The sequence below is a fragment of the Coenobita brevimanus genome, chromosome 21 (genome assembly GCF_032717465.1).
Source record: "Coenobita brevimanus isolate Jiangsu-jjx chromosome 21, ASM3271746v2, whole genome shotgun sequence".
Lineage (NCBI taxonomy): Eukaryota > Metazoa > Arthropoda > Malacostraca > Decapoda > Coenobitidae > Coenobita > Coenobita brevimanus.
The window spans coordinates 19,846,510-20,134,867 of NC_136974.1; the positions used below are offsets into that span (position 1 = coordinate 19,846,510).

At 41.6% G+C, this 288,358-nt stretch overlaps 1 protein-coding gene across 1 annotated transcript; it reads left to right on the plus strand.

The window, feature by feature from the left end:
* Positions 1 to 23,417: 23,417 nt before the first annotated feature.
* Positions 23,418 to 157,980, plus strand: LOC145392115 (neural-cadherin-like). Its single transcript, XM_080266568.1, has 7 exons — positions 23,418 to 23,421; positions 23,666 to 23,855; positions 24,076 to 24,230; positions 71,402 to 71,542; positions 79,906 to 80,118; positions 91,409 to 91,624; positions 157,697 to 157,980. Exons 1-7 carry the CDS (start codon positions 23,418 to 23,420, stop codon positions 157,978 to 157,980), a joined length of 1,203 nt encoding a protein of 400 aa, XP_080122694.1.
* Positions 157,981 to 288,358: the final 130,378 nt, after the last annotated feature.

Genomic DNA, 288,358 nt, shown 5'->3' on the forward strand with positions numbered 1-288,358 from the left:
TTGCAATATTTACTAAAGGCTAAGCACGTACTGTACCAATAATTTCACCAAGAATATCCCCAACTCCGTCTGCCAACACACATGTTTACGGTTCGCTGCAGTTGTATTACTACCTCGCATTTCCAAAGTGCCAGTATTTTCTGTCACTACTATCATCACTGTCTGTCTCGTTACCAGTACCACTACAATAATTTGACCACTTTAACTTGTGTCTAATATTGCCATATCTCCATACTGAATGCTGGATTGTAACAAAATAATTAACGTAGCTCTACTGTGGAAAACAGTGCTAGTCACGAAGAAGTGTGCTAGGAAAGTACGTAGAGCCGTAGTATAGACATTCTGCAACAGAGGTAGGGAAAATAAGGTGCAAAATGTCCAAAAACTCTGTTTTATTTAGGAGATCGATATATACCACCCTGTCTAATCCAAGTGTAAAAATCAATAGCAAAACTCTTACAGGCACTACTCCAAGCACTTATTCTATCGTCTTTTAACCTTTCACTTTGATGGCGTCTCTCATAATTTTCATGAGATTACCACCAGATGATTTTCTTCATTATAGGAAGAACCTTCAGTAGCGTAGGTTAATTATAAGATCACATTTGAAGTAAAAAAAAAAAAATCCTGTTTAAAAAGAATATAAACGTCTGGTGGTAGGCTGATATTTTTCAGTGCAAAGGGGAAAAAGTCAGCTACCGGAAGTCTTAGAAAATGTTCCCGTCTTCAGGAACGATTGAACAAGGCAAGCGCATGAAGATTAGATTTATTTCGAGATAACTGGGCATATCGCTTTTAACAGACTAGAGGTCATATGCAGAACATGACACAGACTGAAGAGGTCAGTACCAGAGTTGGCCTGCTGCATGCATGAATTTTTATTTTTTTCATGAAAAAGAAATAGGTATCCAAAGGCCAGGAGCTCGCAAACCGGTCCCTCCAAGAAAGAACAAAAACAATACAAAAGAGAGCCAAATTCAAGATCTGTTCATTTCGAGATGCCTGGACACACTGCGTTTGAAAGACTGGAGATCATAGGAAGTAGGAAATACAGACAGAGGGAGACGGTTCCAGAGTTTACCTGTTGCATAAATGAACGACTGGGAGTAATGGTTAACTCTAGCATTAGATAGTTGGACAGAAAAAGGATGAGAGTTTGTTGCTAGACGGGTGTGTAGCACTCGTCGAAGAGGTGGAGGGATGCAGGCAGACAGTTCAGAGGAGCAATGACCATTGAAGTAGTGATAGAAAAGAGATAAAGGTGCAGCAGTGCAGCGAAGAGACAGGGGTTGAAGGGAGCCAGTATGAGGAGGAGAGTTGATGAGACGAAAAGCCTTTGACTCCACCCTATTGAGAAGTCGTGTATGTGGGGAGCCTCCCCACACGTGAGATTTGTACTCTAAACAGGGGCGAATAAAACCCGTGTATAAAGTCAACAAATGTGCAGGGGTAAAGAAGGTACGGAGTTGGTTTAGCACACCTAATCTCTTGGAAGCAGATTTTACAAGAGATTCGATATGATCTTTCCAAGATAAGGACCAAGTGAATCAAACCCCATGCATGGTCAAGGATGATGGAGGATTGAGCTGGCTATTGTTAAACATTAATGCCTACTCCTGTTGATGATTGTGTCGGGTTGCTTGGTGTAAAACTGATTTTTTGATGTATTAAAAACAAGATTATTTTTACCCTAGTCAGAGATACGTGCCAAGTCAGACATTAAGTGTGCCATAGCCTCATCCCTTGTTTGTTAAAGGAACTGCTGAGATGGACGTTGCGGGAACCAAATGAAAAGATGAAGTGTGGAATCATCAGCGTACGAGTGGATAGGGTTAGATGTACAGCTTAGAAGGTCTTTGATGAATAAAAGGAAGAGAGTTGGTGATAGGACAGAGCCCTGAGGAACACCACCATTGATAGGTCTAGGAGAAGAACGATGGCCGTCTACAACAGCGGCTATAGAACGACCAGAAAGGAAGCTATAGATAAAGGTACAGATAGAAGGATAGAAACCGTAAGAGGGCAGTTTGGAAATTAAAGATTTATGCCAGACTCGATCGAAAGCCTTTGAGATGTCAAGTGCAATGGCAAAGCTTTCGCCAAAGTCCCGAAAGGAGGATGACCAGGAGTCTGAAAGGTAGGCGAGAAGATCGCCAGTGGAGTGTCCCTAATGGAACCCATACTGACGATCAGAAAGAAGGTTGTGATAGGAAAGATGATTTAAAATGTTTCTGTTAAGAATTGACTCAAAAACTTTTGAGACACGAGATGTTAAAGCAATTGGACGATAGGTAGAGGGTTGAGAATGGTCACGTTTCTTTGGGACTGGCTGAATGAGAGCAGACTTCCAGCAAAAAGGAAAGGTATAAGTTGAAAGACAAAGGCGAAAGATTTTACCTAGGCAGGGTGTAAAGACAGAAGCACAGTTCTTGAGGACAACAGGAGGGACTCCATCAGGCCTATATGCCTTGTTAGTATTGAGGCCAGTAATGGCAGAAAATACAGCAGCTGAAAAAATTTTATATGTCAGCCATGAGGATGTCTGAGGGGGGAAGTGATGGAGGAATAGCACCGGAATCGTCTAAGGTGGAATGGGAGGAGAAAGTCTGAGTGAAGAGATCTGTTAATCAGTAGAAGAAATAGCTACAGTGCCATTAGATTAGAAAAGAGGAGGGAAGAATGATGAAGTAAAGTTGTTAGAAAGGTTTTTGGGAAGGTGCCAGAAGGAGCAGGAAGAATCTGAGTTGGTGAGTTGAGAGCATTTAGTACGGATGAAATTATTTTTAGCAGAGCTAAGAACAGACTTAGCACGATTCTGAGGAGAAACATAAACAAGATGTGATTCAGGGGTGGGTTGGCGCTGGTACCTTTTATAGGCTCTCTCCTTGTTGCGGACAGCAATAGAACAAGCGTGATGAGACAAAGGCTTTCTTGCATTAGTCAAAGGATATGAGAAAGGAATGAATGCTTCCATGCCCGAGAGAATGACCTCCATAATGCTCAAGACACACTCAGATGGCTCCCGGCCATGGAAGCAATAATCATTCCAGGGAAAATCAAAGAAGTACTGCCTGAGGGCCTCCCAATCTGCAGCTCCAAAGTGCCACAGACGACGTTTCTTTGGAGAGTCCACAGGCCATACCGGAGTGATAGGACAGGTTAAGGTAATAAGGTCATGATTGGAGGAGCCCAATGGAGAGGAAAGATTAACAGTATAAGCAGACGGATTAGTAGTAAGGAAGAGGTCAGATAAGTTGGAGGTCTCTCCACGGCATTCAGGGATACGGGTAGAGTGCTGTACGAGCTGCTCTAGGTCATTAAGGATAGAAAAGATGTAGGCTTGTTCACTAGGTGGATCAGTGAAAGGAGAGGAGAGGCAAAGGTGGTGGTGAACATTGAAATCTCCTAGAATGGAGATTTCAGAGAGAGGAGAAATGGATAGAATGTGTTCAATCGTAGAAGTAAGACAGTCGAAGAATTTTTCATAGTCAGTAGAATTAGGAGATAAGTAAACAGTGCAGATATATTTAGCCAGAGAATGACAAGAAAGCCAAAGCCAGAGAGTAGAGAATTCAGATGAATCAAGTTCTGGAACACGAGAGCAAGATAAATCGTTGCATACATATACACAACAGCCACCTTTGGCTTTGAAATGAGTATAAAGTAGGAGGAAACAGAAGAAGGTTTGCTGTCAGTTGCTTCAGAGAGCGGAATCTCTGTCAAGAAGAGAAGGTGAGGTTTAGAGGAGGAGAGGTGGTGTTTGACAGAAAGTCAGAGGAAAGGCCGCGAATGTTGCAGAAATGAAGAAGAAGCGAGTAAGACAGTGATTTCAGGCATCTCTCTGAGTCGTCGCCGGGAGAGGGGCGGATGGTGGGGGAATTTTTGGTCCCCCCCCTGGGGTCTCAGAGGCTGAGAACACCGTTTAGAACTTCTGGAGGGCAATTAAACATGAAAGTCGTTCTAGTAATGAAGAGTTTAGTAGCTTAACCCTGGAACACATTCGATTTTTTTTTGTACGCTACCACATTCGTGGTCACTATTGTGTACCATTAAAAAAAAAATACCTGGAGTTGTTTTTATTAAACTTACAAGGTATGGACTTAAAATGTACTCTTAACACTACGGTCTGACAGAAAAAAAGAACAAAACAAAAAAAACAATAGTGTAATCCTCCAGGGGTAACTAAAGACAATTTTTAAAAAATTAAGTGAAGACTATAAGCACAAGTATAATGAATGGATTCTGATGTCCGGTGACCAGTGGGCAGTAGGGGGGTGTGAGGGGCAGCTGGCTGACTCCCAGTCTCCTGGCAGAAAAACATCAAACAATAGTCCATGCACTAAATGTCTAGTACTGTAACACATTCGTGGACACTTTTATAGCCCACACCTGTGTTATATGAAAAACCTAGCCTAGGAGCACACACCAACTACCTTCACCTGACACAGCGCATCATTTTAGGAAGCTACTGAGAACACCACCCACTTGGGCCACATAGGAAGCAAGGGCCATGTGGCTAAAGTTTGCGTGGGTCATAATAGTGTCCTCGAATGCATTCCAGGGTTAAGCCGCCGCATGCCAGGTATTTTTAGCCCTATGGGTCGCCTCTGTGCCGGCCATTTTTTGACCTTTTTTTTGGCTAAAATGATAGATTTTTATGTGAAAACAACGAATTTCACCATTAAAATGCTCACTGAAGCTTGGAATTAGGTTTTTATTGAGTCCTGCATACACGTATACAGGTATGGCCACACTCTCATGCTCACCACTTAGGTGAGAGAAAGCCGCTTTCTGTGTAAGGTATACTCAGGTATTTATGTTGGGAATGTATATCAATGTTCAGTACGCTTTTCTGATTACTTATTACTTCAACATCTACCAAATTTTCATGTCTTTCTCACCGTGAATGCATTATCTTACACTTATTTGAAGATAGGTACAACCTGATTTCATTATGTACAGTCCTGGCACTTACAAGAAGGTATTTACAACTTGACATCACTATATAGTCCTTACACTTACAAGAAGATATTTACAACTTACATGAAAATATTTATAAAATGCCTTCATTATGTACACCACTGGATAGGGCACACAGGCAGAGTGAGGCAGAGCGAGCGTGAGACGGGGAGTGAGTGAGTGTATGGCCTTGACAGCCTGGGGGATGGTAGAGGAACAGTTACCATACATGCCTGCCAGTTTTTACCTGCGAGTCTTGAAGAATGTAGTCACAGTGAAATTTTTTATTTTAAACTGTTTTAAGACGGCACTGGCACTGGCTGCAGAATTATGTCAGGCCATTTTAAAACAGCACTGGCATGCGGCGGGTTAAGGCATCACAACTCTGACCACTACTATCTTAATATTTCAAATGACAACATTGTTACCGTTGCTACAGTCGCGGAGTGCGAATCTGAGGTTGTTGTTATCATGCTCTGGCAACCTACCATTCAAAAGTGCATCTGATTTCTTGCATAATATGAGACGCATATGATTCGTGTATAATATGTTCGTGTATAATAATATTCGGGTATAATGTAATCGTGCATAATGATAATATATATATATATGTGTATATATATATATATATATATATATATATATATATATATATATATTTAAAGATAGGTAGATAGACAGATAAACAGATAGATATATTCAGTGTACATATATATATATATAGCGCTCACCACCCACTCACTCGATGTAGGGCTGCTCTTGGGTGTCTTCCCTTTCCTCTCCATCCTTCTTTCCTTCCATCCTCCTTTATCTTTCTTTCCTTCATTCTTTCATCTTCTTTCTGCCTCTGGTTGACTCTGCACTAAGTGACAAACCTAATGGTTTCCTGTACACCAGGAAACCATTTACTACGCTGCTTGGTAACCATACAACCAAATTTTGGCGCCTGGTGGTTTAGTGGGTAATTACGGCGCTCCAGTCGGATTGCACCGGTGAACCTTTATATCCATGGGGTGGTTGGGGTTATTGCTCACGTAATGCCACTCAAGGATGAGTGAGGCTGGTCACTTTCATCTAAAATGTCAGGACCAACTTGCCAAGGCCCGGGCTCTTACATTTCTCATGGGGCAAAGTAGGATTGGATGATGCATATATATATATATATATATATATATATATATATATATATATATATATATATATAACAGGATAACTATATATATATATAACAGGATAACTATATATATATCTATATCTATCTATCTATCTATCTATCTATTTATATATATATATAGATAGATAGATAGATAGATATAGATATATATATAGTTATCCTGTTATATATGTGCCTTTATCTCTTGATCCACAGTTATACGTTGCGAGTGATCAAAAGGGTGGGTGGTGAATTGAATGAACAGAAGGAAGTGATTGATTATGTGTGTGATAATGACAGAATGAGAAGGTATGTAACGAATGCAAGAGCATACAGAGGCTGGTGGAGTGGACTTTCGGACCACCACTTGTTGGTGATCAAAGTCAAGGTTCAGGTGCGATGGAGGAATAGAACGAGAGAAGGACGGGAGGAAGTAGTCCATACAACGAAGGTAGAAAGGTTGCAGGAGGATAAAAGCAGAGGCAGATTATAAGAGGGAAATTTAGAAGGAATTGGGTAAATAAAATTTGGAGCATGTGGCGGGAAGTGGAAGGTGTGTGTAGCTTATTCACAGAAGAAATCTGTGCAGCATGTGAAGTGGAGTGTGGAGTGAAGAGAAGACGAAAGGGAGTGCGAGGAAGAGCATGGTGGAATGAAGAGATGAGACAGGCTGTGGCACAAAGGAAGAAAGCATATAGTTAGAGGATGGGAAGCAGAGGCAGGGAGGAGGTTGAGAGACAGAAGAGAGAGTTATAAGGAGAGAGGAAACGAGAGGTGAAAAGATTAGTAAGAGCGAGTAAGAAGAGAGAGGTGGAGGAATTTGGAAGGATTTAGAGTATAAAGATTTGGGAATGTAAGAAAATGTCTGGAAGAAGATAAAGAGAGACAGGCTGATAGAGAAGAGAGTAGAGGAGTGAAAGATAAAAATAGTGGATTGATAGCAGATCAAGAAAATGTTAAACATAGAGAATGAAAGTAATGCGAGTATACGTGGCTGGGGAATGGCTGGTAGAAGGAGGGAGGTGAGTTTGGAGGAAGAGATTGGTATGGTGGAAGTAGTGGAAGCAATGAAGAAAGTCAAAATGGGGAAAGCCTCAGTAATTGATGGATTGTGTGTTGAAATGCTGAAACATTGGGGAGAGATAGTATTAGAATGAATATTGAAGATGTGTAGATTGGCCTTGGAGGAAGGTAGAGTCCCGGAGGATTGGAAGTCAATTATAATTATTCCCTTGCACAGTACAAAGGGAACGGGGAAGAAGTGTGTCGCAGTCATAAGGGCATGTGTCTTCTTAGGGCAATAGGAAAAGTACAAGGCAGGGATACTTACTGGCAGAGTTTGGGAAATAACCGAGGAATTACTTGGAGAGGAACAAGGAGGTTTTAAGAAGGGAAAAGGTTGTGTATATCAGATATTCATCATTAGGTCTTTAGCGGAAAAGTCTCTAGAGAAGGGCAAGAAGTTGTATGTGGCCTTCTTGGATTTGGAGAAAGCATATGACAGAGTAAATAGACAAGGAATATGGAAAATATTAAGAATATATAGAGAAAAACTGGAAGTTTCTGAATGCATTGAGGACTGAGGAATATGTATGAGGGTGCAAAGGCTGCAGTATGTGTGGATAGTGAACTGAGTAAATTTTTCTTTTTGAATGATGGATTGAAACCTGCATGTGTCAAGTCTCTATGGTTGTTCAATCTAGATATGGATGGGGTTATAACCGAGGTACAAGATATGGCAGTGGATGTTGGAGCGGCCCTGATAAGAGAGGGCAGCGTTTGGAATTTTCTTTTATTGTTCTGTGTAGATGATATTGTAATTGTAAGAGAAGACAAAGGAGAACTGCAAGGCTTTGTGAATAAATATGGGAGAGTGTGTAGAAAACGGAATCTAAAGATGACTGTAGAGAAGAGAAAAGTTATGGTCTTCAAGAGAAATGAAGTCACTGAAAATACAGTGAAGGTTGATGATGATGAAATGGAAAATGTGAGTACATTTAAGCACTTTGTTAGTGTGATGAGGAAGGATGGAAGCTTGGATGATGAAATGCTTGAAAAGGTGCAACAAGGATGTAAGGTTGCTGGTTCTTTGAAAGCATTGCGACGAGGATGTAAGGTTGCTGGCTCTTTGAAAGCAGTGATAAGAACCAGGGAAGCGAGCATGGAAGTAAAAATAAAAAGTCGTTACATAAAAGTATTGTGATACTAATTAACGTATGGAAGTGAAGACTGAACCTTGTTAGAAGGACACAAGTCAAGAGTGAGAACAGTGGAAATGAGTTATTTGAGTGGAGCATGTGGTTACATGGAGAAACACACTGACAAATGACGAAGTGAAGGAGTGTTATGGTGTGGATGTGGATGTGAAAGAAAGTGTTAGGAGAAATCATCTGAAGTGGTTTGGCCATGTGGAGAGGATGGGAAGTTAGAGACTAACGAGGAGAGTGTATGTGAGTGAGGTGGAGGAGGTTTAGGGAGGAGGAGGCCGAGGATGAGATGGAGGGATGGAGTGGAGAGGTATATTAGAGAGGGGGTGGTAGCTGGGGGAAGGACAGTGAAATGGCGTGGGACAAGATGGCATGGAAGTGATTTGTTTGTTGCAGCCTCGTGTGAGATTGAGGAGTCATAATAGATAGACTGATAGGTCTCTTTATTTTTAAGTCTGACTACTTACATATACCTGAATGCACTGTATTTATTACTGTATATGTATTTTTCAAATATCTGTTTATTTCTCTGTCCTTTACCACAACCACCACCAGCATCACCACCGCCAATATCCGCTCCTCACACCACTACTAACACCACCACCACCACCCTTATCAGTGCTATTACTGAACCCCCTTACCAACATCACCTTCGAATGTCAGTTTTAAGAACTACTGCCATCGCCACTACCACGACAATCATCATTATTAATTATCCCCCCATCAACACCATCCTCATATGCCACCTCTAACAGCTACTGTCAACACTGCTATTGCCAACATTTCACAATAACCCGTGGGACAGCCACCACTGATAATGGTCTACTATAATGAGCCCAGATGATTAACGAGGGGGTTTGTGAAATCGATGGCATGGCTGAACCGAGTTACGATGACATCAGAGTTGATGATGGATGGATAGAAGCATGAAAGGATGAATGAATGAACTTATTTGTTTTTGATGAGTGAATGGCTGATTGCTTAATGGATGGATGGATGGATGAAGTGGGTTGTTTTGGTCTTTGAAATGTTAAAGAATGGATGGATAGATGGACTGAGCACTTGTGGTATCGTAACGCAGACGGATGGGTGGATGGAATTAGCTAGTGTGGTGTCTGAGTTGCAAATGGATTAATGGATGATTGGGTGGTACTAGTTCAAACAGGTGGCTTGACGTAACTGGCTACCCATATAAAGTGTATTTTGCCGTTTCGTCAACAGTCATACTCCTCAGACTCACTTGCCACTAAATAATATCGTATTGCTGTAACTGCTATAAACTACTAGACCAGTCTCGACCATGTAGAAGTTAAGCTGATATCTAATTGACTGCTTTGTGTACCTTGCCTATCTATCCATTTATCTATTATTACAAAGGTCTCCCTGTATAACCTTTTAATCCCTCAGTCCTTGTTATTTAATCAGTTTGACTCTGGACATAGGATTAACAGCATGCTCTCTGAGGGCCTCCAGTCCTCCTACGCACTATACCCCTCCACATGTCACCACTTTGACGTTAACACCTACGACTGACTCATACAGGACGGGTGTATTGGTATAAGTGGGGATGCCTATCGATATCTGGCTACCTGTTCTGTTATCTACCTTCTCTGCATTTGTTAATCAGCAGCATGCTTGAATTCTGTCCACTAGTTCATCTGTAATTTAATTGACTTAGCTGTGTATCTGATTCTCTGTCGTGTTGTCTACTGTATCTGTCTGCGTTTCTGCCAGTGCCTGGATGTTTGTTTATCTGTTCATTATGCCTCCACGCACCTACGGTGGAAGAGACAGTAAGTGAGTGGTCTTTCCATTTGTCTGTGCGTGCGTGGGTCCTTGTGTCCGTAGTACTCTTTTGAGCGCGATATCCTGAGCCTATCGAAGGATTTCCACCAAAAATTTGGCAGTGATGGAAAACTAGGAGATGTTGAGCTGATTAGGTCAGCTAGGTCAAAGGTCAAGGTCATATTGGGTCGACCTTGTGTATCCTTGTGGGGGTGATATCTCCTGAACCCCTCGATGTATTTCGACCAAACTTCTGTCAGTGATACAGTATAATGGGACGATCAACTGAACTGGCCAGCAATGTCAAGGGGTCAAAGGTCGAGGTAGTTTGTCTTAGTTTTTCCTAGTGGGCACGATATCTTCTGAAACCCTTGACGGAATTCGACCATACTTTTTTCAGTGATACAGTATGAAGGGACGATGAAATGAAATGGTCAGCAGGGTCAAGGGGTCAAATGTCAAGGCTATATGGGTATGAGCGCGATATCTCCTGAAACACTCGACGGAGTTCGACCAAATTTTTCTCGGTGATACTGTATGAAGGGACGATAAACTGATTAGATGAGCAAGGTCATTGGGTTAAATGTCAAGTTATATGGGGTCTACTTACTTTATCTCCTGTCTCATTTCAACCCACAAAGAATCCTGTCATGGAAGTAGTATGGCGAGTCCGTGTGCAAGGCTTGGCGGAGGCATACCGAGTGATGCTTTCTGTTGACAGTTCTAGGCCTGCGTTCTCGGCGTTTCATTGTATTGTGCGTCTATCCTCCATTCTGCCCGTGTCTGCTTGTCTTTAGTGGTTGTCATCTGTGTATTATCTGTTCATCAGTGTACACATTTTCCAGGTGCCTATTTAAGGGGCTTTTTGATCAGCAGTCTCATCTTTCTCTTTTCTGTTACACTTAACGTAAGTTGAATGAAATCGTCTGACATTAGTTCCGAATAAAATAATAGAGTTGCCCCGAACACGAGATTATTAACGCTGTCCATCTTCTCTATTCGTTTTCAATTAAATATAATCATTTGATGTAAGAATGCAGTACTGGAGTTATCCAGATCATAAATGTGTAATACAATGAACATAGTTATTATGGATACAGTTACGATAGTTAAATTCCAGTCAGTACTTCCCTAACAGAATACTTTGTGGCTCCAGGTGCAGAAGTGATGTTTCAGCCAATGTCATTACTGTTGATTACTCGAGATTGGCAGTATCTCAGTAGGATATGATCCGGTTTCTAGACTAAATAAAGGTAATAATATCCGCAGCCGTACGCACGGTAGGTGGAGTGTTAGTTTAATCAGGGCAGTTACTTGATCTGGAGACAGATACGTAGGCTATTATGTCATTAGATGCCTGGCAGGTGATGTCTAAGTAGATCGGCAACGATACCGGATTTCAGGCAGGGGCAGAAGTTAAGCAGATATATAACCTACATGAAAGAGAATCAAAACTATCCTCCTTCCTTGTGACAACCTGGAGAGGACAACTGGGTCCTTTCTTGACGGAGGCTTCCCCTAAATATCAAGGGCAACGTATGTATGAAAATGTGGTATAAACATTTTGAGGCTTCGTTTTTAGCCAGTCATGTAAACAGTAATTGTCACGTTATAAATAATGTGAGTTCTTGTCTCCATAGAGAAAAATATTCCTCGAATAACTTACCATTGCATCCAAACTCATTTAATAGCTACAGAAACTTGGATACGAAAGTTTAAGTTGAACTGAATGCTAGAGTAATAACGCTTGGCTCAGATTCGCGCAGGTGTTAGAACAGAGGTGTATATATGTATGGACAGTGGCGTGGGCAGAAGGATGGCCCGGGAGGCACTAACTACCTATGAAATATGCTTGGTCACCTCAGTGGTCACCCCAAATTTCCATAGAAATACTACAAGACCCCCCCCTCCCCCTACCCTTGAATTCCTTTGAGCATGTCATGATTAGGTTTATGCACCGCCTCCCTCCCTTTTTTATATTAGCTACATCCATGGGATGGAGAAGCATCATATCAGAACAGGGACCGTTTTTGCTAAGGTTTGAAAGAGAGAGAGAGAGAGAGAGAGAGAGAGAGAGATGGCTTAGTCATAAGTAGATATAATTACACTTGGACTCCTGCAGCGAGAGGGAGGTAACGTTTTAATAGACGCGCGCGCGCGCGTGCTTTTGTGTGTGTGTGTGTGTAATTCACCGGGTCGGTCAGGATCACTTGATGGTCGTGATCGTCAGCTTTTACCCTCCCCTGTGTGTGTGTGTGTGTGTGTGTAATTCACCGGGTCGGTCAGGATCACTTGATGGTCGTGATCGTCAGCATTTTACCCTGCCGGAAGGGAGCTGAGAGCTCATATAGTCCGATATAAGGGCAAGGCTGTGACCTTCACACACCCACACACCCGTCCCCTTGCTCAAGGGGGACAGTAACCACCCACTTCGTCAGTGAAACTTTTCGCAACCTGAGCGAGGCGCGAACTCCCGTCCACCAGTTGGCAAGCGAGAACGTTACCACTGCGCCAGCGAGTGTGTGTGTGTGTGTGTGTGTGTGTGTGTGTGTGTGTGTGTGCCAAATTACTCAATTTTCGTTGAATATGGACTAAAGTTAGAGGAAAGGTTGAGCTTTTTCCCAGGAGCTGACCTTTTATATTTGGGATTAATAGCCAAAGCATTCGCCCACGAAGGTGTGTCACCCGCCATCACTAAACTAGATCAATAAACCTCTTCCAGTCGGAGGCATATCTCAGCTTCGCAAAAATCGAAAAAAAAGTCTTGAGGATTTCGCCATTTACTCCTGCCAAGTTAAATATCACGCTAGCTTGCAGAAGTTTGAAGTCAGGGGTCGTTGTGTATAACAAGCCTGTGAAGAGTTTCTAATAGCTACCCTCTACATAGTCGTTCTCTTCGTTGATGGTGTGATAGAAAATGGTGATTAATAGCAAGGTAACTGAAAAGGTTAGACGGTATTTTGTTTTTTCTTGCAAAATCTTTTGGCAATATTAGGCATATCATTGCAGCTCAGCCAAAATTAATAGCAAACAAGGCATATATCCCTGGATACTGAGTACAAAGTTTGGATGCAATTTGCCTACTACATTTCTTGATATTATTGGAAAAGACCGACACACAGACAGACGGAGGTGAATACATTATCGCCACCCCCGGTGGCCGATAAATATGGATCAATTGTGAAGATCACAAGGGTAGATTGAACAGTTTTCTTGAAGCCAAACGTAACGGTATAGAATGGGCTAACAGCAAGACATGAACGAAGGGATTCGAAATTGTTAACACTCAGTTAAAAGCAGAGTCAAGGTTATAAGACAAGGTCAAATGTCAGGGTCACATTTCGATCTGATTTGCACAAACCTTGGTAGGCAAAGTTGAAGGTTACGCAAAAACAAAGGGATGTGATTTTGAGAACAGTCAGTCAAAAACTTAGGCTGCCAGATAGGGACAATGGTCAAGCTCGCATGGCAGATCGAGTTAAACAACTTTGATCTCGACTGTAGAAGAGCAAAATAATTCAACTGTAAGAACAATCACGCAAAGGTTAGGGTTGCAAGCCAGGGTCATATATCAATTATTCATGTGTATGTTGAAGGGTTGGGGGCAACCAGTGGTTTGACCTGTTGCCTTCGAGAACAAAAAGTGAAAGATCCCGGCTGAAGACCAGGTTTAGCTCAAACAGTTTTGATCCGACTTGGACCAGATTTGGTTGAAGGGTTGAGGGTCGTGCAAGAGCGAAGCAATATGATTGAGACTAATCGGTTGAAGGCCAACGTTGCATGACAAAGCCAGATGTTTGGCCATTAGATAAATCGTACGGTGCGGGTGTTGTACTCTCTTTGTGTGCTTTCTTTCTTTTTAGTTTTATGAAATTAAGATGTGGAATATACTTAAGTAGCAAAATGAAGGTTGGATTGGCGAATGAAAAATCTTGCTCTAGTAACCCACTCTCTCTCTCTCTCTCTCTCTCTCTCTCTCTCACACACACACACACACACACACACACACACACACACACACACACACACACACACACACACACACACACACCAGAAATGGGTGCGTCTTTCTGACCGATCTAACCGGTCTTACTTCCCTAATTGTAATATTATATCTATATAACAACTAAAGCAAATGCAATAAAGTTACTAAAGTATTACTGTCCTACATGCAGCTTGCTTATAGGCATCAAGATAACTGGACGTAAAGCCTTAGAGGGCACATAATGTGATGTGCTTTGGTGATGCGTTAATCAGTAAATCAGTCAAAGGTTCGTAACTTGAATGGGTTCCCACGACAGTTATGGCGAGTTTCCTTCCAGAAATTGGATTTTTTTTTTTTTTTCCGAGTCGACGGGGTTGGAATAGTTTTAGTGTCCCTGAGTGTACATTAATATAATGGATGGGTAAGCAGGTAACGACACTTGAGCTTCTGGTGGTTAATTGGATACAAAACAGTTAAATGGGTAAGTATCGTAAGTACTTTGTTAGAACTGATAGCCATCTTGACTCAATCAGCCTCGAGAAATCTTATATTCTCTTTGTTAAAATAACGTACTGGATATTTTCACAATCTCACGGTTTCCAACATGGAATTGTACAAGATAAATAATTTGGTCAAGAGCCATACTTGTTCAGCAATGCATGTGGAGGCAGTATACCAGGGAGACTGAGAAATATGTAGGTAGATTAAATAACTTTGGGCAATAAAATTAATAGACAATAGATTACCTTGATCCCATTACAACGAGTGACTTCCTGTATTAATTATTTGGTGGAAAATTGAACAAGTAATGAAGAAGACTTCCTGTTGAGGGCGTTCATGAAAACTCTTAGTCTCCACCAATGAGACATCTTAAAAGTAGAGAGAATCTCTCCCTCCCCTTCCTGCAAAAAGGGAGTGGAGGATGGGGTGGGAGGTGGGGGACATTTTGCATAACCAGGCACCGAAGCTATCTAGCCATATCCACATCGGCGTTGACACGTAAAGGCATCCACCTCCTGCGCCTGTCACCGTACTGAAGAGATCAATATACAATATCTATGAGCTTTTAGTTACGCATTCTGTCGTAAAATTTAAGACAGCAACTTAGATGGCTAATGTATGAAACACACACACACACACACACACACACACACACACACACACACACACACACACACACACACACACACACACACACACACACACACACGACTATATAAGTTGGATGTGTTAGCTTTGAGTGAAACTAAGATAAAAAGGAAGGGTGAGTCTATGTTTGGAAGTGTGAATGGAAGATTGTCAGATGGTGATGGAAGAAGGGCAAGAGAAGATGTGGCCTTGTTAGTGAGTCCGGAAGTACAGCAGTGTGTGACTGAATGGAAGGAGGTGTCATCGAGACTGATGAGGGTGAAAGCGAAATTTGAATGTGAGTTGTGGGTGTTTGTAAGTGCACATGGGCCTGGTAGTGAAAGGGATGAAGAAGAGAGGGAGTCTTTCTGGAATGATGTTGATGAGTGTCTGCAGAGTTTTGGAGCACATGTGAATGTGGTAATGATGGGAGTTCTGAATGCTAGAGTGGGAAATGTAGCAGTTGAAGGTGTAGTTGGTATGCATGGTGTACCTGTAAGAAATGAGAATGGGGAACGAATGATAGGGATGTGAGTTGAGCGAGAAATGGTGATTGGAAATATCTTGTTTGAGAGGAAAGATATTTATAAGTATACGTGGGTAAGATAGGAGGTTGGAAAGGTTGTTGACAGAGCATTGATGGACTATGTGGTTGGGTCTAGGAATGTAATAGGATGATTGTTGGATGAGAGAGTTCTGAGAGGGGAGGGTGGAGGTATGTCTGACCACTACCTGGTGGAGGGAAAGTTAAGAGTAGGTAAGAGATGGGTGAGAGCTAGGAGAGTTAAATGTGGCAGGGAGGTTTTGAAAGTGAGTGAGCTGGATAAAAGTGAGAAAATGATAGAGTATCAGGAGAAATTGAGAGATGACTGGAATACAGTGAAAGATCTGGAAAATGGCAGTGCGGAGGAGGAATGGCAGTTGTTTAAGAGTGCTGTGGTGGGGCATGCGGAAGAGGTGTGTGATGTGAGACGTATGGGTGGTGGTGTAAGAAAAGGAAGTGAATGGTGGTGTGAGGAAGTAAGTATGGCAGTGGCTGAGAAGAGACATGCATATGAAGTGTGGGATCAGAGGAAGGATGTGTCATATGAGAGGTATAAGGAAAAGAGGAATAGGGTGAGAGTGGCTGTGTGTGATGCTAAAGTGGCAGCAGATGAGAGGTGGGGTAGGCTGTTGACTGAGAATTTTCAACAATAAGAAAATGTTTTGGAAGAAGGGGAAAAGGGTGCAAACGGGAGAGTCTGGGAAGGAAGAGCAAGTAAAAGCAGAGGATGGAAGGATGTTAACTGAGATGAATGCAGTAAGGAAGAGATGGGCAGAGCATTTTGAAAGACTGTTAAATGTAGAGAAGGAAAGGGAGGCTGAGATTGTGGCGGATGGAATGGTGCAGGGAATAAATGTGTTGGGAGAGTTGAATGATTCTTTGATCATGAAGTGCAGGAGGCAGTAAAGCTGATGAAAACAGGGAAAGCTGCAGGTATGGATGGGTGTGCTGTGGAATGCATGAAGGGTGGTGGAGCGACTATTGTTGACTGGTTAGTAAGATTGTTGAATGTGTGCTTTGTGAAAGGTATGGTGCCAGTTGACTAGGCCAGTGCTTGTGTGGTCCCGTTGTATAAAGGCAAGGGTGATAAGTATGAATGTACTAGCTTTAGGGGTATAAGTCTGGTGAGTGTTGTAGGTAAGGTGTATAGTAGAGTGTTAATGAACCCCTTCGTACACGACGACGTATTTGTTGTCATATGGGTGTGGCTGCAACTATACTCATTGATGCTTTTGGCGTCACTAAAGCATAAAAACTTTCGTCAGAGGAAAAGTTTTCGGCTGATCGGCGTCATTTTTGGAGGCGTCATAGCTTCCCTGCTCCTTGTCAAAAGTAATGAGTTGACATCTGTGGGTCCCGTTACCAGCAAGAGACAGAAGAGGGTATTCAGTACCAAATGAGCTGTGAGTGGGGAAGATACTGTACTGCGCGGCTCTGTCCCTTTAAATTTCCACTCTTACTCCTGTCCCAGCCGTGCAACGCATTTCACTATACCAGTAGTGCTTGTGTATAGTGTTGGGGCAATGTTGTGATTAGATTTGGTGTTTGCAATAGGATATTTGGAGTTTGTGAAGTAATCCTGGTCGTTATCAACCGTTGGCCCAACGAAGATTATGCTACTGTTTCTAATCAACTACACTGCCTCTACCCTGCACCAAATGTGAGTATTCATCTATAATAATAGCGACAGTGAATCATGTGAATATAATGTGCATATCTAGTGTACAAAAAATTGGTGAAATACGTGCAGTAGCTTAAAGGAAGGCAGGAAACTGCCCTACAGTCACGACATAGCATGGGTGCACCGTAGTTTTTTGCATTTTTCTCAAAAACTATGAGGCCTAGGATCACCATCGTGGGCTCAACTGAAAGCCATTTAAATTCTGCATAGGATGATAAAATAAAAACACGACAGTGACACAAAAAGTTTTTCACTAGAGCTCCCCAAATAAAAAAAAAAATTGTCTGTCGGAAATGGGTTTTACTTTTTCACTTATTATTCGAACACTATACCTCATATCAAACTGGGACCTCCGGCATTCGAAAGCAAATACAATTCTCCTTCCAATAATGGTATAACATGTAGAGATTGCATAGCAAACGTTCGACTTATGATGTTGAGAAGTGAAATGTATGCTCTTGAATGTTTTTTCACATGGCCCTAACATATGTATAGCATTTTTTTTTTTTTTTTTTTGCTTATCATGTAGAACAAACATCGACAAATAGGAATATGTGGGTTTTGTGGCAAAATAAATATGTTTGGGTGGTGAAAATAACCCGAGAATACACATGTTTGGAGTGCGCAGCAGGCGGGGGGGGAGGGGAGAACAGCAGGCCCATCATGTCCCACAAAACTTATTAACCTCTCCATGCGTGGAAGGGCTAACAGAGTCAGAGAGGGTACAGATGGAGTGATTGGTGATTAGCAGTGTGGCTTTAGGAGAGGGAGGGGATGCGTGGATCAGGTGTTTGCTGTGAGACAAGTGTGTGAAAAGTATATAGCGAAAGGCAAGGATGTGTTTTGGGCATTCATGGATTTAGAGAAGGTGTATGATAAAATTGATAGGGAGGCCTTATGGACTGTTTTAAGATTGTATGGACTTGATGGTAGGTTACTAAAAGGGGTGAAAGGTTTTATGTAAATAGTAGAGCATGTGTAAAAGTGGGAATTACTGTGAGTGATTGGTTTCCCGTGAGAATGGGGCTGCGGCAGGGATATGTGATGTCACCTTAGTTGTTTAATATTTAAACGGATGGTGTTGCAAGGGAGGTGAATGCTTGAGTTTTAGGTGGAGGTCTGAGTTGGTGAATGTTGGTGGTAGAGTGTGGAATCTGAAGCAGCTGCTGTTTGGAGATGATACTGTACTGGTGGCTGATTCAGAGGAGAGATTGAGACAGTTGGTGGAGGAGATTGGATGGGTGTGTGAAAGGAGGAACTTGAAAGTAAATGAGAATAAGAGTAAAGTGATGAAGTGTACAAGGTCGGAAGATGGTAGGGGGATGAATATAGTTTTGAATGGTGAGTTGCTTGAGGAGGTAGAGTGTTTTAAGTATTTTGGGTCACATGTTGCTGTGGATGGAAGAATAGATGCAGAAGTGAAGTTTAGAATGATTGAAGTAGGAAAGGCGCTGGGAGGAATGAAAAAAGTATTTAGATGTTGTTCGCTTAGAATGTATGTAAAAAGAAGGCTATATGAGAGTGTTGTGGTACAGACTGCATTATATGGGGCAGAAACATGGAATAAAGGTATAGCAGACAGGAAAAGTTTGAATGTAATGGAGGTAACGTGTCTGAGGAGTATGTGTGGAGTGATGAGTATGGATCGAGTGAGAAATGAAGAAGTGCGAAGGAGAACTGGAGTTGTTCGGGAGATGGCTGATCGAGTTCAGCAGAGGGTGTTGCGATGGTTTGGGCATATGGAGAGAATGGATAATGGGCGACTGGTGAAAAGATAACTAGATCTGATGCGAGAGGTGTACGGCTGAGAGGAAGACCATGAATAGGATAGATGGACAGTGTGAAGTGAGCACTGCATGCAAGAGGGATGTCTGTTGAGCAGGGAAGAGTGGCTGTGCATGACAGAAGTAAATGAACAGAAATTGTGAATGAATAAATGATGACGCAGCCCTGCGGGGATATTCTCCTGCATTTGGTCTGATCAGCTGATCAGGTCAGGTGTGGGTAAGGGGATGGGTCTATTATGATGTGGCAAGGGTAAACCAACTTTGCTGCCAGGACCTGCTGCGGATGTCACTGATTGCACTGCACAGTGGACCCTCATGCTGCATGGTGCAGTGAGGGTCTGTCCCTTCTCCCCTTTGGGGCTAAGATGCGAATGAACGTTTGAGTGGATGAGTAAATTAGGGGGGTGTCGTCCTGTCTCGGCTACCTCCCTGTCCTTAGGGGAAGCAGCATAGGTATATATATATATATATATATATATATATATATATATATATATATATATATATATATATATATATATATACTGTATATATATATATATATATATATATATATATATATATATATATATACTGTATATATATATATATATATATATATATATATATATATATATATATATATATATATATACATTTTTTTTTATATAAATAAGAGAACGGAGGAAGGAAATGCAAATGAGCAAAAAAAAAGTAATCCATACACCAGATTACTGGTGTTTTCCATTCATAAAATATCTGTAACAGTTAGACTTGAACAGTTGTGAGCTGAAATTTGGAGGGAAACATCTCTGGGGAAGCGAGTTCCAGAGAGATGCAGTTCGGGGAATGAAAGAATTCTGATAGGCAGAAGTTCTGCAATATGGCTGAGTGACATTCAAGTCATGAGCGCTACCAGATGCCCATGTAGCACGAGGGAAGGCATGGAGAGGTGGCACCATGGATGCAACTTCATCTGAGCATTTGCCAAAAAAATATCTGTAAAATAATGCATGGGAGGCAACATTTCCTTCTTACTTGCAGGGCAGGTAGTTTATATGTAATGCCAGGATTGTTAATGATTCTAACAGCTTTGTTCTGAATTTTGTCTAGTTGTTTTAATGCAACCTCTCCACAACCATTCCACAAGGGAGAGCAATATTCAAGCTGAGAGCGCACATGACTCTTATAAATTATAGCTAACTGCTCATCGGCGAAGAAGTTACGGACTCTGTACAATAATCCAAGTTTCTTTGAGGCGGTTTTAGCAAGTGATCTGACATGAGAGGTCCAGCTGAGGGCACTGTTAAGTGAGACGCCAAGAATTTCAATACTTTTGGAGATGGGAATATTAGTAGCACTGAAGGTAATGTACGAATCTGGCAATATCTGTTTATTAGTAAACTGTATATATTTAGTTTTACTAGCATTAAAAGAGACAAGGTTGTTTTGTCCCCATTCACTGATTGTAGATAGATCTTGATTTATGGAGATGGCTGTACTGAGTTGAGAGGTAGAGATATTAGACTTTGTAAATGGATGTCTGAGTGTGATTGAACTATTTAGTGTTGAGTCATCTTCATATGAGTGAATGGGATTGTGGGTGACAGATAAGAGATCATTAATATGAACCAGAAATAGGGTTGGCGCCAGAACTGATCCCTGCGGGACGCCAGCGTTAATTGAGTGGAAATTGGAATATACATCATCTACTTTTACTGTTATTTTCCTGTCACTAAGATATGAAGAAATCAAAGGAACAAAAGACGTTAGTCCATAGCAAGGGAGTTTGGACAGTAGGGAACGGTGCCATACTCTGTCGAAAGCTTTAGAGAGATCAAGAGACACTGCGTGAGTTTTTCCAAAAAGATCAACTGATTGATGGATGGTATGAGTTAAGAGATTGTGTATATCAATGGTGGATCTTTCGTGGCGAAAACCATATTGATTATCACTAATGAAGTTGTTGGATTCAAGATGTTTAACAGTGTGCTTATTAATTAAAGTTTCAAATACCTTACCAAGAGAAGATGTGACAGCTATTGGTCTGTAATTGGAGGGGTCAGACGAACTTCCTTTCTTCGGAACTGGGTGGATATTGGCTTCTTTCCATGAATTTGGGAATAAAGAAGTACGTATGCATAGTCTGAATAATTTAGCTAGGACAGAGGCAAGTTCAGGGGAACACTTTTTCAAAACAATTGGCGGAATTCCATCTGGGCCTGGAGCTTTGTTGGTAGGTATATTGTCTAGGATGGATTTTACGTATCTTGTTTGTATTTTAAGTGGGGCAATTTCGGGAGAATCAAGTTCAAGTACTGGGATATTCTGGCTGGTATCATCTATGGTTGAGTTTCTGGCAAAGGTACTGGCAAAGATATCTGCTTTCCCACGTGGGTCATTTGTAATGTTGCCATCTGAAGATTTTAGTGGGGGAATGGAAGATGACTTGTTAAAGTTATTATTGAAAGAATTAAGAGTTGACCAGAATATTCTATTGTCATTAGGGTTGTTAAGTAGTTTTGATGCTTGCTTTTGAAGAAAGTTTGATTTAGATAGATTTAATACAGCTTTTGCATGATTTCTAGCAATTTAAATTGGGAGTGATTCAGATGTTTTTGATTTTAAGTAAGAGTTATGCTAATGATTTTTGGGCTGTTGCTCTGGCACAGTTGCCATCAAACCATTATATATATATATATATATATATATATATATATATATATATATATATATATATATATATATATATATATATATATATATATATAGTGTTAGTTAGTTTATAGCTTTACCGGTGAATCTGTGGTATTCATGTTTTCGGTTGTATCCCTCAAATCATCCGCCACGAAGGGGAATACAGGTCCATAATTTCCTTGTAACATCAGTGGAATATATATGTTTACTGTACTGGGGGAGGCGGTGGCAGAATCGGTAGAGAGGCGGCCTGCAGTCCTAACTGACCCAGGTTCGAATCCTGGCTGGGGCAGGGAACAGTTTAAGGATTTGATTTTCTTACAAAGCAGACTTTTCTGATCTACAAGATAACCCGCCGGCATGTCATAAAAGTACCCCCACTAATACCAGTACACCAGTCCTGTATGAGCCAGCCCTAGCATGTATTCAATATGGATGGTGGGTGTTAGCGCCGAAGTGGTGACATGTGGAGATGTAGTAAGACTACTGGGCCCCAAGGAGGACTACTGGGACTTGGGCATAGGCCCTGAAGCCTGTGCCCAGAGTCGGACACGTAAAAAAAAAAAATCATCAGCCAGCTCAGCACATGACAAAGTTAGAAATGATAAAGCGAGCCCAGACACGTTCTGTCATCGTTACAGATCTCAGAACAAGCCTTTCCAGTTGTTATTTATGTTTTAAGGGTACACTGATTTGTCCTAATCAATGAAGGGAGCTTTTTGTATGTATTTCTACATCTAATTCACATCCACTTCCCTGTCCAAGTCTTCCCTTGATATCCCTTCAAATCCCCTATGTGTCCCCATCCTAGTTTCCCTTAATCCCTCTGAATATCTCCTCAAGGTCCCCTGTTGCTCCCCCGCCCTGAGCCTTTTGCAACATCCCTTATCCTTCTCCACGTCCACCCCGGATCCCCCTCCAAGTTCCCTCTTGATTCTCATTCATGCCCCCACCCAGGCCCTTGTCAAAGTCCCCTGTAGGTCCACTTTCATGTCCTCTCTTGTTCTCCCAACAATTCCTTGCTTGGTTCCCCTTCATGTCACCTTTGGGTCCTCCTCCAAGTCCCCTCTAGGCCTTCCTACAAACTCCTAGGACCCCATCCAGATCATCTGTATGATCCCATCCCCGCTTTGGTCCCCTTGTTATCCCTTCATCTTATTTCTAACCCAGTACAATATTACACAGGAAATAGTTTTGTACCGACCCGACTTGCACTGTACACAGACAGGAGAGATTCAGAATATGGGTCTTTGATTACACTTGGGATATATATCAGAAGTAGAAAGAAAACTGGTACAAGTAAAGGAATTATACTCATAATACTCATTGAAGCAGTTTACGTCACAATGATATATAACACAAAATCATTTATATCCATTCTCCCTGTCACTTCTTCCAGTGTCGTAGGAGAAACTAGATACTCCACTTAAGTGGTAGGCAGTGGGATATTATGCATCCCTAAGCCAAAACGAAGATGGGAAAGACCAGCTTTCAAGTCTTCGTAATGTAATCATGGGTAATATTGATTACCTGTACCTGTGTTTATTTATTATCATTATCATTCCAGCTCACAGGCAAATGAAGTAGGTTGCGTTTCACTTATAAACTGTGAGTTGATTCCCTCCATTATGTGGTTTTGGTTGACAAAGATATATTTACATATTCTTATTTTATCGTATGTACGATACCGGTACTGCACATTGAATTAATCATCCATCTCTCTCTCTCCCTCTTTCTCCTTTCCTTCCCCTCTGTGTTAGGTTGTTTAAGCGACCTTCAGATCTCTGGCCACCCTCTGCCCCTGCCGCCGAGCCTGAACCAGACCGACTGGGGTGTGGTAGAGCGTGGCGTGGGGGTAGGCGCGGGGTGCGACACCCCCCCTGCCTGCACCAACGTCACATGCCCTCCTCACCTAACCTGTGTCGACACTTGGCGATCTTTCTACTGCGGGTAAGTAATCTATTATTATTATTATTATTATTATTATTATTATTATTATTATCAGTCCCAGGAAGCAGGATGGTATAATTATCGGCAACGCACCCTGTAACATAGCGGAGGCTATTTGTTTGTGGCCGCCCTTTACGGGATTAAGGAGTCTGTCAATAGATAAAGAGATGGAGTTTTATTATTATTATTATTATTATTATTACTATTATTATTCCAACAGATGTGGGGACGGGCGGGAGCTACAGGGAGGCGGTGGTGGTGGAGTCGGGATGGAGGACGAAGGTGGAGGTGGAGCAGGGGTTTGTGTGGATGTGGACGAGTGTGATGCGTGGAAACCATGCCTACACGCCTCCACATGCTACAACACCAGGCCAAGTAAGTGAAGTTTCGCAGGTGGAATATGTTTGTTGGAGTTTGTGAGCTGGACTGTGAAACTGGGGTTACAAATGAAAAGGTAAGACTGAGGTGGGTAACGAAGAACGTTTAGATTTATGCCTTTCGACTTTACTAGGGTCATTTATGTAGACAACCAGTGTTGTTTCTCTGCTAAGCCTCATGCATACTTATATTACAAGCTGGAAAACAAAGGAAACGCCGGAGTTTTTGTGAAAATAACTGTAGATAGGACGTGACCTGAGTGGATTTGTGGAAAAAGCCTAAAGAGAAGATTTGTAAAATGAAGCAAGTTTGTTAGCTAAGTTGCTGAACGAGCGGTTTTGAATGATTCTTTAATTTAACTTCGTAGTACAATGGAGGAGAATTTATTTGAACTCCGGTTATATGAGAGAGAAGTATAAATGAGGTCATAACTTATGGCTGTGAAGGCTGTGTCGTGTGACTGAAGTTTTAATTATAATTTACAGTAAGAGAGATGTTGAATGGAGCTGAGGAATGAGGGCTAGTGAATGGAGTTTGTGGAAGATGGAATATGTGAGAAAGGTAATGAGAGTGAAGTAAGTGATGTTTTAAGTTACACTCCTAGCAGAGTTATTGAAAGAGATCTTTTCAGGTTGTGACTGAAGCGTCAGCAAAGTTGTGCTGAGGAAGTGTGAATGAAGTTGTGTGTGATGGATGAATGAAAATGGTGGCAGGAGGGAGATTGGGAGTAAAATGGAAGAGAATTGAGTGTAGTTGTGGAAGGAGGTTTAATAAGCTGATTTATAAGACAGAACTGTAGGTATGTGAAAAGAACTTGGTGAGAGTGAGAAGGTTTGGATATAGGCTAAGTGAAGTTTAAGTGGAATTAGTAGGAAAATATCAGTGAGGGAAGTATACTTAGCAAGTCTTTTTGTGAGGTGGATGTGTAATGTTGTCAAGTGGAGATGCAAATAAGAAAGTGAGGAGAAGATTTACATGGGGTTCTGAGTTGAAGGTCTGAGAGGAGTTGTGAACTGATGATATGCGCGGGACTGTGAGGTAGATGTGTGTGGGAGTGTAAAATGGTGGTGTGACTGGAGCTGGTACGTGAAGTGAGGTGTGAAAGTTACAGAGTAATCAAGTTGGCAGTACATGTTGTAAAGATACTGGAGAAACTTTTAGGTGAAAGACTGAGGAGTGGAATCAGAATTAATGGTGTGCAGTATGGGTTTATGAAAAGGAAAAGCAGGTGGATGCCATTCTTATTATCAGGCAGTCGTAGAAGGCTTTGGAAGGTAATGAAATGTTTTTTCTTTTACCTGGAAAACTCTTATGATAGGGCGCTAAGGAAAGTGGTCTGAGGAAAAAAGGAGTGTTTAAGAAAAGCAGTGGAAAAGATATATCGGGGTGCAAGTACAGCAGTGAGAACAAAGGCTGGAAATGCAGAGTAATTTGGAGTGGAAGTCGGACTACAAGATGATAGGCACATGGTCCTCTATTGTCTGTCACTGTGATGGGTGCCTGAAGTGCTGGTATCAAAGTTGGAGAGAGATGGTACGTAGTTTGTTCGCTGATGGTCTTGTAATAATTGCAGAATCGGTGGAAGAGTTCAAGGAAAGGGCGCTGCAGTGTCAGGAAAGATTGCAGAGTGGGGTTTCAAGGTAAATGCATGAAAGTAAGAACTGCTTAGTAGTAAGCAAAGGAGAAATTAAATAAAAGTCAGAGATGTAAGCGGTGAGGATATGAAGTAGTTGTTAAAATTCAAATACCGGGGATCGAGAGTAACAGAAAAGGTGGCTGTGAGGAGGCGTCTGGTGAGTTAAGGCAAGTTGGAAGAAATGGAGGGAGGCATGTGGAATGGTGTGACAAAAGATTGCCACATAGGTTTGGAAATGATTTATCTATCTATCTATATGCCTATGTATCCATATCAATTTGTCTGTCTATCTATTTATCTATCTATACATCTTTATCTGTCTATCTATGTCTGTCTGTCTGGCTGGCTGGCTGGCTCTCTCTGTCTCTGTCTGTCTGTCTGTCTGTCTGTCTGTCTGTCTGTCTGTCTCTCTCTCTCTCTCTCTCTCTCTCTCTCTCTCTCTCTCTCTCTCTCTCTCTCTCTCTCTCTCCATATATACAGTATACTAATGATGAGGCCGAAATTGATTTATGGATTTGAGACCTAGTCCATGAGGAAGAAAGAAGAGGGCACGCTTGAAATGAGCGTAATGAAAATGTTTAAACTGGTAATGAGCGTTTTACTCCGAGAGAGGCATGGAGTGAGTAAATGACGCAGAGAACAGTTGAGGTGTGTGTTGGGGAGAGGATCCGTATAGTGAGCTTAAGATGGCACGGTCGTGTGGTGAAAAGAGAAGAGAAAGAGCCAACAAAAAAATACCGAAAGGAAAGAAGAGCCAGTAAAAATAAGAAAGACGTGAGAAGGACTCTGGATTAGGTAGAAAGATATGGTTCAGAGAGTTTTCAAGGACACTTGGCTCGTGGAATGCTATGTTATGGATTAATAGCTATGTAAAAGAGTCTGTAAGGAGGCAATGACAAGCATTAAGGAATGCCTATTCCAGATATGGGACTGGAAATTTGGTTGTGCTGTAGTTGTGTGAGTAGAGCTGCCAGTTGATGGTGTGAGTAGTGTTGTGAATGGTGCTGTTGGGAGGAATTGTGAATGGTGAGGTTGTGTGTGAATAATGGTGTTTTGAGTCGGTTGGGTTGTTGTTGTTGTTATTCAACTCCAGTCTGTCTGACCGGGCGATCTCATCAACCACAGGCAAGCAGTCGCCCCCGCAGGGCCCTCCAGTGCAGTGAGCAGACTTTCCTTCGTTGCTGACAATGTCTCGAGACAGTGAGACGTGGGGAAAAATGTGGAGGTTTGGTTCTTGGATGGACGCTGCGTTTACGTTACTCCACCCAGTTAGCAAGGTCACCATAGCAGACTCCGCATCATCCCATTATCTGGTTATATGGCTATCACCCGACGTTGTAAATGGATTCCTGAGTTACAGGAAACCAATATGCTTTTTACTCAGTGAAGGGCCGACTGATGTGAGAAGATGAGTAAAAAGGCTCAAGAAGGAATGGGAGAAACAGAAAGACAGGAGGACAGACAGAGATAGAATGATAAAGGCCAAGACAGACGTACAGTAGGCAGCATTACATCTAGTGAGTCGAGGATGGTTCCCACCACATACTGCCTGGATCTGGTTGTGAATGGTAGAGTTGAGTGGAGCAGGACTGTGAGTATTGGAGTTGTTAGTTGGAGTTGAAATGCTGGAATTGAGAGTGGAGGTAGTAAATGACGAAATCTAGGCAGGGTTAAGTTGTGAATGTTGGAGCTGTGAGTGAGGTTATGAATGGAGTAGTTGAGTCGGACTATGTTGTGAATGGTGGCGTCGTGAGTGTGAATGTAAATGCTGGCATTGTGAATGTCGATGTAAATGGTGGGGTTGTGAGTGTGAATGCAAATGGTGGAGTTGTGAGTGGATTGTAAAATTGAATTGTGAGTTAGGTTGTGAATGGAGAAGCTGTGAATGTGAGTGGGGATGTGAATGGTCGTGCTGTGAGTAGTTTTGCGATTATTGGATCAGAGAATACTGCAGTCCAGAGAAGGCTTGTAAATGATGCCGTTGTAAGAGAGGTTGTGGGAGATAGAGTGCGTATGGAAGTATGAGAATAAGTAATGGAGAATATATGAGGTGAAAATTAAGACTTTTGCAAATGCTGTTCATTTCAGTTAGTACCATCTTTTTTTTTTATATGTAATTTTTAATTCATTTACTTTATTTCTGTGTACTGCCAAACTAAACGTAGTATTCTCATTCATTGTTCCTGGAACTGAGCTCATCATACTGGTGAAATTGATGGTCCATTAAGTATATTCTAACTGTTTTTAACTACTGTTCTGACCTAGCACTACTTGTGAACTGATTGCTTTGATGGTATTTGGAAATTTAAAGTGCTAGTGAATGAACTGATTCATGTTTCGAGGTTTATAGTGTCCTCATTCATTGTTGCTGGAACTGACACCATCATACTGGTGAAATTGATGGTCCATTAAGTATATTCTAGCTGTTTTTAACTACTGTTCTGACCTAGCACTACTTATGAACTGATTGCTTTGATGGTATTTGGAAATTTAAAGTGCTAGTGAATGAACTGATTCATGTTGTTTCGAGGTTTAGATTGCTTGAGAAGTTTTGAATAGCTGCTGCTTTTGAGGAACAAAACTCATCTACTGTTTTATTATTATTATTATTATTATTATTATTAATCCCTCCAATATCCGACATAACACAGCCAAAGGCATGTCGGGAAAGTGGGTTTGACCGGATACTGGGACCCTGCCAGCTGGACTAGTACTTATGGACCCTAACTCAACCTCTCAGAAAACCACCTACATAACTTCCTACTGGACATGCATAGCACCTATTTAAGGCCCTATTCACACAAATAAACAACAGAAAGCATGAAATAAATGAAAAGGAACCAGAGAATGAGGATTTATAAGTGAGTATGGAAAATATTTAGCAGTATTCAGGGTACTTACAACAAGTCCGTGGTCATCACGATGAATAACCCGCCTTCTCTCAGACTTTGACAGTAATAAGGTGCACCTGAAGCACCTACAGTAATGCAGTGTTGCACTGCACATAATCATTTGCACTCTGATTTCTAATTTCTTAACATTGCGCATTCTTTTCTCACTTGTGCTCTACTGTAGTTGACTCTCATCACTGCTGCACTCTGCACTGGAGCCATTGCACTCTGAATTCTAATTTCTTAACACTGTGCATTCTTTTCTCACTTGCGCTCTACTGTACTTGACTCACCACTGTTGCACTCTGCACTGAAGCCTTTGCACTCTGAATTCTAATTTCTTAACACTGTACATCATATTCTTTACACTGCACAACACTGTAAATTCCCATGTGGTCTAGTGGCGAGTTTTTGCTGTTGTATTCACTGTCAGAGTCAGAGAGTACAGTCGGTGTTGCAGGTCGCTGGGACGTGGTGATGGACTACCCACTGCAGACGACTCTGAAGACAGGTGCAAACTCACATCCAGTGGCAACTCCACCGTGGCTGATGTGCTGGGCTGTGGCTCGGAGGTGGAAGGCCTGTCTTGGGGAGGCAGCAGTGTGGAGCCAGGGCTGGGCATGGCAGGGGTCACTGGCCTGAAGAAACTGTCAATGGTTGATTGACATAAGGAACAGCGATTCTGGCGATTGATGATGTGTTGCCTGAAAGCATGCACTTCCTCCAGAAGTCCTAAGAGCCCCATCTCCCTGTCACAGTCCGGGTGTTCTAGGTAGTCGAGAACAAACTCAACATGCTCCCAGAGTGTGCTTAGCTTGGGGATGGCTGGAGTAGTGACACGCTGAGAGGAGGCCTCATCATCGTTGCTGTCCTCACCGGAATCTTCCAGCTGGGCACTTGTACTGGCAGCCGATGATGCAATCTCGATATCAGACATGATCTGGTACCCAGGATTGCCCTCATCATCATCATCCAACCACTCACGCACTTCGTCCACATCAACGTCGTTGTCAGCCGCACAAAGACATGCACAGAAGTCATCCGCATTAAAACCCGGAAAGTCATGCACCACATCGGCTCCAAAAAGCAGACAAGACCAACCACTTTCCAGAGTCTTGACAGAGACTTCCTTCCATGCACTGGCCCAGTTGTAGATGGCTGACTTGATGTTGTAGTTGCAAAGGTTTTCCAAAGTCCGCTGGCCTCACGTGTCCCATCCCTCCCTGCGCTTGCCATCGTCCTCGAGAACAACCATCACCTCGTCCAGGAACTACCAGTGGTACAGCTTCTTTGTTGCCATGATCACTCCTTGGCCCATTGGTTGGATGACAGTAGTCGTATTAGGTGGCAGAAACATGCACCTAATGCGGCCTTTCTCAACCACCAACTCCTTGTCAGACAGATGTGCAGGTCCCAGAAGGAGGACCTTTATCTGGTTGCATGGGATTCCCAGTGTCTTCGTCTGGTAATGGATGACCTCCTTAACAAAGAGCTGGTGAAACCAGTCTTTGAAGATCCTGGCTGTAAACCAAGCCTTCACAGAATAGTACCAAATGACAGGAAAGACATCCATCACCCCACGAAGACACCAAGGCTGCTTTGCACGACCAAGAATAACAGGCTTGAGCCGGTGCATGCCGTTAGCATTGGTACAACACAAAGCAAATATCTGCTGCTTTGCAAGCTTGCTGCCAGGTACACGCTTCTCCGTCTCCTTGCCTAGAGTGGTTATTGGCATCGAGTGATAGAATAGACAAGGTTCATCAGCGTTGTAGACTTGACCAAGAGTGAGTCCCTCAATGTCGACCAGGCCCTTCATTTTCTTTTTAAACTCCTCTACTCCCTCCTCGTTGGTGTCCAGAGCTTCGCCATGGGCCTTACAGTTGGTAAGGCCATGCCGTAACTTGAGAGCGAAGAGCCAACCCTTGGATGCCTTGAAGTCTAGGGTGTCGTGTAACCTTGTGAACTTCTCGGCAGTAGCCTTCAACTTTGTACCACACACCAGAATATAAGCAGCACGTTGTTGTTGGTACCAAATCAGCATGGAGCAGTCGATTTCTGCAAACTAGGGAGTGAACATAACTTACCCCTTCACGTTGCATTTGGTCTTCGATGTGAAGTCAGCCATGTCCTGTGTGAGCTTGTCCCGGGATTTCTTAACCCGCCGCATCCCGTTGACGTATACATACCGCCACACGTTTTGTCACTGTCAGTCCCATTGACGTATATAAATGTGTATCAATTGCAAGGTCCCAAATTTGCACAATTTTCGCGCGTGATTGTCGGTACGTAAACATGGGACACCTTCCTCTACAAGGTGCCAGGCTGGGACAATGCCTTACCCTGCATAACCTCGCCCCCCCCCCCTGCACGCAATTGTCTCGGCAGTTCACCTGTTACCAGTGACCAGGTCAGTAAAGATAACTCATGCCACGATACAAAATTCAGGGCCAGAGTGATTCCCCAATTGATGACAATGCGGAGGACAAAGTTTATGTAGCATTAGAGGAAGAAACAGTCAGAAAAGATGATCAGGTAATGTTGCCAAAAAAGGTCAGGTATGTTGATGTGTTTGGTGAGTGAAACAATGCTTATATTGCCTGTATTACTGTGTTAAAACCATTATACTCTCATACTACATATAAATTCATACCAAATAAATAAATAAATAAATACCGTTTATGAGTAGTGTGGAATAGTTACCCTCCCACAGAACCTGTTTTCTTTTGCACCAGCCTGATAGAAAACCCAGTACGATAAGGGGAACTGCTACCTGTATCGAGTATTTTAAACCTCAGGTGAGCGATTTCTCTATGAATTTTCGATGTTTCTCACCAAAAGCGGAGGTTTGAGCCAAAAATTTTTTTTTTCCAAAATTGGTCGGGATTGGGGGGAGTCAGTGGTGGAAAATCGGTCGGGATGGGGAAGGTTAATATCAAACAAGGTAGAGCGGGCCAGATTGAATTCACAGAGGATGCGTAATATCGACCCTCCCGCATCCACCTTCTTCAATATCTCCCTCTTCTTCTCCAGAGTCAAAACCACTCATTTCCTCTTCTTGAGCAGCGGTGCCATCATCACACACATGAGGTAGGTGCAGCAGAGGAACAACAGGGCCTGCAAGAGGTAGGGCACCACCACAAAAGCAAGCATGTAGGCAGCCATGATGAGCGTGCACTCACGATGATGGATGAGCGGGAAATGAGGAGGAGGTAGCGTCGCCCTGCCAGACATCGGTGGAACTACGCGGCAAAACACAGCTGGTTCGTGCCATGCACCAAGTTCAAATTATGGGTGGAAAAAAATTAGATTTTGTTTATTTATTTCATTTTTTGGCCACTTTTGGGTTCCTAAGGCCTGGGCCCAAAATGTCTGGGTAGTGGGGTGTCCGGTTATTGGGCATCCGGATAATAAAGGGATTACTTTGCCACGTTTTCCCTGAAAATTTCTCTATCTGATCTCTCCACCTCCTGTCTGGCCTTTTTCCAGGGCAGGATCTTACTGCTACCTGGTGTGTCCCTGGGTGGCAGATAGAGGAAGGCCTTGTAGATATACGAGGTACCGTCTTAGATAGTGCAGACCATGGGGCCCCCTATAGATATATAGGGCTCCACCGAATGTAATGAATAAGGTGGCACAAAAATTACATCTCACCAGAAACTATGTGGCAGGGAGGTGAGATTATTTGCCACAATCCTCCCAACCAAACATGACTTCCATTGCAAATGATTTGATGGGCATTCCTGTTGGATCATCATCTATTAAAGGTCCAACCGCACTGCCTCCTGTGCTTATGGGCAGTGTGCCACCAAAAGTGAGTAGGCACTGTGTTGGCAAGTTAGAGACTGGAATATTAAACAATCTGAAATCCATGAAGATCTATGCATAGAATGTAAGAAGCCTCGCAGAAGATTACAAACTTGATAACCCTGTTGTGCACCATAAGTTTCTAATAAGCTTCTGAATCCCCCCACAGAACCAGAACCCCGCTTAGACTGCCTCCGTTCACACAGAAAGGAAAAAAATTCTATGGCCAAGTTTACCCTCGGAAAATGCTTTTATTGTTATAAATCGTAGCCCATCATCTTTGCTGATGTTTATACTATCAGATAAGCAAAAAAAGAAAAAACACACACAAAACAGATGAATAAATGTACAGAAATGAAGCATGAATAAACCTTATTCAGGTGAAAACTAGCATCCAATAATTTTCCATCATTGTGGAAAATGTTTCCTGTGACACACAGTTGGAAAGGACATGTCTATATGCAGAATTTTACAGGCTTTCAAATGAGCTTGGTTGCGACTTGATACGTCCAATAGTTTTAGAGTAAATCGAAAAAAAAAAACTACAAAAATCGCCCCAAAACGTCTGATTTGTTTATTATTTCGTATGTTATTAGTGACACTGTAACAATCATATATGTAAATTATATCCAGTTTTGTAGCCCAAAGATTAAGGAAGACCGTGATGTAATTCATAGTGTTTTAACCCTTATTGTTATTCAGAAAATGAAATTTGAAAAGTTACGATGGGTTGCACGTAGTAACAGCATGTACGCTCCGGCCCGCAGGCTATGTTGGTCTTTTGGAACTTTTCCCAAAATAATTATTTGCACACATAGGTTTCTTTGCTGTACAAAAGTATGTATAAGAAATCATAACCTTGACCATGCTTTCTTCGGATTTTTGATGTGACCTACACTTTACGAGTAAAATGACTGAGAGAGTAGCAATAAAATGCACCACATTTTTCCTCTGAGATACATATAGTAAACACACATTTTATACCTTAGAATAAAATAATATAAAAACTAGACAAATAAGGTGGTTACTCACGTCCTTCAGCAGTGTTGTAGTGTTTCTTGAGAGGAGATGGAGTTGAAGAGAGGAGAAAAAGTATGATCACTGCCTGTGTGTGTGAGTATTTGTGATGTGTGTGTGTGTGTGTGTGTGTGTGTGTGTGTGTGTAATTCACCAGGTGGGACAGGATCACATGATGGTTGTGATCATCAGCATTTTACCCTCCTGGAAGAGAGTTGAGAGCTCATATAGTCCGATCTAAGGGCAAAGCCTTGACCTTCACACATGCACACACCCATCCTCTTGCTCAAGGAGGACAGTGACCACCCGCTTTGTCAGTGAAACTTTTTCACGTCCCGAGAAAGGCGCGAACCCATGTCTTAGCAGATGCTAGGTGAGAGCGTTACCACTGCACCAGCGAGCAGTGTGTGTGTGTGTGTGTGTGTGATGTGATTTACTGCTGTATGCTTTCACCAGTATGGTACTGATGAAAGCATAGTCCTGTGCAGAGCGGCAAATAAAAAAGAGGACATATATAGCTGGTGTTCTTCCTCCTCTTGTGCAAATAGCAGAACAAACACCGCAGCCTTTTCCTGCTGGGGATTCTCTCCACGGTGTGGTACAGTGTTGAGTCCAAGTGTGTCCTATCATCAACTTCTCGACAGCACTTGGACAGCGGTGCTCCTCCATCTCCTCGCCTCTATACTCCTGCTGGAGGTACAGTGGCAGGAGCTGGCCGAGTAACTCTTGACAGGCTAGCTGCTGCTGGAGGTGGAGCGGTCTTGGGAGTAAGTGGCCGAGTTACTCATGATGGACCAGCTACAGTACTGCGGGAGGTGGAGCAGTCGTGGCAGTAACTGGTCGAGTTACTCCTGGTGGATCAGCTACTGCTGGAAGTGGAGCAATGGTTGCAGGTAGAGTGGAGTCTGCAGTTGATGGAATGGTTGCTGCAGGTACTTGCGATCATCGTCACGAGGGAAGGTCAGGGGCATGGTGAAGTGCAAGACCCCGTGCAGGGTACTCCTCCTCCCACAATTCCAGGAGTTTGTGGCATATGTGCTTCTGGAATTCTAGGAGAGACATAGGCCTGGTGGTGTTCTTTTTGTACAGGGTATAGGAATTAAATAGGGCCATGTGAATGAAGTAGAAGGTCAGTTTCTTGATCCACTTGACCGTCCTCCTTTGGGCAGGGTAGTATTGGATCATCTGATCGAAATGATCCACTACGCCCATGTACCAATTGTAGTCCTCCACCATGACGGGCATGTTCACAGTTTTGATAATGTGGTGGAATCTCCCGTCTGAACCCTTTACCTTCCCATGCACCTGCTTAGGGACGGTGGTATTGCTGTGGAAGGTGGACCCTATACTTACGATACATTTGTCCTTCCACAGCAACACCATTACATTGCCCTTGTTCCTAGCTTCCACTTCATCATCATGAAGGAGTCTAGCATTGCTGATGTCCTGCAGCTCCCTCGGTGCTCCCCTTGCAAGTCATACTGTGCCACACACATACATTCCCTCTCTGAAGAGGCGTTCATTCAGTGATACAGAGTTGTAATAATTGTCCATATACAACTTGTATCCTTTGCCCTTCAAAGGTTCAGCGAGGCCCCACACTGTTGTTTCTAGAGATTTCTTCTCCTCTGTGTATACCTAAAAATTCCAAATGTAGCCACTCGTTGCCTCAGCCAAGATGTAAAGCTTGATGGCATACTTTTGGAGCTTCACGGGGTTATATACACGGAAGAGCTGCTCCTTCCAACCCAGAGATCCGTCATCCAGGCTAAGATGTTTGGACGGGATGCAGACCTCCTTGAACCTCTGAAGGAGATACTGCATCACTGTGCGAATCCTTATTAAGCGGTCTTGATTTACTCGGGTATGGCGAGACTACTGAAAACATGAAAGTACTTCAGGATGGCCCTGAAGTGCTTTCCACTCATTGTCCACTGAAATATGGGGTAATCATGAACCTCTGTTGACCGCCAATAGGGTCTTATGGTTGGCAGTTCACAAATTGCCCAAAGAAAGTATAACCTGAGCAACCGGGCCATCTCCTCTTCGTTGCAGAGGTACCAAACATCTAGTGCAGTCCCCAGGAATCTTGCATAGTTATTGGTTTCGACTATCAGGTAGATCAACAACTCCCTGGTAAAAAAATTTTTTTGGAAGTATTGGAGTGGTGTTCTTGGTGCTGCCACTCTCAAACCTGGGGTTTCAGTGAAGGGACCTGCATTGGAAGTGAATGACAAAGAACTCCAGGTTTCATCCTGACAGTCTTCACTTGCCGAAATGCTTGGCTGTGTACTTGTGTGGTGCACACGACCCCGAGCCAGGTGACTACCTCTTGGCCGCCCACTGCTACCTCGCCTAGGCCCACGCTGCCCTCGTCTTTGTGGTGGGGAGGGAGATGGTGATGATGATTGTGCTGATGATGGCTGGGTGGATGAAGGTTCAGAGGATCGTGGTGATGGTTGTGATGAAGATGGTTGTTGTGGTGATGGTTGTGGTGAAGATGGTTATGGTAAAGATGGTTGTGGTGGAAATGGTTGTGGAGGAAATGATTATGGTGTTACTGCTGGTGATGATGGTGATGATGGCTGAAATTCAGGGGGAATGAAGGCTAAAGGGCAAGTGACTTTGATGTAGGGGATGATGATATAGAAATATCTTGGAAGGATGGTGAGATGCAGGCAGGTTGGATTGTTGTGAGAGTGTAGGGTGACTGTGGGGGTAATGAGGTCAGTGTTTGCATTGGAGGTTGGAAGAGAGGTAGCAATAATACGGCACAGTCTCCTTGGTCATGGTGGTTCCAGTGGTGGCAGGGGTGATACCGGTGGTGGCCGTGGTTATACCAGTGATGGCAGTGGTGATAGGAGTGATGGCAGTGGTGATAGGAGTGATGGCAGTGGTGACATGAGTGGTGACAGTGGTGATAGCAGTGGTAACACCAGCAGTGGCAATGGTGAAAGGACTGGTGGTAGTGATGGTGATCCTGCCTGTAATGCCAATCACCGCGGCCTTGATCGCAGCTTTGGGTTTATTTAGTCCCCTGGGGGAGGATTTTGCTCTCCCTTTCCTTTCCTTCACACTCTTCTCCTCACCAAATTCACTATCACATTCACTATCAATAGATTCTTCACTTTCAGTCCCATTAAACAAGTATTTCAAATACTCCTCCTCCGATAAGCCCTTGCCTGCCATTGTAGTTTCAGTGTGTAGGAGGGGAATGGTCAAAATAGAGTATGAAATTTCAAATTTGGATTTCTCTGAGAATATATAAGAAACACTTATAAACCTTCTTCACAAGCTCACTGCACTATATATAACACACTATCTCTATAATACACGTATGATATGGACAGTGCAGTAATAGGAAACGAGGAATAAGATGGCCGGCCACGCGCTCACACACCCTCCTAGTCTGACTGCCGAGAGGACACTGTGCTAAAAATAGGTTGCTTGTCCCTGTGATAAGCTGGTGGGTGTTGCCATATATTTTCCTCAGACCTGGCCACCCCTCAGCTTTGACTCACCAAAATTTGATGCAATTTCAGCCACAGTAAAAGTTTCTATGATCATTTAAAGGGAAGTTGCATCATATTGCGTCATTGGTTACTCTTCAAATTGCAAGGACAATGACTCGCATTGCATCATAGTGCATGAGGGGGTTAATTACTGAACTGGAAATCATTAGTTGGGATATTGCAGGTTTGACTGAGACCCACAGAAAAGAAGAAAAGGTAATTCAGCCCAAAGAGAGCAACCACCTATTTTACAACAGAGGAATGCAAAATGAAAGAGTTAGTGGTGTAGGATTTCTAGTTAACAGAAATCTTGTTGACAACACTGTTAAATTCAGCAGTGTGTCTGACAGAGCAGCATTGGTAATAATTAGACTATGCAAAAAATATACCCTGAAAGTAATATAAGTTTATGCACCACCTTTTCAAAGCCCAGATGAAGAAATTGAAACATCCTATGACATCTCCCATAGTATAGAAGAAGAAAACACCACATATACTATACTCATGGGAGACTTCAATGCAAAAGTTGGGAATTCAAAAAATGGAGAAGCATATATGGGAAAATTTGAAGTGGGAGAAAGAAACAAAAGGGGAAAAATGCTGGCAAACTTTGCTGAAATATATAACATGAGACTAATGAACACAGTTAACTTTTCAATTGACACAAGTGAAATACCTGGGGTAACACCAAAGTAAATGTTTCTCTTAAAAATATGAAAAGAGGGAAGGCTCCAGGAGAAAATGGAATAGTACCTGATTCTTGGATGCAGGAGCAGAAGTACAAAATAGGCTTGCTCACTTATTTATTCAGTGTTAAAAAAATAAAAAAAATAAAACATGGTGTAATGCAATAGTTATTTTACTTTACAAAACAGATGACTCAGAAGATCTTAGTCAGTATCGACCAATTAGCTTATTATTAGCCATATACAAACTCTTAAATAAAGTCCTTATGAACAGCATAACTACAAATTTGGAGGAAAACCAACCTCGTGAACAGGCAGGATTCTGAAGCAGGTACTCGACTACTGATCATCTACACATAATGAATCTGCTAAGTGTGAAGACTACAGAATATAATAAATCATTGTGCTTAGTTTTTTTTTATTACGAAAAGGCTTTCACCTCAGTGGAACACATAGCAATTATAAATTCATTGCGATAACAAGGAGTGAATGAGAACATTGTAAAACTGCTCGAAAACATAGATAAAGAGAGGACTGCAACAGTTAAATTATATAAGGACTCAAAAAAAATTAAAATTGAGAAGTGCGTGCATCAAGGAGATACAACTTAACCAAAATTATTTACAGCATGCCTAGAAAGTATTTTTCAGAAAGCTAGACTGGGAAAACAAAGGATTGAACATAGATGGAGAAAAGCTAAATCATTTAAGAATTGCAGATGACATTGTCCTAATCTCAGAAACAACAGAGACATTGCAAAAAATGTTGAATGACTTGAGCAGAGAAAGTCTGAAAGTAGGACTAAAGATGAACTGGAGTAAAACTAATGATCAATCCACAAACACCAAAGAGTGTCATCAGAATAGGCAGAGAAATTCTTGAAGAAGTCAAGGAGTACAATTACTTTGGACAAATACTAAAAATAACGAATGATAATGATACTATAGTGAAATAAAAAGACGCATTACAATTGGATGGAAAGCTTTCAGTAAACACAGAGACACTATGAAAAGTAGCTTGCCAGATTGTATGAAATGAAAAGTATATAGTGAATGTATAATTGCAGCTATGACGTATGGTTGTGAGACCCGGAACTGACAAAATCAATGGAAAATAATTAATCCATTCTCAGAGACCAATGAAAAGGTCGGTGCAGGGAATATCTTTAAGAGACAGGAAAAGATCAATTTGGTTGAGAGAGCAGACTAAAGTCAAAGATATTAGAGAAGTTATAAAAGTACAGAAATGGAGGTGGGCAGGTGATGTAGCAAGAATAAGGGATAACCAATGGAGCAAGACGTTGACTGAGTGGACACCAAGAGATTGTAAGCACAGCGGAAAATATATATATATATATATATATATATATATATATATATATATATATATATATATATATATATATATATATATATCGAGTGTGAGCTGTTTGCAGAATCATTTAATCTCACCGAGCTGGTAAAGCAACCAACCAGAATTTCTGATAATCCTGACCATAATTCCCATCTCTTGGATTTATTCTGGACAAATAATCCATATCGGTACAGGATAGAGGTACTGTCACCACTTGGATCCTCCGACCACAATCTAATCAAAGCCTCCTTAGTTAATTTACATCTCCCCATTCTGAACCTATCAGGGTGACCCGATGGCACTTTGATAGGGTAAACTGGGATGGATTTAGAAATTATCTTGCTGACATTCCATGGCAGTCTTTCTTCTCTACTGATCCCAATTCTACCCAGTCTCACATCTGCGACTTAATACTAGCTGGTATGGATTTATTCATACCATGTCAACAGTTCACTAAAAGATTGAACTCTCCAAATTGGTTTGATGGCAACTGTGCCAGAGCAACAGCCCAAAAGTCATTAGCATATAACTCTTACTTAAAATAAAAAACATCTGAATAACTCTCTCATTTTAAAATTGCTAGAAATAATGCAAAAGCTGTAATAAATCTAGCTAAATCAAACTTTCTTCAAAAGCAAGCATCAAAACTACTTAACAGCCCTAAAGACAATAGAATATTCTGGTCAACTCTTGATTCTTTCAATAAAAACTTTAACAAGTCATCTTCCATTCTCCCACTAAAATCTTCATATGACAACATTACAAATGACCCGCGTGGGAAAGCAGATATTTTTGCCAGTACATTTGCCAGAAATTCCACCATAGAGGATGCCAGCCAGAATGACCCAGTACTTGAACTTGACTCTCCCGAAACTGCCCCACTTAACCCGCCCCGTCCCGACCAATTTTCCACCACTGACTCCCCTCAATCCCGACCAATTTTGGAAAAAATTTTTTTGGCTCAAACCTATGCTTTTGGTGAGAAACATCGAAAATTCATAGAGAAATCGCTCACCTGAGGTTTAAAATACTCAATACAGGTAGCAGTACCCCGCACCTTACTGGGTTTTCTATCTGGCTGGCTCCAAAGAAAATGAGTTCTGTGGGAGGGTAACTTTTCCACATCACTCATAAGCGGGATTTATTTATTTATTTGGTACAAATTTATATGTAGTATGAGCATATACTGGTTATCACACAATAAAATTGGCAATACAGTAAAAGTCCCATTATTTGGGATCTATGGGACTGGGCTGCTGCCGAGAAATTGGATTTGTCGAATAATAAAAAAAACCTACTCACTCAGTACATTAAATATATTGGTGAACACTATCATCACCACTTATGGTATTACAACTGTGTTTGGAGAGAGTACTGTATACTGTGCAATACTGTAATCAATACAGTACTATACCTGAATCTGAAATATATATATATATATATATATATATATATATATATATATATATAAATTAGTGAACATATACAAGTGTAATGACACAGTAGGCCTACAAGTCAGATAACACTTCCTGGATAGCCGAAATGATACGGAATATTACCTATCAGCTCAGTACATCATTTGTATTGGTGAACATTGTCATCACTACTTATATTATTACAAATATGTTTGGAGTAAGTACTGTATATAGTACTTTCTCCAAACAAAATAAAATAGTCAGAAAATTACATAAAATAAAGTGGAGGAATGTGAATTGGTAAGGTCTCAGACGCAAGTAAAACAAACATTTAGCGGTCATTTTTTTTTTTTTTAACATGTGAAAGGGAGAATATTGATGCAAACAGTAATGTATTCCATTAACCCCTTAATAACCTCCGGGGGGGTGGGGGTCATGCTGGGTAAGGCTTTATCTCTGCCTGGCATCTTGTAGAGGAAGGTGTCCCGTGTATACATACCAAAAATCATGCGTGAAAATTGAAAATTGTGCAAATCAGGGATCTTGCAATTGATGCACATGTATATTTGTCAATGGGACTTACAGTGACAAAACATGTGGATGTATATATACATCAATGGGACGCGGCAGGTTACAATACAGACAAGATACGAAAAATCCATCCTAGACAATTTACCTACCAACAAAGCTCCAGGCCCAGAAGGAATTCCGTCAAATGTTTTGAAAAGTGTTCCCCTGACCTTGCCTCTGTTCTAGCTAAACTGTTCAGACTATGCATACGTACTTCTTCATTCCCAGATTCATGGAAAGAAGCCAATATCCACCCAAATCCGAAGAAAGGAAGTTCCTCTGACCTTTCTGATTAGAGACCAAAAGCTGTCACATCTTCTCTTGGTAAGGTATTTGAAACTTTAATTAATAAGCACATTGTTAAACATCTTGAATCCAACAACTTATTTAGTGATAGATAATATGGTTTTCGCCACAAAAGATCCACCACTGACATACTCTATCTCCTAAATCATACCATCCATAAATCAAATTGACCTTCATGGTGAAACTCATGCAGTAGCCCTTGATATTTCTAAAGCTTTCAACAGAGTATGGCACCGTTCCCTGCTGTCCTAGCTCCCATGGTATGGTTTAATGTCTTTTGTTTCTTTGATTTCCTCATATCTTAGTGACAGGAAAATATGAGTAAAAGTATATGATGTATATTCCAATTTCCACTCAATTAATGCCGGCGTGCCACAGGGATCAGTTCTGGCGCCAACCCTATTCCTCATTCATATTAATGATCTCTTATCTGTCACCCACAATCCCATCCACTCATTTGCAGATAACTCAACACTACATAGTTCATTCTCACTCAGACACCCATTTATCTATCTATCTTTCTATTGCCAAATGCCTTAATCCCGTTTGGGGTGGCCACAAACAAATCGCCTCCACGTCGCACTGTCCCCCGCCATTTCACTGCCCTGCTCCCAACTCACACCCCCCTCGACTTATACCTCTCCACCCCATCCCTCCACCTCATCCTCAGCCTCCCCCTCCCTCTTCCCCCCTCCACCTCACTCACATACACTCTCTTCGTCAGTCTCTCACCCTCTATCCTCTCCACATGGCCAAGCCACCTCAGTGTGTTCCTCATAACGCTTCCTATCACATCCACATCCACACCACAACGCTTCTTTATATCCTCATTCATCAGCCTGTCTCTCCATGTGACTCCACAGGCTCCTCTCAAATAACTCATTTCCACTGCTCTCACTCTTGACTTGTGTCCTTCCAACAACGTCCAAGCTTCACTTCCATACGTTAGAGTTGGTATCACAATACTGTCATGTAGTAACTTTTTCACTTCCATGCTCACTTCCCTGTTTCTTATCACTGCTTTCAAAGTTTAATATCTCTACCTCTCAACTCAGTACAGCCATCTCCATAAATCAAGACCTATCTGTGATCAGTGAATGGGGACAAAACAACCCTGTCTCATTTAATGCTAGTAAAACTAAATATATACAGTTTACTAATAGACAGATATTGCCAGATTCGTACATTACCTTCAGCGCTATTTATATTCCCATCTCCAAAAGTATTGAAATTCTTGGCGCCTCACTTAACAATGCCCTCAGCTGGACGTCTCATGTAAGATCACTGGCTAAAACTGCCTCAAAGAAAATTGGATTATTGTACAGAGTCCGTAACTTCTTCACTGACGAGCAGTTAAATATAATTTATAAGAGTCATGTGCGCTCTCAGCTTGAATATTGCTCACCCTTGTGGAATGGTTGTGGAGAGGTTGCATTAAAACAACTAGACAAAATTCAGAACAAAGGTGTTAGAATTATTAACAACTCTGCCATTACAAATAAATTACCTCCCCTACAAGTAGGAAGGAATGTTGCCTCCCTTGCATTATTTAAATATTTTTATGCAAATGCTCAGACGAAGTTGCGTCCATGGTGCCACATCTCCATGCCTTCCCTTCGTGTTACACTGGCATCTGATAGCGCTCATTCCCCGAACTGCATCTTTCTGGAACTCGCTTCCTCAGAGTTGTTTCCCTCCAAAGTGTTATATATATATATATATATATATATATACACACACACACACACACACGATGGAGAACTAAAGTTCATACCTACAGTAGCTTGCTTTTTAATAATGGTTTCCCCTTTAGATACATAGATACTTGTATTCATAAGGCCCTAAGTAACATTTTATATAGTCGTAAAGTAATGCTTATGAATGTACACAAAATTGTAGTATATATTCCTGTTGTTTACACTGGTAAATTAAGCTTGGTTTTGCGAACCAAGCTAAGGACACTGTTTCGTGAGTTTCACCCACACACCAAATTTACAGTTATTTTTGGACCGCAAGGGACAACTGAAAGTTAATTTAATTTTAAAGACAGAATTTCTTGGGAACTTGCTTCTTCAGTAATTTATCAATATATTGTATGTGTGATAGGTGTAAGCCTACAGATGTAGGTAAAAAAAAAGAGGCTTCTTAGAACTAGGATATTCGAACATCGAGTTAGATTAGTTAGGATAGGTTATTTTGTATCGAAGCCACTTCACTCAGCAAATTGTCCACACGCGAGTGACTCAGATCATCCTATAATAAGGAAAGCTTCACAATTCTAATGGAGAGAACCGGATGAGCCACGATGAAGGACGCATCTCCTGCCTTGAGGGGGACAAGACCAGACATCAGTCTCCGGCACCCCAGAATATCAGGGGGGCCGTGGTTTGTTTTGGCGTCAGGGTGCGGTACGGTTTCATCAAGCACCAGGATACTGGTGCTGGTGTTTTCGTGCACCACCAGGCTGTCATTGCACCAAACCCTCGGTATCTCCAGTACTCCCTTGGGGATGGTGAGTAAGTGGAGTTTTGTCTCTTTGGAACTCCCAAGGGTCCTGAGGATTGGGATGTTACTGGACCGGGTGGCATGGCCGTGCAGGATTCTACCTATCCACGGTGGCATCTCACGGCCTGAGGACGCCAGGCCAGGGACCCTGGGGAGATAAGCACCATTGTGGAGATGAGCATCGCGATGGCGAAGGCTTTTTGTAGGGGTGACAAGGGGGTTTTGTGTATTCCCCCCAAGATCTTTGAGGAGAACGGGCTGCCTTGCCTTGTCATCCCTGAGTGCTTTGCCTGCGATGTCCATTCTGCTCCTCACTGAGGGGCATGGTGGGCCCAGCCGCTGCAGCCTGTCATCCACTGCACAACACCATGGAAGAGGCTGCGGCTGGAGGCTCCCCCAACCAGGCAGCTGCCAAACTGATTACCGACCTGGCTCTAGAATTGGGCTAACCTAAGACTGCAGCTGACATTCACCACTTGTCATCAGAGACTGAGAAGGGGAGGGACTCTTCTGCATCTGTCTCCATGGCCGAGGATGCATCAACCAGCTCCTCAGCTGAGAAGGAGATCAATGAGTCCTCCCCTTCTCCAGCAGAGGGGGGCAGCATATCTCGCCTTCCTATCATCAACCGTGAAGATTGGCTAGACATGTCCACCTAGTGTCACCTCCTGACACTCAAAGCCCGCACCCGGTCATACCAGCTCGGAATTTTGGCCTACTCCACCCTATATGATCTTTTCCGAGCAGCCGACCAGGGTGAGGAGATTCGACCTCTTTTGATTGTCAGGGGGGAAGAGGTGGATCTAGCCAATCTTCGTGCATTTTATCATATGCTGCCTCCACGCATGGCACCCTAGACTGGTCATCTTCTGCGATGTCAGTGTTTTGGAGTTTTGTTTTTGTCTGTCTTTGTTGCCCTAATGTCCACAAGTGGGTGATGGCCATAAAGACATAACAGAAGAAGAAGAAGTTTTAGCTAGTAGCTGGAGTGATATGGACCTGCCGATTATGAAGAGTATTTTTCAAGCAATACAATAGCCTGAAATTGGCGACTGTGAGTCGTTAGTGCCACTACTATGTTTGTAGTAATTGTTATTATCATTATTAAGTAATTTAGTTTTTTATTGTTTATATTTAGATTTATTTAATGATATTGCATTTTGTGGGGTGTGGCTGTTTGTGCTTTGTGTTGCCGGCTGGAATGATGTTATTATCTTTGTTTGCATTATTTGTAACTGATTTTTATGGTAATTCTAAATTTACTTATTTTTATTCATAATTAGGACCGATGATGGAAGGAGTTTTTTCCGAAACAACGCAATAAAGATGTGGATTCCAACCCTGGCTCTTTTATTCATACTGAGTCTGCAATTTCCATGCAAGAAGTCAGTAACAGATGTCTTATGTACCCACTATGGACGACCAGTGGTTTCCCTGTATCGAAGTTTGGAGCAACTGGAATAAAAAGTTTGAAAGCTCCACTGTGACCTTCATTTTCTTCAGTCTTGTCAAAATCAAAGCCTTATACCAAGTTTTCTGAAATTCAAGTTCAGTAACAGAAATTTATGGATGTCCACAGTCTATCGATCATGCCAACGACATCTACTAAGTTGTGAAATGAAACAAAAGGACAATGCTTTGAAAACAATTACGATTAAATCCGAAAATTTATGGTCCCAGCTGAAACATGAAGTGTCTTGGCTTGACTTTATTCATCTGAGAAACCTAGTAAATGATAACAAAGGAAAAATGTATATCTCGTGTAGAATTTGTACAAAAGTGAAAACTATAAAAACTTGGCTATTTGAAGGAAGAGGATCACCAGAAAAAATGGATTTGAATTTTTCGAACGAAGTGCTGCCTACTACTGAAAGCAATGCTCTTTCCAAAGGTTTGAAATATGTCTTTTTATCCACGGAATCTAAATTTTGTTAAACATTTTCTTAGTTTCGGAAAGTTATACAAAATCATTAAAGATTACCCCATTTATGACCCATGTACTAAAGATTTTAGCTTTGTTAAAGCTTCTCTGAAATATTTAGCTTTTTGGTCTTTTTACTCACATGATAAATTTCATATGGATAATTTCACCAAGGAAGAATTATTTGCTCTTAAGAGTCATTCCCAGGAAAAAGATTTGCTTGTTACTCTTCCAGATAAGGTTAATGGGGTAGTTTTACTTAACAAGTGTGAGTATGTCAATAAAGTGCTAGATTTTCTTGGTGATGCCTCAAAATTTAAGCTATTATGTGGTGATTTTTTCTTGTTATTTTGAAGTGTGATGATAAAATTAATTGGTGTTTAAGAAAGTTAAGAGATGCAGGTACTATCAGCCAAGAGGTGCTAATATTTTCTCCACCGGTTCTTCATCGGGTATTTTGTATGATCTACCTAAAATTCACAAACTACATGTTCCCATAAGGCCCACTCTCTCTGGTATTGGTATTTTCAACTATAACTTGGCAAAATTTCTTGTACCCCTAATTTTGCCAGTCACTATGAATCAGTATACTATCTATCTATCTATCTATTGCCAGACGCCTCAATTCCGTTTGGGGTGGCCACAAACAAATCGCCTCCACGTCGCCCTGTCCCCCGCCATTTCACTGCCCTGCTCCCAACTCACACCCCCCTCTCTCATATACCTCTCCACCCCATACCTCCATCTCATCCTCGGCCTCCCCCTTCCTCTTCCCCCCTCCACCTCACTCACATACACTCTCTTCGTCAGTCTTTCACCCTCCATCCTTTCCACATGGCCAAACCACTTCAGTGTGCACCTCATAACGCTTCCTATCACATCCACATACACACCACAACGCTCCTTTATATCCTCATTCATCAGGCTGTCTCTCCATGTGACTCCACAGGCTCCTCTTAAATAACTCATTTCCACTGCTCTCACTCTTGACTTGTGTCCTTCCAACAACGTCCAAGCTTCACTTCCATACGTTAAAGTTGGTATCACAATACTGTCATGTAGTAACTTTTTCACTTCCATGCTCACTTCCCTGTTTCTTATCACTGTTTTCAAGGAACCAGCAATCTTTCTTCCCTGCTGTACCCTTTCAAGCACTTCACCCTCCAAAGAGGAGTAGACTGTAGCACCAGTCGAGCAGGGCAGTACTCCCGAGGTGGATGGAAAGCTGATGACAGGGAGTGCTGGAGCTCCCGTTTCATCAGCCCTCAGGACTAGTTCCTGACCATCCCCCTTTGCTGAACTTTTTCAGTGTCTCAGTTACACAGAGAGTAGGCCAGCATGCTCTCCAGTACAAATTTCTCTATCTATCTTCACCAAACTACATGCACAGTACACACTACACTTCCTATTCAAAATTAACCAAAAATGGCGTTGATTCACCCAGCCTCGGAGTCCCCAGGGGAGGGGACCATAAATGCCCCCGCCATCTGCCCCTCTCCCGGTGACGACTCGAGGTGCCTGGAACCACTGTCTGACTCTCTTCTTCTTCATTTCTGCAACATTCGCGGCCTTTCATCTAACTTTCGCTCTGTTGAGCACCACCTCTCCTCCTCTAAACCTCACCTTCTTTTCTAACGGAGACTCAGCTGTCTGAGGCAACTGACAGCAAACCCTTTTCTGTATCCTCCTACTTTCTCTATACTCATTTCAAAGCCAAAGGTGGCTGTTGTGTATACATACGCAACGACTTATCTTGCTCTCGTGTTCCTGAACTTGATTCTTCTGAATTCTCCACTCTCTGGCTTCGGCTTTCCTGTCATTCTCTGACTAAATATATCTGTGCTGTTTACTTATCCCTAATTCTACTGACTATCAAAAATTCTTCGACTATCTTACTTCTACGATGGAACACATTCTGTCCATTTCTCCTTTCTCTGAAATCTCCATTCTCGGAGATTTCAATGTTCACCACCACCTTTGGCTCTCCTCTCCTTTCACGGATCCACCTGGTGAACAAGCCTACATCTTTTCTATCCTTAATGACCTAGAGCAGCTTGTACAGCACCCTACCCGTATCCCTGACCGCCTTGGAGAGAGCTCCAACATACTTGACCTCTTCCTCACAACCAATCCTTCTGCTTACTCTGTTAATCTTTTCTCTCCGTTGGGCTCCTCCGATCACAACCTTATTACCTTAACCTGTCCTATCGCTCCAGTACGGCCTGCGGACCCTCCAGGAAACGTCGTCTCTGGCATTTTGGAGCTGCGAACTGGGAGGCCCTCAGGCAGTACTTCTTTGATTTTCCCTGGAATGATTATTGCTTCCATGGCCGTGAGACATCTGAGTGTGCCTTGCGCATTACGGAGGTTATTCTCTCGGGCATGGAAGCATACATTCCTTTCTCATATCCTTTGACTAACGCAAGAAAGCCTTGGTTTAATCACGCTTGTTCTAATGCTGTCCGCAACAAGGAGAGGGCCTACAAAAGGTACCGGAGCCAACCCACCCCTGAATCACATAATCTTTACGTTTCTGCCCGGAATCGTGCTAAGTCTGTTCTTCGCTCTACTAAAAATAATTTCATCCATACTAAATGCTCTCAACTCTCCAACTCGAATTCTTCTCGCTCCTTCTGGCACCTTGCCAAAAATCTTTCTAACAACTTTACCTCATCATCCTTCCCTCCTCTTTTCTACTCTGATGGTTCTGTAGCTATTTCTTCTACTGATAAAGCAGATCTCTTCGCACAGACTTTCTCCTCCAATTCCACCTTAGACGATTCCGGTGCTGTTCCTCCATCACTTCCCCCTCTGACTTCCTCATGGCTGACATTAAAATTTCTTCAGTTGATGTATTTTCTGCCATTACTGGCCTCAGTACTAACAAGGCATATGGGCCTGATGGAGTCCCTCCTGTTGTTCTCAAAAACTGTGCTTCTGTGCTTACACCCTGCCTAGGCAAACTATTTCGCCTTTGTCTGTCAACTTGTACCTTTCCTTCTTGCTGGAAGTTTGCTTTCATTCAGCCAGTCCCAAGAAGGGTGACCACTCCCAACCCTCCAACTATCGTCCAATTGCTTTAACGTCCTGTATTTCAAAAGTTTTCGAGTCAATTCTTAATAAAAAAAATTTTAAGGCATCTTTCCTATCACAACCTTCTTTCCGATCGTCAGTATGGGTTCCGTCGGGACGGCCTCCACTGACGATCTTCTCACCTACCTTTCAGACTCCTGGTCATCCTCCTTTGGGGACTTTGGCGAAAGCTTTGCCATTGCACTTGACATCTCAAAGGCTTTCGATCGAGTCTGGCATAAATCTTTAATTTCCAAACTGCCCTCCTACGGTTTCTATCCTTCTATCTGTGCCTTCATCGCTAGCTTCCTTTCTGGTCGTTCTATAGCCGCTGTCGTAGACGGCCATCGTTCTTCTCCTAGATCTATCAACAGTGGTGTTCCTCAGGGCTCTGTCCTATCACCAACTCTCTTCCTTTTATTCATCAATGATCTTCTAAGCTGTACATCTAACCCTATCCACTCATACGCTGATGACTCCACCCTTCATCTTTCCATTCGGTTCCCGCATAACGCCCATCTCAACAGTTACTTCAAGAAACAAGGGATGAGGCTATGGCACACCTAATGTCTGACTTGGCTCATATCTCTGACTGGGGTAAAAATAATATGGTTGTCTTTAATGCATCTAAGACTCAGTTCTTACACCTATCAACCCGACAAAATCTTCCACAGGTATACCCACTAATGTTTAATAATATTCAGATTAATCCTGCATCATCCTTGAACATGCTTGGGGTTTCATTTACTCAGGACTTATCTTGGAAAGATCATATTACATCTCTTGTAAAATCTGCTTCCAAGAGATTGGGTGTGCTAAGCCGACTCCGCTCTTTCTTTACCCCTGCACAATTGTTGACTCTATACAGAGGTTTTATCCGCCCCTGTGTGGAGTACAACTCTCATGTGTGGGGAGGCTCCCCACATACAGCTCTTCTCAATAGGGTGGAGTCAAAGGCTTTTCGTCTCATTAACTCTCCTCCTCTTACTGACTCCCTTCAACCTCTGTCTCTTCGCCGCACTGTTGCATCTTTATCTCTTTTCTATCGCTACTTTAATGGTCACTGCTCCTCTGAACTGTCTGCTTGCATTCCTCCACCTCTACGACGGGCGCGTAGCACCCGTCTGGCAGCAAACTCTCATCCCTTTTCTGTCCAACTCTCTAATGCAAGAGTTAACCGTTACTCCCAGTCTTTCATTTATGCAACAGGTCAGCTCTGGAACTGTCTCCCTCTGTCTGTATTTCCTCCTGCCTATGATCTCCAGTCTTTCAAACGTAGTGTGTCCAGGCATCTCAAAATGATCGGATCTTGAATTTGGCTCTCTATTGTATTTTGTTTTTCTCTTGGAGGGAACTGTTACTGCGGGCTCATGGCCTTTGGTTCCTTCTTCCTCGCAAAAAAAAAAAAAAAAAAAAAAAAAAAAAAAAAAAAAAAAAAACCTCCATCCTTACTCATCACACTACCCAAGAACTTAAACGTACTCACATTTTCCAATTCCTCACCATCCAACCTCGCTGTACATTCACTGACTTCACCTCTCTCAGAGACCATCACTTTACTCTTCCCTACATTCACCTTTAGATTCCGTTTCTTACACACTCTCCCAAACTCATCTACCAAGCCTTGCAGCTCCCCTTCGTCTTCACTCAACAACACAGTATCATCTGCAAACAACAGAACAGGGAGTTTCCATACTACTACTAGTTAATATTCAAGGAAATCCACGATTGCAACAAACGGGTGTTGGACGTGTGGTGAGGTGGGACACTTCAGGTATGAGTGTCCAAATGAGAAGGACGGCAAGAAGAAGGCTGCAGAAGACGAGGAGGATGAAAGTAAATTAGTAAAGGCCAGTGACAATAGGCAACAACCAGCCAGTTTTTCCCAAGAAGCCCCACCACTGAGGAAATGCAAGAGAACCTTGATTAATAGTGTGCATGAAGACAGAAAAACAGACAGCAAGCAGTGTAGTGGGAATGGGAATCTTAGCAAGAAATGCAGTTGTTCTGTAGTGACAGGGTCAGTGTTAGCTGAAGAAGACCTGCAGAGGATGCAGATGGAGGATGCAGATTTACAACCAGTGCTAGAGTGGCTGCAGAAGAGTACAGTGCGACCATCTAGGGAAGAGGTTTCCAGGCTCAGCCCTGTAACCAAAAGCTACTGGAGTCAGTGGGACTTTCTTTCTTTGGACAACATACTACTGGAGCATCAGTGGGAGACACTCAGTGGCCTCAGCAACTATTGGCAGCTGGTGGTTCGGAAGAAAATAAGGTTCGAGATCTTGGAGGAGTCCCATAACCAGATCACTAGTGGGCACCTGGGACTGAAGAAAACTCTTAAGTCAGCTGCAACAGTGGTTCTACTAGACTGTCATGTGGTAGGATGCTGAAGAGTGGTGTTGGGCCAAGAAGGGACCCAGGAAACGTGCTTGCGCCCCTCTTTAGCTGCACCAAGTTGGTGCAGTAATGAAAAGAGTCACAGAGGACGTTGCTGGACCTCTGCCACTCCCTGAATGAGGAAACTGGTATATATGTGTCGCCATGGACTACTTCACATAGTGGCCAGAAGCCTATGCCATCCCTGATCAAGAGCCTGCAACTGTTGCTCAAGTGTTGGTTGATCAGTTTTTCTGTCGTTTTGGGATGCCACGAGAGCTACATTCAGACCAGGGTAGAAACTTCGAGTCTGCTGTGTTCCATGAGTGCTGCAAGTTACTGGGGCTCAAGAAGACCAGGATGACCCCACTAAGGCCACAGTCAGATGGTATGGTGGAGAAGTTCAGCTGGACCCTGGGTCAAGAACTGGCCAAGTGCTGTGTAGAGGGACAAAGGGAATGGGACCAGAAATTACCTGCGTTGCTGATGACATATCTGTCTGCATCCCACGAGCCTACTGGCTACACCCCTGCAAAACTGATTTTCAGCCACAAATTACATTTGCCAGTTGACCTTTTAATGGGAAGACCACCTGATGAAGAGCTGACAACAGACACCTCCAGCAATGTGAAGCATCTTCAGGAAAGACTGGCTGAGGTACTTGACCAAGTTCGAGGAGCCCTTAAGTTTTCAGGCGAAGTTGCCAAGGCAACTGAGGTGAGCTTCAGGGATGGTGACAAAGTTTGGCTGTGCCATTCTCAGTGGAAGAAGGGACAGTCACCGAGGCTGCAGAGCCCATAGGATGGGCCCTGCACTGTGATGGACCACCTACCAGGTGTAATGTACCAGATTCGAGGAGGAAGTCTCACCCAAAGGTGGTACACGTAAATCGTCTGTGGCAGCACCATGGGCCAGGACAGTACAGCTGGGACGTTTCCGAGGAATCGTGCACCCCCGTATCCGATGATGTTGAGGAGGACCAAGGAGCTGAAGCATGAGAGGATGGTGTTAGTTTCATTAGGAAAGAATTGAATCACGAAGAGGACCAAGACATTCCAGGAGAAGTGGACTGTGTGGAGGAACAGGGACGACGTAGGAAGCGGCACAGGAGAAGACCTGATAAGTTGAAGGAATATTTTGTGTATGTTTCCTTATAATTAATGACTATGTAAGTACTGTGTAGTTTTGTCACGATGACAAAAGGTCGAGGAAGGGGTAGTGTTGAGAAGCGGGATTTGCTAAATAGGAAGTACTGGAAGGTTGTCAGTACTTCTCGTATTTTTCAGTAACGAGTGAGAGTTAATCTCACACACACCACAAAGCCCGCCAGGAGACAGGACGTGTGTGCTAGGCAATCCCTAGGTCCTGTCCTCCCCACTTACTAATTTTAATCAGCCCATACCCCACTGACCGGGCTAATGTATGGCCCGGCCTGCAATAAAGTTGCAGGAAATCTTTGAACGAACGAACGAACGAGTTAATCTCTTGTAGGGATGGAGAGGAGAGGCATATGAGAGATGGGAATGTGAGCTGGGAGCAGGGCACTGAAATGGTCGTGGACAGGGCAACATGGAGGTGGATTTGTTTGTGGCCACCTCTTACGGGATTAAGGCGTCTGGCAATAGATAAGACAGATAGACAGATAGAGTGAGAGTTGCCAGATAGCCTACTATTTGTGAGTAGAGGTATTTTTGTAAAGTTATGCATTAAATTTTATGCTTCTTTTCTCCATAATATTTTATTTCTGTGATTGTTCGTTATATTATGTAATTTTATTTCAGTTTGTATGCTAAAACATTTAGAATGTTATGTAATGTCAGAAAACTCTGGCTTGTTTATAATGTCTCCAATTTGGTAAGTGTAGGTGCTAGTCTAAACTAGAAGATTCAAGTGAAATGCAAGGGTATTTAAGGAGGTGGAAGAGCCTAGTGGAGTCAGTTTCATTTCAGTTTTAGTTTCAGTGCAGTTCAGTGCCAGTTCAGTGTCACTGCAGCCTAGAGAAGGTTGTATGGCTCTGGTACTTTTGAAAACAGTGAAGTGTAGTTGACAAGCATTAAGTGCAATTATTTGGTGAATAAAGGCCGAGAACTTGAGAAAACAGTGTGTATTTACCATGCCTGAGCCGATCTTGTTGTTGCACACCGAAAGTCTGACCATAGGAAGAATAACTCACGGGGCAGCGACGTTCCTCTACTGGACTGCTGCTGTTGGAGCCTGAGGCAGTGTGGGACGGGAACGTAATAGTATAACTGAGCGGAGGGAAGGGGAAGTGGGAAGACAGGTAATGGTGACAGGGAAGAGAAAACGGACAATGATGAAACATGCAAACCAGGAATGAAAAGAAAAAAAAAAGAACTGAAGAAGGCAAACAATGAATACGATTAAGGAAATAACGAGAACTGAGAGAGAGAGTGTACACAGTAGTCCATGAAAAATGTAGATAACAGGAGGTTTATTAGTCCACTGCAGCGTGCCTTGAACAAATATACAGTATACATATATATATATATATATATATATATATATATATATATATATATATATATATATATATAAGTGTAAGATAAAAAGACAGAAGAGAGGATGGCTCTCCCCCACCCCACCCATCATACAATCCGGTAAAACAGACAAGACAATATATTTTAAATGATCTTGTTAGAAAAACAAGCATGGGTATTTGTATATTTTTATACTAACAGCGGTAGACGTATAACTATGAACTATGTTATCTCTGATGTACAGATCTGAAGATGTAGGAGCATACACAGTGGCCGGGTGTTCTCGTTATTAAGCAAACGTCTCACTGTCGTCACCACACACTAACCTGGAAATAAACAACATCCAGGTAGACATAAGCCTACAGCCTCGAAATGTTTGTCTACCCTAATTTTAAACACACCAATAATTTTTGCGGTAACTACCGTTGCTGGTAAATTATTCCCTTCTAACGCTATGCGAATATTTAAGTAATTTTCCATATATTAGTGTTGCATCTCATTTGTCTTTCATTCCACAGTTTCTAGTCACTGTATCATTTTGCATTCGAACATATTAGCATATCTAACAGCGTATACCATACCAATAATTTTCAGTACTTGTATTAAAGCTTTTTTTTTTTTTTTTTTTGATAATATGTAATTTATAGTTTCTCTAGTGGCACTTCATAGGTAAATATCGCTCTGCAATGCACTCTCGAGTTTATCTTCGTCCATGTAAGTGTTCTATGTTTGGTCTTATTAATGGCATGATTTATTAGCCTTAGAAATGTCACTGGACTTTTGATGATCGAAGTTCCTTACGATTAGGTCGAGCACTTTGTCTTGTTACTGGCTGCTATACACTGTCTTAAGGTTTTGAGTTCGTTACTGATAATAACTCCTTAATCTTCCTCGTTCTTTTGCTTTCGTCAGTGGGGTGTCGAATTTGCGGTATTCCATTCCGGACTGGATCCAGCCCGCTGAAGAAGGAGGGACGTGATTCCATGTAGAATTACCCCATGATACACTTACGTAATAATGAATATATAAATGTGCATTTATTTTACTTTTTTTAGTTATAAAACTTTAATGTAGGGAAGTGCAACTGCAATATGATATTCACTGCATCTATGTTGGCGATAAACATTGTCCTTTTACTGTAAGGAATCATAGGTCTCTCAAAAACAGGAGGAACGCATTCCCCCAACACATCACTGAAGTGCGTGCCTGCAAATTTAATGTTTGCTAAAGTGCGGTACCATACATTTATCTACATTACATATCATTTGACTTTCCCTCACTCCTTTATTAAATTATTCAGGTCATTTTGCATATATTCAAAATTCGCTTTCATAATTACTCTGCCTGCAATCTGCGTGTCATCTATAAACTTTACCACTTTAGAAACGAGTCCATCTTCTAGATTACTAATATAAATAGTGAGAAGAACTGGTCATGGAACTGACCCTTAAGGATCAAGACTTGTTACTTGTAGCCAGTCTGATGATTCGCCGTTTATCACTACCAACTAGCAGCGATTCATTAGCCAGTCACCAATCCACGAACATAATTTATTAGGGAGAGCGTGGGATGTTAGTTTCTCTTGTAGTGTTGGATGGAAGTTCTTATCAAACTCTTCTTGGAAACTTAGGTAGATGATATCCGACGATAGTTTTGAGTCCAAGATATCGTAAGTTTGGAAAAAATCAAGCAAATTCGTTAGACATGAACACTTATTACGAAATTGTGCTAATTGTCTGTTGTATGATTATGCTTGTTAAGGAATTAGGCTGTTTTATCTCTAATACATATCCAAAGTTTTGCGTATTGTTGATGGTAGGCTAAGTAAACAACAATTATGACGTGGTTTTTGTTGTCTTTGTAAAACACCGGTGATAATATTTGCAAACTTGCATTGATTAGCCACTCTACATTCAGTTAGTAATTTATCGAATATTTACGTTATGGGAAAGGTTAACTATCAGTAACATTAGCGCAATCAGCGGGGAGGAATATGTTCTGGATCATCTGATTTGCTTGGGTAGATTTTCATTAAGAAAACTGTAATACATCATGTCCTGTCACTTAATTCACTCATATCATATCGAATATAAAGGCTCCAACATGCATGCATGTGGCGGCTTTGATCCCCTAATGGCGGCTGTCCACGCTGCTGGAGCTCTGTCAGCCTCCTTATTCAATCTCTTCTCCCGGAGGTCACACTCTATGACCTCGTCCCAGGTCTTTATCGGTCTGCCTCTCACAGCCCTTCCCCGATGTTCACACTTCTCACTTTCCTGACCCAATTATCATCCTCCGTCCTCTCCACATGTTCAAACTATCTCAATCTACCCCTCCTCCTCACAACACCAATACAGTCCGGTCCCATCCTTCTCCTTAACCCTTCAGTCATAAACCTAGCTTCCTCAGGCCTCATATTCAAGGATGCACTACACATCTTTATAATCACTGTCGTTTCTGTACGTTTGAACCCAGGAATATCCTCTTCATTTACTGTCCAGGTCTAACTGCCATTCAGCATTGTACCCATAACACATGCCGCATACAAAGGTCCCTTAGCACGAAGGGAAAGCCCTCCCAGTTACAGGAAAGGAAACAGCTCCAAGAACTTCCTCTAATCACTCCTTACTCTAGCCCCACTTCCAGCACATAACATGTCCCCCAAATAACAAAACTCTTCCACACACTCAAGAAACTCATCAGCAAGATCAAACCCTTCACTCTTGACAAACTCTTCATGGTCTCCCTGACACACGGCACACATGATATCAGCATTATTTCGTAGTCTGCCTCTAATACTACTACATCTCTTATGCACCCAGTCATTACAGATACGGCACACGATGGAGTTACCTCCCACAGCCTTGTGGAAAACAGCACATGGCCACTGTCTCTATGCTTTGACAGTATCGCCACCAGCACTTTGATTTTATCCGCATGAACTCTCAAATTCTAGTGCCTTATTCCGTATCTCCATTTCTGAAACCTTTCCTTCGCCTCCTTTACATTTTCTGAATTCATCACCAAGTCATTGGTGTACTATATCTCCCATGGTGATCCGTTTCTGAAGTTACGTGACAGAACTTCAAGCACCATGACAAATAATAAGGGGTTCAAGACCGACCCTTGATGCTCGCCAACAATCACAGAAAGCTCATTACTCAAATCACCATATACTCTCACCTGCGCGTGAGCATTTACATACGAGCACATAGCCATAACGACGCTGATCAGCCACTCCTCGATCTTATGTTTTCTCATTGCCAACTTCACCTCCCTAGGGATTCTGTCAAAGGCCTTCCCCAAATCAGCAAAACAAAATTCTGCTCCCTTTTCTGTCCTATATATTTTTTCTTAAATTGTCGGACAATGAATACGACAGCAGTTGTCCCTTTGCTTTGCATAAACCTAAACTGAATCTCATCATTATTCACTCTTTCCCAAATCATACCTTCTGGAACCCTCTCTCTTTATTACCTTCATTATGTGGCCGAAAAATTCTGTGCCTCTATAATATCCTGTTTCCAGGGCAACACCCATCCCTTGCATGCATTTACAATCTTCAGCCAGTCATCTGGAACAACACACTTATAATTGCATTTATCTAATCAGTAACTAAAGCCACTCCTCTATCTCCTGAGGCCTTCAGGATTTCAGCAATCAATCCAGACACACCTATCGCACTCCCCAACTGAATCCTGCCTATTACCTACCTCACAATACCAGCATCAATCAAGGGCCAAGAGCCAAGCACTGAAGCTACTGACTCCAAACCTTTCCTGGTCCAGTTAAACTCTAAACCCAGCAACCAGTTATAGTGCTGTCTAGTAACTAAAGCCACGCGTATATCTCCTGAGGCCTTCATCATATCAGCAGTCAATCCAGTCACAACTGCCGCCTTCCCCAACTGCATCCTGACTATTGCCTTTCTCAGAGAAGCAGCATCAATCAAAGGCCAGGACCAGACACTGGATCCACTGACTCCAAACCTTCCCCAGTCCAGTCAGACTCCTCGCTCAGCAGCCGATTATAATGCATTCTCCAGGCATCTTTAATATCCCCGCTGTCCACCAATACCTTTCCTTCACCATTCTGCACACAGTGTTCACCTATGATATCCCTGTTTTCCCTCCTCATCTGATTTGCCACCTTAAATATCATATTCTTTGTTTCAGCACTAATGAAGTTATCCACTAAAAGTCTCATGCTCCGATTTTATCCTGTATACCTCCTTTACAGTCATATGCTTGGTACCTAAGTTTTTCTTTCAGTTACCATCCCGTTTCCACTCCCAGAAAAATCTTCTTTACGCCTTAACTGCGGCTTCTACACGCTCGTCCCACCACCATGTTGCCTTATGTCTTGCTGGGCCCATTGTCCATCCAAATAGTGAATCAGTAACCCTCAGGATATTGTTCTTGAGAGCTCTGTAATGTTCGTTAAAACTTTTTTCAGCAGCTCCCTGTTCAACTATTGTCACGACTCTACTCATCTCGCTGTAGAAGCTATCCTTTACTGCTTGGATTTTCAACTTCCATACATTCCTCCTAGGTGTGTAGGTCCGCTTCTTTACCACCTGCCTCTTAAATTAAGCACCATGTCACTTAGCAGTAATTTGTATTGCTACACACTCATTGCTCCCTGTCACTTAGCATCCCTCACCAACCTCCCATCAGCCCTTCTGACCAGGAAGTAGTCTATTTGCCTGCTATATTCCCTAGACCTACTTTGTCTTTTCCTAAAATGCGTGTTACACGCAGTCATGTTAATTGCCTCCCCACATTTGAGTATCCTTTCTCCTTCAACACTACTCATACCCTACAGTATGTGCATCCTCCATGTACCCCATCATACTTGTATCCTTGGGCTGCCTCACCCACATATTCAAGTCCCCTCCCAAAACTACAATCTCATACATCACTCAATAACTGCACATATCAAGTCATTCCAGGATCTATCGTTTCCTACACCATCCAAGACTACAATCTCATACATCACTAACTGCACATATCAAGTCATTCCAGGATCTATCGTTTCCTACACCATCCAAGCCAGCCTGTGGAGCATATGCCGATGTAAATTAAATCATGAGTTTACCGAACTTTAAGATCACAGCTCAAAACCTGTCATCCACTCTCATTTCATTCATGGCATATTTCACACATGATTCCTCAGCCAACATACCCACACCACCTTGTCCATCTACACTTCCCTGCCAAAATAACGTATATCTTCAGTCCTTCCTGGCAGTATTCTGGTTGATCTTCCCCTATATTTAACTTCTTGCATGCACGCAGTCAAAATCCACCCACCTCCTACTAAGTGTCGCTGTTACTTCACTCGCTCTACCCTTCAGTCTACCCACATTCCTTAATGCCACTCTGATCACCTTGGGTGATCTAATTTCCTCAGACTTACTTTATTTTTTTTTTTTCGCACAAATCTGTAAAGGAGAGGGTGCATTAAAACAACTAGACAAAACTCAGAATAAAGCTGTTGGAATTATTAATAACCCTGCTATTGCAAATAAACTATCCCCCCTAAAAGTAAGAAGGAATGTTGCCTCTCTTTCATTATTTTACAATTTTTTACATTATTATCAGAAGTTGCGTCCATTGTGCCACCCCTCCATGCCTTCCCTCGTGCTGCACGGGCATCTGTTAGCGCTAATGACTGGAATGTCACACTGTCATAACATAGAATTTCTGCCTATCAGACTTCCTTTATTCCCCGAACTGCATCTCTCTGGAACTCGCTTCCCCGGAGTTGTTTCCCCCTAAATCTCAACCTACAGCTGTTTAAGTCCAAAGTTACAGATTTTTCAATGAATGGAGGACGCCGGTAATCTGGTGTATGGATTATTTTTTTCATTTCTTTGTTTTTACTTACTCTATTCTGTTCTTTGAAAAGAAAAAAAAAAAAAAAACTAAATAAAGTAGAGTCAGATCTCAGGGCCTGCCTACCTTCACAATTCCACGTCCAGGCAGGGGACCTAGGCTCCACTGCCCACCAGCCGTGGCCACTGGCTATGGCAATGGCCTCGGAGCCTCTTGTCAGGTACAGACACCCTCTGAGTGCGCCATGGCATTGTAACTGTCCCACCATTTTGCACCCACTGATAGGACAGCCTCCAGATGCGCTACTCGCAGGTTCAGTCCCTTCTCTACTGGACGGAAGCTGCACCCTTGGAACCGCAAAGCCCTGCACCCTCCGGCACACATCCGAGCCCTATCCCATCGTGGTCCGAAAAACTATGCCGGCAGAACCTATGCCACGCCAAGCCTCAGGCGTCAACTCCTGTGACGTAGTGGGGTTTGGGGTATGTTGTGTGATATGTAAACCGCATGTAGAATAATGCATGAGATAGGTAGAAAAAAGTGTTTGGGAGATTATGCTGGCCTAATCTGTGTCTTGATATCACACTGAAAGGTCAGCAAAGGGGGATTGACAGGATATTTCTGATGCTAATGAAGCGTGAGCTCCAGGTCTCCCTATCACCAACATTCCCAACCTCCTCGCGAGTGCTGCCCTGATCGGCCAGTGCTAAAGCCTGCTCCCATTTCATTTATTATCATCTGGTCCCAAGAAAACCGCTTGTGGGATGGGAATGATTATGCTATTTTCTTTTGTGAAAACACCATGAAAGGAATCGTTCAGTATTGTTACTAATGTTTAGTTATCATGAACAATATCGCCGTTCAAGTTAACAGAGGGCTTATGCTACCTTTTACATTTTTCTAACTTCTTACATAATTAAAAAAGATATGGGTTTGACTTTGTTCCACGAGAAATTTTTACCTCATACTCTCGTTTAGCTTTCCGGTTCGTTTTCATACATTGCTTCAGTAATTGAAAATATTCGGTACTGTCATGGTGATTTTCAATTTATTTATTTGGGTTTCTTTTGTGAATGATGATTTTGTCAATATTCTTCGACATCTAGGGTGGTTTATTAATGTGATCACTTCTTCTGGTAATTCTTGGTATAATTTTCGTTCGACAGACATCAGTTGATCAGTGAATATTACATACACAACTTCGACGTCATCCATCCGTAGCAACTTAATCCAATTAGTATTGACAAATTCGTTTCCCATATTTCTGAAGTTACAGTAAAACTTTTGTAAAGTTGGGAATGTAGAGGCTCTTTATAATGGCCTTTCAATTTATGTCAATTTGAAGTCTGTTAATATTATGATCGCTGTTGCTAAAATTTTCACCAACATCACACATTAATTAGATCAGAGTATGTCGCAAGGGCAAGGTCGAGTATATTATTACCATGCGTTGGTGTATTTTTTGCCTGACATAAAAATGCTTCGTGTACCACGTCTAAGAAACTGTTCCCTTCTTTGTCTGGCCACTAAATTTTCCATCCAATATTTGAATGATTGGAGTCCTCTAAAATAATGCCATACTTGATTTCTATGACTACATCTTTTTCGTCGTATACTAATCTATCGTTTTCTTCATCTAACTTGTGTGGTTTGTATAGTATACTAAAAAGAAATAGTTTATTACACTCTGTGAAATCTTTGATGTACAAGGAATTGTATGTCTCAGTATGGAATTTACTAACATGTACTGCATTAATGTGGTTTTTAATGTATCGAGGAACTCCCCTGCCGGTTTTATGTTGTCGCAATTTTTCAAATTGTCTACAGTTTTGTAGCGATTTTTCAAATATTTTATAGATCTGTATCGATACTTCGTTATTAAGGTATTTGTCACGAGAGCTTCATCGAGACCCAGTAATCATTATTATGTCTGGATTTTTTTGCAGTTGCACAAGTAATTAAGTCATCAATTTTTGTAAAAATACTTCACGCCATCATATCCACAGCATTCATAAGTATAACTGGAGCTAATAAGAATGTGAGACAATAACATTACTCCTGTTTAATTGTTAAAATCCTCAGTAAAGCTTCCAACATCCCTAGGAATTCCTAATTTGAGGTCTCCTCCCTCCCCAGGAATCCATTGATTGTCTTCTTGTACTTGAGGTGAGGTCATGTCTACCTGGAATGCCTGGTGATGTGGCCTCAACCTCACTTAGTCTACCATCATTATTCTCCAGGATTGGACTGTTAGCAACTATGTCATTAAATGTTCTTTCCACCTCTCTGTCACTATCAAAAACGTGCCTAACCGTATTCCTAACCTAGTTTTTCCACCCCTGTTGAGCTGAAACCTGCCTCTACCATGCAAGCACCTGTCATTACTGAAACTTTCCTAAACGTCAACATACATCATATGCTCCTACCTACACAGACCATCTAGCCCACTGGTTCTTAAACTGGGAGCCTTGGCTCCCAGGGGGTCCGCAGCAGGGTCATAACTGGGCCACGGAAGGTTAGTGTTAGTAGCATATCATAGCGTGTCTGCCTTACACTTGGGTGAGGAGGCCACGTGTTTGAGCTCGTCGCCTTGACCCCTCTCACTCCAGTGTATACTTGATACGTTTCGACTCTGCTGGACCAATGGGTGGACAAGAAAAAATATGGCTACATGGCAACAAGCTGTATGTAGGCCCTAATATGCATGAGTGAACTTCTTGTCGAGCAGATCATACATAAAGTTCTATTCGTCTCTACAGAAGGGATTTTTTCAGCAGTCCCTGGACTGTTTACAGGATGCAAGTGTGTCTCCCTCGCTCCCTGTCGAAACCTCTCTCTCGGCCGCCACCCCATTTGGTGCCTATATATGTAAGTTTGTGAAAAATATCTACTTTTTTCTGTACGACATTCTAATGTTACTTGCGAGATATTTAATTTATAGAAGTATTGTGAAATTTACTTATATTTTTTCTATCTACCTATACATATACTTAGATACAGATGTACTTTAATATTTTATGTTATCCTTCACTCTTCCTTCCCAGCTCACAGGTGGTCTTACTATCTTACCTATACCTTTGATATTGTTCTCACATTTTCTCTTTGTAAGCTCATTTCTGTTCATTTTTTCATTCATTCATTTGTTTTTGTTTATTATCAGTGGCTAGTTGCTTCCAAAAATACAGCATTGATATGAAATAAATGGCGAAATTCAACTAATTTTCATTCATCAAACAGTCTGAATTAAAGTCAGTGCTGAAAAAAAATAATCACTGTGTTACGTTGAAGTTAAATCAACTGGCATTCACCAAACCTGATTTCAGTACAGATTTAGCACCTCTGACTTAAAATTTATGACAATGTAAATTTTTAATAAAGGGGAGATTCGGCTACAGATTGAAACAGTAATTGTTTTTTGCTACTTCCTGGTAATTATCAATGTGTTTGGATGATTATACATTCAAATGTGGTATCTTATTTTTTCTTTGTTGCGTTTGACAACTTTTTGCCTATTTTTTTTTTTTTCATCAACATTTGCTAGTAACTACCCAATTTGTGACAGTGTGAAAATGATACGGTAATCATTAAATATGATTATTCAAAGTGTAATGCTGCATTTATCAATTTCGCACGACTATTCACATGGTTTTCTTATAGTGTAACCGTATATAATCTATGCATAAATAAAGGCGACAACAGAACCTAGCTATCACAAGCAGAGAATTCTAAGAATTTAATAGTTACTATTATGCAGACGAATTTTGCTCCGGTTGTGCTAGTGGTAACATTTACATTTTTTACTTGGAAGTGGTAGGTGGGGGACGCCCATCATCCACTCACTCATTGTAGAGATGCCGTAAGATCTCAGCACTGAGTGACAAACCAAATGGTTTCCTGTACCCAGGAAACCATTTACTATGCTGGGAGTCAACCATATAATCGGGGTTTCTGGCAGGGTTAAGTTGCCCCCAGATTCCCCTATCCAAAATCACTTGATCATGGCACTTGTTTCAGATAGCCTCGGAGTGCCCAATACCTGCCCAGGGCCCCAACCAAATGGACAGACTCACATGGCCATGTGGAATGTGAGAGGTGTGAATGAGGAAAGCAAGAGGGTGGGAGAGGTGAATATGTTCAGGAGTGCAAGATATTCCGTGATGGCATTGTGTGAAACGAAGATGAAAGGGTGTGAAGTTGAGGAGTGGGAGGGTGTGAAATGTGTAAGATAGGGCATGAATGGGCGAGGAAGATCCAAGGATGGAGTTGCTTTGTTGATGAATGAGGTGCGGCAGAGTGGAATGAGAGACCACAAATGTGTCAGCTAGAGGTGTATGTATGTCAAGTTCAAGTTTGAGGAGGTGAAAGTGGCGGTGATTGTAGCATATGCACCGTGTGAGGACAGGAGTGAGAGAGAGAAAGACAGGTTTTGGGATGAGCTGGATGAAGTAGTGGGAGAAATGTCCAGGAGATATAAAGTGATCGTAATGGGGGATATGACTAGAAGACTAGGCACTGGTCCTGAGGATGACATAATGGGTTGTTATGGAGAACCAGGAGAAAATGATAATGGGAAGCAACTAAAGGATATGTGTCAGCAGAGAAGGTTGTACATTTGTAACTCGTATTTCAGACACAAAAATGCACATAAATATACATGGTAAAGAGGGAACGGGGATCGTGTTGAAAGAAGCTTGATTGATTACGTGCTCGTAGAGAGGTCGATGATGGGAATGGTTGCTGTCGCGAGAGCCGTGAGAGGACGATGTGGAGGTCTGTCAGATCATATAATTTTGGTATGCAAGATTAAACTAAGAGGAGTGAAGTAGATCATGAGAGAGAGGAGCAGTCAGGGAGAAAGACTGAAAGTTGAGAAGCTGAGGATCAAAGAAATGGCAGATGATTGCAGGGTCAAAGTAGAGGAGGAGTTAGAATCAGTGACTTAGAATGAAATGGATTTGGACAGCTTGTGGAATGCATATAGGGATTGCTTAGTTAGGAATGCTAAAGCAGTGTATGGTGTGGCAAGAGTCACAACAAAGAAGAAAGGTACAGCCTGGTGGGATGAGGAAGTTAAGAGAGCAGTGGAGGAAAAGAGGAAGATGTGGCTAAAGTGGTTACAGGACACGGGTTCAGTTGAAATAAGAACTGAATATATTTAGAGCAAAAAGCACGTAAAGAGACTAGTGAAGAGGAAATAGAAGGAGGTAAATGATGATCTAGGAAGAAACATGAATACAAACTACTCTGATAATAGGAAGATATTCTGGAAAGAGGTGCGGAAATGGAAGTGAAAGCAGAAAGAAATGTGATGGTGTGAAGGATGTAGGTGGTAGATTATTAACCCATGGGGATAAATTAAGGACAAGATGGAGGGAATATTTTGAAAGCCTGATGAATGGGAATTGAGAGAGCAGAGCAGCTGTAAGCATAATTGGTTCTGTGGGTGTGCAGAGAAGGAATGCTGTGCCAGGAGACGTGACACTCGCACAGGGGAACAGGGCTGTGAACCGACTGAAAATGGGAAAGCAACTGGGGTTGATGAGGTGTATGCAGAGGCGCTTAAGTGTAGTGGAGAGAGTGGAATGAAGTGCTTGTTGGAGATATGTAAGAAGGCATGGATGAGTGAAACTGTGCCTGCAGAATGGAGATAGGGTGTGATTGTACCCTTGTACAAAAATGAAGGTGAGCAAAGTGAGTGCAAGAATTAACGTGGCATAAGTTTACTGAGTGTGGTTGGGAAGGTATGTGGAAGAATTATTATAATGTAAGAGAGATCTCAGAAATCCTAGTGAATGATGAACAGGGTGGCTGTATGAGTGGCAGAGGATGTGTGGATCAAACATTTGCAGTGATACATATAGCAGAGAAGGTTTGTGAGAAGGACCATAAGATGTTTATGGCATTCATGGATCAAGAAAAAGCATACGACAAAGTGGACAGAGAGGGATTGTGGAAAGTTTTGTGCATGTACCGTGTAGATGGTAAGCTGCTAGGTGCTGTCAGGAGTTATTATGATGGTAATGAGGCATGTGTAAGAGTTAATGGGCATCTTAGTGAATGGTTCACGATCGGTGTGGGCTTGCGACAAGGTTGTGCAATGTCCCCATGGTTGTTCAATATATATATATGGATGAGGTGATGAGAGAAGTAAAAACACAATAGAGAGAGGGATGGCATTGGTAATGAATGGTGATGGATGGAATATCTCAGATTTGTTATATGCTGATGATGCAGCACTGCATGCAAGTACCAGACAAGAATTTGGTAGGCTAGTGCAGAGTTTTGCTGTCTGTAAGTGTCGTGCCTTGAGAGTAAAAAGGAGTATAGGATAGCAGAAAGGAGTAAAGTGATAGTTACTGAGAGAGAATAGAGAGACTGGCATTGGTGAGAGAGTTCAAGTACCTGGGTACAGTGATAGAAAAGAGAGGAAAATGTAAAAAAAGAAGTTGAAAGTAGAGTGACACAAGGAAGAAAGGGAGCTACTGCAATGAAGGCCTGGATAAGAAACAGAAGCTTTAGTGTTGCAGCTGCGCGAGGCTTACATGAAGGAGTGTTAATGCCAACTTTAAAATATGGATGTGAGACTATAGTGTGGCATGAAAATGAAAAGTCAAGAGTAAGAGCAGTGGAGATGGGACTGCAGAAGAATGTATGTGGCGTTCAGAGGGTGGTTAGGATACAAAATAATGTGATTCATTAAAGAGGAAGTCGGTGGACACCAGAATCGAAGAGAGTGAAATGAGATGGTATGGTCATGTGGAGAGAATGGATAACAATAGAGTAGTGAAAAAGGTATATCTGAGCGAATTCGAAGGCAGGAGGGGGCAAGGTGGTTGAATCGGTAGAGAGGTGGCTTGCAGTCCTAATGGACCCAGGTTCAAATTCCCGCTGGGGCAGGGAACAGTTTAAGGATTTGAATTTCATTAAATCAGGCTTTATTGATCTACCAGAAGACCCGCCAACATGTCGTAAAAATACCCCCGCTAATACCAATACGCCAGTCCTGTATGAGATTGCCCTAGCATGTATTTAATATGGACGGTGGGTGTTAGCGCCGAATTGGTGACATGTAGAGATGTATGGTATGTAGGAGGACTACTGGGCCTTGATAGCAGGCTGTGAAGCCTATGCCCAAAGTTGGACACATAAAAGGTAGGCCAAAGACAATGTGGAGAGATGTGGTGGATGAGTGTGTTAGGAAGAGAGGTTTGGAAGTCGGTGAGGCTAGGGAACGACAAGAGATAGAGCAGGCTGGATGAATGTCGTGAGAAGTGCTTGATCAGGGATCTGGCACCCTTTTTTAACATGGCACCATCCGGATGGACTCAATCGGATACTTTATGTGAAGCTACAGAACGTGATGAATATTTTTTGCGTATCCAATAGGGCCAAGATTCCGGGGGCTTGAATGATGAGTGAATGGAGACGTGGCCCATTGGATTGGGCAAATTTGGGCTGTCTGGACATTGCTACCACTCACCCTGCCCTAGGGTGGGAACGGAGATCCGGATGATGATGATGATGATGATGATGAATGTGATGATGATGATGATGAACTCGGAAGTTTTTTTAATGAAACTTATGCCAACTTATTAGAAACATAAACATTTCGAACAAATGAATTCATTATTATTAAAAAAAAAAAAAAAAATCAAATACTGAAAACCAGTGACCAGCTTCTGCAGGGGTGGGGAACTTTTCTCATACTGAGGGCTATTAGGATATTATTAACATCATTCGAAGACCATACAAAATTATCAACTTAAAATCAACTATAGCCCAGTACATTATATATATATATATATATATATATATATATATATATATATATATTTATATATATATATATATATTCGTTCATGAGTTTATGAAATTGCATTTATGAATTGCCTCGCGGGCCTGATCAAATGGTCCTGCTGGCCTTATACGGCCCGGAGGCCGGACGTTCCCCACCCCTGTCCTACTGCATAAAATTTAATTCACTTGAGTGAAGTTAAGATTAAATCTTGCTAGTCGATGAAAGTCTTTTTTCTTTTTTTTCGACATTAATTTTAAATCAGTGTTGTGAATTAATTCACTTTGGTGCAAGTGGCTACATAATTTTTAACTTTGTTATTCTTCTGTTTTTTCCTGTTTGGCTTTTTACCTCCGTCAACGAAGTTGGAGGAGGTTATGTATTCACCCATGTTTGTCCGTTTGTTTGTTTATCTCCACAATGTTTCCAAAGATTCTCAATGAATTTCAATTAAATTTTATGGAAGGGTGAGCTATGCTTCAAGAAATAAATTAATAAATTTTGGGGCTGATCTGGATCTGGATCCGGATCCTGCAATGGCGTTGGCGGAGGTATGTACTCTGTGAGTGCTTTCTTGTATTATATAGAATTGTCATGGCAGCCAGTGTTGCTAAGAAGCGGAAGTACAATAATGAATACATTAACTGCGGGTTTACATCAAGCCTCGCTGATAGTATCGAGAAATCTCAGTCTGTGGTGTGGTTCAAAATGCTGGGGAATGATTCTATGAGGCTTGGTAGGCTGAGGCATCTGACGACAATCCATCCTCAGCATGCGGTGAAAGCCCCAGTTTCTGCAAGTGCCATGAAGAGAGTTTGGGAAAACAGACACTGGATGGGAGTGGTGCTTCCCAACGACAGATCTTAGTGTATCAGAGGCATCGTATGAGGTTTCCCTTGAAATAGCAAGGAAAAAAAAGGCCCACACGATTGGTAAAAATTTCTTTAAGCCGTGTGCTGTAAAGATGGTTAAGCATGTTCTTGGAGAATCAAGTGCACATAAGATTCAACAGATTTCCTTATCAAACGACACAGTGAGTCACAGTATTTTGAAATATCTGTTGATATCTTGAAACAAGTAATACAGGAGATTAAATTGACTTCTACTGCGATGTTCGCAGTACAGTTGGATGAGTCAACCGTTGTGAGCTCTGGTGCACAGCTACTTGTGTTTGTTTGTACTCATGAATGACATCAAAGATGAATATCTGGTCTGTTCACAGCTTAAAACTACCACAATAGATTTTAGGCCCGACCCACCTGACATTGACCCCCCTACAGCTCAGTGGGGGGTGACCCCTTTGATGTAATGAGGCATGTTATAGGATGCAGATTAGAGATAGTGCACCTTTTGGTTTTGGATTAATGTCGATATGAAGAATTTGAAAGGAGTTATGGTGAAAAAAAAAAAAAAAATCCCCATTTTTTTTTTTTTTTTTTTTTTTTTTTTTTTTTTTTACAGCCTGGGCCTTGGCCCAGTTTTGCCCCAAATTTAAGCAGGTGATCAGAAGATCGTAGCCATCATCCTGTAATTTTTGTCAAAATCGCCCAAGTAGTTTTTGCGTAAAGTTGTTAACAGGCAGATAGACAGACAAAGAAGCAAATAAAAACAAATATATAAACCGAGTGAAACCATTACCCGTTCCAAGCCTCTCCTGGGCGGGGACGGGTAATTGACACTTGAGTATTTTACTGACTGAGTATTTAAGCTGCTCCTCGTTCTCAGAGTCATTTGTCGTTTTCATTTTGAAGTTCCGGAAATGAAATCCAGTATGATAACAAGTACATACACATGAGGATTTTTTTTTTTTCATTACTGTGATGATTTAAATTATAATGCACATAGGACGCTCTGTCTATAGGTTTTCTGTATACTGTACCTTATTCTTCAGAACAACTTTATCCCTGATGTCCTCTAGTTCTGCGTGCCCTGTGTGTATGTAAGGTATCCACTTTCATTTCTATATGGCAGTTGTGTGAAGATGTAATGTTCAAAAATACATAATATCTCTACTTATATATCTCTTGTGGCCAATTTGCATACACTATTTCAGAGTGAATTGAAGTTTCTGCACACACACACACACACACACACACACACACACACACACACACACACACACACACACACACACACACACACACACACACCGCTTGCCTGCTCAGTGGTAACGACGTGTGTTCGTTCCTTTAACGGGATGCGAAAAGTTTCACTGACGTAGCAGGTGGTTACTGATCCCCTTGAGCAAGGGGGATGGGTATGTACGTGTGTGAAGGTTAAGGCTTTGCCCTTAGATCGGACTCATGAGCTCTCAGCTCTCTTCCGGGAGGGTAAAAAGCTGATAATCACATTCATCATGTGATCCTGATCGTCCCGGCGACCCGGTGAATTACACACACACACACACACACACACACACACACACACACACACACACACACAGTTCCTCAGGGCTCTGTCCTATCACCAACTCTTTCTTTTATTCATCAATTATGTAAGCTGTACATCTAACGCTATCCACTCGTACGCTGATGACTAAACCGTTCACCTTCCCATTCGGTTCCCACAACGTCCATCTCAACTGTTACTTCAACAAACAAGGCATGAGGCTATGGCACACCTAATGTCTGACTTGGCTTGTACCTCTGATTGGGGTAAAAATAATCTTGTTATGTCTGACTTGGCTCGTACCTCTGATTGGGGTAAAAATAATCTTGTTTTTAATGCATCAAAAACTCAGTTCTTACACCTATCAACCCGACAAAATCTTCCACAGGTGTACCCACTAATGTTTAATAATATTCAGCTTAATCCTGCATCATCCTTGAACATGCATGGGGTTTCATTCACTCAGGACTTATCTTGGGAAGATCATATTACATCTCTTGTAAAATCTGCTTCCAAGAGATAAGGTGTGTTAAGCCGACTCCGTTCTTTCTTTACCCTTGCACAGTTGTTGACTCTATACACGGGTTTTATCTGCCCCTGTGTAGAGTACAACTCTCATGTGTGGGGAGGCTCCCCACATACAGCTCTTCTAAACAGGGTTGAGTCAAAGGCTTTTCGTCTCATTAACACTCCTCCTCTTACTGGCTCCCTTCAACCTCCGTCTCTTCCCCGCACTGTTGCATCTTTATCTCTTTTCTATCACAGCTTCAGTGGTCACTGCTCTTCTGAACTGTCTGCTTGCTTTCCTCCACCTCTACGACAGGCGCGTAGCACCCGTCTAGCAGCAAACTCTAGTCCCTTTTTTGTCTAACTCTCTAATTCAAGAGTTAACCGTTACTCCCAGTCCTTCATTTATGCAGCAGGTCACACTGGAACTGTCTTCCTCTGTCTGTATTTCCTGCTGCCTATGATCTCCAGTCTTTCAAACGCAGTGTGTCCATGCATCTCGAAATGATCGGATCTTGAATTTGGCTGTCTCTTGTATTTTGTTTTTCTCTTGGAAGGAACAGTTATTGCGGGCTTGTGACCTTTGGTTCCTTCTTCCTAGGGAAAAATATATATATATCATCATCATTATCAGCTATAACTAGTCCACTGCTGAACAAAGGCCTCCCCCAACCTTTTCCATGAATTCCTTGACTGAGTCAATGTTTGCCACGTTTTCCCTGCAAATTTCTCTATCTCATCTCTCCATCTCCTAACTGGCCTTTTTTTGCTACGCTTACATTCTCTTGGTGTCCAGTCAGTCAGCCTCTTGCTCCATCGGTTATCCCTTATTCTTGCTGTATGGCCTGCCCACCTCCATTTCTGTTCTTTTATAACTTCTATATTATCTTTGACTTTAGTCTGCTCTCTCACCCAAGTTGATGTTATCCTGTCTCTTAAAGATATTCCCAACATTGACCTTTCCATTGATATATATATATATATATATATATATATATATATATATATATATATTGACCAACCTTAGAAGAACCTAACTGAACTTAATGCCAGTGTGTGTGTGTATGTGGTTGCAGGTGGGTATGTGTGCGTGTGTGGGCCGGGGTACTCTGGGGAGCACTGTGAGGTGACGGTGGCTGGAGGGGGCGCTGACTCCTCCCTCCAGTTGTCTATGGGGGCCCTGGTGGCAGTGCTGGTGTGGTGCGTCCTCTTATTGTGTAAGTATATGAAGGAGTTTTCTTTGGTATTTCTGTTATTATAGTTTGCTGTCCTTGTCTAGACTCGTGTAACAGATATCTTAGTTAATATGCTTGGTTCCTTTTTTCTGGGAGAAATGGCTTGGAGGGAAATCTAGAACAGAAATTAAGTTCTTAATTCCTGTAACGTTTTGGACTATGCAGAGTCCATTATCAGAGAGAGTGTCTGTTTGAGGATGGACTCTGCGTAGTCCAACACGTTAGAAGAATAAAGAACATAAGCTCTTTCCTATTTTTTCCTTCCCACCCATCCCCTTCCATGCCTTAGTTAAGTAGTGTCTTAGCCCATAATAAATGCCATTGTTTTTAGTTTTTTTGTAATGTGAATTATAATCGTGTATTTTTGTTAATGTGGTTGTTTTATTAATTGTGACTGTACTGTTCTAAAGTATTGGAAAGAATTTGTTTTGGTATTAATTTTTCCACTGTTGTCTTTAGAGCCCAGCATTCCCCATGGGGGATGATTTGGGATAATCGAAAAATAAAATTATAAAATATTAGGCAGAACCCTAACTTAGAGACATATGATCTTCCTGACTATGAGCTGATACGTAAGGGCAGTATCCAAAGTACCTTCCTCATAGAATCCCACATTCTCCAGCCGTGGGTTTTAGAGGGCTAATGTGACCTATAGTTTGCTTCTGTTAATGTTGTTACTTCCTTACTATTGTGTTAGTACAGGGGAGTGTACTTTGTTAGTAATGTTATCTGTACTGTTAATCTGATTTAGGAAAATTTTAGTATATATGTGTTATTACATGCAGCAAGGTGGCAGGTGAGGACGCCCATCATCCACTCACTTGTTGTAGTGATACCCTGTTTTGGGGGTAGCTCTACATTGAGGAGCAAGCTAAATTATTTCCTTTCATGGATTTGGAGAAAGCATATGACAGGGTGGATAGACAAGGATTGTGGAAAGTGTTAAGAATATATGGAGTAGATGGGAAGTTGTTGAATGCTGTGAAGAGTTTGTACGATGGTGCGAAGGCTGCAGTGCGTGTGGATGGTGAACTAAGTGAATTTTTCTCTTTGAAAGTTGGGTTGAAACAGGGATGTGTCATGTCTCCATGGTTGTTCAATCTGTACATGGATGGGGTAATAAAAGAAGTACAAGGTAGGGTAGTGGATGTTGGAGTGGCCCTGGTGAGAGAGGATAGTGTTTGGAAACTCCCTGTACTATTGTTTGCAGATGATACTGTGTTGTTGAGTGAAGACGAAGGGGAGCTGCAAGGCTTGGTGGATGAGTTTGGGAGAGTGTGTAAGAAACGGAATCTGAAGGTGAATGTAGGGAAGAGTAAAGTGATGATCTTTGAGAGAGGTGAGCTCAGTGAATGTACAGCGAAGTTGGATGGTGAGGAATTGGAAAATGTGAGTACGTTTAAGTACTTGGGTAGTGTGATGAATAAGGATGGAGGTTTGGAGGGTGAAGTGCTTGAAAGGGTACAGCAGGGAAGAAAGGTTGCTGGTTCCTTGAAAGCAGTGATAAGAAACAGGGAAGTGAGTATGGAAGTGAAAAAGTTACTACATGACAGTATTGTGATACCAACTCTAACGTACGGAAGTGAAGCTTGGACGTTGTTGGAAGGACACAAGTCAAGAGTGAGAGCAGTGGAAATGAGTTATTTAAGAGGAGCCTGTGGAGTCACATGGAGAGATAGGCTGACGAATGAGGATATAAAGGAACGTTGTAGTGTTGATGTGGATGTGATAGGGAGCGTTATGAGGAACACACTGAGGTGGTTTGGCCATGTGGAGAGGATGGAGGGTGAAAGACTGACGAAGAGAGTGTATGTGAGTGAGGTGGAGGGGAGAAGAGGGAGGGGGAGGCCGAGGATGAGATGGAGGGATGGGGTGGAGAGGTATATGAGAGAGTGGGGTGTGAGTTGGGAGCAGGGCAGTGAAATGGCGGGGGACAGGGCGACTTGGAGGCGATTTGTTTGTGGCCACTCCAAACGGGATTGAGGCGTCTGGCAATAGATAGATAGATAGAATAGAAACCAGGAAAGCATTTACAGTGCTGGTTGGTAACCATATAACCAACCAGCACTTGTTCCCTACGTGACAACAAGTGGGTTGGCGAAGGGTTAGTGCCCCTCCCTGGAAAACAACTAACTAAAAATACGAACAAGAAGCCTCGGACTAGGACTGACCATAAGGTGAGACAAAGGTGACGACAAAGGACCGAACAAAGGACTTGGTACGGATAGCTACATGGAATGTAAGGGGTGCAAATGATGAGGTGAAAGAGAGATTGTACAGGTGCTTGAGGGTGCGAAGGTGGATGTGTGTGGATTAACTGAACTAAATGGGGCGGTGAAAGTGTGAGAGAATGGGTGTATGGGTGGGGTATATGCGCGGGAGTGGGTGAGAATGAGAGGGCAAAAGAAGGAATGTGAATTGTTGTAACAGATAGCAGAAGCATATAAGAGTATGGATCAGTAGGCTCATGGATTGTGTGGGTAAGAGTGAGAATTGGACTACAAATGTGGGCCATTGTGTGCGTGTATGCACCAACGCAAGATTGTGCAAGCAGAGGGAGAGAAGAGTTCTGGACAAATGTAGAAGTGTGCTTGGAAAAGTTTGAAAGGAATGAGAGAGTGTTTTTGATTGGAGATATGAATGGAAAAGAAGGGAATGTGAAAGTGGATAGAGTAGTTGGTGAGTGGGGTGCACCTGCAGAGATGGATGAGAATGGCAGTGCTTTAATAGACATTTGTGCTGGGAGGGGGTTGGTGATAGGTAATTCCCTCTTCAGGCACAAAATGATCCAAAGGTATACGAGGCGAGCGATGAGAAGGGTGGATGGTGAGCTGAATGATCAGAAGGCAATGATTGATTATGTGTGTGTGGATGAAAGGATGAGAAGGTGTGTAATGGATGCAAGAGTATATAGAGGTTGGGGGAGTGGACTTTCGGACCACCACTTGGTGGTGGTCAGAATCAAAGTCCAAACAAAATGGAGAAATAAAAGAAGGGAAGGACAGGAGGAAGTAGCTTTTACAAGGAAGGTACAAAAGTTACAAGAGGATGGAAAAAAGGCAGAATGTAAGAGGGAACTGGAGGAGCAATTCGGTAAATATAGATTGGAGCAGATGGGGGACGTGGAAGGTGTGTGCAAGATATTCACAGAAGAAATCTGTGAAGCATATGAGGTGGTGTGTGGGGTGAAGAGAAGACAAAAGGGGATACAGGGAACAGTATGGTGGACTGAAGAGGTGAGAAAGGCTGTGGCACAAAAGAAGAAAACATATAGTGAGTGGATGAGAAACAGGGGCATCGAAAAAGTTGAGGGACGGAAGAGAGAGTTATATGTAGAGAGGAAGAGAGAGATGAAAAGATTAGTAAGAGAGAGTATGAAGAGAGTGGATGAGTAATTTGGAAGGAAATTGAGTGTAAAGTGGAGGGAATGTAAGAAAATGTTCTGGAAAAAGGTAAAGAGAGTTAGACAGGGTGCCTAAGAAGTTAGTTGGGGAGTGAAAGATAAAATGGGTAGATTACCAGTGAAGAAGGGAGAAAAAGTGAGGGAGAGAACACTTTAATGAATTGTTGAGCATAGAGAATGAAAGTAATGCAAGTATAAGTGGCTGGGAAATGGCTGGGAGAAGGAGGATTGTGAGAACAGAGGAAGAAATCTGCAGCATGGAAGTTGTGGAAACAATGAAGAAAGTTAAAATGGGGAAAGCCCCAGGAATTGATGGAGTATGTGGTGAAATGCTGAAGCATGGGGGAGAGATAGTAATAGAATGGATGTGGAAGACGTGCAGATTGGCCTGGGAGGAAGGTAGAGTCCCGGAGGACTGGAAGTCAGGTATAATTATTCCCCTGTACAAAAGAAAAGGGGAAAAAAAAGTATGTGGTAATCATAGGGGCATTTGCCTTCTTAGTATAGTAGGAAAAGTTTAAGGTAGGATACTTATTGACAGAGTTAGGGAAGTAACAGAGGAATTAGTTGGAGAAGAACAGGGAGGTTGTAGGAAGGGAAGAGGATGTGTAGATCAGATATTATTTCTTAGATCTTTGGTGGAAAAGTTTCTAGAAAAGGGAAAGAAGCTGTATGGAGCCTTCATGGATTTAGAGAAAGCATATTATGACAGGGTGGATAGACAAGGATTGTGGAAAGTATTAAGATTATATGGAGTAGATGGGAAGTTGTTGAAGGCCATGAAGAGTATGTATAAGGGTGCTAAGGCCACAGTTCGTGTGGACAGTGAACTGAGTGAATTTTTTTCTTTGAAGGTTGGATTTAAACAAGGATGTGTCATGTCTCCATGGCTGTTCAGTCTGTATATGGATGGGGTTATAAAAGAGATACAAGGTAAGGCAGTGGATGTTGGAGCTGCCCTAGTGAGAGAGGGCAGTGTTTGGAAAATCCCAGTACTCTTGTTTTCAGATGATACTGTGTTGTTAAGTGAAGACGAAAAGGGAGCTACAGGGCTTGGTGGATGATTTGGGAATGTATGAAACGGAATGTAAAGGTGAATGTAGGGAAGGGTAAAGCGATGGTTTTTGTTAGAAGTGAAGTCAGTGAATGTACTGTGAGATTGGATGGCGATGCATTGGAGAATGTGGGTGCGTTTAAGTACTTGGCTAGTGTGATGAGTAAGGATGAAAGTTTAGAGGGTGAATTGCTTGAAAAGGTGCAGCAGGAAAGAAAGATGCTGGTTCCCTGAAAGCAATGATAGGAAACAAGGAAGTGAACATGGAAGTGAAAAAGCTACTACATGACAATATTGTGATACCAACTCTAACGTATGGAAGTGAAGTTTGGACCTTGTTGGAGGGACGTAAGTCAAGAGTGAGAGCAGTGGAAATGAGTTATCTGAGAGGAGCATGTGGAGTCACATGGAGAGACAGGCTGACAAATGAGGAAGTGAAGGAATGTTGTCATGTGGATGTGGATGTGATAGGAAGCGTTAGCAGAAATACATTCAAGGGGTTTGGCCATGTGGAGAGGATGGAGAGTGAGAGATGTACGAGGAGAGTGTATGTGAGTGAGGTGGAGGGAGGGGGAGGCCAAGGGTGAGATGGAGGGATGGAGTGGAGAGATATATGAGAGAGGGGGTGTGAGCTGGGAGCAGGGCCGTGAAATGGCGGGAAACTGAGAGACATGGAGGTGATTTGTTTGTGGCCACCCCTTACGGGATTAAGGCGTCTGGCAGAAGTATGATATGTCTGTCTGTGTCTGTTTTTCTGTCTGTAACTTTCTGGAAAAAAAAATGCTACATAGTTTTATGGCAAAATTTGAATAATAACTGATGACCGTCGATGAGAAAAGGTATTACATTTTGAGCAATGAATGGTAAAATAATCAAGGATAAGGTCACAAAAAAAAAAATGAAAAGGGAATGGTGCAGGATTTGAGGCAGGCGTGCACTCTCTGATCGCTCGGTTGTTGTGTTTTTACTGTTATATGAGTACAAAGAAGGATTGGTGTTGCTATTGCTAAAAATAGTAAAGACCCCTTTAACTCAAGGGTGGATACTTTTAGCTTTATCTTGCTACAGGATACTATTTTATCGATTTTATTTAGCTCTGTAGAAACTTTATGGTACTGCAAGGGTTATAGTCTTGATGAACCTCGTCTGTAATCTGAATGAATTCTTCTAGTTCAAGAAGCAGTTGAATTGTCTTATGTTATCTGAATAAAGTGCTTGTTGTTATTGTAGTATGGTCAGTTTGTATTTTTGTTTGTTCTATAGCTGTTGTTGCATGTGTCACTACAACCTCGTGAATTTGTGTTGACATTAGTGTTCATGTTTTTTATATTTGCTGCTAATGTGGTTTGTTTCTGTTAACAGTAAATGAGTTTTTGCTGATATTAATATTTATGTTGTTAGAATGCTTATACGGCTGTTAATATGTTTGTTGTTGTGATGTTTCTATTGTTACTGTTTCATAATATTAATTTTACTTAGTGTGGTTAGATTTAATGAAATAACGTCATTATTTAAGTTTGTGATGGCATTATTGGTTGTTATGACTCTTGTTTGTTTGTGCCATTAGTGCCCAGTGTCTACATGGAAATGTTTGCATTTCTGTTTACAAACTTAACCTTGCGGAGTGGTGACGTCTGTTTTTACGAAATCTCTGATGATTTTACAAAGTCTAGGATTTCTCTTTGTAGAGAAAGAGATCATGGAAGTTACTTGTATGTGTAGTTCTCCAGTTCGAAGTATGTCTATTACTGAGTATATTTGTGTAGGCCCAACAATAATAAAACGAAAATATCCTAAAATATCCGTTGTGGGGAAAGGGGGATTGTGGTCGTTACTATGGGTTCTGTTTATCAGCGTTCCCGTACTGTTTGTGTCGTTACTAGTTCTACTAATCTTAATATTTTTCATTTTATCTTGTTTATTATTATTATTATTATTATTATTATTATTATTATAACTTGGAGAAAGCTTATGACAGAATAGATAGGCAAGGAATGTGGAAGGTATTAAGAATGTGTGGAGTGGAAGGGAAATTGTTGAGTGTTGTGAAGATTATGTACGAGGGAGCTAGGGCTATGGTGCGAGTGGATGGTGAGCTGAGTGAGCTCTTTGATCTAAATGTGGGACTGAAACAGAGATGTGTGATGTCTCCATGGCTGTTTAATATATAAAAGGATGGGGTTGTAAAGGAGGTGCAAGGTAGGGCGGTGGATGTGTGGGTGGCTCTAATGAATGAGGGTGGGATGTGGAAGATTCCGGTGTTGCTGCTTGCTGATGATACAGTATTGTTGGAATCTGAAAGTTAATGCACACAAGAGTAAAGTTATGGTGTTTGAGAGAAATGAAGTCACAGAATGCACAATGAAGGTGGATGGTGAAGAGATGGAGAATGTGAGTGCATTCAAGTACTTGGGTAATGTGATGAGTAAGAGGGATGAAGTGCTTGAAAGGGTACAGCAGGGAGGGAAGGTTGTTGGTTCACTGAAAGCAGTGATGAGAAACAGGGAGGTGAGTATGGAAGTTAAGAAGTCATTGCATGATAATATTGTGATTCCTACCCTGACGTATGGAAGCGAGGCATGGACCTTGCTAGAGGGGAACAAGTCAAGAGTGAGAGCAGTGGAAATGAGTTACTTGAGAGAAGCATGTGGAGTGTTATGGAGGGACAGGTTGACGAATGAAAATGTGAAGGAACATTGTGGGGTGGATGTGAATCTGGTTGAGAAAATTAGTAGAAATACACTGCGGTGGTTTGGACATGTGGAGAGAATGAAGAATGAGAGACTGACTAACAGGGTGTATGTAGGTCAGAGGTTTCCAACCTTTTCTATTTCTGGCCCTCCCCCCTCCTCACTGAATGACACGTTCCCTGCTCCCCCATTCCTCAGATTCTGTATTTTACTGGCATAGTTGGCACGTGTCAATAAATATCATAGATTCTTAATCTTTGAAATTGTTTATATATTCAAAAAACTAGATTTCTTATTCATATCTGAAATATTTTCTCCATATTTAGAAATTACTGAATTCCATCATAATTCATAGTTTTCAAATATAATTACTCTCTTTATCAAGCCTTCGCGCCCCCCCCCCCCAGGCAGCCCTTTGTGCCCCCTAGGGGGGCGCGGCCCACAAGTTGGAAACCACTGATGTAGGTGAAGTGGAGGGAGGGAGAGGGAGGGGAAGACCGAGGATGAGGTGGAGAGATGGAGCTGAAAGGTATATGAGGGAGGGGGGAGTGAGTTGAGGGCAGGGCAGTCAAATTTTGGGTGACAGCGACTTGGAGGCGTTTTGTCTGTGGCCACCCTTTGCGGGATTAGGACGTCGGGCTATAGATAGATAGATATTTTATTATTACTGTTATTAATCAGTATTAGCTTACCTCAGTATTTTTTTTTATATATATATATATATATATATATATATATATATATATATATATATATATATATATATATATATATATAAAATTTGTAATAATTTTTCTCTGCCTAATAATCATCCTCACTAAATTCTGTGTGATTTTCATAATTGTAATGGTTTTACTGAAAACCACCTAAATCATTCTGGGAAGGTATTTCAAAAGTCAGCAAATATCAGCATTGTCAGTTTATTTCAAACAATAATAATTTTTCAGACAGTACTTCAGTAAAGAGAAAATTCTGATTCTAGCAGTCGTGAATCATGGGGTTGTTGCGTAGGGAAGAAATACGGTAGTTCTGTGTTGTCCTGCACTGAATATAACTTTGCTACATCCTTGAAGAGGTGAGGGTGTTTAAGCGGTATTCTAAAGGTGGCTTCACACGGATCTTGTATTATAAGATGGTTGTAGATATAAAGACACGATTGATACTTAAGAGATACCTAATAATTTCCCACCATCAACAGTGTTGCTCTGCGCATTCCTCATCCATCAACATCATCGCCGTGCAGCCCTGAAACGTGCCAACGGTGTGGAGAAGCACGCCCACACTCTCAAGAGTCCCTCCCACACTCCCTCCCCTACCCACACCCACACACCCAACCTCCTCGAGATGCAGTTGCTGAGACCGCCCAAAGCGAATGGCCAGCCGGCATGGAGTAAAAATCCTAATATTGCCGGTAAGAGAGAGAGAGAGAGAGAGAGAGAGAGAGAGAGAGAGAGAGAGAGAGAGAGAGAGAGAGAGAGTAAAGTGACGTAGGAAGGACGAATTTTGATTGAATACGTGACAAAATGGAAGAATGAGGGGAAATGAGGATTTGGGAAGGACAGACGGTGACGTAGGGATGGAGGTAAAAAGTGATGGAAGGAAGAGCTGAGTGGAAGGATGGACGAGAAAAGGGAAATGCGATCGATAGACACGATGGAAACAGAAAAGAAACAGAGGCAAAAATAAGATATCGAAGGAAGACTAATTGAAACATGGAACAGAGATTGTAGGCGAGAATGCTAACCAGATAGAAGGAAGGATGTAGGCAAGAAGTGTAGGAAGAAGAGGGGATGAAAGGATGGAAGAGAGAGGGGGTGGATGGGAAGTAAGGGAGGTACACAAAATTGTATAAGTCATAGTAGTACCCGTCTAACAGCAAACTCTTATCTGTTTTCTGTCCAGCTCTCTAATGCAAGAGATACCGTGACTCCCAGTCCTTCATGTATGCAACACGTCAACTCTGAAACTGTCTTCATCTATCTGTATTTCCTACTGATTATGACCTCCAGACTTTCAGTGTGTCCAGGCTTCTCAAAATGAACAGCTCTTGAGTATGGCTCTCTGTTATCTTGTTTTTATCTTGGAGGGAACAATCTTACGGGCTTCTGGCCCTTGGTTCCTTTCATCTATCTATCTATCTATTGCCAGACGCCTCAATCCCGTTTGGGGTGGCCACAAACAAATCACCTCCAAGTCGACCTGTCCCCCGCCATTTCACTGCCCTGCTCCCAACTCACACCCCCCTCTCTCATATACCTCTCCACCCCATCCCTCCATCTCACCCTCGGCCTCCCCCTCCCTCTTCCCCCCCCTCCACCTCGCTCACATACACTCTCTTCGTCAGTCTTTCACCCTCCATCCTTTCCACATGGCCAAACCACCTCAGTGTGTTCCTCATAACGCTTCCTATCACATCCACATCAACACCACAACGCTCCTTTATATCCTCATTCGTCAGCCTGTTTCTCCACGTGACTCCACAGGCTCCTCTTAAATAACTCATTTCCACTGCTCTCACTCTTGACTTGTGTCCTTCCAACAATGTCCAAGCTTCACTTCCGTACGTTAGAGTTGGTATCACAGTACTGTCATGTGGTAACTTTTTCACTTCCATACTCACTTCCCTGTTTCTTATAACTGCTTTCAAAGAACCAGCAACCTTTCTTCCCTGCTGTACCCTTTCAAGCACTTCACCCTCCAAACCTCCATCCTTACTCATCACACTACCCAAGTACTTAAACGTACTCACATTTTCCAATTCCTCACCATCCAACCCCGCTGTACATTCACTAACTTCACCTCTCTCAAAGACCATCACTTTACTCTTCCCTACATTCACCTTTAGATTCCGTTTCTTACACACTCTCTCAAACTCATCCACCAAGCCTTGCAGCTCCCCTTCGTCTTCACTCAACAAGACAGTATCATCTGCCAACAACAGTACAGGGAGTTTCCAAACACCATCCTCTCTCACCAGGGCCACTCCAACATCCACTACCCTACCTTGTACCTCTTTTATTACCCCATCCATGTTCAGATTGAACAACCATGGTGACATGACACATCCCTGTTTCAAACCAACTTTCAAAGAGAAAAATTCACTTAGTTCACCATCCACACGCACTGCAGCCTTCGCACCATCGTATATACTCTTCACAGCATTCAACAACTTCCCATCTACTCCATATATTCTTAACACTTTCCACAATCCTTGTCTATCCACCCTGTCATATACTTTCTCCATATCCATGAAAGCCGCATACAACGTCTTTCCCTTCTCTAGAAACTTTTCCACTAAAGATCTAAGAATGAATATCTGATCTACGCAACCTCTTCCCTTCCTAAAGCCTCCCTGTTCTTCTCCAACTAATTTCTCTGTTCTTTCTCTAACTCTGTCTATAAGTATCCTACCATACACTTTTCCTATTATACTAAGAAGACAAATGCCCCTATGATTACCACACACTTCTTTTTCCCCTTTTCCTTTGTACAAGGGAATAATTATACCTGACTTCCAATCCTTCGGGACTCTACTTTCCTCCCAGGCCAATCTGCACATCTTCCACATCCATTCTACTACTATCTCTCCCCCATGCTTCAGCATTTCACCACACACTCCATCAATTCCTGGGGCTTTCCCCGATTTAACTTTCTTCATTGCTTCCACAACTTCTATCCTACTGATTTCTTCCTGTCTTCTCACCTCCCTCCTTCTCCCAGCCATTCCCCAGCCACTTATACTCGCATTACTTCCATCGTCTACGTTCAACAATTCCTTAAAGTGTTCTCTCCATCTGCTCACTTTTTCTCCCTTCTCCACTAGTAATCTACCATTTTTATCTTTCACTCCCCTGCTAACTTCACTTCCACCCTGTCTTACTCTTTTCACTTCTCTCCAGAACATTTTTCTTACAGTCCCTCCACTTTACACTCAAATTCCTTCCAAATTCCTCATCCACTCTCTTATTACTATCTCTTACTAATCTTTTCACCTCACTAAACCTTTACACATATAACTCTCTCTTCCGCCTCTCAACTTCTTCCACGCCCCTATTTCTCATCCATTCATTGTATGCCTTCTTCTTTTGTGCCACAGCCTGTTTCACCTCTTCAGTCCACCACGCTGTTCCTTGCACCCCCCTCCGTCTTCGCTTCCTTCCACACACCACATCACATGCTGCACATATTTCTTCTGTAAATATCTTACACACACCTTCCACGTCTCCCATCTGCTCCAATTCATATTTGCCCAATCGTTCCTCCACTTCTCTCTTATACTCTGCCTTTTTCTCATCCTCTTGTAACCTTTCCACTCTCCTTGCAACTACTCCTTCCTCTCGTCTTTCCCTTCTTCTATTCCTCCATCTTACTTGCATTCTAATTCTGGCCACCACCAAGTAGTGGTCAGAAAGTCCACTCCCCCAACCTCTATACACTCTTGCATCCTTTACACATCTTCGCATCCTTTTCATCCACACACACATAATCAATCATTGCCTTCCTTTCATTCAGTTCACCACCCACCCTTCTCATCACTCGCCATGTATACCTGTGGATCATTTTATGCCTGAAAAGGGTATTGGCTATCACCAACCCCCTCCCAGCACTAATGTCCACTAACGCACTCCCATTCTCATCTATCTCAGCAGGCACACCCCACTCACCAACTATTCCATCCACCTTCACATTCCCAACTTTACCATTCATATCACCAATCAAAAACACTCTCTCATTCCTTCCAAACTTTTCCATGCACACTTCCACATTTGTCCAGAACTCTTCTCTCACTCTTTTAGCACGATCTTGCGTTGGTGCATACACACACACAATCGCCCACATTTGTATTCCAACTTTCAACTTTACCCACACAATCCTTGACCCAACTGCTCCATACTGTCTTATGCTCCTCTTCCATCTTTTACTCACAACTATACATACTCCTTCCTTTGCCCTCTCATTCTCACCTACTCATGCACATATACCCCATCCATACTCCCATTCTCTCACACTTTCTCCTCTCCATTTTGTTTCAGTTATTCCACATACATCCACTTTCGCACCCTCAAGCACCTGGACAATCTCTCTCTCTTTCACCTCATCATTCGCTCCTCTTACATTCCATGTACTCATTACCAAGTCCTTTCATGAGTTAAACAAAAAAAATCTTAATGCAGTGACTGACAAGAGAGGTAGATGTGTAATGGTTATGGAAAGTGGAGGCGAAGTGAGAAACATGGTTGATGCTGTGATGTCTTTGATTAGGAATAGATAATTTGGTTTCGAGACTATAAGAGCTCTGTGTTATTGTGAGACGTTGGTGTCATGAGTATCAAAAGTCGAGAACTATGTTGAGAAATATAGATGGACTACTACCGAAGATTAAAGTAAAAGTTTCAAGAAGGGGTATTTTTAAAATTTATGACCATGTGAAAAGAATAGATATGTCTAGTCATATGGATTTGTCAGCGAAGTTCAAGGCGACCTGATTGAGTATGAGGGCAGTGGATGATGGAGTTGGAGGACACAAGCGAATTAAGAAGTGAGCATGAACCTTCCAAACAGTGTATTGTATATGACTGTAGCCTGATTGTTTTCTCCTGACGGAATTGGGCCAGTTCCCACAGCTTGCATTGTAAGTCGTGCATGATTAATTACACTTTGATGAACATTTACCCTGAGGTGCATCGAATTGCTTACGAGCCAATTCGACTGGCCATTCTTAATTAATTTGATCCTCAGACGAGTTAAAAGCGGTTAGAAATGTTTGCTTTGTTTTATTAGAGGCACTGTGGTTAGTTCTGGGAATGAAGGCTCGATTGAAGAGTAAACGGAAATGGGGTCCATATAATTTGCCTGTTAAAGCCAGACCCTCCCAGGGGCCAGGCCTAGAAACGATTTTGTTAGTGAGTTGCTGAGTTATAAGTTACCGACTGACAAATTTTCCGAGTTAATTAGAGGTCAATTATCTTAAATTAGTCAGCCTGGCAATGGGCACCACATGCCAGCCTATGTTGTCATACTGTGCGACTTGTTCTTTGTTGGAAGCCTAGGTTAGTTTGGTAAAGTTGAGATATTTTTTTACCCTTGGGTATGTACAGAGGAAATTTAAATATAGTATAATGAGTTAGTTTGGGAAGGGGGTCGGTGTTCCTCAGTTTGTTCAAGGATATTTATTTTTAGCTATTTTGGTTCTCTAAAATTTTGTAGGACAACTCTCTCCCGCGAGTATGAGAAATACCAAGCACCACTGGATTTTGCATTTATACAGTAATGTTTTCCTGAGGGTTCGACAGACAGAATCACCAAATGCGCTACCGGTAGGTCTTTTTTTTTTTTTTAAGCTTTCTTCTCGCCAAGTATAATCAGTGATACACGAAATACACTGTTATGATGAAAATAATTAATGTTGAGCAGTTGTAAATGAGCAGCAAGAGTGTTGGAAGTAGTAGTATTTTTCTTAATAAAAGGGGAGAATGGATCAAGTTATTACATGTCCAAATTGTTACTCCCTAAATATTTTAAAACTTAGCCAATGGAAGGCAGAGTGATTGCTGTCACCTACTGCGCCTTGTAAACAATGGAGGCGAGCTATGTGGGAACGCGAAGGCGTTGCTTCAATAACACCATTGGTAAAAAATAGTTTTTAGACCATGAAAGTTTTTTTTTTTTTTTTCTGCGCATTATTTTGATGTACCTGTGTTACCTGGTGTATCTGTGTTACCTGGTGATTTATGTAGACAGAAACTGGCCAATAGTACGGAAACAGTTTTGGAGTTTGTTGTTATAGGTTAGTTGTTCCTGTATTAGCATACCCCTATTGAGAAGAGAACAGCGGCAACAACGTGATACAAACTATTGAGATACCATTTACACATGCCCTAATATTACCAGTACAGGACAGACAGAGCAAGGACATCCCCTTGTGTCATGAAGGCAGGAGTCATGTGACTTGTGGAAAATTAAAGAATTACTTAATAGAGGTACAGATCAGGACAGTGTAATGTGGCAGTAACTTATTGACTAATGACGCGTGTGCGGTGTTGGGGAAGGTAATTTTTATTTAGATCTGTATACAGTAACTGATACCTGTGTTTTTTCATCAGTCTGCCAGTCTCTATATTTATCAGTCTATATCTTTTTATTTAAATGTCTGTCAGTGTATCTGTCTATCTCTGTCTATCGATCAGTTTATCTGAATATCTTTTAAGAGAGGTGGAGCTTGTGAGTGAATCAGTAAATGCTACTGATGGTGGTGAAGTGACTGAACAGGTGTTACTGATAGTCAGAGTTTAACATTTAATTGATTTAATGTGTGTTAGTGATAGTGATGGAGTAATTGTACCAGTGATAACAGTAACTTCTTTATATCCAGTATGCCATTATTTCTGTATTCTCATATGGTAATGAGAACATCATTATTATTTTGAATATGTTTGGCTTCTATATTATATGACCTTAATCCGAGGTACGTAACAAGTTACCCCGTATATGGGGTATACTGAGACGGATAACATGCCCTAACAAATCCTTCCATGAACATGTGTGTGTGTGTATATATATATATATATATATATATATATATATATATATATATATATATATATATATATATATATATATATATATATATATATATATATATATATATCTCATTGGCTCCAAGAGTTCCTGTGCGAGGGATTCTGCTGGACGGGTGATAGGCGTACCGCCCTCCGCCTATCGGCTCATAGTTTTGAAGCTCATAGGTCCCTACCCAGGGGTTCCCTTCTTTATTAAATGCTGAAAATGCCCACCTCCGTCCCATATTGTGGACTTGGGGAGCGAATGGGATGGAGCCCATGGAGCCTCTGTGATACAGTGGTAGAGTGTCCGATTTGCATGGTGGTGGACGCGGGTTCGCCTCCCGCCAGAGTTGTAAAAACTTTGGGAAACATTCACCGAGCCACTTACTACTTTGGTTTACATAAGGGGTGCTGCGGTTGAACCAGTGTCGCATACTAGCATGCTTGCACCCAATCAGCTCAAGGCGGGCCGATTACACTTGATTCACAGACTAAACACACATCCTAAGCCACTACAACACGACAGTCACACTCACAAGCACTTCTCACCCTACATACAGTCTCTACCAGACAGCCTAAGCCACTGGATAGAGATACATTGGCTGTATCTCCCTGCTTCGGTAGGGATAGGCCGGTCTTGCAGTGGATCTCAATGTCTGCTGCTGCAGATATATATATATATATATATATATATATATATATATATATATATATATAAGAGAGAGAGAGAGAGAGAGAGAGAGAGAGAGAGAGAGAGAGAGAGAGATTATATATATTTGTAAGGGAAATTAATGGAGAGAGAGAGAGAGAGATAGAGAGAGAGAGAGAGAGAGAGAGAGAGAGAGAGAGAGAGAGAGAGAGAGAGAGAGAGAGAGAGAGAGAGAGAGAGAGAGAGAGAGAGAGAGATTATATATATTTGTAGGGGAAATTAATGGAGAGAGAGAGAGAGAGAGAGAGACACACACACACACACACACACACACACACACACACACACACACACACACACACACAGAAATAGAGTCTTCAAGAATTTCATCGCTTAATTCTGATGATGCACTTTGATGTTCGTGGATTAAACATTAGTTTTACTCTGGTTCATCTTCAGTCCTACTTTCAGAGTTTCTCTGTTCAGGTCATTTAACATTTCTCTCAATGCCTCTTCTGTTTCACAAATTAGGACAATGTTATCTGCAAATCTTAAGTTTAGTTTTTCTCCATGTATGTTCACTCCTTTGTTTTCCCAGTCTAGCTTTCTGAAAATACTTTCTAGGCATGCTGTAAATAATTTTGGTGAAATTGTATCTCCCTGATGCACGCCCTTCTCAATCTTAATTTTTTCCGAGTCCTTATGTAATTTAACTGTAGCAGTTCCCTCTTTATATATGTTTTCGAGTAGTTTTACAATGTCCTCGCTCACTCCTTGTTCTCGCAATGAATTTATAATTGCTATGTGTTCCACTGAATCAAAAGCCTTTTCGTAATCAACGAAACCTAAGCACAGTGGTTTATTTTATTCTGTAGTTTTCTCAATTAGCTGATTCATTGTGTGTAGATGATCAGTGGTCGAGTACTCGCTTCGGAATCCTGCCTGTTCACGAGGTTGGTTTTCCTCCAAAATTGTTGTTATTCTGTTCGTAAGGACTTTAGTGAAGAGTTTGTAAATGACTGATAAGAAGCTAATGGGTCGATAGTTACTAAGAACTTTTGAGTCACCTTCTTTGTGGAGTAAAATAACTATTGCATTACACCATGTTTAGTTTTTTTTTTCTTTTTTATACATTGAGTAAATGAATGAGCAAGCCTATTTTGTACTTCTACTGCTGCATCCAACAGTAAATCTGTTACTATTCCATCTTCTCGCGAAGCCTTCCCTCTTTTCATATTTTCAAGACAAATATTTACTTCGTCTGGTGTTACCTCAGGTATTTCACTTGTATCAACTGAAAAGTTAGCTATTGTTACTACATGCATATAGTTCTTTGTAAAATTCATCAACTCTTTTCACTATCGTATCTCAACATTTAATGATTTCACCGTTTTTTTCTTTCAGTGATCCATTTGTTGCTTTCCAAGTGCCATTTTACTTCGGACCTGTTTCAGACTTTTTCCATTATTGATGGTTTCTTTTATCTGATCCATGTTTCGCTTTCTTTTTTCTTCTCTCTTTGTCATTTGTTATGAAAAAGGTTGTAAGGAGAACAGGTGCAGGAATTACCTGGAAAGAAAATAAGAAGCTGATGGATTTGGACTATGCTGATGATATTGTACTGATTTGCGGAAGTATTTACAAGATGCAGAGGGTGCTAGATTGTCTGGTGGAGGAAGGAGAAAAAATGAGATTGGTAATAAATTGTGGAAAGAATGAAATTATTAATATGAACATGGAGAACCAAATCGATTGTGTAATTGGGAATAATGTGGTGAAGAATGTAGAAAACTTTAAATATCTGGGAACAATTGTATCATCTAATGGATCATTAAACAATGAAATTGAGGAGAGGATTAGACAGGCTTGGCGAGCTGTTGGAATGTTGAAATCTTTTTGGAATAATAATGTGCTTTCTGTACATACTAAAGTGAAAATTTACAAGTCCATGGTTAGACCAATTTTTATTTACGGGCATGAGTCATGGTACAGTACAATTGCAACAGATCAGAAAGTATTAGGATTTGAGAATAAAATACTGAGAAGGATTCTTGGGGTAAAGTGGCAAGACAGAGTTACAAATGCAAGAGTAAGGGATATTACGAGAGTGGAACCAGTTAATGAATATGTGAGACTGTCTCGCTGGAAGTGGCTGGGGCACATATACTGTACAGAAAAGAAGGTAGTTTAATACAGGATGTGCCAGAGTGGACTGCTAGAGGAAGAAGAGGTAGAGGTAGGCCGAGGGAAACCTGGTTGAGGACAATGAAAAAAGAAGCAGGAGAGGAGTGTTGGTGGGACCTGAAGGAGATGGCAAGAGCAACTATTGGTGGAGGAAGTTCAATGAGGCCCTATGCATCCCGTGGGGTGCCGCAAGAAATGACTGATTGATTGATTGTCATTTGTTGATAAGCTTATTTAATTCCTCTCATTCTATTTCGTCTTTCTTTGTTTTTGCTTTAATTTCCTTTCATTTTTTCATAAGCTCGAGTGTCTTTTCTGAATATTTCTTGGCTTTGGTTGTATTAGGTTTTCCTACTACCTCCGCTGAATCTCTTAGCACTTTTGTTAGTCTGTCATTCAGCTCATCAATGTCAGATTCAGCATTACTTAGAGCCTGAAATCTGTTGCTTATTACCAACTGAAAGGTTGCTTTGTTTTCATTTACTGTTATTGGGCATATCTTTTTATCTTTAATCATTTTCTTTCTTTCACTTCTGAAATTGAATCTGGCTGTGCAACCCACCATTCTGTGATCACTACCTATATTTACTTTGTTGATAACTGACATTTGTGATCGTGTTATTCTTGTCTGCTATAATGAAGTCGATTTCATTCTTTGTTTCTCCATTTGGGCTTCTCCAGGTCCACTTTCTCTATGTTCTTTTGTGGAAGAATGTGTTCATTAGTCTCATGTTATATATTTCAGCAAAGTTTACCAGCATTTCTCCCCTTTTGTTCCTTTCTCTCACTTCAGATTTTCCCATATATGCTTCTCCATTTTTTGAATTCCCAAACTATTGCACTGAAGACTCCCATGAGTATAGTATATGTGGTGTTTTCTTCTATAATCTAGGAGATGTTGTCATAGATTGTTTCAATTTCTTCATCTGGGCTTTGAGAAGTTGGTGCATATACTTGTATTACTTTCAGGGTATATTTTTTGCACAGTCTAATGACAACAAATGCTGCTCTGTCAGATACACTGTTGAATTTAACAATATTGTGTGCAAGATTTCTGTTAATTAGAAATCCTACACCACTAACTCTTTCATTTTCCCTTCCTCTGTAGTAAAATAAGTGGTTGCTGTCTTCGAGCTGAATTACTTTTTTTTCTTTGTTGTGGATCTGACTCAAACCTACAATATGCCAACTAATGTTTTCCAATTCAGTCATTAGGTTATCAAGTTTGTAATCTTTTGCGAGGCTTCTTACATTGTATGCATAGATCTTCATGGATTCAGTTTGTTTAATTTTCCAACACAGTGCCCACTCACTTTCGGTGGCACACTGCCCGTAAGCAAAGGAGGCAGTACGGTTGGACCTTTAGTAGACGATGATACAACAGGAACGCCCGTCAAATCATTTGCAATTGAACTCAATATATCTAACCTCCCTGCTACATAGTTTCTGGTGAGATGTAATATTTGTGCCACCTTATTCGTTAAATTCGTTGGAGCCCTATATATCTGTAGGGGGTCCCATGGTCCGCGCTGTCTAAGACAGTACCTCGTACATCTACAAGGCCTTGCCCTATCTGCCACCCGGGGACGCGCCAGGTAGCAGTGGGATCCTGCCCCTGTATATATATATATATATATATATCCAGGGGCAGGATCCCACCCCTGGATATATATATATATATATATATATATATATATATATATATATATATATATATCCAGGGGCAGGATCCCACTGCTACCTGGCGCATCCCCAGGTGGCGGATAGGAGAAAGCCTTGTAGATGTACGAGGTACTGTCTTAGATGGTGCGGACTATGGGACCCCCTACAGATATATAGGGCTCCAACGAATTTAACGAATAAGGTGGCACAAATATTACATCTCACCAGAAACTATGTAGCAGGGAGGTTAGATATATTGAGTTCAATTGCATATATATATATATATATATATATATATATATATATTGCTTGCAAATATAAGAGCTCACAGCTTTTCAGCTGCAGACAAAAACTCTTCATATCACACTTTAAACCTTTGAAGTAACAAGGAAAAAATGTCACAGCTATACCTGCTCTCCCATACCTTTCCAGATATGCTTCATCCTCATCATTTCCATAATCATTGTGATCATTCTTGTCATCAGTATCATCATTTAATTCATCATTGTTATCGTTACTACACATTCATGAGTATCAGCATCAACATGGTCATATTAGTTATCAGTGTAATAATCACTGCCATCGCTCCACAAAATTAATGAGCACCATCACTTCCTAACATCACTATGCCTTGGTGCCAACAGACGTGGACGTACTTCAGGTTGACGCGGCCTCCGTCACCAGCAGCGTGGAGGAGCAGAAGAGGGGCAGCGTCTCCCTGACCCCCCAGGCCCCCCCTTCCACTTCGGTTGGTGTGGAGGGGGGTGGGGGGGCAGGCAGAAGGAGAAGCGAAGAAGGGGACGACCTACGAAACTACGCTTACGAGGGGGAGGGGTCATCGCCGGGATCCTTGTCTTCCTGTAAGTAACGGAGGATGGTGGAACTTGAGTGAGGAAGGAGGAAAAAAAAAAAGGATGAGGAGAGAAATGAATGAAGCTGTACCAAGGAAAGTTTGAGTTTGTAAATACTGAATGGAAAAAGGAGAGCAAGTGAAGAGGGGTTGAGGTAGAAAAGAAAAATAACTGAGGGGGAGGCTGATGGGCGATGAAGTCTGGATGCGAGAGCTGGATAATAGGGAGTGGGGAAGGTGAGGACGCGGCAGAATGAGGAGGGGAACGACATATGAAGATTGAGTGGGTGGGGCGGTTGAGTTCGAAAACAAATATTCATTATAATTTTCCTGAGGTCGTACATGTGAGGAGTCCTTTCTCCGTCAAGTGTACCGTGAAAAGCATTTCCAGGAGTTTGAGGAGAAATCCGGGAACTTTGAGACAGTTTATTTGACAAAAAACACGTTCGGGCAGTTAGAGAGAGCAGCATGATGAATATTTGTGTGAGAATATACTATTATCAGAAACTTGTCTCTCCGGATGTTTGCACCAGTCCTGTCAACTAATCACTGCAAAGCGAAGTGTTCCAAGGTGCCGAATATCCGACAGAAGCAGGGTGATCATTTTCTTGTGGAAGTCGTCCTCTGCCGTGTCGTCACTATGACATAAAAACTGATATTTCATTTACTACTAAAACTGCAGTTTCATCTTTGGTTCTGAGCTTTGATTTTTTCCCATGTACTACATCCATGATTTCAGTCAATTGTTATAATCTCATATCCAACATGATCATTTTAGAGATTATGTAATGTTTGCTTCTTCGAGAAAGAAATTTGATGAGGCCGAGAAGTTTATCGTATTTTGTGCCAACATGATCATTTGAGAGATTATGTACTGAATGCTCGAGATAGACGTTTGATGAGGCCGAGAAGTTTATCGTATTTTGTGCCGTATTCCCATTTGACAATTGTTATTCCCGTCTTGACAATTGTTAAATAGCGATTTGTGTTGTATATTAAACCTTACTTTCTTTGTGTATATTACTAACGCAAATACGTAGATAATAAAAAGGCGGTATTAATGTGAAGGACGCAGAGAAAATAGCAAATAAATGTTACGAAGTCCCCCACAACATCAAGAATACGGCACTTTATCCGGTGGTAACAGAACGGAGTGGGGTAAGTGGTCTACAGGAGGTGAAAGAGGAATGACAAAAAAGGAAGCTAGAAGACGAAGTGAGAGAGAAGAAAGGGGAGAGTGGAAAAGGGGAAATGTTATAATAATGACAGAAGATGAATAAGGGAGGGAAGAAAATAGGGAATAAAGAGGAGGAATGAGGTCTAGGGAAAAAAGACGAGTGATACTAGAAAGCGAATAGAGAAGTAGGCGTGAAAGGAGTGTAAAGGATAAATAGGGGAGAGGGAGAAGAGGTAGCGAAGAGAAATGAGGGGAATAGGGAGGACTATGGGGAAAGGTATAAGAGAGTGGAGAGAAGGGGAAGTGGGAAGACAGGTAATGGTGACAGGGGAGAGGGAACGGAGGCTGATGAAAAGTACAGACATGGGAATGAAAAGAAAACAAAAAAGAACTGAAGAGGGTAGACAGTGAATACGATTGAGAAAATAACGAGACTTGAGAGAGAGAGAGAGAGAGAGAGAGAGTACACGGGGGCCCATAAAAAGTACAGATAACAGGAGGTCTATTAGTCCACTATAGTGTATCTTAAAAGAAAAAAAAATATTCCAAAACCCAACCAAAGTGTAAGATATAAGGAGTGAAGAGAGGAAGCCTCCCCCCCACCCATCAAACCATCCGGTAAAACAAACCAGAAAATATATATAAAAAAAAGTGCTTCTTAGAAAAACAAGTAAGGACGTTTTTGTACTAGCGGCAGAAGACGAATGACTATGCACCACATTATCTCTAATCTACAGATCTGAAGAAGTAATGGCTTACACAATGGCGGAGTGTTCTCGATATTGCGCGAACGTTTCACTTTCGTCACCACAGACTAACCTGGAAATAAACAACATGCAGGTAGTCAACAGCATACAGTCTCGAAATTGTTGTCTACCCGAACTTTAAACGTATCAGTAATTTTTGCATTAACTACTCTTGCTGGTAACTTACTCCATTCTTCCGCTACGCGGATATTCAGTAAGTTTTCCATATACTGTATTAGTGCTGCATCTCTTTTGTCTTTCATTTCATAGTTTCGAGTCATGGTATCATTGAGCATTTCGAACAAATTAGCATATCTAACAGCGCTTGTCATATTAAGATTATTCTATCCTTGTATTAGATCGTCTCTGAATAGTCACTTTTTTATATAAAAACATATACAGTTCTTTAGTGGCACTTCGTAGGGTGAATGTCGCTCTGCAGTACACTCACTCGATTTTGTCTACGTCCAGATACCGTTCGGGGACCAGCGCTGCACACAGTATCCTATGTTTGGTCTAACTAATCACATAAGAGCCTTAAAAATAACACTGGACGCTTTATGATCGAAGTTCTTCGCGATGAGTCCGAGCACATTGTTTGCCATGTTACTGGCTGCAATACACTGCCTTGTGGTTTTGAGTTCGTTACTGACAATAACTCCTAAATCTATCTCGTTCCTTTACTTCCGTCAGAGGGGTGTCGAATAGGCGGTATGCGTTTCAGGACCGGATCCAGCCCGTTGAAAAAGGAGGGGCGTGATTCCAGCTAGAGTTACCCCATGCTGTACTTAAGTGTTACTAAATATATAAATGAACATTTGTTTTACTTATTATAAATAAACAGTTTTAATGTGGGCAAGTGTAACTGCAATATGATATTCACCGCATCCATGTTGGTGAAAACTATTGCTCTTTTATTGTAAGTAATCATTGGTCTGCCGAAAATGGGAGAGGCACATACCCCCCTCCCCCACTCCCCTGAAATACGTACTGGCATATTTAATGTTTTTGTTTTTTCCTGCTAAAGCGCAGTGCCGTACCTTACAGTTATCTATACATTAAATTTTATTTGACTTTTCTTTTTCCAGTTTAATATATTATTGACGCCACTTTGCATACATTAAAAATTCGCATTCATAATAACTCTTTCTGCAATCGCATATGACCCTGCCAGTTGCGCCGCCAGATTTTAATTATTTTCAACCAATCAGTCAATCAATCAATCAATCTTTCTGCAGTGTGCTTGTCAAGAAATTTTACCACTTTAAAAACTAGCCCATCTTCTAGATCACTGATATAAAAAGTAAAAAGAACTGGTCATGGAACTGACCCTTGAGGATCAAGACATGTTGCTTGTAGCCAGTCTGATGATTTGTCATGTATCACAACAAGCTAGTTGCGATTCATTAACCAGTCACCAGTCCATGAACATAATTTATTTGGGAGGGCGTGGGCTTTTAGTTTTTCTAGTGGTGTTAGCTTGGAGTTCTTATCAAACGCTTTTTGGAAACTTAAGTAGATGATATCCGACGACATTTCTGCGTCCAAGACATCGTATGTTTGTAAAAAACAAAATCAAGCTAATTCGTTTGATAAGAACTCCACATCGCAGCCCCAATATAATCCGTTCCCATTCTTCCTCTCAACTCTTCAGCCATAAACTTAGCCCCCTCAGGTCTCATATTCAAGGATGCACCATGCATCTGTCTAATCAATGTCGTTTCTGTACGTTTGAGCCCAGGAATATGCTCTCCCTTTACTGTCCAGGTCTGACTGCCATACATCATAGCACTCCTAACACATGCCTCATACAAAGGTATCTTAGTGCGAAGGGCAAGCCCTTCCAGTGACAGGAGAGGAAACAGCTCCCTGAACTTCCTCCAATCACTCCTTATTCCAGCTCCACCTCCAGAACATAACATGTCCCCCAAATAACAAAACTCTTGCACACATTCAAGAAACTCACCAGCAAGACCAAACCCTACACACCTGACAATCTCTACATCCTCTCCCTAAGACACGGCACACATGAAATCAGCATTATTTCGTAGTCTACCTCTAATACCACTACATCTCTTATGCACCCAGATACTGCAAAGGATGGAGTAACCTCCCACAGCCTTGTTGCAAACAACACATGGCCATTGTTCCTTTTCTTTGACAATATCGTCACAAGCACTTTTATATTACCCGGATTAACTCTCAGACCCTTATGCCTCATTTCGCATCTCCATTTCCGAAACCTTTCCTCCGCCTCCTTTACATTCTCTGAATTCAGTACCAAGTTGTTAGTGTACTACATCTCCCATGGGAATTCATATTTGAAGTTACGTGAGAGAGCGTCAGTGCACCATGACAAATAATAAAGGGCTCAGGATTGAACCCTCATGCTCACCAACATTCACAGAAAACTCATTATTCAAATCACAGTTCACTCTCACCTGCGTGTAAGCCACTGTTGTAGACGGCTATCGTTCTTCTCCTAGATCTATCAACAGTGGTGTTCCTCAGGGCTCTGTCCTATCACCAACTCTCTTCCTTTTATTCATCAATGACCTTCTAAGCTGTACATCTAACCCTATCCACTCATACGCTGATGACTCCACCCTTCACTTTTCCATTCGGTTCCCACAACGCCAATCTCAGCAGTTACTTCAACAAACAAGGGATGAGGCTATGGCACACCTAATGTCTGACTTGGCTTGTATCTCTGACTGGGGTAAGAATAATCTTGTTATTTTTAATATCTCTAAGACTCAGTTCTTACACCTATCAACCCGTCAAAATCTTGCACAGGTATACCCACTAATGTTTAATAATATTCAGCTTAATCCTGCATCATCCTTGAACATGCTAGGGGTTTCATTTACTCGGGACTTATCTTGGAAAGATCATATTACATCTCTTGTAAAATCTGCTTCCAAGAGATTGGGTGTGCTAAGCCGACTCCGTTCTTTCTTTACCCCTGCACAATTGTTGACTCTATACAGGGGTTTTATCCGCTCCTGTGTGGAGTACAACTCTCATGTGTGGGGAGGCTCCCCACATACAGCTCTTCTCAATAGGATGGAGTCAGTGGCTTTTCGTCTCATTAACTCTCCTGCTCTTACTGACTCCATACAACCTCTGTCTCTTCGCCTCACTGTTGAATCTTTATCTCTTTTCTATCGCTACTTTAATGGTCACTGCTCCTGTGAACTGTCTGCATGCATTCCTCCACCTCTACAACGGGCGCGTAGCACCTGCCTGTCAGCCGACTCTCATCCCTTTTCTGTCCAACTCTAATACAATAGTTAACCGTTACTCCCAGTCCTTCATTTATGCAACAGGTCAACTCTGGAACTGTCTCCCTCTGTCTGTATTTCCTGCTGCCTATGATCTCCAGTCTTTCAAACGCAGTGTGTCCAGGCATCTCGAAATGAATGGATCTTGAATTTGGCTCTCTCTTGTATTTTGTTTTTCTTTTGGAGGGAACTGTTATTGCGGGTTCATGGCCTTTGGTTCCTTCTTCCTCGCATAAAAAAAATTACATACTTAACTATAACTATGCTAATCAGCCGCCTCTCTGTACCAAGCTTTTTTATTGCCCATTTCGCCACCCCCCTATGGACTCTGTGAAAGGCCTTTGCCAAATCAACAAAAACAAAGTACTATTCCCTTTTCTGTCCTATACTGTATAATTTTCCTAAAGCTGTCAGAAAATGAATATGGCAGCAGTGGTCCCTTTGCTTTGCAAAAACCTAAACTGAATCTCATCACTTTTCACCCTTTCCCTAATCATACCGTCTAGAACTCTCTCCATTACCTTCATTATCTAGTCCAGAATTTTTATGCTTCTATTATTTCCGCCTTCCAGGACATCACCTTTCCCTTTGTATGCATTTACAATCATAGTCTTCAGCCACTCATCTACGGCAACAAACTTATTTATAATAGTACTTATCAAATCGGCACGGTAACTAATGCCACTTCTCTATCTCCTGAGGTCTACAGCATTTTAGTAATCAACCCAGTCCCCAACTGCAACCTGCCTATTACCTTCCTCACAAAAGCAGCATCAGTTAAGAGCAAAGGGACAAACACTGAATCTACTGACTCCAAACCTTTCCTGGTCCAGTAAATTCCAGACTCAGCAGCCAGTTATAATGCTATCCAGTAATTAAAGTCACTCCTATATCTCCTGAGGCCTTCAGCATTTCAGCAGTCAATCCAGACACAACTACCACTTTCCCCAACTGCATCTTGCCTATTGCCTTTCTCAAAGTAGCTGCATCAATCAAAGGCAAAGGACCAAACACCGAATCTGCTGACTCGAAGCCTTCCCTACTCCAGTCAAACTCCTCGGTCAGCAACCAGTTATAATGCTCTCTCCTGGCATCTTTAATATCCTCACTGTCCACCAATACCATTCCTTCATCATTCTGCGTGCAGTGCTCACTTATGATATCCCTGTTTTCCCGCTTCATCTGATTTGCCACCTTAAATGTCATTATCTTTGTTCCAGAGCTATTTAGTTTATTCATTAAAAGTCTCTCAGGCTCAGGTTTTGTTCTGTATACCTCCTTTCCAGCCGTATGCTTGGTACCCAAGTTTCCTCCTGTTACCATCCCGTTTCCATTCCCAGAAAAGTGTTCTTCTTCTTAACTGCTGCTTCCACACCTACATCCAACCACCATGCTACCTTATGTCTTGCTGGGCCCATTGTTCATCCAAACACTGAATCACTAACTCTCAGGATATAGTTCATGAGAGCTCTGTACTGTTTGTTAACACTTTTGTCAGCAGCTCCCTGTTCAGTCAATTCGACTCATCTCGCTGTAGAAGGCATCCTTTACTGCTTGGGTTTTCAACTTCTATATATTCTTCCTAGGTGTGTAGAAACTCTTCTTTACCACATGGTCCTTAAAAACCATGTCATTTATCAGTAGTAGTAGTAGTAGTTGTTGTTCTCTAGGCAGTCTGGCCGAACAGCCCCGAGTTCCTTGGAAGGCCGTGGCCGAGATCGGGGTTTCTCATAGATCTCTCAAAGAGTGTATGTTGTGTTGTTGTCGTACGTGATTGTGTGCAATGCAGTCTTCCATAATGTGCTTAATAGTATGGGGTGCTGTGTTACATCCTGGACAGGCATCAACGACAGAGTCATCCAGCCTCTTCTGGTAGCTTAAGAGGGCTGGATGGTGCCCACATCTAAGCCTGGCCAGGTGGACCCTGTCCATACGAGGGAGATAGACTTCAGAGGGGTGGATGTCAGGAGGCAGTGCATGCAGCTGTGTGTTGTCTTTAAGTGACTGAATGGAGCGGCAAGTGATTTGAGTGTGGATGTGCTTCTGGAAGCTGGTCTGAGGTGGGCAAGGGGGGGAGAAATGACAGTATTTGTGTATGATATCGTGTGCTGCGTGTTGTTTTGATGTTCCTTGGTGTGGGTGGATGTGCTGCCATGTAATGTAGTGGATGTTGTGGGTTTGTGGAGGCTGCAACAAGAATCTGTGTGCCTCTCATGTCTAGGTGATCTCTGACTTTGAGAACTTTGGTTTCTTGATGTAGGTGGTCTTTGGGTGTAGTAGCTGTGGAGCCTGTCATTATTTTTAGGGCCTTGTTCTGTATGGTCTGTAGAGTGTTGTAGTGTGTTTTGGTGAGGTTAGGAGCCCGGGCAGGGCTTGCGTAATTCATCACTGAACGTATGTATTGTTTGTATACTGTGGTGGTGGTTTCTTTGTTGTGTCCGAATGTTGTATGGGCAAGTGACCTCAAGGCATTGAGTCTTGGTGTTATTTTATTTTTAATGTTTGTGATGTGTTGTTTAAATGACATTGATGTATTGTATGTTACACCAAGGATTTTGTGTGTGTATCTGTGTGTGTGTATGTGTGGTAGGGAAGTGTTGTTTATGGTGAGGTGTGGGATGTGACTGTGTTCTGCTGTCCAGTTTGTGAGAAGGGTCACTGTAGATTTGTCTGGGGCTATTTTGAGCCTGTTTGTGGTGAACCATTCGTGTAGTGTGTTGAGGTAAGGTTGGAGGATGTGTGCAGCTGTGTTTGCGTTTTGGTGCATACATGTAAGTGTTTTATCATCTGCATAGGAAGCTGTGTGTATCTGTGGTGTGTGGGGTGTGGGTATGTCGTGCATGTATAGGTTAAAGAGTGTAGGGGACAAAACAGATCCTTGGGGAACGCCATTTGTAAAGTTTCTGATGTTAGAAGACTGACCGGCAAATGTTACGTGTGCACATCTGCCTGCTAAGTGGTTTGCCAACCATCTTTTTGTGTTACTGTGTTTTGTTTGTGAGGTTGTGGCGGGGGATGGCATCAAAAGCCTTGCTGATGTCTAGTGTGACTAGGAGTGTTCTGTGTGGTGGCCTAGCTGAATTCATGCCATCGAAAACTCTCTGTGTAAGGTCTGTAAGAAGGGTGTTTGTGGAGTGTAGTGGCCTAAAGCCACATTGTCACTGGGGTAGGAGAATGTGAGGTGTGACTGCTTGTAGTATCAGTCGTTCAGTGATTTTAGAGGGGATGCGGAGGATTGTGATGGGACGGTGTGAGGAACGTAACGTGGGGTCTTTGTTGGGTTTAGGGATAGTGATGATAATGCCATGCTTCCAGATGTTGGGTATTATGTTGTGTGAGCAGCTGTAGTTTGATATGTTGGTGAGTGCTTGTATGCCTTGTGGTCCAAGGTGTTTAAATTGAATGTTGCTTATGTTGTCTGGTCCACAGGCAGATGAGTGCTTAAGGTTGCTCATGATGTACTTCATCTGGTTGTAAGTGAAAGGTGCGTAGTCTAGATCTGTGGGGAACTGTCTCTTACGTCGGATGATACGTCGGTCTTCGGGATGGGGGTTTAGATGGCGGACTTGTGAAAAGAGATTGATGGGAGTGCTTGTTGTTTGTTTAAAGGTATGGTGTCTGTTGTTGTGATGGCGGCATGTGAGTGTGTAGTGTTGCTGTTGGAGAGTGTGATGCTGTTTAGTGTTTTTGTAGGGTTTACTGGTGTTTGTATTGTGGTCAAGTGTTTAAAGATAATTATTCCAGTTTAGTAGTGCTGTTCTGATATTTATATTGTTTGTTTGAGTGTTGAGTTCTTGTATTTGTTGTACGGTGTCTTGTGTATGGGGTGTTGGGGAGTGTCACAGTGTGTCCCGTTGTCTGATTAGGCCTTGAATTTCTGGTGTGAAGTTCGGGTTGTGTCTCTTTCTGTTGCCTCTAGGGATGTGTCTTTTGTCTGTGTTTTGTATAATTGTATTGAAAGTGTGCACAGCGGTGTTGATGTTTATGATGGGTGTACTGTTTAGTGTTTCGAAATGTTGTTCTGTTTCAGTTGCAAAGGCCTCCCAGTTGGCTCTTTTATAATTAGTGTATGTGTGTGTTTGTGTGTGTGTGGCCAGCTGGGGTGATTCTGGTTTTGGTAATGATGATGATTGGGAGGTGATCAGAACCTAGGGTATTGTCCACTCTCCAAGATGTAGTGGGGGCGAGGTTTGGGAAGCAGAAGGTGATGTCTGGGGATGATGGGAGGAAGAGGGCTTGGCGTGGGATATGAAATGTTGATCTAGATTGTTCAGTATGAAAAGATGATCTGTCTGGGATTCACTTATCAGTAATTTGTTATTGCTGCACACTCTTTGCACCCTACAACTTTAGCAGCCGTCACCAACCTCCTATCACCCCTCCCGACCAGGAAATAGTCAGTTTGGCTACGATATCCCCTAGACCAACTCCATCTTTTCCTAAAATGTGTGTTGCAAGCTCATGTTAATTGCCTTCCCAAATTTTATTATACTTTCTCCTTCCACACTGCTCATACCGTATGTGAATCCCCCATGAGCCCCATCATACTCAGGTCCTTGAGCTGCTTCACCCACATATTCAAGTCCCCTCCCAGAACCACAATCCTATTTATCACTTACCACACATATCAAGTCATCCCAGAATCCATCGTTTCCTACACCATCCAAGCCAACCTGTGGAGCATATGCCGATATAAATTAAAATATGACTTTACCGAACATTATTTTCACTGCTCTAATCCAATCATTCACTCTCATTTCATTCATGGCACATTTCACACATTTTCCCTCAACCAACATACCCACACCACCATCTCCATCTACAGTTCCTTGCCAAATAGCTTATATCTTCAGTCATTCCTGGCAGTATTCTGGCTGATCCTTCCGTATATCTAACTTCTTGCTCACAGCCAAAATCCGCCTACCTCCTACTCAGTGTCGCTGTTACTTCACCTGCTCTTTTACCCTTCAGACTACCCGCATTCCATAGTGCCACTCTAAACCCCTTGAGTGATTTAATTTCCTCAGGCTTACTTTTACTGTTTTTCTTTTTTTTTGCACAAGCCTGTAAAGTAAAGGATGAGACAGACGTCAGGCCCTGCCTACCTGTACAATTCCAGGCGCAGGCAGGGGACCCGGAATCCACTGCCCGCCAGCTGTGGCCAGTGACTGTGACAGTGGCCTCGGGGCCTCCTGCCAGGACAGCTACAGGGACACCCTCTAAGTGCGCCATAGCACTGTAACTGTCCCACCATTATACACCCATTGGTAGGACAACCTCCAGAGGCGCTACTCCTAAGCTCAGGCCCTTCTCTGCTGGGTGGAAGCGGCAGCCTTGGACCCCGCAATGCCTTGTACTCTCTGGCACAAAGAGCCCTATCCCATCCTGGTCCCAAAGGTTGCGCTGGCAGAACCCGTGCCACCCCTCCCCTCAGGCGTCAACCCCTGTGATGTATAGGGTGTGGGGTATGTTGTGTGATGTGTAAACCACATGTTGAATAATGCATGAGATACAGTAGTTAGAAAAAGTGTTTGGGAGAGTATGCTGGCCTCCTTTCTGTGTTGATATCACACTGAAAGGTCAGCAAAGGGGAATTGACAGGATATTCTGATGGCTAATGAAACGGGAGCTCCAGGTCTCCCTATCACCGACATTTCCAACATTCTCGGGAGTGCTGCCTTGATCGGCCGGTGCTAAAGCCTGCTCCCATTTCATTTATTGTCATCTGGTCCCGAGAAAATCGCTCTAGGGATGGGAATGTTTACGCTATTTTCTTTTGTGAAAATACCATGAAAGAAATCGTTCAGTATTGTTACTATTGTTTAGTTATCATGAACGACATAGCCGTTCAGGTTTAGCAGAGGGCTTATGCTACCTTTTACAGTTTTCTAACTCCTTACATGATGGAAAAAGAAATAGGGTTTGACTTTGCTTGGCGAGAAATATTTACATTATACTCTCGTTTAGTCTTCCGGATAATTTTCATACAAGGCTGTGGTTGTTTAAAACATTCGGTACTGTCATAGCGACTTCCTGTACATTTATATGCTTTTCTCGTGTAAGTGATGATGTCTTCAATATTCCTCGACATCTAGGGTGGTTTATGTTTGTGGATATTTCTTCTGGCAATTCTCGATATATTTTTTCGTTCGACAGACGTCAATTGCTTTGGGAATATTTCATATACATCTTCGACGTTATCCATCTGTATAACCTCTTCCAGTTAGTACTGACAAATTCGTTTCTCATATTACTGAAGTTAAGTTTTGTAAAGTTAGGGATATAGAGGTTATGTTTAGTGGTCTTACAATTTATATTAATTTCAAGTCTGACAACTTTATGATCGCTGTTGCTAAAATTTTCACCAACATCACACATTAATTAGATCAGTGTATGTTGCTAGGGCAAGGTCGAGTATATTATTAGCATGCGTTGGTGTATTTATTGCCTGACATAAAAATGCTTCGTGTACCACGTCTAAGAAACTGTTCCCTTCTTTGTTTGGCCACTAAATTTTCCATCCAATATTTGAATGATTGGAGTCTCCTAAAATAATGCCATACTTGATTTGTATGATCACATTTTTGTCGTCGTATACTAATCTATCGTTTTCCTCATCTAACTTGTGTGGTTTGTATAGTATACTAAAAAGAATGAGTTTATTACACTCTGTGAAATCTTTGATGTACAAGGAATTGTATGTCTCAGTATGGAATTTACTGACATGTACTACATTAATGTGTTTTTTAATGTATCGAGGAACTCCCCTGCAGCTTTTATGTTGTCGCAATTTTTCAAATTGTCTACAGTTTTGTAACGATTTTTCAAACGTCTTATAGATCTGTAGCGATACTTCGCTATTAAGGTATATATTTGTCACGAGGGTTTCACCGAGACCCAGTAATCATTATTATGTCTTGAATTTTCGCTGTTGCACAATTTATTAAGTCATCACTCTTTGTAAAAATACTTCACACCATCATATCCACAGCATTCATAAGTATAACTGGAGCTAATAGGAATGTGAGACAATAATATTACTCCTGTTTAATTGTTAAAATCCTCAGTAAAGCTTGCAGCATCCCCAGGAATTCCTAATGTCTCCTCCCTCCCCAGGAATCCATTGATTGTTTACTTGTACCTGAGGTGAGGTCATGCCTACCTGGAATGCCTGGTGATGTGGCCTCAACCTCACTTACCCTACCAGCATTCTTCTTAGGGACTGGATTGTTAGCAGCTGTGTCATTAAATGTTCCTCTTTCCACCTCTCTGTTGCTATCTAAAGCATGACTAACCCTACCTAGCCTAGCTCTTCCAACCGTATAGACCTGAAGCCCACCTCTACCACATCAGTGCCTGTCATGACTTAAACTTTCAACATACATCACATGCTCCTGCCTACACAGACCATCTAGCCCACTTGTTCTCAAACTGGGAGCCATGGTCCCCAAGGGGGCCACAGCAGGATTTTAGAGGGGGCCACTGGGAGGTACCGTAAGTAGCAAATCAGAGTGTGTCTAACTTACATTCGGGTGAGTGCGTAAGTTAGTTGCCTTGACCACTCTCACTTCAGCCTATACTTGCTATATTTAGACACTGCTGAACCAATGAGTGGGCAGAAAAAAATATGACTAAATGACAGCACTTTGTATGTAATATGCAGGAGTGAACCTCTTGTCGAGCAAACCATACATACAGTCCTGTTCGTCTCTATATAATGAGTTCTTCCAGCAGTTTTAAGACTGTCTACAAGGTGCAATTGTGTCTCCCTCGCTCCCTGTTGTAACCTCCCTTTTGGCAACCACTCCAGTTGGTGCCCGCAGATATAAGTTTATAAGAAAGATCTACTGTTTTCTGTACAGTATTCTAGTGCTACTTGTGAGATATTTGTTTTATGGTAGCATTGTGAAAATGACTTTTTTCTGTCTGCCTATCTATCTACCTGTAGATATATTTAGAGATATAGTTTTCTAGTTTATGTATTCCTCCACTCAGCTATCCCAGCTCAATGATGGTCTCCCTTTCACACCTGTGCCTTTGATATTGCTGTCATGTATTCTATGTGAAATCTCATTTCTGTTCATTTTCTCATTCATTCGTTTGTTTCCTATCATTGACCACTTGCACCAAAAAATGTATGACGATATTCAACTAATGCACTTTAACCAAACTATCTGAATTAAAACCAGTGCTGAAAAAAAAAAAAAATCACCGTGTTATGTTGAATCTCAATCAAGTGGCATTCACCAAACCTGATTTCAATGTGGATTTAGCAGCTTTTACTTGAAATTTATGACAAACAATGTGAAATTTTAATGCAGGGTAGATTCGGCAACACATTTAAAACAGCATTTGTTTTTTGCAATTTTCTTATAATTATCGATGCTTTTGGATGACAACATATTCATATTTATGTTGATTTTGTTGTGTCTGACAACTTTTTACCTATTTTTTGCACCAACTTTTACTGTTTAATGTCAAAAATTGTGACAGTGTGAAAATGATAAGGTAGTGATTTAATATGAGTTTTCAAAGTCTAATGCTGGATTTAGCAATTTCAAATGATATTTCACATTGCTTTCTTGTAGTGTAACAGTGATTTTACATAATCTTTGCATAAGCAAAGGCGAAGAGAGAACCCGGCTACCACATGCGGAGAATTCAGAGAGTTTAATAGTTACCAGGAACCAGGCAATCTTGCTTCATTTGCGCTAGTGGTAACATTACATTCTTGACTCGAAAGTTTCCGTAATGAAAATTATGGTAACTTGCTAGAAAAAAAAAAAAAAAAATCGAACAACTGAACGCAGCACTGTTTGCGATAAACATTAAATACTGAAAACCAGAGACTTCATACTGCATAAGATTTAAATCACTTGGATGTAGCTAAAAATAAATCATGCTAGTTTGGTGAAAGTCGTTTGGCGGTGGTGATTTTTATTTGACATTTGTTGTACAGTATATCAGTGTTGTGAATTTATTCGCTTTGATGCAAGTGTTCACATTATTTTCAACTTTATTATTCGTCTCTTTCTGTCTGTTTCGGAGTTTATATATACATTTTTTATATAAAGAATAGGAGCCAAGGTGAAGTACGGTGGAGCAGCCTGAGATTCTAACAAAGGTGTCTCCTGCTCCATCATTCTGTCAAGTGTGCCTCCATTTTGTAGCAGCCGTGGCTTAGACGCTCAGCTCTGACTGAAGGGTCGGAGGTTCGAATCCACCCAAGGATCATTGGCAGACATCAGGAAGGGCATCCGGTCATAAAATGCTACACACTTCAAACCAAAGTTCTCTACCTAGGGGCAACGCCTTAGACCTTACTGAAAAAAGGGGACATGGCATTAAAAATAAAGTGATGGGTGCCAGTGTGGCTTAGAAGCAGAAGTGCAGTAATGAATATATTAACTACGGGTTTACATCAATCCTCGCTGATGGTATCGAGAAATCTCAGTGTGTGCTGTGTTTCAAAGTGCTGGGGAATGATTCTGTGAGGTCTACTGTAGTAGGCTGAAGCATCATCTGACGACAATCCACCCTCAGAATGTGGAGAAGGACCCCAGTTTCCTCAAGTGCCATAAACAGAGTTTGGAAAAACAGAGACTGGATGGGAGCGGTGCTTTCCAACAACAGATCTTAGTGTAGTAGAGGCATTACATAAGGTTTCCCTTGAAATAGCAAGGAAGAAAAAGGCCCACGCGATTAGTGAAACTTTACCTAAGCCGTTTTGCTGTAAATACAGTATAGTCCAACAGGATCTTGAAGAGTCAAGTGCACATAAGATTCAGCAGAATTCCTTGTCAAACGACCCAGTAAAATGGGTAATTAGTGAAATGTTAGCTGATATCATGGAACATGTGATACATTGTCTCCTACTGGTATGTTTACAGTACAGTTGATGAGCCAGCGGATGTGAGTTCTTGTGCACAGCTACTCGTGTTTGTTAGGTATGTATTCATCCACGACATCAGAGATGAATATCTGTTCTGTTCACAGCATGAAACTACCACAAAATATTTAAATATGATGGAAAAATTGATTTTTTCTCAATAACTAACAGAATAGCCTGGGAAAACTGTTATGGCGTCTACACTGATTGGGCTTCGGTGATGCTGGGATAAAAATCGGGGCTACAAAAGCCTGTCAAGGAAGTAGCTCTGAATGCAATAGTCGCCACCTGTATAATCCATCGTTTTGCACTGGTGTAAAAAACCACCCATGATGCCCTTTGCAAGATCCTGGTGGCAGTGGTAAAATGTGTCAACTTTGTGAAAAGAGGATATATGAACCTCGTTTTTTTTTTTTTTCTAGGAACTCTGTGAAAACATACGTAGATTCAGAGCATGAATCCCTCTTTTACTCCAAGGTGCAATGGCTTTCCAAGGGCAATGTTGTGAGCAGAGCATACTGTACAGTTTGAGCTTCAAAGAAAACGTTACATAACCTTTTCATGGAAATGAAAGCGAAGGATGATCTATTAAGTCTCATCAACCAGGCATTGTGGGAGTCACGTCTTGCATACCTGGCCGATATGTCTGGGCAGCTAAACAGGCTGATTCTCAAGCTACAAGGCAATGAAAGAAATGTATTTCACCTAATGGACTGTATGCGTGCATTTTTTGCTGAACTCCAGAACTGGCAAAGAAAAGTGATTGCAGGAAATGTTGCAGTGTTTGAGAATCTTTTAGCTGTTCTTGAGAAGATTGGAAGAGGATGATCTACTTGACCCATCACTGAAAAGTGAAATTATTTAGCACCTGAAATCCTTGAAAATGAGCTGAAAAGATATTTCCCTGAATTCAAGGAGAAAGAAGGGAAACTGAAGAGGAATCCTTTCTCTGACACTTTTGATATTGCTTCCATTCTCAGTGATGTTCAGGACTAATTCCTTGATCTCAAGAATGATTCTGCTGCCAGAAACTTTTATGAAGAAAAATGTCCGTCCCGTGATCTTCCATGTATCAGTCATATCCAAAAGTTAGTGAAATCGCACATAAAGTCCTCTCGCCCTTTTCGAAAGCCTAATTATGTGAATCTGGTTTGTCCATCCTTCTACACATACAGTAGAAAGTAAAAGCCGAATCCGATTGGATGTGGACCCAGATATGAGATATGTGTTAGCAGTGACTCAGTCTCTGTCCAATTGACTGACTGAAAGTAAACAGTGTCATCCATCCTACTGATATGTTACAAAATGTGCATTCTGACTGATAGCACTGATATGAATGGAGAGCACAAAAACAGTTTTTTTCATCATTATTTGTGAGGGGCTTGGGAGAAAACTGAAGGGGGGTCACAAGGATGTGAAGATACCCACAAGCGGGGAATGAAGCGAAAACGTTTGAGAAACACTGATCTAGTCTTATACCGATTTCTGTCATTCTACCTGGTATCACAGAACCAGCATCAAATCTTGGAAGTAAACCATAGATTAGTAACTTCCTGTGGCTTTCCTTGAACCTCCTAATGAGCCCCCCATATTTCTTAAATATCTCCTCTGACCTGCTTGAAACCACTTTACTTGTTCCTAGTACAGTAAGATAGACCGAGTCCTCTAATGTGTTGTTGACTAAGCAAACAGCTTTCTCAGTCTCATCCTGTATCTTTCACCCAGCAAAACATAGACGCCTTCTCCTAGAATCCGTAGCACAAAACTCCTCCTGATGCCCAGTCAAAGAATCCCTGACAAGCTTGGGGTAAGCTCATCCTGTACTTCATCTTCTGCAGTCGGAAACCTATTGCCAGTATTTATGCACTCCTATCACAGTTACATTAGCCTTGCACCCTCCCTGCGACTGACTTGCCTAGTCTACTTCCACTTTCTAAATTCACACTGTCCTAGCACTCACTATTACAGTCTCGCTTTCTCATCCTTTTAGCCTAATTTCTAAACTAAGCCTGTTCACTAACTCAGAGAACGGAAAACGTGTATACTAACTTTGTTCTTTCACCATTGTCTAGAATGAACTTCATGCACAAGGAAAAGGAGCATTGTTGGATAAGCACCTTCTTAAGGGGCTTTGGTAAGAGCGGTGGAAGTACATCTTAACCTGGACATATCATAGGTCACAGTTCAGGGGTCAGCCAGAATGTACAATTTAAGAGAATTCCATGGCCTGCCTTCTCATCATTTTGATTGTCAGGTGCTTCCTATTGCTGAATGTAATCGTGTGATGCTGGTCGCAGTGAAATACTTTGGAGGGGCAGTATCAGTTTGTAGGGTTTACATCCAGCCCCAACATTCGGGGCATTTAACTTCTATTCATTGAGCATGTTGGTTGTAATCTTTGTGATGTAAACACCAGACTGTCCTCAGGGAATTGAAAGATCCCTTCCCCACGTTTCTGCTCACGATCATTCTGTGTAATATATCGCTTCCAATATTTGAACTATCAAGCTGTACTCTATTGTCAGGTATTTTTTTCTGATTCTGTATTAAAATCAAGCGACATAAACGCAAGTAGGGAGTAGATAGAAGTGTATTGCTCATGTACTCAAACGCCGATCAGAGAAGAGCGACTAGTCACTTGCCTCACATGCCTGAACTGAGAAGCATAGCTCCGGGTTTCTGTACTATTATGGTACAATATACGGTTTGATGTTGGGTGTATAGATGATAGATTTTTTCCATATCCACCGTGATGAATAATGCTGACTTTCAGTAAAATTCAATCAACCTCTTGAAAGCATTTTGTAAAGGACAAAACTTACACCAAGTGTTCTTCTGCTTCATGTTGTGACGGCAGGGATATCGTATCATATGTCATTTGTAAAGGCTCCAGGATGCTAGCATGTGTCGGCTTTGGTCACCTAATGGTGTCTGTCTACACTGCTTGATCACTGGCATCCCCCCATATCAGTCCCTTATCTCTGAGATCACACTCTGTACCCTCGTCCAGGGTCTTTTTTCGTCTGTCTCTTGCAACTCTACCCTTGATGTTCGCACCTCTTATCTTCCACAGCCAATTGTCATCACCTTCAGAACGTGCCCAACCCGTCTCTGTCTACCTCCCGTCATCACAACACCAAGACATAAGTCTATCTATCTATCTATTGCCAGACGCCTCAATCCCGTTTGGGGTGGCCACAAACAAATCGCCTCCAAGCCGCCCTGTCCCCCGCCATTTCACTCCCCTGCTCCCAACTCACACCCCCCTCTCTCACATACCTCTCCACCCCATCTCTCCATCTCATCCTCGGCCTCCCCCTCCCTCTTTCCCCCTCCACCTCACTCACATACACTCTCTTCGTCAGTCTTTCACCCTCCATCCTCTCCACATGGCCAAACCACCTCAGTGTGTTCCTCATAACGCTTCCTATCACATCCACATCAACACCACAACGCTCCTTTATATCCTCATTCGTCAGCCTGTCTCTCCATGTGACTCCACAGGCTCCTCTTAAATAACTCATTTCCACTGCTCTCACTCTTGACTTGTGTCCTTCCAACAACGTCCAAGCTTCACTTCCGTACGTTAGAGTTGGTATCACAATACTGTCATGTAGTAACTTTTTCACTTCCATGCTCACTTCCCTGTTTCTTATCACTGCTTTCAAAGAACCAGCAACCTTTCTTTCCTGCTGTACTCTTTCAAGCACTTAACCCTCCAGACATTTAAGTGCTTTCTTTTAACTCTTCAGTTAATAGTCCTCACTCCCAGGCCTTGCACTGATGCTCACACTACACATCCTTCAAATTATTGTAATATCTGTATGTTTAAGCCTACGAGTATCCTTTTCCTTTACTGCTTAGGTCTCACTACCATACAGCACTATCCCTCAAACATATGACGCATACAAGGGTCCCTGAGAACAGAGATTGAGCCCTCTCAGTGTTAGGAGAGACAACAGCTTCCTAAACTTCCTCCTACCACTCCTTATCCTAGCCACAGAACTAGCTCCAGCCCTATGTGCAGAGCGCTCGAGTGTAAAGTACTGTATCGCCTGCTGTGTAGCCTCCTGTCTCTGTAAGTGTGTAAGTAGTATTATTCAGACAGTTTTGAACCAAACATAACGGAATGGGTGATAGTCAGCCAATGAGAAAGTGATGTGATTTTGAGAGTAATAGGCCGTAAGTCAGGGTCACAGGGCACAGTCGTCAGTTTTGATCCAGCTTAGACCAAACTTTATGGAAGATCTGAGGGTCAGATAAGGATGAAGTGATTTGACTTTGGAAACATTAAACCTTAGGTCAAAGCCACTGGCCAAGGTCAACTCATTTTTCCTGATCTGATCTGGACTCAGCTTACTGTAAGGTTTGAGGATGAGACAGGGATGAATAATTATATTTTAAAGCAAATCGGTCTCATATCACTATCAGGGGGCAAGGTTAACCCAGCGAAGCCCAACAAGCTTGAAAATATTTCAGACTGCTTGAAACAATAATGTAATCTTTGCATCTCAAATAAGAGTTTAACTGACTGAAAGAAAAAATATATGTATTATCAAATAAAAATTTGCACGAATACATATGTAATCATTGGGGACATCCTGTTTTAGTTCTTACCAATGCCAACATTACTTTCATCATTTATTTTTATTACACTAGTTATTTTTAAGACTAAGGCAGTGCTATATATGCAATGAAGACAGACAAACATGTAAATAATATTTATTTACTCATTTATTCTTTACAAGACAGCGTTGCTTTCATCAATATATATTAGTTCCCATGATCACTTAATGTGGTGTTATTCATGAGATAAAATTATAACAAGGCACTCAGACGTCAGAGATAATGCTTGAATTAAATTTCCTTACTTGACTCATATCTCTGATTGTAGTAAAAGTAAGCTTGTTGTTTTTAATGCATCAAAACTTAGTTCTTACATTTTTCAACCCGACAGATTCTTCCGCAGGAGTATACTCTATTTATGAGTAATATGTAACTCGATCCTGCTTCTTAATTAAACATACTTACGGTTTCATTCTCTCTGAATTTATCTTCGGAAAATTGAATCACCTCTCTTGTAAAATATACTGCCAAGAGATTAGCTGTGATAAGTCGACCTCGTTCCTTCTTTACCCCTGCAAAGTTGTTGACTTTATACACGGATTTTATTCGCCTCCAGTGTAGAGTTCAGCTCTCATGTGTGGGGAGGCTCCCCACATACAGCTCTTCTCAACAAGGTGGAGTCAAAGGCTTTTCGTCTCATAAACTCTCATCCTCTTACTACCTCCCTTCAACCTCTGCGTCTCCGCCGCACTGTTGCATCTACCGGTATATCTCTTTCCTGTCTCCAGTGCAAAAGTCAATGTTCCTCTGAGCTGTCGAGGACTTGGTTGGTGGAGGGCATTGTTCGGCACTTGACTGGCAGTGGCTGATGATGATGATGATATATATATATATATATATATATATATATATATATATATATATATATATATATATATATATATATATATATATATATATAAATATATATATATATATATATATATATATATATATATATATATATATATATATATATATATATATTGTGGTAGGTGGATCGCTCACCATCCAGTCACTCGATGCTTTAGGGGTTTGCCCGTTCCTTTCGTCCTTCCTTCCACTTCTGTCTTCATTCTTTCCACGTCCTTCTGCCTATGGGTGACTTTTCATTCTCTCTTTTGTCTTTCCTTCATTCTTTTCCCTTCCTTCTCCCCGTGGGTGACTCTGCACTGAATGACAGGCCAAATGGTTTCCTGTACACCAGGAAACCATTTACTATGCTGGATGGTGACCATATAACCAAATCATGGCGCCTGGTGGTTTACTGGATAATTCAGGCGCTCCAATCGGATTGAACCTGTCTAGGTTTATATTCAAGGGATGGTTGGGGTTTATTGCTCACTTAATGCCAGTCATGGCTGAGTGAGGCTGGTCACTTTCATCTTCAATGTCAGGACCAATTTGCCTAACACTAGGATCCTCCTCTCCTCCTGGGGCAACATAGGATTGGATGACAGGTGGATATATATATATATATATATATATATATATATATATATATATATATATATATATATATATATTGCCAGACACCTCAATCCCGTTTGGGGTGGCCACAAACAAATCGCCTCCAAGTCGCCCTGTCCCCCGCCATTTCACTCCCCTGCTCCCAACTCACACCCCCCTCTCTCATATACCTTGCCACCCCATCCCTCCATCTCATCCTCGGCCTCCCCCTCCCTCTTTCCCCCTCCACCTCACTCACATACACTCTCTTCGTCAGTCTTTCACCCTCCATTCTCTCCACATGGCCAAACCACCTCAGTGTGTTCCTCATAACGCTTCCTATCACATCCACATCAACACCACAACGCTCCTTCACATCCTCATTCGTCAGCCTGTCTCTCCATGTGACTGCACAGGCTCCTCTTAAATAACTCATTTCCACTGCTCTCACTCTTGACTTGTGTCCTTCCAACAACGTCCAAGCTTCACTTCCGTATGTTAGAGTTGGTATCACAATACTGTCATGTAGTAACTTTTTCACTTCCATGCTCACTTCCCTGTTTCTTATCACTGCTTTCAAAGAACCAGCAACCTTTCTTCCCTGCTGTACCCTTTCAAGCACTTCACCCTCCAAACCTCCATCCTTACTCATCACACTACCCAAGTACTTAAACATACTCACATTTTCCAATTCCTCACCATCCAACCTCGCTGTACATTCACTGACTTCACCTCTCTCAAAGACCATCACTTTACTCTTCCCTACATTCACCTTTAGATTCCGTTTCTTACACACTCTCCCGAACTCATCCACCAAGCCTTGCAGCTCCCTTTCGTCTTCACTCAACAACACAGTATCATCTGCAAACAACAGTACAGGGAGTTTCCAAACACTATCCTCTCTCACCAGGGCCAATCCAACATCCACTACCCTACCTTGTACCTCTTTTATTACCCCATCCATATACAGATTGAACAACCATGGAGACATGACACATCCCTGTTTCAACCCAACTTTCAAAGAGAAAAATTCACTTAGTTCACCATCCACACGCACTGCAGCCTTTGCACCATCGTACATACTATTCACAGCATTCAACAACTTCCCATCTACTCCATATATTCTTAATACTTTTCACAATCCTTGTCTATCCACCCTGTCATATGCTTTCTCCAAATCCATGAAAGCCGCATACAACTTCTTTCCCTTCTCTAGAAACATTTCCACTAAAGATCTGAGAATGAATATTTGATCTACACAACCTCTTCCCTTCCTAAAGCCTCCCTGTTCTTCTCCAACTAATTTCTCTGTTCTTTCTCTAACTCTGTCAATAAGTATCCTACCATACACTTTTCCTATTATACTAAGAAGACAAATGCCCCTATGATTACCACACACTTTTTTTTCCCCTTTTCCTTTGTACAAGGGAATAATTATACCTGACTTCCAATCCTCCGGGACTCTACCTTCCTCCCAGGCCAATCTGCACATCTTCCACATCCATTCTACTACTATCTCTCCCCCATGCTTCAGCATTTCACCACACACTCCATCAATTCCTGGGGCTTTCACTGATTTAACTTTCTTCATTGCTTCCACAACTTCTATCCTACTGATTTCTTCCTGTCTTCTCACCTCCCTCCTTCTCCCAGCCATTCCCCAGCCACTTATACTCGCATTACTTCCATCCTCTACGTTCAACAATTCCCTAAAGTGTTCTCTCCATCTGCTCACTTTTTCTCCCTTCTCCACTAGTAATCTACCATTTTTATCTTTCACTCCCCTGCTAACTTCACTTCCACCTTGTCTTACTCTTTTCACCTCTTTCCAGAACATTTTCTTACAGTCCCTCCACTTTATACTCAAATTCCTTCCAAATTCCTCATCCACTCTCTTCTTACTCTCCCTTACTAATCTTTTCACCTCTCTCTTTCTTTCTACATATAACTCTCTCTTCCGCCTCTCAACCTCTTCCACGCCCCTATTTCTCATCCATTCATTGTATGCTTTCTTCTTTTGTGCCACAGCCTGTTTCACCTCTTCAGTCCACCACGCTGTTCCTTGCACCCCCCTCCGTCTTCTCTTCCTTCCACACACCACATCACATGCTGCACATATTTCTTCTGTAAATATTCTACAAACACCTTCCACGTCTCCCATCTGCTCCAATTCATATTTGCCCAATCGTTCCTCCACTTCTCTCTTATACTCTGCCTTTTTCTCATCCTCTTATATATATATATATATATATATATATATATATATATATATATATATATATATATATATATATCTTATACTCAGCCTTTTTCTCATCCTCTTGTGTGTGTATATATATATATATATATATATATATATATATAAATGTATGTATGTTTGTATATATATATATATATATAAATATATATATGTATATATATATGTATATCTATATTTATCTCTCTATCTATTTATCTATCTATCTATCTATCTATCTATCTATCTATATATCTATCTATCTATCTATCTATCTATATATATATATATATATATATATATATATATATATATATATATATATATATAAAACAGCGAAGAGATAAGACGGAAAAGAGAGTTGAAGAATTTTTCGAAGAACTGTATGCATCAAAGACAGTAGTACCAATATTTAACTTTTTAGTTGACTCAAGTGAAATACCTGAGGTAACACCAGATGAATAAACTTATCCCCTAAAAATATGAAAAGAGGGAAGGCTTCGGAAGAAGATGGAATAGTAGCAGATTTACTGTTGGATGAATGATTAGAAGTACGAGACAGGTTAGCCCACTTGTTTACTCAGTGTATTAAAAAGAAGGAAATTCCCAAAACGTGGTGTAATGCGGCAGTTATTTTATTTTACAAAGAAGGCGACTCAAAAGGTTTTACTAACTATCGAGACATTAGGTTATTATCAGTCATTTACAAACTTGTCACTAAAGTCCTTACGAACAGAATTAAAAAAAAAAAAAAATGGAAGGAACCAACCTCGTGAACAGACATGATTCCGAAGCGGGTATTTGGCTACTGATGATCTACACAATGGATCAACTAATTGAGAAACCAATGAAATATGATAAACCACTGTGCTTAGGTTTTGTTGATTACGAAAAGTCATTTGACAGAGTGGAGCTCATAGCAATTATGAATCATTGCAAGAACAAGGAGTAAATGAGAACATTGTAAAACTGCTCGAAAACATACATAAAGAGGGAACTGCTACAGTCGAATTACATAAAGAGTCGGAAAAAATTAAGGTTGAGAAGGACGTGCGTCATGGAGATTCAGTTTCACCAAAATTATTCACAACATGCCTAGAAAGTATTTTCAGAAAGCTAGTCTGGGAGAACAAAGGAGTAAACATACATGGAGAAAAGCTAAACCATTCGAGGTTTGCAGATGACATTGTCCTTATCTCAGAAACAACAGAGCCATTGCAAGAAATGTTAAATGACATGAACAGTGAGTCTCAAAATAGGGCTAAAAATGAACCTGAGTTAAAATAATGTTTAATCCAAACACACCAAATAGCGTCATCAGCATTAGGGAAGAAATTTATGATGAAGTCGAGGAATACAATGACTTTGAGTAAATACTAAAATTGAGGAAAGACCGCGATAGAGAAATAAAAAGACGCATAAGAATTAGATGGAAAGCTTTGGTAAACATAGAAACGTTATGAAAATAAATTGCCAGTATATACGAAAAGAAAAGTATATATCCAGTGTATAATTCCAGCTATGATGTACGGTTGTGAGACCTGGAAACTAACAAAACCAATGGAAAATAAACTCATCTGTTCTCAGGAAGCAATTGAAAGGTCAGTGTTGGGAATATCTTTGAGACAGGAAAAGATCAACTTGGGTAAGAGAGCAGACTAAAGTCAAAGACATAATAGAAGTTATAAAAGAACAGAAATGGAGGTGGGCAGGTCACGTAGCAAGAATAAGGGATAACCGATAGAGCAAGGGGCTGACTGACCTGACACCAAAAGATAGTAAGCGTGGCAGAAAAAAGCCAGACAGGAGGTGCAAAGACGAGACAGAGAAATCTGCAGTGAAAACGTGGCAGAGATTGGCTCAGGCAAAGAATTCGTGGAGAAGGTTCGGGAGGCCCCTTTGTTCAGCAGTGGACTTGTAATTGCTGTTGCCGCCGCTGCTGCTGCTGATGATGATTATGATAATAATAATAATAATATACGGTACACACACACACACACACACACACACACACACACACACACACACACACACACGCGCGCGCGCGCGCGCAGAGAGAGAGAGAGAGAGAGAGAGAGAGAGAGAGAGAGAGAATCATCACCAGCCATTTCTAGTCCAGTGCTGAACTAATATCCCCCAAGCAACTCTACGAATTCCTTGACTGATCCAATCTCTGTCATGTTTTGCTTGCAAACTTCTCTACCTCATCTTTCCACCTCTTTTCTGGACTTTTTCAGCTACGCTTACAATCTCTTGGAGTCCAGTCAGTCAGCTTCTTGTGCCATCGGTTATACCTTATTCTTGGTACAGTACATGACTTGCCCACCTTAATTTCAGTTTTTTTATAACATCTATTAAGTCTTTGACTTTAGTCTGCTACTTCCTGTGTTTTATTCTCGGCACTGGCTTTTTCATTGTTCTTTGTTAAGGGGACGGTTGATTTTCCATCAGTTTTGTCATTTTCCAGGTCCCACAACCGTACGTCATAGCTGGAATTATACTGTATATTAAATACTTTTCGTTTCATACATACTGGCAAGCTACTGTTCATGATGTCTATATTTACCGAAAGCTTTCCATTCAGCTTTCATGCGTCATCTTATTTCGTTACCATGGTTTTTCATTAGTTTTAGTATTTTCCCCAATTAATCATACTCCTCGACTTCATCAAGAATTGCCTCACATCTTCTGATGACGCTTTTTGGCACATTTGGATTAAAAATTAGTTTTACTCCGGTTCATCCTTAACCCTACTTTGAAAGTTTCTCAATTTACGTCATTTAACATTACTTGTAATGACTGCTGTGTCTGAGATTAGGACTATATCATATGCAAATCTTAAATGGGCTAGGTTTTCTTCATTTATGTTTACTCCTTTGTTATTCAGTCTAGCTTTCTGAGTATACTTTCTAGGCATGCTGTAAATGATTTTGGTGAATTTATGCCTCCATGGTGCACACACTTCTCAATCATAACTTTTTACAAGTCTTTATGTAATCTAACTGTTGCAGTTTCCCTGTTATATGTGTTTTCGAGCAGTTTTAGTTACCACAATGAATTTATAATTGCTATGTGCTCCACCGAGTAGAAAGGCTATTCATAATCAACAGAATCTAAGCACTGTGGATTATTATTTTCTGTAGTTTTTTTCAGTTAGCTGATTCACTGTGAGTAGATGATCACTAATCGAATACCTGCTTCGGAATCCAGCCTGCTCACAAGGTTCGTTTTCTTCCAAATTTGTTGTTATTCTATTCGTAAAGACATCAATGAAAAGTTTGTAATTAACTGGTAATCAGCTAATGGGTGGATAGTCACTAAGATCTTTTGAGTCGACATACTTTTAAAGCAAAATAACTGTTTCATTACATCATATTTTGGGAATTTTCATCTTTATACACTGAGCAAACAAGTGGATGAGCCAGTGCTGTCCTGCAACCGACAATAAATCTGTTAGAATCCCATTTTTTCCTGGAGCCTTCCCTCTTTTCACACATTTAAGAGAGTTGTTTAATTCCTTTGGTGATAGGCCTACCTCAGGTATTTCACTTGCATCAACTGGAAAATTGGCTCTTGGTACTATTGCCTTTGATGTACACAGTTCTTTGTAAAATTCTTTAACTCTCTTCACCATCCTATCTGTGCAGTTCATGACTTCATCGTTTTTGTCTTTCATTGACATAATTTGTTGCTTTCCTTGTGCCATTTTACGTCCGCCCAGCTTCGGACTTTTTTCCTTTTTGATGGTTAATTTGATCTGATCCATATTTCTCTTTCTTTTTTCTTCTCCCTGTCTCTTGTTGATAAGCTTATTTAATTCTCTATTTTATCTTTATTTTTACCTTCCTCTCTTTTTTGTTTTCATGAGCTCGAGGGTCATTTTTGAACACCTGTCGGTTTTGGTTGTATGAACTTCCCCTACTGCCTCTGTTGAATGCCTTACCGCTTTTGTTAGTCTATCATTCAGCTTATCAGTGTCAGTCTCGGCATAACTTAGAGCCTGAAATCAGTTCATTATTTATAACTAAAAAAAAAATTTATAATTGAAAAACTGCTTTCCCCCCCTTCCTTATATGGCGATATCGTTTTATTTTTAATCAGCTTTTTTCTTTCAGTTCTGAAATTGAATCTGGCTGTGCAACCCACCATTCTGTAATCACACTCTTTAATTAGTTTGTAGATAACTGTGACATTTATTAATCTTACTTGTTACAATGGAGTCGATTCCATTGTTTCTCTATGTAGTCTTCTCCAGATCCATTTTCTCACTGTTCTTTTGTGAAAGAGTGTGTTCATTATTCTCATGTTATACATTTCACCAAAATTTACCACCATTTCTCCTGTCATTCCTCCGAATTTCTCCTTACATGCTTCTCCAAATATTTGCCAACTTTTTCATTGACTTCCTCCATGAGTACAGTATGTCTGGTCTTTCTTATTCCATAAACTGGGAGATGTCATCACAGAATGTTTTTGTTTCTTCATTTCAGCTTTGAGAAGTCAGTGCATATACTTGTATTATTTTCAGGGTGTATCTTTTGCCTAATCTAATTACAAGCAGTGATACTCTGTCAGATACACTGCTGAATTTAAGAATGTGCTCTGCCAGATTTCTGTTAATTAGATATCCTACACCACTAACTCCATCATTTTGCCTTCATCTGTAGTAAAACTGGTGGTTGTTGTTTAGGAGCCGAATTAATTTTTTCCCTTTTTCTCTGGATCTCTTTCAGACCAACAATATCCCAACGAATATTTTTCTAATTCAGTCATTAAGGTATCAAGTTCGTAATCTTCTGTGAGGCTTCTTACATTGTATGTGTAGATCTTCATTTATTTCAGTTTCTTTAAAGTCTCGGTCGCTGATTTCGTGAGAAAGTACTTGCTCACAATCGGTGGCACGCTGCCCATAAACACAGGAGACAGTGCGGTTGTACAGTCATAAGAACAACTATGGTTACCCTACAGAGCTATGCACTATGACACAACGACGAAGTGTTGTGGAATGACGGGACAGGAAAGTTTGTACTTCAAACCCGTCAGTGTCGGTTATGTTTGACACAGATATTAGAATTTGTGCTAGAGGTAATGAAAGCTAATTAGATCGTTTGGCCTCTGTGCATAGAGACAATAGGCTTTATTATCCGGCACCGAATTCATTAAATAAAAATATAACCGAATGGACTGAGGTCGGCAACACACATGCAGACGAACAATGAGTATCTGCACCCATGCCAGACGTATGATAGTACTTCAGCCGATACAAGCCAAGTTAGTAAATTTCAGTGTAATAATGATATGTTTTGCTTTCTACATATAAAAAATGTTGAGTAGAAGGAAAATGATAATACGTGTTCAGTCTCATTGCTTTAATATTTTGTATACCCACCCCCTGCTTCCAAAACAGCCTCCAGACGTCTAAGGCATCCATCTGAAGCATTTTTTATTTTTACGTATCCGACTCTGGGCAAAGGCTTCAGGGCCTATTTCTCGGGGGCAGTGACCCATTCCGAGGCCCAGTAGCCCTCCTACACCTCCACATGTCACCACTTCGGCACTAACACCCACCATCCATATTGAATACATGCTAGGACTGCCTCATACAGGATTGGCGTATTGGTATTAGCGGGGGTATTTTTACATGTCGGCGGGTCATCTGGTAGATCAGGAAAGTCTGCTTTTTTTTTCTTTTTTTTTTTTTTAGGAAAGTCAAATCCTTATACTGTTCCCTGCCCCAGCCAGGATTCGATCCTGGATCCATTAGGACCGCAGGCCGCCTCTCTACCGATTCAGCCTTCCCCATCTAAAGCAAACAAATGAACTTGTGCACCCCTGCTAGACTATCATAAAAAAAAAAAAAGTCCATGCCTATAGATTTAATACCCTACAAAATAATATATTTGTTGTATTCTATAGATAATAAGTGTTGAATAGCAGGAAAACAATAATCCTGCTGAGTTTCATTAATCCCCGGAGGGACGCTCAGGGTAACGCAAACATGTCCTATATATTTCCCTGCCATATGGCTCATTTTTGCTCATTATTCTAACTCTTGTTATGGGATTGTGATATAGCAACACTAGATAGGGGAGGGGCGAACAGCAAGGACCCGCCCACATAGGCCAGCTAATGTTCGTTTCACATTGAACATTCCTGGTGTAACGATACTTTTTCTTATGACTTAACCTTTAGAGGACGATGATCCAACAGGATTGCCCGTGAAATCATTTACAATTCAAGTTTGGTTGGGAAGATTTTGGCAGATAATCTCACCTCCCTGCCACATAGTTTCTGGTGAGATGTAATTTTTGTGATACATTATTCGGTACCTTCAGTGGAGCCATATATATGTACAGGGGGTCCCGTGGTCCGCACCGTGTAAGATAGTACCTTGTATATCTGCCACCGGGGGACATGCCAGGTAGCAGTGTCATCCTGTCCCCCAAGGAAAGGGAGGTAGCCGAGACAGGACGACACACTTCCCATTTACTCATCCATTCAAACACATTCATTCGCATCTTAGCCCCAAAGGGGAGAACGGACAGATCCTCACCGCACCACACCGCACAAGGGTCAACTGCGCAATGCAATCAGTGACATCCGCAGCGGGGCCCGACAGCAGAGCTGGTTTACCCCTGCCACATCATAACAGACTCATCCCCTTACCCGCACCTGACCTGAAATAGCTGATCAGACCAAATGCGGGAGAATATCCCCTCAGGGCTGCGTCATCACTTATTCATTCACAATTTCTCTCCATTTATTTTTGTCACGCACAGCCACTCTTCCTAGCTCAACAGACATCCCTCTCGCATCCAGCGCTCTCATCACACTGTCCATCCATCCTATTCGTGGTCTTCCTCTCAGCCTTACACCTCTCACATGAGATCTAGTTATCTTTTTCACCAATCGCTCATTATCCACTCTCTCCATATGCCCAAACCATCGCAACACCCTCTGCTCAACTCTACCAGCCATCTCCCGAACAACTCCAGTTCTCCTTCGCACTTCATCATTCCGCACTCGATCCATATGTGTCACTCCACACATACTCCTCAGACACCTCATCTCCATTACATTCAATCTTTTCCTCTCTGCTACACCCATATTCCATGTTTCAGCCCCATATAATGCAGTCGGTACCACAACACCCTCATACAGCCTTCTCTTTACATCCATTCTAAGCGAACGACATCTAAACACTTTTTTCATTCCTCCCAGCACCTTTCCTACTTCATTTATTCTAAACTTCACTTCTGCATCTATTCCATCCACAGCAACATGTGACCCTAGATATTTAAAACACTCTACCTCCTCAAGCATCTCGCCATTCAAAACTATATTCATCCCCCTACCATCTACCAACCTCGTACACTTCATCACTTTACTCTTATTCTCATTTACTTTCAATTTCCTCCTTTCCCACACTCTTCCAAACTCCTCTACCAACTGTCTCAATCTCTCCTCTGAATCAGCCACCAGTGCAGTATCATCTGCAAACAGTAGCTGCTTCAGATTCCACTCTCCACCATCAACATTCACCAGACTCAGACCTCCACCTAAAACTCTTGCATTCACCTCCCTTACAACACCATCCATGTAAATATTAAACAACCAAGGCGACATCACACATCCCTGTTGCAGCCCCACTCTCACAGGAAACCAATCACTCACAGCATTTCCCACTCTTACACACGCTCTACTATTTACATAAAAACTTTTCACCCCTTTTAGTAACCTACCATCAAGTCCATACAATCTTAAAACAGTCCACAAAGCCTCCCTATCAATTCTATCATACGCTTTCTCTAAATCCATAAATGCCCAAAACACATCCTTGCCTTTCGCTAATACTTTTCACACACTTGTCTCACCGCAAACACCTGATCCACGCATCCCCTCCCTCTCCTAAAGCCACACTGCTGATCACCAATCACTCCCTCTGTACCCTCTCTAACTCTCATAATTAACACTCTACCATACACCTTACCCACAACACTCAACAGACTTATACCCCTAAAGCTAGTACATTCATACTTATCACCTTTGCCTTTATACAACGGGACCACACAAGCACTTGCCCAGTCAACTGGCACCATACCTTTCACAAAGCACACATTCAACAATCTTACTAACCAGTCAACAATAGTCACTCCACCACCCTTCAGGCATTCCACAGCACACCCATCCATACCTGCAGCTTTCCCTGTTTTCATCTCCTTTACTGCCTTCTCCACTTCCTCCTTCGTGATCAAAGAATCATTCAACTCTCCCAACACATTTATTCCTTGCACCCTTCCATCCGCCACAGTCTCAGCCACCCTTTCCTCCTCTACATTTAACAGTCTTTCAAAATACTCTGCCCATCTCTTCTTTACTGCATCCATCTCAATTAACATCCTTCCATCCTCTGCTTTTACTCGTTCTTCCTTCCCAGACTCTCCCTTTCCCACCCTTTTCACCTCCTTCCAAAACATTTTCTTATTCTGTTGAAAATTCTCTGTCAGCCGCCTACCCCACATCTCATCTGCTGCCACTTTAGCATCATGCACAGCCCTTCTCGCCCTATTCCTCTTTTCCTTATACCTCTCATATGACATCTCATCCTTTCTCTGCAGCCACACTTCATATGCACGTCTCTTTTCAGCCACAGCCATACTTACTTCCTCGCACCACCATTCACTTCCTTTTCTTACACCACCACCCACACGTCTCACACCATACACCTCTTCTGCATGCCCCACCACAGCACTCTTAAATAACTGCCATTCCTCCTCCACACTGCCATTTTCCCGATCTTTCACTGCGTTCCACTCATCTTTCAATTTCTCCAGAAACTGTATCTTTTTCTCTCTTTTATCCAACTTACTCACATTCAAAACCTCCCTGCCACACCTAACCCTCCTAGCTCTCACCCATCTCTTACCTACTCTTAACTTTCCCTCCACCAGGTAGTGGTCAGACATACCTCCACCCTCCCCTCTCAGAACTCTCACATCCAACAATCTTCCTATTACATTCCTAGACACAACCACATAGTCCATCAAAGCTCTATGAACAACCCTTCCACCCTCCTGTCTCACCCATGTATACTTATAAACATCTTTCTTCTCAAACAGCGTATTTCCAATCACCATCTCTCGCTCAACACACATCGCTATCATTCGCTCCCCATTTTCATTTCTTCCAGGCACACCATGCATACCAACTACACCTTCAACTGCTACATTTCCCACTCTAGCATTCAGAACTCCCATCATTACCACATTCACATTCGGTCCAACACTCTGCAGACACTCATCAACATCATTCCAGAAAGACTCCCTCTCTTCTTCATCCCTTTCACTACCAGGCCCATATGCACTCACAAACACCCACAACTCACGTTCAAATTTCGCTTTCACCCACATCAGTCTCGATGACACCTCCTTCCATTCAATTACACACTGCTGTACTTCCGGACTCACTAACAAGGCCACACCTTCTCTTGCCTTTCCTCTATCAAGACCTGACAATCTTCCATTCACACTTCCAAACATAGACTCACCCTTCCCTTTAATCTTCGTTTCACTCAAAGCTAACACATCCAACTTTCTTGTCATAAACATTCTCCCAATCTCCTCCCTTTTAGCCTCAATCATACTACATCCACGCACATTCATAGACCCAATCTTCAGGGTACGGGGATAACTCCATCCCCCATCCCTTTCTCTGGCCTGTCTCTTTTTAGGAACTAAAAAACAGAGGAGGGGGTCCCTAGTCCCCTCACCCCGCCCCTTTTAGTCGCCTTTTACGACACGCAGGGAATACGGATATATACAGTATATACAGTATATAATAATACGGATATATACAGTATATACAGTATATAATTCTCTCTCTCTCTCTCTCTCTCTCTCTCTCTCTCTCTCCACACACACACACACACACACACATATATATATATATATATATATATATATATATATATATATATATATATATATATATATATATATATATATATATATATATGTAGAGTCTCTGTGGTACAGTGATAGAGCATGCATCTCGCACGCTGGTGGACGCGGGTTCGCCTCCCGCCAGAGTTGTAAAAACTTTGGGAATCGTTCACTGAGCCACTTACTGCTTTGGCGGACATAAGGGGTGCTGTGGTTGAACTAGTGTCGCATACTATGGCTGACTCAAATATGAAGTCCGTTTGGGTGGGGCCCGCGCGGGGATTTCCCTCTCTACAGCTCTGCGAAACCTCCTCCCTCTCTCTCTCTCTCTCAGTTGCTTGAGAAAGTTTTTATATATTTATAAGTTTTGTTTTCTTCTATATTGTTTCGACCTTTTTTCCACACCACCACTGAGGTAAATGTCTTAGCTCGTTTTTTTTTTTTTTTTATAGAGGTTTCCCCAGTAGGCGTAAGTCCTCTCTCTGATCTTTAATCAGACAATCCATCATCTGAGCTTTCTGATATGTTGATTAAGAATGAATCCACGAAATGGTCGACTGCTACGTCCTGCTGTGAATCTTCTTGCTGTTGTTCAGCATGCTGCACTGCTTTCATCCAGTTATTCGGTGTTACATGATTCAAAGCTTCTTTGGCAAGACGTTTAAGATCAACCAGTTTGAAGGTGTTTGCCTTGGCTATACAGGTCTTCACCTGAGCCCAAATGAGCTCAGTAGGGTTGTACTGACAATGGTACGGTGGTAATCTTATGACCCAATGCCCTGCTTCTTCAGCAATTGTGTCAATTACATACTTTGTGCCAGTATCGAACTTCTTTGCAAGTTCATACAGCTCGTGTTTTAATAGATCGTCGCTGGGCTGTACTCCCTTCTTTATAAGCCAGTCCCTTATATCCGATTTTCTCCAGGACGAGGTTGTTGTTTTTTTTCAAGTTGGACTGAATGATAGGAAGCGTTATCCACAACAATTACAGAGTTTGGTGAAATGTTTGATATTAGTTGATTCCTGAATCAGTCCTCAAAAAGTGTTGAATTCATCTGATTGTGGTAGTCCCCATCGTTTTTTGCTTGAAATATCATCTCAACATTGTTAACAAAGCCATTTCTCGTTCCAGCATGCACAATAATCAAACGACTTCCTTTTCTAGTCGGTTGCTGTATTCCAGTGGCATGTGGGGATGCAGTGTCAGTCCAGCATTTTCCAACTGTATAATTTTGATTCACCCAAGTTTCGTCAAGATATACAATGTTCTGGGAAGACTCTTTGACCTGCCATATTTCTCTCAAAAATCTGGTCCGAGCTGCTGCTACATCGCTCCTTTCCATAAGGAACTTTCGGCCATCAACTTTTGCAAATTTGAAGCCCATCTGCAAGACAATCCTGCGAAGAGACTCGTTGCTTCCGTTGAAAGATATGTTTTCCTTGAGTTCTTCGTAAATCTTGTGCAATGTGGGAATTTCATGCCTTTCATAGAATCCCAGGACAGTTCTTCTGACCACACGCTTGTTGAAATCGTCGAGATTCGTTGCAGTTGCACTGCGCTTCTTTGTTGGTGACGAGAATACAGGTTGTTCTGGTGACATTTGTGTCACACAAGCTTTATTAAATTTAGAGCAGATTCTTTGGACTGTTTTTTCCTAACGTTGGTAGCTTTGACAGTGCGAGCAACTGCTCTTGAAGGTGGAATTATAAAGTCTCCAATAGCCTTTTCTTCTAAAAAATACTTGTTCACATTGTAAATAAGTTCTTTCTCCCGACTGTGGAGCACACGAGAGCGAGTCGGAGTAGCTGCCATCGTGGGTGGGGATCAGGGAGGAAGTGACCGGTCACCTGTAGTCTGAAGTGGGTGTCCTTGACCTCTGGCAACGTCGGAAAGCGACGTTGTCACGTGGTGTGGAATTTATACAAATCATTGCTATTATCCTAAAAAGCGACACATTCATAGCACTATATAGCCTTATTTAATATATTTAATAAGTACAGAATATTTAATATATAATTTCAAATAGTAAATAGCTGACATACGACGGAGAGAGAGATAGGTACTGGGGTTGATGCGGCAGAGCTTTAGAGAAGGAAATCCCCTCTCGGGACCCACCCAAACGGACTTCATATTTGAGTCTGACTATAGTATGCTTGCACCCAGTTTAAGGCGGGCTCATTACAGTTGGTTCACAGACTACACACACATCCAAAGCCACTCCAACATTACAATCACACTCACAAGCATTTCTAACCCTACTTACAGTCTCTACCAAACAGCCTAAGCCGCTTGGTACATTGGCTGTATTGTCCCTGCTTCAGTAGGGATAGGCCGGTTCTGTAGTGGACACTCAACAGCTGATGATGATGATATCTATCTATCTATATATATGCTGTGTATATATATATATATATATATATATATATATATATATATATAAACATCATCATCATCAGCCATAACTAGTCCACTGATGAAAAAAGGCCTCCCCCTACCTTTTCCACGAATTCCTTGACTGAGCCAATCTTTGCCACGTTTTCCCCTGCAAATATCTCTATCTCATCTCTCCATCTCCTGTCTGGCCTTTTTCTGCTACGCTTACATTCTTTTAATGTCCAGTCCGTCAGCCTCTTACTCCATCGGTTATCCCTTATTCTTGCTATATGGCCTGCCCACCTCCATATATATATATATATATATATATATATATATATATATCTATATATATATATATATATATATATATATATATATTGCCAGACGCCTCAATTCCGTTAGAGATGGCCACAGACAAATCGCCTCCATGTCTCCCTGTCCAATGCCACTTCACTGCCTTGCTTCCAGCTCACACTTGCCTCTCTCATATACCTCCCTACTCCATCCCTCCATCTCATCCTCGGCCACCCCTCCCTCTCCCCTAGTCCGCCTCACTCTCATACACTTTCCTCGTTAGTCTGTCGCTCTCCATCCTCTCCACATGGCCAAACCATCTCAATGTATTTCCAACGCTTTCTGTAACATCCGCATCCACACCACAGCGCTCCTTCACTTCCTCATTTGCCAGTCTGCCTCTCCTTGTAACTCCACATGCTCCACTCAGATAACTCGATTCCACTGCTCTCACTACTGACTTGTCTTTCTAACAAGGTCCAAGCTTCACTTCCATACATTAGAGTTGGTATCACAATACTCTCATGCGGTGACTTTTTTACTTCCATGCTCACCTCCCTGTTCCTTATCACTGCTTTTAAAGAACAAGCAACCTTTCTTCCCTGTTGTACCCTTTCAAGCACTTCACTCTCTAAACTTCCAGCATTCCTTATCACACTACCGAAGTACTTAAACACAATCACATTTTCCATGCCCTCCTCATCCACTGTACATTCAGTGATCCCCATCCAGCCTCACTGTACATTCAGTGACGTTATTTCACTTAAAGATCATAACTTTACTCTACCCTTCATTCACCTTTACATTCCGTTTCTTACACACACTCTCAAATTACTTCACCAAGGCTTGCAGTTCCCCTTCGTCTTCACTTAACAAGACAGTATCATCTGCAAACAACAGTACAGGGAGTTTTAAATACTGGCCTCTCTCATTTGGTTCTCTCCAACATCCATTTCCCTACATTGTATCTTACACACACTCCCAAATTAATTCACCAAGCCTTGCAGTTCCCCTTCGTCTTCACTTAACAAGACAGTATCATCTGCAAACAACAGTACAGAGAGTTTCAAATACTGGCCTCTCTCATTTGTGTTTCTCCAACATCCATTACCCTACCTTGTATCTCTTATATAACCCCATCTATATACAGATTGAACAACCATGTGGACAGGACACATCCCTGTTTCAGTGCAACATTCAGAGAGAAAAATTCACTCAGGTCATTATCCACATGCACTGCGTCTTAGCACCCTCATACACACTGTTCACGGCATTCAAGAGCTTCCCATTTACTCCATACATCCTACATACTTTCCACATTCCTTTTCTCTCTACTCTGTCATATGCTATCACTAAATCCATGAAGGCTACATGCAACTTCTTTCCCCTCTAAAGAAACTTTTCCACTAACGACCCAAGAATGAATATCTGATCTACACATCCTCTTCCCTTCCTAAAGCCTCCCTGTTCTCCAACTAGTTCCTCTGTTATTTCCCTAACTCGGTCAATAAAGTATCATACCATATGCTTTTTCCTATTACACAAAGGAGACAAATACCCCTGTAATTACCAGTCACGTCTTTTTCCACCTTTCCTTTTGTATAGGGGAATTATTATACCTGACTTCTAATCCTCCTGGACTCCACCTTCCTCCCAGGCGAATCTACACATACTCCATATCCATTCTTCTACTATCTTTTCCCCATGCTTCAACATTTCACAACACACTTCATCAATTTTTTTTTTTTTTTTTTATGCGAGGAAGAAGGAACCAAAGGCCATGAGCCCGCAGTAACAGTTCCCTCCAAGAGAAAAACAAAATACAATAGAGAGCCAAATTCAAGATCCGATCATTTTGAGATGCCTGGACACACTGCGTTTGAAAGACTGGAGATCATAGGCAGCAGGAAATACAGATAAAGGGAGACAGTTCCAGAGCTGACCTGTTGCATAAATGAAAGACTGGGAGTAACGTTTAACTCTTGCATTAGAGAGTTGGACAGAAAAGGGATGAGAGTTTGCTGCCAGACGGGTGCTACGCGCCCGTCGTAGAGGTGGAGGAATGCAAGCAGACACTTCAGAGGAGCAGTGACCATTAAAGTAGCGATAGAAAAGAGATAAAGATGCAACAGTGCGGCGAAGAGACAGAGGTTGAAGGGAGTCAGTAAGAGGAGGAGAGTTAATGAGACGAAAAGCCTTTGACTCCACCCTATTAAGAAGAGCTGTATGTGGGGAGCCTCCCCACACATGAGAGTTGTACTCCACACAGGGGCGGATAAAACCTCTATATAGAGTCAACAATTGTGCAGGGGTAAAGAAAGAGCGGAGTCGGCTTAGCACACCCAATCTCTTGGAAGCAGATTTTACAAGAGATGTAACATGATCTTTCCAAGATAAGTCCTGAGTAAATGAAACCCCAAGCATGTTCAAGGATGATGCAGGATTAAGCTGAATATTATTAAACATTAATGGGTATACCCGTGGAAGATTTTGTCGGGTTGATAGGTGTAAGAACTGAGTCTTAGATGCATTAAAGACAACCATATTATTTTTACCCCAGTCAGAGATACGAGCCAAGTCAGACATTAGGTGTGCCATAGCCTCATCCCTTGTTTCTTGAAGTAACTGTTGAGATGGGCATTGCGGGAACCGAATGGAAAGGTGAAGGGTGGAGTCATCAGCGTATGAGTGGATAGGGTTAGATGTACAGCTTAGAAGATCATTGATGAATAAAAGGAAGAGAGTTGGTGATAGGACAGAGCCCTGAGGAACACCACTATTGATAGATCTAGGAGAAGAACGATGGCCGTCTACAACAGCGGCTATAGAACGACCAGAAAGGAAGCTAGCGATGAAGGCACAGATAGAAGGATAGAAACCGTAGGAGGGCAGTTTGGAAATTAAAGATTTATGCCAGACCCGATCGAAAGCCTTTGAGATGTCAAGTGCAATGGCAAAGCTTTCGCCAAAGTCCCGAAAGGAGGATGACCAGGAGTCTGAAAGGTAGGTGAGAAGATCGCCAGTGGAGCGTTCCTGACAGAACCCATACTGACAATCGGAAAGAAGGTTGTGATAGGAAAGATGCCTTAAAATTTTTCTATTAAGAATTGACTCGAAAACTTTTGAAATACAGGACGTTAAAGCAATTTTACGATAGTTGGAGGATTGGGAGTGGTCACCCTTCTTTGGGACTGGCTGAATGAGAGCAAACTTCCAGCAAGAAGGAAAGGTACAAGTTGACAGACAAAGGCGAAAGAGTTTGCCTAGGCAGGGTGTAAGCACAGAAGCACAGTTCTTGAGAACAACAGGAGGGACCCCATCAGGCCCATATGCCTTGTTAGTACTGAGGCCAGTGATGGCAGAAAATACATCAACTGAAGAAATTTTAATGTCAGCCATGAGGAAGTCAGAGGGGAGAAGTGATGGAGGAACAGCACCGGAATCGTCTAAGGTGGAATTGGAGGAGAAAGTCTGTGCGAAGAGATCTGCTTTATCAGTAGAAGAAATAGCTACAGAACCATCAGAGTAGAAAAGAGGAGGGAAGGATGATGAGGTAAAGCTGTTAGAAAGATTTTTGGCAAGGTGCCAGAAGGAGCGGGAAGAATTCGAGTTGGAGAGTTGAGAGCATTTAGTATGGATGAAATTATTTTTAGTAGAGCGAAGAACAGACTTAGCACGATTCCGGGCAGAAACGTAAAGATGATGTGATTCAGGGGTGGGTTGGCTCCGGTACCTTTTGTAGGCCTTCTCCTTGTTGCGGACAGCATTAGAACAAGCATGAGTAAACCAAGGCTTTCTTGCGTTAGTCAAAGGATATGAGAAAGGAATGTATGCCTCCATGCCCGAGAGAATAACCTCCGTAATGCGCAAGGCACACTCAGATGGCTCACGGCCATGGAAGCAATAATCATTCCAGGGAAAATCAAAGTAGTACTGCCTGAGGGCCTCCCAGTTCGTGGCTCCAAAATGCCACAGACGACGTTTCCCTGGAGGGTCCACAGGCCGTACCGGAGTGATAGGACAGGTTAAGGTAATAAGGTTGTGATCGGAGGAGCACAACGGAGAGAAAAGATTAACAGAGTAAGCAGAAGGATTAGTTGTGAGGAAGAGGTCAAGTATGTTGGAGCTCTCTCCAAGGCTGTCAGGGATACGGGTAGGGTGCTGTACAAGCTGCTCTAGGTCATTAAGGATAGAAAAGATGTAGGCTTGTTCACCAGGTGGATCCGTGAAAGGAGAGGAGAGCCAAAGGTGGTGGTGAACATTGAAATCTCCAAGAATGGAGATTTCAGAGAAAGGAGAAATGGATAGAATGTGTTCCATCGTAGAAGTAAGATAGTCGAAGAATTTTTGATAGTCAGTAGAATTAGGGGATAAGTAAACAGCACAGATATATTTAGTCAGAGAATGACAGGAAAGCCGAAGCCAGAGTGTGGAGAATTCAGAAGAATCAAGTTCAGGAACACGAGTGCTGGGGCTTTCCCCATTTTGACGTTCTTCATTGCTTCCATTGCTTCCGTCCTATTGATTCCTTCCCCTCTTCCCACCTCCCTCCTCCTCCCAGCCATTTCCCAGCCACTTATACTCTCATTACTTTCATTCTCTGTGTTCAACAATCCCTTAAAGTGTTCTCTCCATCTGCTCACTTTTTCTCCCTTCTCCACTAGCAGTATAACATTATTATCTTTCATTCCTCGACTTACCTTTTTTATCACCCTGTCTAACTCTCGTTACTTCTTTCTAAAACATTTTCTTACAGTCCCTCCACTTTACACTCAAATTCCCTCCAAACTTGTTATCCACTCTCTTCTTACTCTGTCTGTCTGTCTCTCATATATATATATATATATATATATATATATATATATATATATATGAGAGAAAAAAAAATATATAGATATATAACAAGGAGGAGCCCTCAGAAAGTGCAACACTCACAACTATCAAATGGTCAAAGAGCCGAATTTTTACATTTGCCTCCTTGATATTCGTCTCGTTGCGATTAAATTGAAATAATTCATTCTTGCCTAAGCCTTAACACTTTCACCAGTTTTGGTTCAAATCTGATCAAAAGTGTCTGATTTGACATTGCCCAGTGCCCTTGTCTTTTGACCATTAGGGGTGACCCTCATGTTTGACGTTCATAAATTCTCTCTCTCTCTCTCTCTCTCTCTCTCTCTCTCTCTCTCTCTCTCTCTCTCTCTCTCTCTCTCTCTCTCTTGTTACCTAAACCCTTCTTCAGATGTTTAGTCTGCAACGGATAGAAAAATATTTAACTTGATATTGCCATTTGGCTTTGATATTTGACATATTTTTCTAAAAAAGAAAAAAAAAAAAAACATCTTCGATGATCCTCAACCCATCTACCAAGTTCCATGAAAGTGAAAACTGTTTTAGTTATTTAGTTCACACTCCGACACACAAACTGTTATTTAGCCTTACTCTGTGCCCTTGACCTTTACCTACTTGTTTTTTACTCCATTCTTGTTTGACCCTTAAACGCTCTTTCAAGTTTAATTAAATTAGATCAAACTAATTTTACCTACCTTTGTCCTGTGACCTATGATTTGGCATTTTCTTGTTATTTTATCTTTTGCCTAGCTGATTTCCAAATCAGATATTTCTGTTTTAAACTTACTGTAATGCATTCCACCAACTTTGGTCTAATTTGAAATATAGCAATGCTGATCTTACACGTGACCTTGATCTTTGACATATTGCTTTCAAGTAGAATCAGTGAACTACTTGTGTGATTCTTAAACCAACTACCAAATTTTGTCCAAATCTAGTCGAAACTTAAAGTTATTTCCTACACATCTGCATAGATAGATAAAAATGTTATTCTTCCCTGTTGCCATGACGTTTGGATGATAATTTTCAAACATAAATCTGTTTATTCTTTCCATATCATTAACTCTTTCCCCGTGTCTCATCTATATTGGGTAAAACTATTTCAGTTGATTCTGTCAGGTCAAACCTTGACCAAGCTCCACAAAGTTTGATTAAACTCGGATACGAACTGTGAAGACACAGGCAAAGTGAAGTAAAATATTGCTATTTCTGTGTCCGGAATCGAACTAGGGATTCTCAGATGAAAGTCTGGCAGCTTACTACTGTACCACGACCATGTAGAAGTTGTCTCACCATGCCACAGACTTGAAACCAAGGTCTCCCTTCCGTATCTTTAGTCTTTAAGATATAAACAACCTCTGGCAATCAAGTAATCAGAAGCTTTTAATCATACCCAAAGCACATCCATAAAGTCAGCATGACGAAGGAACCTTGTTATGACGCAGGATAACTTAAACGTATTGCTGTTACTGTGCCCTATATCATACTGACCTACGTATCACGAGGGATGTCCAATTGGCCACAAACTTTATCTCTCCTTCTTGAGTGCAAAGTTGTAGCATGAGGTTGACAATATATAATGGTAATTGTCAAGAAGTGTTACAGAAAGATGTACGTACAATACTGCCATTTTCTTTTTATTCTGTCACTGAGCTACAGGATATTATTTGTTGTGGGAGAAAAATCACCTTCAAGTTGAGATGGATGAACTTAGTGAAATTAATGTACGAGCAAGTCAGGTTGATATAATGACTATGTTTGTAAGAGACTGCATGGTGAGAGTTATAATATACCATAATTGACCTCTTTTTTACGTCTAATCCTTCTGCCTATTCTGTTCTTTCTCCGTTGGGCTTCTTCGATCACAACCTTGTCACACTAAACTGTTCTGTCACTCCACTAAGGTCTGACGACCCTCCCTAGGAGTAGCATCTAGGGCACTTTGGATTTGCTGATTGGGAGGCCCTCAGACAGTACTTCTTAGATTTTTCCTGGAATAATATATTGCTTCTAAGACCGAGATCCATCTGAGGGTGCATTGTCCATTATGGACGTTATTCTGTCAGGCATGGAACCATACATGCCTTTCTTTTATTCTGTGACAAATGCAAAAAATCTTTGGTTTAATTACACCTGTTACAGTGTTGGCCACAAGGAGAAGGCCTACAAAAGATATCGAAGCCATGCCACCCCTGAATAACATCTCTTTTATGTCTCTGCCCAGAACCATGCAAAGTCTGTTCTCCCCTCTGCTAGGAAAAATTTCATTCATATTAAATGCTCTGAAGTCTCTGATTCAGATTCTTACCATTACTTCTGGCGCCTTGCCAAAAACGTCTCTAACAACTTTACTTCATCTTCTTTCTCTCCTCTTTCATGTTCTCATGGCCCTGTAGCTGTTTCTTCTGAAAAAAGCCAAACTCATTGCTCAGACTTGCCTGCGGGAGTCCCTCCTGCTGTACTTAACAAATGTATATCTGTGCTTACCCCCTGCCTAGGTAAACTCTTTCAGCTTTGTCTGTTGACTTGTACATTTTCTTCTTGCTGGAAGTTTGCTGTCATTCAGTCATTCCTAAAGACAGGTGACCATTCCCGGCCCCCTTATTATCGCCTTATTGCATTAATATCCTTTATTGCTAGTTTTTAAATCGGTTCTTTAAAAAAATTAAGCACCTTTCCTAACAGCAACCTCTTTGTGATCGCCTGAATGGGTTCCACCATGAATGCTCGACTGGTGATCTTCTCGCCTTCCTTTAAGATTTCAGGTCATCCTCATTTTGGGACTTAAGTTTTGCTAATGCACTTGATGTCTCAAAGGCTTTTGACTGAATCTTGCATAAATCTTCAATTTTTAAGCTGCCCTCATGCGGTTTCTATCCTTCTGTCTGTGTCTTCAACTCTTTCTTCCTTTCTGGTCTTTCTGTTGCTCTGTTGTAGACGACCACCATCCATAGTGCTGTGTCATAGGGTTCTGCCTTATCACAGACTCTCTTCCTTGTATTCATCAATGACTTCCTAAGTTGTACATTTAACCTTATTGACTCATAAGCTGATAACTCCACCCTTCACCTTTCCATTCACTTCTCACAACATCCATCTCAGCAGTTACTTCAACAAACACGGGATAAAGCTGACACACCAAATGCCTGACATGGCTTATATCTCTGACGAGGATAAAGGTATTGCTGTTATTATTAATGCATCAAAAACTCAGTTCTTATACATTTCGACCTGTCACAATCTTCTGCAGGAATATCATCAATTTATTTTTTACAGTATCCAACCTAATCCTGCATGACCTTTGAACGTAGGGTTTTATTCTTTTGGGATTTATCTTGGAAAGATATTAATTCGCTAGTAAAATAGACCTCCAAGAGATTAGGTGTGACAAGCCGACTCCGTGCCTGCTTTTCTCCTCCATAGTTGCTGACTGTATACAGAGGTTTTATTTGCCCCTGTGTGGACTACAACACTCATGTGTGGGGGGGCTACCAATATACCGCTCTTCTTAAGAAGCTGGAATCAAAGGCGTTTAGCCTCATCGACCCTCGTCCTCTTACTGGTTCCCTGCAACCTCTGTCTCTGCCTCACTGTTGCATCTTTATCTCTTTTCTATCGCTACTTTAATGGTCACTGCTCCACTGAGCTGTCTGCTCTCATCTCTCTATCATTGTGGCGGACTCGTTTCATCCTTCAGGCACCAAAACTCTCATCCCTTCTAAGTCCACCTCTCTAATGCAAGAATTAACCGTTATTCTCAGCCTTCATGTATGCAGCAGGCCAACTCTGAAACTGTCTTCTTCTTTCTGCATTTCCTACTGTCTACGACCTCGAGTCTTTTAAGTGCAATGCTTTCAGGCATCTCGAAATGAACGGACCTTGAATTCAGCTCTCTCTTAGTTCGTTTCTATTCTTTCTTGGCAGGGTCACCCCTAGGGCGATGCGAGCGATGCAACTGCATTGGGCTCCGCGCCTCTAGGGCGCGGGGACCCCCCAAAAGAAAACTTTACACCTTTAGGGGCCCCACGCCTCACGAACAGGCCCCTGATAAAGCATAATGTGGCGCAACGCACTTGACATGTCTGCAGCCGAGCGGGCCCCTGATTGAGCATTATGTTGTATGCACCAGCTACGCGCCTCTCTCATAGTGCTCATTTAGGGCCCCGCTCTGCCTGAGGTTAGATGTGTGACCCCTTCAGATTTATCGCATTCCTCATGTTTATTTCTTCAACACGTTTTCAAGGAGTGTGTGGTTTTCTTGGCTTGACTGATTGTCTTGGTAGTGTTGTTTATCAGAGGTCTAATATGTGAAATCTGTGCTGCATGCATTTTCCTGAATTAAAGAGTGCTAACTGCTTGAGTCCTTGAGCCAAGTGATTTCGGCTCTTGGCCTAGGTTTCATTGTTTTCTTCTGAGATCCTAATCGGGCTTATAAAAAGAATCTGTCAAATATAGTCTGTAAATTTCTATTGGAAATATTTGCCTTAAATGATTAAATGAATTTCTACTGGGATTATAAGCATCAGGCCTGTTTTTCAGTTTGCAGTTACATGAGCTGACTGTGGGTATTGTGACATCCAAGATTAGGAGTTTAGGACCCAGCCCTTTATGTATTTTTGCTGATATCTGTGCCTTTGGATCCATTTGATAACAGCAGTGCTTAGCAGTTCTTTTCTCTGACTGTAGCGCACCAATTGTTAGTGATTTTCGTTAGGAAATTCCCCGGCCGAAAATCCCTTCATCTTCTGCTAACAGCAGGATAGTGATTTTCGTTAGGAAATTCCCCGGCCGAAAATCCCTTCATCTTCTGCTAACAGCAGGATAGTGATTTTCGTTAGGAAATTCCCCGGCCGAAAATCCCTTCATCTTCTGCTAACAGCAGGAGTTGAACAGCACTTAATTCAACACTTGTCAAGAAAATCTTTTTGAAAAATTTAAATATTGTTTAAAGAACCTTAGCCCTCACCCCTTGCAAAAAGATGGCGAAAAGAAAGCATGACTAGGGCAGAATCTACATGAGTGGTAGTGAAAAGAGGAAGATTAAGGCAGCAAAAGAATATGAAGTCAAACGTCTCAGTGGAGCAATGAAGAAAATTATCATTAAAAAGGATGACACTGAGACCGAAGAGTCAGATTGTGGGTCAGTCAGTTCCATGGAGGTCCAAGATCTGCCCAATCTTCCTGCAGCTCCTTCTGTGCAAACTGCTGAACAAGCCACATCATCATCTAGCTTGCCTCAGTAGCGTACTTCAGAACTCAAGAGGAAAGACAGCAGCCTTGATGTTAGCTTTATTGAAAATTATGAGGATCCTGCCTCTTGGCCTAAAATTCTTTTCGCAGCTCAGCGATATTTTCTGGTCACAAAGAGTCCACATAAGTTAGAGTTGAACCACAAATTCCCCAAAGATGCAGCAGGCAGGAAATATTCAAATTCTTACCTACAGTGCAAATTATCAAATGGGGAGGTGATGCAAAGAAAATGGCTGATGTATTCAGTTAGAAAAAATCAGATATTTTGCTTTTGTTGAAAGATTTTTTTTTTTTTTTTTTTTTTTTTTTGCTAGGTGGGGGCGCTCACCATCCACTCACTCGATGTAGTGCTGCTCTCGGGTGTCTGCCCTTTCCTCTCCATCCTTCTTTCCTTCCATTCACTTCTGTGTTTCTTTCCTTCATTCTTTCCTTGTCCTTCTGCCTACGGGTGACTTTATACTCCCTCTTCTGTCTCTCCTTCATTCTTTCCACTTCCTTCAGCCTGTGGGTGACTCTACACTGAGTGACAAGCCAAATGGGTTCCTGTGCACCAGGAAACCATTTACTATGCTGGGTGGTAACCATATAACCAAATTTTAGCACCTGGTGGTTTAGTGGGTAATTATTGCACCCCAATCGGATTAAGCCGGTGAAGGTTTATATCCAAGGGGTTGTTGGGGTTGATTGCTCATGTAATGCCACTCAGGGATGAGTGAGGCTGGTCACTCTCATCTTAAATGTCGGGACCAACTGCCTAGCCCCGGGCTCCTACGCTCCTCATGAGGCAATGTAGGACTGGATGATGGATGGATGGATGAAAGCCTTTTTCCAGTGTTAATGCCATGTTGTCCTCTGATGGGTTTCATGACTGGTCCAATGCTAGTGTGCATTTCGTTGAGCATGAAAAGTCCAGTGGTCACTTGCAGGCAAGTGTTCAATGGTTTGAGGCTGAGCAAAGACTAAAGAAGGGTTGCTCTTTAGATTCAATTCATCAGCAGCAAATCAATGATGAAAAGCTTCGGTGGCAAAATATTTTTTCAGCGCCTCCTTGCTATTGTTCAGTTTCTCTCAGAACATAACATGGCTTTCCGAGGATCTGTTGATAAACTCTTTGAACATAAAAGTGGTAATTTTCTTGGCCTAGTCCAACTGATTGCCAAGTTTGATCCTGTCATGCAAGAACACCCGCGACGAATCAAGGATGAAGAGATCCATGACCATTACCTTGGCAAGAGTATCCAGAGTGAGTTGATTCAGCTGATGGGTAACAAAGTCCAGAAGACCATTATTGACCCTATAAAGGCCTCAAAATACGTTGCTGTTATACTTGATTGTACTCCAGATGTTAGTCATAAAGAGCAGTTGTCCCTGACAATTAGATATGTATCTGATGGCTCCACTGTTCCTGTTGGAATATATGAGCATTTTATTGAATTCACTGAGGTGAAGGAAAGTACAGGAAAGAGTTTCCTGGATTGTTCTTCTTGACAAGTTAGTGACACTGGGTTTAAATTTACAAAATATCAGGGGCCAAGGCTACGATAATGGTACTAACATGAGAGGCAATAAGTCTGGTGTTCAGGCCCGTCTTTTGGAAATTAACCCAAGAGCTTTCTTTTCACCCTGTGCATGCCACAGTTACAATTTGTTACTGGGGGATATTGCCAAGACGTGTCCAGAGAGAATGACCTTCTTTGGTATCCTTCAAAGGCTGTATTTCTTGTTTTCTGCTTCAACTCAGAGATGGGAAGACATGTTAAGGACTTGACTGTGAAAACTCTCAGTGAAACCCGATGGGAATGTCGTAGTGACAGTGTCAAAACTGTGAGGTACCAAATTGTTCAGTTTTACGATGCCTTAGTGGATATTGCTGAGGAGACAAATGACCCCAAAGCTTGCAGTGAGGCTGTCATTATGCAGTGAGCTTCAAAATTTCAAGTTCAATGTTTACAAAGTATTTTGGTATGCTATCCTCTTTCAGGTCAATCAGGTCAGTAAACAGCTACAAGGTGAGGCAGTTGAACTTTCTGTTGCAGTCAAAAGCATGGAGAGAACTATTGCATGGCTGCAAAAATACAGAACTGATGAATTTGATAATGCTCTTGCAGATGCAAAGGAGATAGCCAATGATATGTACATTTAACCTGTCTTTAAAGAGAACAGAATTCATAGAAAGAAACGAACTTTTCAATATGAAGCTCAAGATGAGCTAGTTCAAAGTCCACAAGAAAGTTTCAGAATTGGATGTTTCAATCCCATCTTTGATAGAGCAATTTCATCCATGGAACAAAGATTCTAGCAGTTGAAGTCACATGATGCTTTGTTTGGTTTCTTATATTCTTTCCACAACCATACCAAAGCCGAAATGAGAGTGCATGCAGCCAACTTGGAGAAAAGTCTCGCCGTAAATGGCACCTCAGATATTGATGGTTACATGTTAGAAGAAGAAATGGATGCTCTAAAGTCTGTTATTCCAGAGGAGATCGCTTCCCAGCCCTCCAAAATCTTAAGCTTCCATTCTAAAAGGAACAGCTATGTAGATTTCCCAAATTGTTGGATTGCCCTGAGGATATTGCTGACTATTCCTGTTACTGTGGCATCAGGTGAAAGAAGTTTTTCCAAGTTGAAGCTTATTAAGACTTATCTGAGGTCAACAATGACACAAGATCGTCTAAATGGCCTAGCCATACTTTCAATTGAAAATGAGGTCTCATCTCAGCTAGACTACAATGAAATAATCAGAGACTTTGCAGGCATTAAGTCCCGCATGATATTTCTCTAAGGTTCGGTTACATAACAACAGTTAAAACTGCACTGGAGCAGTGAATGATGTCAAACCTCACAATAAATCTCTTAATCTCAAGGATGAATGCAAAAAAGATTAATAAGATCCAGAACATGCTCACTGTTTGTTTATCATCGTATTGGCTGTATATATCTATTGTATCTATCTTGCATATTATATTGTATCGTGTATCTTGTATATTGTATCATGTATCTTGTATATTATATTGTATCTTGTAGGTACTGTATATATCTATGATATGATGGTTTAGGAATCTTTGTTTTACATTCTAATTCATAACGAATCATTTGCATTAATATCTGAGTCCATGCATTAAGCATAACTATAAAACTGTGTTATTTTGTGGGGCTTTGGGTTTGACATTCAAAATCAGAGGGACCCCGCCCCTACTCCTTGCATTGGGCCCCGCACCTGCTTGGGCCGGCCCTGTTTCTTGGAGTGAATAATCTTGCAGGTTTCTGGTCTTACGTTCTTTCTTCCTTGCATAAAAAACCCTGAACTTTAACTAACCTAACCTATCCTTAATCCCAAGATAACCTGACGTATTGTAACCTGTTTTGAGAAACATGGATATGTATAATGGGGGCTTTTCTTTCTAGAGGCTTGTCCTATTGAGAAATTTTCCTAGGGGCTCTTGTCCTGAGAATGCACACCACTGTACAACACGACACACTATTCTACTGTATAGCAATGCATCTTACACTATTACACAAAATATTACGGTACATTACTGTACAATGGTAAAGCACACTATAATTTTGTACGGCACTGAACCACACTTGAACACTGTACAACACTGGACGACACTTGAACATTGCACAACACCATTGTATACTATAATACTGTACAGCATTGATGTGCTGTACACAGCATAATACTGTGAAACAGTTATGTGCTGTCTAATACTGTACTACACTAATTTTCAGTACACTGCAATACACTGCACTGTACACTTATGTAGCATCCCTATAAATTACCCAATATAATGAAATGATGTGGTCATCATTAAAGATAATGCGTTATTCGGTTTATTGCCGGGTGACAAAGGTACGGGAACCGCTAAGGTCTCTGAAAGTTTTTAGTACCTACCAGCATCTGAAACAAATCCGGATCTCAACTACGTTAGTACATCCAGCCCCTTAACTGTAAAAGTTTTTGGTTTACTCTTCCTAAAATACACTTTTTGTTACCGACTGGAGTAGCTGTCTGTCTTTTTCATTTGTGATAAGCATTGATGTACCCTTATAAATTCCTTTGAGTTAGTTTTTTTTTTTTTTTTTTTTTTTTTTGTGGAGGAGGGGTGGGATGTTGCCTGAGTAGCAACAGAAATTTGTCAAAAAATTCCAATGATGCCGTGGTTGGGTTCGAAGAATGCAAAATATAGCTCAGATGCCAAGGTTAGGTTTGAAGAATGCAAAAGATAGCTCAGACGAATGTCAAGGTATGGTCTGAAGGCTGCTACATTAGATTGATGAGTTTGGTTTGGGTGGCGTTTAAGCTATTTAATTATCTCTCCTTTTAGAAGAACGCCTATGTAAATTTCGAAAAGTTGGGCCAAGATAATGTCTTTTTCCGGTAATTTCACTATTGTTGGAGGATATATTTGAAAATTTCTTTAATAACTTTGATTAAGTACACTGCGTATTACGTTTTCAAGTTAAACGAGGATGCAGTTACAACAAAACTTAACTAATATTTGTTTCCAGTATTCAAAACAACCAATATACATTTTCCTCTTTGTTAGATGCATGGACTTTGTTTTGAAAACCTAAGAGGAAAGTGGAGAATTTTTAATCGTATGAAGTACCAGGAACATACTTCATATATATATATATATATATATATATATATATATATATATATATATATATATGTATAAATATATATATATATATGTATAAATATATATATATATATATATATATAAATATATATATATATATATATATATATATATATATATATATAGGTGTGTGTGTGTGTGTGTGTGTGTGTGTGTGTGTGTGTGTGTGTGTGTGTGTGTGTATTAGGGTGGTATTCATTTTTTTTTCCTTCAATATTTTCTCCACTAGGTTGTTTTCATGCCTTACAGTCTGTAGGCTTTTCTACAAAATTTTTTGCTGTTCTGTGAAAACTAGAGGTCTCCCAACTTGGCACTATTCCTGCATTCAACTACTTTGGTTCAGAAAACAGTGACTGATTTTCATAACGCACATAACATTTATTACAACTTTCAAACATAATACATAACTAAATGTGACCATGAAGTTCTTTCATCAGCTGGGATATTTTCCACTCATCCGTGTTTTCTTGGATGCTGTGGGCAATTGCTTTCGGTGGTTAGCCACGAGTTGCAGGAGATACTGTTTGTGGCCCTCATTTCGGGTCAAAGTAGTATTGTAACGCTCAGAGTGATACCATGCTTCGCTACGTCATTGACAACCTTTATCTTTTCAGCACGCCTTTCAAGATCTCTGTTGTGAGCATCTCCGCGCCATTCCTTTGGGTCCTTCTGAAGGACTGATGTGCCTCATCTTGCCCACCAACTTTCAAAGCATCAGATATGGTGATTGTCCCCTTTGTGATATATGATGCCAGGTCAGGTTGGATACCTGTAGTGGGTTTTTTTATTCTTCTCGGACATGCATCTCTCTGGAGGCACTGGGGTTTTTAAACCATCCTTTTCTTGGTATCGCAGTCAATTCTGTTATCAAAAAAGGCTAACCCAATGAGGTGCTCTGACAGGTACCAAAGGTGTCGGATTAGAGCTCTGATAGCCTGCTGACCAACTTCTTGTATGGGGTGATTGTCCAGTAGGTTTAGCAACTCGATGTCATTGACAGGAGCATGTGTACCCATTGGTGCTTCATGCCAGTACTTGATGTAAATCAGGCTGACAAACAGAGCCATGTAGGTTACTTTGCATTCCTCTCTTGGTGTTAGCTTGAATTTTTGCCGAAACAGGTATACTTTTAGCGAGTAAAAGCCCTTTGCCATCCTCCTGGCATGATGCATGGGCCCTGGAACTCGGACAGAGACGTGATCATCAGTTTGTCCTCTCACGATAGTTCAAGGAACTCTTTGTAGTGATCTCGATGCTGGGAGGTCTGATGCGCCACCAGCAGATAGGCCAGCATCTTTCTTCTGTTTTTTTTTTTTTTATGCGAGGAAGAAGGAACCAAAGGCCATGAGCCCACAGTAACAGTTCCCTCCAAGAGAAAAACAAAATACAATATAGAGTCAAATTCAAGATCCGATCATTTTGAGATGCCTGGACACATTGCGTTTGAAAGACTGGAGATCATAGGCAGCAGGAAATACAGACAGAGGGAGACAGTTCCAGAGCTGACCTGTTGCATAATGAAAGACTGGGAGTAACGGTTAACTCTTGCATTAGAGAGTTGGACAGAAAAAGGATGAGAGTTTGCTGCCAGACGGGTGCTACGCGCCCGTCGTAGAGGTGGAGGAATGCAAGCAGACAGTTCAGAGGAGCAGTGACCATTAAAGTAGGGATAGAAGAGAGATAAAGATGCAACAGTGCAGTGAAGAGACAGAGGTTGAAGGGAGTCAGTAAGAGGAGGAGAGTTAATGAGACGAAAAGCCTTTGACTCCACCCTATTGAGAAGAGCTGTATGTAGGGAGCCTCCCCACACATGAGAGTTGTACTCCACACAGGGGCGGATAAAACCCCTGTATAGAGTCAACAATTGTGCAGGGGTAAAGAAAGAGCGGAGTCGGCTTAGCACACCCAATCTCTTGGAAGCAGATTTTACAAGAGATGTAATATGATCTTTCCAAGATAAGTCCCGAGTAAATGAAACCCCAAGCATGTTCAAGGATGATGCAGGATTAAGCTGAATATTATTAAACATTACTGGGTATACCTGTGGAAGATTTTGTCGAGTTGATAGGTGTAAGAACTGAGTCTTAGATACATTAAAGACAACCATATTATTTTTACCCCAGTCAGAGATACGAGCCAAGTCAGACATTAGGCGTGCCATAGCCTCATCCCTTGTTTGTTGAAGTAACTGTTGAGATGGGCGTTGCGGGAACCGAATGGAAAGGTGAAGGGTGGAGTCATCAGCGTATGAGTGGATAGGGTTAGATGTACAGCTTAGAAGATCATTGATGAATAAAAGGAAGAGAGTTGGTGATACGACAGAGCCCTGAGGAACACCACTATTGATAGATCTAGGAGAAGAACGATGGCCGTCTACAACAGCGGCTATAGAACGACCAGAAAGGAAGCTAGCGATGAAGGCACAGATAGAAGGATAGAAACCGTAGGAGGGCAGTTTGGAAATTAAAGTCCTTGAACTTCAAATAAACTGTCAGGTGCTGAGGCCGGCTCTTCGTGTGACATGGATGGCCACTCCTTCTGGAATCACTTGAAGAGGCTTGTTTCAGGACTTCCTGCTGGACCAGAAGTTGCGACGAATGTGGCAGCAAGGACAACTTCAAGAATATGATGCCGACAGGCAATCCATACAAGCTCGTGACCCAGTGCCTCTTCAGTTCTAACACAGGCTCCATGATGCAAGCCAGTGATTGATGCAGTCGTGTCGAAAACAAGACCTCTTACATGTGTGTCTACATGCCATTGCATCATAACTCGAAGACATGCTTGAGCCTGAGTTTCACCAGTTCCTCTTTTGATCATTGGGACGCCAAGCAACTTTTCTTGGCCATTGTGTGTAATCAGGATTGCAACACGCTCTACCATTTTCTCATGTGCTTCAATAGCTGGAAGAAATTTTCCATCCCAGTGAACAAGAACAGGTTCTTCTACCGAGAATGATTCCATATCTTCTTGAGCTGCTTGTTTCCACAAACTTTCTCTGCACCGGCTAATCGAGCTCCGAGAACACTTCACCCTGGACAGATCATGTCTTAATGTCTGTACTTCAGCACCTGTTATGAAAGCTGCATTCCTGTCTGAAACATTCATTCGATCCAATGCTCCGATAACTTCTGACGATTTGAAAATGTTAATGGTGTCATCCCTTTTAAAACAATTTGAGTGAGGTGCATCAGGTAGAGAATGAGTATTACCAACAGGTTTAAATTCATCTTCGTCTTCTGAAGAAGATGATTAGGACTCAGCAAAAGTTGTTGAGGTATTTGCTCCTTCCTGCTGGAGCTGTTTCATCTGATATCTGTGTTTTGCCATCATGTTTTCTTCAGTTTGGATCTTCTCCTTCCGTCTCTAGCAGTAGTTTCCTTATCAATGCCAGTCATCCTACAAGAGTGGACATTTTCCCGTTGCATGCATAAGAAAATTCCGATCTTCCTCGTTGGCTGTGCTGCTCAAGGCATCATAACCTGCAATGTTGAATAGTTCCTTAGTGTCCGCTCTGAAGATATCTTGGTTCATTTTTTTCGCGATCACTTTTCTTGGTCCTATGCTTCTTTAGGCTACAGTAGGTAGGATCGAAAAACTTTGAGGTTCCGGACACAAGCATCGATCTGCTGAGTCGGGATTCAAGCCCGGTCCCAGATCTCCATAACCGCCTGACAAGTCAGATTTAGAGTCGTTGGTATTATTTGTGCTTGATCAGCATGATGGTACTGCACTAGAAGGAGTGCGTCCAACCATGTAGGTAATCTGTGTCTTGGCAGATTTCCAGTTGACTTCCCTAAAAGCCACACACCAGGATTTGTTCTAGTTTCAGCCATATGACCTGAAAAAGAGACAAGTTTGAGTATTGCTTCCGTCAAAAATCACATCAGAGTCTGCAAAATCACTAAAAACGCTCAAATTTTAGGTTTTACTTTCGATCAAAAAAGCTGTTTTTCAGATTATCATATTCGCGATGAAATCATTAAGACAAAAACACGAGATTGCTACATCACCCAAAATGCTCTACTGGGAAGTAAAACGCAAGTAACATGTATGCGTAGGACTCTGTTAGCTCATGATTATCACAATATGCATATTTGGGCGACCTCTAAATATTATTAAATCATGCTGAAATTTCGCCCGTAGCTTTGCCAGTCCATGAGGACAAAAAACATGCTTGTGGAGAATGTCCATGACCACTTCGATTTTTTGACCTGCTAAGTTGCACCACCCTAATATATATATATATATATATATATATATATATATATATATATATATATACTGGCGACTGACTGGTTGCTTGGAAAGCACAGGCGAATAAGGAATATCAACACCAGGGCTTGTAGGAACGTCTTTAATGGTGACGTTTCGCAATATCTCATTGCATCATCAGACCTAAAAGTAATAATTTATTTTAGCTATGGTAAAAATATTTATGTCTTTGATCAAACTTTGCATTGAAAATAACCATGGAATATTCTAAGGCAAATGGATATCCTACTTAAGTCGCCAAAAAATAAGAACATTCAGACACAAAAATGCACAGACCAGTGTAGTGAAAGCAAGAGCATTCAGGTAAAATTTTCAAGATAAGAATACATTTAAGCCTTTAAAAACACAGCAGTTTAACAGATGAACTATTGTCACCGATAGTGGGTTTGTACAGGTGTGTATAAAGTGTCTCCATGATGGGGAGGTCAGAGCTGTACTGGCTTCTAGCAGGGACTGTGAAGGAGGTTCGCTTGACAGGGTGATCGTGTGTGTGTGAGTGTTGTCTGAAGGCACTAAAGGGTGGTTTAGTGACTGGTTTGCCTGTTCTAGCTGAAGTACCTAAGTGTTCGTGTAGGCGTGTTTTTAGATGTCTCTCTGTTTTTCCGATATATGACGCCTGGCAGCTATCACACGAATATCTGTAAACAACAGAGGACTCTAGATGTATGGGTACTTTATCTTTGATTCTGAAGAGAGTACCTATTTTCCTCGTACTGAAAATGACTCTGAACTCTATTTGTGGAAATGTATAGCTGAGTAGTTTGCGTAGCTTGTTTCTCAGGTGAAAACTATGTTTACTTCTGTAATCGATCTTGAAGTAAATAGTGTGTTTTGGGACAGTTTGAACTTTTTGAGCCACAGGGGTTAGGAACTTGTTAATAGCTTTGCCAATGTAGAGGTCAGAGAAAAATTTAGGGAACCTGTTGTTATAAAGCATATTTCTTATGTACTCTAATTCCTTATGAAGCTGAAAATAATCTGAACAAATATGGTAGGCTCGGTTAGTCAGAGTTGTTATCAAATTACGTTTATAATTTATTGGTTTGAATGAGCTGAATTTCGTACATAATCCCGTGAATGTTGCTTTCCGGTAGACATTGGTAGTAAACCTGATGCCTGTTCTGGTGATATCTATATCTAAAAATGGAAGCTTCTTATCCTTTTCTGTCTCAGCTGTGAATTCTATGTTTGGATGTCTCGAATTAAGGTAGCTTAAAAATCGTGGTATATGATCTGGAGATTTAAAAAGTAAAAAGGTGTCATCTACATACCTCCTATAAAACAATGGCTTAAAATTATCTGGGCAATATTTAATCCAATTCTTCTCATGGAAGCTTAAGAAAATGTTACTTACTGTGTATATATATATATATATATATATATATATATATATATATATATATATATATGTATATATATATATATATGTATATATATATATATATATATATATATATATATATATATATATATATATATATATATATGTATATATGTATATATGGATGTGCCACCTCTTTAGCATTTCCGCCTGATACATTCCCATAGACACCTCAGCACTGTAATGTAACACTGCTGGTTTTCAGTCTGTCGAAGGGAACAAATTTTTTATGGACATCTCTCAAAATAAATAAAAAAAGATTAACATTCCTTTGATGTAGGACTTGACCTCATGCGCTTCTTTTAGTCTTGGAGATGTTGGTGTCTTCCACTGGCTGGACTGCTGCTTGGCTTAGGGATTATACCCAAAAAACCAGGTCTCATCACCCATAATGACATATGAAAGAAATTCTGGGTCATTTCACAACTGCACTTTGAAGTCCTGAAATACGTTCACATGGTTTGCTTTTTCATTTGTTAGAAGACAGGGGACGAATTTTGCCTCTCCTCAGTGCATGCCAAGATCTTGCGCCAAAATCCATTGGGCTGAGCTGCAAGAAACGTCCGTGGCCTCCTCTAGTCCGGCAACAGTGCGACGACGATCTTCCAAGATTGCCTGTGGAATTTTCCTAATCTTTTCATCTGTTCAAGAGATCGAAGAACGGCCAGGACGTAGAAAGTCTTGGACTAACATGTTGCTTTTCTTAAAATGCCAATACCATTAGAGGACGTGTGTCTTTTTTCATGGCCTTCAAAGATTGTTCAAGCAATGTCACTTCTTCAGTCGCGTTTTTCCAGAACAAAAAATCTGCCATAGTGGCATGAAGACTAAAATTGCAGAAGTACGGTGCACAAATAAAGGAAAAAATGCCAGATATTTGGAGTTGGCCCTCTAAGTTTGATACCACGTAGCAAAATGATTCATGAGACATCATGCAAGTGGTGCCTAACGGGACAACGAGGATCTATTTCCCTTTCCTCTCACTATCAGTCTATTCTGGGAATTTCGGGATCACTCTTTTATATATATATATATATATATATATATATATATATATATATATATATATATATATATATATATATATATATATATATATATAATAGAGTCAAGCTGTGCCTGTGTGTGTCCTTCCGTGCGTTTGTTCGTTTCTTTCACGAGAACGGTAATAGGTATCGACCTAATTCTCTTTGCATTAGGTCTGGGCAGATCCAGGGAGTGTCAGAAAAATGCCACACATTAATTCTGGTAATTAAGCTCGACGCGACGGCGTGATTTTGTTGGAATTCGCAACATGCGTAAATGTCTGTCTGTGTATTTGCTCGTTTCTTTCACGATAACGGTAATAGTTATCTACCTGAATCCTTTTGCATTAGGTCGGGGTAAGTGCAGGGAGGTGTCAGCCACAGCTGGATATAGCTAGGAGCCGGTTACCCTCTGTGGAACAAGTACTAAAAATGTTTTTGTTCCATAACGTGTAAGAGAATAAGACAATTTCTAAAGGAAAAGAAACCATCTTGACGGTGAGGGAAATCTGGAAAAGAGCCAGCCTTCCACATTTTGATGAAGCTTGGCAAATAATGAAGCTCAAAAAACTGTGAGGAGTATGTCAAGTTGAAGAAGAATACAGGCAGAGACAGTGAGAAGGAGAAGATGAAGAGGGATCTCTTCAGAATGGATCTGGAAGAGATATTCGACGTGTCACACTTTAAGGCATTGTGCATGAACATTCCAGATGAAGATGAACGATTTCTGATTAGTAAGCGCAAGGACAGAGCCTCGTCCTCAATGGCTGTAATAGACGTTGTAGTGGCCAAGGTCAAGGAGAAAAAGAGGAAACGCGATTCAGATGCCTTGCAGCGAAAACAGAAAGACTCAAAGGAAAGGAGGAGGTTGAAGGAGGCATTCATTTTGGAGGAATCCTGTTCAACATCAGCGCCTTCCACAGACAATGATGAATTTGTTGGTCCGACTCCAGCCAGATCTTCCTGCTGTTTTCATGCAGCAACAATCATGAATCTGAAAGCTGTCTGAGACAAGAACTTGACTGCTGCCTGGGACTGGGACAACCTTTCGATGTGCCTGGCATTAAGTTAATGTGCTGCTGACCAAAGCCTTGGTCATAATCTTGGCGAGTTTTTAATTTCGCCTGCTACAGGCTACTGAGCATGATGCAAGAACAAAGAAAAGATAGCAGCTGGAATCTCTGTATCAGGACACTAACATTTCACTGGGATAAAAATCTACTTTCAAATATCTGTCAAGGCAAGAGTTTGAAAAACCAGATCGCCGTGCTGGTTTCCAGGGAAGAGACTGAAGACCTTCTAGGTGTTCTAGTAGCACTGAATGGAACGGAAGAACTCAACTGTGTTGTGCCTAGAGAGGTTCAGGAGGCCAGGCTTCAATACAAGATTGTTGCATTGAGCTTTGATACTACTGCTGCAAATACTGGAATACATCGGGGTGCTTTCACCCTAGTTGGGGAAGAACTCGGAAGATCAATTGTTTGGTTGACTTGCAGACATCATGTTCATGAAATCATCCTGAAAACCGTCTTCGAAGTTTGCCACGGATCTTCATCTGGACCAGATACAGAATTATTCAAGTGGTTCCAGATACACTGGCCCCTTATCAATCAGTCCTTGTACAAGACTGGATACCGATGAAGATTTTGTGGAATGCTTCGCCATCAACATCGCCCTTCAGGAATGGAAGAAGTACATGCTGACATTCTTGAAATCAACCCCTGAGAGAGAAAGTCATTCTTCTGAACACTACAAGGAACTGCTCCAGTTGGCGTACATCTTGGGGAGTCAACTTGACCAGTCAACTTTTCTCCCACCTAGAGCCATGCATCAGGCAGGATGGATGAAAAAATGGATTTATGCAATTAATCTTGTGATGTTTGGCAGCCAATTCCCAACAGTGACGCAGAGAGATGAACGAGGCATGCGCCAGATTGCACTCTTCATCTCCTTGATATATGTTGAAGCATGGAATGAAGCAGTGATACCTCTGTGAAAAATATTTAAGTTTGTATAAATCGGTATCCTCGGTCGGGCACCAAGCTGTAAGAAATTTCTAGTATTTTTTAATAAACAATGCATAGGTCGTGACTTGTCCCTAAAGTTGTCCATAAGTAAATTTAAAAAAGTCTCATAGGGTTAGGTGAACCGTAACTTAACCTTAACTCGCCTAACTATTGCTCTTCTATCTCCTAGCTAATCCTCCCTTGAATTGGCCAATTCTTAAAGGTTACTTAGCTAGGGAGTTCGGACAGCAGATGACGACGAGCCGCTTTTCTATAGTTGTTTAGGCTTCAAACGTCCTTGAGTGTGTATGTACAAGCTGCTAACTCGACGAGGTCTAGGAGCAGAGTGCAGTGACAAGGCAAGCCTCTATCTCCCTCATAGAATGGTAGAGGTGCCAACTATTAATTAATTACTATGCTAAATACAGTTAGATTACATCATGATATATACTGGGCGAATCTAACAAATTAATCTTAGATTAAATTAAACCAAATATTACCTTCAAGTATGTGAATATCTTAAATCCATATCTGCTTTACATGAGGACCTTTTCATCCTCGCCACGTCATCTAACGTGCAGAGGCAGTTTACCTCAGTGGAAATTTCCATATAATTACATGTATTTACAATGTAGTTGTCCACGAAGGTTAAACGCAGTGGCATTCATCAATAATAAGAATTATTGAAGAGAACGTAATTTTTGGGTTATAGAAACCGCTTGAACAGGTGACAACGATCTCTGGTTTTCCTCTGCTTCAAACCAGGGACGACTATTATAAAAAGTAGAAAGCGCAACTGCTCTGGGGAAAAATATTTCCCACAACCTCAGTGGGCACCTCGAAATGATCTCTCTCTCTCTCTCTCTCTTTGAGAGCTACTCGGATCGAAGAGTTGCCTATGCGGCTGAAAAGGCAGCAAGACATTACCTGTGGTATCTGACAGAGGAACCTGTGGGCCTTGCCTTCCTCGACGAACATCTGATAGTTTCAGTGAAGTGAGACAAGGTGAAGAGCTTGAGAAGAAGGAGTTGCAGCAAAGGTTTAAAAGGCTGTAGGGCAAGAGGGTCTGGCTGAATAAGCCTTTGGCAAACTTCCCTTCCAAAAAATCAGTCATTCTGATGAAGTGTCTGATGGATTCTGGCTTGGAGCCAACGTTCTTGAACAAGGATCTAGAGGAGTGAGAGGATGATGGAAACTACCAGTTGGCATTGAAACAAGTGAAATCCTTGAAGGTGGTCAATGACGCTGCTGAGCGTGGCATTGCCCTAATCAAGAGCTTCAACTCGTCGATCACAATGAAGGAGGACCAAAACCAGTTCATGATCAAGGTGGCTCACGAGCATGCACGAGCGGTTCCAAAGAAGATGAAGGAGCTGGCGAAACTGGCCTTTAGTTAGTGTATTAGTTTCTGCATGATACTATATTATTTGAATAAAAAATAATTATCAAACATTTCTTTCCCACTGCATCGACAAAAGTCATCATTTTGAGTGAGCTCTTACTATTAAAATTTCTCCCAAAATTGGCTTGAATGATCTTTATGAGATGTGTAACAAAGGCGTGATGTACTTACATGATAAAAATATAGTTGAAATTTTTACCCTATATATACCTGTATATATATATATATATATATATATATATATATATATAGCGTTACGAGGGAAATAAAAATGCAGGTTATGGGAGACAGATGAGTTTAGTAAAGAGAGCTGTAGGGAAGATATCTCAGTCTGATGTATGCAGATGATGCTGTGATACTTGCCAAACTGTATAAGAGTTCTGCAGATTGGTGCAGAGCTTTGTTGATCTGTGTGAATGTTATTCTGTGATTTTAAATATTTATAGGAGTATCCCGAATTTGTTGAAAGAGAGTGTGACTCCAGTATGATGCATTGGTGAATGGAGAGAAACTCTGATGGGGGAAACTAAGTAGCTGGGCGTAAAGGAAAACAAAGTAGCACAGGGAAGGACAGTGACCAGCAAAAGTTTTGATAAGAATAATGGGTCTGATTGTTGTTTGCATGAAGGGTTTTTGATATCCACATTTATATAAGGTGTAAGTCTTATGACATGAAAAACAGACTTCAAGAGTCTGCACTGTGAAAGTTAGGTTACTAAGTAAAGTAAGTGGAGTACAGGGAGTCGATGTGATAATGGAAAATGTGGTTGGTGAAAGATGGGGAGTGAGGAAGTCGGTAGTCAATATTTTCGTAGTTCAAAGTATGCTTCGACGGTATAGGTATTGTACATGGTAAAAGTGGTTATAAATATGATGGTAAAAAGAATACATGTGAGTGTAGTCTGAGGATGGGAGGAAGTGAAGGTAGGAGGACGTGTGGTAGGCCAATTGGAGGGTAGATAGGTACAGTAAATGAATGTGTGAGAAAATGAGATATGGAGAGAGAGAATTAATTGGATAAAATTTATAAAAAGGAGCACATGATACAGATTTGGCTCCTTTTTTTCACATGATATTTCTCTTACTGTCTTTATTTAATAAATATAATGAAGCACATATGTATGGAAAGGTATGAATGTGAGATGGATTCAAGATTATGGGTGCTTGAAAGGTGAGTGAATTAGTGTCTGGACAGTTTCACTTGGCATGCTGTTGTTTAGTTTTCTGTCTGTCTTTTTTCCCCTTCTGGACCCTACCTCACCCCATCTTTGTGTGAGAAAAAGGTATAGATTCTGCAGATGATGTGTGTCTGTCAGTGCACTATACATTTGTTAACATGGTTAAACTTAATTCTTCTCAAGCGTTTTCTTCAGAGCCTACGAATCAGTGTACCTTTGAAAGTATTTAAAACATTTTTTTTAACTACCAGTGCACGGAATTTAGTCTGAATCTTAGGTGGATCACATTTTATATACAGTAGGAAGTCTTGTCCAAATTTTTGCTGTCGCTTCCACAAGGGTGGTCAGATATAACGCTTATATCTATGTCACTATGTTTCTGTACTTTCTTGAAGAATAGGGCCAAGCTTTATGGAAGGAATATTAGGAAAATGAAATTTGACACATTGGTATTCCTCCCTTTGAGCCAGATTTCAGTAAGGATGGGGACCCCCGAGGGCCGTCCCCCACTGATGCTGAGGCCTCTAGGGGTTCCACCTCAAAGCACTGGGCACAGCCAGCTTTTTACCTATGAACACTCTTTTTTTGCACAGTGGTAGAAGTTCACTCAGGTCAGGATATTAGCATGGTGGGGGGGTGCCACCTCACAAAGGTTCGTTACGCACTGCCAAAATTGACAAAGTTTTGCATATTGATAGATATTTACCCCAGCCATATTTACCAATTTTTACTTACTTTCCTGTGGTTCTATTAACCACTTGCATTTATTATCCAACTGGAACTGTCTTCCTCTATGAGTCTAGTTCCCCCAATGACATATTTTACCCCATGATCCTATTTCTACCATAAAAAATTTTTATGCACCATTGAGCAACTTTTTTTTTCTTTGAGTCTATATTATCACCTGAATCTAATTTGTCTACTCGAATCTATAGTCCTTCTCATTATCTGCTCTCCCATGGACTTAATTTCACCAATGAACTAATTTAACTCCACAAACCTGTTTTCATTATGGACCTATTTCCTTAATGGGCCTAGTTTCTCCCCCACCAAATCCCCAAATGGATCTGGTTTTTTCCACGAAATTTCTCAAATTCCCCCTTCCCCACTAAACCTAAGTTTTCACCACATCACTTTGCCTGGTTGGTATATTACCCTAAGGACCTATTTTCCCACATCGACTTGTTCCATCCAAGGACCTATTTAGCCTTGGGACAAATTTCCAATGGACTAATTTTTCTTCATCCACCCACCAACCAATCCATATGCATACCTACTCACCTAGTATTTTAAGGCCGTCTCCTGCGTTGTTCTCTGGGAAGCCACACTTCTACCCACTCACAAAGTTCACATACCTACTGACAAAGCTCACCCTCCCACCCACCCACAATGTCCATCCACCCTGAAAGCTCACCGTCCTGCCCACCCTCAGTGTATATCTACCTTGAAAGCTCACCCTCCCACCCACCTACAATGTCTATCCACCCTGACCACCAACCCTCCAACTCCACCCAACCCACACACCGACACCATTCACCCCATCCCGACCACAGCCATACCAACTCAACCACCCACATCCATACCCACTCACCCAGTGTATTAAGCCCGTCCCTTGTCTTGTCCATCAGGAAGGCACATATCTTCCTTCCCATCCTCAATACTAACCCACCCACCTACTCTACTCACCCAACATGCCTACCTACCTACTCACCCTGCTTGCCTACCCATCTAACCACCCACTGCACCACCTCACCAGCCATACTAAATCCACTCCACCCATCCTTCCCACTTATTTCACCTACCCTGCCTGTCCACCCACTCTACCACCAAACGGTCTACTCGACCCATCCACGAACCATCCACCGACCCCACACACCCAAACATCCACTGACCCCACACATGTAACCATCCACACTGCCTGCTCACCCACTCCATCGTGCCTGTCCACCCATCAACACACATGGATGGCCACCAAGTTCTATCAGCAGGATTACTTGCAAGTTCACACACACACACACACACACACACACACACACACACACACACACACACACACACACACACACACACACACACACACAGAGCTGCTTTTAAAGTATAAAAAAAACGCCGAGTGCTTTCTTTTTGCATTCTACTATCAAATCGCCATTTGTCATGTATTTTTTTTTATTAATGCTCTTACTGTAACCACTTAACTTCAGAGGTGTATATCTATCTATCTATCTGTCTATCTATCTCTTTCTGTATATATATATATATATATATATATATATATATATATATATATATATATATATATATATATATATATATAATTCTTATTCATCTAGGCAGTCTAGATGAGGTTAGGTAGTGCTCTTGAACTGGAAAAGTTTTATGCAGCCTCCCTTAAAATTAAACACCATTCATACTAAGGGTGCTGTCAGTGTGGAATAACATAATCAAGTGCTAACAAGACTCAAATATGAAACACAGCCTCTGACTCACAACGTTAATTGAAGGACAGCTTTTAAGACTGGTGAACATCAGATAATTCTTTGGAGAGGCTTAAATGATCTTTTCATCTACCAGAATGAGTTAAATAGACAAAATTAATAGATCATAAAAATGTGTCTGTTAGGTTACAGTCTCTCTCTCTCTCTCTCTCTCTCTCTCTCTCTCTCTCTCTCTCCAGGTCACTAGGATATAATGTTCTGGAAACTGAGAAAAAGAAGGTAAAGTGACCTGTTAATATCCAGTGAGAAGTATTATCATGGTTCTTATTACTGTACATATTAAATCAAGCACAGAGTACTTGGTAGAGATGTGTTAGGCTTGACTGGCTTAAATTAGCAGAAGGGGTGCCTTTCTCAGCAACAGCTCACTACGTCTTTTTTTTTTTTTTTTTTTTTGCCTTCCAGTGACAGTAAAGACCATCTAGTCTGCGTCATCTAAAGAGGATTTTTTTTTTCAGTTTTCCTCCACTAAGCTCTTGGTGGAATATACCTATACACATGATTTCACATCCTCATGTTCCTCCCACCCCAGGTCAACCAATGGGAAACAGCCCATTACTCCTGCTAATTCAATCAGCAGGATGACTTACCAAGGATAAAGGGGGAAGGGGGAGGAAGTGGGGCACATTAGGTTATATGTTACAGATAGGAATATATTCTTTTTAGTTTTTTATATTATTACTCACTTCTGTCCTAAAAATTGGATTTTAAAAGTTAGTTTTGCTTTACGATGCTATACTATTCTTGTTGATTATCTTCTGTCTTCCAGAGAAACTGCAGAATTCCTAGACTTTTGTGATTATATATATTATATATATATATATATATATATATATATATGGAGCCTCTGTGGTACAGTGGTAGAGTGTGCATTTAGTACACTGGTGAACCAGGGTTCGCGCCCTGCCAGGGTAATAAACTTTGGGAGTGTTCATCCGGTCACATACTGCATTGGCGGACACAAGGGGTGCTGTGGTTAAACCAGTGTCGCATACTATAAAGTATGCTTGCACCCAGTCGGCTTGCGCGGGCCGATTACACTTGGTTCACAGACTACACACCAAAGCCACTCCAACACTATAGTTACACTTACAAGCACTTCTCACCCTACATACAATCTCTACCAGACAGCCTAAGCCACTGGGTAGAGATATACTGGCTGTATCGTCCCGATTTCGGTCGGGAGAGGCCGGTCCTGCAGTAGATACTCAAACGGTTGATGATGATGATGATGATGAATATATATATATATATATATATATATATATATATATATATATATATGCAGACTGAAAAACTTCTTTCTTCATGTCAATATTCTCCCCAAGTTTGGAAGGCTACACTTTTTATACTGTTTTTTATTTAGCTGGCTCTTGTTTTGAATTAGATATTTGTCATCATGATGTCAACTCTTATTGCGACTTTAAGAGGTTGGTTGAATAGGTATATTATAGGTAAAGATATCATCATCATCATTGTCAAGATAACTTTTTCCGTATAATGATAGGGTAATTTTATTTATTTATTTATTTATTAAACTAGTAAGTTAGTTAGATTTTTTTTTTTCTTCCTAAGGTTTGGAGAGTTGCAGCGGGAGTGGAAAATTTCTGGACGGGTTTCGAGAAGTGGCTCACATGCTGGAATCCTTGGACCCCACCAACCAGTCAGTGCACACCAAGGCTGGCCAGGGCAAGACCAATCAACATTCGGCCCACGGGAAGGAGAAGCAGCGCGACACCTCCCTACCAATTGCTGACATCCTCTCCTGCGACGGGCAGTCAGTCGCAGCTCAGGATACACTGGATACACCCATACCCCTGCCCGTCCCTGCCCCGCCCCGTGCCTTCCTCGGGACATGATAACTAAGATGTAATTATTAGTTTTTGTAACTTGTGTAAGTAATAAGGAAACCGAAAGTACATGGAGATATGATAGAGGAGATAGAATTACTAAAGTTCATAAACCAAATATGTAAAATACAGTTGAACCGAAAGGAACTTGAGAAAAAATACTATGTAAATAGTTAGGAAGTTGATACTGTAAAATAAAAACCAAGTTATATTATTGGTGATCCTGATTATGAAGATCATAGATACAGAAAGTGCTGTAAAAATGAAAAATTATTTTATATGAGATACTGCAACGGAAAGGAAAAATGGAGACACCATAGGATTCAGAAAGAAAAAAATGAGGGATTGCGAACTAAATTATGTAAATAATAAAGGTCTTCATTTAATAACAGAGGCCCATAAACCAGTCATTAAATTTGATGAGTTGGGAGCATGAAAATGTTTAAGTGTTCATTTTTCACTGCTGTGGGTACTCACCAAATTCTTACATACTATTTTAGATGCAATGCAGTGGTATTCAAATAATTCCCATATTCTAACACATCACATGAGAACGTAGTAGCACAAAATGAACCAGTCGGTAAGGTGGTGGCCGAGTGCTTAGAGAGGTAGACTGTTGTCTGAAATGACCCAATTTCGATCCCAGGCAAGGGCAGAGAACACTACGGTGATTTGAATTTCGTTAAAACAGACTTTACTGATCTTCCACGAGACTTATCGACACGTCAGAGAAACATCCCTACTAATACAAATGCATTAACTGTGAATGAGACTGGCACAGCATGTTTATATTCGAAAACGACTGTGGGTATTAGAACCGAAGAAATGACATGTAAATATGTGTGGCGCATAGGAGAATTGCAACCGGGACTAAGGGTATTTTTAGCTAACCTTATTACTTAAATTGGAAAAAAATGAAATAAAAAAACTAATAAAAGTGACTCCCTTTCAGGGTCACAAAAGACCCACAAGAAGCCGCTAGGTCTACTCCATTTTTTCTTCTGACTGAAGGTCAATTGCTAATTCTGAGAGTGAATGCGTCCATGAGAGTGCTGGTAAGCGATCCAGTAGGAAATGTATAAGACATGAAAATACTGGAGGCAGTAATAAAAGATTTAAAAAATACTTTGTGTAAACAATATAGAACATAATAATAGATTGTGACAATGAGAAAATAAACTGGGGCTGAAAAGACAATTTTAGCTATGAGTTACCATGCTAAGATTTCGGAGACAAAGTTCTGGCGGCGATGTATGAAAACATACTAATGCTAAGCATTTTGGAATGCAAGAAATGTGCAACGCATTATTAAAGGAATCGATCATAGCTAAAAAATATGGACACTTGCTTAGAACTAATCCAGCATTATCGAATACGGTGTCAAACGGTTACTCGGTGATTTCATGTCATGCAACCACTCTGTTATAGTGTGCGATCCCTCTCATGAGAGATATTAAAGTGCAAGTTAATTATTCAGCATGTAAAGGATTATCTTGTACTTCTTGTCGCAAAACTGCACCACCTAGCAAGGCAGTGAAACAGGTGGAGATATTTTTATTTGCTAATTAATATATTTATATTGCAGTTTGGCAAGTTGCAGGTGTTTGTATGAGAATTGTGATGGGGGCATGAATTATTGTATTTTAAATGCCCTTTCTTATGAAAATAATTCCATGCATAATCTCCTATCAATAAAGAAGCTTGGTCTGTGGCCTTAACCTTTTTTACATCCAGTTCGACTGTGTCTCTGTTAGCAAGATCGTGGAAAAATTACTAGATGAAATTGCACCAAATTGCTATGGTAGTTGGAGACCATTTTTTTTTCTTTTTTTTTCTGTAAATGTCATAGGTCGTAGGATAAGGACAACGTCACCTTGAACAGTTTGGATCCGATTTTGACCAAACTTGGTTGCAGGGTTGACGGAATGGAATGGGCGGAGTGATTGAATTTGAGAATGATCGGCCAAGGTAAAGGTCACAGGGCAAGGTTAACAGTAACTCAAACATGCCAGATTTGACTAGGGTCAGATAGTGGAAAGGGTTAATGTTACCCGAAGGGGGAATAATTTATTTTTAAAACTACGTGAAAGGTCAAGACCACAGGGTAAGGATAACTTAAACACTTTAGGTCTTATTAAAACCTAGACTGACGGATAGACTGAGAGTTTGGTAATGTTGATGTAGGTCGATTAATTGAGCAATCATTCAAAGATCATTGGCACAGGGCAGGGAAAAATATTCAGCCCTCTGGACTTTTGCGTGATCAGCAGGCACCTGTCGTGTCCGAGCATGATGCACATCTGTTAAAAAATATAGCGGCGAATCATGCTATAATGAGTAAATTAGATGCACGGAAAGCGCTTCAGTTTATCATGTCTACATTATTGTTTTCAACATTTTTTTTCTTTACCCTACTCCAAAGTCACAGGCGCCCCATGACCATGTGAATGAACCTTTATTTAACTGATTGCCGGACGCGAGTGTTGCACTCTCTGAGTGCTCCTTGCATGTTACTGTGGCCTTGAAGTTCATCTCCACATGTCAGCCAGTATCATGAAGGCCCCCTGTCAGATGGAGAGTATGCATTTAACACCTCAGTTGTCAAGATCGATCCGTAATTGCGAGCTGTCCAGTGTAAAAAGAACGGCTGGACAAAAAACTCGTCATGGCTCAGTAGCCGAAAGCCCTCGACTTTGTCTTCGAAAATAATGTGAGATTCTGGAATAAATAAAATAATATGGAAACTACTAACGAAAATTGATAAAAAGAGAGACAAAAATGCAGTTGCTGAAGTGGTAAGGGGCATTAGATGAGAAAAACAAGGTCATGGTGATGATGATGATGATGATGATGGCCTAACAATAGTAATAATAATAATAATAATAATAATAATAATAATGGATTCACCATATAATAAGAGAAACAGCATAAGAACTGACAAATTAAGAGTAAGAAAGACAACTTCAATATGCTGGATAATGTGAGACTCTGGAATGCGTACTCGTATGGTGAGTCGTTCTCTTCAGTGTGGCGACAGTATCTGTGCTTTATTTTGCCTCTCGAACCTCATATCAATGTAGCACTTAGTGAAGGCTGCATCAAATCTTTTAATGTAATGTTTCTCCTAGGACGCAAATCATCTGGAGAAAGTACACGTATAAAGACATTGGTCTTATCATCATTATCGCCATTATTATCATCATCAACCTGCTTCTTTTTCGTAACTGCAAATGAGGTAAGGCAGGATAACAAAAGCCAGGGAAAGGTAAGAATATGAAAGTGGGAGGACTAACCAACAACAACATGTGAAGTGAAGGAGGTCACATATTCGTTTACCATTCAAGTAAATGACATCGTCCTCATGTGCATAAAGTCATAGAACAGGTGACAGACAAACAGAAATCAGTGCTGGATAGAGGGTCATGGGACAAATTATATACTCAAAAAATGGAGGTTTGAGTATAAAGTAAAAATATAAACCTCTGAAAAAAATAAAAAATCGCATGTATAAATTTAAAGAGAAAAATGAAGTTCTGTCCGTATTTGGGGTGCATAATTTATAAAGCAGAGGACGAAAATGGAATGTGCCTGATTTCCCTGTATCATTGCTAATTGCACTGTGAAATGTGGGGTACAGACTGTGTTCAAACGATCATAGCGCACCACATATGTCCGTCAGATAGAAAAAAACACCCTTAAGTTTTCAGCTCTCAATTTTGATAATAGGGTCGGAAAAGCCTGCGACTACACACACCGCAACTCAGCCAGGAGACAGGGCGTGTGTGCTGGGCATTCCCCAGGCCCTGTCTTCCCCCTTACCTTACCCAAGGCAACCACCACCAACCGGGCTACAGCAAGACCCGGTCTCCTCGAATGAGGAGAGAATCAACAACAACAACAGCCTGCGACTATGTTTTGTTGAGAATTAATCTAGTATATCAGAAACTCTAATCTTTAGCAACGGAAATATATATAATGAAAGAATGGACTCAAAAACTATAAAAAATTGGCAGTGACCAGATATACATACACTACTTCGTTGAGTCTGGAAAACTTTTTATTTCTTTTCTCCATTTTTGCCTTATGTTTGTCAATAATTCAGTATTTATATCGATAATTTCTAACCGTGTTTTCCTTTGCATTATGTTCATTTCTCTTGGTTGTTTTTCCTTTTTTTTTTTTTTGGTCATTATTTCTCATTACAGTGCACTTTCCTCTCCTCTTTCATTTTCAACCTGTATCTGCTATACATTCGAAGTAGATGCAGAACCGTAGTGACGTTCTCGAACCAAACCACAATGACGGCTGGATGAGGGACCATTGCCACGGTGTGGAATTTGTGAACACACACACACACACACACACACACACACACACACACACACACAGTATGATCTCTGATATTTTCATTGCATTATCACTCCTTCTGTAGCGCATTCCTTTTGCAGTTATTTTTGACGTCAGTTCATATTTTAACAGTTATCCTTTTTGGCTGCGAAGAGCTACGACGATCCTCACTATGAACGATAGCCCACACAGATAGCAGCACAGAGTTCATATTATTTTGTCTGGATTTGTTTATCGCATGTTACGCAGTCCCGAAATAGCATATGGATCATTTTGATAATCATGCATTTTCACCGGAGTGACTGAATGAATCTTTATATAGGTCATAGAAGTAGTTGGAATACGTTTCGGAATTAGAGGAGAAAAAGCATGAAAATAATAACAAAACGCCATGTACAGAGGAAGTACGGTATTGTACTGATAAACAAATACCATCCGTAAATAAACTTGTGTTTATTTCCGTTGGACAATAGCGCAAAATATTGTGGCGTTATGTTCATATGAAGGAAACTGTGCTGGAAAGTTTTCTAGAAACAGGTATAGAAATGAACTGAACCGGAATTAAATTTCAAGATATCTGACAAGTTTTTTTTTTATCAAAGCAACAAACACAAAAGGTGGACACAATACTATAATGAAAACCGTTTAGAAACCTGTGGGTAATACAGTTTTGAAAAAAATATTATATATATATATATATATATATATATATATATATATATATATATATTTAAAGGAAAGAATCAAGTATACGATTGAAGAACTAGACTGAAAATAAGAGCAGTGTTATGAAGTTGTGCAGTAGCTGAATGAAGAGAGGGACTGGAAAAAACCGTTTCCCTCAATTTACTTTTGACAGAGGATAACGTTTTCACATGTTGGAAAATTCGTTGTAAAAGCACCTCTGTGACTTCACAGTTTAAAAAATAATTTGAGTTTCACTTTACCTTTTGTCTTTGCTCAAATAACCAAAGTGAAAAATGGAAAGTAAATAAGTACTTTTTTGTTAAGGTAACGTTCCAGGTTGACATAAAATGGAAACAAATTATATGTTTTAGATGGAAAAAGAGAAAAATAAATTGTTGAGGATATCTTCAGTTTATAAAGTCTGGTGGTGTTTTTTGCCGAAAAATTATGGATAATAGCCGGATTGGTATCAGCTTGGCTAGATGTGTTTAGCGAGATCATTTTTGTATTTTTCTACTGTTTAATGTCAAATATATCGTCTTGTTGTTTCCTGACATGTTATTAACCCACCTGTTTTACGTGTGTGTGTGTGTGTGTGTGTGTGGCGTGTGTGTGTGTGGTGTGTGTGTGTGTGTGTGTGTGTGTGTGTGTGTGTGTGTGTGTTAAAACTCGTGCTCCCCTGCCTCACTTAGGTCAATAAATTAGCCTGTTTTTAATAGGACTAGATTACTTTCCCGGCTTTGGGAAGGTTAATGTTGAAAGTAATAACACCCAGGCTCCATTTGATTGCTGTACTGTATAAAAATAGTTTCTTTGTGGTAAATACTCTGAATTATGTGACTCAAATTCTTCCCACTGCTTCTGGCATCTTGCAATAATCCCTCTAATAGTTTTACTTCAGGATCCTTCCCTCATCTTTTCCTCTCCTATGGTTCTGTAGCTGTCGCTTCTAGTGAAAAAGCAGAACTCTTTGCTCAGAGTATTTCCTCCAGTTCCTCCTTAGATGATTCTCTTGCTGTTTTTCCATCACCTTCCTCCTGAGACTTCACTTGACTGACATTCAAATTTTTTCAGTTGCTATTTGCCCTCACTGGCCTCAGTATTAACAAGGCATATAAGCCTGATGGGCTCCCTCCTGTTGTCCTCAAGAACTGTGCTTCTGTGCTTGCACCCTGCTTAGGTACACTCTTCCGCCGTTTTCTGTCAACTTGTATCTTTCTTGCTGAACGTTTGATCTCACTCTGCCTCTCTCAAAAGAGTGTGGCCATTCCAAACCCTCTATTGCCCAGTGGCTTCAACATCCTGTATTCCTAAAGTCTTTAAATGTATTCTTAAAAAAAAAATAAAAATAAAGCACCTTTCCCATTGGAACCTTTTTTCCCATCACCAGCATGTGTACCACCACGAACACTCCACTGGCAATATTCTCTGCATCTTCCTCTCAGACTCCTGGACATCCTCTTTCCGAGACTTGACGATAGCTTTGCCATTGCACTTGACATTTCAAAGGCTTAAGGTCAAGTATAAATCTTTAATAAATCTGTAATTCCAATTTGCCCTCTTAAAGTTTCTGTCTTCTATCTGTGCCTTCATCTCTAGTCTCCTTTCTGGTCGTTCTCTCGCTATAGACGACCAGAGTTCTTTAAGAACTATCAGTAATGGTGTTCCCCAGGGCTCTGTCTAATCACCAGTCATCTTCCTTTTATTAAAAAAATAACCAACTGATTTGTATATCTAACCCTATCCACTTGTTCGCTGGTGACTCCACCAGTCACCATTCCATTTGCTTGTTGCAGTGTCTATCTCAGCAGTTATTTTAGCATGCAAGGGACGAGCCTATGGGACACCTAATGTCCAGCTTGACTCAGATCTCTGATTGGAGTAAAAATAATCTTGTAGTTTTAATACATCAGAAACTCAGTTCTTACATCTTGCAACCCGTCAGAATCTTCTGCAGAAATATCCTCTGATTTTTAACAAAATCCATCTCAGTCATAGCTACTTGGGGTTTCATTCAATCAGAATGTATTTTGGAAATATTATATTACCTCTCCAAGAGATTAGGAGTGCTAGGCCGACTTCGTGCCTGCTTTACCCCCACACTGTTGCCTTTAAGCCGGAGTTTTATTAGCCCCTGCGTGGAGTACAACTTTTTTGTGTGTGAGGAGGCTTTCTGCATACAGCCCTTCCCAACAAGGTGGAGTATGAGGCTGCTTGTCTCATTAACTCTCTTACTCTTACTGGGTCCCTTCAACCTCTTCTCTTCGCAGCACTGTTGCATCTTGATCTCTTTCCAGTCGCTATTTAGTAGTCGCTGCTTCTCTGAAGTGTCCACTTGCGTCCCTCCACGACTATGGTGAGCGCGTAGCACCCGTCTAGCTGCAAATTCTCATCCCTTTTCTGGTGAACTCTAATGCTAGGGCAAAAGCTAACCATTACTTTCAGTCCTTCATATTTGCAACAGGTGAAATCTGGAACTGTCTTCCTCTGTCTGTACTTCCTACCGCCTATGACCTCCAGTCTTTTAATTGCGAAGTGTCCAGGCATCTCAAAATGAACAGACTTTGAATTTGTCTCTGTTCCCTTTTTATTTTTTATCCTTGAGGGAACAATCTTGTTGGCTTCTGGATTTTGGTTCCTTCTTCCATGCATTAAAAAATTACGTTTGTTGGAACAGAATACTAGAGTTATCCTGACCAGGGAAATGTTAACAGGTACGGTATGTTTAATATTGAGAAAAGAACAGAGAAAGAATAGGGGATGCTGCATTAATAAAAGTTCTTGGAACTTTTCTTCCTGCCGTGGATTTCCCCACGGCTGAATAAAACCATTTGACGGTAGTAAGATTTAAATGAATTCATCTATTGCCTGTGGAAATACAATAGTCCGTAAAAAACAAGGTCTATCTATCTATCTATATACCTAGGCTGCTTCCCCCAAGGAAAGGGAGGTAGCCGAGACAGGACGACTCACTCTCCATTTACTCATCCATTCAAACACATTCATTCGCATCTTAGCCCCAAAGGGGAGAACGGACAGATCCTCACCGCATCACACCGCACAAGGGTCAACTGCGCAATGCAATCAGTGACATCCACAGCAGGGCCCGACAGCAGAACTGGTTTACCCCTGCCACATCATAACAGACCCATCCCCTTACCCGCACCTGACCTGACTAGCTGATCAGACCAAATGCGGGAGAATATCCCCTCAGGGCTGCGTCATCACTTATTCATTCACAATTTCTCTCCATTTATTTCTGTCACGCACACCCACTCTTCCTTGCTCAACAGACATCCCTCTCGCATCCAGCTCTCTCTTCACACTGTCCATCCATCCTATTCGTGGTCTTCCTCTCAGTCTTACACCTTTCACATCAGATCTAGTTATCTTTTTCACCAATCGCTCATTATCCATTCTCTCCATATGCCCAAACCATTGCAACACCCTCTGCTCAACTCTACCAGCCATCTCCCGAACAACTCCAGTTCTCCTTCGCACTTCATCATTTCGCACTCGATCCATACGCGTCACTCCACACATACTCCTCAGACATCTCATCTCCATTACATTCAAACTTTTCCTCTCTGCTACACCCATATTCCATGTTTCAGCCCCATATAACGCAGTCGGTACCACAACACCCTCATACAGCCTTCTCTTTACATCCATTCTAAGCGAACGACATTTAAACACTTTTTTCATTCCTCCCAGCACCTTTCCTACTTCATTTATTCTAAACTTCACTTCTGCATCTATTCTTCCATCCACAGCAACATGTGACCCTAGATATTTAAAACAATCTACCTCCTCAAGCAACTCACCATTCAAAACTATATTCATCCCCTACCATCTATCAACCTCGTACACTTCATCACTTTACTCTTATTCTCATTTACTTTCAATTTCCTCCTTTCACACACCCTTCCAAACTCCTCTACCAACTGTTTCAATCTCTCCTCTGAATCAGTCACCAGTGCAGTATCATCTGCAAACAGCAGCTGCTTCAGATTCCACTCTCCTCCATCAACATTTACCAGACTCAGACCACCTAAAACTCTTGCATTCACCTCCCTTACAACACCATCCATGTAAATATTAAACAACCAAGGCGACATCACACATCCCTGTCGCAGCCCCACTCTCACGGGAAACCAATCACTCACAGCATTTCCCACTCTTACACACGCTCTACTATTTACATAAAAACTTTTCACCCCTTTTAGTAACCTACCATCAAGTCCATACAATCTTAAAACAGTCCACAAAGCCTCCCTATCAATTCTATCATACGCTTTCTCTAAATCCATAAATGCCCAAAACACATCCTTGCCTTTCGCTAAATACTTTTCACACACTTGTCTCACAGCAAACACCTGATCCACGCATCCCCTCCTTCTCCTAAAGCCACACTGCTCATCACTAATCACTCCCTCTGTACCCTCTCTAACTCTCATAATTAACACTCTACCATACACTTTACCTACAACACTCAACAGACTTATACCCCTAAAGCTAGTACATTCATACTTATCACCCTTGCCTTTATACAACGGGACCACACAAGCACTTGCCCAGTCAACTGGCACCATACCTTTCTCAAAGCACACATTCAATAATCTTACTAACCAGTCAACAATAGTCACTCCACCACCCTTCAGGCATTCCACAGCACACCCATCCATACCTGCAGCTTTCCCTGTTTTCATCTCCTTTACGTGTATTGTGCATGCCAAGAAGCCTGTGTCATGTGGAAACAACTGTTAGGACTCCATATTATAATTACAAATCATAATAGATAGATAGATAGAGAGACAGATAAAAGTAGGAAGTCAGATGATGAGAAGGCACTGTGTCTGCGAGAATTGAGCAATGCTAAACATGCTTACACACTCTTAACTCAAGGAATGCTTTATAGGCACACAACAGCACCTCGTGACTATACACGCACATACACACGTCCTCACACACAGGCTTCTAGAACTTTCCAACCACAGTGAACACACCTGACACGACTCCTGTTTCACCAGAATTTAGGAAAGAGAGCTCAGAAGAAGAGAGGCCATAGAATCGGCAGGTAGTGGGGAGAAAGGCTTAGCAACTTGGGAGAGAGAGAGAGAGAGAGAGAGAGAGAGAGAGAGAGAGAGAGAGAGAGCGAGACAGGGAGGTAGCTAGCTGGACTCTACTTATACTCACTCGTGTGTGAGAGACTCTGTTAATATTTCCAAGACTAATACAAATAGTCCCCTACTCTTCTTTATCTCTCCTGTCACTACATGACAAATGGGAACCAAGATTATCAACGTACAAACAACTCAAGTATAACAACCGCTCGTCCACAAGTCTAATATATATAACTTCTCTACAAGTAACTACAAAGTCCTTTTATGACATTTGGTGGCAGCGGTGGGATACGAACCTCGTCTACGAATCAACAGTGAATTCCTACAAAATATCAAGATTGAAAACAAAAAAATACCTCTCACAACCAACAACTTACAACCAGCTCCTGACAGTTCTCTCCAACCCCCCCTCCGTCTCCCCGATCATCATGCTGATGTAGAGGTGAAGAGGTCACAGGACGCCTTGCAAGTAGTTTAACAAAGTACTGATACAATCTTGAAATTTCTATGACGAACCAACGAACTACAACCATCTACAATCAACTACAAGTAACAACTCTACGAGTCGTCTGTATAATTTTCTACACGCACCTACAAGTAGCGGCAGTCTTCATCCCACAACGAGTAAATCACAAGAGAAAAGGACCGAGAATACATCGATAAAGAAAAACAAAACAAACAAACGAAGAATGAGACACGACTCATAATTCACAACTACCAGACCTCACCCTCCTCTCTCTGCTACATCCACCCAACCTCCACCGCTGATGCAGGAGTGAAGAGGTCAAGACGACGAAGCAAATACCAAGTCCATATTCACAACTCATCTTACTCACTCATCTTCACTCAAGTTACTCATTGTTACTCATTCACTCACCACAGCTACCAGTGTGGGAAGTCGACGTCATCATGAGTGCTTGCTGAAAAGACGCCACGTCAATCAACCCGTGAAGGACAACGCTATCACCACGTGCAACACAACTCACACCATTCCCACCACGGTAAAAAATTAGTGAGTTACATAGTTACTTCATTTATACAATACACAGTGATAGACATAAAAATGCTGCACGAACATATAAAACTTGCTGTATAATTACAACTTACATACACATACTTCAATTATCTACATAACTCAAACACTAAATAATCACCAACAATAAATATTCTACACTGTATACTCGTATATTCATTCATTTATTATAGTATTTATTTACTACCAACGAGTGTTACCATTTATACCTACATCAAATACGTGTTTCATACAAACAGCTATACGTTATTACATCTATAAAGTAATGAAGAAAATATATCATCACAGTTACTCAGTGAGCAATTAAGAGAACTGTATTAAACATTTATTAATTAAAGCTACCTAGTGGAAACAGATAAATTAAATTATAAGGAAAACCAGAAAAAAAAATGGCCAACACAAATGACGTTAGCAAGAGTGAACATCTTCAACACAATCGTGAAGACAATGATTTCCACACAGTGCTGACACATATATTGGCCACGATAGGTACAAGTGAACAACAAGTCAGTGTATATAGTTAATACTGTATATAGTGTATATATTTTTTATATAAAATAACAAAATATGGGGCTATATAATATCATTTTCAGTAATACCTGTGCAATATAAACTAAACTTTAAAAAAGTATCCCAAGGGATTTAACCAGCAATTATGCAACCATGAACAACACAGAAAAAGCGTAGACAAACGAAGACAAACAAACTATAGATAATCAATACATACAAAAAAAAAAAGAAGAAGAAAGAAAGAAAGAAAAATTAATAGAGTAAGATCACATATGTCAGGACTGCAATTATTACAATTATGTAACTACAAACGATATGTAACAATTATGTAACGACATACGATTGGATTATGTTACACTTGCTACAATTATGTAACTACAAACAATATGTACCATTTATGTAACAGTTGCATTAACAAGATGCAACTTTTATGTAACTTTAACTACAATTATGTAACTACAAACAATATGTACCATTTATGTAACAGTTGCATTAACAAGATGTAACTTTTATGTAACTTTAACTACAATTATGTAACTACAAACAATATGTAACAATTATGTAACAGTTGCATTAACAAGATGTAACTTTTATGTAACTTTAACTACAATTATAAGGCCAAGACACTTATGTAACAGTTGCATTAACAAAATGTAACTACAATTATAAGGCCAACACAATTATGCATTACCACAATATTTTGTAACAATTCATAAAATGTTACAATTATGTATTACCACAATGCTACTACAATGTTATAAGTCACACAACTATACCACAATTCTGTATTACCAGTATCATCATACAAGTTAGGTGAAATATTAGACATTACTAAAGGGATAACTCAATATGTAATGTATAACCTAGCAGTATTACCATTGCACAATTATATGCGTATGTCCGTTATACATACACATCTTACAAAATGTTATACAACAACCATTGCATTTATTCAAATATGTATACAACTTGTTTAAAATGTAATATTACTGGATAATTGCTATTTACTATGAATGTTATATGTATACAATATTATAATCAATATTATGTACTAATACATTAGCATATGTCAATGATGATTGCTGTCGGAGGACCTCCAGTGGCGTGTGCCGAGCATATGTTAGGACTCCATATTATTATTACAAATCATAATAGACAGATAGATAAATTGATAGATAGAGAGACTGATAGAAGTAGGAAGTCAGATGATGAGAAGGTACTGTGTCTGCGAGAATCGAGCAATGCTAAACATGCTTACACACTTTTAACTCAAGGAATGCTTTATAGGCACACGACAGCGCCTCGTGACCATACACACACATACACACGTCCTCACACACAGGCTTCTAGAACTTTCCAACCACAGTGAACACACCTGACACGACTCCTGTTTCACCAAAATTTAGGAAAGAGAGCTCAGAAGAAGAGAGGCCATAGAATCGGCAGGTAGTGGGGAGAAAGGCTTAGCAACTTGGGAGAGAGAGAGAGAGAGAGAGAGAGAGAGAGAGAGACAGGGAGGTAGCTAGCTGGACTCTACTTATACTCACTCTTGTGTGAGAGACTCTGTTAATATTTCCAAGACTAATAAAAATAGTCCCATACTCTTCTTTATCTCTCCTGTCACTACATTACATATGGGAAACAAGATTATCAACGTACAAACAACTCAAGTATAACAACCGCTCGTCCACAAGTCTAATATATATAACTTCTCTACAAGTAACTACAAAGTCCTTTTATGACACAACTACGTCTGCTGCAGATGGAGCGCAGATATTTAGGATGCCTCATGACACTGCTAATTGATTATGTAATTAGCTGACATAAAAACGCAAACAATATGATGCACGATTATGGTTATGGGAACTGGAAGATGATTAATGGTGGGCACTGGTAACGCTGTCTGAGCTATCCTCCCAACATATGAGAAGTTGCAAGGTGTGTGACAAGTTGAACCTATACCATGGACCGCCTGCCATGTATGACATAAAGTTTATCCGCAACAAATGATGGGATTTGCTATGGCAATGTTTGATGTCGCCACCTCCCAACTATACGGTTTGGATCATTAAATTTTCTTACTGTGATGGAGTGTTAGGGTTAAATTGCAAATGTTACAGTTACTTACTCTCGTATTGCATTGTATTGTATTTTTGAATTACGTCAGTAAGATTAATAAGTTAATAGTGACCACAGGAAGAAGAAGAAGATGGTGATGATGATGATGAAAAAGAAGAAGAAGAAGAAGAAGAAGGGAAAAGGAGGAGGCGGAGCAAAATGAGGAGGAAGAGGGGAAGAAGCAATTCCAAGACAAAGTAAAAGAGAAGGAAAGAATGAATGGGAATACTAATGTATATAAAAAGTAAGATAATACAGTTGAGAAAAGAAGACGACGAGAGAAAGATAAAAAGAGAGAAACTGAAATAACAGTGATGAATAAAGAATAAAAGTTGTGAGGGAAAAATAAGAGTAAAAAATATATATGAAAGAGAGAGAGAGAGAGAGAGAGAGAGAGAGAGAGGGGGGAGGAGGGTATAGGTTCCATGGAACGCTGGCAACATTTTTTCAAAAGTGTTGCCAATTTGCTACCTGAAACTATGGTCGCACTGTGGGTAGCGTTAGTTGTTGTAATGATATTAGTAGGGGAAGTATTGTCGTTGTGGTGATAGTGTTGGTGGTGGATGCGATAGTAGCGGTTAAGGTTAAAGCAGTTGGGTAACAGTAGTAGCTGTGGTAGATATGGTGGGAGTGGTCGTGGAAATTATGGTACCGATGATCATGCTGGTGACGAATGGCCGAATCTGTGCTAGTAGCTATGGTAGTTATGGCAGTGGAGATGGTTGCTGCTGTGATAGGTGTGACGTTAGTGGGTGGTGGTAGTTCTGGTGGCGCTGGTATTGCTGATGACCTTAATTGTGGTACTGGTGGTAAAGTGGGAAGTATTGGCTGTTGTTGTGGCGGTAATGTACGTGATGGTAGTTGTGGTATGACAGTATCAGTGGTCGTTGTTGTCGTAGTTATGAAAATGCTTTGGTGGTAGCAGCTGTGGTAGTGGGTGTAATGGTGGAGGTGCTAGATGTGGTGTTCGTGGTTGCAGCAGCGTTAGTTGTGGTAATGATGGTTGTAATCATGGTAGTGGTCTTAATGTAGGTACCAGAGGTTGTGGTAATTATGGTGGTGGTGGTTATGGTAGCAGTGTATACTCAGTTATGATAGTGAAGGTAGTACATGGTAATATACTCGTACGTGGTCAGGATACTAGGTGTTGTGGTGATGGTGGTGGTTGTGGTAGTTTTGGTAGAACTGCTGGTGGTGGTAGCAGAAACAGTATTTATAATGGACGCGGTGGCAGTTTGGGAGTGAAGGCTGTTGTCCTTGTACTGATAGGTGGATTGGAGGTAATCGTTGTTGTTACAGTGCAAGTTGTACTATTCACTATAATGCTGCATCAGTGAATATGCAGGTAGTTACTGCTAATGTGAAACTGGTGGTAGTTCTTACAGTGATTACAAAAGTGGTGGTGGTTGCGATAGGCTGCATGCAGTTAATCTTACGGTACCAGGAATGGTTGTAGATCTAGTAGTTCTCGAATACAACGTAAAGGACATTCAGCAGCTGAGCCAGAATAGGAGTTTCCCCCCCATCCATCCATTTGTCCATGCGTTCGTTCGTTTGTGCTCCACTGCCTACTGTATATTATCGACTGATTCTGACAAAGTGTGAAATGAATATTCTCATGGCGGTAATTTGCCTTAGTCAAAATAGTCAACAGGCTCAGACCAGTCCCCAGTAAAATTACTTGTTTAATGAAGTAGAGGCATAATATTTGCATCACAGGAAAGTACATTAAAAATGCATTAATTCATGCCCTCATCGCAAGTTTTATATTACCCACTGGAAAATGGTAAAATGCAAAAACCGTGTTGCTACCTCATGAATTGATACTGACATTTGAGGTATTAGGTGAATCCTCTTCATTTGGCAGTGTGTCCTTGACACGAAAGTGAACACGAAAATCAAGGTAATAAATAAATAAATTAATATATAAAAGTTCAAGACCATAGCAAGAGAATGGACAACAAATTGGCATCATTGGAAAGGCTGTTCAGAATGCAGTATACCATGGCTCATCACAAAATTGACAATCCCTAATGGGAAACATTAAGCTGCATTCAGCTTTAGATGTGTTCCTATGCCGCTACCTCCTCAGATAGTAGGTAAAATCGACAATTGAAAAATGTAAATAATCTTTCATTTGCAAAAAAAGATTCCGTTGCACCTTAACACTTCCTGGTGAAAGAATCTGCTACTTGAGAAGGGTGGTTGCAAAACCTGACATCAGTGTGTAACAAAGAATACGCAGCACACAACACGAATCAAACGAGACTTTGTCATCAGGATCTTAGCATGGCAACAAAAAAGCTAGTAGTAAGGTTGTTGTAGTAATGTTGGGCAAGAAAAACCTGTGGTGGTAGTAGTGGTGATTATTATGGTGGTGATAGTAGTAGGTAGTGGCTATCGTAGATGAGATTTTTTTTTTTTTTATGCGAGGAAGAAGGAACCAAAGGCCATGAGCCCGCAATAACAGTTCCCTCCAAGAGAAAAACAAAATACAGTAGAAAACCAAATTCAAGATCCGATCATTTCGAGATGCCTGGACACACTGCGTTTGAAAGACTGGAGATCACAGGCAGCATGAAATACAAACAGAGGGAGACAGTTCCAGAGTTGACCTGTTGCATAAATGAAGGACTGGGAGTAACGGTCAACTCTTGCATTAGAGAGTTGGACAGAAAAGAGATGAGAGTTTGCTGCTAGACGGGTGCTAAGCGCCCGTCGTAGAGGTGGAGGAATGCATGCAGACAGTTCAGAGGAGCAGTGACCATTAAAGTAGCGATAGAAAAGAGATAAAGATGCAACAGTGAGGCAAAGAGGAGGAGAGTTAATGAGACGAAAAGCCTTTGACTCCACCCTATTGAGAAGAGCTGTATGTGGGAAGCCTCCCCACACATGAGAGTTCTACTCCAAACAGGGGCGGATAAAACCCCTGTATAGAGTCAACAGTTGTGCAGGGGAAAAGAAAGAACGGAGTTGGCTTAGCACACCCAATCTCTTGGAAGCAGATTTTACAAGAGATGTAATATGATCTTTCCAAGATAAGTCCCGAGTAAATGAAACCCAACGCATGTTCAAGGATGATGCAGGATTAAGCTGAATATTATTAAACACTAGTGAGTATACACTGTGGAAGATTTTGTCGGGTGATAGGTGTAAGATCTGAGTCTTAGATGCATTAACCCCTTATGTCCTAATCGCATCAATTGATGCGATTTGAGTTTTATGCCAAAATGCATAATCACATCAATTGAAAGCGGCCTGTAAAAAACTGCGGAGCGCTTGCTCCACCCCAATTATGACGTACATGGCTTCAGGCCAATGAGAACTCGCCCCTGATGTGGCGTGAGGGGGGATCGGACCAACCCGGGCGGTGGGGGGGCACCCCCCTCTCGGCCGCCTCCATGCCACCCTCTACTCCACTCCCTCACGCCCTCCTTGCTCCCCATCACTTTCCCACCCCTCCACACAACTGCATCTCTCCTCCCACAACAACTTCCGTCCTTTCCCACCCTCTCTTGCCCCTCCTCCCTCCCTGCTAGCCTCGTCCCCCCCCCAAACCCCACCCCATCTCTCCCTCCTTGTCCCTCACTACCCTTCCAACCCCCAACAGGCCCTCGAGTGTCAGGCCTGATGTACAGCCCCGGTCAGATTTTGGTGATACAGTCAGCACTGCCAACGCCAAAGCGTCTGGGTTCAGAGTTCGAGAAGTTCAACTCGCTTGTCTGACACACACACACACACACACACACACACAGTATACACCTCGGGCATGGTAACGGACATTGACGGAGCGTCTCCCTATCTCATTATAATCACGACCAATTTTTCTATGAAATATGTAATCTACATACTTCTATATATGTAAAAGACTAGCGATTTTATTATTACGTTATTCCCATGTCACATGAATTAATGTGGTTAGGCAACACAGTATTATATTAACCCAGAATACATCCTTTGGTTGTATAGTCATAGCGAGGAAACGCTGACAGGTAACATTTTATAATATGCCTTGCCAATTGCAATTGACGTTTTAATTTCAAACTACGCTTGTGTAGTTAAATAGATGATGAAAGTATAGCACACCTGTGTCCCGTGAGTAAGCTATGAAACACAGGGATGGTCGGGTCTCCTTACTTTTTGTCTAAGCTACGGGTTAATCACATAAGTGACAGATGCGACCAGAACGTGGATAAGAGTCTTATTTTAAATTATGATTAATAATGTGAAATCAATATATTGTTTACTCTCTTAATAATATTATAATCGTAATAATAAACACTGAAGGGGATGAAAGACTCAATTGCATTGATATCTACTATTACCATACATAATATCCAGGCCACCCACCATTTTTCTCAATAATTTTTTGTAGCCTCCGCGTCACTGATGTCACTTGCATTTGCATCAAGTCTGGCCTGTGCCTGTGATACTTCCACTGCCGTTGAACGTGAGCCATCAGGGTGTTGGTATTTTTTTCAATTTCTATTTCCTTGCTGCTGATAATCTGGGCCCACACGTGCTCAATGACATTCATGTCAGCTCCTTTGCTGGGCCAATCAAGGAGCTGAAGGTTGTCCTGCCTCTGAAACCACCTCTGTACAGCGTGAGTAGTGTGGATTGGGCATTTATCTTGAATGAAGAGAACGGGCCCAGGAGGAAAAGGGTAATCTCTTTCCCAGAGGAAAGGCAGGAAACACTCCTCTAGAATTTCTGTGTATTTGTCAGCTGTGAATCGACCTTCTATTTGAAACACGTCACACATGCCGTGTTGACACACCCAGTCCCAGACATTGCACGTGACGTGACCAGAGCGGGCCTCCTCCAGAATGTTGGGTCGGTCGTAGCTGCAGGAGAAAATAAGCGTGATATTATTGTCCTCTCGTATCAGTCATTAGTAATATACAGTACTTTCTAAGTGGCATTATGGGTGTGCATTTAAATAAATATGCAGTATTAATATTTTACCTTTAAATGGATTGGTGCAAAAGAGTCAACTAAATTATTACCAAAGAGCCATGATGCACATAGTTTTCATTACTGGGATAACACAATATGCATATAGCGAAAGTAACTAAAGGTTTCTGTTGTGGTCAAATGCCACATTATTTTACTTCGAAAGAATATTCGTCGGATATATATATATATATATATATATATATATATATATATATATATATATATATATATATATATATATATATATATATATATCATCCGTCGTTTCAGTATCCACTGCAGGACCGGCCTATCCCGACCGGAGTAGGGACGATACAGCCTAAACTCTACCAAGTGCCTTAGGCTGTCTGGTAGAGATTATATTATGTAGGGTGAGAAGTACTTGTAAGTGTGATTATAGTGTTGTAGTGGCTTTGGATGTGTGTGTCGTCTGTGAAACAAGTGTAATCGGCCTGCGCAAGCCGACTGGGTGCAAACATACTTTACAGTATGCGAGACTGGTTCAACCACAACACCCATGGTGTCAACCAAAGCAGTACATGGCCGGGAGAACGCTTCCAAAGTTTATTACCCCGGCGGGGCGCGAACCCTAGCTCTCCAGTGTACGAAAATGCACACTTTACCACAGAGGCTCCATATATATTGTTACATAGCCTATGATTTCATCATCCATTGTGTAATTTTAACGCACAGTATGCTGCATGTTTGATCACGAGCGTGTTCTGCCTCAGTTCCCCCCTTCTACCGTTATAGTAGAGTAAGTCGACATCTCTGTTATACTTTGCGGGATTGTCATCTCTTTGTCCCCATGGCTTCATTTGCGCGTCCTCATTACAAGTTGTATCAGGCTCTGCTGGCCCCTATATAATGAGCTCAGTCTCTGCATCATTGCCACTTAGATCTGCTCCTCATTTTGTTCACATCTCTGTCCTCCCCTGTACAGATATTATTATTATTGTGAGTGCTCAAGAAATCTCCAACCATCTAGCAGCTGTGTGTAATTTGAGTATTACTGTTATTGCATTTTTTCTTGTACTGTATAGCATAACTTTAATTTGTAGGCCTAGTGAAGTTTTTGTAATTAATGTTGGGTTTTATGTCAGTCATTTTTGATAATAGTTTGTATCTGTAATTATTTATCTGGCATTCACTGAGTATTATCTGGTATCTCATTTTATCAGGGCTGACTTAGATAAATTTACTCTTGCTAATTTCGTGTTAATAGAGGCTATTGCAGTTAACCATATATTTAACCTGTTTATTTGCCATTACATTATCCTTATGAGTCCTGAATGTTTCGTTGTTAGTTTGAGCATTAAACTTTAACTTGTAATTTTACCTAACTCTTTTGTTTTGAACCTGGAACTTTACGGGACAATAGTGACTTTTAGCATTCTCACTGAAAGTGTACGTTATCTTTCTCTGTTCCGTAACATAAATTTGGCGACCTCATATCAGGATATTCAGGATATTATCATAAGGATATTGTTTGATATTTTGTGACTGTGATATATTCATGATGGCTACTATTTCTACACTTGATGAAGCCAAAGATTTTTTGTCAAATGTGCAAACAGTGTGTGATATAGAAAACAGAACAAAGAATGAACTTAAGCTTGTTGCTCAACAATTGGGAATTGCAGTTCACTCTCATCATTCTAAGGATCAAATTGTTGGCATGATTAATAAAAGCTTATTTAATGTAACTCCTCCAAATGAGCAAACGCAGATTGAATTAGCTAAGTTACAGCTAGCTCTGCAGGAGGCTCGTGCTAAAGAAGCTGAATTTCAGGCAAATGCTAAGCAGGCGGAATCTCAGGCTCGTATTGAAGAGGCACAGATACAGGCTCAGGCACAAGTTGAACTTGCCAGGATTCAGGCAGACCATGAGTATCGCATGAAACAAGGTGGAACTGGATCATCTAGCTCTGATGATTTTGATGTGGCTAAAAATGTTAAACTTGTCCCTCCTTTTAATGAATCTGATTTAACAAAGTATTTTCAGTTGTTTGAGAGGGTAGCTACAGGTTTTAATTGGCCTAAGGAGTATTGGCCAGTACTCCTTCAAACTGTTCTCACCGGTAAAGCTCAAGTAACTTATGCATCTTTGCCTCAGGATCAATCTGATAATTATGATGTAGTTAAGAGCTTGATTCTTAAGGCCTATGAGCTTGTTCCTGAAGCCTATAGAGTAAAATTTAGGACAACTTACAAGCAAGATAAGCAATCCCATGTTGAGTATGCAAAAATCAAAGAAGATCTGTTAGAGCAGTGGTTAAATTCTAAGAATGTGGATTCTGATTTTGACAAATTTAAGCAGATGATTTTGCTGGAGGACTTCAAAAGGTGTATTTATAAAGATGTAAGCCTATATCTTGATGAGAAAAGAATAGATAATTTGTCTGATGCTGCAGTTTTAGCTGATGAGTATGTTCTCACTCACAAGAGATATTCTAGAGAAAAAGGGAAAGCTGAGAGTAAGTACGTTGCCTCTACTCAGAGTACAGGTAACAGGAAAGAGAATAAGGATGATGTTTCTCAGGAAGTAAATACCAGCTTCACCTCTAGATTTCAGAAAAGTAAATGTACTTATTGTAGTAAGCTTGGTCATACTACGGAGAGATGTTTCAGGAGACAGCGTGATGTGAACAAAAAGGAGTCTTTAAATATTCAGTCAATTGGTCTAGTGTCCACTCTTGAGAGTTCCCAGAATTCTTTAACTGAGTTAACTGAACCTGCTTTGAGGGGTAACTTAAATTCTCATGATGGAGCTCCTCTTTTGAGCAGTAACGTGGGTGACACTCTCAAGAGTTCATGTGCTAATTTCCTGTCTGATGGTTTTGTCAGTCCTCTGGACAGTAATGACAGGAAATCAGTTAAAATATATCGTGATACAGGTGCTTGCCAATCCCTTATGCTGACCAGTGTTCTAGGCTCTAATGTTAATTCCTCTGATGAAACTGTAATCTTACAAGGTGTTGGGAATAATTACTTCTCTGTTCCTCTGTGCAGAGTGAATTTAGAGTCTGGTTTTGTTAATGGTTCTGTTATGGTTGGGTTGGTTGAGACACTCCCAGTGTCAGGTGTAACTTTCTTACTTGGAAATGATATTGGTGGAAGTCAAGTGTGTCCAGCTCCTCAGTTGTCTAGTGAGCCAGTGGCTGTGTCCCAGGATTGTGATGTCCCTGATGTGTTCCCTGCATGTGCTGTCACTAGGGCTAAGTCTAAAGTTACTGGTGATTTAGAGGATGATGATGATGATGATGATGTTATCCTAGCTGACACTTTTCTTGCTAATTTGGACCACTCACCAGATGAGGCAGTACCCCGTAGTGTTGATAATTTGTCTCGTCAAGAGTTGGTTGAGTTGCAGGTTGCTGACCCTGAGTTGAAAGGTCTAGCTAACTCTGCTTGCAGTGAGGAAGAGACAGCTGGTGCTTCTACTTGTTATTATGTAAAGTCAGGAGTACTTATGAGGAAGTGGAGACCCCCAACAGCATCAGCCGACTGTGAATGGGAGGTTGTACATCAAGTTGTCATCCCTCGTGTTTGTAGGCAGGATATCATTCGAGTGGCTCATGATTCCAGTTTGGCAGGACACCTTGGAGTGAGGAAGACTGTGGCACGCATTTTGAAACACTTCTACTGGCCAGGTATCTTCAGGGATGTTTCCTGGTATTGTAAGTCTTGTCACACCTGTCAAGTTGTGGGGAAGTGTAATCAGACCGAAAAGGTTGCACCTCTAGTTCCCATTCCTCCTTTTGAGGCGCCTTTCACCCGTGTGTTGGTGGATATTGTGGGCCCTCTTCCTAAGACTTCTTCAGGATTTTCTTATGTGTTGACCATGATTGATATGGCTACTCGTTATCCTGAAGCCATTCCACTTAGAAACATCTCAGCAAAGAACGTGGTTAAGGAAATGCTAGGGTTCTTCACAAAGTTTGGTCTGCCCAAGGAGGTACAGTCAGACCGAGGAAGTAATTTCATGTCAAACGTTTTCAAACAGTCTCTGAAAGAGTTGGGCATCACCCAGATCACGTCTTCAGCTTACCATCCCCAGACCCAAGGAGCGTTGGAGAGATATCATCAAACACTCAAATCGATGCTCAAGAAATACTGTTTGGAACATCAGAAAGACTGGGATAAAGGTCTTCCATTCGTTGTGTTTGCTGCAAGAGAATCTCCAAATGAATCACTGGGCTTCTCACCTTTTGAACTACTGTTTGGCCATGAAGTAAGAGGACCCCTTAAGCTACTCAAGGAATGCTGGCTGTCGGAGGAAGATGACGTCAACCTGCTGGAGTATGTGATGAAGTTCAAAGAACGGCTGTCCACTGCTTTACAGCTGGCGAGAGAGAATTTAGGAGCTGCTCAGGAGAAGATGAAGACTTGGTATGACAAGAAGTCCAGGTTACGCCACTTTCAGCCAGGAGATCAGGTTTTGATTCTGCTACCAGTTCATGGGCAACCTCTTCAAGCCAAGTTTAGTGGCCCTTATTTCGTGGAGAAGAAACTCAGTGATGTCAGCTATGTCATCGCCACACCAGATCGTAGAAAGAGCAAGCAACTATGTCACATCAACATGCTAAAGTTATATCACAGGCGGGACGAAAATAATCCAGTCTGCACTGTAGCTGTTCCACCCGAGTCTACAAGTGAAGTTCTCCCATGCAGCATGAGCCTGAGTGATAGTTTGGGGAAGAATCCTGATATCATGAATGATCTCCAGACTAAGCTTTCTCATCTACCACCCAAGGAAAGGCAGGAGTTTTCGGCATTACTGCAGGAGTACCCGCAAGTGTTCCGTGCTACTCCAGGAAGAACCACTGTGTTGATGCATGATGTCGATGTTGGAGACGCAAAGCCAATTAAATTGCCTCCTTACCGTGTGAACCCAGTGAAAGTTCCTCTCATCCAGAAGGAGCTTGGCTACCTGTTGGACCACAAGATGATTGAGCCCTGTCAGAGCGAGTGGAGTTCTCCTGTCACTCTAGTCCCTAAGCCAGGTGGGTCACAGAGGCTTTGCATCGACTACAGACGTGTTAATCAGATAACCAAAACAGACACTTACCCTCTCCCTCGTGTGGAAGATTGCATAGACAAGATCGGAAAGGCTAGGTACATAAGTAAGTTTGATTTGTTAAAGGGATACTGGCAAGTACCTATGACTGAACGTGCTAGGGAGATCTCATGTTTTGTAAAATTAGGAAAGACTTTTGCATGTTCTGTAATGCCATGTACAGATTGTTTTAGAGTAATAAGAAATTTCCTTTGTAAATTTCTTTTTTCTTTGTGGGGAGGTGTTACATAGCCTATGATTTCATCATCCATTGTGTAATTTTAACGCACAGTATGCTGCATGTTTGATCACGAGCGTGTTCTGCCTCAGTTCCCCCCTTCTACCGTTATAGTAGAGTAAGTCGACATCTCTGTTATACTTTGCGGGATTGTCATCTCTTTGTCCCCATGGCTTCATTTGCGCGTCCTCATTACAAGTTGTATCAGGCTCTGCTGGCCCCTATATAATGAGCTCAGTCTCTGCATCATTGCCACTTAGATCTGCTCCTCATTTTGTTCACATCTCTGTCCTCCCCTGTACAGATATTATTATTATTGTGAGTGCTCAAGAAATCTCCAACCATCTAGCAGCTGTGTGTAATTTGAGTATTACTGTTATTGCATTTTTTCTTGTACTGTATAGCATAACTTTAATTTGTAGGCCTAGTGAAGTTTTTGTAATTAATGTTAGGTTTTATGTCAGTCATTTTTGATAATAGTTTGTATCTGTAATTATTTATCTGGCATTCACTGAGTATTATCTGGTATCTCATTTTATCAGGGCTGACTTAGATAAATTTACTCTTGCTAATTTCGTGTTAATAGAGGCTATTGCAGTTAACCATATATTTAACCTGTTTATTTGCCATTACATTATCCTTATGAGTCCTGAATGTTTCGTTGTTAGTTTGAGCATTAAACTTTAACTTGTAATTTTACCTAACTCTTTTGTTTTGAACCTGGAACTTTACGGGACAATAGTGACTTTTAGCATTCTCACTGAAAGTGTACGTTATCTTTCTCTGTTCCGTAACAATATATATATATATATATATATATATATATATATATATATCCATCATCCAATCCTATGTTGCCCCATAAGGAGAGTAGGAGCCCGGGGCTAGGCAAGTTGGTCCTGACATTTAAGATGACAGTGACCAGCCTCACTCATCCCTGAGTGGCGTTACGTGAGCAGTAAACCCCAACCACCCTTTGGATATAAGCCTACACCAGCTCAATCCGATTGGAGTGCCGTAATTTCCCACTAAACCACCAGGCGCCAAAATCTGGTTACATGGTTACCATCCAGCGTAGTAAATGGTTTCCTGGTGTACAGGAAACCATTTGGCTTGTCACTCAGCGTAGAGTCACCCACAGGCAGAAGGAAGAGGAAAGAATGAAGGAAAGAAAGACAGAAAAGGGAGTGTACAGTCACCCGTAGGCAGAAGGACGAGGAAAGAACGAAGGAAAGAAAGACAGAAGAGGATGGAAGGAAAGAAGGATGGAGGAGAGGAAAGGGCAGACACCCGAGAGCAGCGTATGTAATTAAAGGGAGAGAAAAAGACGGCACAATGTGGTAAGGGGTGTGTCGCAACGCTGGTGACCCAGACCCTGTGCGAATGAAACGGCCATTTTTGTTTTATTTTTCCATGTGTTTTGGAACGAACACAATGTTGGGTCACAGTAAAGGTGTTTGGAGTGTAAATGTGATGAGCATGTGATCCCTTAATCGCCTCATCCCGCCAAGGCGAGGTCACAATAAACCAAAAAACTAAAACAACCATTCAAACTCTGGTCACATTTGCGTCACATCCACACTCTCAACACCGTAATACGTTTTACAGTATTTAAATCTGTGATTATTAATTGACAATAAAGCCGTATATATTGCAAAACTGTCGACAGTTCATATCTTACCGCGTATTATCCCTCCTCCAACAACAGACTCTGCCATGGGAACTAGAGGTGAAATGCTTCTCATCTGTAAATATGGCTCTGCTCCATAAGTCATCATCCTGCTCAACATGGAGCTGTGCAAAAGCCAGTCTTCCACAGTGCTGGTCCATCAGCTGTTCCTTCTAAGCTGGGGTGTGATGGTGTATTCCAGCGTGATATAACCTTCTCCTTACAGTTGTGGCTGACACTTCTAACTGCAAGTTATGCCTTATTGCCGCTGCGTTGGTAAGGGGGTTAGCTTCCGCTGCCACAATAATGTTCCCACCCTCTACTGGTGTCGTCCTCCTTAGGGCTCCTGTTCTTTCTAAGAAAAGGAGTTTGCTGTAAACCCAGCGGGGTTGTGATGCATTTTCTGAGCTGTTCTCAGACGTTACTATTATAGCTTGCGTGGATCTTTCCTAATGACTATGTAAGGTTTTAGTGCATTCGTACGACTTCGTGAAACCTGAACGATCTGCATATGCAGTATCGTTTCACCGGGCGAACGTCACTCTCTCACCTTGTCAGAACCAATCAGCGGTGAGATGTTGCCATATGCAGGTCGTTTGGTTGTATCAGTCTCGACGAATGGACTACGTTACTACTTCAAGTGCTAACACTGTCACCTCCATAGAATCCACGAAAGTTTGACAACACATTGTTAACCAGTTGGGACAATTTCCTTATTGATATTACCGACAGAGGAACGTATGAACAAGACTGTTTATATTACTCTATACACCCATATATTTTCTCCTCATCCCTTATCTGTTTTATCAATACTCACCCCTATTTCACTAACACTTGTGAAAGAGGAATCATGTAACATTGATATGTAGGATAATACGAATCTTTTTATAATGTTAATGGATCCTAAATGTAATCGATAGTTTAATCACCAGCTATGCTTAATGTGTAAAACAATGATATGGATTTGTAGTCAAAGGGTATGTGGAAAAACTAATCATCTCCTTTGCATTTCATACAACATGGTCATTTGAGAACGGGAGGGTGGGAGAGATGATAAGGTTATCAGAAGACTAAAGAGGAAGCCAGAGCTACAATGCTTTTTGCTCACGTCTTTGCTACAGCCAGGTTCGGATGCATTAAATAAACATAGATAACATGTAAATATGAACTACTACTGTACTATAATGTTACTGTAAGTCATACGTTACCGTGAACAACAGTTAACCATCATAGCACGCTTAACAGCTTAACACAGACCATTCTTTACTCCATTACTGACAGGACTAAACCTCTGATACCCTACACTACCCCACCACCAACCAGTAATGCAAGTCACAAGACAATTGTTGATGGTTATAGATGTAATCGCAGATAATATATATGTTCGTAGAATATGAATATCTATATATTGAAAATTTCAGTATAATAACTGTAACCTCATAGGTAAAATATTTATAATTGTTCACATACACTATATCTTATGTATACTGGCATGGGCGTCAGGAGAGGGAGGGGGCAAGGAGGGCAGTTGCACCCCCTTGGAATTCGACGGCATCAGTTCTTGTTCAAAGATGATTGAGTGATTTGAGTCGATTCATGCATTGTCACTATGCATTTGATGTAAGTCATGTAACTCATGTAAGTATATGTCTAAGCCTATTTGGAGTGAGTGTATTTTGATAAAACGGCACATATACTGTATGTATAATTTTTCTTATTTTGCCCCCCCTTACAAAAAATCCTGCGGACGCCTGTGTACTCGTACTATAACAAATCCAAGTATGCACATAGAACTTAAAGACCTTACGCAGGTCGTTTATGTTTCCGTTGGTGTTCACCTCGTAATCCACTTGGCGACGGTCCTTAGTGCCAGGCCAAGTCACTGAGCGATAGCACATACTGTATAGACAGGCCACTATCGCGCAGAGAGATGCTGCTGCCTATCAACTCCAGGTTTTGCTCCTTCCTGTTCATACCGTATTTTCCCGGGGACTGGTAACCCCCAGGTCCGTATGATACAAAGAAATCTCGGATGATTTCCTCCCTCCTTCCCTCTCTATCAGTGTCAGACACGTGAGTCAAAATTCTTGATCCGATGCAAACGTTTCTGGTATAATTAACGCGGAGGCTACAGAAAGTGATTGTGAAAAATTGTGGGTGGCCTGGATATTACGTATGGTAATAGTAAATATTAGAGCAACTGAGGCTTCCATCCCTTTCAGTGTTTATTATTACGCTTATAATATTATTAAAAGAGTAAACAATATATTGATTTCACTTTACTAATCATAACTTAAAATAAGACTCTTATCCACGTTCTGGTCGCATCTGTCACTTATGTGATTAACCCGTAGCTTAGACAAAATGTAAGGAGACCCGACAATCCCTGTGTTTCATAGCTTACTCACGGGACACAGGTGTGCTATACTTTCATCATCTATTTAACTACACAAGCGTAGTTTGAAATTAAAACGTCAATTGCAATCGGCAAGGCATATTATAAAATGTTACCTGTCAGCGTTTCCTTGCTATGACTATACAATCAAAGGATGTATTCTGGGTTAATATAATACTGTGTTGCCTAACCACATTAATTCATGTGACATGGGAATAACGTAATAATAAAATCGCTAGTCTTTTACATATATAGAAGTATGTAGATTACATATTTCATAGAAATATTGGTCGTGATTGTAATGAGATAGGGAGATGCTCCGTCAATGTCCGTTACCATGCCCGAGGTGTATACTCTCTCTCGCTCTCTCTCTCTCTCTCTGTCAGTGTGTGTGTGTGTGTGTCAGACACGTGAGTAGAAATTCTCGAACTCTGAACCCCAGACGCATTGGCGTTGGCAGTGCTGACTGTATCACCAAAATCTGACCGGAGCTGTACGTACCTGTTTCAAATTATTTCTACTTCTTCCCAAATTTTTACACCTCACTTTGTTCATTTCTCACTTCGTACCTACCAGTTTCTGTACGTACGTAGTTGGAGAATGCCTTATGTTGTACTACATATGACACATCTTATTTATTTATTATTATTTTTTTTTCATTCTCCCTAACTGCCCAGATTACCACCTCTGAGTAGTGTCCGTCTGTGTTATTTTTCGAAAGACTATGATGCCTTGTAGGGCTACTCCCCGCAGCTGTTTCATCTACCCACAGATACAAACACACCTGTTTTCATGGCTGGTGTGATAAATTCCAATGAAATGGAGAGTTTCCATAAGAGAATTTGGTTGTTGCCGAAACTGTAATGATAAGTTTGATGAAGTGTAATGATAAAGTGATAATTGTATCGGTGTGATAAATGTGTAACGAGAAGTTGGGACAGTAAAAAGAGAAATCGGAAACAAATTATTTTTTTTCCCGTCCTTTTGCATGCATTTATAGCATTATTCAACTTTATTTTGATGTCCTTGAGGGTATATGCATAAGGGGTTAGTTTTGGAATGACTATGAGGCCTTGTAGGGCTACTCCCCACACCTGTTTTATGTCCCCACACCTACATACACACCTGTTTTTATGGCAGGTATGACAAATCCCATTGAAATGGATGGTTTCCACAAGAGAATTTGGTTGTTGCCAAAATTTTTCTCCCCAATTACCACCAAGGCCTTGTAGGCCTACTCCTCACACTAGTTATCTCCCCACACCTACATACACACCTGTTTTTTTGGGAGATGTTACAGAACACAATGAAGCGCTTTCTTTTCATGCGAAAAGCTGGTTATTTCCAACCCCCGTACCTATAGGCCTACTCTCCACAGCCTACTTTGTCTCCCCACTGTCTAGTAATCTTCCCAAACCAACATACACCTGTTTTCATGGTTGGTGTGACGAAACACTTTGAAATGACCTGTTTCAATAAGAAAAATAGGTAGTTATCAAAATTATCATGTTTTCGATTGTTTTCGAGGGGTAACTATCATTAAAAAAATTTGAATTTTGACGCGTGATTGTGCGGTAACCATTAGGCCTGCAGGGGTACGGATTGCGTTGTCAGGTGTGTAAATTCTTCCTCTTTGGCCAGAACACAGTCAATTTGCCCTTGGTGAAAGTCGCCAAAACACCCCCGAACTGCGGACGTGGGAGATACCCTGCCTGAAACAATTGCGATCTTAAGGGGTTAAAAACAACCAGATTATTTTTTACCCCAGTCAGAGATACGAGCCAAGTCAGACATTAGGTGTGCCATAGCCTCATCCCTTGTTTGTTGAAGCAACTGCTGAGATGGACGTTGTGGGAACCGAGTGGAAAGGTGAAGGGTGGAGTCATCAGCGTATGAGTGGATAGGGTTAGATGTACAGCTTAGAAGGTCATTGATGAATAAAAGGAAGAGAGTTGGTGATAGGACAGAGCCCTGAGGAACACCACTGTTGATAGCTCTAGGAGAAGAACGATGGCCGTCTACCACTGCGGCTATAGAACGACCAGAAAGGAAGCTAGTGATGAAGGCACAGATAGAAGGATAAAAACCGTAAGAGGGCAGTTTGGAAATTAAAGATTTATGCCAGACTCGATCGAAAGCCTTTGAGATATCAAGTGTAATGGCAAAGCTTTCGCCAAAGTTCCGAAAGGAGGATGACCAGGAGTCTGAAAGGTAGGTGAGAAGATCGCCAGTGGAGCGTCCCTGACGGAACCCGTACTGACGATCAGAAAGAAGGTTGTGATAGGAAAGATGATTTAAAATTTTTCTATTAAGAACTGACTCGAAAACTTTTGAAATACAGGACGTTAAAGTAATTGGACGATAGTTGGAAGGTTGGGAGTTGTCACCCTTCTTTGGGATTGGCTGCATGAGACCAAACTTCCAGCAAGAAGGAAAGGTACAAGTTGTCAGACAAAGGCGAAAGAGTTTGCCTAGGCAGAGTGTAGGCACAGAAGCACAGTTCTTGAGAACAACAGAAGGGACTCCATCAGGCCCATATGCCTTGTTAGTATCGAGGCCAGTGATGGCAGAAAATACATCAGCTGAAGACATTTTAATGTCAGTCATGAGGAAGTCAGAGGGGGGAAGTGATAGAGGAACAGCACCGGAATCGTCTAAGGTGGAATTGGAGGAGAAAGTCTGTGCGAAGAGATCTGCTTTATCAGTAGAAGAAATAGCTACAGAACCATCAGAGTAGAAGAGAGGAGGGAAGGATGACGAGGTACAGTTGTTAGAAAGGTTTTTGGCAAGGTGCCAGAAGGAGCGGGAAGAATTCGAGTTGGAGAGTTGACAGCATTTAGTACAGATAAAATTATTTTTAGCAGAACGAAGAACAGACTTAGCTGGATTCCGAGCGGAAACATAAAGATGATGTGATTCAGTGGTAGGTTGGCTCCGGTAACCTTTGTAGGCCCTGTCCTTGTAGCAGACGACATTAGATTAAGCATGATTAAACCAAGGCTTTCTTGCATTAGACAAAGGATACGAGAAAGGAATGTATACTTCCATGCCCGAGAGAATAACCTCAGTAATGCGTAAGGCACACTCAGATGGCTCCCAGCCATGGATACAATAATCATTCCAGGGAAAATCAAAGAAGTACTGCCTGAGGGCCTCCCAATCCGCGGCTCCAAAATGCCACAGACGACGTTTCCTGGAGGGTCCACAGGCCGTACCGGAGTGATAGGACAGGCTAAGGTGATAAGGTTGTGATCGGAGGAGCCCAACGGAGAGAAAAGATCAACAGTGTAAGCAGAAGGATTAGTTGTAAGGAAGAGGTCACGTATGTTGGAGCTCTTTCCAAGGCGGTCTGGGATACGGGTACGGTGCTGTACAAGCTGCTCTAGGTCATTGAGGATAGAAAAGATGTAGGCTTGTTCACCAGGTGGATCAGTGAATGGAGAGGAGAGCCAAAGGTGGTGGTGAACACTGAAATCTCCTAAAATGGAGATTTCAGAGAAAAGAGAAATGGATACAATGTGTTCCATTGTAGAAGTAAGATAGTCGAAGAATTTTTGATAGTCAGTAGAATTAGGGGATAAGTAAACAGCACAGATATATTTAGTCAGAGAATGACAGGAAAGCCGAAGCCAGAGTGTAGAGAATTCAGAAGAATCGAGTTCAGGAACACGAGAGCAAGATAAGTCGTTGCGTATATATACACAACAGCCACCTTTGGCTTTTTAAACGAGTATAGAGAAAGTAGGAGGATACAGAAAAAGGTTTGCTGTCAGTTGCCTCAGACAGCTGAGTCTCAGTTAGAGAAGGTGAGGTTTAGAGGAGGAGAGGTGGTGCTCAACAGAGAGAAAATTAGAGGAAAGGCTGCGAATGTTGCAGAAATGATGAAGTGAGTCAGACAGTGGTTCCAGTTAGCTCAAGTCGTCACCGGGTTGAGGGGCTGAAGGTGGGGGCATTTATGGTCTCTCCCCCTGGGGACTCCGAGGCTGAGTGTTGAGACGCCATGATTTTTTTTTTTTTTTGGATAAGGAAGTGTAGTGTGTACTGTGCATGTAGGTTGGTGTATATAGTTAGAGAAATTTGTATTGGAGAGCATGCTGGCCTACTCTCTGTGTACCTGAGACACTGAAAAAGTTCAGCAAAGGGGGATGGTCAGGAACTATGGTCCTTTCACCGCAAGAAGTCCGTTCAGGGTGGGGCCCACCTGGTGAATCACCTCTAGCGATGCTGCCAAATCAACCGTAGTATATGCCTCTCTCTCTCTTATTTCCTATCTATGTGCTATTTGAAATTGTTTTTTATATTCTGTATATAGTAAAGGAAGCTATATAGTACACTGAGTATCACTTTTTAGAATTATAACAACGATTTGAATGAATTCTATGACATGTGGCAATGATTTTTTCCCATGTTGCCACACCGTAGAGTTGCCAATTTGACCACCTATTATTGGATTATCACCTACCCCCATCCCACCTGTTTCTCTCTCTCTCTCTCTCTCTCTCTCGTCAATATAACAGAAAGTTCTGATGACGAAGAAAATTATGATTAAAGATCAGAGAGAGGATTAGGCCTACAGGGGAAACCTCTTAAAAATAAAACGCTCCTAGACTTTTACCTCATAAGTGGTGTGGAAAAAAAATTGGAAATAATATATATATATATATATATATATATATATATATATATATATATATATATATATATATATATATATATATATATATATATATATATAAGCAACGTTGGGTCTGGTTAGTACTTGGATGGGTGACCGCCTGGGAACACCAGATGCTGTTGGCATAATGTTCTCCCTACGTGTCAAGTGGGGTTGGTGGAGGATTGGTGCCCCTCCCTGTAAAACAATTAACTCTAAGCCCTTGGCCATCCCATTTGGGATACATGGCGTCTGGCAATGAATGAAAATGAATTTATATATATATATAAATATATATATATATATATATATATATATATATATATATATATATATATATATATAGAGGGAGAGAGAGAGAGAGAGAGAGAGAGAGAGAGAGAGAGGTGTGATGGGGGTAGGTAGGGAGACAGAGTGATAATCCGATAATTGGTGGTCAAATTGGCAACGTTGCACTCGAGGGAATTCCAAATTCTGCCACACCCTGAACGGACTTCTTGCTGCGAAAGGACTTTCATAGTCCTGAGGGCTTATGAAACGAGAGCTCCAGCACTCCCTGTCATTAGCTTTCCATCCACCTCCGGAGTACTGCCCTGCTCGACTGGTGCTACAGTCTAGTCCTGCTGGTGGTTGTGATAATATCTGAAGTGGTGATGACTTGTGGTTGTAATGGTTGTTTTGTTTACTGAGGGGGTGATTGTTGTAAACTTTTGACAATAACAGTGATAGGTGTCTTAGCAATGGTAAAGGAATTAGTAGGTGCTTGTGATAAAGCGTGGTTGTGGTAACTGTATAGCCACAGTAAATGTAATAGTTGTAGTTGTGATAATAGATAATGGGAACTGTCATAAAGGGTGTAGTTGTCGTTGCAGCAGTTGTGATGTTGCTGAGTCTGGGATGATAGTGGTAGTTGTGGCTACAACAATACATAAACTTGTTATGATAGCTTGGCTAGCATGCTAGTGGCAGCTTTGGGATTTCAGCTGATGATTGCTGTAGTAGCCATGACGATGGTGGTGATGTCTGTTGTGGCAGTTATGATAGTATTTGATCAGGTCATAGTGGTAGCTTTGGTGACACTAGTGGTGGCTATAATAGTAATTAACTGATGCCAGTGGTGGTTATTGTGGTAGTGAGGGTGATGGCTGTGATGATAGCCGTTGCTGTTCTGATGGTACTGTAGTTCGGTGGAGGTGATAGTAATAGCACTGAAGTTATGGTAATGATGGTGATGACTGGAGTGGTAGTATCAGTAACAGTAATGGTAACAGTGTTTACAATAATGATAGTTTGTCTGGGGTGATATTAGTAGAAGTTTTACTGATGGCAGTGATGATTTCTGTGATAGTTCATAGGTAAGTTGGCTAAAGTGACTAGGCGGTTTGGTGATGGTGGTGATGACTACTGTGGGAGTGATGGAAGGTATGATCATTGTTGTAGTTATGATGGTAAAGTTGGCTGCAATAAAGATGCTAAACTTAATGTTGATGACATAATTTTATCGTACTGGATGTGGAGACTGTTGAGGAAGTTATGGGAGTAAGTTGTCTGGGGTGACAGCGGAGTAGTGATAATGGTGGTGCAAGCATTGCTGGTAATAGTGGAGATAGGGTTGTCGTCGTGATAGCTGTGGCATTTATTGTAGAGGAGAGAGTTATGAAATAAATACAAACGAGGAAGAGGATGCTGTATATTTACCTTCCCCCCCCCTCTCTCTCTCTCATTCATTGAGTAAGGTTCCACAGATTTAATTCCCCAGAGAAAATGCCCATCGTGTTTTCATTTAAACCAATTTCCATTGGCCACTCACCACCCTGGACCTTTTTATCGCGGACTTCAATTTCCGGACCAACGGGAAATGAACGCCTAGTCTGACCACTCCCAAGTTAAGTTTAGAAAAGTCAGCGTCGACAGTGCAAAAGAGTTTAGAACACCGATATACTATACTGTAAATGACAAAACAGTGTTACGTTAGTTTTCCATCATTCCATTCACTGGACAGAAAGGATTGTTTCGAAATGGAATAATAGCTTCCCCGAGGAGTCTAGGGGGAACTGCTTGGACGAGTTGCTGTTGACCGTAAGTTATAGGATATTTATTGGTGTGAATGACTGATTATATATATATATATATATATATATATATATATATATATATATATATATATATATATATATATATATATATTGTGGCGGGCTAAGCCGGGCTGGTATATATATATATATATATATATATATATATATATATATATATATATATATATATATATATATATATATATATATACAATTCTTGTATTAATTATTTTTTTTTGTATTATATACTTTCTATTTTCTTATTTTTTCATATTTCAAAACTTACAAAGTAGGAAAAAAAGAAACCTAATCTAATATCCTAAAACTAAGAAGCCTGACAGACAAATCGCTAACCAACAATAAAGCCTAAAGATACAAATAGCTAAACCTACACTTATAAGAATATTACCTCGACCCAGAGAACACCATCGACTGCAGATATCTAATGCCTTTCTACATTACACACCTGCAATAACCACCTGCTGACTGTCTGTCGAGACACACGGAATAATATAAGGGACATCAGTACTGTATATGGGAAAGAGCCAGATGAGTTCAGAACTATTTCATATATGTCAACTGTCGGCCCTAATTCAGAAAACTTATACAAACAAATGAAAATCATGTACATATTTACAAAAGGTGAAACAGAACACCATCGACTGAAAGTGCTCAGCACCTTTCTATACCTGACACTTGCACTCATCAGCTAGTGACTGTCAGGTGGGGTGCGTGGGTTAATGTGGAGGACATCAAGAAAAGAAATAGATCAGTCGGAACCCGGAACTATTTCAAATGCGTCAACTGTCAACGACATTTAAATAATACAATATTTACATATTTACATGTGGTAAAAACCATAACCACGGTAAAAAAAAAAAAATTCACATCACTCTGATCAACCTGGTCTCCCTCAAGAAAGCAACCAATCTGTTAGTCATTACAATATCTCCTTCACCCAGGTTGGTGGAGAAGGTGAAGAGGACGTCGCTGCGCCACAGTAATTTATGAATGAAAAATAAACGTTAGCGAATAAATCGCCGACAGCGCAGGATGATATGGCTGATAATACCGCACCACAGCTGTCACAGTGCGGTGGAAATCGTCTTTAGATATATGGCAACAAGTGAGGAATACTTGTGCAATTTACCTGCAACCGAGCCAGTATTCTTCCTTCTAGGCGACTGGTACGATGTGCATTGTCTCAGTCGCCAAGGAACGGCTTGCAAGTTGGTATATTCAGTCTGGTTCACTGACCCTGTCACAGAAGATTGATTTATTCTTTCCGAGTGAGACACTCGACAATGTCCCATGGCTCCTCGAGTTTCACAGCTGACTTCGCAAGTAAGTCAGCCTGCTCATTGCCATATGACAATGACCAGGCGCCCAGATTAGCGTGAAGGACTTGTTGCACGAATGCAGTTTATTAATGATGCTGCCCTTGATCTCATCAGAATCAGTAGTACAAGATGTAATTGTCTGAAGAGCTGATTTGGAGTCTGAAAATTTTACAAATGAGTCATGACGAGATTTTTACGCATAGCATATGACTTCGTTAATCGCAAAAAGTTTAGAAGTAAACACAGATGCATGAGTTGGCAACTGAAACCTGAAGTCTACCCACGTTAATCGACAACATCGATCTATGAAGTGGCGGCATATAATTTTTTTGAATTTACAAATTTCAAGTGGGTAATATTAAAATTGTTATGAGGATATACTCTGATTCACTGTTCGTTGACAAATTGGAGAAAGAAACACCGATGTGGGACTTAGTGTGGATGGACGTTTCGCCTCATGGTTTCCTCAGAATACAATCGCTGAATATACACCACATTTCCTATAAATATAAGCAGAAGGCAATGGGGTGTGAGGGGGTTGAGGTATAGGCTAGGGGTCGTAGGGGGGGCAGGTAGGGTAAGGAAGGTGAGGCGCAAGGGGAAAGGGATTACAGATCACGACACAAGGACGGAAAGGAAGGAAAGAAACAAGGGACAGGTGAAGTGGGAAGCCCTTAGGGAGAGGGAAGGAATGTTTGGTAAGGAAAATGAGATCACAGGGGAAAAGGGATTGCCGATCCCAGCACAGATGTGTGTGTGTGTGTGTGTGTGTGTGTGTGTGTGTGTGTGTCGATCCTGATTGGCTGCTGTATTTTATGATGTAGTTATAATGGAGAAAGAGGAATAATCATGAAAAAATATGTGCGCACATTTATGTTAAATAATTTTTGTACTTATAATGTTCCCCACAATTTTTTTTTTCTTAAAAATGTGATAGAATTATTGTAGAAAGAAAACATACCAGATTTGGCAGTATCTTACTCCCAGGCTTACCGCACGATATCATATGGCATGCACAAGTAAAACATTTGGTCACTGGATTTCAAGATGTTTTAATGAAAATGTCCTTCACAATATGTAGATTAACACTTTCTTTTTGTTAAAGCAACGGCTGCCACAATATAACGAAGGTAACTAACTGAAGTTAAACGGTGACTACGGTTTACCATTCTTATTTGCCACTTCCATCACAGCAGGTCGGTGACCACTGGCCAGATGAGTCAGGGTGACCAACTGTTCTATGCCGGATCAACTAGACATACGATACACTTCCCTATTAAAACTAGATATATTAGTTAGCGACCTCGTTATGTCTCCCATAATACAGATAACGTTACTGTGAGGTGTAGGCTAGCAGATCAAATCCTGCTTGAGCTTTGTACAAAAGTGATACATCTGCAAGCAATATTGCCATTATAGCTTGTTTGATATGCAACATGGAATATTTGGTGGATATGCAACATGGAATATTTGGTGGAAAGTAATATCAATGATTCTCCAAACGATAAACTATAAACACTAAGTCATTACCTTTACTGACATGTGTCGGATGAAAGCTATGTAAAGACAAATCAAAGGTGATAGTTTCACCAACCCGCAACCCATCGCTTTATAACTTGATGGAGTATTATAAATTTGAGATATGATTCCCATGCATATGGTTCGTCATATCTTCAGCTATTGGTGAACAAAATTACCGTATCCATCGATATTACTCTCATTCATATTTGTAAAGCTTCAGAATCATCAATAACGCCAACTGCCTAACTGTCAGACTTCCAGATTAACACCTTATATTTCCCCTTTCATCAGTTTGCTGTTGCAAAGTATTTCCTCCCTCCCTCTGCCTGCTTCTATGACTGCCCCGTCCTCTGCGTAGCGTCACATGATATTGTATCTACATGACCATAAATATTTTCTAACTGGTGTTCATGTTTCTTCTATCTGCATGGATCATAAGCTGAAAAATATCAAGGAGCAAATGCTTTCATTTTCATATGATTTTCCCACAGTGGGAAAACAGTGTCCGCACCAAACTAAATATCAGGGAAGATATATATCACAACAACTTCCAGTGTTACGCATGTATCCTTAAGGATTCTTCATTAACTGTATTAACAAGACTGGAGAGCATGGCTGTGGAATGAATGAGGTTATTGTAAGTATTAACTGAGATAATAAGGAAGCAGACTTGTTGATGGTTAGGCATCTCGCGTAATTGATGATTCTGAAGCTCTACAAATATAATTGAGAGTAATATCAATGGATACGGTATTTTGTTCACCAATAGTTAAAGATATGACGAACCACATGCATGAGAATCATATCTCAAATTTATGTTACTTCAACAAGTTATAAAGCGATGGGTTGCGGGTATGTGGAGTAGACTGTAGCACCAGTCAAGCAGGGCAGTACTCCCGAGCTGGATGGAAAGCTGATGACAGGGAGAGCTGGAGCTACCGTTTCATCAGCCATCAGGACTAGTTCCTGACCATTCCCCTTTGCTGAACTTTTTCATTGTCTCAGTAACACAGAGAGTAGGCCAGCATGCTCTCCAATAAAAGTTTCTCTAACTATCTACACCAGACAACTTGCACAGTACACACTTCACTTCCTTTTCCAAATTTCAAAAGTAAAAATCATGGCTCCTCAACACTCAGCCTCGGAGTCCCCGGGGGAGGGGGGGACCATAAATGCCCCCACTTTCCGCCCCTCTCCCGGTGACGACTTGAGCTGCTTGGAACCACTGTCTGACTCACGTCTTCTTCATTTCTACAACATTCGCTGCCTTTCCTCTAACTTTCGCTCTGTTGAGCACCACCTCTCCTGCTCTAAACCTCACCTTCTCTTTCTAACTGAGACTCAGCTGTCTGAGGCAACTGGCAGCAAACCCTTTTCTGTTTCCTCCTACTTTCTCTATACTCATTTCAAAGCTAAACGTGGCTGTTGTGTATATACGCAACGACTTATCTTGCTCTCGTGTTCCTGAACTCGATTCTTCTGAATTCTCCACAATCTGGCTTCGGCTTTCCTGTCATTCTCTGACTAAATAAATCTGTGCTGTTTACTTATCCCCTAATTCTACTGACTATCAAAAATTATTCGACTATCTTACTTCTACGATGGAACACATTCTATCCATTTCTCCTTTCTCTGAAATCTCCATTTTAGGAGATTTCAATGTTCATCACCACCTTTGGCTCTCCTCTCCTTTCACTTGGTGAACAAGCCTACATCTTTTCTATCCTTAAAGACCTAGGGCAGTTTGTTCAGCACCCTACCCGTATCCCTGACCACCTTGGAGAGAGCTCCAACATACTTGACCTCTTCCTTACAACTAATCCTTCTGCTTACACTGTTAATCTTTTTTCTCTGTTGGGCTCCTCCAATCACAACCTTGTCACTTTAACCAGTCCTATTGCTCCGGTAAGGCCTGTGGACCCTCCAAAGAAACGTCGTCTGTGGCACTTTGGAGCTGTAGATTGGGAGGCCCTCAGGCAGTACTTCTTTGATTTTCCCTGGAATGATTATTGCTTCCATGGCCTGGAGACATCTGAGTGTGCCCTGTGCATTACAGAGGTTATTCTCTCGGGCATGGAAGCATACATTCCTTTCTCATACCCTTTGTCTAACACAAGAAAGCCTTGCTTTAATCACGCTTGTTCTAATGCTTTCCGCAACAAGGAGAGGGCCTATTAAAGGTACCGGAGTCAACCCATCCCTGAGTCACATTATCTTTATGTTTCTGCCCGGATTCGTGCTAAGTCTGTTCTTCGCTCTGCAAAAAATAATTTCATCCGCACTAAATGCTCTCAACTCTCCAACTCGAATTCTTCCCGCTCCTTCTGGCACCTTGCCACAAACCTTTGTAACAACTTTATCTCATCATCCTTCCCTCCTCTTTTCTACTCTAATGGTTCTGTAGCTACTTCTTCTACTGATAAAGCAAATCTCTTCGCTCAGACTTTCTCTTCCCATTCCACCTTATCGATTACAGTGCTATTTCTCCATCACTTTCCCCCTCTGTCTTCCTCATGGCTGACATTAAAATTTCATCAGCTGATGTATTTTCTGCCATCACAGGCCTCAATACTAACAAGGCATATGAGCCTGATGGAGTCCCTCCTGTTGTTCTCAAGAACTGTGCTTCTGTGCTTACACCCTGCCTAGGCAAACTCTTTCGCCTTTGTCTATCAACTTGTACCTTTCCTTCTTGCTGGAAGTTTGCTCTCATGCAGTCAGTCCCAAAGAAGAGTGACCATTCCCAACCCTTTAACTATGGTCCAATTGTTTTAATATCCTGTATCTCAAAAGTTTTCGAGTCAATTCTAAATAGAAAAATTTTAAATCATCTTTCCCATCACAACCTTCTTTCTGATCATCAGCATCGGTTCCGTCAGGGACGCTCCACTGGCGATCTTCTCACCTACCTTTCAGACTCCAGGTCATCCTCCTTTCGGGACTTTGGTGAAAGCTTTGCCTTTACACTTGATATCTCAAAGGCTTTCGATCGAGTCTGGCATAATTCTTTAATTTCCAAGCTGGCCTCTTACGGTTTCTATCCTTCTGTCTGTGCCTTCATCTATAGCTTCCTTTCTGGTCGTTCTATAGCCTCTGTTGCTGACGGCCATCGTTCTTCTCCTAGCTCTATCAACAGTGGTGTTCCTCAGGGCTCTGTCCTATCACCAAATATCTTCTCTTTATTCATCATTGACCTTCTAAGCTGCACATCTAACCCTATCCACTCGTATGCTATGATTCCACCATTTACCTTTTCATTCGGTTCCCACAACGTCCATCTCAGCAGTTACTTCAGCAAACAAGGGATGAGGCTATGGCACATTGGCTCGTATCTCTGGCTGGGGTAAAAATAATCTGGTTGTATTTAATGCATCAAAGACTCAGTTCTTTTACCTATCAACCCGACAAAATCTTCCACAGGTGTACCCACTAACGTTTAACAATATTCAGCTTAATTATGCATCATCCTTGAACAAGCTTGGGGTTTCTTTCACTCGGGACTTATCTTGGAAGATCATATTACATCTCTTGTAAAATTTGCTTCCAAGAGATTCGGTGTGCTAAGCCGACTCCATTCCTTCTTTACCCCTGCACAATTGTTGACTCTATACACGGGTTTTATCCGCCCCTGTGTGTAGTACAACTCGCATGTGTGGGGAGGTTCTCCACATACAGCTCTTCTCAATAGGGTGGAGTCAAAGGCATTTCGTCTCATTAACTCTCCTCCTCTTACTGGCTCCCTTCAATCTCTGTCTTTTCGTCGCACTTTTGCATCTTTATCTCTTTTCTATCGCTACTTCAATGGTCATTGCTCCTCTGAACTCTCTGCTTGCATTCCTCCATCTCTACGACGGGAGCGTAGCACCCGTGTAGCTGCAAACTCTCATCCCTTTTCGGTCCAGCTCTCTAATGCAAGAGTTAACCGTTATTCCCAATCCTTCATTTATGTAGCAGGTCAACTCTGGAACTATCTCCCTCTGTCTGTATTTCCTGCTTCCTATGATCTCCAGTCTTTCAAACGCAGTGTGTCCATGCATCTCGAAATGATCGGATTTTGAATTTGGCTCTCTCTTGTATTTTGCTTTTCTCTTGGAAGGAACAGTTATTGCGGGCTCGTGGCCTTTGGTTCTTTCTTCCTACCATAAAAAAATAAAAATCACCTTTGCTTTGTTTTTACATAGCTTTCATCCGACACATGTCAGTAAAGGTAATGACTTGGTGTTTATAGTTTATCGTTTGGAGAATCATTGATATTACTTTCCACCAAATATTCCATGTTGCCTATCAAACAGGTTATAACGGTAATCTTGCATGGAGATGTATCACTTTTACAGGGCTCAAGCAGGATTTGATCTGTTATCCCACACCTCATACTAACATTATCTGTATCATGGGAGACATAGCGACGTCGCTAACAAATATGTCTAGTTTTCATATATCTAATATATCTAGTTTTAATATATCTAAAATAGCTAGTTTTAAATATATCTAGTTTTAAACGCAATCTAAGTAATAATATATTCCTTTGAACTTGAACGTAAACTCCTCTTCGCTACGCTTGTTCTCTGCGCTCGCTCGCTCGTTAATGTAACCACTACCTCATCTGTCATTTTCAAAGTATTTTCACCGCAACCGCAGAAAGTCCAATATTACCATCGCCACTACAACTACCATCACTAACATTACTACCACCACAACAACCAATACCTCTTACGTTATCACTAATACCACAACCAAAACCATCAACAATACAGCACTACCACAACTACCACTACCCCAAAACGTCATACCCACCATTGCAGCACACACTAATACTACCACAGCTACCTCAGCTACCATTGCTGCAACCATAGGATTGGCCATTCATCACTTCCAAAATTTCTTCCACTACAACCACCATCTATACAACCATTACCTCATCTACTTTAACCACCATTACCATTATCATATCCTTCTCCAACACTATTTCACCTACCCTAGCACTATCGCTACTAACACCATTACCGCAACTAACACAATCTTCAATACGACCAAAGTTTCAAGACAGCGTACTGAAGCTGAATGCAAGTTGGCCATACTGAAGAAAAAATTTCGCCAGCAGCGCCAGAAGTTGTATGGAATCTCTCTCTCTCTCTCTCTCTCTCTCTCTCTCTCTCTCTCTCTCTCTCATTGTTTTTCTGTTTTCTTTATGTGTATTTTTGTCTCATCTTTCTTCTTTCATCTTTTTTTTTTATTATTTTTTTTCTCCTACACTCTTCATATCTTTGAAAATTAACTTTTTGCTAAAAAAAATTCTGATCGCTAATTCTTTTTCTTCAGAGTTCTGTACTTTTTATACAGATTCTTCCTCTTCTCCTCCCTGTCGTCTCTTCATTAATCAAGCTTGCTCTGTAAATGAAATTGCGGTAAAGACGTTCAAGAACACAATCGAAGATAACTATAACTGTCCATAGAGTTACGTACACCACTACTGTACAGTTGTTGGTGTTGCCTTGTACGAGACTAAAGAGGCAGGGTTTGCAGTAATAAAACACTTATGAACGCATCTAAGACAACGCTTCATCTAGGCCAAGTGGCCTCAACTGTACCGACCCACACTGTCAGCTTGTTTATGTGAATGGAGTATAAGGCCCAACAATAAGGGGGAATATCAGAACACACCAAGCCTCCTGCTTATTGGCGAAGTTCACCCGCCTGCTTACAAGTACTCATGCCTGGACCTCCTGCTACCCGCTCCTGAAGTCAGTCCTCCTATTGGCTTAGGAACTGCCAGAGCAATAACATTATCACTCCTGAAGATTGTGATTGAGTTGGGGAAGTCTCTACAAGAGTTGCTGAAACTGACACGACAGCAAGGGATGCCCTGACACGAAAGCAAACAATGCATTACCACGACAGCGTATGTTGGCCTGGCACACCAACAAAAAAACAAAGCTTGAGTAAGCACAACAACACGACAGCAGAGGTTGTCTATGCGTGGAAGCAAACGATGCCGTGGTATGACAGTAAGTGGTGCCTTGGTAGGGCCGCGTAGGATCTCCTGGCATACCCTTCCAACGCATGTCGATTTGTGACATCATATATAGGACAGCTGTTACTACTGGAGCAAATACTAGTGTTCGGCGATACCAGTGATTATATTTTCAATACGATACCGATTACTTTGTTGGCCAATATTGGTGGGATCGATTACTGATACCGATACTTAAAGTTGTATAATCATAATACTTTCAATCTGATGAACAATCCCTGAATATTGTAACATCTACATTCTGTAGATCAGAGATGCTACAGGTTAACTATTTTCGAGTATTCATTTGAACAATATATATATATATATATATATATATATATATATATATATATATATATATATATATATATATATATATATATATATATATATATATACACCCCTTGATGGACGCATAATCTTGTCTCTGACATACAGAACTTGTGTATTTATAGTTCTCAATACAACTAATATTTTGACATCTAAATGGAGATATATAAAGGGGTTGTCGGATAAAATATACTATCCTTCACAAATGATGCAGTAAACACTAGGGTGTTTTAGGAGGTTTTTATTTCTTTCTCCACTCAATTGAAATCTTTAATAATCATAATAATGGATATCTTGCCATCAGTATCGATACTTGCATATTAATGGCTGGTATCAGAAGTATTGATACATTGGTATCGATACGCATATCACAGGCTAATATCCTTAGCCCGTTGTGTTCCAGCCGTGGTTAGGTGCAATATCTTTATCACTTAGTTTCATCGAAGCTGTAACCATAGACGCAAGTAAAATTATTCACGGCACATTCCGCTGATACCTCACTTATTATAGTTGCTAACTCATTGGTCTTTCTTTATTATTTATAAATATGGGCACCGTCATGAAGGTGTTAAAAATGATAGGCTTTTCTAAGGCTGGCCTTTCAAGGACAGGGCGGGACAGCACAGCACAGGGCAGAGTATTGTTGGTGAGGTGCGTGTAATGTATTAAAAGACAGTCACTGTATGTGATACCGTGGACATGGCGGTCGCAAAATACTTTCATGATTTTTATTCAGATCAGATTCTTTCTACATATTATTACTATGACCATTACTTCTGCTACTGCAAATACTTCTGCTACTACTACTAAAACTCTCTCTCTCTCTCTCTCTCTCTCTCAATCACATACAACACACACATGTTCATCTCTCTCTCTGAGCATATATGATGCACTGGGTCACAACAAAAGAGCAGAGACTAATTTCCAACAACATTCTACATATAAAATATAGATATTCATAATAGTAATTCCTATGCTGGAAATGAAACTTTAAAACTGTCGTTATAGTACAGAGCACAGGCAATCCCAACCAATATATTGTCCTTTAACTTCCCTCCCATGTAACCGGCATGACTGGCGTCACACAACACTCTTTCCCGACGGACAATCTCTATCAGCTGTTTCATGGGCTTCATGGTGGAGACCAAGAAGCACATGTGTGGAAATTTGCATTTCACCACCAGCGCCGCAGGCCTACACCTGTGTTGTGATGTCCTGTATTTGCAGATTTCTATCCTGATCTAGGCCTCATCACCTGTGCTTCCTATCGGCCACAGACATTTCCTATTTAAAAAGCACAGACCTGTTCATATTTTAATTTTCGTCCCGTTATCCTGCCATGTAGCAAGAACCCAGACTCACCTCGTGTCAGCAGTAAGCACTACTCACAGAACATGCCCGAGCTTCTTCCACAAAAGAGCATGTAGAAGGGAGCTGCAGTCTGAGTCTCTCACACGCCCTGTTACCCTCCCTATAGACCACACAAGAAGAATCCCCGCTTCCATATAATTTCAGAAGTAAGGCAGCTCCAGAAAATGCTTCATTCTCTCCTGCATAAGGCCATGCAAAAGAGAGCTTACACCTGAGCCCCTCAGTGGACATAGACACATTCCTCTCACAGAAAGTTTTTGCCGATCAAGTCAGTGCTCCTTGATCACTGCCGGCCACCCCACCTTCACGGGTAGTTATATTTGCCACCGTGCTGTCATATTCTCTCGGTTGCACGTCCATGCCGGTGCTTAATTCTTCATCTTAAAGAGGTATCAGGAGAGCAAAAGGTATCTATTTGGGCACCTCCATTAGCCAGGAGGCATGTAGCCTCTCCATTTGCTGTCACTGAGCCATCATGCTGAGCTAGGGATACAGGAATACCATGTGGCCTGTGTGACAAGGGACATGCAGTGACACAGTCTCATTATCAACACTGAGCTGGCAGGCATTGCAACAACCCGATCATGCAAACATGAGGAGTAAAATAAAACCTCCTGCACCCCACACCACTCTATAGAAAAGTTTTCGGGACATTAAAAGTCAAGATATTTTTGCTGATCTTAAAATCGCATATTGACAATCGTGTTTTCAGAGAGAGAGAGAGAGAGAGTATATGAACACACATAAGAGAAGGCCCACTGGCCCAGGGGCGCACCCGGGGAGGGGGGCGGGCCCGGGCCCCCTCCCTTAGCTCTCTGCGTCCTTTAAAAATGTATATATATTTATTTCGATAACAGCAAAACATGAAAAATTGGCAAGTACAAACAAAGAGTAACACATGAGCCAGCAGCTCTCTGACTCTAAACCTGCATGTGACCTCCCAGTAATTATCGTATTACCTGACCTCACCTCACTACGGGGCCCCCCCTTAGAAAATTCCTGGGTGCGCCCCTGTACTGGCCCATAGCAACATACACACACACACACACACACACACACACACACACACACACACACACACACACACGCCTTCATTAGCAGTCCGTTGGTAACAACGATAACGCGTCCTCATCTGATGTAAGATGAAGTAGGCTGGTTGAGTTTTCACTGTGGCTGTGTCTTGTGATGGGAGTGTAGTCCAATTCTAGATCTGCAGATCCTGCCTCAAGTGTCGCATAGAAAGAAGTTCCTCCTGGGTGGCTCCGTCGCTCTCTCCTGTACAGTAGTCGACGTTCATGCGCCCATCTTTTTTGCCTGAATTTCTGGGAACTCTTTTCAGCAGTGCTATTTGCGAATGATGTTGTGCCAGGCGAGTTGTTCTAGCTGTTGATGTCAGTGTTCAGTTTTAGAGGGTCTCCTTCAGTGAGTCTTTGAAACAATTACATTGCCCAGGCTGTCATCGTGCGCCAATGTTGAGCTCGGCATACAGAATTTGCTTTGGCAGATGGTTATTAGGCATGCAGATGGAGTGAGTGCCCTGTCCACCTTAGCCTTGCCCATGAGAACATTGCCTCGATGCTCATGATGTTGGCTCATGTCAAGACTTTGTCGTTGGTGACCCTGTCTTTCTAGTAGGTGGCGAGAAAGGAAATTAGTATCCTTTGGTGGAAATGTTCCAGAGTGAGGCAGTACTTCCTGTAAGTCGTCCAGGTCTCACAGCCATATAAAAGTCAAATAAGGACAGAAGCTTGGTATACATTTAGTTTTGTTTTGATCAAAAATTTCAATTGTCAAAATCATTTTTTTTGTCATTTTCAGCGTTAGCTTTGTTACAAGCCCCAATAGCAAAGCTGGAGATGGAGAGAAGGTATCAATGAAAACAGTATGTCAACACGATGGCCGACTACTGCTGGATGTTGTACCTCGAGATTCCACCAAGAACCCATAAATAAAAAATCTCCAGGTGCAGTTTTGAAAAAAAAAAAAAAAGCAGTTTTGAATGAGGCAGTCAAAAATGCATGCATTATATTTATATGTATTAAATATTTACAGCTATGTATACATTTTCAATTTTGATTCTTCTTTGCCTTCATATGAGATCATGCACATTACTGATTGTAATTATTTACAATCTTTGGTGAAAGCCTTACTTTATGGACGGCAACTGATGTGAAATTTGGAATCAACACCCCACAAAAATGTATACCAAGACACAACCACGTACCGCATTTTTAAATCATCGTCAATTTGAAGAAGCTTGTATTCCATGCTGAAACCTACTATAAAGAGGCCTGCAATCACATATTACCAAAACAAGAGGTTACCATAAAAAAAGAAAAAAAAAAGATGTGTCGCCCTCAACCCTCCCCTCCACGAAAAAAAAAAAAAAAATGCCAGATGTCCACCAGCCAGAACACTCTCCTATTATATGTCTAACAGCCATGTCATTAAACATTACCAACGCAATCATATACCGTACAGTACCCAGGCCAAACTCCGAGTTGCCTTCTAAACACACACACACACACACACACACACACACACACACACACACACACACACACACACACACACACACACACACACACACACAAAATTTCCAACTCGAGTCAACACAAGCCAAGTGAGTGTATGTAGATATTGCTGATAGGCGCTGCCTCTATACTGCTGTGCCAGGGCTTCAAAGACCGCCATATTTACATAAAGACCCCGGAAGCCCGACAAAATAGGCCGATTTACTTTGATGGTTGGAGAGTACTGTACGCATCCACGCACCAAAGTTTCTGTACCCCCCTCGGTGGAAGGAAGTGGAAGTCAGGGTTAGAGAGAGGGCAGGCGAACGGACAACCTTGAGTGGTAGTTTGGTATTGAACTACGAGGCGAATGGTGAGAAACTTAAGAAATTAGATTCGAAAAATTTCCACGCTATTCACCTGCAATACATATGCGTTCGTAACTTACATGGCACATAATATAACATAGACTACTGTACTATATTATCGTGGAGTCCTGTGAAACTGGTCCAGACACGACTCATCTGTTTCGGATCCTCATCATACAAATAAAGCACCGAGCCAGTTTTATATATGCTGCGACTGGTCATTATCACTGCAGTGATAATTTTTGTGAATATGGTATTCCTGGATTGTCTATAGCTATAGTATAGAATGATTGTGGATTTAATGATGATTCCCACAGTAGCTGTGCTGATGGTTTTAAATGTTAAAATTATTTTATGTGGACGAATAAACCACATTGTGATGGGCAGCGGAGAGCATTCAAAAATAATTGACTATAACCAGACGAAATTAGAAGTAAACAACACAAAATATTATGGGGACAAAGATACAGATGTGGTATCCTGCACTGCCTCGTTATCCAGGCCTTAAATATTGCTTCACATATGAGCATTTTTTCCTTCAGTCTGTGCCTCTTCTATTACTCTTACTTACCGGTATGTTCTCACTGCGTGCTGTCTAAATCCTTAGGAGATTTCTAGTCGTCCGATCCTATAACCCTTATTGTATAACATCATTCACCACATCATCACTCCCACACTGTCACGGGGTTTTTAAAATAAATGCAAATATTAAATGATAATGTTCAATAATATTGAACAACAGGGACAATGATTGTCTTGCTACATCAAGCAATGATTACTTTACGCTGACTTGCTTCGCACGATTCTCTAAGAACGAGAATTTATAAACTTTCTCAACAGTACACAGCAGAGACTAATTACTCAATTGCTGTTAATTAGTACTGTTAGCCTCTGGAGAAAGTTACTCCACCCCTGACAATATATAACTAATACTATTAATAATATCAGGTTCTTGCTGATGCTTAACTCCTAGGAGGCACAACGGATTTTAAGCTTAATACGACAAGACTGGCCTAAATACCAGTTATGAATGGCAAACGTTTATGCAAGCTAGGAGCTATAAGAGAAATAAGCTTAATTATGGAGAAATGAAACGCGAGTTTACATTACATTAAGCTCAAGAAAAAGAACTGTTAAATTTATTGATTACAAAATAAATTTAACGTTACATTTCAAAATCAAATTAATGAGATCGCACTCACTCACTCACTCAAAAGCTAAATTCTTACGCCTAGGAAAAACAACATGAGGCGCAGCCGGCCAGCATGTAAGGAAACAGCACACTTAACTAAACTCTTAAGTCTAGGAAAACGAAAAGAAATACTGGTCAGTGAATGTGGTGTATCACCAATGAAGGGTGGGAGCCTGGAGAACTGTAGTCTAGTGAAGTCTGGGTGCTAGCTGACCTCTCACTCTCACACTGCTGGAGCACAGAACCTCTCTCCGTCACAACAGACACTTGACTGAATCCAAATACGATGTATGGGTAGGACGCACAAGCCACCGGAAGAAAGCGTGGCTAACGGTTGAGGCAAGCAGGGGCGAACAATAAAGAAACAATAATATCGCTCAGTAGAGCACTTAGTGACGTGCATTAGATCGGTCACTTTTGAAACAGTGACGAATGTTTTGAAAAGTATACCACCGAAATGGAGAGAGAAACGGTTAACTGTGTGATACACAGTGAGTTTTCCACTAATAGTTCGTGGTTTCTCACAGAAGGAAAATGTCGCGAATTTGATTCGTGACATTACGCCCCATGAAAATCAAATCTTTCTTTCTTCAGAAAAAAGATTTCAATATGCATACATATAAATCCTAACTCAGTCACACAAGATTCACACTGTGGTGTGTGTGCTATCCTGCTACAGGAGAAAATCAATATCGCCAATGAGCATAAAAACCTCGTATATACATTAATAGAGGCAAGCTTGAGGGAAAAAACTTCGTGACGATGGTGAAAATCCTGTACTCAGGTCAAACTGAGCAAAAGTTCGCTACATTTACATTAACAACTAATTGTTATGTAGCGTAATGTATGTAATACATGGTGTAGGTGTGACAGTTGTGGTGTAACTGTACCTACGTGTAAAATGACAGTAAATATTAATAATATGGCGATGACGAAGGCAAAGGAGAAGAGGCAGCAGCGTGCGGCAGATGATCAGCTGGTCCGCACAGCAAAACTGTTACACCCATTGCTGTACCTGCAAAATCAATTAAGGTGGAGCATCAAAAGTGTCAATGAGACAAAAATTCTTATTACGTTACAATTACTCTCTCTGCCTAGCAGTCAGTACATGCTACAAAAGGTACGCTCTAGCTGAAAAATACGAGTGACAGCCTAAGCTTCGTACATTCGAGGTCGCCATTAATTTATTAGGTAGATTATTAACCAGGAAACGTAGTCCCTGGACGCCGTTGTCTCGAGGACTCTTGTAGTTTACTGGTTAACTTAACTCTACACTTACGATTAGTGTCGGCAAGTTGAGAATCCTTGTGCAAACTCGGGCTTCCATAGCCTCGAACTGCACACGGGTCCTCAACCTGTGCCTTAACCTAGTGCCTATATTAATATCGGGAAGCTGAGAATCCTTGTGCAAACGGGCTTCCGTAGCCTCGAGTCGCCTCTGCAGAGTTCTCTCTCGAACTTCCCCCTTAACCTACAGTACTTATATTAATATCGGGGAGCTGAGAATCCTTGTGCAAACTCGGGCTTCCGTAGCCTCGAGTCGCCTCTGCGGAGTTCTCTCTCGAACTTCCCTCTTAACCTACGGTACATAATATGTATGTACAGGCCCTGGACATGATGTGTCCTGTGGGGCCAATGGGCGAGACGTCAGGTCTGCACCCACTTCACCACTACCCTGTCTCTCAACTGTCTCAGAGATTATGGGTGTGGTTATGAACAGCACAGGAAGGACATGTCCCTGATTAGTGGTGTTACTTTGACACACACTGCAGGAATGCACAAAACTATCTATGTCTCGTCCCATCCCTGGCCAGAAAAAGTCAGCTCGGATACGGCCCTGGGTCTTCCTTTTGCCCATGTGACCTCCTGGGGCTGAACAATGACCCCATTGTAACACTGCTGGGAGGTACTTGGCGGGAATGACACTCTGCAGTCGAACCTCGCCCTCGGGTGTTCGTGACTCACGGTAGAGCCATCCTTGTTGGCGAAGGAACTTGGCTCGACCTCCCCGTGAATACTTAATCACTCGACCCTTTTGTTTGTTCTGCACGGCAGCAAGTGTCGGGTCAGAATGTTGTTCTTGTACAACAAGTTGGCTACACATCAGATCTTGCGGCGATTCAATGATCACTGGGGTGACACAGTCTGGAGCCTCAGCCATGGCTCATGTTACCGCAGCCGAAGTCTGAGTAGCGTCATGTTCGGTGCAACTATCCTTGACACCGGAAATGTTGCCTATTATAAGGTCAAATAAGGGTTCTGGCATGACAACTGCGAGTGTCGTACCAGTATAAAATGGAGATGCCACCTGGATACATGCCTCAGGGAACAATCTCACTGATCCATCAATAAGGTTTGCATGGATCTGTCGACCTATGTACTGCTCAGGCCGAACTAGACTCTGCTTGACAGAGCAACCTGAGGATCCATTATCTCTCAGGACCTTCACAGGAATGTCTCCCACAAACCCTTGCTGAACAAGGAAGGTACTGTCACCTGTGGGAGGGCCTGTGGAGGAAGCAGCTAGCCACACATGAGGCTGCTGAATTGATGTGGCAAACATAGTGCCCTGAGAATTTGATACTTGAGGGGTCGTACTCACTGCCTGTGGAGATGGAACATTGGCCATCTGTGGAGGGAGGTTCACTGTCACTGTGGGACTAGTGAACTGTGGGGGAATACCCATACTGGTAGGGATGTGACCACCATGCTGCTGCTGAGGAATGAAGGCTGCGTTTGCTTCCTGCCTCTTTTGAGCTGGTGGTGAAAAAGTTTGTCCCGACGGTCGGTTGCGTGGCTGATACCGCTGCTGGTTAGGGTACTTGTTGTACCTCTGCCACTCAGGTTTTTGAGTGTTTTGCCCCTGGTCCTTCCACTGTGGTTTTGGACCTTGGCCATTATTCTGAGAATGGCCTTGTTGCTGGGGTTCAGTCTGAGACGATTTCCCAGATTTATCAGGTTTTCTGTTCCAGGTGTTTTGCTTACGAGTTTGATACCCGTATGCAGTAAAGAATGCGTCAGCCTTTTCTGCCATTTGGCTGGCATCTTTCACCTGGCAGATCTTAAGCTGTGCTATGAGCTCAGCAGGCCACGACCTTTCTAGCTGTGTATGCAGCATAAGGTCAATTATCCCCTCACGCGTGGAAGGAGTTTCATCTTTCTCCATCCACTCACCTAAGTAAGCAGTGAGACGGTCGAGGAACTGAACAGCTGTCTCCTTGTCTTGGAGACGAGGTCGCATGAACTGAACTTTGGCGTCGTCTACTGTGAGACCATACACCTTAGTGAGTGCAACTTTCATCATCTCATACGTGAGATTGTCTCCACGAATTCTGTGGAGAATATCGAGGGCAGGGCCCTCAAATAAACTAAGAAATTGGAGCCGCTTAGCTGCCTCATCCAGTTGATACATGTCTGCCATGTCCTCAAAACGAGCTATGTACAGCTCGATTTGCTCGCCTTCCTTGTATGAAGGACGCTTGATGCATGGGGTCGCCAGGACATGTGCAGGGAGAAAGCTCGTGGACCTTGGACCAACTGCACCAGATGTGTCTGAAGCCAAGGAATCTCGCTTGAGCTTCAGCATTTCATATTCGTGTTTTTCGCGTGCTTCTCGCTCGGCACGTTGGTGCTCTCGTTCTCTGTCTCGTTGTTCACGCTCGTATTCGCGTTGTTCTCGCTCTTGTACTAGCTCGAGTTCGCGTTGTTTTTGCTCGTGTTCGCGCTGTTGTCGCTCTTTTTCTAACTCGAGCTCGCGTTGTTTCTGCTCGTGTTCACGCTGTTCTCGCTCGTATTCGTGCTGTTCTCGCTCACGTTCGTGTTGTTCGCGCTCGTATTCGCTCTGTTCTCACTCACGTTCATGTTGTTCGCGCTCGTATTCGCGCTCTTTCTCACGCTGCTCCTGATTATGCCCTGAGAGTATATACTCTTTAATTTCGGTTGGGTCCGTAAGATCCATTTCTTTGGCTTCCTGTAAAAATACAGTGGTAGCCATGACGCTAATTTACCAACAAAGCCGAAACTGAGTACTGACTGCTGCTTCGCAAACGAATGCCAATAAACACAAGTAAAGAATACAGACACAAGCTAGTGGTGACCAGTCTTATCTAGTTAACTGGCAAAAATAAAGCAAAAATGTAAATGACTGGGAAGACTCAATAATTAACACAATGGGTATGGCGACTTCCCAGGAGCGAATAAAATCGTCTGGCGTTACCAAGAATAAACTAGAGTTAAGTACTCTGTTGATTAATAAAGCAAAAATTCACTTGCTAAATTAACGGTAAACACCAGTAAACTTGTGCCTATAAACTTTAATGATAAATACCTAAATATGAACGAGTGAGCACTATCTCGTGAATAGCTGTAGGGCTAGGAGTTAATATCCTGGAATGAAGTCGCCAATTGTCACGGGGTTTTTAAAATAAATAAATAAATCAATCAATCAATCATTTCCTGTGGCACCCCACGGGATGCATAGGGTCTCAATGAACTCTCTCCACCAATGTTTGTCTCTTGCCATCTCCTTCAGGTCCCACCAACACTCCTCTCCTGCTTCTTTTTTCATTGTCCTCAACCAGCTTTCCCTCGGCCTACCTCTACCTCTTCTTCCTCTAGCAATCCACTCTGGCACATCCTGTATTAAACAACCTTCTTTTCTGTATATGTGCCCCAGCCACTTCCAGCAAGACAGTCTCACATATTCATTAACTGGTTCCACTCTCGTAATATCCCTTACTCTTTCATTTGTAACTCTGTCTTGCCACTTTACCCCAAGAATCCTTCTCAGTATTTTATTCTCAAATCCTAATACTTTCTGATCTGTTGCAATTGTACTGTACCATGACTCATGCCCGTAAATTAAAATGGGTCTAACTATGGACTTATAAATTTTCACTTTAGTATGTACCGAAAGCATCTTATTATTCCAAACAGATTTCAGCATTCCAACAGCTCGCCAAGCCTGTCCAATCCTCTCCTCAAATTCATTGTTCAACGATCCATTAGATGATACAACCGTTCCCAGATATTTAAAGTTTTCTACATTCTTCACCACATTATTCCCAATTACACAAAAGATTTGGTTCTCCACGTTCATATTAATAATTTCAGTCTTTCCACAATTTATTACCAATCCCACTTTTTCTCCTTCCTCCACCAGACAATCGAGCACCCTCTGCATCTCGTAAATACTTCCGCAAATCAGTACAATATCATCAGCATAGTCCAAATCCATCAGCTTCTTATTTTCTTTCCAGTTAATTCCTGCACCTGTTCTCCTTACAACCTTTTTCATAACATAATCCATAACCAAAACAAACAACAATGGCGAAAGAACTCCTCCTTGAATCACTCCTGACCTAACTTGAAATGGATCACTCAAAGAACCACCCACCATTACCTTACAAAAAGTACCTTCATTTAAAATAAATGCAAATATTAAATGATAATGTTCAATAATACTGAACAACAGGGACAATGATTGTCTTGCTACATCAAGCAATGATTACTTTACGCTGACTTGCTTCGCACGATTCTCTAAGAACGAGAATTTATAAACTTTCTCAACAGTACACAGCAGAGACTAATTACTCAATTGCTGTTTATTAGTACTGTTAGCCTCTGGAGAAAGTTACTTCACCCCTGACAATAAATAACTAATACTATTAATAATATCAGGTTCTTGCTGATGCTTAACTCCTAGGAGGCACAACGGATTTTAAGCTTAATACAACAAGACTGGCCTAAGTACCAGTTATGAATGGCAAACGTTTATGCAAGCTAGGAGCTATAAGAGAAATAACCTTAATTATGGAGAAAAGAAACACGAGTTTACATTACATTAAGCTCAAGAAAAAGAACTGTTAAATTTATTGATTACAAAATAAATTTAACGTTACATTTCGAAATCAAATTAATGAGATCGCACTCACTCACTCACTCAAAAGCTAAATTCTTACGCCTAGGAAAAACAACATGCAGCGCAGCCGACCAGCATGTAAGGAAACAGCACACTTAACTAAACTCTTAAGTCTAGGAAAACGAAAAGAAATACTGGTCAATGAATGTGGTGTATCATCAACGAAGGGTGGGAGCCTGGAGAACTGTAGTCTAGTGGAGTCTGGGTGCTAGCTGACCTCTCACTCTCACACTGCTGGAGCACAGAACCTCTCTCCGTCATAACAGACACTTGACTGAATTCAAATACGATGTATGGGTAGGACGCACAAGCCACCGGAAGAAAGCGTGGCTAACGGCTGAGACAAGCAGGGGCGAACAATAAAGAAACAATAATATCGCTCAGTAGAGCACTTAGTGACGTGCATTAGATCGGTCACTTTTGAAACAGTGACGAATGTTTTGAAAAGTATTCCACCGAAATGGAGAGAGAAACGGTTAACTGAGCGATACACAGTGAGTGTTCCACTAATAGTTCGTGGTTTCTCACAAAAGGAAAATGTCTCGAATCTGATTCGTGACACACACAAACAAAGTTAGCACAAGACTGCTGAGTCTGTTACAACCATTATTGGCACTGCCACTACTAACCTCCCTTTTCCCACTGACTGTGTCTAATTTTCCGCACAATACTACTACTGCTACTCCTACAACGACTATAAATCTGTATAATAATACATATGATTGTCCCTATGTCTGTGTATCTGTCAACCACATATTCCCTGTCCCACCATTGACAACTCGTCACTTACCTCCTACTGCTGCCCCAGTTGCATCCCCCCTCTCTTCCAGCCACCATCGACCCTACTCCTCCCCTACCACGACACCACACTATCCCTCACCTCATCCCTGGGTCACCTGGCCTGTTGTCCACCTTTTACCGGTGAATATATGTGGTATGCATTAAAAATAATAGTCCAACCATCCATTCATCATCCAATCCTATGTCGCCCCATAAGGAGTGTAAGAACCCGGACTAGGCAAGTTGGTCCTGACATTTAAAATGAGAGGGAAATAATAATTTTATAATAATATTAACAACATAGTTGCGTATTGTTCCTAACATTACATGTAAAGACTGCAGACCCAACGTGCCTATATTACGGAGCACTGATATATTAACCACAGAACCAACCACAGCCCGTTCTTATCATCACCATTGGACCCTCCCTACAGCACTTCACAATGGTAATACAACCCATTGCAGTCCTTTGTGGGATCAATACAGCTGTTTGGGAAAAATTACATAGTGCACTACATGCCTACAACCCACTAAAATACACATATGACGTTTCACTGATATTCATCAAACAGCCTAGGAGTTAGTGGACAAACAAACAGACGACTGGACATAGACGGAGGCCGAATGTGTCGCATCGGTATACGACGACGTGATAAAACGGATACCATCCTGCTTTGCAGGTGTCATCACATTTATAGCAATAATAATAATAATAAAATTATTAATAATAATAATAATAATAATAATAATAGTGGTAGTAGTAGTAGTAGAAGTAGCAGAAGTAGTAGTAGTAGTAGTAGTAGTAGCAGCAGCAGTAGTAGTAGTAGTAGTAGTAGTAGTAGTAATAGTAGTAGTAGTAGTAGTAGTAGCAGTAGTAGAAGTAGAAGTAGTAGTAGTAGTAGTAGTAGTAGTAGTTGTAGTGGTGGTAGTAGTAGGAAGCAAGGGCCTTGCAGATGAGAATAAATAACCAAGGCAGAAGAAATCAGAATACCAACGATGTTGCAAGGATTTTTGGCAGCAAGATGAGACAGGGGAAGGTCTCGATGGCAACAAGATCCCTGTCAGCTGAATCACCAAACGGACAACTTGACCTGACAGATAAAACAATGCAACAACTAAAAGAAAAACACCCGACTGCAAAACAAGCAAGTGCCCAGTCAAAGCTTGACGGCAACTACATTCTTCCCAATCCCATCATATATGACAGGATGACTGGAGATACGGTGTGGCGGAAGGCAATGCATACACAGGGAGGGGCAGGACCGTCAGGCCTGGATGCAAAATCTTGACAAGTAATCCTCAGTAACATCAAGTTTGGGGAGGCAGCAACAGACCTGTTTAACACCGTTGCCTCACTGGCGAGGAAGCTGGCTTCAAGTCAGTGCAGTAACATCGAAACACTGACGACTTGCAGACTAATCCCCCTTGATAAGAATCCTGGATGCAGGCCCATCGGCGTGGGTGAAGTCTTAAGACGGATTATAGGAAAATGCATCATGGAGGTGGTGAAAGATGATGTGAAGCAGGCTGTTGGCAACCTCCAGGTGTGTGCAGGCCAGCAGGCAGGAGGTGAGGCAGCAGTTCACTCCATGAGGAAAACATCTGGGGAAGAGGACTGTCAGGCAGTATTATTAGTTGATGCCTCAAACTCATTTAATTCCATCAACCGGGAGGCAATGCAGCACAATATCAAGGTTAAATGCCCAGCATTTGCCCAGTATGTGGAAAACACCTACAAAGAACCAGCAGACCTCTACATTGTGGGTAAGACAGCGGCTCACGATGTGGGTGTAATCCAGTCCACAGAAGGAATTACCCAGGGGGACCCTGTTGTCATGGCTATGTACTCCCTGGCGATGACAGTACTGCAACAACAGATCAAATACGAAGCCACCAACGTAAAAGAGGTAGCCTATGCAGATGATCTCACTGGTGCTGGCAAGGTGGAGGACGTGAGGAAATGGTGGGACCTTGTAACATCTCATGGCCCTGAAATAGGTTACTACCCTATTGCAATTAAGTCCATCTTGATTGTGAAACCAGCTTACTATCAAGATGCACAAGAAGCATTTAGAGGCACAAACGTGATAGTGACCAGGGAAGGTCAAAGGCATCTAGGGGCTGTGACTGGAACTAAGGAATTCAAAGACAAATATGTGAGTGATAAGGTAAAGACATGGGTAGAAGAAATTCATACACTATCCATCAACGTAAAAACAGAACCCCATGCAGCATACAGTGATTTACCTATGGTGTAAAGCACAGTGGACCTTCGTGATGAGGACCATACCAGACATCGAGTTGCTGCTACAACCACTGGAGGATGCAATCAGGGATTCATTCCTCCCATCTCTAACCAATGGCCACATCCCCACACCAGAAGAGAGGGACCTTCTAGCACTACCACCCAGGATGGGAGGCCTTGGCATTATAAATCTAGTAACCGTGGCAAGCCATGAACACAGAAATTCACTCAGGCTCACCGAATCCTTGTCACAGAAGATCTGCGCCCAGGTTGAGACCACCAAAGGCAGAAAGACATAAAGACAGATAAGCAAGGAGCGTGAAGCAAAACAAAAAGACCAGCTGCAGCACATAATCGAACATCTAACACCAGACCAGTGCAAAAGAGTTGAAATTGCACAGGAGGCTGGGGCATTGACCTGACTCTCAACCCTGCCTCTCAAGACAAAAGGCTTCCACACTTTTACTTGATAACCTAAATCATGGGGAAAGGAAAAATATGATATTTAGGGTGGCAGTTCAGGTGAAGAGGGATTATCGGGATATTATAGTTGAGCAGTGTGTGAAGAATGATGAAGGAAGGGTAGTGGTGAACAGTGAGGATATTAAAGATGCATGGAGAGAGCATTAAAACCTGTTGTTGAATGAGGAATTTGACTGGGACAGAGAAGGTTTGGAGCCAGCAGATCCAATGTCTGGCCCTTGGCCTTTGATTGATGCTGCTACTGTGAGTGAGGCAATAGGCGGGATGTAGGTGGGGAAGGCAGCAGGTGTGTGTGGGTTGACTGCCGAAATGTTGAAGGCCTCAGGCGATATAGGGGTGAAGTTAGTCACTGACCTGATAAATAGGATTATTTATGAGTGTGTTGTCCCAGATGATTGGCTGAAGAGTGTAATTGTAAATGTGTATAAAGGGAAGGGTGATGCCCTGGAAAGAGGAAATTATAGAGGTATAAAGCTTTTAGATCAGATAATGAAGGTAATGGAGAGATTTTTAGTAGGTATGATTAGAGAAAGAGTGAATATTGATGAGATGCAGTTTGGGTTTATGCCAGGTAGGGGGACCACTGATGCCATATTCATTTGCTCGACAGCTTCAGGAAATTATATATTGGTAGGAGAAGGGATCTTTATTTTGTTTTTGTTGATTTGGAAAAAGCCTTTGACAGAGTCCCTAGAGAGGTGGTAAAGTGGGCAATGAGAAAGCTTTGGCTTGGAGGAGTGGCTGGTTAGGGTGGTTATGGCTATGTATGTGGTGCTCACACCCAGGTAAGAGTGAATGGAGATTTGAGTGATGGGTTTTCCGTGAATGCTGTTGTGCATCAGGGGTCGGTTTTGAGTCCCATGTTGTTCATCATGGTACTTGAAGCCCTTTCACGTGACTTTAGAAACGGACTCCCGTGGGAGTTGTTGTATGCTGATGATTTGGTGTTGATTGCAGAGAACGAAAGGGAGGCGGAGGAAAGGTTTAGGAAGTGGAGAGATGGTATGGGGCACAAGGGCTTAAGGGTAAATGCAGATAAAACAAAAGTGATGATATCTAGGGTTGGTGGCGGTACTGTCAAAGACGAGGGAGAGTGGCCATGTGCAGTTTGCCACAAGGGAATGGGAAGTAATTCCATCTTGTGCAGTGTTTGTGATAAATAGGTACATAAAAGATGTAGTGGTATCAGAGGTAGACTGCGAGATAATGCTGATTTTATGTGTGCTGCGTGTCGGGGAGAGCAGGTGGAGATTGTCAGACGTGAAAGAATTGAACTTGCTGGTGAATCTCTTGACTGTGTGGAAGAGTTTTGTTATTTGGGAGACATGTTGTGTGCTGGAGGTGGGGCTGGAGCTAGCTCTGTGGCTAGGGTGAGAAGTGGTTGGAAGAAGTTTAGGGAGCTCTTGCCTCTCCTGACATTGAGAGGACTCTCCCTACATGCTAAGGGGTCTTTTGTATGCAGCATGTGTTAGGAGTGTAATGCTGTATGGTAGTGAGACTTGGGCAGTAAAGGAGGAGGATATTCGCCGGCTCAGATGTACGGAAATGACAATGATTAGGTGGATGTGTAGTGCGTCCCTGCGTTCAAGGTCTGGGGGGGCTAGGTTCACGATGGAAGAGTTGAGAGGTAGGATGGGACTGGAGTGTATTGGTGTTGTGATGAGGAGAGGTTGATTGAGATGGTTTGGACATGTGGAGAGAATGGGGGATGATAATTGGGTGGGAAGGGTGAGAAGTGTTAATATTGGGAGTGGGGTCACAAGGGGTAGACCGAGAAAGACATGGGACGAGGTCATTAAGTGTGACCTTAGGGTTAAGGGACTGAACAGGGAGGCTGCAATGGATCGTGCAGGATGGAGAGCCGCCATTAGGTGACCAAAGCTGATGCATGCAAGCATGTTGGAGCCTTTAAAAACTATCTATCTATCTATCTATAGCCCGACGCCCTAATCCCACAAAGGGTGGCCACAGGCAAAACGCCTCCAAGTCACTCTGTCACCCACCATTTGACTACCCTCCCCTCAACTCACCCCCCCCTCCCTCATATACCTCTCAACTCCATCCCTCCACCTCATCCTCGGTCTACCCCTCCCTCTCCCTCCCTCCACCTCACCTACATACACCCTCTTAGTCAGTCTTTCATTCTCCATTCTCTCCACATGTCCAAACCACCTCAGTGTATTTCTCCTAATCTTCTCAACCACATCCACATCTACCCCACAACGTTCCTTCACTTCTTCATTCGTCAACCTGTCCCTCCACGTCACTCCACATGCTCCTCTCAAGTAACTCATTTCCACTGCTCTCACTCTTGACTTGTTCCCCTCTTGCAAGGTCCATGCCTCGCTTCCATACGTCAGGGTAGGGATCACAATACCATCATGCAGTGACTTCTTAACTTCCATACTCACCTCCCTATTTCTCATCACTGCTTTCAGTGTACCAACAACCTTCCTTCCCTGCTGTACCCTTTCACGTACTTCATCCCCCAAAGTTCCATCCTTACTCATCACACTACCCAAGTACTTGAATGCACTCACATTCTCCATATCCTCACCATCCAACCTCACTGCACACTCTGTGACTTCATTCCTCTCAAACACCATAACTTTACTTTTGTTTACATTAACTTTCAGATTCCTCCTCCTACACACTGTCCCAAATTCATTCACCAAACCTTGCAACTCCCATTCATCTTCACTCAACAATACTGTATCATCAGTAAACAGCAACACAGGAAGCTTCCAAATCTCACCCTCATTCATTAGGGCCACCCCCACATCCACTGCCCTACCTTGCACCTCCTTTACAACCCCATCCATATACATATTAAACAGCCATGGAGACATCACACACCCCTGTTTCAGTCCCACACTGAGATCAAAGAACTCACTCAGCTCACCATCCACTCGCACCGTAGCCCTGGCTCCCTCGTACATACTCTTCACAGCACTCAACAATTTCCCCTCCACTCCATATATTCTTAATACCTTCCACATACCTTGCCTATCTATTCTGTCATAAGCTTTCTCGAAGTCCATGAAGGCAGCATACACTTTCCTTCCCTTCTCTAGATACTTCTCCACTAAACATCTTAGAACAAATATCTGATCTACACACCCTTTTCCCTTCCTAAATCCCCCTTGTTCTTCTCCAACTAGCTCCTCTGTCATATGCCTAACCCTATCAATGAGTATTCTACCATATATTTTACTAGTCACACTAAGAAGGCAAATACCCCTATGGTTGCCACATACTTCTCTCTCCCCTTTTCCTTTGTACAGAGGAACAATTATACCTGATTTCCAGTCCTCTGGAACCCTTCCCTCTTCCCAAGCCAATCTACACAACTTCCATATCCACTCCACAACAATCTCACCCCCATACCTAAGCATTTCACCACATACTCCATCAATTCCTGGGGCCTTTCCCAGCTTAATCTTCTTCATCGCTTCCACTACTTCTGCCCTACCGATCTCTCCCTCCCTCCTCTCATCTCTTCTTCTCCCAGCCATTCCCCAACCACTTATACTCACACTGCCCTCACTCTCTACATTCGACAAATCCTCAAAGTGCTCCTTCCATCTCCTCAATTTCTCTCTCTTCACCAACAATCTATTATTCCTATCTTTCACTCCCCTATTACTTCCCCTTTCACACTGCCTTACTTTCTTTACCTCCTTCCAAAACAATTTCTTACTCTCCCTCCATTTCACACTCAGATTCCTCCCAAACTCTTCATCCATTTTCTTCTTACTCTCCTCCACCAGTCTCTTAACCTCCCTTCTCCTGCTCACATATACCTCTCTCTTCTCTCTCTCATCTTCTCCCCTACCTCTACTCGCCAACCATTCACCATATGCCTTCTTCTTTTGTTCCACAGCTCGTTTCACCTCTTCATTTCACCATGCTGTCCCTTGCACACCCTTGCATCTCCTCCTCACTCCACAAACCCCCTCACACACTGCGCCTATCTCTTCTGTGAATATCTTACATACGTCTTCCACCCCTTCCATCTGCTCTAGCTCATACCTTCCCAATCTTTCTTCCACTATGCTCTTATACTGTCATTTTCTCACTATCTTGCAATTTCTCCACTCTTCTCACAGGAGCTGCTTCCTCCTGTCTTCCCATTCACCTCCTCAACCACTTTCTTTGCATCTTTACCTTGGCCATCACTAAGTGATGGTCCGAGACTCCATTCCCCCACCCTCTCCACACTCTTGCATCCAACACTTGTCTTCTCATTCGCTCATCCACACACACGTAGTCTATCATTGCCTTTCGTTCACCAAGTTCACCATCCATCCTCCTCATTACTCTCCATATATACCGGTGGATCATCTTATGACAAAAGTAGGTGTTGGCTATTGCCAACCCCTTACAAGCACAGATGTCCACCAAAGCATTACCATTCCCATCTACTTCAGCTGGCACACCCCATTGACCAACCACTCCATCCACTCGTACATTCCCAACTTTGCCATTCATGTCTCCAATCAACAGCACTCTCTCTCTCCTCTCAAACTTGTCCATACATGCTTCTACTCTCGCCCAAAACTCATCTTTCACTCTTGCCACTCGATCCTCTGTTGGAGCATACACACATACAATCGCCCATGCTTGTATACCTACTTTCATCCTCACCCATACAATCCTTGCACCCACTGTTCCATACTCTCTTATATTCTCCTTCCACTTCTTGCTTATCATCAGACATACTCCTTCTCTTGCCCTCTCATTCTCACTGACTCCTGCACATATACCTACACCATATTCCCATTCTCTCACCCTTTCATCTTACCTTTTAGTTTCAGTCAATCCACATATTTCCACTTTTGCATCCTCAAGCACCTGAACAATCTCTCTCTCTTTCACTTCATCATTCACTCCTCTCACATTCCATGTTCCCACCCTAAGAAAGTCCTTTGTCTGTTCCTTAGTCGTCAACGTATGGTCCGTCTGGGACCGAGGTGCTTTATTCGCTTTTTTAGTTGGATCTTTTTACGGGGTGGGCACTAACCCATCATCAACCCTCTTAGTCGCCTCGTACGCCAAGCAGGGATACTGGGGGAGTATTCTTGAAACCCCCCTCCTTCCACTATCCTACGTAATAGAGCCAAAGGCATGTCTGGAAAGTGGTCCTGTCCGGATAGTGGGCACCAGCCTCCTGGACTTGTACTTATGGACCCTAACTCAGAAAAACACCTATAGAACTCCCTCTGGACATGCATAGCACCTATTTAAGACCCAAATCACACCAATAAGGGACATAAAAGACTGAAATAAATGCAAAAGAACCATAAAATTAGGCTTTAGAGGTGAGTTTATACAATATTAAACATTCTGGGTACTTACAACAAGTCCCTGGCTCCTGGACTGGTACTTATGGACCCTAACTCAGAGAAATACCTCCCTACTGCACATGCATAGCACCTAATACCCTATTCACACCAATAAGGGACATAAAAGAGTGAAATGAGGTGATAGAGGTAAATACAATATGGAAAATACAGTACAGTACAATATGAAACATTCTGGGTACTTACAGCAAGTCCCTGGCCATCTCGATGAATAACCGCCTCCTCTCAGACCCTGACAGTAAGAAGGATTTCCTGAAGCACTTGCAGTACACTGTTCATGAAGTCTTGCACTGAACTTAGTCATTCGCACTCAGAAGTCCATTCTCTTAACACTGCTCACTCTTGTCTTACTTATGCTTCATTGTAACTTTATGAAATAAGTGTTGCACTCTGCACTTAAAGTCTTTGCACTCATAAATCCATTTTCTAAACATAACACACTCTAGTTAATTTTAGCAACATTGAAAGTCTATTAAATCAGTCTCTTTTCACTCAGAATTCTAATTTCTTAACAATATGCACTGTTTTTCTTTCACTGTACAACACTAAATTCCCGTGTGGTCTAGTGGAGAAGTTCTTGCCGTTTAATCACTGTCAGAGTCTGAGAGTAGCACATGGAGGTGACCTAGGGGTGCGTCTCTGGGTCGTGGTGATGGCATACCCACTGCAGACGACTCTGAAGATAAGCGCAAACTCATGTCGAGCGTGACTCCACCATGGCCGATATGCTGGGCTGTGGGTCGGAGCATGAGGGCCTGTCTTGGGGAGGCAACGGAGTGGAGCCAGTGCTGGGCACAGCGGGGGTCACGGGCCTGAAAAAGCTGTCAATCGTTGATTGACGCAAGGAACGACGATTTTGACGATTAATGATGCGCTGCCTGAAAGCAGGCACTTCCTCCACAAGGGTTCCATCTCCCTGTCGCAGTCCGGGTTTTCCGGGTAGTCCAGAACGAACTCTAGGTGTTCCCGGAGTGCGCTCAGCTTGGGGATGGCTGGAGTAGTGTCATGCTGAGAGGAGTCAGCATCATCGTCGCTGTCCTCATCGGAATCTTCAAGCTGGGTACTGACATCTGCAACTGAAGATGCGATCTCAATATCAGACAGGGTCTGATACCCAGGATCGCCCTCGTCGTCATCCAACCACTCACGCACTTCGTCCAGATCAACATCGTCCCTATGCGCACGTAGACATGCATGGAAGTCATCCATGTTGAAACCTAGGAAATCGTTCTTCACATCCTTTCCGAGAAGCAGGCGAGACCAACCATTTTCTGGAGTCTTGACAAGGACTTCCTTCAATGCACTGGCCCAGTTATAAATGGCAGACTTGATGTTGTAATGGCGAAGGTTTTTTAAAGTCCGCTGGCCTTGCGTGTCCCGTCCCTCCCTGCGCTCGTCCTCGTCCTCGAGAACAACCATCACCTCGTCCAGGAACTTCCGTCGGTATAGCCGCTTCGTTGCCATGATCACTCCTTGGTCCATTGGTTGGATGAGAGCAGTAGTATTAGGTGGCAGAAACATGCACCTAATGCGGCCATTCTCAGCCACCAAGTCCTTGTCGCACGGGTGGGCAGGTGCATTGTCGAGAAGAAGGAGGGCCTTTACCTGGTTGCGTGGGATTCCCAGTTTCTCCGTCTGGTAATGTATGACCTCCTTGACGAAATGGCGGTGGTATCAGTCTTTGACGATGTGGGCTGTGAACCATGCCTTCAAGGAATGGTACCAAACGACAGGAAGGACATCCATCACCCCACGAAGACACCAAGGCTGCTTTGCACGGCCAACAATAACAGGCTTAACTCGCCCCATCCCAACCACTTTTCCACCACTGACTCCCCACAATCCCGACCATTTTTGAAAAAAAAATTTTTTGGCTCAAACCTCCGCTTTTGGTGAGAAACATTGAAAATTCATAGAGAAATCGCTCACCTGAGGTTTAAAATACTCGATACAGGTAGGAGTACCTCCTTACCTTACTGGGTTTTCTAACAGGCTGGCACCAAAGAAAACGAGTTCTATGGGAGGATAACTATTTCACACCACTCATAAACGGTATTTACTTATTTACTTGGTACGAATTTATATGTAGTACGAGAGTATATTGGTTTTCAAGCAGTAATATAGGCATTATAAGAATTGTTTCACTCGCTAACTCATCACCATACCTGACCTTTTTTTGCCACATTACCTGATCATCATTTCTGACTGTTTCTTCCTCTAATGCTATGTAGAGTTTGTCCTCCACATTGTCATTGATTGGGGAATCACTCTGGCCCTGAATTTCATACCATGGCATGACGGCTTTACTGGCCAGGTCACTGATAACAGGTGAATTGCTGAGACAATGGCTTGCAGGGGGGGGAGGAGGTCATGCTGGGTAAGGCATTGTCCCTGCCTGGCATCTTGTAGAGGAAGGTGTCACGTGTATATGTACCAAAAATCACTCAAGAAAATTGAAAATTGTGTAAATTAGGGACCTTGCAATTGATTCGTGTTTATGTACGTCGACGGGATTGGCAGTGACAAAACGTGTGGATGTTAAAGAACGTCGATGGGACGCTGCGGGTTAAGCCGGTGCATGCTGTTAGCATTAGCACAACACAAAGCAGATATCCTTTGCTTGGAGAGTTTGCGGCCAGGTACACGCTTCTCCATCTCCTCGGCTAGAGTATTCATAGGCAAAGAGCGATAGAATAAGCCAGTTTCATCAGCGTTGTAGACTTGACCGAGAGTGAGGCCCTCCTTGTCGATCAAGCCCTTCACCTTGTGCCGAAACTCCTCTACTCCATCCTCGTTAGTGTCCAAAGCTTCGCCATGAGACTTACGGTTGGTAAGGCCATGTCGTAACTTGAACGCGAAGAGCCAACCCTTAGATGTCTTGAAGTCTAGGGCGTCGTGAAGCCTTGCAAACTTCTCAGCAGCAGCCTTCAGCTCCGTTCCACGCACCGTCACACCAGCAGCACGTTGCTGTCGATACCAAATCAACATGGAGCAGTCGACTTCAGCATACTTGGAAGTAAACATCATCTTCCTCTCCACGTTGCGTTTGCTTTTCGACGAGAAGTCAGCCGTGTACTGCATGAGTTTGTCTTGAGATCTCTTGATATCAAACAAGGTAGATTGGGCCAGGTTGAACTCACAAAGGATGCATGACGAAAACCATCCCACATCCACTTTCTCCATTATCTCCCTCTTCTTCTCCAGAGTCAAAACCACTCTCTTCCTCTTCTCAGGCGGTGGGGCCATCATCACACACATAAAGAAGAGGCACAAGGGCAGCAGAAGAGCCTGCAGCAGGTAAGGCACCACCACAAAAGCGAGCACGTGGGCAGCCATGACGACGAGCGTACACTCACGACAAGAGATGGGCAGTAAGTGGGGAGGATGCAGGGGCACTCTAGCGGACATCAGAGGAATGATGCACCAAAACAAAGCTGTCCCGCGCCACGTGCGCCAAGTTCAAATTACGATCAGGAAAAAGTCGGATTTTTTTTTTTTTTTTTGCGGTTATCGGACCATTTTGGGAATACTGGATCCCGGGATGATAATGTCCGGTAAGTGGGGATGTCCGGAAAGTGGGCGTCCGGATATACGGGGATTACTGTGTGTGTGTATATATATATATATATATATATATATATATATATATATATATATATATATACAGTGCTCAACAAAAGTGTTGTGCTCCCGGCACCAGAAAGAAGAAAAAAACTTTCAACTATGGAAGAAGCAGGTAAATAATGCATTATAATTAAATTTAATGCCTGGTAGTGTATCCTTTGCGCCTCTTCATGGACCTGAGACATCGTGGAAGTGAAAGGGCCAGGTTCCTCAGGTGCTGAGGTGAAATATTTGCCCAGGACTCATGAATGGCTGCTTCCAGCTTGGCAGAGACCTCATGTCCTTCTCTTGGAGATCCGTTATTACGAGGTACCAGAAGTTTTCTATCGAGCTGAGGTCTGGGCTATTGCCTGGTCAGTCTTTCATGAAGGGAACCTTGCAGGCACGAAGCCAGTTGGTGACAGACTTGGCAGTGTGAGCAGGTGCACCATCCTGCTGAAACACTTGTGCACCTGTGGGCTCGACGGACTCAGGTAGGTGATCGCAAAGCAGCTTCAGGTAAACATCCTGATTCACTTTGCAGTTCCTGGGAAGAACAACAAGCTTACCCAGTCCCTTACCAGAGAAACAACCCCATACCATAAGCGAATGTGTTTAACTGTGCTTTCCAAGTAACGGGGGTCAAGTGGGTCACTACCTCTGTACCGGTACACTCGCGCTCCGCAGTTACAGGTAACAGTAAATGTTGCCTCATCAGACCACAACACAGACAACCACTGCTCCTCATCCCATGTAAGGTACTTGTTAGCAAAGGCAAGCCGATGAAGTCTCTCGTTATGTTTAAGAAGAGGTTATCTCACAGGCCCATGGCTGGTGTAACCAAGTTTAAGGACCCTTCAAGAAACAGTGTGCATTGAAACCTCACCAAACATTTCCGGGTTGCTCTCCTTGAACCTCCTCGCAGTAAGGCAAGGATTAGACTCCACTGCACATTTTAGCACATTCACAGACCTCAGGGAAGTTTTTTTGGGTCTACCGGACCGTTGTTTCTTGGTAGGAATGTCGTCACTATTTTCCTGCCTGTAACGGGCACACCACCTCCTCACTGTCGACCGAGCCACACCAATCACTTTACTAATTTTCTTCGTGGGATGGCCTGCATCCTTTAGAGCAATTATCTGTGAAATGATTTCAGTCGACAATTCATGGGTAGGGGCCATATTAAAGTGCCGTAGGCCAAAACACTGCAGTTCACTAGGTATAGGAATGGCGCAATAAGAGAGGGAAGAGTGGCCAGGTTCTCCTCTCTCTTACAGCCTGCAGGCAACTGAGCCGGCAGCCAACCACCGTGCACTAAGGCCTCGGCCTGCCATATCATCATGTTAGCACCCAAAAATTGTCTAAATCTTTTAACCCAAAAATGCGCCATGCTTCTTTAGCCAGAAGTATGGAGCACCTTGACATGGGCGTGCAACACTTTCATCAAGCACTGTATATATATATATATATATATATATATATATATATTTATACATATTGATAGACAGATACATAGATCGATGAAAATTGTACGAGCAAACAAACATACTCTCCAACCACCAGTGTAAATCGGCTTTATCTTGTCGCGTTCCATAGGTCCTTGTGTAAATATGGCTGTTGTCTGAGGCCTGGCACAGCCGTATGGAGGCAGAGCGTGTCAACAGTCTACATACACTCACTTGGCTTGAGTTGACTTGATTTTGAAATTGTGACTTTTATTTCGGAAGGCCAGGGGTGACTCAGGGTTAGGCATAAGTGCAGTACGGGATATCATTTCGTTGGTGGTTCTTAGAAAGGGCTGTTGAAACTCGGTTTCTAATGGGAGGGTGTTTCTAATTAATGGACATCTGGCCATGCTTTTCTCAGAGGGAGGCGGGTTGAGGAAGATACCTCACTTTTTGTAAATGATAATTTATGTTAGTGATATCTGATTACACAGCTGTTCAAAATAAGCTTAAATGTGAACTGTAAGATTCCTCGAACTGGCGAATTATTTAGAAGTTATAGTACGTGGCTGTGTTTGGGTATTTCTTGTTACCAGTCACGAGAGCGAAGCTGGTATTGTTTCAGTTTGTGTGTGTGTGTGTGTGTGTGTGTGTGTGTGTGTGAGCACAATAACTTCACAACAGCTCAAGATATCATCACAAAGATTTACAGGTGTGTAGTAGGGGAAAAAATCGAACACGAGTTCGAAATTGATGAAAGTAGGTCAAGGTCTGTGTGACTGTTACCACGATAACTTCGCAACCGCTCATGATATCATCACAAAATTTTACAGTTGTGTAGTAGGATTCAGGATCTCCTACGAGTATTGTTTTCAGTTTCTCTGTCTGTCTGTGTGCCTCTGTGTTTGTTAGCACGATAACTTCGCAACCGCTCTAAGATATCATTACAAAATTTTACTGGTGTGTAGTAGAGCGGAAAATCGATCATGAGCTTGAAATTGGTGAAAGTAGGTCTAGGTCTGTGTGTCTGCAACCACGGTAGCTTAGCAACCGCTCAAGATATCATTACAAAACTTAACAGGTGAGTAGTAGGGATAAAAAATCTCCTACGAGTTCGAAATTGTTGAAAGTAGGTCAAGGTCAAGGTCATGTTCCGAGCCGTGCTAGATATGTATCGGCTCGCGGCTGGTGCGATTCCTTCCGTGGGGGGGCCTCTAGTTTTTTTTTTTTTTTTTTTTTCTGGGGGACGTTTTGCTTGTTTAAGTCGAGAAAGGAGTGTATAGAGTCTGAAAGGGTCTTGCAATATATATATATATATATATATATATATATATATATATATATATATATATATATATATATATATATATATATATATATATATATATAATTAAATAATGCACTTATTTATTAATTCTGGAATTATAAGTTTTTACACAAATCAGGAAAGAATTTTAGTGCTAAAGGCGTTAATAACGGTGGTGTCGAAACGAATCATTGCTAATAAAATAAGATTAAAATATTAACTACGTCTTTTCTGACCGGAGATTTTTTTTTTTTTTAATGGGGAGAAATGTGTGAACGAGTACTGATGATAACTTATGAATTTGCTGACATAAACTGAATGAAAAGTTGTTTTTTGAATTTTGATAAGGGTAATGGATTTGTTCTGGACTTTGTGCAGTCTCTCTCTCTCTCTCCCGTTAATGTTGCTTTGTCAGTGATTTGCCTACGAAAGCTGAATCGTTAAGAGAGGAGGGTACTCAGAATGACAGAGATACCACTGGGATCTCTATTGACACCTCTGGGGAATGTTGTTGCTGTTGTTTTTAGGCCTATGTTACAAGATGAAGATGAAAGCTGATCCTCTTTGTCTTGGGCAAATCATCTCGTATGTTGAGAAAAAAGAAACGTTTTTCTCGGACAAAATATTGACTTGCAGTCATGTAGAACAACCAATCATTAACCTATTTTTTTTTTCTTCTAAGCGTGTAATTCATGGATATTGCTTCTTGTGATGGTGGAAGAGTAGGACTTCGAGTCTTTACACGAAAATATTTCACTGGATATTCACTTATGGGAATGAAGCGGTCAATATGATAATGAAAGACGCAAGTATTGTAACTTAGTATAATACTGATAAAGTTATTCAGCTTGTGGGGCTACCATATAGATATCAGAGTGGAGAATCATAACTGCATAACTGTAACTCTCATCATGAAAACAGCAATAAGATGATGACGAGCACTGTTAACAATAATGAAAGCAGTAGGCCTATAACGAATAATTAATGATGAACATGGCCTAAAAGAGTAGACAACTCGGAATAACTAAAGGAAAAAAACTTTGATACTGTTTTATAACAGAGAAGTAAAGATAGGTATGAAATGTGTTGCAATGGTTTAAATAGATTTGAGGGAGAAAATGTGACACCCACGTGTTGGCTATAGTAAAACGGCAGTGCTGAAATAAAAATAATGAGCTGTCTAGAGAAAGGAGGATAACAGAAAGAAGCCCCGTCGTAACAAAAAGTCATGACCTCAATTATCGTACAGCCTCCCCAAAATAATTATTAAAGGATGTCGAAATGCAATATTTCAGTAATAACAACAAAAATATTTTCATACCAATCACTGTAATGGCCTCGTATTTTCTGCTGTGAGGAAGTTTTATGATAATGTCGATATAAAATATATTGTGATACGGTCCAAATATATCTTCCTTACGAATAGTAAGTACCCTGTTTTTTCATTCTTTTTCCAGCCAGCTGTTATGTAAGAGGGAGTGGCTTGCAAGGGTAGAATTTTCTTATTTGTCCTCTTCTCATATGTCATTTGTATTTCCAATCCAATCCAATGTACTTTTATAAGAATGAAAAAAACTATAAAAACCATTATATTAACGTTAACACCCAGGCTCCTACGATTAATTCTAGGGTGAATAAAATCATTTGACGTTACCTGGAATAAAATGCTAGGGTTTTGTCGATCATGAAAGAGGTAATGGTGAAGCTCATAAAGACCAAGCTCTTGGACTCAATCTCAGGTTAATAAAATAATCAGCATTCGGTGAAAAATGAAAAGTTGTCCCGATCACGGAAGGGTTAAATACAGTAGTATGTTGTAAAAAAAAAAAAAAAAAAAAAAAGTTAAGAAATAGGCAGAAAAATTAGGAAGAAAAGTAGCGAATAATTACTGTTGAACTGGAATCACTTTATCAACATATCATCGTGAAAAACTGGACCTCATACATCGAGAACACTACCAGAATGGTACCCGAACAGCATTTACCCTCTAAAATTGTGGTGGGAGAGAGAGAGAGAGAGAGAGAGAGAGAGAGAGAGAGAGAGAGAGAGAGAGAGAAACATTTCTACATTTACGCTTACTCCAAAAACACTTCTACCTTCTTTTGAAACTGAGTAAAATACGAAATGGTAAAAGCTGAGAGGTGGAACTGTCACTGGTACTAATAAACTGGTCATTGCCTGGGAGATTTTTCAACGCGTCCCATTCGAATTTAGGGACATATTCTAATTGGGTTTGGAAATTTCGCTGCATATTATTTCTTTTTGACTTTTAATACTAAGTTTTGATGCTCTCTTTTCTTGCTACATATTTCTAATATCTTGTTACATGCCTCAGTAACGTAGAAAAGGATTTTTAAAATGTGTAATTTATAAAATAATTCGCAAAGATGGGGTATTTCCTAGAACACAGCCTTTATTGGAATTACTACTTTTTCGCGCCGTTGGCCATTCCTCCCTCCCCCTTAAAAGTTTATTGCTAGTTAGGATTACATCTATATTTCCATAAAATATAATTATTGTATGGAATTCAGAATCCATTTTTATTTTTACATTTCTTAACGTTTAGGAGTTATTTGCAACGGTTCAGAACGAATTCATTGCCATAAACATTCTTTTTTGTCTTCACTCATCACTCTTTGCCACTTACTGACCCTTTCATGGGTCAACACAACTATAGCAGTCTATTCTAGGTACAGCAGACGATTTTATTCACCCGAGAGTCGGTCATAAAAAACCTGAATCCATTAATGCTTATACTGTTCCATCAGCCATCTTATTCTCGGAACAACTCCAAAATTATTTTCCGCCTTGCATCAGACGATGTTAGTTAGAGGAGTTTGAGTAGCAGAGCCTGAGCATGTTGACATATTGCCAACTGCAATATTTTGTTTGCAGTTTCAACACGTTACCCGCGTTTCGGCAATATGAGTTCTCTCCCAGGCCGCGTTTCACTTCAGAGCTCTCTCCCACCAGTCTGCAAGGAGCTGGTGAACAGACAAGGAAAGTCTATCTATCTATCTATTGCCAGACGTCTCAGTCCCGTTTGGGGTGGCCACAAACAAATCGCCTTCAAGTCGCCCTGTCCCCCGTCATTTCACTGCCCTGTTCCCAATTCACACACCCCTCTCTCATATACCTCTCCACCCCATCCCTCCATTTCATCCTCGGCCTCCCCCTCCCTCTTCCCCCCTCCACCTCACTCACATACACTCTCTTCGTCAGTCTTTCACCCTCCATCCTCTCCACATGGCCAAACCACCTCAGTGTGTTCCTCATAACGCTTCCTATCACATCCACATCCACACCACAACGCTACTTTATATCCTCATTCGTCAACCTGTCTCTCCATGTGACTCCACAGGCTCCCCTTAAATAACTCATTTCCACTGCTCTCTCTTGACTTGTATCCTTCCAACAACGTCCAAGCTTCACTTCCATACGTTAGAGTTGGTATCACAATACTGTCATGTACGGTAGTAACTTTTTCACTTCCATGCTCACTTCCCTGTTTCTTATCACTGCTTTCAAAGAACCAGCAACCTTTCTTCCCTGCTGTACCCTTTCAAGCACTTCACCCTCCAAACCTCCATCCTTACTCATCACACTACCCAAGTACTTAAACGTACTCACATTTTCCAATTCCTCACCATCCAACCTCGCTGTACATTCACTGACTTCACCTCTCTCAAAGACCATCACTTTACTCTTCCCTATATTCACCTTTAGATTCCGTTTCTTACACACTCTCCCAAACTCATCCACCAAGCCTTGCAGCTCTCCTTCGTCTTCACTCAACAACACAGTATCATCAGCAAACAACAGTACAGGGAGTTTCCAAACACTATCCTCCCTCACCAGGGCCACTCCAACATCCACTACCCTACCTTGTACCATACCTCTTTTATTACCCCATCCATGTACAGATTGAACAACCATGGAGACATGACACATCCCTGTTTCAACCCAACCTTCAAAGAGAAAAATCACTTAGTTCACCATCCACACGCACTGCAGCCTTCACACCATCGTACATACTCTTCACAGCATTCAACAACTTCCCGTCTACTCCATATATTCTTAACACTTTCCACAATCCTAATCTATCCACCCTGTCATAATATGCTTTCTCCAAATCCATGAAAGCCGCATACAACTTCTTTCCCTTCTCTAGAAACTTTTCCACTACAGATCTAAGAATGAATATCTGATCTACACAACCTCTTCCCTTCCTAAAGCCTCCCTGTTCTTCTCCAACTAATTTCTCTGTTCTTTCTCTAACTCTGTCAATAAATATCCTACCATACACTTTTCCTATTATACTAAGAAGACAAATGCCCCAATGATTACAACACACTTCTTTTTCCCTTTTTCCTTTGTACAAGGGAATAATTATACCTGACTTCCAATTCTCCGGGACTCTACCTTCCTCCCAGGCCAATCTGCACATCTTCCACATCCATTCTACTACTATCTCTCCCCCATGCTTCAGCATTTCACCACACACTCCATCAATTCCTGGGGCTTTCCTCGAATTAACTTTCTTCATTGCTTCCACAACTTCTATCCTACTGATTTCTTCCTGTCTTCTCACCTCCCTCCTTCTCCCAGCCATTCCCCAGCCACTTATACTCGCATTACTTCCATCCTCTATGTTCAACGATTCCTTAAAGTGTTCTCTCCATCTGCTCACTTTTTCTCCCTTCTCCACTAGTAATCTACCATTTTTATCTTTCACTCCCCTGCTAACTTTACTTCCACCCTGTCTTACTCTTTTCACCTCTTTCCAGAACATTTTCTTACAGTCCCTCCACTTTACACTCAAATTCCTTCCAAATTCCTCATCCACCCTCTTCTTACTCTTACTAATCTTTTCACCTCTCTCTTTCTTTCTACATATAACTCTCTCTTCCGCCTCTCAACTACTTCCACGCCCCTATTTCTCATCCATTCATTGTATGCTTTCTTCTTTTGTGCCACAGCCTGTCTCACCTCTTCAGTCCACCACACTGTTCCTTGCACCCCCCTCCGTCTTCTCTTCCTTCCGCACAACACATCACATGCTGCACATATTTCTTCTGTAAATATCCTACACACACCTTCCACGTCTCCCATCTGCTCCAATTCATATTTGCCCAATCGTTCCTCCACTTCTCTCTTATACTCTGCCTTTTTCTCATCCTCTTGTAACCTTTCCACTCTCCTTGCAACTACTCCTTCCTCTCGTCTATCCCTTCTTCTATTCCTCCATCTTAATTGAATCCTAATTCTGGCCACCACCAAGTAGTGCTCAGAAAGTCCACTCCCCCAACCTCTATAAGCTCTTGCATCCATTACACATCTTCACATCCTTTCATCCACACACACATAATCAATCATTGCCTTCCTTTCATTCAGTTCACCACCCACCCTTCTCATCACTCGCCATGTATACCTGTGGATCATTTTATGCCTGAAGAGGGTATTGGCTGTCACCAACCCCCCCCCAGCACAAGTGTCCACTAACGCACTCCCATTCTCATCTATCTCAGCAGGCACACCCCACTCACCAACTATTCCATTCACCTTCACATTCCCAACTTTACCATTCATATCACCGATCAAAAACACTCTCTCATTCCTTCCAAACTTTTCCATGCACACTTCTACATTTGTCCAGAACTCTTCTCTCACTCTTCTAGCGCGGTCTTGCGTTGGCACATACACTTACACAATCGCCCACATTTGTATTCCAACTTTCAATCTTACCCACACAGTCCTTGAGGCAACTAATGCATACTCTCTTATGTTCTTCCATCTTTCACTCACAACTATACATAGTCCTTCCTTTGCCCTCTCATTCTCACCTACTCCTGCATAAATACCCAATCCATACTCCCATTCTCTCACACTTTCTCCTCTCCATTTTGTTTCAGTTATTCCACATATATCCACTTTCGCACCCTCAAGCACCTGGACAATCTCTCTCTCTTTCACCTCATCATTCGCTCCCCTTACATTCCATGTTCCGATAACCATGTCCTTTGTCCGGTCCTTGGTCGTCATCGTTTGGTCTGTCCTTGTCCGAGGCTTATTGTTTGTTTTTTTAGTTAGTTGTTTTCTGGGGAGGGGCACTAACCCTCCGCCAAGGAAAGTAAGCTCCCAGAAATGTTGGGGTTACTACCACCAAGTTAGAAGGAAGGAAGGGGACGGGAAGAATCAGTTGGTGAGGAAGTGAATTTTAGCTGAAGGAATAGGCGTCGGGGCTTAACCCAACCTGCGTGGGCAGTTCTTTTGGGCAGTTGCACTGGGCAGGGGACAACGCAAACATACATGAATGGTGAACAGACAAGGAAAGTAAGCTCCCAAACATTCCCCAGGAATACAACACGCAACTGTCGATTTTACATCTGGGTACCTATTTTTAATTCTAGGTACGAACAAGCTAGGGCAAAGGAGACCGTGCCTAAAGGTCTCGTGGTCGACCCGGGAATCGAACCCTATCCCAGCGAAAGGATTTATGTCACTTTACTGAGTACCAATGAGGGATATGCCTTCATAAAAGTAGTGTGTCACTAGTGGCCCAACAAGCGGTATCCTGATATTTTCTTCTCATGTTGCATGATGCACCACCGGTGGATCACTGAGGTAGTGTACTAATTTGGCCCAGGTAATGCAGTCTCCGCTCACCCTTACCTGATGCTTCCGTTTTCTTTGGTTTGTTATCATCTCATCCTCTGTCGTGAAGTTACAGGTGGCACTTGGCTATTTAGGTAATTGAAGGAAGTCAGAGCAAAGGTCCAACACTACCTTTTTTTTATTAAGGCGAAAGATTTATGCGTTTTGAAGGGAAACCAGAGTTATTTATTATTATCTTGTTTCTTGTTCATTTTTCCACCTTCTAATCTGTTCATCAGCCTTCTAAAGGTTTTTTTTTTGCATCATTGATGACAGTGTTTCTTCCAACCAAGCATAATGATAGCTGGGTACGTTGAATGCTGTAATAGTAATCATCAGTATCCAGCCAGGGATAATTACAAATATTGGTTATAATTAATCATTTATAATTATTAAAAAAGGTTTAATAACCAGAAACATCCAGCACTTATCTTTTTTTGTTGTTTCCTAACGAAGTAAAAGTAGAGCTGTTCGAAACAAGAGTGGTTACTCCATTTTTTCTTCCAGTAAAAAATCACAAATATTTATTTTTTATTTTTATTTTTTTTTAATGCCAGACGCCTCAATCCCGTTTGGAGTGGCCACAAACAAATCGCCTCCAAGTCGCCCTGTCCCCTGCCATTTCACTGCCCCGCTCCCAACTCACCCCCCTCTCTCTCATATACCTTTCCACCCCATCCCTCCATCTCATCCTCGGCCTCCCCCTCCCTCTTCCCCCCTCCACCTCACTCACATACACTCTCTTCGTCAGTCGTTCACCCTCCATCCTCTCCACATGGCCAAACCACCTCAGTGTGTTCCTCATAACGCTTCCTATCACATCCACATCAACACCACAACGCTTCTTTATATTCTCATTCGTCAGCCTGTCTCTCCATGTGACTCCACAGGCTCCTCTTAAATAACTCATTTCCACTGCTCTCACTCTTGACTTGTGTCCTTCCAACAACGTCCAAGCTTCACTTCCATACGTTAGAGTTGGTATCACAATACTGTCATGTAGTAACTTTTTCACTTCCATGCTCACTTCCCTGTTTCTTATCACTGCTTTCAAAGAACCAGCAACCTTTCTTCCCTGCTGTACCCTTTCAAGCACTTCACCCTCCAAACCTCCATCCTTACTCATCACACTACCCAAGTACTTAAACGTACTCACATTTTCCAATTCCTCACCATCCAACCTCGCTGTACGTTCACTGACTTCACCTCTCTCAAAGACCATCACTTTACTCTTCCCTACATTCACCTTTAGATTCCGTTTCTTACACACTCTCCCAAACTCATCCATCAAGCCTTGCAGCTCCCCTTCGTCTTCACTCAACAACACAGTATCATCTGCAAACAACAGTACAGGGAGTTTCCAAACACTATCCTCTCTCACCAGGGACACTCCAACATCCACTACCCTACCTTGTACCTCTTTTATTACCCCATCCATGTACAGATTGAACAACCCTGGAGACATGACACATCCCTGTTTCAACCCAACTTTCAAAGAGAAAAATTCACTTAGTTCACCATCCACACGCCCTGCAGCCTTCACACCATCGTACATACTCTTCACAGCATTCAACAACTTCCCATCTACTCCATATATTCTTAACACTTTCCAAAATCCTTGTCTATCCACCCTGTCATATGCATTCTCCAAATCCATGAAAGCCGCATACAACTTCTTTTCCTTCTCTAGAAACTTTTCCACTAAAGATCTAAGAATGAATATCTGATCTACACAACCTCTTCCCTTCCTAAAGCCTCCCTGTTCTTCTCCAACTAATTTCTCTGTTCTTTCTCTAACTCTGTCAATAAGTATCCTACCATACACTTTTCCTATTATACTAGGAAGACAAATGCCCCTATGATTACCACACACTTCTTTTTCCCCTTTTCCTTTGTACAAGGGAATAATTATACCTGACTTCCAATCCTTCGGGACTCTACCTTCCTCCCAGGCCAATCTGCACATCTTCCACATCCATTCTACTACTATCTCTCCCTCATGCTTCAGCATTTCACCACACACTCCATCAACTCCTGGGGCTTTCCCCGATTTAACTTTCTTCATTGCTTCCACAACTTCTATCCTACTGATTTCTTCCTGTCTTCTCACCTCCCTCCTTCTCCCAGCCATTCCCCAGCCACTTATACTCGCATTACATCCATCCTCTACGTTCAACAATTCCTTAAAGTGTTCTCTCCATCTGCTCACTTTTTCTCCCTTCTCCACTGGTAATCTACCATTTTTATCTTTCACTCCCCTGCTAACTTCACTTCCACCCTGTCTTACTCTTTTCAGCTCTTTCCAGAACATTTTCTTACAGTCCCTCCACTTTACACTCAAATTCCTTCCAAATTCCTCATCCACTCTCTTCTTACTTTCTCCTACTAATCTTTTCACCTCTCTCTTTCTTTCTACATATAACTCTCTCTTCCGCCTCTCAACTTCTTCCACGCCCCTATTTCTCATCCATTCATTGTATGCTTTCTTCTTTTGTGCCACAGCCTGTTTCACCTCTTCAGTCCACCACGCTGTTCCTTGCACCCCCCTCCGTCTTCTCTTCCTTCCACACACCACATCACATGCTGCACACACCTTCCACGTCTCCCATCTGCTCCAGTTCATATTTGCCCAATCGTTCCTCCACTTCTCTCTAATACTCTGTCTTTTTCTCATGCTCTTCTAACCTTTCCACTCTCCTTGCCGCTACTCCTTCCTCTCGTCTTTCATTTCTTCTATTCCTCCATCTTTCTTGAAATCTAATTCTGGCCACCACCAAGTAGTGGTCAGAAAGTCCACTCCCCCATCCTCTATAAACTCTTGCATCCATCACACATCTTCGCATCCTTTCATTCACACACACATAATCAATCATTGCCTTCCTTTCATTCAGGTCACCACCCACCCTTCTCATCACTCGCCATGTATACCTGTGGATCATTTTATGCCTGAAGAGGGTATTGGCTATCACCAACCCCCTCCCAGCACAAATGTCCACTAATGCACTCCATTCTCATCTATCTCAGCAGGCACACCCCACTCACCAACTATTCCATCCACCTTCACATTCCCAACTTTACCATTCATATCACCAATGAAAAACACTCTCATTCCTTCCAAACTTTTCCATGCGCACTTCTACATTTGTCCAGAACTCTTCTCTCACTCTTCTAGCACGGTCTTGCGTTGGCGCATACACACACACAATCGCCCACATTTGTATTCCAACTTTCAACTTTACCCACACAATCCTAGACCCAACTGATCCATACTGTCTTATGCTCCTCTTCCATCTTTTACTCACAACTATACATAGTCCTCCCTTTGCCCTCTCATTCTCATCTACTCCTGCACATATACCCCATCCATACTCCCATTCTCTCACACTTTCTCCTCTCCATTTTGTTTCAGTTATTCCACATACATCCACTTTCGCACCCTCAAGCACCTGGACAATCTCTCTCTCTTTCACCTCATCATTCGCTCCCCTTACATTCCGTGTTCCAATAATCATGTCCTTTGTCCGGTCCTTGGTCGTCATCGTTTGGTCAGTCCTTGTCCGAGGCTTCTTGTTTGTTTTTTTAGTTAGTTGTTTTCTGGGGAGGGGCACTAACCCTCCGCCAACCCTTTTAGTCGCCTTTTACGACAAGCAGGGATACTGGGGGAGTATTCTTGAAAAAAACCCCTACCCACAGGGTAGAAAAGTGTATTTGCATCTCATGGCCCTAGTTCTGCAACACGGAATTGTTGTTCAATGTTTTTGTGTAATTAATAGTATTGTTTGATATCTAAATGAAATGTATAATCACTACTGGAAGTCTGATATATTTTCTCTAACTACATAGGGATTTCTCTAATCTTATATCTATCTATCTATTGCCAGACGCCTCAATCCCGTTTGGGGTGGCCACAAACAAATCGCCTCCAAGTCGCCCTGTCCCCCGCCATTTCACTCCCCTGCTCCCAACTCACACCCCCCTCTCTCATATACCTCTCCACCCCATCTCTCCATCTCATCCTCGGCCTCCCCCTCCCTCTTTCCCCCTCCACCTCACTCACATACACTCTCTTCGTCAGTCTTTGACCCTCCATCCTCTCCACATGGCCAAACCACCTCAGTGTGTTCCTCATAACGCTTCCTATCACATCCACAACACCACAATGCTCCTTTATATCCTCATTCGTCAGCCTGTCTCTCCATGTGACTCCAGAGGCTCCTCTTAAATAACTAATTTCCACTGCTCTCACTCTTGACTTGTGTCCTTCCAACAACGTCCAAGCTTCACTTCCGTACGTTAGAGTTGGTATCACAATACTGTCATGTAGTAACTTTTTCACTTCCATGCTCACTTCCCTGTTTCTTATCACTGCTTTCAAAGAACCAGCAACCTTTCTTCCCTGCTGTACCCTTTCAAGCACTTCACCCTCCAAACCTCCATCCTTACTCATCACACTACCCAAGTACTTAAACGTACTCACATTTTCCAATTCCTCACCATCTCTTTATAATCTTATATCATTATCTTATTCAACATATCTTCTACTGTAGAAGCAGCAACAAAAAATCTGCCCAGCCAATATTCGTGAAGGTGAAATACATGAAAAAGTGAAAACAAATTATTACTCATTTTTGCACCATCAGTGTATGAACATGCTAGGAAAGAAGACGTCAAATGGTACACCAGTGGCTCAGCACACGGGTAACGTGTTAACCCCTCCAGCTGCGGACACCTTTCTGAGGTTGCAAAGAAAAATAGTCCGAAGTAACACACACACAAAAAAAAAAATGACCTGGACTCGTTATTTTATTTTATTTTATTATTATTTTTTTTAACCTGCCCCGTCCCGACCACTTTTTCACCACTGGTACCCCCCAATCCCGACCATTTTTGGACCCAAATTTTTTTTGCTAAAACTTTCACTTTTGGTCAGAAACAATGGTCAATCCCCAAGAAATTGTTCACCGGGGTCCATAAGTGGCCTAAACAGGAATACCTTCGTCACACCTGGTACCGTGTTCTCTGTAGGTGGTCTGAGCCTCTAACGTTTTCTATGGTATTATAAGTCTGGAAAACCAATGAAAGTAAGTAGCTATGTATTTATTACAAACATAAAAACATATGATAAAAGAGTAAATTGGATTTTATACAAAAATAGAGCTGAAATAAGCATTGTACCATCGTGCGAAACGAGCAAAATCGGGCAGACTGGTCACGATGAATCGCTAACATTCCTTAATCATGATACATATCATTTTTTCTACTTACATAATACATCTACAATAACATTATACCATTTTACATTTTATTGAACTGTTTTTACGTATTCACAGGCCTTTCGATAACATTTAGCATAATGTTAGAGCTTATTTACGTAGTGAGTGAACTCGCTGTGACTGTTGTTTCAACTTGTATTGTGTTTTTTCTACTTACATAATACTTTCCTAATAACATTATACACTTTTCCACTTTTGAGAACTGTTTTGAGATAGTTTCAGGCCTTATGTAAATATTTAGCGTAATAATAGCGCATAATAACACAGACGGTGAAGTCGCTATGACTACTATTTCAACTTACAACCTATTTTTGTACTTATATAATAATTCTCCACTAACATTGCACATGTTTACGCTTGATATAATTGATATCACATAATTTCAGACCTTACGTTCTACTGAGTGTCATATTATCGCGTACTTACACAGTGAGTGTTATCGCGATATCATTTGTTTCATCTTACACTAGTATTCAACTTATAAATTACCTTACTACTAACATTACAACCTTTTCCACTTTATATAATTCCTATCACATACTTACTGACCAGAATGTTCTACTGAGCGTAATATTTTCGCAGATTTACACAGTGGGTGTACTCGTGACATCAATTATTACAACTTACACTATTTTTCAACTTATACGTTACATTCATGCTAACATTACACCCGTCTCCACTTTATATTCTTGCTATCACATATTTACTGACCAGAGTGTTATACTGAGCATCAAATTTTCGCAGATTTACACAGTGGGTGTAGTTTTGATATCACTTCTTTCAACTTACACTATTTCTCAACTTATACATTACTTTCCTGAAAACATTACACTCGTTTCAACTTTATATATGACTTAGCACCTACTGACTGGCCTTACCATTATAATGAGCGTCATATCGCCATCCCACACAGTTTCAGTAGTGTAGGAAATTATGATACTCTTTGAAACATGGCTGAAGGCACAACGCAACATTGCACTCGACACACTTGTACCTTGTGTCTTTTCTCTGAGTAGATGGTCTGACTGTCGAGTGCTTGCATACATGGCAGCGGCGCTGGGGTTTACGACGGTTTGGGTCGAAAGGGATTGTGCTAGGATAGTGGCATCCTGTGAGGCGTAGGGGAGTCTGGGCAGCCATAGGGGTGCGGGTGCGGTGTGTGGGTCTGTCCTGGGCATGCTTGGCGATTATTTCACGTGCCACCTCCCTCACAAACCCCTCAAAGGTCTCGGATACTCCGGTGGTCATGGCGTGCAGGTAGTGTGCGTTCAGGACCGTGATGTCAAGCAAGTGGAAAAAGAGCTTTTTGTACCACTTCATCGTGGTCCTGGCACAGTCAACACTGGAAATCATCGAGTCTGACTGATCCACTTGCCTCATGTTCAGATTATAGTCCAGTACAGACTCGGGTTTCCAGACGTTGCGCCTCCTCTCGCTACGGTGATCCACGGAGTCTGTGCGGTGCATCAGGGGGCTGTGAACAGTTGATAGGAGGCAAACTTCCCTGTTGTGGTTCCACAGGGTGGCAAGGATGTTATTGGCCTGGAAGAAAACCACATCGTTCTTGTCAAGTTTCCTCCCTATCTTGACCATATGGCGATGGTTTCTCTTGACTGTACCACAGACTCCGGTGTCGTGTTGGTGGAGGAACCTAGCGAGAAGAGGGCTAGTGTACCAGTTGTCCAGGTACAACACATGACCACGATGAAGGTACTCCTCTATCATTGTCTTCACCATGGCCCCAGAGAGTCCTATACTACGATCTTCTGTTATATCTGTCTGTGCGCCCGTGTACAAGACTATGTCTTGCACATAACCAGTCTTACAGTCACACATAACAAAGATCTTGAACCCGAAATGGTGTCTCTTGCTGGGTATGTACTGCCGAAAGGAAATATTGCCTCTCCACAACACAAGACTCTCATCTATGACGAGGTCTCTGTAAGGATAAAATGAGGAGCGGAACATTTCCCGTAAATGATCAAATACCAGCCTAATTCTCCTCATTTTATCTGTGTTATTTGCATTGGCTGGATCTTCTGCATCAAAAAAGTGGAAGCGGCCGAGAATATGCTGAAATCTGTTACGACTCATCACCTTTCCAAAGAAAGGTGTGAGGATCATTGGGTCAGTTGTCCAGTAGGCAGGAATTTGATTTTTTCGTACCACACCCATCAAGAGAACCAGGGGAAAAAATAAGAACATCTCTGAAATTGTCACGGGATAGTCATATTGTTGGGAATGCCTGCTCGTGGTTCCCAAACGTTCACTTTCACGGCGCTGTGTTCGTGAAAATATATTGGTCTGTTCCACTATGCGCCCCACAAACGCCTCCCCAAAGAACAAGTGGAAAAAATCCACCCTAGAGGAACCCGCATGCACACCTGGAGCCGTGCAACCAGACCGCCACTCCTCAGTGAAAGGGTGAATGATGGGAGTAAAATTACTCCCATCTTCCCAGTTCCACGAGACACCACCGTCTCCAGCCAAGTCCCCACCGTCCCCTTTGTCAGGGTGGGGAGGTGAGGGTGGTGGGGGAGGTTGGGGAGGTGGAGAGCGGAGCCTTTCATCACTCGCACTTCTCTTCCCTCTCCCTTTTCCTTTACCCTCTCCCTTCCCTTTCCTTCCTTTCCCCACATCCTGGGGCTGTGGGGAGGAAGTTTGGGAATATTGTGGGGCAAAAGACGTGCTAGGGAGTGGCTCCACCTCCTCTCCCCTAGGCCTACGTGCACCAAGTGCTCGTGCTGCCTCCCTCACACCACTTTCCCTTTCACCCCGCACTCCCGCCACACCACTTTCCCTTTCACCCCGCGCTCCCGCCACACCACTTTCCCTTTCACCCAGCACTCCCACCACACCACTTTCCACTTCCCCAGACAAAAGACTTGCACCATACCTGATATGTCTTCTCGCCCCACCTTCTGATCCTCAGGGTGATATTTTTTCTTTACCCAACCACGAGGCGATATCACGTCCTAAGCCACCGTCATCCTCATCGTCCTCATCCTCGTCCTCATCAGATTCAGGATGGAGAGATAGCCGTGCACGTGGCTGGGGTGCAGGCTGGCCTTCCCTTGCCTTACGGTATGTCACATACCGCTTTTTCTGGGGCGAAGGGACCTCTTCATCACTGCTTGTTATTTCTTCCTCTGGCTGGACGTAATCGCGATCCACCACATCATCGTCAAGTGGAGAATCACTATCTCCAGTGAAGGCTTCCAGGGCGGATGCAATTTCGTTGTCTAAGAGACCTTTCCGCACCATGTCTGACCTGGGTCACTGCTAACAGGTGAGTGACTGAGACAAGGGCGAGCGCGGGTCACGCAGGGTCTGGGACACTGCCCACCTGGTGGCAGGTAGGGGAGGCTTGGGTACATAGGCGAATCGAAAATCTCGCGCGAATTTTGAAAATTGTGGAAATTATGAACCTTGCAATTGCAGGACGTTGAATTACGTCAACGGGATTGGCAGTGACAAAATGTGAGGACGTGGAAGTACGTCGACGGGACACCGCGGGTTAATTCGGTTCAACTAATGTATTTTTCACTGTAATCTTTCCTCTTCCATACAGCTGTCTCTCTCGCTTCCCCCCTCCCCCCCTCTCTCTCTCTCTCTCTCTCAGATTAGGAGAGACTTCAAACTGGACAGCTAAGTAAACATATATTTTTTTAATTAATATGTTTACAGGTAGAATGGTGTTGGAGAGGGAAGCCTTCACGCAGTGACACTGACATAACCAGTCGGGACCACTGCCTGGTTATATAAACAACCCTCAACTCCCTTTCGATTTCCTGAGAGGGAGATGGAAGACTTCAGGAGGGGAACAGCCTCTGCCTCCAGTCTACAGTATTTGGTTAATGTTCAGATGAATTTAGGGCTACAACAACAACAACAAAAACAACAGCAATTACAACAATGACAAGCACTACTACTACTACTACTACCTCTACTACTACCACTACAACTACTACTACTACTACTACTACTGCTACTGCTGCTGCTGCTATTGGAGATACCTCCAAAGCTGAATAAAAATTGTCTGGTGGTAGCAGAAATAAACTAGAAAATACGCACCGGATCTAAGACGTCGATGGGATTGCTTTTAACTCCTAGAATAGAGGTTTCAGCAGCAATTGTATATCTTCCATGCAATAAATTACAAGGACTTACCAGGATTAAACAAGTTAACTATTTTGACTATCAATTTCATACTATTCATTTATATTTCCAACTCCCAATACCGTCAATTACGTACAATTCATTTATATTTCCAACTCCCGATTTTACTGTATCTGACATAATAGGGCTGAGTGCAAGAAGGGCCAATGTCGAAAAATGATGTTTTGAGAAAAATGCATTTAAAAGTTTGCAGACTTTACTAAAATTCAGCTAAGAACGATAGACATAAAAGTAATTTTTTCATTGTTGATTAAGCCAAGTAGCAATCACATATGTAATTTTCAGTAACTAAAAGCTGCTTTGCATTGTAAGAAAAATAAATATATGTAAAGAATATTTTCCTATGACATTGATAATTTTTTCTTATTCAGTAATAATTACCACAGTTTTTAAGTAAAAGCATGGTTACATGTTTTTAATGGAATATTAAATTTACCTAAGTGTAATTTCCTTACCTTAGTTAATATTTCCATTGTTTATAAACAAAAATTTGAAAAGTATATATTTTCTTTCATGAAAATCATTCCTGAATTGAAACATTAGCCAGATCTCCAAAAATTTTAAGACAATCATTTTTCAGTACTTAAAGACTAATGAGAAATTACACTCTGGTGTCATCAGCTAAATAATCATCATCTACACCATCTGCTGCCTGTATGCTCCTGCATAAATGTCTACTTTCAACAGAAATCAGAGGAAGGAGATCAATGAAGTCCTTCAGCTTTTTAGGCACAAGTTTCTGTGGTCCATCTTCTAGTTGTTTTATAGCATCCTCCCTAAGACTCTGGCATAATTGGCCTTTGTAGCACTGAAAGACCTATATTTTACAAGCTCCCTGGTACCCTTATCTCCATATGAGTAGTTTTTGACATTGGCCCTTCCTGCACTCAGCTCTCTCTCTCTCTCTCTCTCTCTCTCTCTCTCTCTCTCTCTCTCTCTCTCTATATATATATATATATATATATATATATATATATATATATATAATAGGGCTGAGTGCAAGAAGGGCCATATAATAGGGCTGAGTGCAAGAAGGGCCAATGTCAAAAAATGATGTTTTGAGAAAAGTGCGTTTAAAAGTTTGCAGACATCATGCTCTTTGGATGTTTCCTGGTAAAAGCACAAAGACGTAAATCAAGTCACAAAGCAGAAAATTGCCAGAAAATTAGTTTTTGGCCCTTTTGCATCAAGTTTTGGTGAGTCCTAGCAAGGCAGTCTTGCGTCCATAGAAAATAACTGGCAGCCCCATTGGCCCAGGCATTGGACAGAGCGTATCAGATTCCACAGTATCTCATCACCAGCCAGGCGGAAGGGTAGCGCTCCATCCCTCGTCCCTATAACCAGTAAGCTTTGAAACACCCATATCTGGACATTCGTGAGTGCGTGTGATACACCCACATCTGGCCTGGACCTACTTCCCAAAGTGGGACAGATTTTTAGGTCACAGCGACACCTGTCAACCCCTTCTCACCGTCTCCCTAGTCAGTCACCTGCCAGTCACGATTGAGGGTGGATATAGCGAGCAGTGTCGGGAGCATTCTACCTCCAACCATACTGTTGCAATACATGCTATGTTCTGTGTTATATTTTTATGGCTAGGAGAGTCGGAGTGTATAAAAAATAAAAAATAATAACCAAGAAATTATATATAAAAAAAACATTTCAGGTTCTTCAAACTCGAGTAATTTTCCTGAGGAAAAATGAACTTGTGTCATTTTCCTCAGGTAAATGACACGAGTTTGTAAAAATAATATCAGTCATAAAACAAAATGATAAAAAACCCTTGATGAACTTCCATAGCCAACCACCTCTCTTTGTCATCATTCAGTCGTTTACCACTGAGCAACCACGGTCCTTGGAAATGAAAGACATTCAAACCATAGTTTCCCATATGCCTTTCAGTGAAAAAAAAAAAAAAAAAAATAATGAGACTCTTCAACCATTTCACGATTTACAGCTATTATCCCATGTACATTTATGTGTCTGTATGACTTTACTATAACCCTGTAATCCATATCCATGGTTATTACATTCAGTACTGAACCTAGACCCCGCTTTATTGAAACCACCCTTATATAAGCCACCACAGTACAATAATGACAGCATTTTAGCCAGCTGTTATCCCATCTATATGTACAGTATGTGTGCCTATATGACTTGAATAAATCTTTCATCCATATCCATGACTTCAGTACTATACAATGTCAAAGGAATGCGAGGAATGCAGTCAAATCTGAAACTTAACCCCGTGAAAGTGACAACCCCGATACATCACCCACAATATTTGAACATTAGGCTTCCTCGACCTCATCCGACCACAGCTTGTTAATCATCTTCTATAATCACATCTCATGAGTATGGAAATAGATTAATTAGTGAAAAGAAATAGATGCAATTCACCTGCACACTTGATTTCCAGCAGCCCCGCCTTCGTCCTTATCTCTTACCCTCATCTGCCCTGTAGTGACCTGAGCGAGCCCCGTCTTTGTCTCCTATCTCCCACCGGTGTTCTCTCTCTCTCTCTCTCTCTCTCTCTCTCTCTCTCTCTCTCCATCAATATACCCCTTTTCCCCCTATGATTTGTTTCCATACCCATATCCACGTATTTTTCTTGTATCTGTGTGTGTGTGTGTGTGTGTGTGTGTGTGTGTCAGAGCACGGGCGTCTTGCATGAGGGGCGTGGTGTAGCCAGGGGGCTTTTTTCTTGTTTTTCACAGTAGACATGAGCTTTTTCATCAGCATTCCCCCTTTTCCCCAATGATTTGTGTTTGCACCGACATAAACACTTTAGAGGCTGGTCAGGACACACACACACACACACACACACACACACACACACACACACACACACACACACACACACACGAAAAATTCTTAGTGTCACCAACTAGCAAACTAGTGAACATACCAGGGCATTTTAGCGAGCTATTATCAGGTGTACAGTTATGTCTGTGTCGGTGTGACTTGAGTATAACCCTATCACTCATATCCATGCCATATCCATATCCACATATTGTTCTTATATTCCACGGTCCACATCAGTACTTTATCAGTACACCCATTTCCCGATGTGGCTTACATTTGTATTGGTGTAATCAGTTTATTTAAGGGTCTGGTCTGATGCTCCATTTTCTCACACTCGGTAAATGTAGGATGCTTTATGTCACCAACGTCTCTAACTTCTGTTCACAGCTTCGCCATTACCACGGCGTTTTAGAAAAAAAAAATGTTTACCAGAGGATAAACAGATATATGGCAAGTACACTGATATATATTTCATGTTGTCTTGCGAAAGCTGAGTTTTGGCGAGATTGCCGCACAGGTAAAGGGTCCCTTTCAACTAAATACCGCAGCCAACGGGTTAACTCCGTTTATTTTTCCCGACCCGCCTGAGGCAGAAGCCACAATTGAAATATCATCACTTTACAATGTTTGTGAGTATACTGTGAAGTGACTGTGTCTATGGAACATACATATACTGTTTGTAAAGCACTGGGGCCGTTATCAGCCATTAAGCCTAGGGCAGGAGTTGTGTTTGTTATACCAGGGCTTGCTACTCTGCTTCACCCTGCCCCAAATGATGATAGTATTTTACCTATATATTGAAGCAAACGTGTATATTGTATGAAGATAAAGTGCCTGGATTAGTGAAACAACTGACCTACCTTAGCAGGTGTTACATACACCATAGAGGTACCCCATAGTCAGGAAGGGAACAGGCATCACATTCCGCCATAAAGGTATGCCATAGTTGGAAGGGAATATAGAAGAGGTTGGGATGGAATCACTGTGATAGTGATCAATTGCGTAAGGTTTAGTGTGAAATATACATATTTAGTGCAGCGAGTGTTCATGGAGAAATGTATTTTGTGCATTGACTGAGTTTAGCGCAAACATAGTGCAAGGTTGAGAGGCAACAAATATGCCATACAGCCACATACTTGAATGAAAATGTATTGGACCATTCTCAGACAGTAATGTATTGCATATGGTTTAGTGTGACCTATATGTATATACTGTAGTGCAGCCAATGTTCATGGGGAAATATATTGCATGCATTGACTGAGTTTAGCACTAACATTGTGCAAGGATCAGAGGCAACAAATACGCCACACACACACACACACACACACACTACATAACTCCTCATCTTCAAACCCCTCAATGTCCCGCCAGCAGTTCAACACCTCTAAAGGAAGTGAGTTATGCGTATTTTGTTGATTTGTATATTGACCTATTTCTTTGTTTCTATATTTAAACAAATAACTAATGTTTTTTACATATACACATATGAGCTGGAAAGAAGTACAGCTTCAGTATCAGTAGCTAGCAAAAAGACTAGTGGTCATGTCGAGTTTCTGAGAGCACTATAAAAACACATGAAATTTTACATGTATAATTTGAATAAAACGAAAACTAGCGAGCAAAATATGTTGGTGTGGGTGAGGTAGGAAAAATTGACAGTGCGCTAAGAGGTATATATTGTTCTTTATTGTCCAGGTACTCGGAATGTAGTAGTTGTGTCGATGTTTTGAAAACATCATGAGAAAGCATATAAAATTCTGCAACTGTATAAGAAAAAAAAAGAAAAAAAAAGCAGCCTTTGGGAGCATAATTTGTAAGTACAGGTGGGGGGAGAGTATTTTATCTCGCTTGTGGGCAAAATATGCAGAATGCTCAGAGGAGTATTCTACCTTTGTCGTCCATTTACTCAAAAAGTATTGAACGTATAGATTTCCTGAGATACCATGAGAAAGCCCATGAAATTGTACATAAGCTGATGAAATTAAAACATAACCTCTGTGAGAAAACATTTTTGCTAGAGTGCTGTGAAAAAAAAAAAAAAATCAGTTCCCTGTTGGTAATTACTTTTAGTTTTTAGCTATTTCTCGAAACTAAAAATCGTATAAAAAGCCCACAAACTTTATTAGAAAGCTGATGAAAATCTTTTTCTGAACACTTAATAACAAATAAAGATATGATGGAAAACATTCAAGCTATATTGCTGGGAAGTGAGATTGACATTCCCAAATGTTTATTCACACCAGCCTAATGTATTTCTATTCGTACTTTTCTGTGTTCTTTTTTGGCTTATCGGTTAGAAGAGACATCGGCAAATAAGATGGTGTAGATTATGTGGCAATATATATATATATATATATATATATATATATATATATATATATATATATATATATGGGTGGGTGGTGAAAATAAGGCGCGAATACATGTTTTCATAGGCTCGCGGGGGAGGCAGGAGGAAAGAAGGATGGAATAAAATCGTAAACCAGAAAACTTAATGAAACTTACTGTGCGCGAGAGGGTATATATATATATATATATATATATATATATATATATATAATTTTATGCAAGAAAGAAGGAACCAAAGGCTAGGAGTCCACAAACCGTTCCCTCCACGAAAAAAAACAAAAAGAATACAAAAGAGAACCAAATTCAAGATCCGTTCATCTCGAGATGCCTAGACACACTGCATTTGAAAGACTGGAGATCATAGGAAGTAGGAAATACAGACAGAGGGAGACAGTTCCGGAGTTGACCTGCTGCATAAATAAAGGACTGAGAGGAACAGTTAACTCTTGCATTAAAGAGTTGGACAGAAAAGGGATTAGAGTTTGTTGCTAGACAGGTGCTACGCTCTCCTCTCCAAACTGCCCTCTTACGACTTCTATCTTTCTATCTGTGCCTTCATCTATAGCTTCCTTTCTGGTCGTTCTATAGCCGCTGTTGTAGACGACCATCGTTCTTCTAGATCTATCAACAGTGGTGTTCCTCAGGGCTCTGACCTATCACCAACTCTCTTCCTTTTATTCATCAATGACCTTCTAAGCTGTACAGCTAACTCTATCCACTCGAACACTGATGATTCTACCCTTCACTTTTCCATTCGGTTCCCGGAACGTACATCTCAGCAGTTACTTTAACAATCAAGAGATGAGGCTATGGCACACCTAATGTCTGACTTGGCTCGTATCTCTGACTGAGGTAAAAATAATCTTGTTTTTAGTGCATCAAAAAATCAGTTTTTACACATATCAACCCAACACAATTTTCCACAGGAGTACCCACTAATGTTTAATATATATAATTATATATATATATATATATATATATATATATATATATATATATATATATATATATATATATAGATAGATGGATAATATGTGTGTGTGTGTGTGTGTGTGTGTGTGTGTGTGTGTGTGTGTGTGTGCACGCGTATGGATGTACATGTTTTTTACGATTCTGGCAGGAAATTGACTTCTAGGTAAAATGTCAGGCACTGTTACCACTACACCTTGTTGTGATAACAACTGAGCCACGTGAATTTTTGACAAAGCACGCCATGGTGTAGTGGTAACAGTGCTTGACTTTTATCTAGATATCTGAAGTTCAGTTTCCAGTCAGGAGCGAAAAAAGCATTTGTACACATACGTGTAATGTGTCTCTCCAACATATAAAGACGCTCGTGTTGTGGATGGGATAAATTAAAACTGCTCTGTATCTTGCCGAGTTGCGTGGCGCAATGATCCTTATATGTTGTGACTGAAATATATCCTCCCATAATGGATTAACTTGGTTCATCAAAAAGTTCAGATGGCCTAGCTTTTTTTCACGTCGTGGTGTAGTGGTAACAGTGCCTGAATTTGCCTAGAAATCCTGGGTTCGATTCTCGGTCGGGAGCGTAAAAAACATTTCTACACACGCATGTAATGTCTCTCTCCAGCATATATATATATATATATATATATATATATATATATATATATATATATATATATATATATATATATATATATATATATATATTTATAAATATATATTATTATATACTTATCTATATATCTGTCTGTCTATGTATCTATCTATATATCATCATCATTCAGACCTCCTTTCCCACCCTAGGGCAGGGTGAAGAGTAGCAACGTCCAGACAGCCCAAATTTGCCCAGTCCAGTGTGTCACGCTTCCATTCACTCACCATTCAAGTCCCCGGAATCCTGGCTTTATCTGATACGCCAAAAACATTCACCACGTTTTGTAGCTTCACAGAAACATATCCGATAGAGTCAGTCCGGACTTTCACGTTAAAAAAAGGGTGCCAAATCCCTGATCATGCGCTTCTCATAATATTCATCCAGCCAGCTCTATCTCATGTCAGTCCCTTAACCTCACCGACTTCCAAAACTCTCTTCCTCACACACTCATCCACCATATCCCTCCACCTTCTCCTTTTCTTTCCCTCGCTTCCTGCCTCCTTCAAATTCGCTCAGATATACCTTTTTCACCACAGTATTGTTATCCATTCTCTCTAAATGACCATACCATCTCAGTACACTCTTCGATTCTGGTGTCCACAGATTTCTTCACTCCACATCTTTCACGAATCACGTTATTTCTTATCCTATCCACTCTCAGTACTCCACATACATTCCTCAGCAGTTCCATCTCTACTGCTCTCAGTCTTGAATTTTCATTTTCATGCCACACCATAGTTTCACATCCATATGTTAAAGCTGGCACTAACACTCCTTCATGTAAGCTTCGTGCAGCTGCAACACTCAAATCTCTGTTTCATATCAAGGTCTTCATTGCACCAGCTACTTCCTTCCTTGTATCACTCTACTTTCCACTTCTTTTGCACATTTTCTCCTCTTTTCTATCACTGTAGCCAGGTATTTGAACTCTCTCACCAGTTCCAGTCTCTCTCCATTCATTGTAACATCACATTGGGAGTCACATTCTCTCTCAGTAACCATCATTTTACTCTTGTCTACGTTTACTCTCAAGGCACGACACTCACAGACATCAGCAAAACTCTAGTACTCTACCAAGCTCTTGTCCGGTATTTGCAAGCAGTACTGCATCATCAGCATACAACAAATTTGAGATATTCCATCCATCACCATTCATTACCAACGCCATCTCTTCACCATTACCCGTGTTTTAACTTCTCTCTTCACCCCATATATATATATATATATATTAAATATTTAGGGTCACATGTTGCTGTGGATGGAAGAATAGATGCAAAATTGAAGTTTAGAATGAATGAAGTAGGAAAGGTGCTGGGAGGAATGAAAAAGGTGTTTAGATGTCGTTAGCTTAGAATGGATGTAAAGAGAAGGCTGTATGAGGGTGTTGTGGTACCGACTGCGTTATATCGGGCTGAAACATGAAATATGGGTGCAACAGAAAGGAAAAGTTTGAATGTAATGGAGATGAGGTGTCTGAGGAGTATGTGTGGAGTGACGCGTATGGATCCAGTGCTAAATGATGAAGTGCGAAGGAGAACTGGAGTTGTTCGGGAGATGGTTTATAGAGTTGAGCAGAGGGTGTTGCAATGGTTTGGGCATATGGAGAGAATGGATAATGAGCGATTAGTGAAAAAGATAACTAGATCTAATGTGAGAGGTGTAAGACTGAGAGGGAGACCACGAACAGGATGGATGAGTAGTGTGAAGAGAGCACTGGATGTGAGAGGGATGTCTGTTGAGCAAGGAAGAGTGGCTGTGAGTGACAGAAATAAATGGAGAGAAATTATGAATGAATAAATGATGACGCAGCCCTGAGGGGATATTCTCCCGCATTTGGTCTGATCAGCTGGTCAGGTCAGGTGCAGGTAAGGGGATGGGTCTATTATGATGTGGCAGGGGTAAACCAGCTCTGCTGTCGGGCCCTGCTGCGGATGTCACTGATTGCACTGCGCAGTTGACCCTCGTGCGTTGTGGTGTAGTGAGGATTTGTCCCTTCTCCCCTTTGGGGCTAAGATACGAATGAATGTGTTTGAATGGATGAGTAAATGTGTCGTCCTGTCTCGGCTACCTCCCTTTCCTTGTGGGAAGCAGCCTAGGTATATAGATAGATAGATAGATAGATACTGTATATATATATATATATATATATATATATATATATATATATATATATATATATATATATATATATATATATCATAGGAGGGAAATATTTCATTCAATTATGCACTGAGAGAGAGAGAGAGAGAGAGAGAGAGAGAGAGAGAGGTTGTTGTTGGTATATTCTCCCCACAGCATGGTGGGGAACGGGCAAACATGAGAGCCCGTCAGGGAAAATGCAGAAAAAGGCTCCAATGAAGGAGCAAAGCACGGACGGCAGACTGGCAGACAGGGCAAGGGCAGCAGAGGAAGGGAACGATGCGATGGTGGTGAGGAAACAGCCCGATGATCGACGAGGCGAGGGGGAGAGAGCGGTAGACTGCACGGCGCCGATGGAAGGGGCGCCGGCAAGCTCAGGTGGAATCCCCAAACGATTCGACGGTGGTTGGCGGCCGGCTGCTCGGTGTTCGCAGAGGGCAGAGAGGGACGAGAGCTAAGTAGACGAAACGGCGCCGACGGTGAGGGCGCCGAAGCTCAGGATAGAAGCGTCCCGACTCTGCCCTCAACCCCCATTCACTCGCTCCAGCTCTCCACAGCAGCAGGTGGATGCACAAAGGGGAGGCCCGGTCCAGGTGGTCACGAGGGCACAACTCCGGTCCTGATGGTGACGGAGGGAAGAGTCGTCGGCCGGGTAGATAAAGGGCGGAGGACCCTAAGCCTCCTGGTGGACCGACCAGGGCACTCCCTATGATGGAAGGACAGGCCTGACCCCCTCGGCTGAAACGGCTGCTGTTGAGAGCTGGTCCCGCCGGGAACAGCGGTGGTGTTGCCTCGGCGAGAGGTGGGCTGCGAGTCGAGAGAGAGAGAGAGAGAGAGAGAGAGAGAGAGAGAGAAATTTGTGAGCTCTAGGAGAAGGGGAGGTAAAGTACCTCCATCACGGGCCTGATCCTCTTTTATGTATTCTGGTAATTACCCTGAATTTAAAACTGAGATTAACTATAGTTTTGTGAGGGAAAGTTTTGAGAGAGAGAGAGAGAGAGAGAGAGAGAGAGAGAGAGAGAGAGAGAGAGAGAGAGAGAGAGAGAGAGAGAAATTATCATAAATTACTATATTTAACAATTTGGCTCCAAGGATATCTTTGTCACGGGTATAATATTATGCAACCCGCCGATGTCATATCACATGCTGTTCAATGAACTCATCTGTAATGCAACAGTAGCGAAGCGCGACCCCCCAGTGATTCTTGGGGGTCAGTTCTCCTTCCAAGAATGTAAATGATCAGAAACAGAGGATAGATCTGAATGAAACTTCCCAGGTGAGATTATTTGGTTGCTCCGAAGATCCTTCCACAATGTACAATTTTCCAGCCGTGATTATTAGCGGGGCGGGGGGGGGGGGAGTCAGCCCATTCACCTAATTAAAAATTCTCAGAAATAGTGAATGGTATGCAGACATGGTTTTGACACCATGGTACATATTGCACAATGGACTCTCATTCGTAATACGGTACGATGTTTTGGGAGCGTGCCCCCCCCCCCTAGCAATTCTAGATAGGTCAGCCCCAGGTTTGATTTGTTTAAACCAAGTGGTTTAAAAAATATATTTGGCACCTCTAGATATTTTTAAAAAGTTTTGGGTCAACGTCTGGTACTGAAATGATTTATGAAGGTGGTTTATAAAGCCTCCGCTATGAGACTTCTCCATTATCCCTCCACAGCGAGGATTTATTATCTCGGCTTAATCATTCTACCTGCAAAAAATTGTACGCTGATGAGGGGAGATATAAAGGGTTTACTTTTCATTTAGATCATTATCTCGTAAAGTTAATACAAACCTCCGATGGTGTAAAAAAAAAAAAAAAAAAAGCGTTTTCATTACCATTTCGCCTTCCATGACTCATTCAGAACTGATAAAAATCGTCTGGTGCGAGATAGAAAATAAAATAGCACAGTGTTCCCGACATGAGAGGGTGACTGGCAGTTACACACTCACGCCCATAAGACTAATTCTTATCTGAATAAAACTGCGAGGCGTCAGATGGAATGGAATGCGGGAGAAGATGTGACGGTGAGTGATAAATCGTGTAAATGAAATAACAAGGACCATAAACAAAAGAAGGATCAGGGGGATTGTGTGTGCACTATTAAATAATTTACACCATGATATCGTAGTGTTGAATATTTTTGCTACTTTTAGACGATTTTCTTGACGTCTGTGTCTAGCTTCCCCAATCTGAAAAGTGTTGTTCAGTGTGATGAAAGGCTTGTGAAAGTAGCATGATTATAACACAAAACACGTCAGCTGATTAGCCGATCACACCAATGACATTCTTTTATAATTTCTGCTACCACATGACGACTTAACTTAGTTTATCGGGGACTTTGAAGGGAATGTGCTTGGTTATAAGCCTGTATTAACCTCCTCATTACATCACACTTTCCTTAAACTGAATAAAATAGTTTTAAACTAGCAATAATAAGATACAAAATACATTCACTAGGTTGGTGGCTGATTTTTTTTTTTCTTTTTTAATGTTTGCCTTAAGAGAAAGCGTATAAAATGGTAAAATGTTTGACATGAAAGAATCCTTTTACTGCGGGCAAAACATGCAAACTGAAATTTCGCATTATAATCGAAAACACTAGCCGACCCGACATATCCCTGAGCCTGACAAAGACGTAAAATGAAATCTCACATTTATATATATTTCTCTGGACCAGCAAAGGTCACTTCGCGAGGATATTGCCTCCTAGTCTGAGAGAAAAGGAAGGAGAAAAGTGGAGATGGAGAGAAATGGTGGGGAGCTGGAAGAAAGGAGGGAGTGGGAAGGAAAATGGAAAGCATACTAGAGGGGAAATAGAGAAGGAGAAGAGATGTTTGGAGGAGTGGCAGTATAGGAGAAAAAGAAAAGAGGTAGAATGAAAATAAGAAAGTAGGCTAAGAACACACAAAAAATGGGGACATTAAAGGGCGAGAAGAGGGAAATAAGGAATGAGGTAAATGGGATGGAGGAGAAAACGACGGAGAGAGGGAAGAACAGAACGAAAGATGAACAGTGTAAAGGGGAGAGAGAGAGAGAGAGAGAGAGAGAGAGAGAGAGAGAGAGAGAGAGAGAGAGAGAGACATTTTGGTTCTTTCTATGACCTTTTTTTTTTTTTTCCAGAATATGTATAACTTCCGTATCTATCTATTTGTGAAGAGAAGCACAATAAGGCAAGGAGGCGTAACCTCACACCAAACCCTTCAGCCCATTCCGTCAATACATAGTGAAAATTGCTACTATACATTCTACAAAATTTATCATGGAATTTTCATTTGAAAGAATTACTGGAAATCATATTCCTCTTTATTTTATCCGGTAAAAGAAAGCAGTTTCGATAACATCAGGTAATACCAGTGCCGCCGTGGATTTTTTCCTGCATGTTTTGTATAGTGGACGTCAGTATGCTTCAGAAATCTGCTACTCCGTAGATAAAAAACATAAGAATGACTGGAAGGGAAGAAAAGGAATGAATGGAAAGGAAGTAATGAGAGAAAAGGAATGTGAAACACAAAACTAGACGGCCATAGTGGAAGAAGCAAAAATCAGGAAAAAAAAGCAACAAAGAATAGGAAAGAAAACATTTTTTTTTTTTTTGGCATAAGTAATAGCATAAGAGTGAGTAACAGGAAAAAAGAATGTATTTGAACATTAAAAGGATTCAAGACACAAGAGATAAGTGAGAGGAGGTGGATAAAGGATGGAACGTACTGTATGGGACGGAAAAGAAGAGGAAGTATAACATCACGTGGTCAGAATATGAAAGAGAAAGGGAGGTGAGGAGAACTGGAAATTGGCTGAAGAGAAGGAAGGAGATGGAAAGTGAGAAAAAAAAAGTTTAAAAACAACACCACGTAGCATACATACCTCCACCACTGTTAACAATAGGCCTATGCGTTTACACTCTGGCCTGAGACTGGAATAAAATACTGTTAAGAAGTGGGATTTGGTAAGGTAGTCCGGAAGTTTCTCAATGTTTCTCGTAGTTCTGGTAAGAGTCAGATTTTCAAGTCGCCTGCTGTTTGTAGACGTAGTTCTATTTTGAGTTATGCATTGATTTTTGTGCTCTTTTTCGCTATAATATTTTATTGATGTGATTGTCAAATTATGTAATTAATTATAAGTTTGTATGCCAAATAATTTAGAGTGTTATGCAGTGGAAGAAAAATGGCATGTTTTGGATGTCTCGGAGTTGGTAACTGTTGTAACCGTTGCTCCCTTCGGGAATGCACGAGATCTGTGAAGTGTAGAATACTCTAGAATATAGGAAGCTTATATAAGGATGGGGAAGAGACTAGAGCAGTTTCAGTTAGTTTACGTTCAGTTTTGAGTGTAGTTTAGTGTCAGTGCAATGGGTATATTTTTGGTACTTGTGAAAATAGTGAAGTGCTGTTGGCAACACTGAAGTGTTATTGCAGTTTGTGTATCTTCGGTGCTTGTGAAAATAGTGAAGTTGGAAAGCATTAACTGTAATAATTTGGAAAATAAAGACAGTGAACTTTAGTAGTCAGTGTTTATTTACAACGCTTCAGCTGGTCTTCTTGCACACCGAAAGGCTGCTTCTAGGAAGGACAACTCACTGGGCAAAGTCCTTCCTATAGTGATCTACTGCTGTTGGAGCCTGTGGCAGTGTGGGACGGGGGTGTAACACTGGTGTCAGGAGTGGGATTAAGTGCTGCAGTGAGTCAAATCTTCAACACGGATCAATGGGGTGTGCAGACAAAATCCCGAGCTGGGCAGGAGGAGGAAGTGTCCCTGACGGCAATCATGAAGCTATTACAGGCACAGAATGAAGGACAGACAGAACTGAAGGGACAATTACAGGCACCGAATGAAGGGCAGAAAGAACTCAAAGAACAATTACTAGCTCAAAGTCTACAACTACAGCTACAGAATGAAGGACAGAAAGAACTTAAAGGACAATTGCAGGCACAAAATGAAGAAATCAAAAAACAATTAGAAGCACAAAGTGAAGAACAGAAAGAATGTTATGAACAGCTTCAGGAGGCATTATAGGAGCAAAAGAGGGAATTACAACTGAGGATGCAAGGACAGCTGGATGCTTTTATGGGGGAAATGAAGGAAGAGAAGCAGCAGTTAAAGGAGGAAGTATACGCTGAGCAACAGCAGCCGATGTGTGAGGTTAGCAATAACGTGATGGAGTGCAGACAGCATGTTGACAACCAGCTGAAGATTAGTGAGGGAATAGTGATTGAGTGCAGACAGATAATTAGTGAGGAAATCGAGGCTGTAGAGAAATATTGCACTGCTGAGCCTCAGGTTGGTGTACAGGGAGCATATGAACAGAATGGACAGTGTATAGTGAATCTTGACAGAGTCCAAGCATTTAAAGGTAGCATTACAGGGTTCAATAATTAGAATGCAAAAGTTTTAAGTCCTTAACTAATTATGATGCCCCAATTTTTAGATCCTTAACCAGTGAAGTGCATGGCTATAATGGGTTCCGATTAAAATGAAACCTCAGGAATTTGATGGTAGAGTATAATGGGAAGCTTACCAGGCACAGTTTGAGTTATTTGCTGATCAGAATGGTTGGGATGATAGGTAGAGGCAGTGCAGCTTCCTACTAGTCTTAAGGGTGCTGCAAATGGAAATTCTGGGCCAAATGTCAGTAGAGGACAGGAACAGTTATCAGTCCTTAGTAGATGTACTGGAGCGCAGATATGGAACCATGTACCAGACTGAGATTTACAGAGCAAGATTCCAGAACCATGCATGGGCTCGAGGCGAATCCTTAAAGCAGCTTGCTCATGACCTGGAGAGTATGGCATACAAGACGTTCCCAGATGCAGCACCTAACCTGTTCGCTGTTCCTCCGAGGGACCAGTTCATCGACGCTCTTGATAGTGCAGAGTTGAAAGTGCAAATGAAGCAGGCACAACCCAGAAGCATGCAAGAAGCACTAGCCAGGGCTCTAGAATTTGAGTCGTACATCAGGTCCAGTATGTCAAGTTTTCAGGCAGGTCATTGTGCAGGATTCAAGGCAAAGAAGGCGAAGGTACGTGAAGCGGAAAAATTTGAAAGAAGTTGCTGGTACTGTGAAAAGCCAGGGCATAGGAAAGAGGATGGCTACAAGTGGAAGAGGGAATGGGAGAAGATCAGAGGAAGTTGCTTGTATTCTGAGAAGCCAGGACATCTTAAAGAGGACTGCAACAAGTGGAATAGAGAACAGGAGAAGATTGGAGGAGGTTGCTGATTCTGTGAGAAGCTGGAACACAAGAAGGTGGATTGTTACAAATGGACGAAGGAACAAGAATGGAACAGTGCAGGGAAATCCCAGATTGCAAGAAACGGGAGTTGGACATGTGGTGAGGTGGGACATTTCAGCTGTGAGTGTCCAAATGATGAGGGTAAATTAAATGAAGGCTGGTGACGAGAGGCGACAACCAGCCACTTTCTCCCAAAAAGGCCCACCACTGAGGAAATGTAGGAGAACCTTGATGAATGGTGTGCATGAGGACGGAAGAACAGAGCGCAAGTAGTGTAGTAGGAATGGGAATTTTGGCAAGAAATGCTACTGTACTGTTGTGACAGGGTCAGCATCAGATGAAGACGACCTGAAGCAGATGCAATTGGGGGATGAAGATTTACAACCAGCGCTTGAGTGTCTGCAGTGGAGTACAGTGCGATCATCTTGGGAAGAGGTTTCTAGATTCAGCCCTGCGACCAAGAGCTACTAGAGTCAGTGGAACCTTCTTCGTTTGAACAACAGACTACTGGAGTGTCAGTGGGAGACATCCAATGGCCTCAGCAAGTATTGGCAACTGGTGATTCTGAAGAAAATGAGATCTGGGATCTTGCATGGGTCTCATAACCAGATCACTAGTGGGCACCTGGGAGTGAAGAAACTCCAAGTCGGTTGTGACAGGTTCTACTGGACTGGCATGCATCAGGACGTTGAAGAGTTGTTTCAGGCCTGTGATGTATGTTGTGCCAAGAAGAGACCCAAGAAACGTGGTTGCGCCCCTCTTCAGCTGTACCAAGTGGGTGCACAGATGGAAAGAGTCGCAGTGGACATTGTTGGACCTCTGTCACTCACTGAAAGAGGAAACTGATATGTACTGTATGTGATGCCATTGACTACTTCACAAAGTGGCCAGGAGCCTATCCTGTACCCATTACCATAGCTAACTTTCCGTTTCATTCTAAGAAGATACATCAAAGTACAGTTGTGGGATTGTGCCAAGAAGTCCTTCATGAGCCAATGAACAGTGTATGAAAGAGGAGTATGGTTGGGTTCCAGGAAAAAGTACCCGACCACCTGTGGGATCTGTTTACCAGGAAGGCCCTGTGTCTGGAGAAACCAAAAATGAAGCAGTTGGAGGGGTTCTTGGTGAGTCACGCTTGTGTATTTTCCACAGGAGACCTAGATCTAGTAAGTGCATTTGGAGTGGAGCCAAGGACCTGCTGGACACCAGAGATAAAAGGAGGGCCCTAGGAGATTGGTGGAGTTGACAGCATTGACGATCAATTCTCCATCCCATGGGACCTAGACAGCAGAGGTGATGGTGATGACCCGTTAATCCGGAAGTTTATGTTGTGTGTACTTGTATATCGGTAGAATTGGATGGTTGTGTTGGGGATGACACGATTTTGACAGAGGGGCAATGTTGTATTGGTAGCATTGGGCTAGTGTTTTATATCTGGAAATGTTCCTTCCTTTACGTGTGCGACCTCTGGGCAAAGGATTCAGGGCCTGTTGCCAAGTCCCAGTAGTCCTCCCTGGGGCACAGCAGCCCTCCTACATTTCCACATGTCACCACCTCGGCGCTAACACCCACCATTCATTTTGAATACATGCTAGGGCTGTCTCATACAGGACTGTGGTACTTTTATGACATGTCGGTGGGTTATCTGGTAGATCAGAAAAGTCTGCTTTTTACGAAATTCAAATCCTTAAACTGTTCCCTGCCCTGGCCGGGATTCGAACCTGGGTCCATTGGGACTACAGGCCGCCTCTCTACCGATTCTGCCACCACCTAGAAATTAAGTGTTGCAATTAGGATTAGGTTAATGTTTATATCTGGAGATTCTAGAAACTGTTATGCCGTAGGATTAGTTTAATGTTTAGTTCTGGAGATGTAACATTCCTGAAATTAAGTGTTATGCCTTAGGATTAGGTTAATGTTTATATCTGGAGATATGAGGAGCCTTCTGGAGATTTTGGCATATCTTTTTACTTTCTCTGTTGCCTTATGAATTAGTTCTTGACATTATTATTATTGTGCACTGTTAATTTGTGAGCATTATCGCAGGAAAAAATGTGGGGTCTCTCCTAGGTTCTGGAGTTTTCTGGTCTGTACTGATAGGTGGAGTAAGGGGTAGGGGTTTATTAAAAGTGGCCATTTTGCATCCAAGAGGAGACCAGTTTAGTTTAGGCAGTGGATCAGTATTAGTCAGTGAGCCAGACAGTGGCAGACTGTTAGGTTGTATGCAACAGAGTGCCAGAGCCGGTCAGACAGTGAGACTCACAGTCATTATCGGACATTTAGTGAACAGTGAATCGGCCAATGAGTCAATGGTGAATTGACAGGAATGTAGAGAGTTCATGACAGGTAATGAGTCAGATAGTGGGGACTAATCAAGGAAAGATGGTGTAGTCAGACAAAGAGTTAGTGAGTGTGAGTTAATTAGCCAGTGAATAGACAGTGAATGAGTAGTAGTGAATGAATGACAGATTTAACGTGGGAGAGAAAAGCCAGTTTTGCAAGTGTACCTCAGTTGTATCTAGGAGTAAAACACAGAAGTGTTCAGCTGTCTTTGCTTAACTGCCTGGCCTGCTTACACAACGTTCTCCATGTATCAAATACCCACTAAGGTGTGCAATTCTTTAAGAAAGAGTACTTGAAAATGTTATCTTCTACATCAAATAATAACTTAACCCACCCCGTCCCGGAGACGTGAATTTACGTCCTCACATGATGTGCACTCATATCCCAGAGACGTAAATTAATGCGGCAACATTGCAAGGTCCCTAATTTGCACAATTTTCAATTTTCGCAAGTGATTTTTGGCACGTATACACGGGACACCTTCCTCTATTCCTCTACAAGATGCCAAGCAGGGACAATGCCTTACACCGCATAACCTCTCCCCCCCCCCCTGCACGCCATTGTCTCGGCAATTCACCTGTTACCAGTGACCTGGCCAATAACAATGTGGAGGACAAAGTTTACATAGCATTAGAGGAAGAAACAGTCAGAAATGATGATCAGGTAATGTAGGAAAAAAAGGTCATGTATGGTGATGAGTTAGTGAGTGAAACAATGCTTATAATGCCTATATTACTGTTTGAAAACCAATAAACTCTTGTACTACATATAAATTCGTACCAAGTAAATAAAAACTGTTTATGAGTGGATAAAATAGTTACCCTCCCATAGAACTCGTTTTCATTGGTGCTAGCCTGTTAGAAAACCCAGTCAGGTAAGGAGGTGCTCGTACCTGGATCGAGTATTTTAAACCTCAGGTGAGCGATTTCTCTATGAATTTTCGATGTTTCTCACCAAAAGCGAATGTTTGAACCTAAAAAAAAAAGGTCCAAAAATGTCGGGACTGGGGCGTACCACTGCCCAGAAAACGTTGGGATGGGGCGGGTTAAGATTGTATGAATCACTGTATATGAAATCCATAACCTATCGAAGAATAACACTATGTCCGCAGTACCACTTTATGTTTCATAACTCTGCTCTACAACCCATTCCTTTAAACACATTTAAGCATATGTACAGTATATATATATATATATATATATATATATATATATATATATATATTATTTTTACCATTACAGTGTTTATGAAATGTTTTCGTGCTTAGTCTTACTGTTTTAACTTACGTCTTTTAGATCACTCACCATGACATTTTAAATGTCAAAACATTTGAAATAAAGATGTTCATATTTATGCTCATTGTCCTTTTCCTGATCAAGATGAGGTTCTCTACAAACACCCTACTAACCGACATCAAAGGTTGATTTGACATGTATAATTTATTTTTTTGGGGGGCAACTTCCGAGTAGTGAAGTTCTAGAAAAAGAACTTTTTGACTCAGTTCTTGTAAAGTTTATTTTCTGGCAAACGTACTAACAAGAATGTCAGCTTTTCCACGGGGGTCATTTACAAGGTTTCCTTCTGAAGATTTTGAGGGGGAAATGGATGATGGCTTGAAGAAATTATAGTACTATTGAAAGTGCTGAGAGGTTGCTATAATATTCTATTGTCACTCAGATTACCTGACACTCTTTCTTTGCATCACGAGTACAATCGCCATGATAGAGAATTTCTATTCAGTTCAGGACCCGAGTATGCATGCAGTCTCCTCGGCCCCATAGTTTGAAAGTGCACAAATAATTTAAATCACAAGTGGCCTTTGGCATCTCATTTGAGATAGGTGAGTGTGCTAGCTGTCATATTAGTTGCATCATTGCATGTTTCTCGTGATGGAGATAATGTGCAATTTCTGCATCATCTGATTCCTGACTGCCTGCCCGCAGGACACCACCTCCACCCTACCATGCCATTCCAGCCAAAGCACCCAAATAGGGGCTTGGTGATAGTGTCATAAGGTGTGAATCAGGCATACCAATCTTTCCTCTGTCGAGCCATAAGTCGCCATCAACAGAGGATAGGTATAATGTGGAAAATATAGTGCTACCCTCCCTCCCCTCCTCTCCCATGATGCTTTGCCAACCTCCCTCTCCTCCTCTCCTATGATACTTTTCGTGGGGAACGGTCATTCTGTGTTTGTGTGTGTGTGTGTGTGTGTGTGTGTGTGTGTGTGTGTGTGTGTGAATTATCGGGAGGCTAGAGGAATCAATTGGAAACAAGTGAGAGAAAATGTTAACATCGTAGTCAAAAAATGTGCTGCAGAATGGTGTAAACTAGAAGAATTTAATGACTGTTTTATGATGGAATGGAAAATAAAAGTCATGGAAAAAGATGATGAAAAAATCTGCAGACTCAAAAAGTACTACTCTAGATGAAGGATGCCAAAACCAGTCTTAAAGATATGGAAGCATAGAAGGATCTTGAAGACTTGCACAAGTCGTATGCTTTGGTCCCAGTAGACAAATCACATAATAATAAAGCAATAATCTGCAAAGTATATTACATAAAAACACTTTTACAAGAATTGGGCATGATAGATCAATTCTCCGAAACATATTCAACAGTTAGTAGTAAAGAGAATACGATAATTGAAAAGCAGTCATCATACTCTTCTAGTCACGGAATCAAGGTAGATGAAGATAACAAAAAATTACCATACATACATAGTATAGTAAAAATGCATAAAGACCCTGTAAAATTCAGATTCATAATTTCCCCCAGAGTATGTGCAACAAAATCACTGGCAAGAAAACCATCACACATTTATAAACTGATTTACAAGCAGCACAAAAGATAGTTATAAACTAAATATATATACAAGATTCAACCGTACGTGGATATATGATAATTTAGAAATGTGCAGAAAGGATATTGCTTCCATCAACCACAAAAGAAATGCAAGAAATGTACCAACATATGATTTTTCAACGTTATATGCGAATCTGATAAATTACCAAAATGCTGGGAATTGAACCCGGGACTCAGTTGAGAGCCAGGAAGCATACCACTACACCACAACCACTTAAACCATTAAACTACGTTGTCACAATCTTGTAACCAACGTCCCTCCGCCCCCACTGTGGGCCTGAAGAGGGTGAGTTAACCCCCTGGCACTCGGGAAAGTAGATGCTTTTAATCTATCTCAAGCACTTACGGCAAGTCAGAATGACTTGGTTACAAGATTGTGACAACATAAGCGAACTTTTTACCTGGTCGTGGTGTAGTTGTATGCTGCCTGGCTCTCATTGTGAGTCCCGGGTTCGATTCCCGGCATATTGGTAATTTATCAGATGATTTTTCCTGTGTAAAATACAGGTTCTCTCTTCATTCTGACTTGCCGTAAGTGCTTGGGATAAATTAAAAGCATCTACTTGCCCGAGTGCCAGGGGGTTAACTCACCCTCTTCAGGCCCACAGTGGGGGCGGAGGGACGTTGGTTACAAGATTGTGACAAAGTACTTCAAACATTTACCTGGTCGTCGTGTAGTGGTATGCTGCCTGGTTCTCACTTGAGAATCCCGGGTTCGATTCACGGCATATTGGTAATTTATCAGGTGATTTTTCCTGTGTAAAATACAGGTTTCTCTCATCGTTATACACGAAGATCGAACACGAGGATATGAAAAAGAATTTGGAATGGACGGTGCAAGTTGCTTTTAAAGGATTGAATAAGAATTTGATTGCAGTAGGTGAACACGAAGGATACTGGGTAAATAAAAGAAATGGTAAAAACTTATGATCTCAGATGATCAGATAATAGACATGACAAATTACCTGGTAGGAAACTGCTTTTTTACTTGTGGAAATATGGTTTTCAAACAGGGCATAGGAATACCCATGGGAACATACCCAGCCCCATTCGTGGCAAATCTATACTTATTTAAGTGGATGGAACGAATGTCAAAAGCTCAATATTCATTAGCGAAGAAATTTAACAAAACTAGACGATTCACTGATGATCTAATATCCATAAACAATGATGGAAAAATGAATGCAAGGGCAACAGAAATATATCCGGAAGCACTAGTATTAAATAAAGAAAACATCTACCACTGCCAAGCAAGCATTATGGAAATTAATATCACCATAGAAAACAAAGGTATATCGACAAAACTCTATGATAAAAGAGATGAATATAATTTTGAAACTGTGGCATGCCTAAATTTGTCGGGAAACATACCTAGAGTTCCAGCATACGGTGTATACATGTCTCAATTGCTACGGGTCACAAAGGCAAGTACAAATTGGAAAACTTTACTTGATGAATCCAACAGATCACAAGAAAATTCCTCAGTCAAGGATTTTTGAAAACAGAATTACGTAAAACATTAAAGAAAAAGTATCACTGTCACTATAACTCCCTCAAACACCTGAAAGGAGACATAAATAGTGGTACAAGAGAAATATTTGCTTCTGCTATGGACACATTAGTATCCCAGGGCCGTCGACGGGCAGAGAGTGCTCACGGGATCCCCCCTGGCTCTGTAGCAGATAAAGACCGACTACAACAAAAACCAATTATAACTACCGATTTGGACTCAGCTACTGTAGATGCTACTCAATGAACCATTACAACAACAAAATATTCCTCTTAAATAAAACGACCAATTTCACCTCAACTCAATTGGATGCGACTTAATCAATGATGACAACAACAAACCATTCCTACCAAACTGAACTCCACTGGAAATGGCATACTTGTCCTATCTTTTCATATGTGTGTGTGTGTGTGTGTGTGTGTGTGTGTGTGTGTGTGTGTGTGTGTGTGTGTGTTGGTTTTCTTTTTGACAGTGTAAAATTTTTTAATGCAAGGAAAAAGAAACCAAAGCCAAAAGCCAGCAAATTGTTCCCTCCAAGAAAGAAAGAAAGATAACAGAGAGTCAAATTCAAGATCCGTGCACTTCAAGATGCTTGGACATACTGTATATAAAGGACTGGAGATCATAGGTAGCAGGAAATACAGACAGAGGGAGGCAGTTCCAGAGTTTTTCTGTTGCATAAACGATGGACTGGAAGTAACGGTTAACTCTTGAATTAGGGACCTGGACAGAAAAGGGATGAGAGTTTGTTGCTGGACTGGTGCTATGCACCCGACATAGTGGTGGAGAGATGCAAGCAGACAGTTCAGAGGAACAGTGAACATTGAAGCAATGACTGAAAAGAGATAAAAATGGAACAGTACAGCAATGAAACAGAGGTTGAAGGGAGCCAGTAAGAGGAGGAGATTTAATGAGATAAAAAGCCTTTGACTCCACCTTATTGAGAAGAGCTGTATGTGGGGAACCTACCCACATGTGAGAGTTGTACTCTGCACTGAGGCAAAAAAAAAAAAAAAAAAAAATATATATATATATATATATATATATATATATATATATATATATATATATATATATATATATATATATATATAAAGTCAACAGGTATGCAGCGGCAAAGAAGGCTTGGAGTTGGCTTAGCACACTTTATCTCATGGAAGCAGATTATTACAAGAGAAGTATATTATGATGTTTCCAAGATTAATCCTAAGAGAATGAAACCCCAATTATGTTTAAAGATGTTGCAGCATTGAGCTGGATATTGTTTAAAATTAGAGGATACTCTTTGGGAAAATTTTATTGGCTTGATAAATAGAAGAACTGAGTTATTGATGCATTAAAAACAGCAACATACCGGTAACTTTTACCCTAACCCGAGATATGAGCCATGTCACAAATTAAGTGTGCCATAGCTCATCCGTTGTTTTTTTAAGTAACTGCTGAGATGGACATTGTTGGAGGCAAATGGAAAGATGAAGGATCGAATCATGAGCGAATGAATGGATAGAGTTAGATGTACAGCTTAGAAAGTCACTGATGAGTAAAAGGAAGAGAGTTGGTGATAGGACAGAGCCCTAAGGAGCACCATTATTGAAATCTCTGGGAGATGGGTGGTGGTCATCTACAACAGCGGCTATAGAACGACCAGAAAGAAAGCCATAGATGAAGGCACAAATAGAAGGATAGAAGCCATAAGAGGGCAGTTTGGAAATTAAAGATTTATTCCAGACTCGACTGAAAGTCTTTGAGATGTCAAGTGCAATGGCAAAGCCTTCAGCAAAGTCCTGAATGGAGGATGACCAGGAGTCTACAAGGCAGGTGAGAAGATCGCCTGTGGAGCGTCCCTGGCGGAACCTAATTTGATGATCAGACAGAAAGTTGTGACGGGAAAGATGCCTTATATTTTTTTGTCGAGAACAGCCTCGAAAACTTTTGAAACATAGGATGTTACAGCAGTTGGGCGATAGTTAGAGGGATGGGAACGGTCACCCTTCTTTGGTACAGGCTGAATGACAGCAAACTTCCAGCAAGAAGGTAAGGTACAAGTTGGCTGACAAACGCGAAAGTGTTTACCTAAGTAAGGTGCAAGCACAGAAGAACAGTTCTTGAGGACAACAGTAGGGACCCCATCAGGTCCATATGTCTTATTAGTATTGAGGCCAATGATGGCCGAAAATACATCATCAGAAGAAATTTTAATGTCTTGGTGGCAACGTTGGTGCGATATGAGTGTATGAAGATTATCAGTTTTAGCAAATATACCTGCATGGATATATGACACTATTTAAACGCTGGAGGAAGTAGGTTAACAATCTGGATATTTGGATGTGAAGAAAGTTCGATTTGGCAAGATTTACAACTGCTTTTGCCTGGTTTCTATTAATTTTAAAGCAATTGAGGGATTTGTTAGCAATATATTTTAAGTAGGACTTACATGCTAAGGGATTTTGAGTCATTGCTGAGATATAACTGCAGTCAAACCATTCTGAGGAGTCTGATCTTTTAGCAACTTGTTGACAGGGTATCAACAATATCTTACCAACTTGTATTAAATCATTAATGTGGGACTGGTGATAACTGATGTCAGTGGAGAAGAAACATGCCATGGAATACCAGCTAGATAACATCTAAATCCATCCCAATGTGCTCTATCAGTGGCATCTGGTTACCCTGACTGGGTCAGAACGGAGGAGTCTGGAGGGAGCGACTGAAAATGATGCGTTGATGTTTTATGGTCAGCGGATGGTAGTGGTGGCATTACCTGTATATTGTATTGATCTGGGTTATCTGCCAGGAACGGTCCAGGAGACAGGTCAGGGTTATCTGGTATTCTGGTAGGTTATTTTACCAGTTGCGTGAGATTAAACAATCTGTAAACAGTTCCTACTCTGGATCAGCATCATGCCAGACGTTCAGATCACCCAACACGGTAACTTCAGTAGTAAGGGTGAGGTTAAGGTTGGTCAACTGTGTGGATATAGAGTTAAATATGCTGAATTCTGGTGAGGCATTGGGGGAACAGTAAATTATACATATGGATTTGGTTATATCACGGTAATTTAGTTTCTACAATGGGTAATCATAATAAGCGAAAGTGGAGCTGATGACAGTGCCACTTGCTTATTCAGATTTAACATGGCAACAAGTGCCATCCTTGTTGCAAAAGTTAGTGAGGACATGGTAACCAGGAAAACCCTATGAGGATAAGTCGGTAAAGGGAGGGAGTTGGGTTTCTGTGAGGAATTGGGGTAGAAGGGACACGGATCCAAGGTAGAAGTGAACAGAATTCTGATCAGTACGAAGACCACGGAGATAATAATTCTCTGCACTAAGCAGGATGAAACAATGATTACAAAAAAATTTATACAGTGCACTGTAAAAATATACTAAAATTGTTTGTTACATGAGTGAACAAATGGCTTCGACAACTTTTATTTCTTTTATAGTAACCACTATTCCTACGACGAAAATACTTTTGAATTACATCGTTTCAGAGAGAGAGAGAGAGAGAGAGAGAGAGAGAGAGAGTTTTTAGTTATTTTGTAAGCGAATGCCCACGCTAGCCACGCACGCGAACACACACACACACACACACACACACACACACACACACACACACACACACACACACACACACACAATTAGTACCCTTCACATTAAAAAAAGGCTAAAATATTTCAGACAGACGCTATTATCGTCGTGAGTGCGTTGTAAAGAGCAGCCTAATTGGGTAGTTGCTGACTCTCTGAAGACCTTTCTTAATGACGTTCTTTTCCAATGCATCAATTTTCCATTTTCAAATCTCCTGCAAATTCAGAAGCATTTTAGGGCATTAGGAGCGACAATTGACTTTAATGATGGTACTGACGAGCTGGAAGTGAGAGATGGTGCTGCGGGAAATGGTCACTGGTGGAAATGAGTGGTAAGTGTGTGGTGGTGGATGGAGAGGATGAGTGTAGGGAAAAATCTGTTGTTATGTGTGAGTCTTCGATGGGTAATATTCATAATGTTGTGAAGAGCATCGAGCTAAACTAAGATTATTGTGAAAGTTTCGAAGACAACAACACTCCTATTCAGCAATACAAACTGGCATTACTTTGTACTGGTGAGGAGGAAGACAGATTTTTTTTGTTTTTCGAAACGTTCATAAACAATCATTAAATCACAAATAGCGGAATTTTAACTGCAGAGAATAATGGAGGTGGCGAGGGCTAAGAAGGAGTACATTAGTGGTTGGAAATATCAGTATGGGGAAAAAGGTGGAGATAGAGGTGATGTGGTAGTGGGAATGCGTGTTGCCAGATGTGAGGCGCACTATAAGTGAGGTGTTGGTGGAAATGAGTGGTGCTAGAAGTGACGTGATGATGGAAATAAGTCGTCCTTGAGGTGAGACGGTGGTGGAAATGAATGATACTAGAGGTGAGATGGTGATGGAAATGAGTGATACTAGAGGTGAGATGGTGGTGGAAATGAGTGATACTAGAGGGGTAATGGTGATGGAAATGAATGATACTAGAGAGATGTTGATGGAAATGAGTGATACTAGAGGGGAGATGGTGATGAAAATGAGTGATACTAGAGGGGAGATGGTGATGGAAATGAGTGATATTAGAGAAGAGATGGTGGTGTAAATGGATGATACTAGAAGTGAAGTGGTGGAGAAAATGATAGATGCTTAAAGAGATGTAGTAGTGGAAAAGAGGTACAGCTGGGAATGAAGCAAGTGGGTATGAGCGGTAGAAGAATGTGTTAGCAGTGATTTTTGGTGAAAATAAGCTGGTAGGACTACTAGCAGTTCAAGAAATATCTTGCCGTTAGCCTAGATAAAATGCTTAAGTATGCTTAAATTGACGCAATTTTTTTCTTTTGCCACGGCCGGACTACTTTATTGAGCTTTAGGGTTTCCTCTTGTTATGAACTGGTTAAAGAAGATTGTGCAAGAAGGCTTCCCTAAGTCGTTCGACTGTAGAGCGAATAAAACAACAAAGATGTCCTCGAGCCGAAAGGTCAAAGTCAAAGAGCTTATTGAGATAACTGTTTATTTTGACTGCAGGGGTTTGTATTAAGCTAAGCAAAATTGTCTCGAGATAACCAGAGTAAATGCTTAAATACCGAGTACGTTTTGACCCATGAAAGTGTTAACCCATTCCGTAAGGCAGGTCTTTCAAAGGTTGATTATAATCGTATGTGGATGATACGTATCAAAAGAAAGAAAGAGATTGTTGTACTAAATGGTGGATGAAAATTGCTTGTAATTTACATTTTTTCCTACTATGGACATAGTTAGATATTACCAGAGCCTTATGGCACTGTAGGGACATAAAACAACCAAATGAAAAAGTATTCTGAACAGCTACCACCGCCAGCACCAGCACCACCAGTTACCACCATCAGCGTCATCATCACAGCTACCACCACTACCTTCTCCACAACTACCACCACTACAAATACCACCACCACCACATCTACCACCACCGCGATCACCATAGCCACCACCACCATCATCATCACAGCTACCATCATTACCTCCACGACCATCACCCTCATCACCATTACCACCACATCCACCACCATCACAATCATGACAACTACCTTCAGCATCATCACCACAGTTACCACCACCACTACCACCATCATCATCAGAACTATCACCAGTATCACCACCACAGCTACCGTCACCGCCACAATCACAACCACCACCGCCGCCACCACAGCTACCATCGCAGCTACCGCCTCTACCATCTTCACAGCTACCACCACCACCACAGCTATCACCACCATCATTATCAATGCTGCCACTACCACCACCACAGCTACCAGCATTATCTACTGAGCGTAATCATATATTAGTTGCATCAATGAAATAATGGAGATTGGAGTGTACATTTACCACTCTCTCTCTCTCTCTCTCTCTCTCTCTCTCTCTCTCTCTCTCTCTCTCTCTTTCTCTCCAAAGGTAGATGAAACACCAATGAAATGCCCCGCCGCTTCATTGACGTGTGCAAACAGTATTGTAATACAATTGGGGACAATTATTTAGAGTCAGATCACCCCATCAGGAAATACCAGTCGACATGACAATGAAATTGATCCAGTCTAGGACCCAGTTCTAACCATTCTGTCAACTTTCAACAAAACCCTTTTTTTTTTTTCAGTTTTGGCTGCACCACACACACACACACACACACACACACACACACACACACACACACACACACACACACACACACACACACACACACACACACACACACACACACACACACACACACACACACACACACACACAGGATTATAGTATACTAGATTGTTAGGTTACCACATAACGATTTTGCACAACTAACTCGAGTATTCAGATGGATGAAAATTGTGTCAGTCAACTCTGCAGGGCTCAAATACTCTTCATCTAAGAAAAAAAAGGTCTGATTTTACCCGATATGAAATACCAAAGTAAGTCCACGGCAGCGAAAGGCTAAACTTCGGCTATTTGTGTAAAATTATTTGGCCTTAACAAAAGGTAAAAGAAAAGTCATCCCACTGAGAGGTTTAAACACTTAGGGCAATGTCAGGCAGACTTTGAAAGTTCTATATTGGGTAACAGTGAAAGGAAATTGAACACAACTGCATAGACGGTGTTTTCCTTTGTAGATTCAGCTTGTGTCATATTGACAGGTGACTCATCCTTTTATTCATAAGATGACAGAACTGCAAATAATGTATCCCCTCCGTAGCATTATGCAGTTAATGGTTTTCCCTTACAAATAATTAGTTTGCCTGGTTTTCCACATAACCTTTAACCCTTTGACCTCTAGTCGTTCTCTCAACTAAGCAAATTATTTCGTTAGCTTGAATGAAACACCAAAATGCATTATCAGCTGTGAAAGAGTTAACTCTTGCATGACGCAAAGTTTCTCTTTTTTAAACAAGACCGTCTGGCATTAGCTATGGCAAATACATCGGTAATCAGCTGTCGCATAAGGGTTAATATACTCATTTTCAATAATTTCATTAGCTTCAGCTCATTTTATAGCAAACTCTCTGGGCATTGTTACTGATGAATTTCTCCGAATTTGATTAGTAACACCTCTTATTGCTCCATTCCCTTTTCTCCCTTTTATGCTGTAATATACAGGTAGTGTATTAGTTTATTATAACATCAAAGATGGGATGTACCTGAGAATATGAACAATGTAAGTTCCGCTAGTAATCAGACGATGCAATCCGTTGATAAAAACGCCTCTCTCTCTCTCTCTCTCTCTCTCTCTCTCTCTCTCTCTCTTATCATAAAGAAATAACGGAGCAGGGAAAGTTGGTACGTAAGGTTGTCTTTCTGTGACATACAGTGCGTGTGTGTGTGTGTGTGTGTGTGTGTATATATATATATATATATATATATATATATATATATATATATATATATATAAATATCTATATATATATCTGTCTACCTACCTGTATCTATGTCTATTTATCTATCTATCTATCTAACTATATAATCATCATCATCATCATCATCATCATCATCATCATCCGGACCTTTCCCACCCTAGGGCAGGGTGAGGAGTAGCAATGTCCAAACAGCCCATATTTGCCCAGTCCAATGGGCCACGCTTCCATTCACTCATCATTCAAGCCCCCGGAATCCTGGCTCTATCGTATACGCCAAAAACATTCACCACGTTCTGTAGCTTCACATAAACATATCCGACTGAGTCTATCCAGACGCTGCCACATTAAAAAAGGGTGCCAAAATCCCTGATCATGCACTTCTTACAACATTCATCCAGCCAGCTCGATCTCCTGTCAGTTCCCTAGTCTCACCGACTTCCAAGCTTCTCTTCCTCACACACTCATCCACCACATCTCTCCACCTTCTCCTTGGCCTATTTCGCCTCCTCCCTCCTCCAAATTCGCTCAGATATACTGTACCTTCTTCACCACTCTGTTGTTATCCATTCTCTCCACATGACCATACCATTTCAGTACACTCTCCTCGATTCTGGTGTCCACCGACTTCCTCACTCCACATCTTTCACGAATCTCATTATTCGTATCCTATCCACCCTCTGTACTCCATATACTGTACATTCCTCACGAGTCCCATCTCCACTGCTCTTACTCTTGACTTTTCATTTTCATGCCACACCATAGTCTCACATCCATATCTTGAAGTTGGCACTAACACTCCCTCATGTAAGCCTCGTGCAGTTGCAACACTCAAGCCTCTGTTTCTTATCAAGCCCTTCATTGCACCAGCTACTTTTCTTCCTTGTGTCCCTCTGAACTTCTTTTGCATTTTCCTGTTTTCTATCACTGTACTCAGATATTTGAATTCTTTCACCAGTTCCAGTCTCTCTCCATTCACTGTAACATCACACTGGGAGTCACCTTCTCTCTCAATAACCATCATTTTACGCTTTTCTACGTTTACTCTCTAGGCACGACGCTCACAGACATCAGCAAGACTCTGCACTAGCCTGCCAAGTTCTTGTCCGGTATTTGCAAGCAGTACTGTATCATCAGCATTCAACAAAGTTGAGATATTCCATCCATCACCATCCATTACCTATGCCATCCTTCTTTCCATTACTCGTGTTTTTACTTCTCTCATCACCCCATCCATATATATATATATATATATATATATATATATATATATATATATATATATATATATACAGGGTGATTCACGAGTTTTTCCGGAAACTCTGGGAAATGCAAGCTTATGCAATTCTAAGCATCAAATACTCTATAAGTATAGGTGTTTAATGTAATGGTTTACAAGTGGGGAAATTTTCAAATCTGACAGACATGTCAGCGGGAGACGGCCGGGCTGGCAGCGACCTTGCTGCGTTGCCAAGTCACTCAGTTTTCTTTTAAATTTTACACGTTGTTCTCATTCTGAATTAAACTGTTCTTTCATTAATCATCAGGTATCACAGTGTGTAAGTGGACCAGCCGAGTGACAACGAGAGGCAGTGGCGAGACACTGAGGTACTGTACACCCGCCACACCAGCCTAACCGCTATGCACAACTGTTACTGCAGAGCAATTTTTCTCTGGTTTTGACTTTTTTTCCACACCACCCATGAGGTAAAAGTCTAGGCGCGTTTTCTTTGATGGAGGTTTCCCCAGGAGGCCTAATACTCTCTGAAAGTTCTGAGATGTTGATAATAAATGAATACAGTTGAAAAAACTGTAAAACAAAATTAATGATGTTCAAAGTGACCGCCATCAGCTGCTATGCACTTCCTTGCACGATCCAACACAGACTGTGTCGCCTTCCTCAGAGCTGCTGGGTTGTTCCTAATAATTTGTGCTGTTTCCTTGATTTGATGGAGTAGTTCTTCTCTGCTGTTTATCTTTTTCTTGTATGCCAGTGACATGTGTCCCCAGAGGTGAAATTTCAGTGGTGTTAAATCTGGGGATCTTGAGGGCCATGGGCGAGGTCCTCCACGGCCTATCCATTGATCTAGGAATTCTTGATTGAGGTATTCAGTCACTTGCCTGCTGTAGTGTGGAGGCGCTCCATCTTGTTGAAAAATTATACGTCGCTGTGTCTTCAGAGGCACATCCTAAAGCAACAAGGGAAGTTCATTTCTGAGAAAATTAATGTAGACATCTCCTGTAAGCCTCCCTTCAAAGATAAGGTCCAATCAGCTGGTTGCCAATCATACCGCACCACACATTAACTGAAAATCGGTGTTGAAAGTTTCGTTCAACTGTTTCCTTGAGATTTTCTTTCGACCACCAATGTGCATTACGAGTATAATGTGATCCACTGCGGGTAAATATGGCTTCATCAGTGTATAAAATGTACTTCCACAGCTGAGGATGATCTGCTAGCCGAGTACAGAAATCCAGTCGTTGAACAGAATCCCCAGGTTGTAGATGCTGAACTTGTATGAGATATGGATGCAGACCTTCCCTCTTTAATGTTCTCCATACCTTCGCTTGAGGAACACTAAGTCAGGATGAAATTCTTCTTGTACTGATGCTGGGGCTGCGATGTACCATTCCTATTATGCGTTGTACCTCATCTTGCCTCTCCATGCGTTCAGCTGTGGCTCCAACTCTAGGAAAGCAACCTTTGTCTCGGAGATGCTGGTAGACATGGTAAAACACTTTTGCATGTGGGCTCCTTCTGTTTGGATATTCCGTCTGTATTCTCTTGCTGATGCTTCAGCGTTGCCATTGCAGAACCCATAGATAAAAACCATATCTGCTTACTCCACGTTTGTAAAAGTGAATGGCATTGTAATGAAATGTGGGTGAAACCGTCCCAGGAATAACCAGCCCTTCCACACTCGCCTAGCCCTTGGTGGGAACTGTCGGTTTGAGCTCTGAAGTACCTCGTGTCCTCGTCTCGTATCACTGGTACGCCATGTTTACTCCTTCAATAGTAGATTTATTTGTCACATTAGAGTGACATACTTCTCTATGTAGAACAATTACTTACCTGACGACTAATGAAAGAACAGTTTAATTCAGAATGAGAACAACGTGTAAAATTTAAAAGAAAACAGTAACTTGGCAACACAGCAAGGTTGCCGCCAGCCCGGCCGTCTCCTGCTGACATGTCCGTCAGATTTGAAAATTTCCCCACTTGTAAACCATTACATTAAACACCTGTACTTATAGAGTAGTTGATGCTTAGAATTGCATAAGCTTGCCTTTCCCAGAGTTTCCGGAAAAACTCGTGAATCACCCTGTATATATATATATATATATATATATATATATATATATATATATATATATATATATATATATATATATATATATATATAAATATATATATATATATATATATATATATATATATATATATATATATATATATATATATATATATATATATATATATATATATATATATATATATATATATATATATATCTATTGCCAGACGCCTCAATCCCGTTTGGGGTGGCCACAAACAAATCGCCTCCAAGTCGCCCTGTCCCCCGCCATTTCACTCCCCTGCTCCCAACGCACACCCCCGCTCGCATATACCTCTCCACCCAATCTCTCCATCTCATCCTCGGCCTCCCCTCCCTCTTTCCCCCTCCACCTCACTCACATACACTCTCTTCGTCAGTCTTTGACCCTCCATCCTCTCCACATGGCCAAACCACCTCAGTGTGTTCCTCATAACGCTTCCTATCACATCCACATCAACACCACAATGCTCCTTTATATCCTCATTCGTCAGCCTGTCTCTCCATGTGACTCCACAGGCTCCTCTTAAATAACTCATTTCCACGGCTCTCACTCTTGACTTGTGTCCTTCCAACAACGTCCAAGCTTCACTTCCGTACGTTAGAGTTAGTATCACAATACTGTCATGTAGTAACTTTTTCACTTCCATGCTCACTTCCCTGTTTCTTATCACTGCTTTCAAAGAACCAGCAACCTCTCTTCCCTGCTGTACCCTTTCAAGCACTTCACCCTCCAAACCTCCATCCTTACTCATCACACTACCCAAGAACTTAAACGTACTCACATTTTCCAATTCCTCACCATCCAACCTCGCTGTACATTCACTGACTTCACCTCTCTCAAAGACCATCACTTTACTCTCCCCTACATTCACCTTTAGATTCCGTTTCTTACACACTCTCTCAAACTCATCCACCAAGCCTTGCAGCTCCCCTTCGTCTTCACTCAACAACACGGTATCATCTGCAAACAACAGTACAGGGAGTTTCTAAACACTATCCTCTCTCACCAGGGCCACTCCAACATCCACTACCCTACCTTGTACCTCTTTTATTACCCCATCCATGTACAGATTGAACAACCATGGAGACATGACACATCCCTGTTTCAACCCAACTTTCAAAGAGAAAAATTCACTTAATTCACCATCCACACGCACTGCAGCCTTCGCACCATCGTACATACTCTTCACAGCATTCAACAACTTTCCATCTATTCCATATATTCTTAACACTTTCCACAATCCTAGTCTATCCACCCTGTCATATGCTTTCTCCAAATCCATGAAAGCCGCATACAACTTCTTTCCCTTCTCTAGAAACTTTTCCACTAAAGATCTGAGAATGAATATCTGATCTACACAACCTCTTCCCTTCCTAAAGCCTCCCTGTTCTTCTCCAACTAATTTCTCTGTTCTTTCTCTAACTCTGTCAATAAGTATCCTACCATATACTTTTCCTATTATACTAAGAAGACAAATGCCCCTGTGATTACCACACACTTCTTTTTCCCCTTTTCCTTTGTACAAGGGAATAATTATACCTGACTTCCAATCCTCCGGGACTCTACCTTCCTCCCAGGCCAATCTGCACATCTTCCACATCCATTTTACTACTATCTCTCCCCCATGCTTCAGCATTTCACCACACACTCCATCAATTCCTGGGGCTTTCCCTGATTTAACTTTCTTCATTGCTTCCACAACTTCTATCCTACTGATTTCTTCCTGTCTTCTCACCTCCCTCCTTCTTCCAGCCATTCCCCAGCCACTTATACTCGCATTACTTCAATCATCCACGTTCAACAATTCCTTAAAGTGTTCTCTCCATCTGCTCACTTTTTCTCCCTTCTTCACTAGTAATCTACCATTTTTATCTTTCACTCCCCTCCTAACTTCACTTCCACCCTGTCTTACTCTTTTCACCTCTTTCCAGAACATTTTCTTACAGTCCCTCCACTTTACACTCAAATTCCTTCGAAATTCCTCATCCACTCTCTTCTTACTCTCTCTTACTAATCTTTTCACCTCTCTCTTTCTTTCTACATATAACTCTCTCTTCCGCCTCTCAACTTCTTCCACGCCCCTATTTCTCATCCATTCATTGTATGCTTTCTTCTTTTGTGCCACAGCCCGTTTCACCTCTTCAGTCCACCACGCTGTTCCTTGCACCCCCCTCCGTCTTCTCTTCCTTCCACACACCACATCACATGCTGCACATATTTCTTCTGTAAATATTCTACACACACCTTCCACGTCCCCCATCTGCTCCAACTCATATTTGCCCAATCGTTCCTCCACTTCTCTCTTATACTCTGCCTTTTTCTCATCCTCTTGTAACCTTTCCACTCTCCTTGCAACTACTCCTTCCTCTCGTCTTTCCCTTCTTCTATTCCTCCATCTTACTTGAACTTTAACTCTGGCCACCACCAAGTAGTGGTCAGAAAGTCCACTCCCCGAACCTCTATAAACTCTTGCATCCAATATACATCTTTGCATCCTTTCATCCACACACACATAATCAATCATTGCCTTCCTTTCACTCAATTCACCACCCACCCTTCTCATCACTCGTCATGTATACCTGTGGGTCATTTTATGCCTGAAGAGGGTATTGGCTATCACCAACCCCCTCCCAGCACAAATGTCCACTAACGCACTGCCATTCTCATCTATCTCAGCAGGCACACCCCACTCACCAACTATTCCATCCACCTTCACATTCCCAACTTTACCATTCATATCACCAATCAAAAACACTCTATCATTCTTTCCAAACTTTTCCATGCACACTTCTACATTTGTCCAGAACTCTTCTCTCACTCTTCTAGCATGATCTTGCGTTGGCGCATACACACACACAATCGCCCACATTTGTATTCCAACTTTCATCTTTACCCACACAATCCTTGATCCAACTGATCCATACTGTCTTATGCTCCTCTTCCATCTTTTACTCACAGCTATACATACTCCTTCCTTTGCCCTCTTATTCTCACCTACTCCCGCACATATACCCCATCCATACTCCCATTCTCTCACACTTTCTCCTCTCCATTTTGTTTCAGTTATTCCACATACATCCACTTTCGCATCCTCAAGCACCTGGACAATATATATATATATATTGAACAACCACGGGGACATCACACAACCTTGTAGCACGCCCACACCGACTGTGTACCATTGACTTAGATGCCCATTAACCCTTACACATGCTTCACTACCATCATAAAAACTCTTGACAGCACCTAGCAGCTTACCATCTACACCATACATGCGCAAAACTTTCCACAGTCCTTCTCTGTCCACTTTGTTGTATGCTTTCTCCATATCCATGAATGCCTTAAACACCTTATGGTCCTTCTCACAAGCCTTCTCTGCTATTTGTCCCATAGCAAATATTTGATGCACACACCCTTTGCCACTTCTAAAGCCACCCTGTTCATCACTCACTAGGACTTCTGATATCTTTCTTACTTTTTCCATAATAATTCTTCCATATACCTTCCCTACCAAACTCAATAAACTTATGCCATGATAATTCTTGCACTCACTTTGCTCACCTTTATTTTTGTACAGGGATACAATCACAGCCCTTTTCCAATCTGCAGGCACAGTTTCACTCATCCATGACTTCTTACACATATCCAACAAGCACTTCATTCCACTCTCTCCACTACACTTAAGCATCTCTGAATACATCTCACCAACCCCAGCAGCTTTCCCATTTTTCAGCCTCTTCACAGCACTCTTCACCGGTGCAAGTGTCAAGTCTCCTGGCACTGCATTCCTTCTCTGCACATCCCCCAAACCAATCATGTTTACAGCCGCTCTGCTCTCTCTATTCCCATTCATGAGGCTTTCAAAATATTTTTTCCATCTGGTCCTTACTTTATCCCCATGGGTTAATAATCTACCACCTACATCCTTCCCACCATCACATTTCTTTCTGCTTTCACTTCTACATTTCCACACCTCTTTCCAGAATAACTTTATATTTTCAGAGTATTTCACATCCATTTTTCTTCCTAGATCATCATTTACCTGCTTCTTTTTCCTCTTCACTAGTCTCTTTACGTGCTTCTTGCTCTCTCTCTCTCTCTCTCTCTCTCTCTCTAATATATATATATATATATATATATATATATATATATATATATATATATATATATATATATATATATATATATCTATATGTCGATATACCTAGGCTGCTTCCCCAAGGAAAGGGAGGTAGCCGAGACAGGACGACTCACTCTCCATTTACTCATCCATTCAAACACATTCATTCGCATCTTAGCTCCAAAGGGGAGAACGGACAGATCCTCACCGCATCACACCGCACAAGGGTCAACTGCGCAATGCAATCACTGACATCTGCAGCAGGGCTCGACAGCAGAACTGGTTTACCCCTGCCACATCATAACAGACCCATCCCCTTACCCCTTATATGTGAATGTAGGGAAGAGTAAAGTGATGGTCTTTGAGAGAGGTGAAGTCAGTGAATGTATAGCGAGGTTGGATGGTGAGGAATTGGAAAATGTGAGTACGTTTAAGTATTTGGGTAGTGTGATGAGTAAGGATGGAGGTTTGGAGGGTGAAGTGCTTGAAAGGGTACAGCAGGGAAGAAAGGTTGCTGGTTCCTTGAAAGCAGTGATAAGAAACAGGGAAGTGAGCATGGAAGTAAAAAAGTTACTACATGACAGTATTGTGATACCAACTCTAACGTACGGAAGTGAAGCTTGGACGTTGTTGGAAGGACACAAGTCAAGAGTGAGAGCAGTGGAAATGAGTTATTTAAGAGGAGCTTGTGGAGTCACGTGGAGAGACAGGCTGACGAATGAGGATATAAAGGAGCGTTGTGGTGTTGATGTGGATGTGATAGGAAGCGTTGTGAGGAACACACTGAGGTGGTTTGGCCATGTGGAGAGGATGGAGGGTGAAAGACTGACGAAGAGAGTGTATGTGAGTGAGGTGGAGGGTGGAAGAGGGAGGGGGAGACCGAGGATGAGATGGAGGGATGGGGTGGAGAGGTATATGAGAGAGGGGGTGTGAGTTGGGAGCAGGGTAGTGAAATGGCGGGGGACAGGGCGACTTGGAGGCGATTTGTTTGTGGCCACCCCAAACGGGATTGAGGCGTCTGGCAATAGATAGATAGATAGATATATATATATATATATATATATATATATATATATATATATATATATATAATGTGTGTGTGTGTGTGTGTGTGTGTGTGTGTGTGTGTGTGTGTGTGCACAGTATGTGCAACACCAATTTTCTGGCATCGGATAGTCCGGCATCTCATTTTATTCGGATAAAATTATGAGATGGCACTTGAAATTCCCACGCCCGCCAGACTAGTTTAGCAGGCAGCCACCACAGACCTATACACATAGACCGCGCGACGCCGGCCTAAGTGTATGCAGCCTGGTGAAGTCAGCGGGTGGGCTGCCGCGGCCATCTTGGTGTGCCGATAGCTGGCGCTTTCACTACTCACTGTGGATATTCGTGGCGTTCAACAAATAATTCTCTGTAGTCGTTTTTTTTTTTTTGTTCACTTGCTATTTATACATCATCAGGAATCTATAAGCATCACGTTAATATTTATGAACAATGAAATGTGAAATATCTATATCTATGTGTTGTAAATATGAATATAAAACAATAACGATGTGAGCGTCAACAATTTTTTCATGCATATTCATCAATATATGATCATTTTATTGTCATAAGTCTTTCGATTTCCTTTAATATTTATCAATCATCAGTGGAGTAAAAGCATAAAAGAAAAATGAAAAAAAAAAATTAATATTTACATAGTTTAACCTTAAGTGAAAGATTAACATTTAGAGCGTATCGGAATTTTCATTACCGGATTCCATTTTATTTGCGTCCGTCTCTGGGCATAGGCTGGACAGCCTGTTCCGAGGCCCAGTACCTCTCTTCCTTACACCTCAACATGTAACCACTTCGGCGCTAACACCCACTGTCCATACTGAATACATGCTAGGCTGTCTCGTACGGAACTGGTGTATTGATGCTAGCATGGGTGCTTTTACAATACGTAGGGGGGACTTTGGAACATTAGTAAAGTCTATTTTAATGAAAATCGGATCCTTTAAACTGTCCGCTGCTCACCCAGGATTCGAACCCGGGTCCCTTGGAACCGTAGACCACCTCTCTGTGCTTATACTACATGCCGGCGGGGCTTCAAGTGGGAAGTGGAATGTCTGATTTGTCATGCCCAGCAAGATGTTCATAGCTGTTTGAAACGGTCTCTCTGGCTGTTAGCAACTGAGAAGTTTAACTTCTCATGAAAGATAACTGAAGATGTACACTATACAGTAAAATTTTCCACATAATCATATTACATGTTTTCTAAATGAAGAGAGGTGGTGTCAGAGTAAAACATTATTGTAGCCTAATCATCTCTGCTCTTTCTGTTCTATCCGTGGGTTATATGAGTCATACATTATACTCTCCTACAATCTACATGCTGAAGATTCACAAAAAATATTTCAAGGGCAAATTTCTATAATCAAGATTCATTACTTAACTAAAGCTGAGAATGAAATACTGCTGTGTCAACTGAACAACACTGCCTTCGGAACGCGCGACTGACGCACGGCTGTCCCGCATCTGAAGTTAATTTTCTTATACCTCATTTTCGGCAAAGTTAATATTGATATTTTTTTTTTATTTTCTTGTTGAACCTCTCCCCTATGCTTTTAGTGAGGTGATGAAGAATTGATAAAGAGTATCAAAAGGATAATGATCATAATGATGGCAGAACATTAGGTATACTGACCACTTCGTTTGAAAAAAGCACAGTCACACGCTCAAGTAATTCGCTTATATTCTGATTTACAACACGTAAAATTTGTTATTATGCATTTTTTTCTTAGTTGTTTTCATGCGCAGACTTACATCTACCTGCCTGTTTATAAACATTGAGGAAAGTGAAAGAAAATAACCACAATAACAACTAAAATAATGACCGCTGTGTATACTTACGTGCAGACGTTTGTTTACTTGCAGTCCGGCATACCAAGATGGCCGCTAGCCCGTTTCCGGTAACGCCACAGAGGAGTCTCGGTGCACGGTCTATGTGTATAGGTCTGTGGCGGCCACAGATAGTGTTGAGTTTAGCGTGTAATCACTTTGATTGCTTACATTGCATGTCTTGGTTGTGATCCTGTGTTTCTGAGTCTTATCTCATTTTGCTTATCTAACCCTTGCTATGGCTTCTAAGAAAGATGCAAACGTCAGTGGTGGTGTTGGCCAAACATCAGTTTGTTCCAATACAGCCAAACTTTCTTGGTCATGGTTAATCGGTCCGACAAACTATCGCAATAACTGAGCCCCTAAATAACCAAATAAAGCAATAAATGGAAATAAATGTTCGTTGGTTCACGGCCCACAGGTATATGCTAACTTCTTTGCCTAGAAAAAATTGGAGGGATTTGATGAGCAGTGTTTACACCGATTCTGTTACTCTTGATAGTGTAACAGACGAACCTTTTCACTCATATTTTTCCTAATATAACTTTGTCATCGGGCATTGTTATCAATGTATTTTATCTGCGAATGCAAAGTTCTTTTAGGTAGGCTAACCATTCCTAACCATCAATTTTTGTTTTTGTGATTACGACACGCTTATCAAATTCCTCGTTCTTTTTAGCTATCTTTAAGTACTATGTCACCACTTCAATTTAATCTCAATTACTACCACAGTCAAATCAAAGGCTTATTTCCATCACTGGTATGTACCAAAACACTTTATGAGTGTGACGTGCTACAGCATTATAACGTTTCTAGGATGTTTGTGTAGATGACAGTTGCAGCGAGACACGCCGTTACGTTATTAATCGATACATAGCTACCTAGTGACCTGCCGCTCTGGCCGCTTGTATTATTTTCACTCACTGTTTGGTCAGAATAGTGTATTAACAGATATTTGGGGGAATTTAATGTAAGATATAAGAACAATAAAACTGGAAAAGATAAAACTGCTGAAAAAGCTGAACCACGATATTTCCGTGCACTTGTGTGACTAATATGGACTTGGTTCGTCAACTGCTTGGATATAAAAAAGCAAAGGGAAGGGGAAATGCTGAAATTCTATGCAGACAGTGATTAGAAGAAGTAAATGAATATCAGAAAAACTATGAAAGGAAGAGTTGGCTACTGACCATGATCGTGCGATATGGAATGGTTTCGACAGAGTAAGGTGAAGTGCAGTTGTTAGGTAGCTTGCGTGATAACGACCCAGGCTCAGTTATTCCAAAAAGAACTTATATCTGAACATAAGTGTCATAACACTGACGGACAGTGCATCAGAGGTATGTTGCTGAATTATTGCACTTGATCGCCGTTGTCCCTGTTGAATTATTACATGTGACATGTGGCCACGGTTAGTCCATCAAAACGGTTCATCTGGCAAGGCTCTGGAACCAGGGGTACAGGAAAATTGTTATTCTACCTGTACAGTTCTACGTATGTATGTATATATGTATATACGAGTAAATCTATCTGTCTATCTATCTATCTATCTATCTAGAGAGAAGTAGATAGATATATAGATCTATACTTTGGTTTACCTAAAAAATACCAATAGTTATGGGTTTATTTTTTTCACCATTGCCTACCTTTGAATAGGTATTCCCTCAATTTCTTCTTTTTTTCTTTGAAAACACTTTTCATTTTGGTCCCATTCCTTTATTTCTCCACCAGCTCACTTCAAGCTTTTCACAATTGTTCCTTGGTCAAGTACTCCAGAAATCTATTATATTTTACTTTTACTTACGTCTGTCAAAGGGATTTACGGGGCAAAGGATCAAGCCATACGAGGCGTCAGACCATAAACACACCAAATATGGGTTCCTCAGTTCCTGTATGTCCATAAAGCAACATGGCAATTTTCGGGGAGGCGGTGGCTCAGTAGGTAGAGAGGTGGCCTGCAGTCCTACCGGACCCAGGTTCAAATCCCCGCTGGGGCAGGGAACAGTTTAAGGATTTGACTTTCATACAAGCAGACACTACTGATCTACCAGAAGACCCGCCAACATGTCGTAAAAATACCCCCCGCTAATACCAATACACCAGTCCTGTATGAGACAGCCCTAGCATGTATTCAGTATGGACGGTGGGTGTTAGCACCGAAGTGGTGACATGTAGAGAGGTGTATCGTATGTAGGAGGACTATTGGGCCTTGAGAGAAGGCTGTGAAGCCGATGCCCAGAGTCAGACACATAAAAAAAAAAAAAAAAATAGAAATATGTAATGTGATGCAGCTGTACACGGACCATCTTACATTCCTAATGGAATGTTGGCAGTCTTTAATTTCATGCATTTCTCTCCTTGTCTATTTCGATTCTCGGGTCGGTCAAACTCTCGGGCAATGTTTGTTTCCATCTTGTCCCTTTTCACTAATCAACAAAAGTGGGGACCTGGGAGTAATATTCACTAATTTGTGTCGTATTATAGACTTGGACTGAGAAAATATAGATTGATAATCTGACAATAATTCTAATGCAGCCGATAGGCATTTCTCCCAGGCTTCTCTACCTGGTCAATTAAGTGTAAAACACTAAGTAGATAAAAAATGAATACAGGGCACAGCATAAACGTAACACAACTTATAACCATCTCTTCACGACCTGATTCGGCTTAGGAGAGACTTTGCTAAATAGAGGGATTATTTATATACCTCACTCTCCTATTCAGTTCGGGATGTCTTCCCCTGTCAGAATAAAATCGTGCACGGGTGTCAAGAAAGATACGTCCTCAGAGTGAAAAGGTTTCACACTGCCCCCCCCCCCCAAAAAAAAAGGCGTTGCTCAAGAGCTCAAATAGAAAAGGAAAACCAGCTACTCCCTTGAACTTGTGGACGTACTTAATTTATTCTAGCTCTCTCCACACGACTTTATGGAGCTTAAAACAAAATCTTCAAACGGGTGAGGCTACAAACAGCCTACATTGCCCCTTCACTATTGAGATACTTCTGACTTCACTAAAAACGTCTGCAGATGGGAAAAATAAAACATATGGGACGTTCGTGGACTTCAAGTTTTAGGACTTACCCAGATAACCCGTAAAAGCTTGGTTCTCAACTGCTAAGAAAAAAAAAAAAATCCCTTCGCAGCCGGAAGTGCATTAGTGACCGGTATTTGTAAGTCAAGGATTGCGTTTCTTTGATTGGAATGTTTGTTGGCTACTTTTCTTGTCGTTTGCACACACCAATAAAATATGGCAGACAGTCAACCGTCTCATAATAATTTCGACAACTTTTACGCAGAAAAATCTACATTTATATCGGTAGGTCCAAACTTTTATAGTAGGAGGACGAGTCGATGTTGCAGAATCCCAAACTACTACTAATGTTCTCGCGATTTTTTCCTTGTATTTTCCGGGTCCCACCGTGGGTTCGTTTGGCTTTGAGAGAGAGAGAGAGAGAGAGAGAGAGAGAGAGAGAAGGGAAGGGGGGGGGGTATTTAGATAGCAGTTGTGCATCAACAAATATTTGCATGATGCCGGGATGAGGTGTTTAAAATGTGTTGAGATGAGGTATTAAAATGTGTATGTGTGTGTGCGTGTGTGTGTGTGTGTGTGTGTGTGTGTGTGTGTGTGTTACTATGGGAATGGTCATGGAGCCCGTTTCATATTAATAACGCCCCCTCTCTCTCCCACTATTCGCATGATGCTGGAATGAGGTGTTATAATGTGTATGTGTGTGTGTGTGTTGCTATGGAAATGGTTATGGAGTCTGTTTTATATTAATCTCTCTCTCTCTCTCTCTCTCTCTCTCTCTCTCTCTCAACCCTAGAATTATTGAAGTTAAATTTATTTTGCCACAGAATTACTCTGCTGGAGCAGTAATTTGTATATGCGCGCATATGTGCATATGTTGTTTGTGTGTTCTGTTTGAGCTAGTTAGTTACTTACCAATTTACATACTGTTGACATAATCAAGGAGTATAAACACACACCAGAGCCCTAAGAAGTACACCATAGAACTACCTCGTTG

Excerpts from the sequence above, each read along its gene's own strand:
- LOC145392115 (XM_080266568.1), top strand. Across the intron at positions 71,543-79,905 it reads GTGGTGCGTCCTCTTATTGT|TGTTGCTCTGCGCATTCCTC; the intron begins GTAAGTATATGA and ends CACCATCAACAG. Across the intron at positions 80,119-91,408 it reads TAAAAATCCTAATATTGCCG|ACGTGGACGTACTTCAGGTT; the intron begins GTAAGAGAGAGA and ends TGGTGCCAACAG.